The sequence below is a fragment of the Copadichromis virginalis genome, linkage group LG22, assembly GCF_057382275.1.
Source record: "Copadichromis virginalis isolate Kocher_CV1m ecotype Utaka linkage group LG22, C_Virginalis_male_GT1.1, whole genome shotgun sequence".
Lineage (NCBI taxonomy): Eukaryota > Metazoa > Chordata > Actinopteri > Cichliformes > Cichlidae > Copadichromis > Copadichromis virginalis.
In genome coordinates this window covers 11,255,792-11,499,584 of record NC_140638.1, presented here as the reverse complement: position 1 = coordinate 11,499,584, position 243,793 = coordinate 11,255,792, and the positions used below count along the sequence as shown (strand labels likewise).

At 40.0% G+C, this 243,793-nt stretch overlaps 4 protein-coding genes across 5 annotated transcripts; 1 reads left to right on the top strand and 3 right to left on the bottom strand.

Moving 5' to 3' along the window:
* Positions 1-19,727: 19,727 nt before the first annotated feature.
* On the bottom strand, positions 19,728-152,198 carry samd12 (sterile alpha motif domain containing 12). Of its 2 annotated transcripts, none has more exons than XM_085445756.1 (5): positions 152,049-152,198; positions 120,777-120,985; positions 108,472-108,601; positions 90,910-91,050; positions 19,728-24,251 (listed from the first exon to the last, which is right to left on the bottom strand). In XM_085445756.1, the coding sequence occupies exons 1-5, from the start codon at positions 152,059-152,061 to the stop codon at positions 24,220-24,222; spliced, it is 525 nt and encodes a 174-aa protein (XP_085301882.1). In that variant the 5' UTR covers positions 152,062-152,198; the 3' UTR covers positions 19,728-24,219. The 2 variants fall into 2 exon arrangements, with proteins under 2 accessions (XP_085301882.1, XP_085301881.1); XM_085445755.1 differs by lacking the exon at positions 152,049-152,198 and adding an exon at positions 151,275-151,736.
* LOC146682781 (E3 SUMO-protein ligase ZBED1-like) lies at positions 78,194-79,894 on the top strand. Its single transcript, XM_085446060.1, has one exon. It carries the CDS (start codon positions 78,312-78,314, stop codon positions 79,194-79,196), a length of 885 nt encoding a protein of 294 aa, XP_085302186.1. The 5' UTR covers positions 78,194-78,311; the 3' UTR covers positions 79,197-79,894.
* A 4,927-nt stretch (positions 152,199-157,125) lies between the features above and the next one.
* Positions 157,126-160,201, bottom strand: abrab (actin binding Rho activating protein b). Its single transcript, XM_085446692.1, has 2 exons — positions 159,298-160,201; positions 157,126-158,840 (listed from the first exon to the last, which is right to left on the bottom strand). Exons 1-2 carry the CDS (start codon positions 160,050-160,052, stop codon positions 158,357-158,359), a joined length of 1,239 nt encoding a protein of 412 aa, XP_085302818.1. The 5' UTR covers positions 160,053-160,201; the 3' UTR covers positions 157,126-158,356.
* Positions 160,202-172,068: 11,867 nt separating this feature from the next.
* angpt1 (angiopoietin 1) lies at positions 172,069-229,060 on the bottom strand. The gene is made up of 9 exons (XM_085445715.1): positions 228,257-229,060; positions 207,127-207,282; positions 206,345-206,466; positions 204,894-205,126; positions 197,841-197,968; positions 195,980-196,081; positions 191,470-191,636; positions 178,226-178,356; positions 172,069-173,989 (listed from the first exon to the last, which is right to left on the bottom strand). The coding sequence occupies exons 1-9, from the start codon at positions 228,650-228,652 to the stop codon at positions 173,826-173,828; spliced, it is 1,599 nt and encodes a 532-aa protein (XP_085301841.1). The 5' UTR covers positions 228,653-229,060; the 3' UTR covers positions 172,069-173,825.
* Positions 229,061-243,793: the final 14,733 nt, after the last annotated feature.

The window sequence follows — 243,793 nt, the reverse complement described above, 5'->3', positions numbered from 1 at the left end:
TGACACTGCCATTAATGATAAGTTGTCAGAGGAAGCTGGTTATCAACTTGCTGAGTTAACCCAGAGCTTCCTGGTGCACGTTCACATGAAAGGGCCAGTGTTGGCAGTATCTGACCAATCGCAGTTATCGTCAAGTGTATTTGCAGGAGAGTGGCCGATCTTTCAAAGGAGGATGGAAGTGTGGGACGAGGGAAGGCTGAAGAGGTTAAACACACAAAGCAAAGACTAAAAGCTACACGGCAGGGTGTTTGAGAGGAGAAGCATTGTAGAGTAATAAAAAGTTTGAGCTTTGGTCAGGAAGACTGGAAAAGAGTTACTGTGTTAATAAAGTTTAATCTATTTGAAGCTTGGAAAGAGAGCCGGTAAAAACGGCAACTCTGTAAGTTTACAGACTGCTCAATATCACAGCTCTAGCATTAAGATAGAATACTGTGGATTATTGAGTATTGGAGTATTTCATTTAATTAATGGTAAAAAGAGTGTTTTAGTTTTTTCAGCTGGTACGTCTGTGGTGTTTTAAAAGTCTGATAGTAAGAAATAATTATAAAACGTAGACTTGGTCTACATGCGAATATGATAAGCAAAGATAGCAAAGGTACAAATCTTTTTAAAGTTTTAAAGCAGCCAAACAATCTATAAATATCTATATTAAAATGCTCATAACAAGGCACTTTTAAGTAATTTTGGACCCTGGACTCGCTGTACAGAGGTCCAAGGAATGGTGACACTATTTTCTTGAGAACTCAACTGGGGTTAATCCTGAAGTCACCTGGAAAAGATGAAATCCTGCTTCACAGTACAGGCTTCTGCTGCAGTAATACCATATACATTGTCTCATAAAGAAGGTTTAAAATCAGAGGGCCAATTTCAAAAGATGTATGTCCTTCATATCCGTTACATTATGCCCTGGCCAAGGGGAAACCAGAGCACAACACAGAAGAAGTGACTCCCCTGCTTCCCATTTCTGAGTCTAGAACGCTGCCACTGTGAAATCTGCTCTCCAAACAATTTTAGCTTATTTATCAGTTTTCTGATAGAAAAACATCCGAGTGGGAAAGGACAAAATGACCAGTTATTACAACCTGCAATAAAATAAAAAAATAAACACAAACATTAACATACACGGGTATTTTTGAAAATGCAGATTTTTGTGTTTAGGTGTGGACGAAGAAAACGGAGATTAAGTCACGCAATGCCAAAGGTGTGCACAGTTTTTCACGTCACGCTGTGCCCCACGTTATTGTTTACATGAGATACATTTCTATAATAAAAAATACTGTTGCTGTTAATCTTACTATCTGCAGTTTTTAGATGCTTGCATATACACACGCAGTTACTGTCCCTCATTTAGAAAGACAGAGGAGTCCGAGTGAACTTCGGACGTGGCTTCTACATTTAACACAGACGCTCTCACAACCCAAATCTCGATGTCAGTTTTGAGTGAATTTCATTTAAAAAAAATTACATTTATGATTGCTGTATGCATTTTGTTCATTCCTAAGTTGTGAGCCAAAAATAGTCTTTAATTATTAACATTTGAAATGATGAAGGCACTTGAAAAGTAACACAAAATAAGCTACCTTTTCAGAAAAGTTAAGTTTTTGGTGTTTACATGTGGATGGAGAGATTTTTTCAAAACTGGAGGTGTGGATGGGATTAAAAACCCCCGGAACAAAAACGGAAAATCTCTGATTTCAAAAATACCTGTGTATGTGTGGAAGTAGCCTAAGACCATCAAAAAAAAAAAAAAAAAGATTCCCAAGATTCAAAACCACTTTTACTGCTGGGTGTGTGTTGCCAGGAGGGAGAGTCAAGCGTCTTGTCAGGCTTGAGTTTCAAGGTGGTTCCTCCAGTCTTTCACCTATAGAGCTTACGTAATTGGGAAATTAGCTCTAACTGTAGGGTTTAACTAATAGCAACAAAGGCAAAACAAGTACCTTCCAACAAAACGTCACTTGGAAGCTTGTTTCCACTACTAATTTTCTTCTTTTGTCTGTCTGACAGTTAAAGTTACAGGTTAGTATCTCAAAATTTGATTTAGACAGTGGTTGAAAAACATTTCCATGAGTAACAGATGCGGTATTTTTTGCTAGATGCTAGCATTAGCTTGCTAACATGGTCACATCTTATAATATTTACTTATGATATAATATTACTATAATATTATTATTATTATTATTATATATTTATTATTTATTTATTATACTAATAAACCTTGCTTAAAACTTACTTCTAAAATATAATAGTAAGCACTTACTGTGTTCTGTATCTTAGCATTTTAGCATGCTAATGGGAATTTTATAATGCTTTCAAAGCCAATTGTAGACATTTTATTTGTTATTATTATGTCTATGGATCTAGCTGAAATGTTAGATTTATCAAAACATTTGCAGACATTTTTATGAAAAGCAAATATTCATGGTAAATGGCCTGTATTTATATAGCGCTTTACTAGTCCCTAAGGACCCCAAAGCACTTTACATATCCAGTCATCCACCCATTCACACACACATTCACACACTGGTGATGGCAAGCTACATTGGAGCCACAGCCACCCTGGGGCGCACTGACAGAGGCGAGGCTGCCGGACACTGGCGCCACCGGGCCCTCTGACCACCACCAGTAGGCAACGGGTGAAGTGTCTTGCCCAAGGACACAACGACCGAGACTGTCCAAGCCGGGGCTCGAACCGGCAACCTTCCGATTACAAGGCGAACTCCCAACTCTTGAGCCACGATCGCCCATATTCAATTCAATTGAGTTTTTTTTATTTAGCACCACACCACAACAGAAGTCGCCTCAAGGTGCTTTATATTGTAAAGTAAAGACCTAACAATACTCAGAGTGACGAGGATTTATCACCTGCCTCAACAGTGATGAGTAAAACGAAACAAACAAAAACCATATTTCTACATTACTGGGACAAATATTCTTAGACATGGTCAGATGCCAGGTGCAACATCACCCTACTGTGTCTCACAGCTAGCAAACTAAAAGTGAAGTTTTACATATTTGTGGCACATCAAGGTTTTGCCGCCTAATAGTTAAGCAGGTACAAGCTGACCTACATGCGGTAAATAGAGCAGTTCTTTGAATCAGCTATTAATCAAAGTGAGTCCTTACAAACTACTGTTGTGCTGCACAGTTAGACGAGACTAAAGGCAAACACTGTTATGCATCATGTCGGCGTTATAGTCCTACTGAGGATCTGTTTTTGAGTTTCTCCCAGGTAGGAGGTCCCTCAGGTTTCTCTCTGCATTACTTCTGCGGGAAGATGATACGTAACGCTTCATCTCTTCCCGTCTTCCTACCTGTCTTGATATGCCAGCTACAAGCAACTGTATCCATTTACTGTAACTGTCTGTCAACGAGTTGGCCCACCTGCTTTCTAGTGTCTTTTTAAAACAGGAATCACGGCTTTTTTCACTTGAAATGAATTCATTTCACCCATACTGGACTCGTGCCACTGCACACCGTGCTATGGGCTGTTGGTTTGTTATTGTTTCACTCAGCTGTTATTGTTTTGGGGGGTGGGGGGGTGAACCTTGCTAAGGAATGGTGCATTTGCACAAGTGCTGTCAAAATGCATGACTGTTAGTCGTCACAAATGTGTGGGTGGGCATGTGAAAAATGAATGGCATTTTGAGTGAATGCACTCTGTTGTGCATAAGTTTGTATCAACACAAGGAAATGTCCTGAAATGTTGCTCTAACCTTGCGCTCCAGATGTTTTCATTTGGTATTCAACAGACTTTAATATTGACTGACTCCGAACTGCCAAAACACATCAGAGTGATAATGCACATTGCAGTAGGCTACACTGTACTCAGTTCCCAGATGAGGCACATTTTCCCATGTTTTTTTTTTTTATGCTGGTGGAAATATCTCTGATGCTGACAAGCTGAAAGATCGGAGGTCTCTCCTGTTAAGTAGTACAAAAGGCCGCTCTTTGTTTCCTTCTATTCTTCCTGCTTTCCATCACCTTCTAGCCCCTCAGTATAGAAATTTGGATTTCTTTGATTATGTAAGTTTAACACTGCACTCTCAGTTTTGCTTTGACTAGTTTATTTTGTAGATTTCTCCGTCTTATGAACCTTTCTTAACAATGCATATACACCTTTTGGTATCTGTAAAGACTATCAGAGGAAAAGAAGAGTCAGAAAAGGTAACACAACTCATTAATAGAGTTAAACTTTATACTGGATATTCATCTTCGTCAGTTACATCTCTTCTGAAGTGGAGCTTGTTTACCAGCTCTTAGAGAGTAGTGACAAATGAGGCAAGTCAGACAGTCAGCATAAAAACCTCAAACATTTCACCTCTGCTGAACCTGATTTACTCTCATTAACCTAACTTCCTCCCTCAGCGGCTTTCAGCTGTCTTTGACCCCATACCTTCAGCCTCCTGCTTTCCAGAAAACATGTCCTCATTTCTGGCTCCCCGATGCCTGAAACATCAACCTGTGAAACCGATTCCTAAACGGCAATGTTAATGTGTGACTGCGATTTTAATGACTTGTTACACTGAGAGAATAATGTGGCCATCGTGAATGTTTGATCTCGACAAAGCTACAGCATTTGGGTTAAATGAACCAAATATGCTAATCTTAGTAGCCGTAATTTGCAAGGACATTATTATAAAGCATTAATCTGTGTTTTTCCTTTTTAAGAATATCGAAGTCTGAATATTTTTCTATCCAAAAGATAGGAAAATTGTTATTTTACCAAAGTGAATTGTACACTTTTTTCCCACTTTTTTCTGTGTATTTATTCCACCACCCACTGACACAGGAATGGGGAGCAATTCAAAAGATGGGTAACCTCTGAGATAAAAAAACTTGGTATACCAGCTGATAAAATGTGTGGTAATCATGAAATAGAAACACGTTTAACCACAAAACTAAGCCCGTCAAACTGTTTGTATATATTATAGAAAAACATTTCAAGCCACGCAGAATGTTTCTGATGCATTTTTGAGGTCTTAAAAATCTCGTTGACTCTTGTTGCAAATAAACAAACAAACATGATTTTCACTTTCTGAAATATAGAACTGATCTTTTGGTATTGGACCAGCACACAGTTTAAAGCCACATTTTGAAATACTCACAACACTGAATGTTTGTTTTTGCTCATGGAAACAAATTGTTCCATTTTGACATTCTTGAAAGAGTAAAAAAATCTAACTGAGCATCTGCAGAGAAATGGTTTCAGTCAGAGCTCATCACAGTTCAGAAGCAGCTTCAGTGGAGGTTACACATGATCTTCTTATGGCCTCTGACAGTGGAATCATCTCTGTGCTTGTCCTGCTAGACCTCAGTGCAGCGTTTGATACTGCTGACCATAATGTTTCAGAACATGCTGCAGGTAATAAGGTACTGCACTGCAGTGATTTGAATCACTGAATCATATCTACTATTTTCAATTCCATTAACATTGTATGTTTCCCATAGGCAGTATTAGAAAGAGGAGCATACATGTTCAGTGCAGATGGTTCCCGACTTTATCTATCCTTGAAACCAGATGACACACATGAATTAGCTAAATTAGTTAATTTCCTGCTTCTAAAGTTGATAAAACATGGGTACATGAGATAACTTTTGGATACAGTTTGGATTTGGGAAGCAGAAACCAAATCCATCAGGCTTAAAACTTCTCTTTTTGATAAAGACTGAATCAGGTGAGCCTGAATCCTCTTTTGGTTAAGCTGTAATTGGCCTATGCTTCTGGGGGCTTCCCATGTTCCTTTTTCACTCACCTCTTTCCACTCATTATTTACAATATATATTATATACAGGGGCCAGTAGTTATTATTAATCTCTGGCTCTCTTCCACAGTGTGTCTTTTATCCTGTCTTCCTCCTTTCACCCCCAATTGATCGTGGCAGATGGCTACCTCTTCTCTAAGCCTGATTCTGCTGGAGGTTTCGTCCTGTTAAAAGGGAGTTTTTCCTTCCCACTGTCACCAGGTTCCTGCTCATAGGGTTTCTGATTGTTGGGGTTTTGTCTCTATTATTATAGGGTCTTTAAAATATGAAGCACCTTGAGTTGACTGGAATAAAGAAAACTGATTTGATTTAAAATGAAAATGACAGCAACAGTGTCCTTATTCAGAGGTTGTGGTCAATCACCATTCACTGAGGAGACTGTAATCTGACACCAGTTTAATCCCACATACGTCTGTTTTCTTTATTTCTACTTCTTTGTTTGATATTAACTCTGGTTTTCAATTGTGGTTTGGCTTCTTTATTGGTGATTTTCCTGCATTACGGACACACAACACATTTTACCAAGATATATATCAATTTCATTGTTATACTGACCACAAATAGGGCAATAAGTATCCATTTCTTCTTCTTCTTCTGGCTGCTTTTTCAGTTGTTACCACAGAGGATCATCTGCATCCATCTCACCCTGTCATACCAACCCTCTGCATGTCATGTCCTCCTTCACTACATTCATGAATCTTCTCTGTGGTCTTACTGTTTCCCTCCAGCCTGGCAGCAGCTTCATAACTTCCACATTAACTATCCCTCGTCTGCACATATCTAAACCATCTCACCCATGCCCCTCTAACTTTGTGTCCATACAGCTCAGCCCAAGCTGTCATTCTGTTACAGAGATTTCTTTTTCCCCCATTTTGTTTTAACAAAAAGAAAAAAACAACATTTAAACAGCTCAACACACACCCGACAATGAGCAACACCACCCCCTCGACAGTCCTACTACACAGTCAACAAAACCACAAAGGGTTAGAGTAAGCAGTAATAACAAATAAATGCTATAGTAATAATAATAATTAATCAAATAAAACAGGGGAAAAATGCATCATCTCAGTCTACTATCTATATGTCTTTTTAGGGTATCCAATAAACAGCGATAATAATGTGTTTTACAGAGTGGGCAGAGGACTTCCACTCAGCAAAACTGTTTCCTTTCAGAAGCACATTTTTCAAGTCCAAGGATAGATAGTTTAATAAGAGTAACCAGACCCTCAGGAATGACTCATAATTTCCTTTTATAGTAGCATACAATCTTTCATGCAGGAGGATATTAACAATTTTCCCAGTACCAAAGGTGGGGAAACTTTGATCCAGTTGTGTAAGTTACACTTTCTTGCAATTACAAGGAGCTTCTCCAGCGGTCTGTAATGTGGTGCAGGTAGGTGGAACTCTCTGGAGCGCAGGCCTGAGAGGAAAACACCAGGACCTTTTTACATTTTTATTTAAAGTATTCCACTAAGTTCCTCTGAGACAAATGTCCAGAACCTGAAAATTAATTTTCACTCCCAGAAGGAATGAAAATATGTTCCCCTATCAGAATGGCACTTAATGCACGGTGGAGAAAGGGAGCGATTTATCTTGTGCAAAACAACAGGAGTGATAGGCAGCCTGTGAAGAATCTGCTACTGAGTCTGTCTCGGTCCACTCTATGTAAGGGTGGATTGGATCAAGGCTACAGCTCCCCGTCAGTTGCCTTCTATATATGCTATATGTAAATCATTTTTCTAATTTATGGGCAAACTTTGCATAAATTAGAAGTACAGTGCCAAGGAGTGAATTGCATTTTGATGGTTAACAGAAATGGAGGTGACATGAGAAGATTAGGTATGAATTGTGTCCACCCTGGTCACTCTCAAGAAAATCTGAGCATCTTCGACTCTGTGACTTGTCTTTTTGTCATTTGTAAAACGTCCTGTCCTTCATCCTGCCTGTACTCTTCTTCACCTACTGTGCAATATCAGCTGCTTTTGATGGGCGATCCCTGATCTTCAAACTCATCCACCTTCATAACGTCTTTTCCTTTTGTCTTCATTGTTACTGTCTTGCTTCAACTGGTTTTATTCCTCTTCTCTGCAGTGAACAGTTTGTGTCCACCTAGGTAAACAAATAGATCACATATCGTGACTATTTCCAGTACTAAGTGGATTTCTCAGAACAATGCCATATCCAGCACATAGAGAGAAACACAAACATCCATAGTCCTACTTTTCACTATGGTAATTTCAAATTGACTGCTCTTTAAGCTATTTTTTTGGCCTTTACAAACTGGTAAATCACCAAACTTGTTTGCGAGGTGACTCATAAACTTTCTCCTCCCGTTGTTAGCTACAGGGCAGCAAAAGTCTAAAAGAGAGAGCTCAGTAGTCTAGGGCTTAATGCTGCTTTAAGATTAAGCAATTAAGACACTTGGATGAAGATAATGAAAAAGCAAGCGCTGATTGCATCTTCGTCTGCCATCCTGCATTAAAGTCAGACGTGCTACAGCCTCATCATCACACCCTTTCATTTCACCTTGCCAGATTAAGTACTCACATTGTTTTATTTGTAATGAACAGAGGATCAAAACAGGGGTGAGTGAAATTACGATAGCTCTAAAAATATACATATTTGGGTAATCTGACCCTTTAACTCTATTGGTGTAGGCCAACAGAGTTACTACAGGCCTAATCTAACACAACACAAAACTACTCAGATTAAACACAGTGACATATAAACTGTCTCTCTTTTACTTTTTCTGTCCAATCCTACGTACCCGTGTTTATACATGTGTGTGTCTGGAAGTTCTAACTTGGTTGGCACCCAGGTCCCAGCTGTCGCAGTACAGAGAATCTGTGCCAAGCCGGATACCCACAGGGCACAGTGAAGCCAGAGGCTGCCAGCTGGCCCACCACTCCCAGCCCTCAATGACTTACACACACACACATACACAATCCTCACACTCAAAACCTCTTCCACAGACCTCTCAAACTCACCCACTTCCCCCTCCTCAACACACACATTTAGACGCACTCGGGATGGGCAAACATCCAAATCTTGGCATGTCGGAGCCGTAAAGGCGACAGGAGTGTCAACAACATCATGCTGCCGATACATAATCCTGAGTACACCAGCACAGTCACATAGCCTCAATCAATAAATCAGTCCCCTCACTCAACACGTCTTAAGGAAAAAGAGGCGGGGCAATTGCTGCTGGGACATGAAGTGATGTCATTTTTAATTATGCCGCTCTATTTATTACGGTAATGCGAGATCATAATAGCTGAGATTAAGAGGCTGACTTGGAGATAAATGCGAGAGTGTAATGTTCGAGACAGAATGTAGGCCAGCGAGACAATCAAGACATTGAGCTGTAGCTGAAGGATAAGAGCTGAGTGTGACTTTTGTTCCCCAAATTGTTGTTTATTCACTGTTTTGTTGCCATAGATCTTAAACTGCCCATTCATATTGAAATGGTTATTGTTCAGAGCTATTTCGGCCTACACATTATGCAAATCTCGGGAAGGCCAATCAGCTGAAAATGCTCCACAGTGCTGGTTCTTAGAAATGGAAGAATACTTGTCATCACGGGTTATTGTGGATGGGAGGAAGAAAGCTCAGTGTGTTTGTTTGGTGCGAGGTCATCGTCTGAGGTGTGGACGGGATGTCATTTTTTCCTTTAGCTCGTGTCACTTTGTTCCAATCTGTGCCTGGAAGTGCTCACAAGAATATACCGAAACACACATCCATGCATATCTTGTGCCAACCTATGCACGCACGCACACAATATCAAAAATGCATATGGTGGAAAACAGATACTCCTACTTCACCCATACATGCAGGCAAGAAAGACAACACTACGACTGCATATGCAAAATACACCCAGTCCCTGCAGCTCTGCTCAATTCTGACTCACTGACTCATATGCTGAGTGCAACATCAGATCAGTCAGTGCAAGGGTTTTGCCGAAATTGAATTTCCAAAAACACTGCATAACAAAAGCACTGCAAATATACATGCATACTGTATAACATCTGTATATATAGAAAGATGTATTGTGTGGGTTATTGCAAATAATAATAATAATAATAATACATATTGTTCATCTGTATGCCTTTTCAAAGAAAATGCAGCTTATAGAGATATAAGCTAGCTAGGCAGAACCTTCATTATAATTCTACTGTTTTTTCAGTGCTCACTGATATGTTGCTATTACAGCCTGATAACAACCAATCCGGTAGATTTTAAATTGTTGCCATAAGGAAACCACTGGTCTTGTTGCATCACAAAGCCCATGTAGGGGGCATAATCTTAATACAAAACATCACAATCGTTGTTTGTTTTTGCTTTAACAAATCTATATGAGTGTCTTCTAGTTTGGCACACCTAACACATTGCAAACAATGATATATATATATATAACCAGTGTCGGGTGTAATGCTTTCCCAAAGGCATTAATGTAATCACATTGCATTTCTTGTAACCTAGCAATGCAACAAGTTACTGTACTAAATTAAAAAAAACATATTAAAGTGATAATTATGCTATATTGCGTTATAAAGGTTCTTCGGTTGTCTTCATGCCAGGTGGACAGTGTCTTGAAGAACTCAGAATGATATCCACCTCTAAAATTTGACATCATTGGCCATTTCTGGGTCTTAACTCCTCTTCAGTTCCCAAACTCAAACAAACTGTGGCATCTCTGAGAGTTAAAACTGTCTGAAACAGCAGTGGGGGAAAAACTACAGTAACCAAGAACTTAATCACAAGCACTACACTCAAGCTAGGTAGCGCTCTGCTTTACTTTCAAAACTACTTCAGTCTTTGTGGGTATGGATTCTACAAGATGTTGGAAATATTTACCTGAGAATCTGCTCAGTGTCGACATAATTCATGTTGTAACTCTAACTTTGTCATACTACCACATCTTAAAGAGCCAGTAAATGGTGAGGGCACCGAAGCTTACCAAACCCACTGCCATGTTCATGAGAACAGTGTTTAAATGACAGTTAATCTATCGCTTGGTGCAACAGTATAATGGAAGTAGCTCAAAAGTTACATGTGGATGCACGTGGTCACCAACAAGAGGCTGTGGCATTCAACCAAGAATTACAGCTATTAAGGAAATATTGCTAAAACCGCTACTCAACACCACCACCAGCCCAAACTGTTGACACAAAGGAGGTTGGGTCCATGCAGCTGATGCCAAATCCCAACCCTCGACAGATATTAAGGTTCATTTCTCCAGACTAAAGTAAGGTTTGGTTAAAATGTGCCCACTGCAGCTTCAGATAAGAGTGGAACTTGATGTGCTTTCCTTCTTTTGAGGTCCATCAAGGTTTAACAAGGTGCTCATTCTGAGTTAGCTTTCTGCCAGCTGTAAAACAAACAGATAAAACATAACCAGCCACTGCAGACATTCTCTACTGTGTGTCTGTGTCCAGCCCTCCTGCATGCTCTCCTCAGGCAGCAGTCTCACTCATTTCTCCTACTGTGTGCCAAAGTGCAATTTTTGGACAATTTACTGATGTGCAGACTTGAAAACAGCTTTAGAAATTAATAACAATATATTTTTGGTTATCATCTTTGGCAACAAAATGCCACAAAGACAAAGAGACCCTTTCTGCTATGACTCAGAGAAACTGAGCTTCATTTCGTACATGAACTTCTGACAATTTCAAGAAATTTCAGCACTGTTGGATAATCTTACATGCTGCGCACAGCAGGAAATTGTTCGTCTTGCATGCAGTCACATTGCTGGAAAATTTCTGTATGGAACCAGCATGCATGAGGCAGGACACAGGCTAGCACTGAATATACTTAACTATTACCTGCAATATTAGAACATCACAGAGCACCACGTCATATGGACTTTATACGAGCAAGCTGAGAGCTAAAGGCTAGTTTATGTTCTCTCATGCGCCTCTGCCAGCAAGCCTAATTCCAAGAAATGTTCAGTGCATATGCACTTCCAACTTGACAGAGTAATCATAAATTTAGTGCCGTTTAGGATCGGTGAGTGCCAAAACAAGATAAAAACGTTTATGAGAATAATACTGTGAATATACCTGCCTGAGAATTTAGAGATTTTATTTTAATCGGATCCACAGTTGACCAGAACCCACGTCCAAGGTTGCACAACAAGGTAGGAGGAGAATTTGTTTTGTTCCAAACATCTATCTATTACCTGCAGCTGTCATGATATTAGTATAGAAATATGCAAAAGGGTCCAATTTTCTCTGAAAATAAAATGCGATTGTACAAGAGAAAATGGAAAACATGAAAACACCACGAATAAATAAATAACTGGATAAAACGTTTCCTCATGTGGTGGCTTTACTTGGATTTAGAAAGCTGGCCATATGTGTTTCAATTTCTACTAATCATCAGCCTGAATACAAATATGCCCCGTCATATTTGTTATGTTTAATTGCTTCTTTCTTAGTAACAATTCTGGTAAGAGAGCAATTTAGGACACTGATGTTAATCATTTACCAGGACACTGGAAATACCCTGACATCAAATATTTCTTGCCAAGGTGGGGAAAATGTGGAACAGTAAGCCTTTAAATTAATATTGACTCATACAGACAGTGGATGAAAGCAATGAGGCCATCAAGCAAGCCTACACTTTAAACCCCTTAGGATACCCACACCACCACCCATTTTACTGTCCCAGTTCTGTTGCACAGTGAAAACAGGAATAGACGATTTCTCACCAAAGGCACCACGTTACATCATTTCTTCTGTTCTGTGTTTTTGTTCTTTTTTGTTTTTCTTTCCCCCTCTACATGGTATCATTTCACAGCGAAGTTGTCAAGCCAGTCACTCAGAAACCCGACAGATCAAGGCCCAGCAGTGTGAAATGTGTCGGCCATTTTGGCTCCGTCAGAACTGGTGGCACAGAGAGCAACAGCTCATTAGAAGGCAAGTGTGACAGAGCCTCTGTCCCCACTGGGTTCAACTTTCTCACCCAAACAGAGGGGGAGAGCAGAGGGAGAGGAGGAGAGAGGCAGATGGCGCAGAAATAGAAAGAGGAGCTGGAGCGGGAGGAGGGCTGGAGGGAAAGCGAAAGCGAAAAAGAGGGGGATAGATGGGAGAGAGAGGGCAAGCTGGGAACAGGAAACGTGCCGGCGGATATCATTAGGGTCGGGCGCAGGGCTGTTTAACGAGCAAGCTCACAGCACCCCTCCATCCTCTGTGGCGCCTGCTGGCTGGAGGCCCCCAGGTTCTGGCTACCCAGTAGGGGCTCTGGCATGTTCCATCTCGGCTGAAGGGGAGTTTGGTGGGGAGCTCAGGTTGAGGATTTATTTTCTCTCACAACCTGTGGAGCACATTGACACATGTTTTCACAGACTTAAAAAAAAAAGAAGAAGACAAGAAACATTCACTGAGGTTCACACACACATCCTCAGGGAGGAGAGATTCCCCACATGTGCATTCTGTCTCCCCCCCATTCACGTCGGAGGTATAACTGACACCACCTGAGACATAAACACAGTGGTAATAATCCTGGATTCTCCTTGATGTTGAGCGGCGGGTGCGCACAGCTGTGCGAGGTGCTGGGAAAAGCCATCAGGCAGCAGGTATTAGCTGTTGCCTTTTCAACTGTTTCACCATGGTGCCACCATGGAGACTGACCAGAAAACACTTCCCTGTAGACCTCTATTAGGAGCCATTTCTTGTTTGAACACATCGATTCAGGGAAGGAAGAAAGACATGAATCATGAGGCTGAGATGCTGTACAAGACGGTACAATAGCTAGGAAGATGAATAAATAGGCCTCTCTTGACTCTGCATCATAGATGGACAATATACAAAAACGTAACACCTTTTTATTTGCTTTAGGTACAGTTAATCTAAAACATTCCTTCCAACTACAGGATCTTAACACATTAATACTCCAAACCTGATTGTGTCTAAATCACTGATTCAGTTACACTTGTATACATAGTAAAATGTACACCTGATACAGCTAAATTTAGAATGGAATTTGGGTCAAATATGCAAGAAGTTGCAAATACCATCTGTATATACATATGTCTGAAGAGACAGGTGGTGCACAGAAGTGTCATTTTATGCTAATATTGTTATCACTGATACACTTCCTGCCCCATGCAACAAAGTTTAAGTATCTTGGGATCTTGTTTAAGAGTGATGGCAGCTCAGCCAGGAAGCAAATCACCCATACAAACCCTCCCGAAAAACCAGCTACGGATGGTAACCGAATGACTGAGACAATCGATACGAGTTCCTTCTGCAGCGTGACTGATATCCGGAGGGAACTTTGGACACAGCATCTGCTAATTCAGGTGGTACAGGGGTCTGTCAAGTTGCCTCCTGGGTGTCTTCTTTCAGAGGTTTCCAGGCATGCCCAGCTGGACCCCAAGTTAAACTTTCTGGAGGGGTTATACATCCCATCTGGCCTAGTATGTTATCTTGGGATCCCACAGGAGTGGCTGGAAAATATTGGTGGGGAGAAGGAAGTCTTGAATACCCTGCTTAGCCTGCTAGGAAGGAAATGGACGGATCATTCACACGTCCTTACTAGAAAAACACTTTTTAAAATAAAGTTTTAATGTGGACCCATCAAATGTTGCCACAATCAATTAGTGCAACCAATGGGAATCTTGCCTTTGCAGTGTGGCTGTAGCAAACCTTGCAAGATAAACTCCAATGAAATGAGACTGTTGAAAAGGGAGTCGACCAAATGTCAGCTTGATCTCTACCGAATCAACACACAGCACAGGATGATAAGAAGGCTTAGCTAACTTAGGTGGGGAAGGGAGAGACTCTCCTGATGCCCACTTACCTGAATGCACAGCTTTCTGAAGATATGACATGCTCATGAAGAACACTCTGAAGTCTTTCCTTGCAGACACTGACATGTGCAGAGATAATGATACACACAGAGACACCGTACACGTGTCCCGCTGACATCCAAGGCTGATCCTCGCCGCAATGAGCAAGCATCAGTCGCTTTGGAAGTTTTTATATCCGTCATATTGACAGGATCAGTGAGAACAGGATAAAGAGGGGGTGGTGGTGGTGGTGGTTGTTGTGGAGGGGTTTAGGGGAAGAGAGGGTGAGGTGTGGATCAAAGACAACAAAAGGATAAAATGCAAAGATCAAAAACACAGGAAAAAAGGTGAATATAATTTCAACAATGAAAGTGAGAAAATAAAAAAATAGTGAAATAAAGAGTTTGAAACAAAACAGGCAGAAAATCAAACAAGTGCAGAAATATAAGATGTGCCGAGAGCCGGGGAATGCAAGAAAAAGACTGCGGGGGGGTCGAAAGGTTCTTGTTCCTTCTTTCCTTTGACCATAAATCATGAAAAAACCAAACATGCGATAACCCTCACTGCTCAGTGGGATGCAGTGTCAAGCACTAAGTAACACACACTGGCAAACACTCACGGTGTGTGGTCAGAGCCCCCTATCTCAGAACCAGTGCTCATCCCGACACTCCAAAGGGGCTCAGTGTGTGCACTGTCTAAGATGTTTAATTCATACAGCTGCCTGCTTGTGCTCGACACGAACGTGTGACGGAAGATGGGAACGCGGAGCATTATGCACGACAGCCAGGCTGGAGATGACGCAGAGACACAAAGCGGGGAGGCTACACAAACAGAGAGGAAGAGAGAGGGAATCTTTGAAGAAGACAGAAGTGAAAGAAAGTCATGTAGGAGTGTGGCGACAAAGAACACAAGGATATAGAAATAGACACGACTGAAAGCTGTGAAGCAATAAAACGATAGCAGGGAGGGAGAGAAGAGAGGGGAACGAAGAGATGAGAGGGCACATGTTTGGGATAGATTCTCAGTCGCTGGCATACAGAGAATGAGTGACTGATAGAATTAGAGCAGCAAAACTCAAAGAGCGAAAAGAGGGACAGGGCAAAGTGAGAAACCAAAGGAGGGAAATTTCCAGATACAAAAAAATTGGGGATGTCACCCAGGCAGGTGGCGAGAGCCCAGAGTGCTGAGGGTGTGATGCGGGTCTCGGGAGAGGAAGGCAGGGATTGAGTGTTAGCGATTTTCTGTCCCCTCTCTCGGTCTCTTCATCCCTCACGCCTGCTGTGCACCTCTTCTTCCTTAGCCCGCCTCCACAATGCAGCATGGCTCTTTTCACAAGCATTTCAGCATGTGTAGCAGTTCTAGGACATCAGTTTTATTTGCAGATCACATGGTTTGTAATACACTGGTATTCTTTAGTTTTTCAAAACTTTTCTTATGAAACCTGTACAATACTGTCTCCTTCTAATGCAGGTACTGTATATGTCCAAATCCCTGGTACTACAATACAGTTCATACCCTACAGCTAACAAGCTCATTAGCTATTTCCTCAGAAGCCATGCTTAAAGAGGTAATTTCATTCATTATTAATTAATACCTTGATCATCAGGCATACTAATTTTCCACATAGAAAACATATCAGATTAAGATGCAAATTCAATTGAATCTTTGCCTTTAGGAAAAAAAAAGTCTAAGCCTGTATAAAATTAAAATGCAGACACTGACTAAAGCTCTCATTTTTGCAAGAAATATCCAGTAAAAGGTTGTTTAGGCAAGGCAAGGCAAGGCAAGTTTATTTGTATAGCACAATTCAACAACAAGGTGATTCAAAGTGCTTTACAGAGACATTAAAAACAAGAACAAATAAAAAGCATGATTTAAAATTGAATAAAACAAGCAAATAAACTAACTAATTAACAAACAAACAAACAAACAACAGTATATAAAATCAAAACAGATAAAATCAGAACAGTAGATAAAATCAGTAGTTAAATGTAAGTTTTGAAATTTAAGCTTAAAGTGTGGATTTGGTGCTTTATTCAAATGCAGCTGAGAACAGGTGAGTCTTCAACCTGGATTTAAATAAACTGAGTGTTTCAGCTGATCTGAGGCTTTCTGGGAGTTTGTTCCAGATATAAGGAGCATAAAAGCTGAATGCAGCTTCTCCGTGTCTGGTTCTGACTCTGGGAACTGATAAAAGACCGGATCCAGATGACCTGAGGGATCTGGATGGTTCATACTGGGTCAGGAGGTCATTGATGTATTTTGGTCCTAAACCATTCAGAGCTTTATAGACCAGCATCAGAACTTTAAAGTCTATCCTCTGACGGACAGGCAGCCAGTGTAAGGACCTCAGAGCTGGACTGATGTGGTCCACTTTTTTGGTCTTAGTGAGGACTCGAGCAGCAGAGTTCTGAATGAGCTGTAGTTGTCTGACTGATTTTTTAGGTAGACCTGTAAAGATGCTGTTACAGTAATCAAGCCTACTAAAGATGAATGCATGGACTAGTTTTTCCAGGTCCTGTTGAGACATCAGATCTTTTATCCTTGATATATTCTTGAGGTGATAGTAAGCTGACTTTGTTATTGTCTTAATGTGTTTTTCTAAGTTTAGGTCTGCATCCATCACTACACCCAAATTTCTCGCCTGGTTTGTGGTTTTTAGATGTATAGATTGAAGTTCTCTGGTGGCCTGTAATCGTTTTTCTTTGGCGCCAAAGACTATTACCTCAGTTTTGTTTTTGTTTAGCTGGAGAAAATTGTGGCACAACCAGTCATTGATTTCCTCAATGCATTTACCAAGAGCCTGTACAGGGCCTCGGTCTCCTGGTGACATTGTGATATATATTTGTGTGTCATCTGCATAGCTGTGATAGTTTATTTTGTTGTTGTTTATAATCTGTGCCAGTGGGAGCATGTAGATGTTAAACAGAAGGGGTCCCAAGATGGAACCTTGGGGAACTCCACATGTGATACTTGTCTGCTCAGATGTGAAGTTACCTATTGATACAAAGTATTTCCTGTTTTCTACGTATGTTTTGAACCAGTTTAGTACAGTTCCTGAAAGACCTGTCCAGTTCTCCAGTCGTTTGAGTAATATGTTGTGGTCAACTGTATCAAATGCTGCACTGAGATCCAGTAAAACTAGGACTGACATTTTTCCACTGTCTGTATTCAGACATATGTCATTAAACACTTTGGTCAGAGCGGTTTCAGTGCTGTGGTTCTGTCTAAAACCTGACTGGAAGGCATCGTAGCAATTATTCTGTTTTAAGAAGTAACTGAGCTGTTGGGAAACTGCTTTTTCAATGATCTTACTTAAAAACGGGAGATTTGAGATCGGCCTGTAGTTGTTCATTTGTGTCTTGTCAAGATTGTCCTTTTTCAGTATAGGTTTGATTACAGCAGTTTTTAGTGATTCTGGAAACACACCTGATAATAAAGAAAAGTTGACGATCTGTAACAGGTCTGACTCTAAAGTCTTTGAGACCTTTTTGAAAAAACTTGTTGGCAGGACATCTAAACAGCAAGAGGAGGAGTTCAGTTGACCTAAGATGTCCTCCAGGTCTTTGCTGTTAATAGGTTGAAACTGTTTCATGGTGTTTAAACAGTTTTTTGGTGGACACAGTACATATCCTGGATCTGCTGTTGATGTACCAATTGCTTGTCTAATTTTTTGGATTTTTTCAGTGAAGAATTTGGCAAAGTCATTGCAGGCCATGGTCGAATGAAGTTCAGCTGCCACTGACACAGGAGGGTTTGTTAGCCTGTCAATTGTAGAAAATAAGACCCGAGCATTATGGCTGTTTTTAGTGATGATGTCAGAGAAGTAGGACCTCCTTGCATTCCTCAGTTGTAAATTATAATTGTGAAGTTTCTCTTTATAAATGTCATAATGAACCTGGAGGTTTGTTTTTCTCCATCTGCGCTCAGCTTTCCTACACTCTCTTTTTTCATTTTTCACCAGTGTGGAGTTTCTCCATGGAGACTTTTTCCTTCCAGAGATAACCTTCACCTTAATGGGAGCAATAGTGTCCATTACATTTAACATGTTAGCATTGAAGCTATTGACGAGCTCATTGACTGACCCTCTGGACAGGTCAGGTGTTAATGGGAAGACCTGGTTAAAAATTGCACTACTGTGTTCAGTTATACACCGTTTTGTGATCACTGTTGTTGATATATTTGTGTGGGCTGAGATTTTACTTTCAAAGAAAACACAGTAATGATCAGACAGGCCCACATCAGACACAGTAACCTTTGAAATGCTCAGGCCTTTGGAGATCAGTAGGTCAAGAGTGTGTCCTCTATTATGTGTGGCCTCTGTTAGTATGTTTACTAAGCTTCAGACACTTTAATTGGTTTCAATTTAGATTTGATATTATATTATATTGGTGGCAGAGGCTCATGGGTATTGTAGTATTCTCTTAGTACAGAATTGAAGAAAACAATGCTTTACAACTCTATACAAAAAATGATGGTGAATACTGATATACACGCTAAACAAAGTCCTAAAAACATGCTTGCAAAGTAACCAAGTGAATCAAACACCTAGACACAAACACAAAGTCTAAGTTAGTATATCTTGCAACATTAATAAATTAATTTAATTTTAGGGGTTATTTTAACTTCAGAATACAGAATAATCTTTTTAGTAATAATCAAAATTCATCATCCACTCATTCGCAGTTTCTTAAAATACAAACACCGTATCGCATCCATGAAACACGGCGTCATTATTTTACTCTAAATATGATCATGATTTAATAATTGAGCGCCACAATGTATCAAATAAAAGTTAAATCTACTGACTGACACGTGGAATCATCAAGAAAGTGTTTAGCGAGGGCATAAATCAAGTGAGCAGTGGGGCAATTTTCTCATAAACCTCTGTACAGTTTGACCAGAGGAGTCGCCTCCTGGTGGCCATCACGAAGAATGCAGGTTTAAGAAACTACATTGGTTTCATTTTTCAGACTTGGAGGCAGTGCTTTTCTTTTATAGCCAATATGTAGCAACGTCCCATCAGTCAGCCCACAACAGTAACAAAAGCATCACTAAACCTAAAGTGCATGAGCTGTACACACTCACAAAAACAGCCAACCTTGCACAGTGTAAATCAGTTTTTTAGAGGATGTGTAATACAGTAGGCGGAATAAACAGAGAACACATATACATGAAGATTAATCTCTTTATTATGTACACTTATTACGATATCAATTCCATTATCATCCGTTATTAGGCACCTTATATGCAGATGGATTGGGGGAAGAGACTTCGCTCATATACCTGTTACAAAAGCACTCTGAGCAGAATTGAAACATGCTATCAGCTGGGCAGAAAACAAATCTGAGATTTGTCCTCTATTTAAATTCTGTTTGAGGTGTCATTTGTTTACATGTATTTACGCATAACTAATGTGAAAGATGTCAGCGGCTGTGACTACGCTTCCTGTTAACTGATGTGTGCGCTGCTTGCATTGTCACTCTGTGTATGTGCTTGTGCATTTGTTTACACGCAAAGTCTGTGTCCTTGAATGGATTTTACACGTGTGTCAGCATGTGTGAAAGTGCTTGTGCAATAACTGTTTGTGTGAGGTTTGGGGATCTCTTGTGTAACAGTGCACTGTGTATCAGTGTCTGTGAGTGTGTGCCAAAACTCTTAGGGGCACTAGAAGTCTGTAAGGCCAGTTCAGGCAAGTTCCTAGACACCTTGGTACAGGTGCCACAACTCAAGCTGGTTATACCTGGAATATTAGAGCCAGCAAAAACTGTGGAAACTTTCCCCTTATGCCACTGGAGTTGAATCTATTCCGTTGCTTCCCTCCCTGCAAGTAGGGAACACACCCTCTAGAGAATATCAATACAAAATCAATATTTTACTCCCTACACCCTGGGTTACCATAGTGCTGCAGTCTGGCATATGGATCACTAAGACACAGTGCTACATTTGTTATGCAGTGGAATGCCTGCAAGCAAATTGACCCCATTTTTTTTTTAATTTGGGAAAATTCATTTCAAAGACACTTTGGAAGGAAACACATTTTGATATGAATGCTCTGAATAATCCTTTACAACCACACTGAAGTGCTGAGCTGAAAGCGAGTTAGAAAGCAGAGTGCTTTCTTTACTGGACTACCATCGAAAATGATGAAATTCTATGCAACTGTTTCATGTACTGGAAGATCAGAGAAGTCAGGGTTGATTTCGTTTCCTACTAAATTTTAAGAATGCCTGGACATTTGCCTTGTCAGGTTCTTGTGTGCTTTTGACCATATCCAAACATGCTTTTCCTTTCCTTCTCCTTTTTCAATTCAGGGCTGCGGGGGGAGCTGGAGCCTATCCCAGCTGTCGTAGCGCAATAAGCAGGGTAAACCCTGGATGGGTCACCAGTCTATCGCAGGGATAACACAGAGAGACAGCTAATTATTCACATTCCCACCTACAACCAGTTTGGAATTACCCAAATGTGCACGTCTTTGGACTGTGTGAGGAAGCTTGAGTACTAGGACATGAGTGCTCCCCATGAACAACCCCACCCAGCGGATTCAAACCCAGGACCCTCTTGCTGTGACGCGATAGTGCTAACCACCACACCACCATGCTTCTCCCAGTATGACTCCTATGTCCAATAAAGATTAGCAAACTGGTTGGAAACTGGTACAGCTAGCTTTGGTCTGTGTGAACATAACAAGACCCACCTTCTTTCTCTTTTCTACAGATTTCTAAGTTTTTGAAGTGCTGGTATATAGATTCTGTTGTATGCTAAGCTAAGCTAACAGGTTGCTGCATGAAACCTACAGGTAGACATGAGAGTTAAACTGATACAATAGTTTAACTTTTTAAACACAGTAAGATGTTTTTTTTTTTTTTTACAATTTCAAGACTTTATTCTGATCTTATTCTGTCATCTAGTCTTATTCTTATTACAAGAAAACTCCTTAACTTAAAATGTAACCTCTTAGAGCTAGATGTTTAATTGACTGGTATCGCTTTTTTAGTTTTTTTGCTATGCTGAGCTAGAGCTAGATTTGTACATCAATATGTGCTATGACAAAGATATCAGAGATACCTAGTAACAGGTTTGGTGATGCCCGTTTGATGCTGCTCACAAATGACTAATGATTATAGTATCATGAACACCCAATACTTCTCTAAGCTAACAAGCTAGCCCAGAGCCACTGCTACAAATTAGCCACATGTTTCTAGCTTTCCACTGACACAACAAGACCTTACATGTTGTACAGCTTGTTTTCTTTAGGTCTTCTAATCCCAAAATTGGTGATTTGTTTCAATGAATAACACCTCCACAAATATATCACCCTCCACTGATTCTTTGACACATGGTGGCAGATCTGAATTTTTTAACGCACACCTCTATTCAGCAACTCTTTACCAATTCAAACCATTCCTTCAAGTTTGTTTATGGGCATTTTCCAAAGAAAAGGAAATCAAGTAGTAAAGAAATCAAACTTAAAGGAAGCTTCAGCCCTCCTCTTCCCTGCTGTAGCCTTGACAGCCATGGACACAGCACCACCACCCAACCGTGAAATAACCACTTGTGTTTTAGCCCGAACAACTCCATTCCTCTTGACTGTCAGAATACACCCCCCACCCCCGCAGTTTTTGTAATCCTGGAGGACCAAGTGTATGTCCCGAAGAGGTGATCAATACTATTCAATCTGCTTGCAAGTCTTTGCTGCATTAGGCCGCGGCTGCTATACAAACCATGCATGGGTGGACACAGAAGGACCGGTGTGCAAATGGAATTCCACTAAAATGTGATGGCTCTCAGGGGTCGACCCCATTTTTGTTTTTTTCCCACCCCCTATTCTCCTCCAACTGCAGCTGCTATTTTTTTTAATGTGCCTTTGATTGACAGATCCCATCCAGGAAAGAAAAAGATGTTGCCGTGACAACAGCTCCTGCTACACCAGCGTGGATACGAGCTTCTGATAAATATCACTCTGATACACTGAAATCAGCAGCTAACACTGAGAGGTCATTATATTGGCTACAGATTTTTATAATGTCTTTACACTCACAGACATCATGAAGTGCTCCAAGTTACAGCTGTTTTGTTTCATTACAGACAAATGTGCTTTTAAGTGCTGTTAAAACGTCTATAATATCAACAGTGAGTGGCCATTATTCACATTGACAGTAGAGATTTGAGTTTCCCATCTGACATAAATAGGATGTGGTGTATGTTCCCAATATGACTGAGAGAAAACATTTCCATGTTGAGCTTTTGCACACAGCACGTCTTCTTACTACACTATTTTCAATATATCTCATCTAAAAATAGTTTCAAGCAGTGAGATGGAAAGCAGACAAAGCAATAAAGAGTTGGTGAAACAGAGAGGAGGAAATGAAAAAGGCTCCTCTTTTGTTATCTCTGATGTCTTTTCTTCTTTTTTTTTCTCTCTCCTCATTAGAGTAAAGAATTTCAAGTCAAAGCCCCTCTTTGTTCAAGGAGCCCTTTTGCTTTGCCTTCTTCTTCTTTTTTTCTTTCAGCCAACCCCCCTTTGGGTTGCCAAATTAGTTTACCTACTAGCACCAGGCTTTCAGTGACACCGAGGGACTTTCCTCCTTGCAGTTCATCTCCGTTTCAGGCTCTGCTTCATCTCCACTGGATTGCTTTTCGCAACAGTGTGACTTGTTTCAGGGAGCCAACTTAAGCGTACCTAATGTGATGCCAGGTTCAGTCTTTATTCTCCTACTAAATGTTGTTTGTTTTCACAGTGAAGTTCTTTCAGGCTTACTGTCTACCCGTAGATATATACAATATAGTGGGCAGAGGGAGACACAATGGACACTTCACTGGGTGTTGTCAAAGACTGTTCACAGGATCTATGCATAGAATGAGAAAGAGGAAGGACACTAAAGCACATACATGGTTGTGTGTGTTTTGGTGTTACCCTCTCATGTTTGAGGAAGTACAATCTGGATATATGGAGGAAAAAAGGTAGAAAGGGAAGTATAGAGTAGTATAATAGCAGTCCTATGGACAGTCTTTTTTGCTGCTTTTCTGAGAGTCCTCAGCGGGGTATAACCGGGATCGGTAATACAGCACAAGAGTACGCACGGGAGAAAACACACATTAAAGTGCTACGATGAAGGAGCTAACATGCCACAAACAGTTCAGGACTTGTGTTTGAGTGATTGGAAAGTGGGTTATACTGTAGATGTCACTTTTTTACTGTAGGGATAGATAGGCGGCGGTGGGGTCCTTAAAGAGCCTTAAAAGCACAGACAAAGCAGAAATTATCTCTTTGCTCAAATACCTTTTGGAAACCTTGTTAGGCTAGAGTTTTGGGAGAAGGAGTGAAGAGAGCTATGAGAGAAGTCAATGCGTGAGAAGGTTTGGCTGCAAAGGTCAGGAATGACTGGGGATGGGGCGTCTGCAATGGAAAATATCGGTCAGGCTCCGAGAAGCTGCGAGCAATTGTTTGAACTGCGAGGAAACAGCAAGTCAGAACTTGTGAGAGTTCACAGGAGTGGCTGGGACGAAGGCATGGTTTCCATCCAGATCGGTCTTTGGAGAAATAGAGGTCGGACACTGAAGAGATGGAGAGCTGTGATAGGTCCAGGAAGAAGTGTAGGTGGGTGTCGACAAGGCGATGCGTATCAGCGTCCTTTTGCGGCTGGGAAGCCCTTCTCCATCAATCTATGGTGAAGACGGAGTGCACTCCAGAGAGGCTGCAGAAAATGAGAAAAAAAAGAACATTGGAAAAAGTTTATGAGAAAAAAAATCTTCAGAAAACACAGTCCCCGCTGAGATGAGGTTGAGAAAAATCAGAAATGGCAAGAAGGAGAAAAATAAGATAAAAACAGAAGAGCAAAAACAGAAACGATGAGGAACATCTCTGGAGGAGCCGGGAGAAGGGTTCAAAACGAAACCAAGCAAAGTGACGTAGATGAGAGAGGAAATTAAGAAGTTGAGATCAAACAGAGAGGAAAAAAAACAGAAAGGGCTGAGATAACAAGCATGGGCACAGTAAGGCATAAAAATGGATCTAGTGGGGTGGTGGTGGTGGGATTGGTGGAATTAGAAAAATAGAAGAGAGAGGCGCGAGATAAGAGAGACAGGATAAAAGAGAGAAAGCGGGAGAGCGAGCGAGGGGGAGGACGAATGAAAAGAGGAGACATAATTATAAAATGGCACGAGAAAATCAATGCAGTGGGCATCATTGTGCTTGCAGGAGCCGTACAAAGGGAGGTGGAGAGCAGCAGTGTGTCCATCAAACAAGTACACACCAGCACATGGTGTCTCTGTCTCTCTCACACACACACACACACACACACACACACACACACACACACACACACACACACACACACACACACACAAGGACTTCAAATGCAGAGTGAAGACAAGGAGGATGAGTCAGGCAGATGAAGTGGAGAGAGACAAGTGACATTTAGAGCTCACTCGGAGCATGTAAAGACAAGGCATAAAGATACATGCCAACCCTGCCTCTGACAACAGCTTTTGTACGTGTGTGTGTGTGTGAGTGTGTGTGTGAGAGAGAGTGTGAATGCAGACCTTGGTGCAACAGATTTGTGACTTTATACGTTACTCTTTTCAACAGTGACAGCTGAAGCTCGGGGCAAATAGCTAACACAAAGCTGAGATGTATTTTTAAAACTTTTAAAAGTACAGTTCAGATCTTTAAAGTACAAAAGCCAGTACTTTGATGTACCTTGACAGTACTCCATTACAATTAGAACGCGTGTATTACAATCCACTTAAAACAAATGAAAAAAGCAAAATGTAACCAAAAGTACTCAACCTTTCACTTCAAACTATAAAATATAATTAGACAGTCGATTATATGTGACTAATCCTTTAATAAAATATAAGAAGTCTTTTGTGATCATTTAAAAACTAAAGATCTTCTGACTTGAGTGTTTTTGGCTCAAAAGAAAAAAAGTTGAATAAATGCTCGGGTCAGACTCTTTTCAAAGGTCATCTATTACTTATATTTCTAGCTCAATATTTTTTTTTTTTAGATGCTATGCATGATTCACAGGTTAAAATGAATTGAATGATCTGATACTGGCTCTTTGTACATCCACTAAGTTCATCACTGAGAAACAAGGCAGAGTTTCTCCACTTTGTTCTGATTGGCTGTTCCTCACGCACAGACGGCCGGAGCCGTTTACCTCAGATAACCATATAAAGGAATAGCCTCTGTCTTTGACATCATAAACATCCAAGAATAAAAAAAAACGGCCTTAAACAGAGCAGTCTAAAGCCTGAGCGTTTGGCTCATAAGGAATACTCGTCCACATGCTGACACCAAAAATGTGAAAATCTGGCAATGTGTAATATGAGCATCCATCACTGTAACAGTATGCATATGGCAGGTTTAAAAAAATGGAAAAGTATCATAGATCTGCTTTAAAGAAACAAGATTAACACATCAGCAGACTTCCCAGTGCGCACTGTTTGACATTTGAATCTCTCATGAGAGTCTTCTTTTCATTGTATAATCCACCCCCCCCTCCCCCACCCTGCAGATATGATAGGAACATGCTGTGCATCTGTTCATGAATTATGGCTGTTTCTTTTCAAAATAATCTAAACAATAGTATTTATGATGATGGTTTGTACTTGATCTGTAACTGTTACTGGATGCAGTCTCATATATTGTCTTTCTCTGGTACAAAGCTGCAGCTATAAGTTCTTGTCACATTAAAATAAATTATTTTGCGTAACTCCAATTCCCACCAAAATGTTGTGTAACTATGTAGAATGTAAGTAAAAACATGTGTTATTCACAAATATGTTACTTACAATAGAACAGATGTTAAAAGTGGTTACAATTGTACCATTTCATGAAAAATTATTAGTTCATATAATATTTGACATTTAATAGCAGCAGCACATCTCAAAAAAGCTGGGAAGTGAGCAACAACAGGCTGGAGAAGTAAGTGGTACTAAAAGGAAACGGCTGGAAAAACATTTTGAAACTAATCAGGTTAATTGGCAGCGGGTCAGAAACAGGATTGGGTATAAAAAGAGCATCTGAGAGAGGCAGCGTTACCAGAAGTAAAGATGGGCAAAGGTTCACCAATCTGCAAATAACTATGTCTGTGACAAATTGAGGAAAAATTTGGTGTGAAATTGTAAAGACTCTGAATATCTCATTATCTATAGCACATAATATCAGTCAAAGATGATGAAAATCTGAGCAATCTCTGTGTGCAGGGGACGAGATCAAAAATCAGTGGACGCCCACAATCGTTGGGACCTAAGGCAGAACTGGACTGGATGCATCAGTGCCTAAAGAACTGTCAGCTTGCACATCTGCAAAGGCGCCATCAGTGCTGAAAGGCATATCCAGGTTTTAAAGCGGCATAAGCTCCTATCGAGACGGCATCTTCTTTTAGGGAAAGCCTTGCATATTTCAGCAAGACAATGTTAAACCTCATACTACTGCTATTACAACAACATGGCTTCAGAGTAGAAGAGTTCAGTTGGTTAACTGGTCTGCCTGGAGTCCACATCTTTTACCATCTGAAAACATTTGTCTGGTTATGAAATGAAAACTACAACAAAGAAGATCAGAACTGTTGAGCAGCTCGAATCAGGCGAGAATGGGACAAAATTCCTCTCCAGCAACTGGTTCCCTTAAGTTCCCAGATGTTTACGGGCTGTATTTAAAAGAAGACGGGATGATACAAAGTGGGGAAACATGGCCCTGTCTTAACTTTTTTTAAGATGTGTCTCTGCCAGTGCAAAAAAAGCAGAGATGAGATTGTTATCCTTATCACGATGGAGGGGGTAGACTTCCCAAGTGAACTCTGGAGCTATGTTGTCAGGGGCAACATGGCTGCTGGTATTGGCTCTACTGGCTGGGTGACAACCTAAACTAAGTATATTTCATAAGGCCTCTATGGAAACAACAACAACACCCTTGCTACCTGTATCTGGGTTCCAGAGACCCCACCCAAGATCCAGACCTGGGGGAGGGGTGAACTGCTACTGGTCGGGCATTAGTTCATGAAGTCAGGCTTGGCTCAACTCCAGTGAGCTGCATGTGCCGGCCCTACTGCAGACCCACCACCCAAAGGATCATGCAGCTGTGGAAGTTGAAGGCTTTGGCTTCCAATACCTGGTTACTTAAAGTCTTAGGTTCAAAGTGTTTTTTCCTTCTCCCACATACTGAGTTTTAACATGCTACTAATCTAACCCTCAGCCATATAAATAAAAACACTGCAGCGTTAAATACTGTTAGAAACACACTTGAGACTGTCCGGCAATGATTAGCTTGTTTAAGGAGTGTAGGAGTTGAGTGATGCATGCTCAGAAGCATGTATACATCACGTCAGGCGGTGCGCACACAACTGGGCGCACACTCTTACTCCTTGTTAACTGCATTAGTGCCAGGGCTTATCGGTGCAGCAGGACCACACACCACAAAAGGCTGAAATTCATTACAGTCGTAGGAGGGCCCTGACAAGCTGTCAGCATGCTCAAAATGTTCTTCAAATCCCACCCTCCCTTTAGAGGTTCGCTCTGTCTTTTGAGGATCGGGAGAGTACTGAGAGCTATCTGTTTACCCACACACACTCACGCATGCACAGGCGCGCACACACACGTACACGCCTCCTGGTCTACATCTTAATTTCAAGGATAGTTTGCATTGTCACACGCAGAAGCAAACGTCTACATTTACAAAGCAAAATGAAAAAAACCCTCTTAATTTCATGGGTAGTTTACATTGACTATCACACACACACACACACACACACACACACACACACACACACACACACACACACACACACACACACACACACACACACACACACACACACACACACACACACACACACACACATAGAGCACACGGCGTATGCAAACACATTACTCTGACATAGTGCTAAATGGAGAGCAGGCCCAGAGGTGCAGTAAAATGACATACTCTGTATTTCCAATTTATGTTGGTGTCACTGCGTCTCTATTGGCTGCTACCACACACACACACACACACACACACACACACACACGCACATGCGCACACACAGCATCTTAATATAAAGGATAGTTTTCTGTTATGACTAGAAAAACATTTCCCTGAATGCCACAGAGATTACTGTTGCCATAAAACCACGCAAAACAATAAAACCATAGCTCCTCGTAGATCCTTTATTTTAATATATTTTCCAATCTACTTGACCCAGTAAAAAGCAGAGTTTCAAAAAAAAAAAAATGGAGTATGAGGCTCCTTTAGCTAGCACTGTTTCAGTCTTCAAGGACAGAAAAGGGCAAAGTACTTTGAAAAATCTTTTCTTTAACATAATTACTATAATCTGCCAAACCGAAATTAAACTGAGCAGCGTGTGAATGCCTCCCTGACATAAGTGTGGAGCGTGTGTGTGTGTGTGCGCGCACCAGCATCTGACAGAAAATTATGATTTCGGCATGCGTCTGTGGTGTGTAATCGCAAGTGTGTGTGCGAGTGTGAGTGAATGAGAGGCAGAGAACAGTTGGTTTGTCTCCAGTTAAACTCACCAATTACAAAACCCACTTTTCATGTTTACGGCCCATACGTAGGGAAAACTGATATATTACTAATGTTCTGTTTCACAGTGTAATACACACGGATTCCATCTCATGCCCATATGTTCGTATGTTCAAACATAAATGCTTGCAGGCCTACAACACGTGCACACAAACTCTCTTGTATTGACAGCGGCTCGCTCTTCTGTGCCACCGGTATGACTGATCAACGTGATTTGCCTCTATTAACACATGAGCAGCTTTATAGAAACAAGGAGTTAAATGTCCAGATCATCAAATTTTCCCCGTCTGTCTTCCTGCCATACTTCACTCACGCTGTCATTGCCGTCTTTTTCTCCCCCCCCCTTCCTTCGTCTCCTCTACAGCTTGCACCCATGCATTTGTAATCAGAGCTGTCCTGCTTGTTCAATCAAAGCACACCTCAGCGTGCGGCTTCATCTGCCGCCTCTCTGCTGCGTGCTGCGTCTCGATGTAAAAATGTAAACGAGGACGCGGTTGCGCCGATTTTGTCCGCCCTGCTTTGAACTATCTGCTCCATACGGGCTGGATCCTGCACCTGGTGGTGGTGTCCTGCTGCTGGGTCACATTAAGATGAGTTTTCAAAGGATTGCTCTTCATTATCGACAAATCCCACGGAAAGACGAATCCACAGCGTCAAGTGTCATCTATGCAGTAAAAGTCTGCCGAGACAGGAGCTCCATTTATGTCCACAAAAAAAAAATACAACTGAGCCACGGCGTTGCACTGACTAACAGGTTCCTTCATTACAATGAATGTGGGCACTGTAGTTTATTTTGAGCCAGTCCCACACACAGATTATTATTGCAACAAATGTGCATAAATGTGTGGGTGAATGTAGTCCAATGAATACACAAATACGCCAACAAATTTAACTCAGTTTACTCTTGTTGGAGTTATTTTTGCTACAATACAATTAGTGTCATGCACTCTATACCAAACACACAATCATGGTTAACCACATTTAGCTGAACATCTGTCTTCTGTGGCCTTCAACTGAACACCTTTGGGAATCAGATGTTTTAGATGTCCACCGCAAGCAAAGCAGCGAGTCAGGGAAAATCATGTGGAAGAACGGTGTTCAGTCCCTCCAGCAGAAGCCGAGACACTTTTAGATCAATGCTGGGGATATATAAGGAGTTTGGTGGCATCTTACTAAGAGAGTTGATAGTGTTTTTTGCTTGAATCTATAATCCATAAATTAATTGTGACCTGTTAAATGTACCAATCGATGATTTTCTTATTTAAGATATGTAGATACTCGAGCCTCCGTCGTGCTCAGATAAGCTTTATGGAGCCTCGTCTTCCAGCGTCTGTTTAAAATAGGTCATCTTATTCTGCGAGTCAGAGCAAGCATGCCTGCTTCTCTTCCTGCCCTGATTTCAACAACATAAACAACTGACGGGATGTTTCCCCTTCTCCGTCTCTCCATCTATCTCTATAAAGCAGAGCTCCTCATCAGCGTAACCCAGAGAGGTTAAATAAATACGTTTATTTTATGCAGAGCGAGCGAGAGGGGAACGGAAGTCCTCAAAGTGCTTGTATTTTGGTTTTCGAACTCGTGTCAAGTTGAATTTGTTTGCTACTGTGCCTTTTCCAGTGCCACCTGCCAACACATACAGTGACACATACTCGCACTTTGCACATGCACAGACCTTGCCTCCATGGTTCGGCTTCCTTTAGTTGCTCAGCAGGGCACTGTCAAACTGAGCTCAGCATTGTGCTGCTCTATCATGCAGGATATCTCTACCGAAACGAAGCTGTCACATCGTCAGGGCTTTAAAAAAAACAGTGATACAAAGAAGCAAAAAGCGAAACAGTAAAAACAAGCTTTTCATTTATTTCAGAACATCTATGCTGTCATTTGTTTGTATCTATATTTTTAAGCATGTCTATGTGGGGAAGTCTGCGTAGATATGCTTTTAGATCATTGACTCCCAAAGTGTGGTCCGCAGCCCCCTAGTGAATCATTAAGGCACAGCAGGTGGGTCACGAGATGCCTTTTACAATAAATAAATAAACAGAACCAATGAAACAAAAGCAATGGAATTCAAATGTTAAACATTATTCTGGATTTTCTGATATAAAAGAAAGTAGGTTTGGGGATCTCTACAGCACATCATCCACATGGACCCCAGTATAAAAGTCCTAATGTTTGGTTTTGTGTAGTTTTTGCAACCTCTTCAGGCAGGGCTACATCTAAAATTTACCCGTTTACTTGCTAAAATGAGACTCAAGTAAGAGTAGATCACTATGATAAAAGAAAAATGACATATAACTCTGAATGTTATATTCCAGTTCTTGAAATGGTTTCGATCGACTGAATCAAGGCGGAAACACAACAGACACTGGACAATTTGTTACTTCTAGAGCTAAAACAACAATGAGATTAAACAACTGGGTCAACATTTGGTTGTTATGATTAATACCAATTCAGGATGCTTACTGCAAATGGTAAGTAACATTACTTATCTTCAATTTTGCGAATAAAAACATTTGCAAAATTCAAATTTGTCTCAATTAGTGGATGCTGACACGGATCCCTTACTTTTCTAAAGTTATTTTTTTGAGCATTGCAGGCTGTGCTGCAAATTAGTGAGCAGATCTTCATTATCTGTTAAATTGGATTCAGAAGATTGAAGATGTTGGTACTTATTTTATACACAAGAAATATTCAAACTACAGTTTGACTGTAACTGTAACAGAAAATCTCAAGTAACTTTTCAGGGGATTTCATTCACATCTTCATCAGAGTTTTGCAGTTCCATACTTGAGGCTTAGATAACAACTGAACAAGTGTCATACATACCAAGGAAGTTTGCCTTTAAAACCTACACATTTTGGTTGAAAGCTGAACAGCTTAAGTCTCTTAGTCTGCCAGTCTGGTCAAATGTGGTTATATGTTGCTGCTTTCTCTAGTCAGCCCCAGATAGAAGGTACTAGTTGATTTTTCTTTTTTCATTATTGCACAGTGAGCTTGCTCTCCCTGTGAACAGACGTTGTAAATGAGTAGATTTGGAAAGTAAACAACTGTGCTAACTAGTGTTGTTCTGTAATTCTGTCATGTAATGTTAAAAAAAAGTCAAGTTTGTCAGAATAAACTGGAACATAACAAGTCAGATGAAGCAAAAAGTAACAATATACTACATCAAGATGTTCATGCTAGCATGGAAGAAACCAAGGCTACTGGTGCTAGCATTGCTAAGGTTAGCCAAACCCTGGAAACTCCCAACACTGTGTTTGGAACATCGTGTACAGCACAAACTGCTGCAACATTTAAAGCGGGATTTTATTAATGAGGAATGTGATGAACGGTTTCATATAGCACTTAATGTATTTGTTTGCAAGACATTTTCCATCCTATCCATGAATTTGAAAATCATCCCAAACAACATAAAACATACATTTAAATTTGTACGTATGTATCATTGTAAATTACACTCGTTCTGAGAAAAAGTGCAAACCTAGTTGCTGAAGACGTGATTTCGTTGATACATGTAACTTGATTGTTTGTTTTTTTTAAATTAACATATTTCAAAGAACAGTAACTATGCACTGAAAGTTGTGTCCCACAACATATGTACCATGCTGCCAATAAATATACTTAACTTGGAAAAGGAAGGGACAAATCCATGAGATCACACGAACAAAGAGGAAGGGACATAACCGAGCGATATGCTAACACCACAGGTAGACTAAAGATCAGTCCTCTTTGTATTTTTTTTTAAAAATCTTTTCTGTTTTTGTTAGGTCACAAGGGTTACATCTGTTGCCCTTGCAATTATATGAATAGTAAGATTTTAAAATAAATATATAAAATTACTAAAAATTTATATTTGTGTCTATTGAAAAGTTGGGCAAGGTAGATTTTGAAAATTCTGAAATTGAATTAGTATTCAGTATGATGCTGATTATCTTTAACTTAAATGTCAATGAAACAATATATAAACAGAGTTGTGCCAAGCAAAGCAAAGTATGGCTTTAATGCCTGAGCTGGGCGAATCTAATTTTGTGATGATTTATTATCTGTTTTTCTTAAGTACAAAATAAAATGAAATACAAAATGACAGATAAAGTATATGGTGACAAATAATTTTACCCATTCTGCGCTCTATTTACACAGTTTGGTATATTTCTGTTTTTCTTAAGTGATTTACTCAAAAGCCGACCCCTGAGGAGAAATGTAAAGGAAAAAAGCAAGGCTCTAGCACTGTGGACTCAAAAAGAAAAGCTTAAGACATGTGGGTAGAGTCAATGAGAGAACTATATGAAGTACCCTCAGCTCACAGGTTTCTGCTGACACTGATAAATACCTGAGGAATGGGACACAGTCGAGAGGTTGGCTATGCCGTCATTAACCTTGTAAAACCTCAGCTTGTGCTCATGATTAACGATGCCCCATTATATGCTGCTAAACAGCAGCAGAGGAGGTTTTCTTCCCCCATACCAAAACACCACAATACTGCTTTTCAGGGAAAGTCTTTCTGGGCTTGACAACGTTGTCCTGCAAGGAGCTGAGGGTTTAAAAAAACAGGCCTAGCATTTTAGCATCAGCTAAAAAGATTAGTTGGCAAGTTACAGAATGACCCACTGTATCCTAATATCCTCTGACTGCTTCTTCTTTACATGCCACTTACTTGTTTCCCCTCCCAGTCTTGTTCAAAGCTCTGTTATTGTTTATTACAATAGACCTCAGTGGAGTCCCCATAGAAAACTCAGTGATAAGCAAAATACTCTGACACAGAAAAGAGGCTTTTACCATATGAAAGGCAGGGAGAAGAAAAAGGAGAGAGAGAAACGGGAAACAGATAAAGTGAGAACAGATAGAGGTGCTGGGATGGGGCGAAAATGTGCGGAGTGAAGGATGCATGTGGGTGAGAGAGTAAAAGAAAGAGGGAAGAGAGTGTGTGGCGGGCGGGATGGGGAAGATAAAGGCTGAGCTGTATTCCCCGATGTGGTTTCTGTGCGTTGCTCTTCGCAGCTCCTGCTCCAAGGATTACTGCATTTACACTCCAACTTAAAAATAGCCCCCGTGATAATTTATTTAGCTTGAGCACGCCATCCAGCATTGTGTTTCCTGAGAATAGACTTTTCCCTATCTGAGTCTCTATGAGATTCTTCCTCACTTTTCCCCCCCCCCTTCAGTATAGCGATAATATTCTTTTTATCTCCAATTCCCTAAGAAAGTATGTCTCTCTAAAAATATATATATATATATATATATAAAAAAAATCACAAATAAACACACTGGCCATGTTTGCCCGCACAAAACTTTAAACTAGCTATACAATACTTTTACATAAACCTTAGGTATCCTTACTCAGTGCAGTGGATGAAATACCTCTCAGCTACACCTTAGCAGGTACCACTCACCTCTGTGTTTGAGGACACATTTTTTAAATATTATCCCTGCATAACATGACAACTGATTGATTACAAGAGTCTCATCATGAGCCACAGAGCCTACATTGCTGTTGACAAGAAAATGTCCTATAATAGCAGATGCCACTCATATCATCATCCTTTGAGTCTTCATGCATTTGATCTTGGTGTTACTGGATATACATGTTGTGCAGTGACACGAGACTCCAGACTTTGCACCCAACATGCACCTAACTTTGTTTTTTGCACTTTATTATATACTTTAAGAAGGGGGAAAAGACAGAAGTAAGTGAAACAATAGAAACAAACAAGAAAATAGACTGAGCCCAAGATGCCAATTTGGACACAATACAATATAATCACTATTATTACCCATTGTGTTTGCCTGCGTTTATTTTCAAAATTAAAGACATGACAGAGCTGCAAAGGATTAAGATACTAGTAATACAAATTACGCAAGGTCCCAATGTAACACTAGAGCTTTGGTTGACAAAGCGATACATAACCTTTATTACACAATAATTTCTAGCAATTTCAAAATAGATTTGAGAGGGTTATACATGACTTTATCTCAGCTATTGTAATGGACTTTTTATTGGTGCAACTGGTCCAGAAAATGCTGCTGCATGTCTCCTTACTGTAACCAGTAAAAGCAAGATCACATCTCCCCTGTTCTGACCTCCCTTCACTGGCTCTTTGCGCACTTCAAGATTGATTTTAACATTTTATTGTATGTTTTAAAACTTCTTAATGGGATATTAACACTTTATGTCCCGTCAAGGTCACAGAGGTCTATAGACCAGTTACCGCTGTCATTCTGTTCTTATTGTCTGACCCTTTTATTTTATGAATGTCATTTTGGTCAGCTCTGCCATTTTAAATGTGCTTTATAAATAAAGTTGGACTGCATCAGTATTTTTTACTGAAATTCAGCTGTTATATGTGTGGTTTCCCAATATAGCGGTGTATCCCATGCTTAACTCTCCCAGTCCCACCATGCGATCACAGCTCGATGTGTAGCTATGTGAAAATTCTCCATGGAGTGTAACCAAAGCCAATGGACATGAGAGAAATTAGCGTTACCACAACAATTCTGATTCTAGGACAAGCCTCTAAGCCAATGATATACTGCTCAAGTGAAGAAAGCAATACTATTACCACAGTGCTATCCAATTTGCCCTTGGGGTATGCCTTAAAATGTACTTTGAGAATACTTGAAGGAAATGATCCCACTCAAGCTTCTCAGTTGATGCGGCGCCTATCTAGACTCAAACAGGGCATGTTCAAAGTCAACAGCACTTAAATATAAGATATGGGAGGGGGGCTTCAAATAGCACAGACAAAAAGGCTTGGTTGCTATTTTCGAATGGGGGAAAGTGCTTCAGTAGCCGAGGTTAAAGGGGATCATCAGTCTTCGTGGCACAGCGAATCTCATTTTCCACAGAAATTTGATGACTCGACAACAGGGAGGACGGCCATGATGTAGACAGAGGGAGCACGGAAGTGGTGCTCAAAATAAGGAAAAAACTGCAATGTGTTTCACTCAGCATTTTCTCTTGTCTCTCTCTCTCACCTTCTGTCTCTTACTACAGAAACCCTAAGAGCTGTTGGTGAATAATGATGACCTCACATCACCATGGCTCTGAAACACTGGCAACTCTTGTTTCCCTTTGTCACTGGAGTAATGGGATCTTATTTCTCACTATCAGGTCTCTGCTCTTCTACTAACTGTGAACAGTTGTGTTGAAGATGGCACCGCTTGTTGCCTTCTGTTCAAAGTGACCGCCAATGATTGAAAACAAATTAGGCAAAGGAAAACAAAGAGGCATTCAAAATGCTTTAGCTAGCTACATCACCTTGTGGCCCAAACATGAAAAAACAAAACAAAACAATGTAAAACAGACTTGAGAGGTTTGACCATTGCTAGTTACTGTTATGCTGACAATGTTCCCATTATTGCACGGTACATAACCCAATTTGTCAATCTGTAAACTAGAATAATGGCTACTGCTTGTGTTTGAGTTATGCTAGCTGTGCTATGCTAGCTTGGTCCAAGCATTTTCCTGTGATTGACTTTTAAAGTTATTGACCTGCTTTAAAATGCTACACTGAACAAAACTGGAACAAGATGATGACAAAGAAGAGACCTAATAGAAACACAACATTGTTCTTGTACTGCTGTGATGAACTAGTTTAGCTTGTTAGCATACTAAATAGGAGAGAATTCCAATCATTAGAGTTTATGGTAATGGAAAAGCTTTTAGGGTTGGAAGACTACTGCAACAAGATAATGGTATTTGAAAGGACTAATTCAGTGAGTAGATAGTAGAGGTGGGATGTAACCAAGTACAACTGTACTCAAGTGGATTTTAAAAATGTTCTTTACTTTTCTTGAGTATTTTTATCTCTACTTTCTACTCAACAGACGTAAGGAGGAGGGAAGAATAACACAACAAAAGCATGCTTACCTTAAGTAAACCTCTAGTGTGAACTCCATACATCCTACTTTGAGGCAGTTCATAACAGTGAAGTGAATAATCTACAATTTAGGCAACAGCAAATACAGCTTTTTTTCTTTTTATTTCTGTTTGTTTTTCTGTTTTTCTCTGTTTGTGTTCTACATAACAGATGGTCAGGCTGACTCCCTAATTACAGTTATAATTTAAGTTGAAATAACATTTTTATTTCCTTGTATTGTATGTTGTTGTACTGTATGTGGTTTTTCTATGTTAATTTGGCACATGTTTCAGTTTCCTGTGGACCAAAATGCCTGTTACAAACATCCTCCAACAAATTACTTTTTCTGTTTAATACTTTTATTTCAAATATACATTTCAAAGTCTGTATCTTTCACTTTTACATAAGACATTAATGTACTTCAGCTTCTACCAAAGTATTTTTTTAAGTGAAGAACATTTGTACTTTAGCCACCTCTGTTTTGATTGGTGTAGACGCTAATAAATAGAGCCTTTGTCTTTTTTTAAAATTTAAATTATTGTTTTTTAAACAACAATTCATTTTTTACCTTTACCCAAGAAGGGTAAAAAATATCTTAAGAACAAGAGTACAATGAGAACAGTTAGAGTGGCCTTGTCAGGCTCTATGTGTATGTATGAACTAAATGAATGAAGCCTATATCTTGAAATGGCTACATTATGCTAAAAGATGTTATTTTCATGCAAGGCTAAAAAATGCCTAAGAAAATGACTTAATATAATATGAAGTGTATTTTGCGGTGTAATAATGTTTATCTAATGTAATTGCGCATTTTTTATTGTTGCAAGCATTCTGTCAGTTTCATATAACAACAAAATGACTTGCATGAAATTATCATAAGCAAACTGCTGAAAACCACAACTAAAGACATTTTCTTTGTGTTTTCCTCAATTTCCATTTAATCTGACTCATGCATCCGTTTTGTCCCCGAAGGCACCATTTCCACTGATGGAATCATTACCCTCTTTCACGCAGTGACAACGTAAAGAAACAGTTTTCAGCATTTGGTTGCAGTTACCAAAGGTGCACTATTAAAAATATACATTCTCTTGTCAATTTAGCCAGTGGAAGAGATACAATAAGGAAGTGAGGAAGCTCTCGCTATTCTCTTTGGAGGGGACACTGTGTATACTCGGTAAATAAATCTGTGTGGTAGCGCAATATAGCGCCTTCCTCTCAGCGACATAACCAATCACCATGAAAGAAAATTTCATTTTCCTCTCTGCTGAAAACTTTTGGAAGCACTTTAATTCCTCTTGAGTGGCTCTGGGATTTCAAGTTTAAACTAATTTGCCTGTCTTGTAATTAAATAAGAAATCAATTCTACAAACAATTAGTTCCGCTGGCACATCCAAGCCAGTTGAGTGTGCAAATGCTCATGTGTGTGTGCATACAGTAGTGTTCATGCACATTTCTCGGGGTGTTTGCTGTGTGGGTGGAAGAAAATCTTTTTCTGTGAGAGTGATTGCTTTCTGTGCTTTGTGAATCTGAGAAATGCAGGCATACCTTAACACGTCGTCACGTTAAGAACTCTGTAATTCATCAGTACGAGACATCTGTAACAAACATGAATCCTGCAGACTGCTATCGGTGTTGTTGACTACCTAAACGAACTGCCCGGTTTAGACTTTACCGCTGCTCTCGCAATATTCTAGCAATAACGCTGAGGACCTGACTCGAGTGTCATCAGGCACACAATTGTGAGGTATTTTATACAAAATAAAGTTTTGCATAGGCTGCTTTGCTTTTTTCATAAATCTCCCACAATGTATTTGAACAACCTGCAGACAACAGGTATGCATTCAGTTCGAGTGGGAGGAGAGAGCAATACAGATAATGATAGGAACATTATAGCAACTGCAATAAAACAAGTATCTTCAGGCAAAAAGAGGGAGCGCTACTTCCCCTACTAATTTTTGGCTGCATTTCCATGAGACATGTTTACTGTGAGTGGCAAATTAGCATCTGCACTCTCTTGCAGGGTTATCCCTGCACAATTGTTGCACGTCAGCACATAATGCTGAGCGTTCTTTTGCCTTAAAGCTGCACTAATTAATATTTTAAACAAACAAAATCTTCACGCGCAATGTACTCTTTACAATGCCTGCTGAAAAGCTAATGGCAGACACATAATTTTTGCAGATATCTGGAGAGATTTGTATAAGAGTTCTTGTACAAGCATGGAAACGCAAACAACTCAAAATACATGCAAATGTAGCACCTTAGGGCTGTTTGTTGTCGTTCTAATGTTGTGTTTCTGCCACATTCGGTCTTTGTTTTACAAATTTCTGATATCCAAATTAGTAATTCAACACAAGCCATAACTGCAATGCAAGCAAACGAGTTAATTTTGTTCTTGTTATACTTTTGATTGATGCAACTAATTACAGCAGAAGACAGCTCAAACCCATTTTTCACTCTTGTAATAACTGATATCAAAATAATGCAAAAACTGCTTCCACCAAACTCTTAACAGGTCACTGTGGATTTTCCTATATTGTAAGGCAGTGCTCAGTCTTCATGTGCTGACACCGAAATCTTCCCACCAGTCCCTCACACCCTCCCTGCTTTAAAAATAAATCACCTGAAGTAATTGTGTATTCTGGGTACGCCGCCTGCCCCGCCTGACTCTGTAGCATTAAACGTGTATTTACCAACTAGGGGTCTGAATACGTGACGAAGCTCCTGGTTTCCCAGCGGGGCCATACCTGCCACGACTATACCGCATCGCCCTTGAGCTAGACACTTTTAACCTTAGCAGAGCACACAGGCACATCATGTCGAGTAGACTATGTATAAATGGATATAATTTTCGCGTCAGGGTGTGCGGGTCCCTGCGGATACAGAGGGGGCCATCTGCAGGCAATGAAGGAACCATATGATGAATATTAATCATCAAATGTGCAGCATATCCGGGGAGGCTGTTGTAAAGAAATACATCAAGGTGGGAATTGAACATATACATTCATTCCCAATCAATAGTGCCATACCTGCTGTTGCAACGAGGCAGTGTGCTCTAGCATGGCCTCCAGTCAGAGAACTGTAGTTAGAGCTTTATGTGTTTGTGCGCGCCCAAGTGTGTTCAAATTACACGCACATTACACCGCCTGCGACAATGGTGGTCATACTGTGCAAGGGGCTAGCGCTGCTCTCTGGTGTGTGTCTTTTTTGAGGCACACACATCTCCTGATAACACACTCTCCAGTGTCTACCTGTAGCTTCATAATATGTCTGGGTCAACAGACATTGGTAACGCAGAGGGAGGTTAATGTGAAGCAGACAGTGTATCTGCTTCACTGCTGGCAACCATCAGCATTGTTTGCTAGATGTATTAGACACAGTTGGTGAACAGCGCTAGCAGAGCTGCACCCATTTGGATACAGTTGAGGCATCTGACAAACTTGAGATTTGATCTCCAACATAGAAAGACCTTGCATTACAACAACCTCCTGAACTTTGAATTTTTGTTAATTTTTTTTCAAATGGACAGGCAGAAAAACGTGAATATTAAATTATTATTAAGTCTAATTTGTTATTTTTCAGGGTGTCAAACAAGGCTTTTGCATGAGAAATATTATGCATTGGCATTATGCATGCACTTTGCAATGTAAGGTAAAGACCTCACAATATTAAAAAGAAATGCCTTGGTGACAGTGGAAAGGAAAAACTCCCTTTTAACAGGAAGAAACCTCCAGCAGAACTAGGCTCAGTAAAGTGAAACAACAGAGTCTGATTTCATGTTTTATTATGTGTGAAACATTGATTTCACCCCCCCAACCCCCCGTTTTCTTTTGCATTGTTTGACTGCTGATGGCTTAGAATGTAAAATATCAGAAGATTGTGTCAAAGGGCCCACTGCATTATCTCAGAGCCCTCTGTGGCTTCAGAAAAGGATTTGGTTTGCACACGTTAAGCATATTTGAAGGCAGATACTGTATTGCAAAATTAGGAGCGCTAATGAATCATAAAAAATACATTTGACCCATCAAATTCAGTTTTAAACAGGCTCATTAGAAGACTGTACAAGTTGTCCTTCAAAGATAAAAGCAAGACGGAAGTAGGCAGAGGATTACTGCAGGGTATGATGGAGTCTGCTATTGTACAAGCGAAATCGACTGCTTATGCTGAAGAACTTGAGTGCAAAAGGTGTCCACTGTTTTTTATTTTATTTATTTTTTGAAACTGAAACTGGTCTCTTTGGGAAGTGAAAGTGAAGAGAGGGAACATTTGCACAAATGATGACTAATCGCCAAAGCCTTGTTTGCACGCGCCCCCCACAAATAAACGTGTCACCTGTTTTCACCGCCTACTTGACACTGAGTAATCACACAGTGAGAGACATCTGCCATGTTACTGGATGGCAGCGTTTCATCCCACATCACTCCTAGCCAGTTTGAAGAGAGAAAATAAGTGCCACAGGAAGCACTGTGGGCTTGGGACTGACCCCTTAACACCAAGGGCCTATTATCAAGGCTTTTCTTAGCAGTGTATTAATAGGCAAGCTATAAAGGGTTTTCTTAGAAAGTATTCCACATATTAGGTGTGAACTTATACAGAAGAATACCTGCTATGACCAGAAATACTATACTAAGTGCTTATACTAAATGGGAAAAAGTAACAGCACAAAAACGGTGTTGCAGATGGAAGCAAAGGAGAAAGGAACAACCTAAAAACATGGAAACTATGGCTGGAACAAAGTACTAAATGAATGTGGCAAAGTGGGAGGTATACAAAGCGCTTGAACAAGAGAGAAGAGTCAGTATAGCTTTTGAAAATGTCTTTGGCTAATATGTGTGGCAGATGGTTAGGGTAGAATTAAAACACAAGCAAAACACCAAACAGTAAAGAGAATCAAAGAAAAGCGTTTCATAGTCTAGTTACTGCATGTCCCTGCGTCTTCTTCTACAATACCTCTACCTAACCACACTATGTAGGTTCAAATAAACACTGAATAATTTAGAAATGCTATTTGACCCTGGTTTGCAGCGACGTAGGCTATATCAATAGGATCAGATGAAATTCAGGTACGCTGGATATGAGCCAGTACTCTAATGAAGGGCTATTACATATCCTTCTGATAACAAGCCTGGCTTTTCTGCTTCTTCAAGTGTAAGGCTAAGACTGGGGAGAAATGACTGAAGTACAGAAAGAAATGCAAATTGGTTTTTTTTTCCCTCAAGCATCCACTTTATGATAATCACATCTCTACAAGAAATGAGATGATTTGAGAAAACTTGGGGATGCCTAATTACCAACCCGAGAAGAAAGATTAATTTATTTCAGAGGCCATGAGTGTGTGTGTCTGTGACACAGGTTACTGGAGACGTGCTATTTTCTTTCATTGAAATACATCTCGACACACTTACTCGCGTCTTTTGCCATTTGGGGTTGAGCAGTTAACACAACACTGACACAATTATCTTGAGAATTTGATGCGATGAACGTGTCGCCTGTTTATACATTCAGCAGGCACGCAGACACATTTGCATTTATTTGAGGCTGTGCTTGTAAGAAAAACGTAATTCAAATATTTCTTTTGGTTTCCAGCAATTCCAGAGGGAAATATCAGATTCTAAATGCTGCAATTCACAGACTAGTTGCTAAGCTTGTCTACTATGCTGAAAACTGTGCTGAGGTGAGACTAATCCAAAACTCTGCTGCAATGCTATTTTGAAATATTCTAAGAAACATATCTAAAATACAAAAGTAAGTTGTATTTTTCTGCTTCTAAAAAATTTTTAGGATGAAAAACATGGGTAGACACTGAATTAGCCCCTCAAAATTTACATACACTACAATAACTTGCACTGATCTCATTCCATCCTATGTAATTATTGGATTAATACAAATTTTATCTGCCTAAATATTGTTATTATAGTCTATTTATTGCTATTTGTAATATTTGCAGATATAAAATTTTGTTGTACTTGAATAATGACAATAAAGATTATTCTATTCTGTTTTTGTGCAGTTAGGCTGTTTTAGTTGCTTTTGCCTCTTATGTGGTATATGTAGGGATGGGTACCGGTATCTGTTCTGACATAAACGGTAGTAACCAGACTGAAAAGCAGCGCACATTTTGGTGCTTTTTTTTCCCCTGAAATGTCATACACTTTGGATTCTAGCCAATCATTTTACCTTTGCGAGCGTAGTAGGCAGGCTCAGGTACATACGTTCTTTTAGAGCAGAGCTACAGATTAAAAATGCCCAAGGCAAAGTGGTCAAAGTCTGGCTGTACTTCACAGCAAAATATGCAAACTCAGCAGCCTGCAACAAGTGCTTTAAGCTGATACTGTGCAAAGGAGGTAAGTCCTCGACTCTGATAAAACACCTGGCGACGTATAGCATTTTGTTAAAAGCCGAGAAATGCACCATATTTGATAGCTTGCTGCGAGACCTCACACCGGGCACATCTATTGCGGGTGGGTTGCCTGTTATTGGACCCGGTGTTAGCAACATCCCCCAAAAACCCGAAGAGGAGAGTCCTGGCCCCTAGCCCTGCCAATGTAGCAGAAATGATGACGGATGATGATGCAGCAGCAGCCGTTCTTCTCTGCGTGAGTAGCTTAATGTTGTCCGTGTGTAATTTAGGTTGAGTAGGCTAACCACGTTATTACATTAATGCACGTAAGGTGAATTAGCAAACATCATCGTAGTTACATGCGGCTGTCTTCTTCTTTGATGGCAGATACTCCCTTCACCCTGGCCAAAAAGACTAAAATGACCAAAGAAAAAGTGGAAAACAGCTAAACATGAGAGGTTTTTGGACAAAGTTTGTGTTTTTTCCATTGATTAAGCACTGCCTCCAGCCAAGAGTGATGCCATAAATCCCCTATAGCTGCAGAAAAGGCTAACATTGTTATCTTTTTACAAAAAAAAACAAACAGCTGAACATGAGAGGTTTTTGGACCAATTTTGTATTCTCCATTCTTTAAGCATCGGTTTGAGCACTGTTTAAGCACCGGCACCGTTTCAAAAGTACCGGTTTGGTACTGGTATCGGATAAAACCTAAACGATACCCATTCCTAGGTATATGTAGTTTTTCATGAGCTGGGAACCAGTAACACCCTCCTGCGTAATGGGTCATAATTCAAATAGCAAATAACATGAAGTGCCCAAGACTTCTGGAAAGTGTCCAACATTCATGTAGCTATCCATGTGGTTTGTGGTATCAAAATTTGCATGTTTTTGTAAATAAGCACATCAATGTGCACATGCTTCAGACTAGCAGCCATGGGGTAGTGTATCAAAGGCAGCAAGCTAACAACGTATGCTTCAGTGCCTCTTTAAATGAATCATATGTCTCACTGAGAGAGCACAAGGCACTTCAGAAAAATCTACTTGACCTGCTCTATAAGAGCACGCAGGAGTAAAGACAATTGCGCTAAACCCCACTGCTGCTGAACAAAAGGATTTCATTCTTCATTACCGGTGGAGGAGAAAATTAGTTTGTCTTCATGCACCAGTGGTGGCGAAGCAAGCAGGTAGAGTACAAACCGCCTTGCACCTCAGTTTGACAACCAAATAACCAGAACGGCTTCAGAGACTGAACCAAATAACACAGATCGTACACAACAAAAGGCCATCACTGGCAAGCTAACTGTGATTCAGACAGTTAGTCAGTTGGAGGGAGTTGATAGACAAATAAGCATTGCCGCCCTCGTCTCTTTATCTCCTCGTTCTGTTTAAGGCTGCAGTTGTGTGATTGATGGCTGAATGCAGGCCTTAATTTGTAGGAGGTGAAAAGATGGGGATTACAATGCCTGACAAAACAGGAACAAAGGAAGTGGAGATATAGATTGAAGGCAGGAGGAAAATGGAGATGTGAAGATCCATTGTTAATCTTCAGCACAGATAGAGTGACATTTGCTCGCGCAGAAGACGACGCCTGGTTAAATACTGCAACGCATATATATACCCAGTAGCACTCTTTGAATGCAAAACTGCTTTAAAAAAAACATTTTCAGCCTGTCACGATCGGCTAATATTTGAGATAGCAAGGCTTATATTAGGGTTGATGCAAATGCTAGTTGCCATGGTAATCAATGCCAAAAATCTGCATTCAAATGCTTCCTTTTATTGTTCAAGATTACGCCTGAGTTGTTTGACGTTTTACCCTTTGATTTAAGACCCTTGCATTCATGCACCCAGGATGATGACCATAAACAGTACTGTTTATGGTCATCATCCTGGGTGCATGTATATTATATATTTACAGGAGAAAAGTGCAGAAAAGAAAAGGATTTCTCCAGTTAAGTTCTATATACATCATACTTTCTTTTGAGACATTTCACAGCCTTTTTTCTGTCACATACGAAGCATACCTCAAAGAGATAAGTGTCATAACTCGGAAAATAGAGAAATGGACTCGTGAGAGGAGACTCATTATCATCACTTCCTACCTTCCATTGTGATTCCTCCATCCTCCATTCACTCTAAACAACCTTCAGTTTCTGTTTGCATCTCCCTCTTTCCCCTTCATTAGAGACTTAATTGTTGGCCTTGTTTTAGCCCACATTTCACCAGAATGTCAATAACAGCTGTTTTGTGAAAGCCGCTGGCATCTCACAGATACGTAGAAGGTGTTCTTTGGCGTTTGGCTGTACGGCTGTGATCGTTGCAATGAAGTTAAACACACTGGGCGAGTGTAATTCCTCAACGCGACGGATTACTGATTTGAAGTGCCGTACTCTGAACCTAACCAAGTAGTTTGTAGTACTTTTGTCTTGGTTAAATATTTTCCCTGCTGATTCATCAAAGGAAACTGCTCTTTTCTATGATGGCAATCCCTTCGGATTCTGATTGATAGAAGGGCAATTTTTTGATCCCTGCTGTTCCAAACACTATTAAACATTCTCCTCAAGCTTCCCTCGTCCCTTCTTTGCTGTACATTTAAGAGGAGTAGCTGGCAGGTAATTACATTCGCCTAAAGATCTTTATCCTGGTGTAAGTGTGATAGAGTCTCAAGTTAAGGCGGCTGTTTAAAGATCATTTACGACACACTTGTCATGTCACCACCGCAGAAACCGTGAATATGATTTGTTACACAAATGTGTAATTTTTTTCAAATTTTTTTTTTTTTTTTTTTGCACAGACAAGCTCAGTCTTCAACACGCGCATAATCACTTGCACTTTGCTTCACCCCACAATTACAGAAACAGCCACTTCAGGCAATTTGAAAGCAGCCACAATAAACGAAGGTGTTTACATCATCAGAACACTTTTCCCCTTCAGGAGAAAAGAAGAGAGGAAATTAGTGTCGTTCTTCACATGTCAAGATTAAAGAGCGCTGACTTGAGTAAACACTGCCTTCTCATGTATACTGATGGAGACCCTCTTTGGGCTTACTAAAGGCATGTTATTACACGTAAACAAGTTAAGTCAGTGGATACTCAGTAAGTGTGCGTTAAGAAACAAACAGTGGGTTTTGGCTTGTTTGACATGACAGGCCTGCATAGGGAGAATAGTGGGAAAACTCTGTGCAACAGTGTGGTAAAGCAGACCAGACAAATGGCAAATTACTGCATGTTCGGCTTTATATCACCTGAAACGCAGTACAGACAAACACTGCTGCAGCAAGGGTGTGCTGTTAACTGGCTTCTGCTTAGTTGCAAAGCTTTAAACTGAATTTGATTCAACAAAGCTTTGAATTTTTGGCTTGCTTTTCATTTCTCCCAGCTCTGAAAAACAAACACTGTATGCTGCATTGTTCCTGTGTAACACTGGGCTGCCAGCACCCCTGTTTTATTTACAGCTATAAAAAACCCCCATATGTTTTCCAGAAACCGATAGCAACTGGGACTTGTTTACTTACATTAGAAGATATTAGTGCAAACTACCTTCGTTAGTCATCAGTGTACATTCTTAATCTTCTAAAGAGCAGCTCATATACCTGGCTGTCTAGAAGCTTCCACTCATATCATATACCCAAATGGACTAGTTGGCATAAATTTGTGGACGTTTGGCTCTCACCAGAGATGGGCAGTAACTGTAATCCGATTACTTTTTCAAGTAACGAGTAAAGAAAGGGATTACTATTGCAAAAACGGTAATTAGATTACCGTTACTTTCCCGTAGGAACGCTGCGTTACTGCGTTACTAAGACCGTGATTTTTTTGCGAGAATGTCTCATGACAGTGACGTAAGCGAGTGCGACGTTAGTGACAACAGCTGTGTGCAGATCAACAATGGATCATATATCGAGTGGGGAGAGAGTATGAGCGTGCAGCGTTTAAAGTGTGGAAGTACTGACCTTACTTTGAGTTTGATTCCATAAAAAGTGACAAAAACATTAGTGTCTGTTGTGCGTGAGAAGAAAACTTCTTTTTACAGTGAAAAAAACCCCTAAACTTCCAAGCAAGCACCAAGTGCGCAACGATGTAATGGGAAACTCAGAGAGAAACTCGTGGATTCTTCAACTGACCGCTGCGGCACACCTGCACCAGGGCAAACCTCCGCCTACCCCACTCCTGCTTTACAGGTGAAAATAGAGCAACAGGACCGCTGAGTCTTTGATTTTATTTATTTTCTGCTGTGTTTCACTTGCATCTATTTGAAAGAGTGAGTGTAAACACAAAAAATATTTTATTTTATCTGCTGGAATGTGCAGAAAATAGGTTTAAATATTGAACTAATTTCTTCCAGTCAGAGAGTGTTGCATATAATTAAATTTTTGCTTGATGCATAAAGTTAAAAGATTAAAACTAATAAAACAAGTTTTAAAAAGAGACTTTTCCATTTGATTACATTTTGTATGATGGATTATGCAGAAAAAGTAGAATTGGGCTAAAAGATCTATTTCTTTATCACCTATTCAGGTTGTAAATCGTGTTTTTAAAAAGTAACTGAGTAACTAAGTAATTAATTACTTTTGAAAATAAGTAATCAGTAAAGTAACAGGATTACTTTTTTGGGGAAGTAATCAGTAATTAGTTACTGATTGCTTTTTTCAAGTAACTTAACCAACACTGGCTCTCACATACTTTTATACGAATGTGAGTAAAATATGCTTGGAAAAAATGGATGTGACCATCGATGCAAAGTGATAGAAAAGAGATCTGACAATGTTGACAAGAATGAAATGAATATTCAGGTGCGATTGTTTTCTCCTCAACATTTCACACAAACTGAACGCTGACACGTTATCACATTTCTATTTAAGATGATATTTAAGATGAGTCTCCACCAACAGCTTAGGGAGATATCTGCCTTTTTAGCTGCTACTTGTTCACTATAATCTTGCTGCTTAAATCACCCATTTCTGAAGCTTTTGGAATATTTGCCATCCACTGACCAAATTTGGCTGTCGAGGTGGATTACTCAGCCATCATCTATAGAAACCTCTGCCCATCTACCGACTGAAAGGGTGCACACACTGCAAAATAGGGCTTATTTGCAGTAAAAAACATCTTATTGTGTATTAACTGCATTAAATACGTTCCAGAGTGCATACCACAAACACGTTTGAGAATGTTTAACTCTTCGACACGGCCTGAACTTTCTTATATAAACCTTTATCACCTTTATGCATTGAATGATTTGACATACCTCAGCCTTTTTTGACTTCATCCTTGTCTTTTATCCTGTAAGATCAGCTTCTTGACAGCCATTCTTCCACTGAGATCTACACTACATGGTCCAACTGAAGGGTCACATGCATCTTTCAGGTCCTGTGTCAGCAGTTTGCTCGTTTTTCTTCTTCCTATTTCTTAAGGACATGACAATACTAGCAGTATTTCAGATACCATTCATCTGCTGTTTATATACTATTTTCCTTCACCTCTTCTTTTGTCCTCCACTTGCACAGATTCCTCAAAATTTTAAGAATGCACTACACACCATGCCATGAAATACCATGCCAAATTTCTGACTAAAATCTCTTCAGGAATCACCTTGGTGCAAAAATACAACCGTATAACCGTTTTAGCTTTGGCATTTTTGTATATTCACCTAAAGAGGTGGGAACAAATTACGAGTTTCTGTGACAGGCTGAGAGTTACAAAGTGCCTAAAGATACCGTTTTGCTCGTCTCTTACGCGTAGACGTTAAGGTGCTTTTTTTCTGCTTGAATGATTCATGGGTGAATGCCAAGTGGCTTGACAAGCAAATAGCAAAAAGGAAAAAAAAAAGCATTCTTGTAAAATGGTCAGGTACAAGGACTGAAAGGGAAATGAGTAAAACGGCATTTAATGTCTAAAGAAAACCCTTGAAAGGCCTTCAGAAACCCTGGAGAACTATTGCTCAAGACCACTTTCAGGTTCCTTGGACACAAGATATAAAGAAATTAAGGATGGCTCAAGACCTTTCCACAGTATTGTATAGCCATGTGGTGGTTGAAGAGGCCACATCTTTTGTCAAATATAACTTTAAGTCTTAATACAATTGAAACAAGTGAGATCATCATCACAAGTGACCGCTTTCCACTTACAGCCTTTTGGACTATCTGCTGAAAAATGCTTTGTTATGTGTGTGAGGAAGAGTCCCTGCTCACTTTGCTGTTCATTATAACGGAATAAAAGTTAGCACGTCTCTCCTCCACAGCTAGTCAGTAAATTTCTATGTAAATCACCTCATTACTTCAGTAAATCCCAAATCCTTCCCCTTTAAAGAAACTTGTGCCAAAATATAGCACCGCGAGAATTATTACACTTACTTTTGTGTGCTAAACATTAGACTTAGTTCATGACCTCAAGAGAGAAATCGCGTCAGTGCTGATGCCATGCAAGAATCATGCAAACTCTCAGCCTAAGAACATTTGTTCCCCGGGAGATGGTGAGCCGACGTCGCACGACAGTGACAGTTTGTACACTCTCTGAGGAATAAGCGGGCAAAAATGAGATGCCACTATGATTAATAACCCTAAAAATTTATGCACACAGTAGACTTCAGGTGGCAACAATATGGATTCTATCAAGCGAACAATGACAAAGTTTAGCAATTTTGGCTCCAAGGGTGCAGTCATGCACAACGTCAGGTAGCCAATTTGCAGCAAATGCATGTATAGGCATTCGACTCCCAGTAATCATGTAGAGCTTCCTTCAAAACAAAACTGCAATCAAAGAGGATTCATAAGTGTGTGCAAGACAGTCATCATTTGTGTGTGTGTGTTTACTTGCAGAGTGATGACTGTGTGTATTTTTGTGTGTGCGGTACCTGCCTGCCTCCTTCACTATTCTCCATCAGGCTGTGTGCTGTCAAGCTGTGTTGTATAGCGTGGAACCATTCGATCAGTCTCAGGGAATAGAGTGTGTGTCTGCAGCGCGGCTATGGCCACCACTCTTCTCCCAGGAGTCAGTTCACTTTAATTGAAACTCCACTGAAACACAAGCCCGGGCAGTACAGTAGCTCACACAACACTGTTATCTGCAGCATCTCTGTCTCCCCATAGAAATAGAATTAGACTGACAGCCCCTGGCCTGGAGACCTGCTTTGTGACCAACACACACACACACACACACACAGGCAAACACACACACACACTGACAAAAACCACTCTGTCTTGCACCAAAATAAATTCACATACAAAACACAGTAACACAGTAACAAAGACAAAGGTGAAAGCGCATACACACACACATGCGCACACACCATCATATAAACACACTCACAAATACAGTGTGCTGGAGTGGCTGTGGCTCTCTATCAACCAAGAAATCTCATATTGGTCTGCACTATATTGGTCTGAGCTGCCACGGAGGACAAAAGAGAACACGGAGGAGGAGATGATGGAAAATAGAAGGATGAATTGAAGCAGAGTGAGCAATGGGAATGAGACAAGAGAGCAGAAACAGAGGAGAGAAAGAAGGCGACATTAAAGGAGACCAGAGATGGGAAACGAGTACACAGATGGCTGGTGTGTGGAGAGAAAATGAATAGTTACCTTCTTTCTGGGCTTCGCTATGCCTCCTTGTTTGAATTGGGTTCAGGCTAAAGTTTAAGAGCTAATGACTGTTTAAGCCTGTTAATGAAACCATGGGATGCAGATTTCTCACACAATATAAGTAACTGAATAAATAAATGAATAATGTCAGAAGAACCTTTAACTACCATAGCTGCCCAGGAAATATAGATAATTATGTGTATAGGAAATATTTTTGCTGTGTTGTTAACTGTCTCGTAGCAGGAATATGTATATTATATATACAGATATGCAGATAGGGATGATCGTGTCTCAAGAGTTGGCAGTTCGTCTTGTAATTGGAAGGTTGCCAGTTCGAGCCCCAGCTCCGACAGTCTCGGTCGTTGTGTCCTTGAGCAAGACACTTCACCCGTTGCCTACTGGTGGTGGTCAGAGGGCCCGGTGGTGCCAGTGTCCGGCAGCCTCGCCTCTGTCAGTGCGCCCCAGTGCAGCTGTGGCTACAACTGTAGCTTGCCATCACCAGTGTGTGTGAACGGGTGACTGAATGTAGTGTAAAGCACTTTGGGGTCCTTAGGGACTAAGTAAAGCGCTATACAAACACAGGCCGTTTACCATATATGTAGCCACAACTCATGCTTTGCAGATCTACTCTGTTAATAGAAACCTTTGATAACACTGTGGCTATTTGTTGTGTTTGCAAATAATTGTCACGGTTATTGAGGATAACCTCAATAACAAACAAACAAAAGTTGAAAAACTTTTGTTTGTCCTAATAATTGGTCATCTGCCCCACATAATAGATTTTTTTTGGTCATAAAACAAAGGCTAAATGCGTATGAATATAATCCTATTAGAATATGTGGGCTGACTTATATCATGATGAATATCATGATATGAATATGAACATCAACTGCATCAGTTGAAGTGTATGGATGGCTACCTATCTATCTACCTTCATCCCTGCCTATTAGCTTGAACACTCATCATCACGGGGGTTTCTTTGTAATCTCGAAACACAGATGTGTGTAGTTTGGCTTGAATGTGCAGAAATCACAAGTACTGTACTACTGGTAATGTAGCAATGATCTTGTGAGAAGAAAAAGGTGCGTTTCTTAGCCGGCATATCACCATAGCTAAAAACTGAATGAAAATTTTCCATAATTTTATTATATTTAGACTGAAAAATTGGTCATGAAGCAAAGGCTAAATGCGCATGAATATAATCCTATTAGAATATGTGGGCTGACTTATATCATGATGAATATGTGGATAAACGATGGCTTTTGGTAAATGTTTCCTTTGTTAAAAAGGAAAGCAGAGTTCACTACATTGTTATCCACTTTTCTAAACAACATGTAGGAATGTTACAGATTTGTGGGCATGTTTTGCTCATCGTAGATCAGCTTTCATTGATTTGTTATGCTTTTTGATTCCTCTCTCTCTCTCTAAAAAAAAAAAGAGCAATACAAACAAGAAAAAGAAGAAGTGAAGTATCAAATATTAATTCGCCTCTAAACCCTTTGCCAATTGTCTTGATCCACACCATGATCTGAGCTTCTGCAAGGCAGGGTCACATGGTACCAAGCAGCAACAACATTTTGAGAGGGTACTTCATCACCCTTCCCCAATTTAAAATTTCACACCGTTTGCTAATGCATCCCCACCATTAAGGACCGCATAATGAGCAGCAGGACACTGTTTAGCATGCGGTAAACACCTGCTTGGCCCCAAATCATATTTCACTCTTTCTCATCGTCAGCAGCTCTTACAGAGATAGTGTAGAAGCTGAGCTGTAGAGGACAGGAGGAGCAAGAGGGGCTATTTGTATTCTACTAATCCTCCAGTACAGTGCTGCAGAGGGTAATGGGGGTTAACATGACTTTCACTTAAAAACTCCCTGCTCTCAGGGAGATTCTTAGGGGTGAGAGGAAGGTGCACCTCCAGATACAAACCCTTCCAGTGACATGCTCACCTGAGGACTGCCGAAACTCTTTGATGGGGTCGTGAAACTAGGTGAATTCGCCCATCGGAGACAGTGGATGGCAAAAGTCAAGACAAGGGAAAATTACAGTGGAAGGGGAAGGGCACATGTGGTCGTGGTAAACCATAATTGTGTCATTGGTCTGTTAATGATGCTTTCGTGAAGGCACTAGAGCATAAGCACACACGTATGCAAATGTTTCCAGCAATACACACAAATCTAACTTTGCTGTAGTTCAGTATTTGTGTAATGGGAGTAACTACCAACAGTGAGGTTTCTTGTGTTTTTTATTGATTTAAGCACACATTTTAACTACATTTCAAAAGTTTGTGTTTAAGTCTTTCTAAATGCATTTCACAGCTATATAATATGTTGGCTACTACAATTTACTACTAATGACTCGGTATAAACTGCTCCCTCAGTCACAAGGGGTCACCGTAGTAGAAGGAGGTGCAAATTGGATTTGGTTGAGATTTCTTCGTGGGATTTGTGTCTCTTCCCAGCCTCAAATTGAGAATCTTTTGCATGTTAGGTAAACGTTAACCACTACACTCTGAGCAGACTGTTCTCACTCCTGAGATGTAATATACTGACGATTTGTCACATCCCGAGGCGTTCCATGGGAATGCAAAAGCTGACCTTCCACGTTCCAATGCTACGCGGCGGGTTGTGGATGAAGTCCAGTAGAATGACGGTCCCGCGGTAATAGACGTTCCAGCCATGTATTACCGTCCTAACCCTAATTTAAGCAAAATAAACATACATGTGTAGATTCCAGCGATGTATTACCGCCCTAACCCTAACCCTAACCTTAACCACCACTTTAATGACGCTGACGTGTTTTCCAAAGCGATTTAAGCAAAAATAAACGTACATGTGTAGATTCATTCCAAACGGTTCTCATGTTTCCTCACTTTTCCGATCTCGTAAAAACGTGGCGTGTTGGGCTGATTATACTGCCGATTTGTCACCTAGCGTAAAATGTTACGCTTTAGGAGTGAGAACGTGTTGCTCTGAGCCCTCTTCACGATCCCTCTTCTACACTTGCCCACACAATCTGAGCCTTGTCTCTCGAACCTTGTCTCCAAAACGCTCAACCCGAGCTGTCCCTCTGACGTCTTCATTTTAAATCTCGTCAGTTCTGCTCGCTCCCAATAAAGTCTTTGCTTGCCATGTCCAGCTTGGCCTCCTTTTGTCAGAGCCACTGAGTAACATCACCTCCCCAGCTATATGAAGATGCTGCTTAAACATACTCTATATATGTTTGTGTATTTACTTCATCCATTTCTTCAGTCAAAGCAGAATGCTTCTCTTCTTTTCGTTACAGGGTGCTTCTACACTGAGCTTCTACATTTCCCTAACTAGACTCCTGTCTGAGTCTATATACAGTATTTACACAGTGAGGTCTTCATCAATTAATCATCAATCCACTCATCTATTTCATGACTGTTTTTTCATGTTTTGCCTATTCTGCTCATAGCTGCATGCCTGGTTGCCAAGCAGAGTTCATTCATACTTAGAGGTATGTTAAGCATTTCCAATTCATCTATTCATTTGTATTATATCTAGTACCTATAGTGAGGGCACTGCATCCATTATATCTTTTATTAAATATAAAGTAATATGAGATGCAAAAGCATGACTGTGGCAAAGACCAAAATCTAGATGAATGCAGAAAAAGCACCTGTTGCTGCACATACATTTGTAAATTACTAATGCTGAATGCATAGAACATTTCCTCTCTAAATCATATATTAGTCTTACATTTGCATATCCCATTTGCAGATCATACAGCAGCTTTACATTCTGAATCCATTGAGTGGAAAAAGATTTGACCTGAGGCTTGCAGTGCATCCATAAGGCTCATAAAGAAAACATTATCTCTAAGAGAACATGAAGTTCCAGTGCTTTAACTGAAAAGATGTGTTCACATGTTAACGCAGTCTGGTTTTTTTGAGGCGTTTCAAGGCAGTTATGCTGTAAAATATTATTGTAACCACCCATTATTAATGGATATTATTCAAAAATTATTTCAAAATATATTTTCGCTAGAGTATATCAATTAAAGCTACACATTTCAAATACACACTTCTTCTTCTTCAGGTCAGGCCCCATGGTTTGTAAGCATTCACTCTGCTGAAGTATCCTTGAGCAAAGCAGTTAACAGCTGCTAGCTTATATTCTCTGTGTTACCCTGGACTCTGACAGTGTTGAGTGAAAATTATTTTTCTATAAAATATAAGCCAAAGAAATCTAAAACATTATTGTACACTAAGCACTAGTGGTGCAACGGATCAAAAATCTCACGGTTCGGATCGGATCACGGTTTTAAGTCATGGATTGGATCAATTTTCGGATCAGCAAAAAAAGAAAAAGACAAAAATGTAACATTTACTTATTCACTTGTTAAGGTATTTTTTGCCTGTTAAAAACAATCAACTCAAGACTCATTCCACGCAATTATTAAAAATAATTGATGATACAATATAGGGCAGTGTAGGGCTTTGTATCTACCACTCAATTCAATTTTATTTATAAAGCACCAAATCACAACAACAGTCGCCTCAAGGCGCTTTATATTGTAAGGTAGAGCCTACAATAATACATACCGCTCATTATATTGCACTCCGCTGTGATACAATGAACTGTCACGGTCACGTAGCTTTCCGTTGACCTGGAGGTCCACCCATTTGTAGAAGTTAGAGCAACAGAAGATGCCTGGTACAGTTCAGCCATAACTTAAATCTTTTCCTGCTCATACATGCTTGGAACGATCTTGCCACTAAAGTGGACGCGCAACGGGATATCATAGTGTGGCTCAAGCACGTTCATCATAGTTTAAACTCCTTGTTTTGCACAACGGAATATCCGTCTCCCGTCTGCAGCTAAACACCCCAGTAGCTTTTGTAATAGCTTTAGCCCGGTCGGACTGGGCAGCAAAGGGCTGCTTAAATACCGCAAACTCCTCTGCTCCTCCACTTGGACCGCTAGCGCTGGCCATAACTATCGCTTGACAGACCCACCACGCGCACCATACACATACTTTTTTTCTTCTTTTTCGAATCTTCCAATCACGTGCGTACTGAACCGTGGAGTGGGATCGGTTCGGATTACGGATCAACCGTGATCCGTTGCACCACTACTAAGCACTTTTATTCACTGACTTCTATTTAAGGCGACTGGACATCTGGCACAAGATATTTCTAACAAATCAACTAATGTTATCTGCTTTGCAAGATCAATATATTTAGAATAGGTCACTAATCACCACAGACAACTTTTAAAGATAATTTCCAACTCCATATTTTTATTCCGGAATCTTGCTTTTTGTGATCTATAAAGTTCAAACAATTTTTATTTATGGTAAATGGCCTGTATTTATACAGAGCTTTTACTAGTCCCTAAGGACTCCAAAGCGCTTTACACATCCAGTCATCCACCCATTCACGCACACATTCACACACTGGTGATGGCAAGCTACATTGTAGCCACAGCCACCCTGGGGTTTATGTCCTTTAAGTCAACTTTTTATCTGATTGCCTGCCTCTCCGAACTAGAGATGGACCGATCCGATATTACGTATCGGTATCGATCCGATACTGACCTATATTTCTGGATCGGATATCGGAGAAAAATAAAAAATGTAATCCGATCCATTAAATATCACGAAAGCACCTCACAAAACTTGCAACACGCCGTAACTCACCTCAGAACGTTAGCACGTCGGAGCAGTATGCATCACGTGATAGAGCGGCTGTGGCATGCGGGACCAGTCGGTGGTCTGGATAGCATTTGGAGCTTCGCTAGCAACCCGGCATTTCATCTCCGACAAAGTTATCCCGAGAGAAGTAAAGCAAGTGTGTAAGTCCATCTCTGAATGTTTGTAAAGCATTCCTGCGTTAAGCTTAACAAGCGATATATGGAGCGACTGCCTCTCCTGCTGCTACTTCAATCATGAAACTGCTTAACGATCAGCTGATCGGCTTTTCTGTCGCGAGTCCATGTCTCTAGTTTGCTTTTGGCCCACTTTGCACCAGAAAGAGGAAACCAGCGGCTGAACAACAGCAGCACGTTTAAGCTTGATCAGCTGTTGTTAGAATTTATTTAATATTACTTTCTACTCGAGGATCTTTTTCGACGTAGCTGACGCTGGTAACTGTGCAGGGGCGGATCTAGCAAAGTTTAGCCAGGGGGGCCGATAGGGCATTAACAGGGAAAAGGGGGCACAAAGACATACTTTTCTTTCTTATTCTCATTTAAAATGTCTAGCCTTTAATAAATAATTATCCGAATCTTACACCCAAAGTTTTAATTTGATGTAAAATGAATAGAAGTCCATTACTGTATATAGTGACTATTAAGTCTAATATATATATACCCTAGTAAGCTATAGTACTTTTTCCTTTGGGAAGGTACCATCTGTGCAGTCTGCAATTTTGTTGAAGAAAGATGTTGAATCTATTTAATATTTCTTGAAAAATAATTGATTTCTGTGCATTTTTTTTCACACTGCATCAAATTAAGGTTGATTACGTCGATTAAGCATCATGAGGTGGAGTGTGAGGGGTGGTTCCCTATTTTTTATTTATTTATTTTTGTTGTTGCTGGGAGTTGGAACCCTATTAGTTAGGTTGCTTAATATTTATGCTAAGTACTCTTTAAAATTCCAGAATAGGGAGGATGGTGTAGGTTTAAGTTTATTAGATTGATCAGTATTGCTGAACTATGAAATATTTTTTTTTGCATACAGGTATAACAGAATAGCTTTAGTGTAGTTGTTGTTTTAAACTTGAGTATGAACTTATACAAAATGCAGCAAGATATTTAAAAAACAGTTTTGTTGATTAAAAAACACTATATCGGATTCATATCGGTATCGGCAGATATCCAAATTTATGATATCGGTATCGGCATCGGACATAAAAAAGTGGTATCGTGCCATCTCTACTCCGAACCACATGTGTGTGGGGTTTCTCTGCTCACAGTCAAAGCTGGGTGACTGACATTATATTAGGAAAACCTAATAAGAACAAAATTAGCAGCTCTGACTTGGCCTTTTGATAAAGTTGCACATCACCCCAGTCAGCATTAGCTGAGAGTGTTTCATTTGCCGAACAAAGAGCCTTAACGTTAGATTAACTGGTGATTCTGGTTTGGCTATAGGTAGGTGTTTCTCTCTCTGTTAGCCCATGGTGTACCCTACCTCTCGCCCCATAGGAGCTGGGACGTCATCCTCATCCTAGATGCTGGTTATTTGGTTAGAAGTGAAAACATACTCTTTGAACATATAATACGTGTTTTAGCTAAAGGTTCAAACAGCTGGGGCTTATGGAAGATGAAACAAGTTTCCTTAATGGGGAAAAAAAACCAGGAACAATTTCTTTATATTATTAAATTACATGTCTGCTACACTGATCATTAACTGGAGCAGACTTTTTGACAAGACCTCATTTACAAAAGTCACAGTTTTATACAACTGAGCTGTAAGCGCCTGCACTTTTTACTAAACCTTTTATATTCTAATTAGGTAGCTATGCTGTAAGTTAGCACTTCTGATAAAATCGCAGTCTTTGGACAAGGAAAATACATTTTGTTAATTAATGTTAATGGAAATTTACCAAAAAAGAAAACGTTTTTGGTGATAAATCGCATCTGTTATCCCCTCAGACCATCTGTAGTCTGTTGTAATGTAAGATGTGCTGTGTTAGAAATGTGTTCCAACAATAAGGAGGGACAGTAGAGTTGCTGAGTATATGACAGAAAGATAAATATAATCTGTGATTTCATGCACATATACTGTATGCTTAGTGTGCCAGTTTTGCACACTGACTTTACTTCATCATTTGAGCAGTTCTTATTGGGAAAAGAACAGTAAAGCAGTTACACAAGCAAAGGCTGAACTTTCTTTAACCTTGCTCCACTTGATTGCTTAGACCATAGAAAAATAAAATAAGGACCATAGTGGACTACGCGGCCTCAAAGAGCCCTCAGGAGGGTTTAAGAAACTTTTAAAATTAAACATTGTCTGCAGACATTCATTAAAATGAGAGCAATGTCAAAAGAACAAGGCAACTGATGTGACTCAAAGACTGAAAAGGTTGTTTTCAGAGTGTCAGGTTGGCTTCAAAGAGACATACATTTAAAAACGGTTAGTGAGAAGGTTTAAATGAGAAGAAAAAATATTCTCCTTCCCAAAAATGAAGAATACAGAAAGTATTCCACTTAGAACTATGAACCAACTTCTCAGATAAATGGCACCATAGTTTAAAAACACCGAACATCCACATGGAGCCTTTTATTCCTACTTTCTGCAACTCAGGATGCCACTGGGGAAAGTATCTGCAGGTATTTTCCTCAATGCTTCATCTTCTTCACTCTCTGTGGTCTGGTGAACCCCTAAGGTGCGCAAAAGTAGTTGTATGTCAGGCAATTTTCCGACAGACTTTGTGAAACTACCAGGTAGAAATGAACAACATCTTCTGGAACAACATTTAAACTGAGGTTAAACTGAAAACTGAACTTTTCTGTTCTCATAACAAGGAATAATTTGCTTGCATTGTTTCTTTTATTCCTCATCCAATCTTCAAACATACAGGTAATTCTTTATTCTATAAGTTTGTGCCTGTAGGTCAGCTGCAAGCTCTGCAGAAGTTCTGCAAAGTGTACGTACTTCGGCCACCTTCTTCACTTGGGAACGTCAGCATATTCTAATTATGTTAGCCCGCTCTGCCTAGTTGCATGGCCTTGCTTTCCAATGAATCACTGTTAATCCCATTTTTTGCTACTTAAATATATATATAAAAAATCGGTCTCTAGCATGCAGCCTGAAAAATAGCAGGGGACCTGCGCTCAATATCTTTGTCCAATAGTATTGTAATTGTGTGGGGCTAAGGTGGCGGGAGCACAGCGCCTTGGTTTGGATATTGCCTGGTTAGATTTCCCTTGAGCCTGATGCAGTGTAAGTAGTCTCTCAAGGTCTCTCTTGCTCACATGTGTCTGTCCCCTCCTCTCTATTTAACTGTCTCTCTGCCTCAGTCTGGCTGTCGCACCCACTGCGCCATGGGAGAGAAAAAAGCATGTCCCACCTCTCTGTCACAAAGCAAAAGGAACAGAGACAGTAGCACAAAACAAAAAAAGTGTGAAACCATGTGAAGGTACTGATTTGACTTTAGTAATCTGGTTCATGGACAGCTCTGTAACCGGTTTAATCACTCACTTCCCACACCTTGATATCTCCCCTCTTTTTGCCTTTTTGCCACTGGGTTTCTCTTCTTGTCTTGGCCTCTTTACTTTTCTCCCTCTCTGACTCTGTTCATTTACACTTGGCAGGAGAGCGAACGGATGGCCCTTAATTCTTCTGCTGCAGCCTGGACGAGCTGGCTGGAGACACAGGGCCATTTTGAGAAATAGGATTAAGGGGGAAAAAGTTCAAAAGTACAAGAGGGGAATAGGACAGCGAGTGACAGCGAGAGGGAGAAAGCCGAGGAAGGGGATTATGAAAAAGAGATGGAATGCGTGGGAAGTCTGACACGTCATTCTCTCGCAGAAGGTGAAAAATGTTGTGTAAAGATGGGAGAGTGTGACAGACTGGCTTTAAGTCCCTGCGCTGCACTGCCTGTGCTGCAAATATGGAGGTGATGAATAAGGCAGCGTTGTTGGCTGCTAGTCAGAATTAAACTATGCAGTTGGAAACTTTAATTTTGACACAGGCCACATATTTGGTAAGCCCAACTTTTGATTGGCTAATGCATCTTAATAGCTTTAGAGGTATAAAAGGTTGGGTGATGTTTGTAGTTTGAGAAAGACAATGTATATATGTGTGTGTGTGTGTATAAATGATGACCTCTTGTCGTAAAATGGTTCACTGCGATGAACTTTGAAGCATCTGTCTGACGTTTTCCCAGCGTTCCCATGTGATGGTAAACAAGAATGGATAGCATCCAGGGCTGAACATAATAACAGCAGATGACTGCCATCTTTCTCGGTGGCGTGTGAGAGATGTGCATTTCCGTTGCTCAATTTGTCAAACGATCGCATTCCCATTCTGGTAAAAATGACTAAAAATAGTTCAGTTCAAGTCATCAATAACATTAAAAACTCAGTGACAAAAAGTGAAAATGAGGAAATATGATTAAAGCCCGACAGCTTCATTAAAAACAATCATTCAAGTCTACATCCATCCAGTGGTGCAGATGAATGTACAGAGGAGCATCTGTGTTGTTTAATATGTAAACGTTTGAAATGTAGCTATTAGAAACAACATCATCCGTCAGTTATGGTTTCAGTGTTTGAAATTCAGTCTGATATTACAGAGGATTATGTTTTTCTTTTTTCTGCTCTTCTCCAGAGCTTTTAACAAGGTGGGAGTAAAGCAAACCGCTTTCCTCCACCTCCCACTCTCTTCTCCTACATTACTTTCCTTCCTTTTGAGACAAATAACCAGATTAATATTTCAGAATAAAGAAAATCTAACAATGTTGATATGAAAACTTATTTTATGTTTAATTATTCTGTGACAATAAATCCGTATAGAATTAGCGATGCTTACAGGATCCGTGAGGCGGGTGGGCAAGACCTTCATCACCGCTCATATTCCAGTGGACCAGCAAATGTGGGTGCAGCTGGGCAATGATAATATCCCATGTAGCCACAATCATTAGATAAGCAATTGCACTTACACAGCACATTTTACTTTTGAATTACAATAAACCTGCCTGTAAGTCTCACCTTTTAATAACCTGGGAAATTATGAGTGAGAGAATCATAACCAGCTTTTCAGTCCAACACCTTAATTACACCAGCCTTGCTTTTCCATCATCTGTCAGAGACACTACCAGAGGGCACACACACACACACACACACACACACACACACACACACACACACACAGACGATGTAAAATGTAATTGTGAGGCACTAGATTGGACTCAGCAGACGTGTTTAAAATGTGTAAGAATAGTATCGTGTGGTTGAATGCAGGGTCTCTGTTTATCTGATGTAAATATCATTTAATTTACAGCCAACTGTTAGGAACAGGACATTTATAAGTATGAATTTCATGAGCATCACCACTACAGCCTCAAACCAGCACTGTGGCAACAAATCTTGAAGCACGTTACATTTAGAAATGCATGAAACAGAAGATCAGCACGGAGCACAGATAATGTGTTTCCAAGCCTGGGAAAGAAAACGTGTATTTTGTTCATGTTTTTCACCAAAATATGACCAAAATAGTTTTTGTGAAAATCTGAACAAAAATAAAATGACAGTGTTATTCTGTAGCAGTTGTTTAAGAAGTTTCCACTTGGTAACGATATTAAGTGCACTGCAGCAGGAACTGTTCAAAGCCATTTTTAAAGCTCACAGGAGGAAGCATATGGATGTCACTTACTTCTTTTACAGATAAATACCCTTTGTGCAAATGTGGAGGTTCTTGCATTAATTTGAGAGAAAACAGGATTAGAGCCAGGCACCACTCCCACACTGACAATCTTTAAGGGCCGCTATCAAATGATAGATTCATTGTCATTATTGTTGTTGTAAATACATGGTTTGCAAAAGAATTTTGGAAATAACATGCAATATGCTTCATTATGGCTGAGGGGTACATAAAACGAGGATTAGCTATGAAATGTAGCCAGTTTTTATTTATTCAGAAAATACAAAACTAAATATAAACTTAGACAAAATGTGAAATTGTTACATCCCTACGGAGAGGAAACCAGGTCAGCAATCTAAGATTAACATTCTTATTCAGAAAAACTGAAAGCCTACTCCTATGGGTCCACTTCCCCCCTCCCACAAAAAAACCCGATGCACAGATAAACAATGCAGTCAACAAAGCAAACGGTGACTCACTCACACCCACATGTCAGTTACCTTCGCGCAGTTCATGTGACGGGGCGGCATCGTTGCTTCAGAGGAACCTTTTACTCTGCAAGGGTTAGCGAGTGTGATGTAGGTGTAAAAACAGATGATGCTGCACCAGTGAAGTTTGTGTCAAACACTTAGCAAACAGAGCATCTTGTGTGCCAGTCGATATGAAACTTGCACAGGTCAAACCGATGTCGGGTTTATGCAATCTCAGCCTGTGCTGCTAATTCCCATAAAAGCTGGATAGAGCATCTCTTCAGGGTACCAGGAAGCAATGTGTGATGTCTAACAGATGGATGAAAGTCACCATGCCCTTCTTTGTGTTTTCCCCCCCATGCAAAAAATTCAAAGTTGCAATGCCCTGTAACTTCTGTCACACTGCTAATGCTAAGCCTGTTCTGGTTTCCACAGTAGTCTATTTAATAATGATGATGTCCTCTCTTTGTGCGGTCAGTGCAACTCACATATTATTGATGTAGTCAACACAAAAAACCAGAATGCCCCCGAAAGATCACATAGCAGTTATGGCCTGAGAAAAGCTGCATATTTTCTACTGCAAAGTGTTTGTTAGAGTTAAATAGACAGTGCTGAAATTAAAGGAACTTAGATGAGAACTACTTTCAAGTTATAATAGTTAATAATAGGCAAAGAAAAAGCAAAACCAAGAGTTATTATGAATGTTTTCAGCCTCCAGGGTCAAATCAGACTGATGGGGAAAAAAGGAAAAAATGTGTATTCGGCCTAATATTTCAACTGATGATTTAATGTGTGCATAATGAAAAATAATATATCCCCCATAAATATCTGCTGGGTAGATTTGGTGTCATGCGCCCCAAGTGTGCAGTGTATCATGATATTGCCGTGCCAGGGCAGTAAATGGCTGGCATAGCAGAGCATGGCCTGCCTCATTCTGCGTCTTATGGTTTCTCCGCGCCCATTTTATAGTGGCAGCACTTAAAACCGTGACGTGCTATAATTCTGCACTTTCTGCAGCCAAACGCTATAACACTGTGTAGAAAAGGTGGAGGTGGAGATGGGGTTGAGCAAAGCACAGAGGGGAGGAAAACTGTATAAAGAATGAGGGAACGGGCGCAAAGGGTGTGTATGTGCATGCATGCATACACGTGTGCTGTACATTTGTTTTACATCCAAACGCCTTTGTTATAAGCTCACTGCCCGAGGCGGAACAAATGACTGTAAATGGAACTATTAGTGAAACACGGAGGGTGAAAGGAGGAATTCAAATTAAAGTGTTTTCGCTAGCCACTTGCTTTCCTTCAATCTGCATAATTACGGTTAGGACACCAAGCACTTGTGTATGCATGTGTGTGTACATTTGTACATTCAACCAGGCATTAGGGGTCACAGAGGTTTCCTTTGATTTGCCAAGGTTATGAACACCAAGCATGTTTCCTTTCATTATCACCACAGGAGCTGTTTTAATTACAAAGGAGGGAAAGTTGATGTGGAAGCCATTCTTTCATGTTTAGTGCCTTCATCGTCCAGCTGCGCACAGATTCACAATCAATATAAAACAATGATGATATTTAAGTTAGAAATGACACCTGTGCTAAAATTAGAGGTTTGTATCAGCTCAATAAAAAAAAAAAAATCATTACATAAATGCATGAATGTGGATTCAGAGTGCTGTGAAAAAGTATTTGCCCCCTTCCTGATTTCTCTTTTTAAAGTTATTATTCTGTTTTTTGTTGGATTTCCTTTATTAAGGGAGAAAAAGCTGTCCAAACCAAGCCTGATGTGAAAAACCATAAATTAACTGTCATTAATCAAAAGTTTTGGAAAGCTGAGTTTAGTTAGTTCATCCCTGAATGCCGCAGAAATGTGGTGAGGTCATTTTAAATAAATTATTGGAATTAAAGTTAAAATGATGCTGTTTCTTGTTTCAGGAACTGCGTCTGAACTACGATGTCTCACCACTATGTCACAATGTGTCAGAGTAATGGAAGAAACTTGAGGTAGGTGGTAAAACAGGAAAACAGACATTTTTTTCTATCTGATTTAAATGTTGACTTTCAGCTTTAATTCCAAGGGTTTGACAAAAATATTGAAACTGTTTAGAAATTACAGCCATTATTGTACACACTCCCCTATTTTTAAAGTTTTAAAACTAATTGGATGGTTGACTGACAAGCAGTTTCATGGCTAGTTGAGGCCCGTTTCCTTGTTCTTTCATGACAAGCTGGTGTTATAAAACTCTCATCCATATTGATCCTAAGTGTAGAACTTGCATTGGGTAGCTGTTCACTGGAACTCTTAATGAGGTCCAAAGAGATGAGACCATCATTAGAGTGAAAAACTAAATAAACTTATCAGAGAAACAACAAAAAAATTTAACATTCTAAAAAAGAAGGAACGCACTGACCAACTCATCAAAGCTGAAAGTTCACGGATGACACCTAAAGTGAACAATGACATAATCATTAACATGGTTAAGAAAAAAAAACTTCACAACATCTAACGAAGAAGTAAAAAAACCTCCAAAACAGGCAGGTGTATTATTATCATGGTCTAAAATCAGCAGATGTGTAAATACAATTTACAACAAGGTGCAAACCACTCAAGAAGACAGAGGCCAGATTAGATTTAGCCTCTAAAAGAGGCTGCACAGCTCTGGAATAAAATTCTTTGGACAGATGAAACCAAAGTTAACTCGACTGATGGGAGGAGAAAAGCATACCGCATCATCGGTCAAACATGGAAGAGGCAATGTTATGACATGGGCATGTATGGCTTCCAGGGTCTAGCGTTTGTTGACGACATGACTGCTGATAGAAGGAGCAGTTATTAAGTCTACACAGTTAAAACGCTCAGATTCAGCCAAATGTTGCAAAACGGGTTTAACTGAGCTTCCTAGTGCAAATGGATAATGACCCGAAGCAAACTGCAAAAGTAACCCAACAGTTTCTCAAGGTAAAGACATAGGATACATAGCCAAGATAGTCACCTGATATCAACCCAACAAAGCATGCTTTTCAGTTACTGAAGATAGAACTGAAGGCCGAGAGAAGCTGCTGCAACAAAAGTCTGGCAGTCACAGACTATGAAGAATCTTCATCCAAGTATTATGGCCAATACTTATTTTTAAAATGACGTTAGTTTGTCCAGTTAACTTTGAATGCAGGATTATGAATAGTAATGGGTATAATTCTTAAACCAGTGATGCGATACTTTTTGTACAGGATCAATTTTCTATTGTATAAAAGATGCAATGTTCTCTTCTCCCTCGCTTCTCTTTCACCTCAAATACGTGGGGCTGATGGCTGGCCCCTCCATGAGTCTGGTTCAGCCAGAGGTCTCATCCAGTTAAAAAAGGAGTTTTTCCTCTTCGAGTTACCTAGGGGATCATCTCATCTCCAAGTCGTCTATTTATGTTTTATGCTTTACCTTATAATACTTGCCTTGAGATGATTATCATTGCCATTTCATGGTATATGAAAAACTGAATATAAACGTTTGAACCTGTAAATGTATCACAGTTCTGCAGTGAAGCTACCATTTGTCATCTGATTATTTAGCTTAACTCTGACAAACTTTAGCCATGTATTTTCATCTTCGGAGAGTGACACAGATCTCCAAAGATCTATGTGTTTTAATGCAGACAGAGTTTACGGTATACACCTAGCACGGCGTCACAGCTCGAGTTGTGCTGCTGCTTAGCATCATTGTGCTTGTCAGTAAGAAAAAAAAAAGGTACAGCACTCGCAGAGTAAACTTATTATTTACAGTTTCCTAATGCACAGGAATGCAGCCGCAGGTATGAGATGACTGAAACAATAAATCAAGGTGCCAGCCAGCAGTGGGAAATACTAGGTGTCCCTCATTAATTGAAGCAGTAGCAGCGGCTGGCAGACTGGCTGCACTGGGGCCAGGCCATCCTCGGGTCAGTCTGGATGATAATCAAAAACTATGATTGTATCAGCAATGCCCCTGAAGCACGGTGACTGGCAGGAGGCAAAGGAACACCGAACAGTATCAGGCACAAAATGCAGAAGATTCACTGACAGAAACACTGAGAAAGACAAAAAATACATAAATAGAGAGAAAAAAGGGAATAAAGTAAAGAGAAAACAGCTTTAAGAAATCACAGACCTCCAGTGGGGCAGATGATAAAAGATGTGAAACGCTGATGTGTACACAGAAAGTGTGAAGAGAAAAGAGTGAGCGACAAGGAGTTTGGGATTCATAGCTGGTGTATGAAAGAGCAATGGGGGTGAAAGGTTGGGGGGGTGGAGGAAGATCAATCATGTGGAATAGCAAAAAGACCTTTCAACAAACTGGCTTTAATCTTCTGACAATGAAACAAACTGGTCTTGATTTGAAACGTCTTCCTGGGGCGCGAGGGCCCCCGCTTCTAATAGCTCCCCTCTGTGAACAAGCTAAATCTTCAGCGGAGGGCAAGTTCAGCCCAGAACTCGTCTCTCTCTGCACGTACATAACACAGCAGAGGCATGGGAAAGCAAGAAGAAAACCCTACCTGTTCCAAAGAGAGCTTAGTGGGAACATGACCATTTATAAGCAGGGCACTTATGGCTCATATTACTCATGTAGCACCTAAAACACCAAAGTGAAATCAACATAGAGAAAAAAAGATTACATAATGAGAGAGTTCTAAAAAAGCCTCATTTATATTTCATCCCTTAGGCAACCTTTCCTCTAAATATTTATTAAGTAATTAAAATAAAAGTTAAAAGCATCTGAAGCTTTAAGTCCTCTGGTGGTGTTGTGGATAAAAAGCTCACTTACAGTTAGTTCTTTTGAAAATTCTAAGCTTAAACCAATGCCATCTAAAACATATCTGAGGAGTAAAGTACTCTGAAAAAGGGAGCCAGCTATCATGGGATCAATTAATGCTTTGCTTTAACGCTAATGGTGCCAGTGGCCACCTTCTACCAATATAATATATACATATATACCCAGAATTGTGGCTGGGTTGTAGGGGGACAATTACTTATTACACTCAATGACTCAAAATCAATTTATAACTTTTCTATAATGTGTTTTTGGGGTTTTTTGGTGATATTCTGTCTTTCATTATTCAACGAGAAATTACGATAAAAATTGAGACTGCCATCTACAATCCAGTTTTTAGATCCCTTCCCAGACACCTTAATGCCCACTCATATCCTGGACCTTTTGACCTCAGGAAATCACATGATAGGGTGGGGCTAGGTTTCACAATGAGTTCACCTGAAACAATTGCTACATCCGTTTTCACACATTGGCTTATGTGATTAAGTAGAGGATTAATAGGGGTCCATGTCCCTCTTGGGAGACACTCTTATAGGGCTTGAATCTGGGACTGTCCACCATTTGAGCTTAGAACTGAAGAAGCTTCTCAGATAAAAGGTGAAAGGATTCAAGCAACTTAAAGAAGTCCAGATGCTTTTCTCTCCAAGCTCCTTAGACTACAATGACCTGGATAACTGAGAACCTTCACAGACATGTTCCTTTATAAGTAAGCAAACTTCTAAATTCAGCGAGTGAAATAATTATCATCTCCACTGTACATAAATAAAGTCATCAATAGTTTAGGAGTTTCTTTTCTGTTATAAACCTTAATAATGGACAAATTAAGATGTTTAAATGATGAAATGCTAAAGGACCCTGCAGGCAACTTTCATGCAAATCATGCCACTTAAAAAAATACATGCACAAACTAACATTAGCAACTCTGTGATGAAATAAAGTTTATATTTTATACAGTGACACACTCACTGTATGAATAAAATCAGATGATATCCCTTTTAGTTGTTTTGTACTTAGTGTTGCTCGTCTGTACCATTTGCTGCAGACCTTATGGGTCTTTAAGGGTCCAAGCAGCAAAGCTATTGTAATTTTTTATTTTCTTTCTCTTCTTCTCCTCCCTTATGTTCTCTTTTATGTCCTTGCATTGTGTTTGTGAGCATGAAACTTAATCACATCGTCCCAAATTGGAATGTGTGATATCTAACACCCAAACTTATCTTTGGTTAGAATAGAAACACTTAGGCTGTTTTAAAGTTTAAAATCAAACTGTGAAAGACACCCCCAAAAATGAACATATGACATCATCGCCTCAGTTTATCAAAAGGTGTGCAGACAGCCAAGCCTCCCTGATAGCGTGGTTAGTAAACCACCTTCTCTGGCGATATAAATGATGCAAAGACCCAGGGTTTAAACCTTCTCACTAATAATACAGCAGTTTATGCATGTGGTTTACTTTCAAGCGTGCACTAAGATCATCAAATGCTAATAGTTCCAATTCCTGCATTCTGTTGGGATGCTGCTGATTGTTGCCTGTGGCAATTGCTTTCATCATGACCCAAAGTGCAGAAAATGTGCAGTGCACAGGATGGTGCATGTGATGATGTGCTCCGCATTTGGAAGTACAGCTTTCTAGACCTTCCATCAACAGGTAAAATGAAAACTATATATTTTTAAGTTTTAAAGTTTCCACTGAAACAAGTACACAATTACTTTTAATTACTCTGCTCAGAACAAAAAAAATGACAAGAGGGAAATAGATAGGCTGACATTTTGGCACGCAATCAAGCATGAAAAGACTAATGGCACCAATTAAAAGTGATGTAGGGTGGGCTGATCACTGTTTCTTACTAAAGGGTTTGATTTAAACTTTTTTTACTCTGCGTTTTAAAGTGGATTACTGTCACTTTTGTGGGGAAAAAGAAGAAGATCAAGTGAAGCATGGGTGCAACAGCAGTATGCATAAAATCTGTTCCTACAGAAACATATCAGATCACATGCATGCATGCTACGAGGCATTTGTACTGTACATTATGCATACTTTTAAAGAAATTGGTACAACACAATGCACATTTTCTGATTGCATTTATATTTCAAAGAATGCAAAAAAAAAAAAAAAAAAAAAAGAGACCAAAGTCAAGTCGGGCATATTATAAAAGTTTGCTTATTCTTCCACGTGTCCTCCTCCCATTTTAGTAGTAATAGTTTGATAAATGACTGTCTTCTTTTCAGATAATGTCCAATTGCAAACAAGACCTTTTTAAAATACTTTTTGTCACTTTTGTTGTAATAACAATTTCAACCCAAAGTCATTAACAGCTTGCCATCAATCATATCTGCCCCCAGAGTGAGAGATGTTACAATAATAATGGATGATCAGTTGTGATGCTGTACTCTTGCTAAGTACGCCGTCATAAATCCTTGATACACTAACCACGATGCTGTACTGGCGTAATATACATCATTTCCTTTTATGTACCTGCTCGTTGCACCCCATTTCCCTCCAAATGTCCTTGGTATCTCGCTTCCTTTTCACTTGACACCATTCTCTCGATCTCCTTTATGCCTGATGATTTTTCTTTGCATGTCTTTCAGTCTCAGCCCCGGCTTTGCTGTCTATAGACGTTTTCATAAATGCACCTCAGCTCTGAACTGTTCTAGACAAAACCTGACGAAGATGTATGTGGGAATGCAAACGTCAAACATAGCTGGAGCAGACATTAAAAACTCTTTAAGGTCCCAGTCACACAGTGACACACTAGAGACCAGACAGCAACCATCTGGCAACCACAGTTTCTGAGGGAAAAATGTTCATTCCATGACCTGTTGGCGAGCAGTTTCTGGAAGTTACTGCACCAACATACTCCTTGATTGATGGCGAATACTGATTTTTTTCATAGTGACCAGCTGGATGCTGACAGTTCTCTTAGCTTGCATGATCGAGGTCTAACCTGCCAGTTTCCCAGTACAAACACTGTGGGCTGTTTACAGTAGCTGTGCCCTAATGAGAATATCACAGGTAATAGTGCATTGAATTTACAGCAGAAGAGGGGGTGTCATGTGTGCTCAAACACATGGAAAGCAATGAGATGCAAGGTAGCAAGCTTTCCAATGATTCCAGCAAATACAACATGAGAACCTCCAACTTTAAAATATTTTAAATGAACATATAAAGCTCTAGATGGTCAGACCCCTGCTTATAGAGCAACTGAGACCTTATCATTGCAACTGACTTTTTAGCTTTACCCATAATTTTTCCTTCATTAGTTGGGCTGTTGTTTGCTTCAGTTTGCATGAATTGAAGTGTTGTATGTTGTTATGAATGTCTGACTATATTATTATTGTATGATTGTGAGTCTGTGTGCTAGAACGTGTTCACTCATCTTGGCTTTTATTTTCAAACTGTGAAGCATTTTGCAAGTCTCTGTGTTTTGAAAAGTGCTATGCAAATAAAGTTCATATGTTCATACAAATCTCCATATTAGAAACATTTTCAGTATTCCAAATATTTCAGCAGTACTTTGAAAAAGTTACTCTCCTACCAGTATAAAGTGCTTAAACCAGAGCACAGGTAAATGGAATACACCTAAATAGCCCTTTCCTACCAAGCTGCTGCTAATGGACCCATTAACCCAAACAGCCATTTATGCTACATAATTTTAATTCAAGCATTGTTCTAATGCATTATGCGCTATCCTCTAAGTAGGCTGGAGACTTTCAACACTGCAGATCCATCTTATTAATAAATTATCACAATTAAAGTACCATGGAACAGAAATACATTAACACATTGTGGTGTCTGTTCTTATAAGGCATTAACCAATGGGCTTAACGCCACACTACCTCAAAGCTGCATAATGGTTGCCTTGACAAACAGTGGGCAAAACAGCTTCTTGAGTGCCATTTTCCTCTTCTCCATTACACATACGCACAGTAAGTCTGGAGCCAGTACTTGGGCATGTTTATGGGTAATGGCTAGTCTCTGAGTAAAGTACGTGTCCTATAGCTATTGATCCAGGTTACTAAGATCATGAGCAAATGCTGGGAAGCTGAAGGCGTGTGCTCAGGAGTCTGGTCTGTCCACGCTGTCTGGGCTCCTGGATGTCCGGAGGTGGTCAGTGAGGCTGGAGGCAGCTGCAGACTAAGTGGAACCAGCCAATGCTGCCAGGCGACCAGTACGATGACTTCCTAATGGCTTCTCATTTTGCTTTAAACTAATGACTGCAGCTGTGCACAGTGAAACCTTACCCGCTACTTCTGGTTTAAAAAGGCATATAAAAGCAAACTATTGAGTGCTTGGGATTCATCATCTGTGGAGGTCATTTTATATAGAGTTCAGGTTGTGATTTCCCACCATCGTACAGTTTACAGAGTACTTCTGCATGATGCACCAACTTCATTAAGTTTTCATAACTGCTGGCATCCAGACTCTGACAACATTTGGCCTTTGTGGTGCAAGGCCACATCTATACAAATGATATAATGATGGATTAACTCTGTAAATTTTCCCTTACAGCAGTCACGTTACGGGGCAAAAACTACCATAATGCTTTCAAGCCTTACTGGACGTTCGGCAGCCCAGGACTCTCTGGAGACTCTGTCAAAAGTGCAGATCATATCATATGATGTCAGTGGACCTGTCAAAGCAATCTGTTTCCCTCTGCCATGGGTCAGATGGCAGGACACTGAGACACAGACAAGTGCACACACCACATTTGACAATTGCTGATGCTGTTCCTCGGGCTATTCCACCTTTTCCACCCATTCTCTGTCTTCCTTTGGTTCTGGGTACATCTTTCTTTATTATCTCTCTTTATTCCTTTTCATTTTCTCTTGGTTTCATCCGTTTCCTCACATAATTTGGAATTCCAGCAGTGCCCTCTTTCCTTTAGCTTCATTAAGAGATCTGCACATGTTGTTCATACTTGGCTGCATCCTGCTCTGGTGTCCTTGTGAGCCGGAGTTGGAGGTAAGAGCGGGCTTGGTGCATTTATGCATCTCTTGCTTCACCGAGAGTAAAACTAGATGAAATGAGTTTTGCCTAACCTTGATTCTGCTCAGCTATCTGTGCTTTTTTCCTCACCCCCCAAAAAAAGAAGAAGAAAAAAAAAGAAGAAAATAGCCAACTAGCAGTCCAGTTTGAAGCGCTTCGAGGGAGGTGAAAAGGGAAAGTATGTAATTGGGGCCCTGAAAAGGAAGATTTCACTGCATGCCAAAGAGAATTATAGCTTGAGGTTATAAGAAATACTCTGAGGAAAATAGGCTGCACTGGTTCTCTTTTTATTTATTTTTTTCTTTCTTCTTCTTTGAGGTGTATTGCTATACAGTGGATGTCTGCCGCTGGGCTTTGTATCCCTGAGACCACTGCCATTAATGGCCAAGGTTAGGTTGCTGTCTGAATGGTGAAACCATTTGCTCCTAACTGACATTTCCCTTGTATGAGCTCAAAATGGCTTTTAATGTGGAGTCACCCAAGGCATCGAATTAATATTCAGAGAAGAGTAAAAATGAGTCTGCGAGACTTTATTAAGAGCGATATTGCCATACGCTCCATATATCTATATGAAAAAGGAAAAAACATGGCTCACTTTGTCAGACATAGGTATTCACTTTGTCTGCACTTTAATCACATCTTTCAGGCACCGCACCATAGATGGAGTCTCTGAGGGAGGAATCTGGGTGACAGGAAATTAAGGAAAATAATTAATTTGACCTTCGCTTGTGGCAGGAAAAAGAAAGGGAGAAAAGGCAAGCAAGCAAGTGAGAAAGCAAGATAGATAGATAGAAAGCAAGAAGAAAGAAAGAAATGGCATCAAGAGAGGTTTAAGGAGGAAGCGCCTCCACAGAGGGCAGAAGCCTGAGGAGAGAACTTGTATAATGAGAGCTCTCAGCTCTCCACACACTCTTGCAAGACATCTGATTTGCTAAAAAGCCCAAAGGAAGGACAGTAGTCACCCTGAGCTCCTTAACTCTTCAGAGTGAGTGGTTTCAATAAAGTCTTTGGAGCAAGGATATTTTGTTCACTTATGATGGCCAACGGGACACACAGATAACCTACGCTGCTGGCCATCCTTCACCAAAAGCCCTGGATGTGCTGAATTTGGCAGATCAAGGTCGCAGAATAAAGACGTTTTGTTCAGTTTTTAATTAAAAATGTTTACATTTGTACACAGTTTCACCTATGAAAATGTGCAAAACATCCAGAGTTAAATGCAGCAGACTTTGAAAAATGCAAGTATCATAAAAAGATGGACACTGCTCTGTGACTTTAAGAGTTAAAAGCATAAATGTCAGTTATTGTTTTTCGATGAATCTTGTTTTTGGCCCATGTACTTGGAAGAAAAGTTAAAAACTTTTCAGGCTATTTTTATTTAGTTCTATTTGAACATAACTGGCAACAAAAATATGTCCAAATGTTTATAACTGCATGGTGATGATACAAAGCCTAGACTTCATGTATTAAATATTAAGGTTAGCCCATGTACAAGTAATTCCTGATTTCATTCTAATTGACAGTTTTTTCTGCTCTAATATCTTTATTTTTTCATCGTTAACTCAGTTTCCCTGGGTCTTTTCCCGTGTGTTATGAATAAATCTTTTTCTTTTTGGTATTGGTACGGGTTTTATTTTGTTGTATTTATCCGCGACACCTTAAAGGCCGGTCTGTGTTGGACATAAACCGCTCCGTGGCGCAAAAAAGGTTGGGGACGCTGGTTTAATGTGGTCATCTTAGGCAGATGTCTTGCAAGCGTGTGTGGAGTTCTTTCCTCTGTACTTAAGCCGAAATTTTATATATATTTGTACTTTTCTTGAGTTTTTTGGACAACTTTTTACTTTTACTCCCTACATTTTTAAACAAATATAAGTACTTTCTACTCCTTACATTTTGAAAACGGACTCGTTACTTTTGGTTCATTTAACGGGTCAAGAGGAGGAAGGGTGAAGGGAGTGACTGGTATTTAAAATGAAATGTTTCTATCAGCTCAACAAACAGCAAGCACACACGTGCTGTTGCCAGCTAAAGGTTAAGCTGTCCGGTTAAGCAGTGTCAGTGTTGGGGGAATAAATCATAATTTTTGTGTTCTTGTGTACTAATATCATTTTATTATATTAATACAGCAAACTCTTCAGCTACCTTTGTACAAAAACGGTTAGTAGAATTGTCCCTCAAGGAATTGCTTTTTACTTTGAGTACATTTCTGAGTTTGTACTTTTTCACTTTTACTTGAGTAAAAAAGTTGCTTCAGTACTTTAGGTTTTTTTTTTTTTAACTCAGGCATCTGTACTTCTACTTTAGTAAAGAAAGTCTGTACTTTTTGCCACCTCTGATCTTAGGCTCACAGCACTAGTATTGAGCACAGCAGCCACAACCACCTGCTGAAATCATCGTGAAGGAGGGCAATAGGACAAAGGGAACTATAAAGGACAGTATAAGGTAAAGAAGGATTATTTTGAACTGTGACTCACATAGAGAGTCAAGAAAAACAAATGGACCTGGAAATTAGCACACAGGTCCAGGGGTACAGCTTGGAAGCAAAAAATCTAAAAGATCTCTTAATCTTGTACATGATCACAGTGTCTTACCACTTCTGAGCCAACCTCACAGTGTTCCCACTTTGTGGTTGTAAGCATTAATGTTATTGATTTGACTGCTTGTTATCCCACAATCACTGGACTGTAAAATGATGCAGTAATTTACTAGAGGGGGAATATGTGAAATTTGTTTTATTTATGGTTAGTAAAGTGTCTCTAGTTACTTGGAATCTTCATTTCGGCACAGTGTGCGTGTCGAACAAGTTAAAAAAACATGGAAAAAAAGCTGGAGAGGGTATCCTGTTACTGAAGAGATTTCCTCTATAAATCCATGAAGCAGGGGGAGATCATTCATTAAGGGGCCTGAAGCAAAGGAAACATAGGTCTACTAAATCCCAACAGAAAAACTTTCTTCATTTACTGCCCCCGGGCCATAGTACTTTACAAAAGCTGGGAAAGGAATAAGAAATTCAGGCCATAGTTTCAGAGATTTAAGCAAAGAAAAGAGACAGTAGCTCTTGTTATCTGGAAGGAATCAAAAACAGCACTAACATTAAGGGATGTCTAAGATTTATTTGTTTACTTACTTTTGAATGTTCGCGTGCATATATTATGTCACTGATAAAGTATGGGAGCTGAAACTACATTTAACATCTTTTTAAAAAGTGTTTTATACTGTTGATTCAAGCAAACAAACGTGTCAACAACCGAAGAACAAATGCCACGAATCCAGTGGACAATAACAGGCACAAGTGCACAAAGTGAAAGAAAGTGAAACTGTCAAGCAGCTATGTCCAATTTCTTCAAAGGTGTCCCATCTTCTCCTTTAAATGAGTCTCTGTTACAGTAAATGAAGCATAAGGAGTGAGCCTGTGTCTACATTCACAGATTAGCACTATGTAGTCAGAAAACCACTTTCATAGAGCTCTGTCAGCTGTGTAATTCAAGTTTCTTTTAAGAGCGATGATTTCACAAGCCAGTAATAGCATATTTACTGGCATAGGGCTGTTATTGAAAACTCTGAAATGGTTATAAGCATGAAATTGAATACAGAAGAAGAGTAAAATGAGATTTTTTTTAAGAGGAGAAAGACGATGGCTTAACAGCTTCCAATCTTTGTATTTGGAGTTAATTCGTGGAGATTCAGTGCACTCACTAGAGGGTTTTACACACAACTATCTGAATGGCTAAATGGCATTATAAAGAAAACAACCTAATTAATCATAACAATCTCATTCCCTCTTCCATTGTCTCAGAGTTTGACTTTTTAAGGTGTCAGAAGAGTTAATGTGAAGCCATAAGTCACTTTAATTTGCTAGAGAAGGGCAGATATTTTTATTTTTCATCCAGTCCTCCTTACTTTGCCTCAGACATGGACAGATCTTTTGATTCTCTCTTAATGCCCAAAGTATGTCAGGGGAAAATATCAAGGATTTATACCTTAGATGAAGACATTTACGTTAACATGAATAGATGGGAGTTGTTCGGTTGTTTTTGTGTAGATCCAACACGAACATTTAATAAACCCTCAAATAAAATGTGACACATAAAAGGAAAAGCAACCTCTGTTAACACAAAAACATATCTGCCCTCTTGGTTGGTAAGTCTGGTGCACTGATAAGTGCTTGCAGCTGGACTAGAAACAACTCTGATTGCAAACAGTCCTGCAAAGTCAAATCATTTATTCAGTAGATCTTTCTCAGAAGAACAAAGTTGGCTACAAAGTCTCACCAGAATGACACAATGCAAGAAATGCAACAGAAATGCATCAAACATGGTAGAGCCAATGTTATGCAATGGGATTGTTTCCCTGCTAGTGTTTATTGATGAGACTACAATTCATCCCACTGCTTTCATGAGCAAAGTTACTTTTGAGCTGCTGAAAATGGGGAACAACAGTTCATCTCTCAGAAGTGGCTGGAATTCCACAAATCCTCCAACAATGTTGCAATAAGTTCTACGCAAAACATCCAAGAAATTACACCTCAAAGTTTTCATGACTACAACATCTGAAAAATCCCTTTTAAAAAAGCATCCATGGAAACAGTTGGTAAACCACAAGAAGATGAACGGCATCAAGTCACCACAACTTTTTGGCAAAATGGTGTACAAACTGATACGTTGAATATTGAACTCTGTGCTAGTCAGATAGTGTAAACTGGGGACAACTAAACAGAAAGAACACAATCGAGCAATTTATAATTATAATTCAGAGTAAATTCATTTATGCTCACTAGTTCTCAAGTAGTACTGTTTTGCTTTTATGAAACAGTGAAAGATGAATGTTACCATATTATTTTTAACTTAAGCAGATCTAGATTTAGTTACTATAGTTTTTTTTCTTGCTGTTGTTACAACCAAATTTCCCCTTGTGGGACAAAGGATTATTCTATTCTATTCTATTCTACTCTACATGTTTTTAGGCTCTGAGCATAATTTGCTATTAAGTACACAGCACTGACAAAGCAAGCAATATTACTTTCTTAAAGGTGGCAGTATTAACACATATTTACTTCATTTATAATTTAATGTGAATTGTTATTTACAGTTTATGCCTTGATTAATTTAAGATTAAATTGTTATTACATAACCAAAAAGGGACAAAAACCACATGAAGGCCTTTATGTATTTATCTGCAGTTTATATAACCTTTTGTTAACTGTCAGAAATTATAAATCTGGTCGTGGAAGCATATTTATACAGCATAGTTATACATTAAATGTGTGTGACAAGAGTGACAGCCTTAAATATATCATGAAATTAATTTCAGTGAATATTTGCAGGAAAAATATAACCAGAAATATAAATATAAAACTTCAGAATTACTATTAAATGCATTCAGCATGACAGTTTTTCTGGAGGTCTTGTTCATACTATTCTGGTGTATCTGGCATCAGTTATTTGGCTTCTGAGGGGGGCAGCTCATAAAAATATGAGACAATCAGTGAAAATTTCTCCCCAAGTTACTAATTTGTGCATATTTTATACTAAGGAAAGATTTCATTACCACATATTACCATTATCAGGGTAAACCTTAGGGATGTAAGAAAATATCGATACAACGAAATATCGCGATATTTCGCGCAATGATACTGAATCGATATTTAAAATCACTGTTATCGATTTTTTTTATTGAAAAATGACATGCATTTACTGTTTATTTCTTTTGTATGTTGGAATTCAAACTCCGGCCACTGGTTTGCAGTTTACCACCTTTACTATGACGTAAAAACGAGGTCTCGCGATAACTGTAGAAGCCTCTAGTTTCCCAAAAGAACGAAGTAGAACAGTCAGTGGACGTGTGTGATACTAGCTAACTGATGACTGAAGAGGAGAGGATACAGCCGGCCCCCGCAGCTTTCAAAGCTGATGTGTGGACTTATTTTGGATTTAGGACAAAAGAAGGCAGTAAAGACTATGACAAGAGCTATGCAGTCTGTAGAATCTGCACCGCCAGAGTCAAATATTCCGGTAACACAACAAATTTACGGACACACGTGTCTAGACACCATAGCGACGTAGCGTCAAATGCTAATTTTAAAACGAAACGAGGTGATCCCTCTCAACGGACAATTGAAGAAGTTAACTTTTCGAAACTACCAGCAACTTCAACTCGTGCAACAAAAAAAACGCAGTCAGTACTTGTTTTTATTTGCAAAGACATGCGCCTTCTGAGTGTTGTGGAGAATAAAGGATTTCGTAATATGATTAAAACGCTGGAGCCCCGTTACACCGTTCCTTCTCGACAACACATCACGGACTTCGCTCTGCCAAAGTTGTACCAAGAAGTCAAAGCGACAGTGCTGGACTCTCTCAACTCGGCTGAGACAGTTGCTCTGACATGCGACGCTTGGACTTCGAGAGCCACTGAATCGTACGTAACTGTTACAGCACATCACATAACGGACCAGTGGAACCTTCAGTCTCATGTACTACAAACCCGAGCCATGCATGACAGTCACACAGGTGAGCACATTGCAGTGTTACTAACTGACGCTGTGGCTGAATGGGGATTGAACGCAAAGGACCTTATTGTTGTTGTTACCGATAATGCACCAAACATGGCTCTCGCGGCTAGACTTGCCTCAGCTATCCAAAGTAGCAAGGAGTTTCCTATGCATTCCTGGAACAAGTGTCTCTGCAGAGAGAATTTTCTCCTCTGCAGGAGACATAGTAAATGCACAGAGAAGTGTCCTGAGAGCTGACCATGTCGATCAGCTTGTATTCCTGCACAAAAATCTGGAAATTGAAAAATAAACACTGAGAAAACACTACACATGTAAAATCTCTGATATGAGAATGTTTGACATTTTGGTTGAGTCTCATAAGCACTTTTATTTAGATGAGTAAATTCCTTTTTTCAGGTTGTACTAAAAGTGTTCCATTGATGGACACTGCAGAGCTGTACTTTATTTTATTAACACTTAATTGTAATAGCACTTTACATTTTTTGTTAATGTTTACTTGGATGGATTCTTCAAGCAATTTCATTTTTGATTTATATTTGTTTATGTTAAGGTCACATAAAAAGTACTTTGTTTTGATGCTCCATAGAGCAGTTTTTGGATAAGTATTTTACAATCATAGTACTTAGAAAGACTTCAGTGTTACATGTTTACTTTTTTCATGTTAAAAAATACTTGATATTTCAGTAAAGTAGTCTTTGTTTGTTTATTTGACATGACTTCTAATAAGGCAGATGTTAATTTCTCCATTCATTTTGAACTTAGAGTGTTTTTGTTTCAGATGTTTCATGTCAAGCATTAAACAGTTTGGACTGTTTACTTGAGTTTTCCTAATTAAATTTAGTCCTACTAAACACAAATATCGTCTGGCTTTTAGTATTGCAATATATCGTATCGTCTACCCTGTATTATGATACATATTGTATCGCCAGATTCTTGCCAATACACACCCCTAGTAAACCTACAATAAAAATGTTCTATATACTTTTTTCCTTCTGTTTAGGAGAGCAGCTGTTTCACAAGCATCACAAAAGCACTGCCAGGTCTATCATGACAAAGATAGTGTGTGGGAACAATGAAGCCAACACTACTTTCTCTGGTTTTCATGCCAGCCCCACTGAGGCTCACTGTGGGCAAACAAAAACACGTGAAGCCATTTCAAAATGTTTGTACTGGCCACGAATGTCAGTAGACATCGATAACTGGGTGGGTACTCCAAATATTATAACTGTTTTTTTTTTAAACGAGGCTAAAAGTCATTTGTTAGAACTTTCTAATTAACAAAGGTGTTCATTTAATAATTTGAAATTCCCCTGCCACAATAATTGCTCAGGTTTCCCAGTGCACAGTTTGTCAGGCAAGTGCTACTACAATAAAAAACAAACAAACTGTAGAGTACACTCCAATAAAGGCTAGTCAGAGGTTAGAACCTGCAGGCAGCAAATCATAAGAAGTCACTTGGATGGTTGACCAAACACTTTTCTACTAACCATATGCAGATGAACAGTATGGGACAGCCGTACCTGGATGTTCGAGCACTGTCTTTAATTTTTATATGATGAATTTACTTAATATGTCTTTCTTGTCACGGTTCTGGGTCGGTTCGACAGCATTTTGAGTTCTTAGGTTTTGTTTTTGAATGATCGTTTTGTTACTTTTGTGCCTCGTTGATTATTATTTAGAATTCTATGTTTCTGTTTATTCATGTTTAAGGATTTGTTCTTCGGTTGTGTCTCATGTTCAGTATAGTTCAAGTTCCATGTGATATATTCTGTCTGTCTCTCAGTGTCAAGTCTGCGTCTTTGTGTAGTGTTTTCTTGTTTCCTGTTTTATTGTGTAGGTCTGCGTCTCATGTGAGTGTGTTCAGTTTTACCTCCCTTGTCTCGTTAATCACTCCCAGCTGTGTCCCCCACCTGTGTGTAATCTCCCTGTGTTTCTCTGAGTGTATTTAAGTCGTGTCTTCTGTTGTTGTAGTCGCTGGTCCGTCTGTGTATCCATCGGATTTCATCCGTGTGTTCTCCCTGCTGTCCGTCATCACTTACCTCCGCCCATCCTTCTTCATGTTCGTGTCCTGGTTCGTGTTTTTTAGTTTAGTTGTTCCCAGTACAGATAGTCTGCAGTCCAGTTTGCTGTTTTTCTATTTTGTACTTTACTTTCAATAAACCACCTTCACAAGTGCCTGCGTTTGGATCCTACTTCATTATCTCCACACGGCTCACTTCACTCGCTGTGACATTTCTATTTATGGTTTTCCAGTCATTTGAACTGGTTGGAATGGATCTTACTGGAAAGCTAACAAAAACCAAAACTGGAAATCAGTATGTTTGCATGTTTATTGACTACATCACAAAATGACCACAGGTGTATCTGCTGAAGTCCAAATCAGCCATAGAAGTGACAAACTGCCTGATTACATTTCAATTAAACCTTAATCAGGATTTTTTTTGTCATAATTCATGCATGAAAGGGTTAAAGTATTTTAAGTATCTTAATTTCAGCTAAAACATGAATCCTGGAGGTGACCAGTAGTTATAGGAAGGGCTTAATCATTGTAATGCCATTTTTTCTATTGATTATTGATGACATAAATAATTTTTATTATATTTTCAAAGATGGCTATGTCATCTCCTGTCCAAACAAAGTTTTTGATTTAATGATTATAATTTTTGAAAAGAGCTGTATATTGTTTTTCAGGTTACAGTTCAAACAGAACCATCATCCTGGTATTGATAACTCTGTGTGTGACATTTGTATGACTGGTATATGTTTTAACTCTTACTGTAATGCATTTCTATTTGCACTATGCTTGAAATTTTATTTTTGTAAAGAGACTAAAACCAGTGCATTTTATATATTATTGCAGCTCAGCAAAACGGTGAAATGTTGAATATATATTAGATTAAAAAAAAATATCAGTGTTTGCCCCATCATCTGCAAACAAACACTGTCAGAGACTTCTTTAAAATTGTCGGTGACCACCCAGGAACATGGGTTGACTATATTGATGCCGTGATATTTGGGGTTCGAACAAAAAAAAAAAAAAAAAGAAAGAAAGAAGAAGAAGCAGATGACCACCAAGCACTCACTTTGGCAGGGAGGCTTGTTAACCATCCAAATTTCCCAAACAGTATATGGTTGTTGTTTTTATCTTTCTGTCTGTGACAAACTACTCGACAATCAAACACGATACATCTCAATAAGAATTCATAATCCATATTTTACTAGCGCTGTGCACCTTTTCTGAGATACAAACTCTCTATAAATATTAATTAAGCTACAGTGTAAACCTTTGGTGTGACCACTTTTAGTACTCGACATAGTCTGACCTCTTAAAAAGGCTTTCTTGTGATTACTTTAAGTATTACACATGATTATCTTTTACTGTTCATTTACTGGATATATTGCTTATCTAATGTGAAGGACGCACTGTACACTATGCTGAGAAATGCAAAATTTCATATGAATCATAATCACTATATAGAAATACTATCTGTCTGCCAATTTATATAAAATCCATTGGCTAATTATTTTGTGTTCAGGTTATAAGGTAGTTATTAACATGCCACATTAGATCAAGCCAATGGAGTATGATGTCATTGTGGGAATAGTGAACGAACATCATCACTAGACCTTAGTGGTAAATAACAAATTCATTTTAAATATTCATTTAAATCATTTAACCAAGACAAATGCTTGTGGATACATGGATTTTTAAGGGAAACATTTCTTTATCATTTGTTCTTCTTCACTAGACTTTGAGGTCATACAGCCACAACAAAACAAGTCTCTGTAACTGGATCCATTAGAAGAGACAAAACAGGACATTCAGAGATGTCTAGAAACAACAAGGCAAGGAAAACTGCCCAAATGTTATTCCATTATCCCTTCTTATACGAATATTTAAAAAATATATTTATGGTATTAATTGTATTATTTTGTTAATATGAAACAATGTGTATAATTCTAAAATCTGGACCCACAAAAGTTTCATTTTTGTATAGTTTAAAAAAAAACAACAACAATGGTATGGGTATTCTTTATAGCTTTTAAAATACCTGTCCCTGTTTTTCTTTGTGTTTATTTCTACCCTCATGTCTGTGTCTGATGGTTCTTTCACAAAAGACAATGCGGCACAGGCAGAATCTACACTGTTGTTAAGGTCCGGTACCAAACGACTCACGGACCGGTACCGGTCCGAGGCCCGGGGGTTGGGGACCGCTCGTCTACATCACAGATGAGGGCTAGATGTGAGAACCACAAAATTGCTCAGTGACAAACTACTAACAACAACAGTGCTTTAGATGTTTAAAATGGAACTAAATTTGATAATTCACACAGATATCGAGGAGAACTTTTGTAGATTTTAATGGATTGATTTTGATACATCTGAGTTGACACTGGTACCAGACAAAGATTAAATTACCTAATCTATTCATTAGAGAGAGAGAGATAAACCTTTATTAGTTCCACACGTTTGGTCAATTACAATTGGTTTCCAGGGCATTTGTGTGAAGAAAGGCTTGCAACCTCTCCAGGTGGACTTGCGATACAGTGAAACATCCCAAATAAGTGGATGCTACATCGTGTAGAGTTCGCTGTAAGTATGTGTCCTAATCCTCATAACCTTCATATATCCATCTATCCAACCATCCATCTGAAAAGATATGAGTATGAAAAATGCTATTTTTCAATTAATATACCATTTACATTTTGGGTAGAAAATATATATATTTTTTAAAAGGGACAATATCTGTCCTATTGTCAAGAGAAGCCATAAACAAACACAGGCTGCAAACTGCCACCGCTCTCCTTCTTAATACACATATGTAACACATCACCATTCGATTTTCATACAATCCTAATATTTCCTTTTTAACTACTGTTGAAATTAACTATAGCAATAAATATATCTTTGGCTGTGTATGTGGTATTTTTTCGTTTTTTCTACAGATGACCACTGTGGATGTCACTACAGATGTCACTACTGTGGATAGAAAGAGCATGACACTGATGACAGCTGTAAACTTAATCAGAAACACTTGTTGTCAAATGATTACAAGACATCCCCGGAAATTCTAGGCTGAATGAAAAGCTAATAATAATAATTATAAATAAATAATGTATACTTTATTGATCCCGAGGGGAAATTCCTCTCTGCATTTAACTCATTCAGTCAGTAAAGCAGTGAGCAGTGGATAGGGATTGTACCTTGCTCAGGGGTACCTCAGGGTAGTCTTTCAGTGGATTTAAACCCCGACCTTCCGATCATAGGACCACCACTCTACCTACTGAGCTATCCCTGCCCACAGTAATATCCCTGCCCGCAAATGGCACTAATAGAAAAGTCACACAATGTGTGATGTAGCCCCATAGTTCTTGTGGTGATGAAAGATGGAGAAAACGGCAGCCATTGCATCCTGCATGCTTCCCAGTGACCAAAAAAGAGGTGAGATGGTTCTTGGGCCAGTTTTTACTGCAAGACGTTCAGTTAATTTTACAAATGCATGATACAAACATATACGTTTCAGTGCATAATATATTCGGATTCTCTGATCACAACCTGATGTAGGTTAAACTGTTATTTATAAGCGTTTCAGTGGGTATAAAAGCGCTTAATATCTGGAAGGTAGGTACCCCAATCATGACGTTCTGTTAGTAATACTCTTGTATCTTTTGCCTGATGGGAGAAGACTGAAGGTGACTAGCTTTCCTGGTGGCATAGTATGAAGGTATGGAAAGCAAAACCCAACCAACGATCCTGGAGCCTCTATATACTACTTTGTTCAAGCTTTTGTTTGTTGTGACTGGCTGTTCTAGTCAGGATGGAGAAAATAAGGACTATCTGTAACAGCTGTGTAAAATTGGGTCATACCTTCCCGACTGACCCTGTATTTTCTCAGCTACTGGAAGAATTCTCTGGTGGGCTTTACTCACTGGTGTTTAATTCCCATGATAGACTGGTGTATAGTGGTGCCTAGGAAGTGCTTGAAGAAGGAGACACTCTCAACAACCTGGCCAACATCATTACTAGAATTCCCACTGCTAGAAAATTCAGAGGAAGAACATCAGTCTTTAAGTTGAAAACTCAAATGAAGTTATGCAGCAGGACAGCAACCTAGCATAAGACTAAATCTACCTTTGAAAGGAGAAAAAAACGACTTTGCAGTGGCCAAGTCAACGAACACATCTGAAATGCACTGAAATTGGCTTGGGACATTAAAACAGGAAAGAAGGCATGGTGGAAATTCCACCATAGAGATGTTGGAGACTCGCCTCAAGTTATCAGGCCACTTTGTAACAGTGGTTACTGCTAAAGCGTGGCACAACTCCGACCTTTGTCATCAATGCATTGGATAAACAGTTGGTTCAATTTATATAAAAATTCTTACAAAACTTGCATTACAGGTTATTTTTGTTTTATGTTAAATCTGACACAGCACAAATGCACATAAAAACAGGACAGGTCAAAATGCTAATTCATGCTAGCTTGGCACCAAGAAGTGTGGACATCCTTGGAAAACAGAAAAGCGACTGGTAAAAGTAATGCTGAAATGATGCTTCATCTAGTTGTGACAATATGGTGTACTGAATCACCTTATGATATTCAGTTTTATTGGTTTTCGGTCATGGATTCACCTTAATGTCCTTCCTATTCCATATCTGACCCTTTCATATGTTTAGACACTGTAGAAAAGCTGTCATTTGTTGATTTTATCTTTTATTCATTTCCTCCCTGCTGAAGCGGAAATATTAGCAGCTGTATTTGACAGGTGTTCTCAAACTGACAAAAAAAAAAAAAAGCCTTATTTTTTTATTCATTCATTCATTCATTTTTGAGGTGATATATTGAGGGCTTCCATACTGTTATACTAGTTTAGTAGTAGTTTTACTTCAGCTAAAGGAGGAAAAGTTCTTTTCTCACCTCTTTCAGCATGCTCACCCTTCAAGCATCAGAAACAGCAACACAAATTATTCTTTTGTTTACTCTCTACACAAGTGCTGGAATAATCTTGCCAATGTAAAAGACACGATGTTGCACAACATTAATCAGATTCCTTCAGCTCCAGTGCTGCTCCACATTTCTCAGTCTGAACCTACAGTGCACACCCCTGCTTTACTTTTATGCTACCACTGGTATCGTGCACCACACCACTTTAGATCAGTGTTATTCTGAACCCTGCTCTTATTCCAAAGTATCTCTAAGGCTGCTATTAAAAGGCTGGATATACCACTGGATATCACTTTCCATTTGGAGGACTTCAGCCCATCTCTGATGACTGTAGGGAATAAGTGGTCGTGAGCTTCCGCTGTCCTCGTGGCAAAGAGAGAAAGGGAGAGACAAAGAGAGGGGAGAAATCTAATTACTTCTCTCCCATGGCCCAGCAAGCCTTAAAGGTTAATCACTGTCCGTTGAGCTAATTCTGTCTGGGTACACTGCAGTAATTACAACACCTGTCTCTCGCTCTCCCTCTCCTGCTTCCTCTAATGCCTTATTCTGTCTGTTTGTCTATCTGTGTGTCTGTCTGTGTCTCTGTCTGTGTCAGTATTTAGACAAGGGCATAACTGTTCTAATTTGGCGTCTGTACACCACTACAGTGGACTTCAAATTAGGCAATTAAGATATGATTAAACCACAGACGTGTCAAGTTCAAGACAACACTTCTTACAGCACAACAAAAAAAGCTCAGGCAACAGGACAAACAGCCTCAGGTGGTGACCCGGCTTCCAACCTCTTAATATCTCAGTCGAATGAAGTATATATTTGACAGACATAAACCGATAGAAAGCGGCATGGTGGTTAACACAGTCGCCTCCTGAACATCCTGGGTCTGAAACCGCTCCCCAGCTGGGGCCTTTCTCTTTGCATTTTGTCACTTGGTTTCTTTCCAGGTACTCCCGGCTTCCTCCTGCAGTCCAAATATATACACGGGGTTAGGTTAAATGGCGAGTCTAAATTGACCGTAGGTGTGAATGTGAGCATGAATTGCCTGTCTCTATGTGTTAGTCCTGTGACAGACTGGCGAACTGTTGGGGCTTTACTCCGCCTCGCATCCTATGACAGCTAGGATAAGCTGCAGCCCAACCGTGACACTGAACTGACGTGGATAGAGAGATGTGTTTATATAGGTACAGAAAGAGAGATGTATTCATATCTTGCATCACATCTCTAAGTGAGGAGGGTTTCCTTTTCTCACCCCCTCTCTTTCTCACATTCCTCACTCATTCTTTCTTCTCACCGCCTTTTCTCTCTCATCCTACCTTCTCGTCACCTACTGTCTCACTCTCTCCCCACTACTCTCAACGCTTCTCTTCCTCCTCCTTTCTTCCTCTTCATTATCTCAACAGCACTCAACCACCGTCTCTTTCTCACCTAATTTCTCTCTGTCACTGGCTCGGCTTCTAACTGTGTACAGCTGTATCTCACTTTAGCAACAGCTGAAGGAACTTCGCCCTGGGCCTAGAAATACTGCACCATCTCTTCTCCTTCCACTTTTTTCCCTTTTACTACCAAAAGTATGTCCAGAAGCAACAGCTTAAGAGTACCTCTCACTTCCCACCAAAGTTCAGTGATATAAAGTGCCTTGGATGCACCACCTATGACTGCTGAATAGAAGTTGAAGCATGACCGGTGTTCTTGATATTACTGTGAATAAAAAGTGCTTATGCATACTTTAGAAAATTGCTAATTTATGCTTAGTAGACCTTAGAAGACCCTATTCTTATTAATTTCTTATCACACTGCCATACACAAAAAGACATTTTCTACATCCCCTTTCATCCTCTACTTCTTCTTTCTGTTTCCAGATTTCCTACAGTTATCAAATTAGTATTTTTGGTCGTTCTGTTTTTTCTCCCTGAGGCCCAGATAGGCTTCTCTAACAGGCTGCTCCCTGCTGAGGCCAGTGGCCTAATGCTGCTGAGGCTGGTGGGCTGTCATTCCCCATATCATCAATACAAAACAGAGAGGAATGAGAGAGTGAAAAAAAAGAAGAAGACTGGGGAAGATGAGACACAAATTGTGACAAAGAAGTTAAGAGTAGCCCTTAGCAAAGTGTCATCACTCAGACAATCTCCATCCTTTCCACTCTGTCTTTATGTTTTCTACGTGCTAAGGGACCAAAACAGAAGCGGGGGACAGTGCCAGCTTTATCACATTCCAAATGTTTTCCAAGAATTTTGCGAAGTGACAAAGATCCCTAGAATTTGTTTCTTGGCCCCTGAGGCGAAGCTCTGCTTGAGAGTCTGTGCAGATGGGTGCTGATGGAAACAGTGGTGATGAGGAGTGCTGCTGGTAGCTGGTGGAGGGAAGCTAGAATTGCTGAGAAAGAGACGAGGGATGCTGAGAATTCACAGGGTGAGGAGGAGAGAGCGAGAGGGGAGAAGATGGAAAACAACAGCACCTGGCTGGCTGTTATGCCTTCGCCAAGGATAGAGTGGAGGCGGATGTATGTTTCCAGTGATGTTTATTTGTTTCTCTGTATGTTTGTTTGTCTGCAGGATTCAGTAAAAACTACTGAGCCGAATTTGATGAAACTTGTTAAAAAGGTGGGGTTGGAGCAACAGACAAGCTCATTAATTTTGGATCACTTTAGAATGTATTGAAGAATGTATTGTGGAAAGTCAGATGAATGGTCTGTCAAAAGCAAAAAATGAGACTGAAGGACAAACTGCATTTACGTATCCTTGTGCATGAACATAAATGGAGGAAAATGGTGAGCTTTTTGTAAGGCTGTTTACACTTCTCAGTTTCTTCCGTCTGTTTCATGTAATCCCCAGAGACTGTATATAAAAGAAACCCATAACCACCATGAAGAGCCACTGGTCTGAGCTTTGATGTGCCAACATTAGCATTTTTGAAGCCAGATGGAGTGCTAAGTAATCAGCAATTAACTGCACAATGAGCTGTATTATTTGTCATATAACTGCATTCAAATTATGCATTTGTGGATGACATGCACCATTATCCACTTCAAGAGTGCATCAACAAGGACACAGATTAAACCAGAACGACATGTAAAGGACTGCGAGCCTCACTTGTCTCAATTAAAGTCAGAGTTCATGATTCAAGAATAAGATAGACAATGGGCAAAAATGGCATCCACATGAGAGATCCAAGGAGAAAACACTGACTAATAAGAACAATAAGCTTGTCTCACATTTGCCAAAAAAAGCATCCTGATGATTCCCAAGACTTTTGGGAAAATATTCTGTGGACTGACAGGACAAAAGATGGACTTTTTGTGTGCTGTTGCATCTGGTGTAAAACTAATACAGCAGTTCATATAATGAACATTATAGCAACCGTCAAATATAGTGGTGCTAGTGTGATAGTCTGACACTGTTTTGCTGCTTCTGGACCTGAATGACTAGCTATAATTGATGAAACCATGAAATCTGCTTTCTGCGAGAAAATCCTGAAGGTGAACGTCCAGCCATCAGTTTGTGCCCTAAAGCTCAAGCACACTCGGATTATGCAGCGGAACAATGATCTGAAACAGGTCAGGAAGTCCACCTCTGAATGGCTCCAAAAAGAACAAAAAACAAAAACAAAATGAAACTTTTGGAGTAGCCAAAACAAAATCTAAACTTAAATCCCTCTGAGCTGCTTTGGCATGACCTAAATACAGAGTCGTCATTTTTATACCCGCTGTATTGCTCCTATACTGCATATTTCTAAAGTGTGTTTGTTAACAGTACATTTACTGCTACATGCATTGAGAGTAAGCTAACGCAGGGAAAGTAAGACAAAAACAGTTAAACCTTGGCTGTCAAAATTATTAGAGAAAGCAATATGTTTAGTAGTTAAAACAGTCTAAGTTAATACTGCAATGTTACTTCTTAAGAACATATTCTGAATTCAGACAGCTCTACAGTATGCAGATAAACTGTCCACTTACAATTAAAATCATTCCTTTTCCTTTAGTGTTAATAAACTCAACATATTGCTTGCAAAACTGAAGGTATTTTGTTCTTCTGTCAGCACACGAGCATTGATCCTATGCCTGTGCTTGCGTTGGAGTGTAGCAGCACCCACACATATTGCTGAGATGAATGTCTGGCATACAGGTAGACTCTTTATAGCTATTCTGAAATGTTTTGTCAAACAACCTTACAGTGTAACCATATAAGTTATCACAGCCTGACCTGTGTAGGCAGGTAAAGTCGTAAATCTTAAAAGGCAGCGACTTCTGTGCGCATCTCTCTTTAGAGCCGTACATGCTGTAAGCGTAGTTAATATATTTTTTAAAATGCAAAGCATATATAACGTTCCAGAGAAGCTTGCAAAAAGCGCACCGTCTTAAAGGGTTTTACACGCTGATGTTGCATCTGGCCTTAAAGAGATATATACACTTATCATGCTCCACCAGGTAAATGTGGAGCAGGATAGCTCTAAACTACGCCTTTAACATCAACAAGTTATCATGTTTACCACTCTGAGCTGTCTGTGATCACAGTACACCAAAAGATACCAAAAGAAACAATTTGTTCATGACTCTCTCAGTTGCATAATCATTTATGATTCACCACTTCCTGCAGGCTTTAAAACATGCAGTGATTGCCATGACTACAGATGGCATGTGCATAAATGCTGCACATTAAATGATTTGAATATTTATCAAAATGTGACATGCTGGGTTTATTGAGAAGAATTTTACATTGCTGACAGGCAGATAAAATATGTGCGCTTAAAACCTAGATGCTGATGAAGATTGACAGCATTATGGTCCAGCGTATATACTGTGTGCAAAGGGTTCTGCTTAGAAGACCCAGCCACAGGGAGGCCAGTGAAATCCTAGTGCCAGAACCAAGCCTGGATAAAGGGGACGGCTTGGGTTGAAAGATTCATGGATGTAGTGAAGGAGGATATGCAGAGGGTTGATGTTCGAGAGGATGCTAGGGATGGAATAAAATACAGGCAGATGAAGAAGAACATGTTCTGCCTAAAAGTTACCTTGTGTGAGAAGTTGAAGAGTCCGGACTTCCTCCCGGACACGAAGCTGCAGGACCTGCTGCAGGATGTGCTGCCTCTGCGCTTCCTGCATGATGCCCATTCTTTCCAGCTTTCTGTCCGTCAATCTCATCAGAGCCCGCCCTGAACAAAACACGCAAAATGAATCTGAAGGTTAAAGGTGAGACGCCTGGGTGAAATTTAACATGCACAGCTGGAGACACTCCAAAAAGGGCTACCGATAACGTATTCGTGCCTGTGGAAGAGCAGAGTGTCAACGGCATTCAAGTGCAAATTCCTAAAGCTGTTCAAGGACGCAATATTTTCTTTTATAAAAGCATAAAGAGAAACTGTTTTACGACTCTTTCTTTTTTATGTGACCGTCACTTAGCCTGAAATTTCCAATTAAGCCCAGTGCAACTCACTGCAAAGCAGTTTCGTCTCTGCATAAATATCAGTACTGTGTATCCCTTGAGCAAGGATCCCTCACAGCTCTTTCCTTAATTGCAAATCCTTGTATAAAAATTCATAATTTAATCATGCAATCAGTTTGTATGAAGGGGATTTAGGCTGCTGATAAAAAGCCATGCAGAATATGGTGTAATTATTAACGCTTCTTATGAGTGCCTTTGTAACATGTGGGATGGTAAGCAGATAGGATAATACTGCAGAGCAATTACTAGGCATTAAAGTTCGTCCCCAGCAGCTCCCTTTCCTCTTTCGCCCTGATGGCTGTCTGGACAAGAAAATCTGATTGGTTTGACTGCCAAGAGAGTAGCTCGGTCCTGAAAGCCTCATGGATGCTGGTTTCTCATATTCGTCCCCATCTTCTTTTTGTTCTAGTTTCCTCTGTTCCACGACTATTTGTGGTTTGATCAACAACAATCAAATGCGAAGGCTCAATAATAAAGATTTAATATAAAAATGTTTCCTTTTGTTCAAATCCAGCCTGCCTGCAAAAAAAAGGCAGACTTTACAATTTCATGTCTCTTGACTTTCTTGGACTATCTGTTGTAGATTGTTTGGGCATGCTGAGCCCCATGCTACCACTTTGCTACCACAGCACAAAAGGGAGTTTGCTTGGAAAGCTAAGTACCCTTAAGTGTTATCGGTAAAATGTTGACTGTGTTTGGCCAATTTTCTTCTTTCTAACAAAAGAAGCTCTTGACTCTGCCCTACGGCCAGATGGGGGTAAAATGCCTAATATAGTTAAGACGCCTCAACTTGAAGTCGCACTGAAAGACTGTAGACATTACAAAAACACTGGGGAACTAAGTAGAGTCATAAAGACTCAGAAGTAAGAGGAGCATATTAAATGGGAAGATGGAAAGACGAAGACTACTGATGTGAAAAAAGAGAGTGGAATCGGAGGCTGAGAGTGGAAAGTCGGGAAAGAAGAGTGAGACGTACAAACTGACAGAATGAAAAAAAAAAGAAGGATGCACACATAAAGCATGCTGTTATGAGTCTATAAATATTGACCAGCCATCACTTGGCACCTGATCTTGTAACTCAAGATAGATTGGCATGGCAACAGAGGTTTGCTTTTTCTGTGCTTCTGTAAAGTCTACCTTAAACAACAGCAGAAACAACAAAGAAAACACGGCATACTTTACATAATGGATAATAATGCATGCTTAGAATCTTTATATGTTATTATTATCATCTTGATATTATGAATTTGGAAAATTAAAATAAAACTATAGAGCACTTGTGTCAAACTCCAGTCAACTTTTAAATGTGTCCCTGCTGCAACACACACACATGAATAAGATTAGTAGGCCATTAGCAAGACTCTATAGACTGCATGCTGAGGTGGCAACCCCTAAGCCTACTGAAGTAAATGTAAATAAATGGAAGTAAATGCAAGTGTTTGGAAAAATGTACTTTTATTGGACCATCTTCATTCGCTTCGCTTCATTGCAACATGAATCAAATTGTTGAATGCCACCTCAGCTTAAAAGTTTCAGGACACCGGCTCTCGAGGACTGGAGTTTGACACCCCTGCTTTAGAGAAACTCCCCTTAGTATTTATTACTTTACTAAAATTTGTTATCACAACTTGCCTATTGAAGCTTTAATGGGCATCTTTATTGAGACTCAGGATATCTACAAGACTGCTTTAAAAACACTGTGTTACTTACTGTAATACCGACACTAATGTTTCCTAAAGCAATACTGGCAATACTTAAAAAGACTGAAACTAGCAGTGAAACTAATAAAAACTAAACTACAATGAAACATTTTTCAAACAATAAAAACTGGAAACACTCTGGAAATTTTTTTTAATTAAGAACAAAAAGTCAAAACAAACAAACAACAAAAATAAAACTAATAAAGAAAAATAGAAGTATAATAACTACGTTCTCCGCAACTTTAATACCCACCCGTCATTATTTATTTGCCCACACATTGTGTGATCACCACAGACAGAAGATTGGGATACTTAAAAGAATCAAGGTAAGCTAAACCTCATATATCTTATTTCAGGTCAATAAGTTTAAGGAAGAACTTTCATTCAACCATATGTTCTTACTTTGTAACATTCCCTTGCTTTCACCTGTTTGTGTACCTGCTGAGGCTCTTGGTGTACAATCTGAAGGGCAGGCTTACAGTCTTTTCCTCTGTTGCCATTATTATGTGCTGAAACTGCTCTCATTGGACCCTGACATTACTTTGTTTGTAGATGGCTTGTGACTCATATGGCGTAGTAAGTGGACCTTGGCATGATGTTTTTAAATGTCTTTTTCCTCTTCTTTCTCTACAATGTCACCATCACGGGTGAATGATTCCCCCGCTGAAGCCAGTCCAACATATAAGCTGAACAGTTACGTGATAATTGGTTTTGATCTCTTCCACCCAGACTTTCCCTGTTTGCTTATCCTAAGGACAGCTTCAACCCTTTTTTATCTTTACTCCCAGATTTTTTTTTAATTATTATGTGATTGTAATTTTAACAGATTTTTATCATGAGGCATGACAACAACATGCACTGTATTGTATGCAGATATTTCCCCCATTGTTCTTTGTAGAACTCAGAACTCCTAAATTGATTCTACTTTCAAACTTTTGAATATAGCGATTTGTAGTGTGTCACTTTGAAGCCGATAGCCTGTCACTTGCATATGCCTGTTGCTTCGGTTGCCTAGGTAACTCTCTAATGTACAGGGTGGGCCATTTATATTGATACTAGAGATGGCACGATACCACTTTTTTATGTCCGATACCAATACCGATATCATAAATTTGGATATCTGCCGATACCGATATGAATCCGATATAGTGTTTTTTAATCAACAAAACTGTTTTTTTTTTAAATATCTTGCTGCATTTTGTATAAGTTCATACTCAAGTTTAAAACAACAACTACACTAAAGCTATTCTGTTATACCTATATGCAAAAAAAAAATATTTCATAGTTCAGCAATACTGATCAATCTAATAAACTTAAACCTACACCATCCTCCCTATTCTGGTATTTTAAAGAGTACTTAGCGTAAATATTAAGCAACCTAACTAATAGGGTTCCAACTCCCAGCAACAACAAAAATAAATAAATAAAAAATAGGGAACCACCCCTCACACTCCACCTCATGATGCTTAATCAACGTAATCAACCTTAATTTGATGCAGTGTGAAAAAAAATGCACAGAAATCAATTATTTTTCAAGAAATATTAAATAGATACAACATCTTTCTTCAACAAAATTGCAGACTGCACAGATGGTACCTTCCCAAAGGAAAAAGTACTATAGCTTACTAGGGTATATATATTAGACTTAATAGTCACTATATACAGTAATGGACTTCTATTCATTTTACATCAAATTAAAACTTTGGGTGTAAGATTCGGATAATTATTTATTAAAAGCTCGACATTTTAAATGAGAATAAGAAAGAAAAGTATGTCTTTGTGCCCCCTTTTCCCTGTTCATGCCCTATCGGCCCCCCTGGCTAAACTTTGCTAGATCCGCCCCTGCACAGTTACCAGCCGTCAGCTACGTAGAAAAAGATCCTGGAGTAGAAAGTAATAATAAATAAATTCTAACAACAGCTTATCAAGCTTAAACGTGCTACTGTTGTTCAGCCGATGGTTTCCTCTTTCTGGTGCAAAGTGGGCCAAAAACAAACCAGAGAGACGGACTCGCGACAGAAAAGCCGATCAGCTGAACGTTAAGCAGTTTCATGATTGAAGTAGCAGCCAGAAGAAGCAGTCGCTCCATATATCGCTTGTTAAGCTTAACGCAGGAATGCTTTACAAACATTCAGAGATGGACTTACACACTTGCTTTACTTCTCTCGGGGATAACTTTGTCGGAGATGAAATGCCGGGTTGCTAGCGAAGCTCCACATGCTATCCAGACCACCGACAGGTCCCGCATGCCACAGCCGCTCTATCACGTGATGCATACTGCTCCGACGTGCTAACGTTCTGAGGTGAGTTACGGCGTGTTGCAAGTTTTGTGAGGTGCTTTCGTGATATTTAATGGATCGGATTACATTTTTTATTTTTCTCCGATATCCGATCCAGTAATTTAGGTCAGTATCGGACCGATACCGATACGTAATATCGGATCGGTCCATCTCTAATTGATACACCGTAATAACGTGGGAATGGTTGGTGATATTAAAGTCTTGTTTGTGGCACATTAGTATATGTGAGGGGGCAAACTCCTCAAGATGGGTGGTGACCATGGCGGCCATTTAGAAGTCGGCCATCTTGGATACAACTTTTGTTTTTTCAATAGGAAGAGGGCCATGTGACACATCAAACTTATTGTTAATGTCACAAGAAAAACAATGGTGTGCTTGGTTTCAACGTAACTTTATTCTTTCATGAGTTATTTACAAGTTTCTCTTTGTTCACAGCCATTGACATGTCGAAGAGGTTAACACGTGAGTGGATCGAAATTGTGTTGATATTTGGTGAACGCAATAACCGGGTCATTGCAGTAGATTTCAATGCAAGACACCCTACGAGACCACCCGTCTCCCATGCTACAGTTAGCAAACTGCTTGCTAAGTTTTGTGAAACTGGTTCAGTGTTGGATTTGCCAAAATGTGGACGCAAGAAAACTGTCACTAATGAAGAAACATCAGTGGCTGTCCTAGCTTCATTCAGCAAGAGCCCACAGCGTAGCACTCGCCGCATGTCACTGGAGAGTGGCATTAGTCGAACATCCCTTCGGCGGATATGAGCTCCCCTCCTTCTAGAAACTTAAAGTTTAAATTCAACCATAAGCTGCACAGTTGCAATTTGAGTAAAAGTCTAGCTTTTTTAATCTCACAAGTCTAGTGGAATATTGTGAATGCCTGCAACATGACAAGCTCTGCAATTATCATGAACAAGCTGCCAGTTCTCAGCGGTGAATGCCAACGCGCCGCTTCTTCCGGTCAGTGAGGCAGCATTAGCGGGGTGGAACAGCTTCTGTAAGGCATCCAGGCTTTCACTCTGCTTTCCCGCAGTTCTGAGCCATTTGCTTTGACAATCCCACCAAGACTCAGCTGGGAGTTTTTCATACCACAATTAATACACTGTGCACTGTAGCGTGGTTGTGAGGAGAGGAAGAGGAGGAGAAGGAGGAGGTGGACAGCAGAGGAAATTGGTCAAGAGGAAATAAATGAGGTAAGGGGAGGAGAAGATTTAAGAAAGGCTGAACGTAAGGAAGCGAAAGAAAAACAGTGAATCAGCAGTAAAAGGCCCCAGAAATGCAGAGGTGAGAAGAAAAATGAGATAGGGCCTGGGCTGTGTGGACAGTGGTGCGAACGAAATATTATGTCGGCCTGGTGTTCTGCTGCTTGGCCAAGACAGTTATAGCACTATGATATAGCATGGCCTTAGTTCATTTAACATGCCAACACATAAAGATCATGGCAAAAAGACAACATGACAGAAAACCATTAAGTTATCATTTACTTAAAACATATAGTTTACACACTCACACTGTGACACTGTCATCCTTTCCCGACCTAAAAGCGTACCGTTTGGTCATGAATCTAGTTCTCAACATGTGCATAATGACTGTCCTGTTACTGTAGGCAAGAAAGAAAAATGCTGGCTATGATCCAGTCACCACAGCTCGTTCTCTTTCAGAATATTGATTAGACAAGAAATTTCATCCATCTCTGAAAACCGAAAGGGTTTACCCTCTTTCTTTTTTTCACTATCATTCTTTTCCATTCATTCCCCTTTCTCGCTCATTCCATTTAAATGCTACTTCAGAGTTTTTATTTATGAAATTTAGGCAAAGATGACAACCCTTCGACTTTCCAATTTTGGCCATTGAGGTGTTAAAGCTCTAGTATTTTCCTGTCCTCATTAATCAAGCAGCAAAAACTGATGAATTGTGGCAAGTCATTGTTGCAGACGCGCCGTTGGTGTTTATCCAGTTAATTCATTTGTAGGCTGTGGTGATCTGGACAAAGCTGGGGACATCACACACACCCCTGTTTCAACTATGAGTGTTGGACATTTACCGTATTTTTCGGACCATAAGGCGCACCGTGTTATAAGGCGCATTAAGTGAAACAAATCAAGTCAAACTTTACTCAACTCATTCTTTTTGCTTCCTCCACTTCCGTACCATTGCTTCATTTATGTTGAATTCCATCACAGCTGCTCTATTCCCGTGTTGTTGCTGTATATTAATGACTAACCTCGTATTGTTGATGGATTATCTAAGTTGTTCTCCTGACTGAAATTTGGTCCGTTTACAGCATCCTGCCATGCGATCGCATTTATCCCTAACAGTGTTGCCAACTCCTCAGTAAGGAAAATCGCTATTGGCTGTCCTAAAAGTCGCTAGAAGTCGCTAAATGACGTCATTGCCTAATTTGCATAAATGGCCATGCTAATGTAATTGTAACCTACGAGAGAGAAATAACATCGGGGAAGAGACATAAAGAAGAGATTTATTTATGACGAAGTCTCCAATAACACCAGAAAAAGTCACCAGATTTGTCGCTAGTCGCTTTTTAGAAAGAAAGTCGCTAAGGGGGTCTGAAAACTTGATAAATATAGTGACAAAGTCGCTAAGTTGGCAACACTGGTCCCTAACCATCGGGAACCCTCACGTTAACTTTTATTGAGTGGAAAAAAGTTAGCATTCATCCTCCAGCTTCACTGTTTGTTATGCTAACATAGCTGTGTCGCTGTAACGTAGCACATCATTATATACCAGCTAGTCCAACTTCAGTAACCCTACAAAAGTCACTGCTGTTTAGTTTTCTGTCGTCATTTATGTTGGAAGTGATAGCAGAGCTGTATGTTTTAATTTTTTCAGAAATCTCTCAGTAAGAACATGCTATATCATGTTTAGGTGGAAACTAGCGAGCTAACGCCTGCTAACTCCATTAAAGTTAATAAATTCTGTTTTCATGGATGCCTGGATGTTAAAATTAATTGTTACACCTGGTAAAGCAGCAACGCTGATCAGTTTATTAAAGATGAAAGAATTTAGACAGTTTTAAAATCTCAGTGATGCTGCAGTGTTTGTTTGACTTTGGGACCTGACTTTGGGTAAGCGAGGCTCCCGACTAATGCTCCGACAATCCATCAAGCAGTGTGGCTTTGTAGCTTACCAAAGTCATACCAAAACATTTTTGACAGATTTTTCAGCGCCGTGTACCACATAAAATCAGTTAGAGGTCAATAATCACAACTAGAATTCATACATAAGGTGCACCAGATTATAAGGCACACTGTCCATTTTTGAGAAAATTAAAGGATTTTAATTGTGCCTTATAGTGAGGAAAATACGGTAATCTACTTTAAGTGTCCAATAAGAAAGTCATAGATCTGAAACAGAAATTCAGAAGCTGCTCCACAAATAGCAGTTAAGTCGCAGCAGGAGGGCGATTTAACTGAAAAAGGACAAAGGCCCTTGGCAACTTTGCTTTTATATAGGAATATAACAACAACAAAAAAAAAAAACAACCAATTGATACCGGCAACGATTGCAAACTGTTGGCAATCAGCTGTCTGCAATTAGAAATTTGCCTCATCTGTCTGGGAGTGAATGCAGTGAGTGTGAGACAGACCTCATTTATTCGGAGACAGGCTGTCTCCCATCAGGCAACCTGTGGGCAATGAGCTGGTTGCTGTAAATCACCGGGCAACTGGAGGTTGCCATCTTATTTTTACTTTGGTGTAACTAAGCCATTAAACTAGTTGCCTGAGGCCTATAAGGAGAGACCCAACCCACCACCATCCAAAAAAATAAATACAAATATAAACAACCACCCAACTCATTCAGGTCAACCATGTAGTGAATTGAATGTTGAGAGGATTGAGATGATACCCTTGTCACTGAACTATTTTCCACAGAAACAGAGGCAGAGTTTGTTCTACTCTAGTGTTTTTACACGCAATTTGAAAATGTGTCTATCAGTTGTGTCTGTAGGATGTTAAAAGGAAAGGGTGTATATGTGTTGCTGCACATGTTCTACCTGCAACACAAATGTCTGAATTTCAAGTGTTGAACAGCAGGGAGATGAGGTGCTCCATTTTCATTATACTCTGTGTATTTTAACACACAAACCAAATATGGGTACACATGTTGTGCACACATACTTCCTAAAAACACACTGACGTACACACAAACACATTGTCCCTGGGAATTAGATTAATGAGTGGTGGGTGAGCAGCAGTGTTGGGCTGCAGATTAATCTGCAGCTATAGCGTGACCATAGTCAGTGATGAATGGGAGCTTAAAGTGCATCTGTACACACGCACGCACGCACAAACACAAATACATATACAGACAAAGCACTCACACCCAGACACTGATCCTGCAGTAGCCCACTTCATTTTGCAGGTGGAGCTAAAACGGCATACTAATTATGGCTGTGTGTGAGGCAGCCATGTGTAAGGACAGGAGTACAAAGGCAGCAAATTAACAGTCCTCTGCCTCCAATTTCCAAAATGGCACTTTTCAGCCCTGACAATTTTTGGCAGCTGTGCTCAAAGCTTTCGATACGGAGCAGGAATGTATTCTAAGACTTTTCCTCAGGTAAGTCTTCCATACCAGTCACTCATCTCAAATCTCCTTCTCAGCTGTGCCCATATGGGTGTCCTCTGGGGATGAATGTCACCGAGCTGCATCTGGAAAACTGCACTCCAAACCCGCACGACAATCTGTCAAGCGCAGAATAACAAGCCATGCAAGTGTTGAGCGCTGGATATCCAGTACACTTCTTGCTGCCATATGTGATAGGATCCCCCTCAAGAATAAAACCAAGATAGGCGTCCGGGTGGGCGTCCGGGTACACACCGGCTCACTCCTTGGCGGCCGCTTGTCGGGGCCTGGGGCCTGGGGCTCGCTCGGGCCCCTTTGGAGGTGGGGTGCCCCCGGCCTCTCGGCCTGGGGCTCGGTCACTCAGGCACAGCTGGGGGCCGGCAGAGCTCACGGGCGCGTCACTGCAACTCCCCCTGACTTCTGCTCCGCGGCTGCTGGGCGAGCCCTCATCTGGGACTCTCCTCAGCTCTTACTGGAACAGTGGCGCGGCTGCCCCTCTGTTGGTCTTCCATGGTCTCTTGTGTTCTGGGGGCCTCTGGATGTCTGGAGTTTTGATCTCCTCCATACCTGCTTCACACCCTGGAGGACGGGGCTGTGGCCCCCCCACACTCCCTAGCAGATCATTACATGGAGAAACCTTTGGAATGCAAGCATGCTGATCCACACAGGTATGCACACATGGGTATTCACAGACGCGGACTAAAGCTTTCTTGGCTGCTGCCTCAAAGCACACTGTGCGCTGTCTATCTTGCGTGCTGCACAATATCGTTTATTATTTAGTAAATATTGATATCTATGACTAGCTAGTTTATTGTGATGGTGCTTTGTTTTCTCTATTATTATGTTGCTCTTTGTTGTTTGCTGTCTCCTCTGTTTGTTTTTTTTGTTTGTTTGTTTTTTTTTTCTCCATACAGGTGACCCAGGAGTTCTTTTTTTTTTTCTCTCTCTTCCCCCCCCTTCTCACCGTCTCTTCTCCCCTTTGGTTTTCTTTCTTTCTCTCCCCCTCTTTCTCTCATTCATTCCCCCTGTCCTATTTATTAAAAAAAAAAAAAAAAAAAAAAAAAAAAAAAATGACAAAGGATGAACTGAAGCTCTGCCATCACGTAATGTCGCATACTGCTGTTTCTGATGTCATTTAAAAAAAAAAAAAAAAAAAAGAAAAAAAAAAAAAAAGAATAAAACCAAGATAACAGAATTGGATTCAACTAGCGTGCAGTGACAAAACTGTGGCAGCACTGGGCATATCCTTCACTAGTATTCACTGTGATGTGGCGCAGCTTGAAGTCCTTAAAGTCAATGGCAACTGATTGTCTCAGTCACGCAGCTGCCTGTAGCCCTGGAGCTAAAAGGCTACTAGAGCTACTGAGCACCTGTGATCCAATGCTAATGCTAATGCAGAGTGTAGGAGAAAAGCCCAGTTATAATCCTAGAGAGAACAAGGTTCAGTCTAAGTAATGAAGACAGTCCCACCAGAGATGGAGAGACACACAATTACATGCACCCAGACAGATAATAAGCCGCCTCAATCCTCCACTTGTCACATCAGTAGTAGCCTCATGCTGATTTCACCATTACTGATGTATTCTAAGTTTGCCGATCATTATACTGCAACTCTGTTGGATAGCCACAGCTAACAACATGCAGACAGCTCACTTGGACTCTAACACTGTGGAATCCATCTAAATTACTGAGATGACTTGAAGTTTGCCGTGGCAATAACTAGCCATCTTTCGATGGTTATTATGGAAGGACAATCGCTTGTCATTTTAGATAACTACCGTTCTGCGAGATGAAGTAGATTGCTGGATACACTTGTGAGCCAGAGAGGTTGTGATGACCCAGGTGAAACCTGCTTTGAATCTGTCATACCAACCTTGAATTCACCTACACTATCAAGTTATCTATTGCTGTAGTAGGAAGAAGAAAGTTATTATTCTAGAATTATATTTGGGTAATATTTACTTTTTTGGTGGAATACTGTAGATTTTCTGGGCCTTTGATGTTTCTATATTGCATTTATTTCTATGTGGCGCATGGGCATGCTGCACTTAAAATGCACTGTGAATTCGTAGTTTCTAAATAGTAGGTATTAAAAATGTGGCAAGCAAAATATGTAAACACATATACAGTCCTATGTGCATGGCGTTAAGGAAACCTTGTGAGACTAGTTTTACTGATGCAGGAAACATTTAGGAGAATCAGATGTCTTACACAAAAATATTTATTGCAGAGAGCTTGGTCCTGCTGAATAGATCACAGCAATTCAGGCTGACACGTAAAAAAGCCACCATCCACTTAAGTGGCCATTATGATAACAGCCCATATTTTACCCTACACAAAAACAAGCCATTCACAAGTATTGCACATTGCTCTCCATACACCACTTTGTGAATGAGATATTATATATGGGGCAGGTGTTACTTGGAAGGGAAAACTTGTAAACTATTCAAGGTTTTTCTAGTGAAGCCATAAAGATGGAGGATGGTAGGAAGATGTGATTGGTTAGTTGGTCTGCTGAACTACCTATGAGAGACCCCATCCTCAGGGTAACCCCTTGAAATCATAGCTAAGCGACAAACATCTTCACATATACACACAGACAATAAGCATGAAATATATATATTGGGGCTGAAATACAGCGCAAATCAAGACAGAACCTAAACGGATAACTGTAAACACTGTTGTACCTTGCTCCTGACCTCTTCTTTACTGATAACAACTTGAACCAGATCTTTGGATTCATCACACCATCAGACACATTGCCACAGATTTTGGGTTCGGTTCTTTTTCTCTGGCATACCTCAGCCTCTTCTTCCTGAATGGCTTCAGATAGCCTGGAGGACTATTTCTTAAGACATTGAGGGTAAGATGGTAAGATGGTTCTCTTAGCAATAAAGTTTAAAGGCACTGAGATCGTCCTTGTAATCGTCACCCACCACTGTTGTGTCATCAGCAAACTTCACAATGAAATTGTAGATACTAGTGGCCGTGCAGTTGTAGATGTAGCGTGAGTACATGAGAGTTCAGTATACACCCCTGACGTAACACCACGCTGCCGTCTATGAAGGCTGCATGACGTCACACCGCGCGACACCGGTGATAAGACCCACCACTGTTGAATTGTTGGCAAACTTCACAATGAAATTGGAGATGCTAGTGGCTGTGCAGTCGTAGGTGTAGAGTGAGGACAGGAGAGAGCTCAGTGTTGGGTCTGTGCTTCCACAGGGCCCGCTGGTTTAGAGACTTATTCCCATTAACGAAGCAAGACGAACAGCTCAACCGGGTTTTCACATGCTAGCAAGGGAAGGATCTCAGAGCAGCCCTTCTGCCCTCGGTGTCAGACCACTTTGAAGAACCATCTCCCCCTGCAGCCTTTTATTTCTGTGACACACAGTTTACACAAACACCCACTGTAAAAAACCCCATGGCTATAAAAGGTTAAAACACTGTGTCTTTGTGTGTGTGTGTGTGTGTGTGTGTGTGTGTGTGTGCGCGCGTGTGTGCGTGTATGTATGTGCGAGCATGTGCGTGTATGTGTATGCATGTGAGTGTGTGTGTTTGGGGGTGCGTTTGTCTGACCTCCTGCTCACCAAAGGGTCATAAAGGCAGGAAGTTTAAAACAGAACCTTCACATAGGATGTGTCCCTATAATAAAACACTATAGCCTCCTCCACCATTCAACAGCCTGGGGAGGGCAATAGAAACAGGAGAATGTCTTTGACCATATAGTTTGAACCAAGACTTGCAAATTTAAGTAACACAATGACAACATTTAACAATTTGACTCTAACACTCAGTATACACCCCTGACGTAACACCGAGCTGCTGTCCGCGATGGCTGTATGACGTAACAACGCGCTGACCTCTGCGAAAGCTGCGTGACGTCACACAGGTCACACCGCGCTGCTGTCACACCGGTGTCACCGCAGCCACCATGCTGCGCTGCGTGATGTAACACTGTGCTGACTATGAAGGTGTATGCTGTTTGTATGAACTGACCAGATGGTCTGCCAGATGTACAGCTAGGAAACGGAAGCTGTTCACTCTTTCCACTGTTCACTCTTGATGGTGATGGTGATGTGCTCTTCTACACCTCCAGAGGTCCACTATCATCTCTTCTGGTTTTGTAACATTTAGGGTGAGATGGTAGTCTTAGCACTGGAGTTTAAAGGCACTGACATCCTCCTTGTAAACTGTCACCCACCATTGTTGTGTCATCCGCAAACTTCACAATGAAATTGTAGATGCTAGTGGGCGTGCAGGCGTAGGTGTAGAGTGAGGACAGGAGTGAGCTCAGTATACACCCCTATAAACCCAAGTTAACATTATTCAAGAGAAGTAAATTGATATGAATTCCAATCACATTGCCTACTCCTCATCATAACTCACAGGTAGGCTAAAGCAGTGGAAGCAATTTGGAACCAGGGTTCCTAATTCGTGTATATAATTAATGCATGTCATTTAAAAAAAGACAAAAATTAAAGAAAAAATAAAAATAAAATAAGAACATTTAAAAAAAATGAAAAAAAGCCATGCACATGCCTTCAGGCTTCTCTAAGGCACTGCCTGCTTTCAGGCTTTGCTTCCATTGCTGAATCACACTAGTAAAATACTTGGGAGACATAAGCAGAACAGTGTGACACGATTACTGTGCTTGAGACTGTAATCATATGAACACATAGTGGCAATGAGATAAGTTGCCTTTGAATAAATGTCCCATTTTCTCAAAATCGTTACAAAAGCCTCACTGGTACACGAGCTGCAATCACTTGGATATCTGCGCTTCTCTTTTGGGCCGAGACATTATTTTTTTTCTCTTTTCATCAATAAACGAATATCTCTTTTCAGTTTATTATTATATCACTATTTAACGACAAGTCATTCACGGTCTCTACAGATTAATTTTTAATTCTCTATATGAAGAAAATTAAGAACGCCATTTTCTAAACATGCAATTGGCAGGACAGTAATTAATAACATGTAACACACTGACATGTAATCGCCTTGCTAATGGTTTCATTAACCATGATTCCTTCTGCCTGTGGATCAGATTGTCCCCCTAAGAGCTCATCAGCTCACTGCACAACTCAATCACTCAAACAACAACCACCGATGGATCTTTTATGTGGCTCGCCACTTGATTTGGAGCCATGTTAGTCCCTTTGACTCATTTGCTGTTTGCATTCTCATCTATTACCTGGAAGCAGTCTGTAGAAATCACTGCATTCATGAAACAAAAGCTCTTTAGATTATGAGTTACATTTATATAGTGTTTTTTTGTCCTGATGACGATTCAAAGTGCTTTTCACTGCAAGACACATTCACATTTTTTAAAACTATGAAACTATAAATATAAACAGATGGTAACTTTTTTTCCTTTTTTTTTTAAAAAGCACCCTGTGAGTAACCCTGAGGCACACAAACACCACCACAAATACCCTGGCATATGCTAGTGTGACAGCAACCGGTTGGAAGTTTTTACCATCTCATCCAATCCTAACTTGAAAACTGTTGTATAAATGTGGTTCATCCTAAAAACAAAACAAAACACTGCACTCAAATCTGGACCCCCATCTTCGACAGTTTTCTAAAACCAGCCCCTGCAGCCAGCCTCCACAGCTGCTTCTAATTCAGTCACTGTACGCCCTTAGAGACACTCTGAATTTCCACACTGTGATGTAATGGTCTCCTCTGACAGAAAATATAAGTTAATAGCGACTCGCCCATTTTTCCTCCTTCATCCTCTTTGCTTCTGATTACCTATGTCATCGCACCTTTTATGCTGATTACATCTAAAGTATCGGAAACGGTGTGTTTAACTAATTTACCATGCCAAGCTATTCTCTCAACCAAAAGAGCTTTGTCTTTGTAATTACAACGGATTAGGGACTAATATCTAATTATGCCTTAATATGCTTTAATGCATTTTTAATGGCAGCTGAGTGTTAAAGTCAAATTCGCTGCCGTCTCTGTTGGGGGTGGGAGGTGAAGATTGAGGAAGGGAAAGGGTTTCTTGGCAGCAGAGGCTGGAGGGAGGATAGGAAACATTGATTTCTTTGGCAGAGGTTAGAGGAGCCTAGAAGGAAGCCAGCTGCTGCATACTGAAGTCGCTCAACGTTAAAATGTTGCACCAGTCCTGATCCGCAGTAAAATGCATTTCCCTCGCCGCTGTTTTATGTCAGGAGCGGGAGGACACAAATGCCTGTTTGAATTATGATCTGAAATAGAGACCGTTTATTGATTTGCTACTTTATGAAGGGACGACTACGTTGCCAAGACAAGTGAGATTGAGTACCGCTGGCAGCCAAAAAGAGGGCTGACTTTTCTGTCAGAAAATACAGTCAAGAATTGCTACGGTCTGGAGACTCCGATGCTAAAAAGCCAAAAATCTATTCATGCATACACATGTGCACGCACACGCACACACACATGCACGCATGGTTCTGATTTTCAAGGGTCACAGCTCATGGCTGACAAGCACACTGAACAAATAGATATTCTCAGACGCATGCCTGCATGCTCTTATAAATGTATTCATACTCACTGTTTGTTTGTCTACGCATGATTGTTTTCCACAACAATATTCCATCATTTGTTTCCCCCTTGTTTATTCTAATAGAGTGTAGGAACAGAAAAATATCTGCATAATATTTCAAAGATTGATTGGGATGCAAATTGCCTCGTGAGCCCAATTGGTGTGGCTTGGCCTGTTTTAATTGGGCTCTGTTAATTAATGCTCAATGTGAAGACAAACTGAATTACTTGCAGGTTTTGTGCATGTCATTATCTCCTAATTGTGCCAGCGTGAATGTGTATGTGTGTGCGTGTGTGTACAATATGAGCATGAGTTTTCATTTGGTTAACCCTTTCCACACCTGTTAGAGCCCGCAAACATTATTACACCTTAATAACAATCACAGGTCATTAAGTTAATACACTATTAGGAAGCTAGGTTCCAGGGTTTTATTAACTGGGAGACTAAAAGTGTAATTAATTTACAGACTAACTGGATGCACTAGAATTGTTAGGCACACAGAGGTGTTTAATCTTAAAGTTAGATTAATTTTTCCGTATTCAGATATGGACCTCATGAGAAATTTCAAATGAGTGGATGGATAAGCGCTCTAACTGCGTGATTAAGAGCCCTTTAAATCGTCCTTTTATATTTGCCTTGTAAGTCATCTGAATCGGCAAATATTTTATTTAGCACACGAGCTCCGAATCAGTCCACAGAAACCAGAAGCTAATGTTTCACAAGTGACTCGTCAATACATCACTTTTAGCTTTTACCTTGAGTGAAAAGAAAACAAAATAAAATCTGCTGAAATGCCTTCGCTTGAAAACGGATTTAAAAACAAAAAACAAAAACGCAGCAGTGGTTCAGCAAGCGTGCAATGAACTGTGGATCTCTCAGACCTCTATGCTGGTGATGAGATATATCTGCAACTTGAGCTGCAAAGCGGCGAGATTCATATTTTCAGGCCATTAAACAGGAGATGCTAAATCTCAAAATCCTCTATGCAGACGTATAACAGAACAAATGCATCAACGGGTGAAATGGGAGCGTGAGTCATTACACCACTCATCATGACCACCAAGTGATTTATCCTGCCAGCCAGTCACTGAGTCGAGGAGGTCCTCGACAGCAACAAATAAACATATTAATGCGATCATTCGTGCTCTGAGAGGTAGAGAGTGCGGCAATTAGCGCTCGTCTGTTGCCACGCGGGCTGGAGTGTCGTTAGGTCAGAGTGACCTTGAGTAGCCTCGTTAGGAAGATGATTGACATGGCCGGCTGTTTTCGGCGGGAACGCTGAAAGTGGGAAGCGAGGGATGTAGGCCGGGTGGCAGGTGGCAGACAGTGGGTGCAGAAAGCACCTGGGATGTTATGAATGAGATCTGGTTTTGTCAAGAGCAGATGTGATAAATGTACCAGTTTCATGAACTTGACTCCAAACCTCATTTAAAGAGAGATATTCAGTGATTTAACGTTGTGATATTTGCTGCATATCATGTTACTTGCACTTTAGCACTTTTTCAGGAGCAAAACAGATTTGCTTTGTTTTTTCTTACTTTCTTTAATTAGTTAGCAGAGGTCTGACAAAGGTGGCTGCAAATATATTTAAACTCTTCACACATGCATGTTGCACCTTTTCTAAATAAGCCGGTAATAAAAAATTGGAGTTTACCAGGCAGGAAATGCTAAATCTTTAAATTCTACAGTTAGCTTAACCTCTGTGATTGCACAGAGCTCTCAGGAAGTGAGTATCTCAGAAGTGCACTTATTTAATTACTGATATCAAATGGAAACATGTTTGTAATGTTACGTTACGTTAAAAGCCGCCACTATGAGTTCTACTAAACTGTCCATATAGCGGATATAGCAGTTCAGTATCTATACATCCATTTCGTCTTATCCTATTGATCATGAATGTGAATGGAAAAAAAATCAACCAGGTTTTAAAAGAGCAACGAGCTACTAGAAACCCGTGGATAATAAGCCATAAACCTCCTCAAATGAAGCCACTGTACAGGTGCCAAAAACTACCTGTGATGTCGTGCTGTTTGAACGAATCGCTGTAGATCTGGTGCTGATTGGGACAGTGTTTCTTCAGCCATTTGCACACGTCCTGTTGGGTCCACAGGGCCACTGGCTTGGACAGCTTCACATATCCTGTCTGTATAAGATACAAACATAATAATAAAAAAAATAAGAACTCCTTATTTTAAAATCTTTTTACACAGTCACCATTTATAACCATTAATAAACCCTGATTATGACGTTTATGGACTACCGCTTCCTCTTTTTGGTCAAATCGTTTGATCTAGAAGATGCAGGTAAAATACTGTTATGTGTCAGTGTTTTCCGTTTTGACCTGGTGGGATCATGCCACTTTCACTTCTTAACTGTATTTTAGTGTATCTGAATTTTTACAGGCTGCTTTGTGACATTTTCCCTTCTGCATCAGTGATCAATGGCTAATAAGTGATTTTTTTACACTATAACTCCAGAAAAATGTTTAAAAAGACAGTCATGAAATCTACAGCTGGGAGCTCAGCACAAAGTAAAATATTAAATTTTGAATTACACACACTGTTATGTATGAATTAAACATATGTTCTCAACATATGTTCACATTGTACAGCTCAGAGAAACGTATCGCTTGCGTTAAAGTTAAACACTAAATGGCTCATTTTTCCTCAACAACAACAAAAATCTGTATCTAAACACACAAAAAAATGATGACTGAGAGAAAGGTGGTGTTAATTTGTGCAAATCAATTCTGTGAGGAGAAAAGTGAGAAACACAAAGGGATCAAAAACATGGACTCGAAATAAGCAGCTAGAAGATGAACACCTTGTGCTGTCGTCTCTTTACATGTGCGGAAATTTGGCCCCTGAATTATAACACGAAGCTTAGAGGATAACTTTAAGTTTTCTATTTTGATTATTTGCTTTAACGCCTGATAAGCACGTTAATCAAAATTACAGATGTCAAGAATGCATGCAAGCTCTGAGCGCTGCAAATGCACCAAACCAGTATAAGAATATTTCCACATAAGCAGTAGACCAGCCAACATCAACACCACCAAATGTCTCTGCACATATTGAACATATGTTATTCTCTGTATATCTTATTATTTATTGTGATTTGCTAGGCTTTCTTTAAGCGCCGATGTGGGACAGTACCACACTTTCATTGTACTACGTGTAATGGCAATGAAGAGTTAAACTATTAGTGCACTTCTGAGGGAAATTAAAAGTATGCCCCTTCAAGTGTCCTGTTAGTTTTCTTGTTGACTGACTTTTGCTGTATGCTGGGAAGTCTTGCAGTGTTTTATTCTTTCTGTATGGGCATCTGAAATAAAAAAAGAATAAACTAGACCATAAGAAAGACAGATATCATACTGTAAAAGCACAAGAGGACCAACACTTACTGCTATCCAGGGCCAATAGTATCCAAAACCTATAACATTGTAGCTGTAGCCAGTTTTGACAGAGAACTATGAACGAGTGCATGCATACACTTCTCTGTTTTGCATTGCAGTCTTGCTGCAAGACACCTTTCTTATTTAAACGCACTACTTCAACAGCAGGCTATGCAGTAGACTGCCAGCGGATTGCTCTTGAAAGTGCTGGCAATGGATTTGATTTTGATTGAGGGGGCTACTAAAATTACAAACACAGAGAGGTGATTAAAATTTCACATCCACTCCCCTCCACTTCAGCCTGCTCTCTGGCTGCCGTGTGGTGCGGCATAGCAATGGAAGCCCCCTCTTTCCTCCACCCAAAGAAAGCAGAGCAGCAGGTACTGGCAGCATTTCTCCCGGCTTGTGCCTTCTCGCTCCTCCTTTCTATCCCGTCTCATCTCTCCCCAACGTTCAATCTCACGCAGGCCCTGTCAGATCTATCGCGTTGTCTTTCTCACTTCTTCTCCCCGCATATTGTAGCCCTCGTCTCTCCCATCGCCCTTCTCTCACCTGTTTCTTATTATATGGTGCTACCTCACTCTTGCCTTTTCGGTGTCTTTTCACCGCTCCTTCCCACTCATCACGCGGCATCCCTGAGAGAAAGAGAAATTGAGGGATGTGTACATGCTGATTTGGGCATATGGTCTGTATCCCGTGTAGGTAGGCGAAGTGACAGACAGCCAAAGAAAGCAGGTAGCTATGTACGCAGAAAGGCGAGGCCGCCTCTCTTAATACGATTGCTTGGCAGCCTGCAAAGGATAGGTGTAGAAACTGCAGAGAGGGGAGGGTGTGGTATTACAGGAAGAAACCACATTAACCATTAAACACAGCTCAACTCAATGCTAATTAACCCCGACTATAAGCCTGAGGCGACAAAAGAGAGAGGGAGGCCAGGATGTCATAAGAGTGAAGGATGGAGAAGAAAAGAAGAGAGAGAGAGAGGAGTGTGAGTGTGTGAGTGTGTGTGTGTGTGTTATGAAAGCATGTGAGAAAGTAGAGTGTAGAAAAGGAGGAAAAAGAAAAAAGAGAGGAGGCTGGGAGTGTGAAGGATGGCCGGACTGACAGATGATCCAGAGGAATGAAAAGCAAAAAGCCTGGTGCTCCATGGTAGACTCAGCAGAGTTTGACACAGGAGACTCTCTCATTTTCCATGAACCCATTTGTGAGTCAATGGCCATCTGTGTTTTACATTCTGCACTGATTTAGCCCATAGCTGTGTTCCCTGGGCCTGTACAATAGGTGAGCCGGTGCCTTTCTGCCTGCCAGCCAGCCTGCAGAGCCAAAGGGCGGAGAGAAAACAGAACAGAGAAGAAAACAAGAGTACAATCATGCTCAAAGAGCCGTGTTCAAGAGACTCCAGGCCAATTAGAGTTTTGAGTGACAGCGCAGGGGTGAGAGAGGAAGCCCGCTTTATTTCTAAGTGGAATACGTCTGGGAACGAGCACACAAAGACGCACGCATTTATCCACATGTGCAGCCCGTTCGCACAAATGCGTTCACACTGGAAGGAATACGCATAAATGCAATGCATACGCGCGCACGCGGCACATTTATATGACCGCCATCTGTGCCGATATGCGTACAGTGTTGTGATGTCCTTGGATTTAATTGATATCTGAAAGCCCAGTAGAGCTTCCAGTATTCTTCACGTTACCTTAGCAACAGAGCAAGGACAACCTCAAAAATTAAAAGATGAGAAATAAAGCCTTTTGGGGGGAAAACGCACAACCCTAAGATGAACCAGAGTCTGCGATAAACATACATTTCCAGTCACACTGGAAAAAAACAACTATTACATACATAATGAAGCATGTAATCCCACTAACGCTGATAAGCATTTAAAGATCCAATATGAATGCACTCAGCTAAATTAATCAAGAGGCAATCACATGGCCCCTTTGTGAGGACAGTATTGGAATACAAAAAAGAGCTGGGAATTAAAAAGCGCTGAAAAGCATTCCAGAGACAAACACCATGTGACTGAGAGAGTGAATTTGGCAGTGGTGTTGTACGGCAATAATTGTTTCTTAGGAGAACTGCAAACCCCCCTCATCCCCGTGCCGCGGTTTTCATTTTGCCTCCAAGATTGTCGGGCTGATTGCAGGGTCAAATGGCTTTTCACTCAATTAAAAATGTTAACTACAGCAGCAATTAGCTCATGTAAGGACATTGTCTTGTCAATAATTTGAATTTAGTGCTAAACTGACCACAAGGAGCTTATGAAGTGAAACAGATTTATTAGTTCGTCTGAGTTTTGCTTAGTTACCAGAAATAACTCAAATTCAACCTCGGCTCTGGATATTTCCCTGGACAATATAAAGTGGCAGAGTTCATTTATTGAGCAAATGCACACAAGGGCAGAACAAATACTCGATAGCTATTTGATAGCAAAGTGCTGTTCCTTTTATTTAAAACCGTTGTCTAGTAGCCTTCATTAGGCGCAGCGGTGTTTGTTGAATAAATCGTAGCTGATTCCCTTTTTGTCCTAAACAGGTATGAAAAAAAAAAATGGAAGTAATGTTCACACAGTACCAAAAGTTGCGTGTAAAAGTCGCTAAGCCTACCTACCTTCGTGGTAACCGATCTCTCCCAGGTTGGCATTTTTAAGACTTCAGTGAAAGCAAAGGGCTGTTGTTCTTCTGAAACTGTTAAACCCGTGTCAGCCAACCCAGGGTCTGCTAAAACTGTGACGTATAACCCAGAGACCATTAACACCAGCTCTGATGATACTAGGACTGTTTATTCATTTGAACCGCGGCCTCAAGCTCAGTTAGCCGCGCGGCCTCAAGCTCAGTTAGCCGCGCGGCCTCAAGCTCAGTTAGCCGCGCGGCCTCAAGCTCAGTTAGCCGCGCGGCCTCAAGCTCAGTTAGCCGCGCGGCCTCAAGCTCAGTTAGCCGCGCGGCCTCAAGCTCAGTTAGCCGCGCGGCCTCAAGCTCAGTTAGCCGCGCGGCCTCAAGCTCAGTCTCTAATTCCACCACCGTTGTCATCACAACCACTATGTCAGTCACCCTCAGTTCAGCCTCCTGTTCAGCAGCCACCAGCCCTGCATCCTGTGTCAGTTGTTCCACCTGTAAAACCATACAAGTCAATTCTACCCGAAAGACACTGCTCCTCGCCCATCCACTACAAGCAGAGAGACAAATCTAACAATACTGTCAACAGTCCTCAAAAGCTGGCCAGTTCTGAGACTGCGACACACTCCAGGGCCTCCCCAGAGGCCGGGGTTCAGCCCCCAGCTGATTCTGGATCCCTGGAGGTCAAGAAGCCAGCTGAGGACTGCACCCAGCTGTCACTGCCTGAGCAGAGTCAACGCTCTGTGCAGCTGAAGTCTGCTATGTGTTTGCCAGGGGCCACTGTGCCTGCTGGTTCTGTTCTGTTTCTGCCAGAGGTCCCCGCGCCTGCTGGTTCTGTTCTGTCTCTGCCAGAGGTCTCCGCGCCTGCTGGTTCTGTTGCGTTCCTGCCAGAGGCCCGTGTGCCTGCTGGTTCTGTTGCGTTCCTGCCAGAGGCCCGGGTGCCTGCTGGTTCTGTTGTGTTCCTGCCAGAGGTCTCCGCACCTGCTGGTTCTGTTCTGTGTGTGCCAGGGGCTCCAGTGCCCACTGGTTCTGAGACTGTTTTTGCTGGGGGGCCCGAGGAGCCCGTCCAGCCATCTGCCTCGTCAGCTGGGGGGCCCGAGGAGCCCGTCCAGCCACCAGCTGCAGTCTCATCACCAGCTGCAGTCTCATCACCAGCTGCAGTCTCATCACCCTCGCCTGCTGCGGCCTCAGAGTCTTCGGCCTCGCCTGGTCCGGTTTCAGCATCATCCTCATCCTCGTCGCCTGGTCCGGCTCCAGCATCATCCTCATCCTCCTCGTCGCCTGGTCCGGCTCCAGCATCCTCATCCTCCTCGTCGCCTGGTCCGGCTCCAGCATCCTCATCCTCCTCGTCGCCTGGTCCGGCTCCAGCATCCTCATCAGCTTCGTCTGGTCCAGCCTCCGCTTCGCCTGGGGCTGCAGGGGCCACGCAGCCTTCAGGTCCCCTACTACCACCTCCACATCGTCGGTCATCTGCCAGGCCGCTTGTTGGGCATCTCCGCCACCGTGGACGCCCTCCTGAACGCCCTCCTGAACGCCCTCCTGAACGCCGCCACTACCTTCCACGTGGCCGGCCTCCGGACCTGCCCCACTGCCGCTGCCTTTCACACGGTCGGCCCCCGGAACTGAACTGTTTTGGCCTCCGGGTCGGCCCCCTGACCTTGTCCGTCTGGGCCTTTTCGGACTGTGTCCCTCCGTCCTGGACCCCCACCGCCCGCCCTGGTCGGGTCGTTTTCTGTTTTTTTTGGTTCGTGGGGGGGTTTTTTGGTTTTGGTCCGTTTTTGTGTTTCTGTTGGGCTGTCTGGTGCCAGCCCTTGAGGGGGGGGGGGGGGGGGGGTACTGTCATGGTCCTGAGTCTGAGGACTCAGTGTTTTGTGTTTCCTTATGCTTTTGTTCATTCAGTTGCTCTTTAGTTTTCCCAGTTTAGGTTTCCGTTAGTTTGTCTCATTATTCGTTTTCTGTTCCTGCCACTGACACCTTGTAAATAAACTCCACTAATCTTTTCATACACTGCTTGCTCTTGGGTCCTTTTTCCAACTCCACACGGCTCGCCTCGGCAAAAACAGAATCATGTAATTTTAGAGTTTTTCAATTGCTTTGTTTTGTATAAATGCTTATTTAATGTGCTAGCAATTCACTTCAAATAAATAACTATGAAGACTAGAAGATTGAAAAACAATTCCCACACTGGCTCATAAACTTTCATAGACAATACAAGGTCCTGACAGCCAATCTGAACTTATTTTCATAAAATTATGGATGCCTCAAGTAGAAAGAAGAGAGCCTATTATCAGTGCTCATTTCAAAAGTCACCAACACGCCACAGTCACACCTTCACACACTCATTCAAACAGAGGTTTATTCTATGCCTTTAAGAGCTTTCTAACTATTATACCAGACTCAAACTCTTGATGTTTGATCGCACAGTATCAGCAAAATACTGAATTTAGTGTTCAGTATTTTGCCCAAGGACATGCAACATGCAGACTGGAGGAGCCAGAGAGTGATCTTTCAATTGGTGGATGATTAACTCCTGAACCATTCATGGTGGTGCATGAGTGCACACGGAAACCTTGAACTACTGTGAAAACACCATTAATGCTATCCAGACATCTTTTTTTCAGGAAAAGGCTTTGCTTATTTTAGCAAGATGATGGAAACCTACGACAACTGGGATAGGATACCCTATAACCCCCAACTGGACAATAGATGGGTGGATGAATTAAGCTAAATATATGATAAACTAGGTCCTAAAATGTTAAACAGTGCTGATTGTACATCAGTAAAGGACGGGAAAATGTATCATTTGAAAATATAATTATCAAAACTACTGAAATGCTTAAGTGTTAAAAATGGATCAGGATGCAAGACAGTGGTTCTCTTAAATGTGCTGCTGACATAAATTTCAATGTGAGTGTAAACAAGTCAACATTAAAACCACTGTCTATAATACTGTGTGCAGTATTTTTTTTTTTTTTTTTTTTTTTTAAACGGCCCTGCCAGGGGTAGTTTGCATCTCAGCAACAACAAGTGGTCCGAGTAAAAACCAAATGAATGCCAGAAATTGAATTTCCCAAGCAGAAAATTGCATTGTAATAAAATTATTGGTGTTAGTCACATGGCTAATCAGTGTATATTAAAAGAAAAAAACTCAGTTTCAACATTTCGATTGTTTTTTTATTTTTACTTTCAATTAAATCTAGAGATTAAATCAACTGCAAATTTGCAAAATTGTATTTTGGTTTTTATTCTAGACAACATTACAGCTTATTTGGAAACACTGTTATAGCTAAATATACCAATATACTCACAGCTTCTCAAAAATGCAATCCTGTATTTACATAAGGTCTTAAAACAAAGTGCTACCACATTATATCTCATTCTTTGTATAAGTTATAATTCTAGACCCTAAATCTAATCTTGATTTTACCTTTTAATTCCATCCCTCAGTTCTCAACAGCAGCGGGAAAACTGAAAGGTTGTATTAGACGCTTCCTTCTTCCTCCACCCTGAACTTCCTTATGTTACATGAGTCACATTCCCTGTTATATACTACCCTCTAGTGTCACCACTAAACACTGCCTCCACGTTTAACTGCAGACTGACGGAGAAGCACTAAGAAGAGCAAGGCAGCTGCCATTAATGTCATGTTGACTGAGTGAATGGGTGTCTGAGACACGGAGCCCTGTGTCGCCTGCCCTATCTCCACTGCACAGCTAATTAACAGCTCTGGCATGTTCTCTCTCGCTTTCTTTTCTTTCTGCCTCGCTCCATTTCTCTCGGCAAGAGCTGGCAGGAGATGAAAATTCCCTGTATTAATTAATCTGTTACATACAGGAATTGGGATGAAACCGTGATACGGGTGCGTGTATGTGTGAGTGGACAGGGTAGAGAGGAGTCCAGAGAGCTGTGGATAGCTGACAGAATAACACGCTGTGCTGGAAAAATTAATAAGCCTTAATAAGGAGCCTCTGTTTGAAATTGGATTTACAGGCGATGCCAACTTTACTCAGGCACATCAAAGAAAGTACACCAGATCCCTTCAGAGCACCTGACCTTGGGATTCAGCGGGGTCCATAAAGCATAGCAGGGCGTGTTAACACCAAACAAGATATATTCACCTTGGGCTTCATATTGATTACGACTGAGATGAGGTTATTTGCTATGGATGTTATAGCTATCCACAGAGTCTAAATGGCTGTTTTATGCTTCATGTTTAATCTATGGCTGAGCCTTGACTCGATTATAAATCCGAGCAGGCGCATGATTCAACTTTAATCCAATATTTAAAAATTAACGCCGCTGATGTGATGAACTGAAATGACCTGCTGTATGCTGTTCCACAGAATGGCACAAAGGTCTGGATTTATTATGTCTTCACATTTATTCAGTGCTAATTGATGGATCGTTAAAACAGGTACTTACACTCCACATGAAAAATGAGATGAATGAGCCCTAGCATCAAACTCTCCCTCTTAGTCAGCAATCCTGACAAAATGTTGAGTTTCTCACCGGAAAAGCCGATGAAGCTTGGTAACGTTTCTCTTCTATCAACTGAAATGTGTTTGTAGGGCTGAAAAAGCACTCGAATGTGGCACCGGAAAGTTTCAGTTAAACAGGATTTAGATTTCTCGGGGCGAGGTATCAATCACGAGTGCTGTGTTGACTCTAGAATTAATACAGACTCTCAGTTTCATCTGCGTGGCTGCTGTTATTTAACAGCCAACAACATTTGATTAGAATTTCTATTTGCAAGATATATAGTCCCTGGACTCATATGCATATACACGGACAAGCCAAAACATTACGACTGCTCACAGATGTAGTGAATAACATTGATTATACAATGATGCATTTCAAGGTCTGGGATTAATTAGACTATAACTGAACATTTGGCTGTTAAAGCTGCGCAAATGGGCAGCAGTAAAGAACTAAGTGACTGGCAAGGGTGAAGTTGCAGCCAGATGACTGGACGGGAACATATCTGAAAGAGCAACACTTATCAAGTGGCCCAGTTTGGCACTGTTGAGTACAAACCCGCAGTGGTCTGAGGAGAGACAAGGCATGAACTGATGGCAAGATGTTTTAACTGTTCCCAGTTAAACTTGAGAGGCTTGATGCACCCCGGGCAGCAACATTTGATGGTGCAACACTCCACACGGCACCTTCAATGGTCTTGCCTTGATGGGTCCATTGACTTGGCACCACACAAAGACCAACAAGCAAATGAGTTGAGACATTGTAATGAGGGGACATGACAATCAGGGAGTGCTGAAGAGAAATCTAAGGGGAAAATACTGTAACAGAGGAGGCAAGGAACCAAACAACAGTGTAACCTGGGAACATATGAGCCACTGACGCCTGCTCGCAGCACAAATGTTGTTGTTAAGATTGTTGTAAAGATGTAGGAAAGTGTACTTTTCTTGGCTTTTCACCCATAATATTATTAATTATAGCATTAGTAAAACACTCTGGCAGGATCAGGTAAAGACATTGACGCTAAGGTGCTCAAACCTTATTTTGCAGCAAATAAACATCAAATTTTTTAAGTATCACAGTACAGGATTTGGTTGCAGTTTCTATGCTCTGTGCTTTTTAAGATTATCACCTACTGCACATATAACTGCCAGGAGGCATTCCCTAGATGACAGCCGAGTGGTGAGAGTTTCACTTATGAGGACTTTGATATGAGGGAACGGGAGGTTTTGAAGCATCACCGTGATTTAGACTTGGTAGTGCATGCATATTTATGAAATCAAAAATAATATGCCGAGCCATACAGAATGTGAAAGAATGTGGTCATATAATAGCACACATATGTAATACTAATTGAAGTTGAACACCATTTAATTAACCTCAAATCCTGTAAGTACTAATAAATACTATCTGTCCTGTGTCTCCAAAGCTTGATAGTACAGATTACTATGAGACATAATTAAACTCTTTCTAGACTAGTCTTAGATTTTTCCAAAGATAGGAGATATTAAATCTATCGCACAGGGACATGTGACATTGAGGCTGAAAGTTGTCAAATAATTTCTGCAACTTTCTGTTTGCACTAATTCAACCAGGCCAGGCTGCAGGTCTGGTATTTCAAAGAGGTTTACACAGAAGCTGGTGTCTGACTCAAAGTACTTTAATCTTCTTTCATTGTCGTAACTGTTGATCAGGAAAGAAAAAGAGCATATGGCAGTTTGCATACGTTGGAAGTAAACACTACTCTCCCAATCCGTCTATTTCTGGAGAGGAAACAACTTATGAGTCTTCACTGCTGTTGATGGGTCCTTTCATCTATTATCAGGGACACCAAGAAAAACAACAGCTTGTCTGTCACTGCTTATTCCACATTAAAGTTATTGTTGGTGCTTACAAGGTGGACAGAAACATAAGGGGTTACTTTATCTACATGACTGGCATACTATTTTGTGCGTGGAAAGCAAAAGGATGTGTGCCGTCCACATAATGTGACAACAAATACCATCAATGTATCATCAAATAAGAGTAATAAGTGCAGTTATATCACCACAGTGCAGTTAAGCATGCTATGTGAATTCCTTGTGAGATCTGAGAACTTGTGCTACAGTGTTTCAAGTGCTATACTTTTGTTTAGATACAGTGGAGCATTTCATTAACTTGGTTTAGCCTGTTAGCATTCCAGCATTTGCTAATTAGCACTTAAGAAAACACAGTAATTACACTTTTATCCAAAACAAAGCAGCTAATTTGAGGGGTCACAAGTGTAAATCTAATACTAAGACTTTCATCATTTCAGTTTTTAGTGCGCTCGAGGTGGCCTATATTTATTTTGGGAATTTGGACACAAAAAAATTGGACAACCTGAAGCTTGCTGTCAAGCCAGAATGTAGAGCAAACACGTTTGCAGCTAATCAGCCATAAAGCAATAAAAACTGAAATAACAGTCACCCCCAAAGCAGGTTTTATTTCCAGGTTTATTGTTTATTTTACTCTAGATTTGATTGATTTACAACATTATGCTGAAAGGAAAAAAGATCAGAAAATAGCAGCTGAGACCATAACTGGGCAAAATGTTTTAGTCAAATGAGGATTAAGGTCCTTTTTCTCATAGACTTCTATACAGCCACACTTTCATTCTGCCCATTCTGGCTTTTAAAATAAATATATATTTATGACACACTGAGAGCTTATATCCAACTTTTACGCACAGTCTATGGACTTGATGGATTTTTCAAAGGCATTAAAAACCTTTTGAAAATTTCACAGTTAAAGATCAAACTACAACTCCCTCAACAAATGCAAAGAGACATTCTTTTTTAAAATGTACCTAGCAGCCCTGAATTTTTCAAAACACTACGCATCAAAAGACATTAAACAGTCTGTACCCCCCAAATAATATAAAAGATAATACATGTAACAGTTCAGTGTATTTAGCATTTGCTAGCAACTGGTCATTCAGCATGCTGCCACCTGCAATACTCACACAGCACCGTCACCCAAATCATCCCAGTAGTGAGAACACACTCCCCCTGACTATTTCAATTCTAAACTCACGTGTCTAACTCACAGACTTAATGGACAAACATGTAATATAAATATTAGCCATCAGTCACCTGTTTTCTTTTATTAATCCAAGCTTCTCTTACAGTTACCATGAGTCTGAAAACTGCTGACTCTGGCGCCCCTTAGCTGCAGTATGATAGAAAACACTATGAAGACACTATGGCAGCGGTCCCCAACCCCCGGGACACGGACTGATACCAGTGAGTCGTTTGGTTCCGGGCTGCGACAGTTGAGGCTCGGGTGTGAAATTTATGGTTTCCAGGGGTTTTTTTTATCGTTAACTCGGTTTCCCTGGGTCTTTTCCCGTGTTGTAGTTGTGTGTTTTCAAAGAAATATTTACACGTTACCATAGTGACCAGAGAGTATTAAGGGACAGAGAGAAGGATGTTACACTCAATTTGTTGGTCATTGTAGGAGGATGCTGCCAATAAAGTTAGGCAATTACACAGTGAATTCGCATTTATTATTATATTTGAAAAATACCCCAGTTTGTGTCTTGCTCGTATCATTTTATTTTGTTGTATTTATCTGCGCCACCCTAAAGGCAGGTCTGTGAAAATATTGTCTGACATTAAACCGGTCGGTGGCACAAAAAAGGTTGGGGACCGCTGCCATATGGCACTATGGAGACACAGAGTACAGATTTGCAAAGAAAAAGAGGAGTTGGAGTTGTTATATGCTTGAAATAACAGGAGATTAAATAATTAATAATTGAAAAATTAAAAATTGAAAAACAAAAACAATATATGCTATGCTATGATAGATAGTCTTACCCGGGTCAGCTCAGACTCTGAGACAGATCGGTGTGGCGGGGAGCGCCGCTGGTACCTAGGAGGGCTGACATCCTGATAGCTTGGGCTGTCGTCATCCAGCAGGACAGACCCCACGTCCACAGACTCTTCTTCCTCCTCCAGCTGTGACGTCATATTCTCCTGGCACATCTGGTGGTCGATGCCATTCTGGCTCAGGTTGCAGTGAACAGCTGAGTGTGTCAGAGGCAAACATTTCCAAGTGATTAGCAAAGGGTAACAGCAGACATTTGCCATAAATAGGACGAAAGTGTAGTATTGCAATTTTAACTGGAGGTGCTTTGCATTACATTTGAATCACTTAGGTTCAGGTATGTACTAGCTAAGGTATGTACTAGCTACTAGCTAATAAATTAAGATTGCAGTTTTCTATAAATGGGCCTTTCAATGCTCGTGTAGTACACAAGAGTACTACATCGTTTCTGTAATAGTATAACATCTTTTTTTAATGGTCTCTTTTTACAGTTCTCTTAAATGTTAGATTATTAAATTTCCTGGTGAAATTCCAAACTGTGAGCAACACATGTTGAATAACCCAGTCCTCACACACTGAACGCTACACTTCAGAAATTCCACAAGATGGCAGCAGAGAGTGACTTATGGTGAGTAAGCCAGTGAAAGTCTCAGTAGTTCATTGTAATGCAACCTGTCTCCTACTACCAGACAGTTCTTAATACAGTGGACTGTTTGCAGACAGTTATCCAAAATCTGTATTAGAGCATAAATAATAACAGCAAAGTTTCAGGAAAAAGCTAAGTGTTATCTATTATTCACTAACATCAGAGAGACAAGTCCCAGAATGATTCTACATGATGAGAACAACCCAAATGTAAGGCACAAAAATATCTTCTGCAAACAAGAAGATGAGCAAGTTATGCAGGAGATGATATGCCCCCACGGAGATAATCTGGAATTTACATAAACAGGCAAACATCCACAGAAGAACCATGACAAGTTCTCCAAAAAGACAACTTAACTGAAAACTGTGAAAAAGCACAACAGCAAAGGAGTTGTCTCATACATCAGAAATTTAGTTTTTCTATCCTTAATGTAATGACCCTTCTATGAATCTCATGCTCTTAAAAGTAAAGAAGACAAAGAGAATTTTGTTAGTGTGGAACTACCAGCAAAGCCAGCGTTCAGGCATCCATAAGTTGAAAATTCCAACAAGTTCAGGCAGGCTACAAAGTCGAGCTCAGCTGCCGGCCTGGCAGATCAGATGATATCAGTGCCAGCACAGATCAGCTAGTCTCTCAGCAAACTGGCACATCTCATTACGTGTGTGCTATTGAATATTCTGTAACCTGCCAACAGTTTCTGTAACAACTGCAAGCCGCTCAGCAACCCACCTGACTTCATGTCGACTCTGTTGTCACTGATGCCAGCTGTGCTAGATCATTTTGTTGCCATGCCACGAAATACAAATTACTCCAGACGCAAAGAAACATTTTCTTTGGACTTCAGTGGACCACACTAAATTTTTTTCCATGTTACACTTGCCTAAGACTTTCAGTTTTTATGGAAAAATATTGCATTGTAAATTGACGACATTCTCAGCATAACCCAAGACTGGCTGAGCACTACAGCAGGAGAGTTTATCTTTAGCCACAAAAGCCTTTTTTCTTCTGTTTTTTCCCCCCTCAAAAATCCTGCACAGTTGATTACCTTGATAAAAAAAACAACTGGAAATCTGTGTAAAAACTTGTGTTATGACTGCCACAAATTGGCATTCAAGGACATGTCTCAGGCAGATGACTTAAAAAAGAAAACAGCAAAAGCAATTCCTGTGAATCAATTTGCATGCATGTAAGAGATGAATGATAATAGTCACATATTGGCAGAAGGCTTGTATTACTCTGTGTAAAACCGTATCGTACCATTTCCTCCATGAAGGGCTTATTTTTAGTTGTGTTTTTCAGGAGGTGTCAGACTCGAACACTATTTTAGTCTCATCAGGCAGTGATGCAGGAGCAGAAGTGACAGCTAGCAGTGACTTGTTAGGTGTCACTAAAATAGGCCATTTGTCATCATAAAACCTGAGCACTTGTTCTAAAAACACCAGCGTCTCATTCATGTGGAATGGAAGTCAAAAACCCTTTTCATCACACCTGAAGTCTGCTTGGATAAAAGGTCAAAAAACATGTTTTTCGAAAGCCGCACATTCGGCTTTACTTAAAGGTCTAAAAAGAGTAACCGAATGAACTTGAAAAAAGGAGGGGAAAAAAAAGCACAACCGTGCAATGTGTCTCATATAATTGCCTGCAATAAATACATATTTGAATGTCCTTGATATCTTGGATAGACACATAGGCTTTGGGGAGGGTATAAAAGGACGACAGCTATCTACTACCCACGACTGCAGACCTGCTGATGGTTCCAAGACCATCATTAAGTTTGCAGATGACACCACGGTGATTGGCCTCATCAGTGACAACGATGAGGCCGCCTACAGGGAGGAGGTGGATCGTCTGGCTGAGTGGTGCGACACAAACAACCTGCTGCTTAACACCGAGAAGACCAAGGAGCTCATCGTAGACTACAGGAGGAATGCTGACCCACATCCACCCATCCACATTAAGGGGACGGCTGTGGAGCGTGTGAGCAGCTTCAAGTTCCTGGGAGTCCACATCTCCGAGGATCTCACCTGGACGACCAACTGCTCCAAGCTGGTCAAGAAGGCTCACCAGCGCCTCTTCTTCTTGAGGACTGAGGAAGAACCACCTGTCCTCAGACATCCTGGTGAACTTCTATCGCTGCACCATCGAGAGCATCCTGACCAACTGTATAACAGTCTGGTACGGGAACTGCTCTGCCTCGGACCGGAAGGCGTTGCAGAGGGTCGTGAAAACTGCCCAGCGCATCGCCGGAGCACCACTTCCTGCCATAAAAGACATCTACAGGAAGCGGTGTCTGAAAAGGGCTGGGAAAATCATCAGAGACCCCAGTCACCCATCACATGGACTCTTCACCCTCCTGCCCTCTGGGAGGCGCCACAGGAGCCTCCGGACTAAGACCACCAGGTACCGGAACAGCTTCTTCCCCACAGCTGTCAGACTCCTGAACTCTGCCTCCTGACATCTGACCCACGTTAACTCATGGACTGAACATACACACACACACACAATGGACAACTGTACCCTCAAACACACAATAATAACATGGAGTGAACCACCACTCACAACCACTAGCACTTTATATAGCCTCTGTAGAAATTATCCACACCCTCACTTACCTTAACTGCACTACTGTATAGCCCTGTGTAAACAATCATTCTGTACATACGATAATTTTTAACCCTACAACTGTTTACAACTTGCATAGTTCCCATTTCTGTATAGCTGTATATCTCAGATTCCTGTAAAGTTATTTATTTCATATTCTGTATAGTTTTTCATATTTATATCCTGTCCATATCCTGTACATAGCTTGTACTCACTACAGCCTGTACATACTTATAGTTATAGAATATTCACAACATACTTCATACCGTGTACATTATAACATACCATAATAGACCCATTTCTGTAATATACTCACATATCTATATTATTGCTAATATATATTGTAATATATCTATATCACTAAAGCACTTCTGGATGGATGCAAACTGCATTTCGTTGCCCTGTACCTGTGCATGTGCAATGACAATAAAGTTGAATTCTATTCTATTCTATTCTATTCTACTGGCCAAACAAAAATGCCAGTCTGCTTGTTGGCAGACAAGCACGGCCAGGAAAATTGCCAATTAGCGACTTATTTGAGACCACTGTCAGAGAGCAATTACAAGTCTGACACAGTTCAGACTGGACTGAAACAAAACAGCAACAATATCCGTGCTGCCATTCAACATACCAGCGGGGCCACCTACAGTAGATTTCACTTCTATAGTTCCTCCTCATACTGCAACATGCTATACGTCTGGGAAATAGAGTGTGAACACATTTAAAATAAGGGAGAGAGTGCACTACATTTGTTCAAATATCTGACCTAGAATCACACCATAGATAGATAGATCTCATGGCTAAAGCACTTCTGGGTGGATGCAAACTGCATTTCGTTGCCTTGTACTTGTGACATGTGCAATGACAATAAAGTCTATTCTATTCTATATAGTCACAGAGCACTTGAGCTAATACAAAAGTTGCCTGAATGACTCAGATTTTGTTCAGATTACTGTTACCCTGTCCAAATGCCAGAATACAAAGACCACTTAGTGCTTTACTTGCTTTTAAAATATTACAATCTTTTTGAGGACCTATGAAGTCACAATAAGATTCTTATTAATAATTTAAGTAACTTATATTTGGCAGTATAGCTCTCTTTATGTGCAACAGAAGAAAAGCTAGAGCCAGAGATGCAAAGAACAAAGCTGATACCACAGCTAACAACAGATCTAATATTTATTGAGCTGTACACAGAATGGAAAGAAAAAACTGGGGCAGGGGTGGTTTGCAAAGCAGCTTACAGATGATTATGCTCAATACATTGAATCCATTATATAGCTGTTGTGATGAGCCTGATGATAATTTGTTGTAATGTTAAAATAAAGGGTGCCATGCTGGAGGCGTTACTTCTAAAAAGTGAATTTGTACGCAATATAAAAGTGTCCTATCATGATACTGATGATATATATAATCTGCATTTATGTTGCTAGTGCACAAATCCAGACTGCTAGAAAGTTGTTACAGCTAAAGGTGGGAAAAAACCCCAACTTGAGGCAAAACCACCAGTACAAAGAGGAGACATAGCGGCTGAAGTGAAACCAAAAAGTAATCAACCGAGCATCTCACTAGTTAGACTCTACATGACAGGAGGACCAAGTGGTGGATGGAAATTAGTGATGCAGTTACATGGCTTTAATCAACTGCTTAAAAGGTCTGAGCCAAGATATAACATCTCAGATGGAAGATATTAATCAATTCAAGTTCTATTATTTGATAGTAATGTGCAGGCTCTATAAAAGTTTCAAGGTTACATCACTTTACTTGTTAATATTATTGTTATTATTACTTACTTAAATGTTTGACATTTGGAAAACACTGACTAAGCTGCTTTTGGGTTTGCATTTGATGTATTGCACTATAATGCTGCTGCACCTTGTGGTAATGGATTCACACTGTGAATTAGGCAGTCTGTCATCAGTGACACTAGTTCATTGGAAAAGAAGGAAAAGGAAAAAGGTCGCTCATGTTGTTTGCACCAATAAGTAAATGCTCCTGCCTGCAAGCTGCAATGTCTGACTGGATGTTATTTAGTATTTGTTTTTCCTTATATCGACCGAAAAATAATTATTGGAGATTTTCTTGAAATGTTGTGATATCATTTTGCTATACCAACCACCTGTAATTAAAATAATTAAAATCTTTAATTTGTGATTTAATCCCTACATTAGGAATCATTGGAGTGAGTTACCTATTCTAAAGCAAGATGAACCATGCCTTAAATAGCCTTAAAATAGTACGCGTGCTGTGATACGTCACCGTTAACTACCTCTGCTACTTTTACGATTTAAATTTTGTTTAAGCAAAGCTTTTAATATATAACTATATATGAACTATTCCTCTCCCACATGCCTCTTTTCTTACTTGTGTTTTTTGATACCTGTACTCAAAGTGTGAGGCAGTCTACTGATTGTTTAATCAGAATCAGAATCAGAATACTTTATTGATCCCTGGGGGAAATTATTTTTTGTTACAGTGCTCCATTTTAAACCAACATTAAGACAAGACAGACAATACGCTAACTAAGAATAGTACAATATATACATATATATACATACATACATACATAAGTCACTTATAAATAAATATTTGGAAAAGAAACATGTGTAGTTGTAGCAGCAAACAGTGTGTTAAGTGGATGCGTTGTACAGGGAGATGGCCACAGGCAGGAATGATTTCCTGTGTCGTTCAGTGGTGCTTTTCGGTAATCTCAGTCTCTCACTGAACGAGCTCCTGTGACTGACCAACATGTCATGGAGTGGGTGGGAGGTGTTATCCAACATTGTCTTTATCTTGGACCGCATCTGCCTCTCCGACACCACCTTGAGGGAGTCCAGCTCCATCCCCACAACATTGCTGGCCTTACGGATCAGTTTATTAAGTCTGTTGGCATCTGCGACCCTCAGCCTGCTCCCCCAGCATGCAACAGCATAGAGGATCGCACTGGCCACCACAGACTCATAGAAAATCCTCAGCATTTTCTGACAGATGTTGAAGGACCTCAGTCGCCTCAAAAAATAGAGACGACTCTGGCCCTTCCTGTAAAGTGCTGTGGTGTTTTTAGCCCAGTCCAGTTTATTGTCAATGTGTACTCCAAGGTATTTATAGTCCTCCACAATGTCAACACTGACCCCCTGGATTGAAACAGGGGTCAAGTGTTTCCTGGTCTTCCTGAAGTCCACGATCAGTTCCTTGGTCTTTGCCACGTTGAGCTGCAGATGATTCTGCTCACACCACGTGACAAAGGAGTCGACCACAGCCCGGTACTCTGTCTCATCATCCCTGCTGATGCATCCAACCACCGCAGAGTCATCAGAAAACTTCTGAAGATGGCAGGTCTCTGTGCAGTGGCTGAAGTCTGTGGTGTAGAGGGTGAAGAGGAAGGGGGAGAGGACAGTCCCCTGTGGTGCCCCTGTGTTGCTAATCACCTTGTCAGACACACACTGTGGGAGACGTACATATTGTGGTCTTCCTGTCAGGTAATCAACAATCCAGGACACCAGAGAAGCATCCACCTGCATTGCTGCTAACTTATCACCCAGGAGGGTCGGCCTGATGGTGTTGAAAGCACTGGAAAAGTCAAAAAACATGACCCTCACAGTGCTCGCCGGCTGGTCCAGATGGGTGTAGACACGATTGAGCAGGTAGATGATGGCGTCCTCTGTTCCGAGACGAGGCTGATAAGCGAACTGAAGGGGATCCAGATGTGGTCTTACTATGGGTCGCAGCTGGTCCAGGATGAGCCTTTCCAGGGTCTTCATGATGTGGGAGGTCAGTGCCACGGGCCTATAATCCTGGGGGCCACTGGGACGAGGCGTCTTTGGTACAGGGACGAGGCATGATGTCTTCCACATCACCGGGACCCTCTGCAGACTCAGACTCAGCATAAACAGTTTATGAAAGACTCCACACAGCTGGGGGGCACAGGCCTTGAGGACAAGGGGACTCACTCCGTCTGGTCCAGCAGACTTGCCTGAGTGAAGTCTCCTCATTTGCATCTCAACCTGGTATTGAGTGAAGGTGATGGGTGGGGGAGGGGTGTCAGGAATCTCACAGGAGGCAACATGTGAAGAGAGAGGCTGGCACAGTGGTGTGGCTCTGGATTCCAGGCTGACTGCAGGTGAGGTTGTGGGGGTGGGAGCAGACACTGTGGTGTCGAATCTATTGAAAAACAGATTCAACTCGTCGGCTCTATTCTCACCTCCCTCAGCTCCCCTGCTGTTGGTTGGCCTGAATCCAGTGATGGTCTTCATGCCCCTCCACACCTCTCTCATGCTGTTCTGCTGGAGTTTCCACTCCAGCTTCCTCCTGTAATTGTCCTTAGCCTCTCTGATCTTGTCCTTTAGTAACACCTGGACCTTCCTCACCTCCTCTTTGTTGCCCCCTCTGAAAGCCCTCTTCTTGTTGTTGAGGAGGGCTTTGATGTCCTTAGTCACCCACGGCTTGTTATTTGGGTAACAATGAACAGTCTGAGCTGGAACAATGGAGTCGGTGCAGAAAGTTATGTAGCCTGTGATACACTCAGTAAGCCCATTGATGTCCTCGGCGTGAGGCTCACAGAGTGTTTCCCAGTCGGTCACCTCGAAACAGCCCTGTAGTTCCGCTATTGCCTCCTCTGACCACCTCCTAACAGTCCTGGTGGTCACAGGTTCCCTCCTCACAATTGGCACATAGCGGGGGGTGAGGTGAATCAGGTTATGATCTGACCTACCAAGTGGGGGGAGGGAGGAGGAGCTGTATGCATCCTTGACGTTAGCATACAGTAAGTCTAAAGTTTTCTCTCCCCTGGTGGGACAGTCCACATATTGTTTGAATGTTGGTAGTGTATTGTCCAGTGATACATGGTTGAAGTCACCCGAGATCACAATAAAGGCACTCGGGTGCTGAGTCTGTAGCCGAGCTATGGCAGAGTGGATAGTGTCACATGCAGCTGTGGGGTTAGCAGAGGGGGGAACATAAACAGCCACCAAGATGACGTGAGAGAATTCCCTGGGTAAATCACTCTACACTTGGTTGACCGACTCTTTGTGTGACATCTTTAACCAGCTTTCTTCGTTTTCTAATAGGACAAAAGGCAAGTTGCTCTAAAATATGCCACATTAACTAACAAGGCTTACTTATAGATGGATGGACTACAAACGCCTATCAGGTGTAATATTATGAGGCTAATATTCTGTTGGTCTCCTTTTCGGTGCCAAAACGGCCCGGACCCACTGAGGCACGGACTCCACTTGACCACTTGAAGCTGTGCTGTGGAATCTGGTACCAAATTGTCACCAACAGATCCTTTAAGTCTTGTGAGTTCCGAGGTGGGGCCTCCATGGATCAGACTTGTTTGTCCAGCACATCCCACAGATGCTGAGCGTATGAACCACGTGCATCGGTGAGCCTTGGCCACCCGTGACACTATCACTGGTTCGCCACTCTTTCTGACTTCGACCACCTTCGGTAGATTCTAACCACTGCAGACTGGGAACACCCTACAAGAGCTGCAGTGTTGGAGATGCTCTGAAACAGCCATCTAGGCACCACAGTTTAGTCCTTATTAAACTCACTCAAATCCTTACAATTGTCCATTTCTCTTACTTTAAACACATCAATATTGAGGACAAAACGTTCACTTGCTCCCTAATATATCCCACCCATTAACAGGTGCCATGATGAAGAGATAATCAGTGTTGTTCACCTGTCAGCGGTCATTATGTTATGTTGTGTATTACTACTTTAAAGAAAAATGTCAAACATGACACAGCTATAGTCCTGCTGTTTGATTCCTGATTAAAGAACAGAGCCCCGTGAAGCCCCATTTAAACCATACAAAGATCATACATGAGCGGGCCATGTTTTAAACAAAGCCGAATTGAGATGCGTGGCACGATGCATTGCTCCCTCTCACTGCTTCTTTATTCTCTCCTCCCAGCTCACTCCTTCCCCTTCCCCTCCTCACCCTGACTAAATTCATGACTGGTGTGCAACCACTCTGGAGGAGAAATGAATTATACATCCTCTGCTAAGAGCATCTGAACAATGGTACAAGTAGACTAAATGGATGGACGGGTGAGAAGATGGTGAGAGGAGTTAGGCAAAGGGGGAGGACCACAGCAAACAGAAAGGACAGCCGCACTGGCCTGTCATCGTTTCTGTGGAAGAAGGGTGAGTGGATAGAGGGCTAAAAGATAGATTTTCTTTTCTCTCTCTCTTTTTTTTAAAATAGCAACAGTTGCTATAAATAGCACCATTACATTCTTCCCTCTCTCCTCGCTGACATGCGCCGTGAAAGCTTTGCGAGGGAAGAGAGATAGATGAGGGAGGATATCCGCCTCCATTCTCCCACTCCGTTCTTTTTCTATCAATGGAACTCGGTGTTGGGAAATGAGGAGAGAAAATGAATGGAGCACACTTACGTAGAATTGTTACCGAAAACTGCCATCGCTTCAAAGCCAAATGCATTTCTATTAGAGGAGGATAAAGTAAGAATTAGATTAGTCTTACGTAACTCTGGTTCTCTTAATTACTGTACATGACTTTTAAACGAGCAGCCATTATCAATTGAATCTGAAAAGGACCAACCAGCAGGAATCTGTTTGTATGCCTGCCATGAAAAATTGTAGGCACACTGAATAAACTGACTGCTATAATAAAAATTTTAAGGGTTTTGGACTTGACAAGTTCATGCCGACAAAAAAATATATACAGTGATTCAGATCATCAAACAAAGATTAGACAGAGATAACCTGATAAGCACAAAATGCACTGATTTCATATTTTAAGGGAAAGAACATTCAAACTCTTCTGGCCCTATGTGAGAAAGTAATTGCTCACTAAACCTAATAATTGCTTGTGTACAGTTGGCAACTGCAATCGAGCGCTGGCAATGAGTCTTTCACATCACTGTGGAGCAACCTTGGCCCACTCTTCCTTGCAGAACTGTTTTAATTTAGCCACATTGGAGGGTTTATGAGCATGAACAGCCCATTTAAGGTCATGCCAAAGCATCCCAATCAGAGGTCCTTGACTTTGACTGGGCTGCTTTGAGCCATTCGAGTGGACTTGCTGGTGTGTTTTTGGATCATTGTCCAAGCACTTGAGCTTCAGAGCACAAACTCATGGCTGAACAGTCTCCTTTAGGATTTTCTGGTGAAAGCAAAATTCATGGTTCCGTTAAATTTGGCAAGTCATCCAGGCCATCCAGGTATCACACTACCACCACCATGTTTGACTGTTGATATGATGTTCTCTTTATGAAATGTTGTTGTGGTTTTACAACAGATCTAATGGGACTCAAAACCTTCAAAAAGCTAAACTTTTTCTCATCATTTCACAAAATGTTGTGGATATTCAAGATGTTTTTGTGACACAGGACTTAGTATCCTTTTTGGTCACCAGTGGTTTTCTTATTGGAACTCTCCCATTTGGGCCCAGTCATTTTATTTTTGTTGAATACTGAACACTGACTTTGTGAGGCCTGCAGTTCTTTAGATGTTGTTCTGGGGACTTTTGTGACCTCCTGGATTAATCATCAGTGCAGTCTTGGAGTCATTATATTCCTGAGAAGGTTTACAAATGGCTTAGAAATGTCTTTGCAATCACTTCCTCACTGATGTATGGTTTTTTGGTTGTTTTTTTGTTTTGTTTTGGTTTGTTGTTTTTCCATAACTTGTGTATCTGCAAATATACACATTCTGTATTTTTCATATGAAAGAAACTATACTGTGGTGGGGCTTGCTAATTTCTTGTTTTTGATTTATGTATGTTATGTTTTGTTTTACTTCATATGTTTATATGTTTCATATGTTGTTTGTTTAATTTAAGACAAAAAAAAAATTAAATGAATGAGAGGTAAAACTTGAGGGGGTAGGGACAAATAAGTAAATACTTCATCCTACTCCTTTTCAAACAAATAATGGAATGATATTTTGTAATGATTGTGAAGGCACATGTTTGAAATGTTTGAAATAAAAATGAACTGAACTGAACTGAACTGAACTGAACTTCCTCACTGATGTATGTCAATGATTTTGTGTCACTTCACACTTTTGAGATCGTTTACCCTGCTTCACTTTGTCAGACAGCTTCTATTTAAGTGATTTCTTGATTCATCAGGTCTGCCAGTAATCCGGCCAAGGCGTGGCTAGCATATGCATATGGAGTTTTGCATGCATTTTCTTTCCTTAACATTTATTTAGTCTAGAAGGCTTTTCGGGGCTGTTTGCAGAGAAGCCCAGTCATGTCATATTTGACCAGAAATAATCAGGATCTTTGTATTCTCAGACTGTGCACTCCTGAAGAGACAGGCAGCTGTGTCTTATCTTTGCCAGAAACTGAAGTCCAACTTCAGTGACCGCAGGGTAACCCCTCTCAGGCAGAAGTTCACAGACGTTGAAAAACTGGGATTCATAATTGAAAGAAACGACAACTGCAACAGCTGCAGCTTTTGTTCCATTTTAAATTTGGATCTACTGTTTTCAGTGTAATAGCAAAAAAAAAAAAAAGAAAGTCAAACAGTCTTTTTAAGTTTAATAAGTGTTTTACATCAATGTGGAGTCCTGTTCACATCCCCTCATACTTAAAAAAAAAAAAAAGCATCTTGGTGACACTGCTGATACATTGGCCATGAATTGGCTCCTCTGCAGCACTATAGTGTTAAAGGTGCAACAAGCCGAATTTAGAACTACTCAATATTGCATCAGAGTACCAGTGAACACTGAGATTTGACACACCTCTTGAAATCCTACAGTAGAGCGTCAGCGCTGCAGTCCATGACTTCAAAGTTGGGTGATGTAACAAGACAGTAACCCAGACCACACCAGTAAATCAACAAGAAGTCATTCAGAATTCCCAGCGCTTTCCTTAACATTACTGAGATCCCATGGCATGACCTAAATCAGGACATCCTACAAATATCAACGAACTGAAACAGTAATGTCAGGTCCAAAAATAGCTTCTTATTTGAGTAAAGTCCCTGAGGCTGCTATAAAATGTCTAATAGAAGTTTTTGCTGCTAGAGCTGGTACAAAGAGTTACTAGATTCACATATTAACTTTCCTTTTTCAGCATTGTGAGTTATTACTAGGTGTATTCAATAAAGATGGAAATGACTGAAGTTAGTGTTTTGTTAGCTCAAATAATGTTTGAATAGCCTACAAATATGAATAAGATAAAGATCAGAATATTTTTTTAACTTCTTGAAAATATGTTTTGTGTGTATAAAAACAGTTAAAGTAAGCACAGTGTGGAAAACCAGTTTAAATAAAAAGCACTCAAGAAATTTATTGATGGTTGCAAATGTCACCAACTGCAGTTTAATAGAGAGCATTGGAGATCTCATGGAAAATTAGATATATCTAATGGGTAAGTCTGAATGTATTTATTAAGTGAATATTTAATATTTTACTGCATTGGACAGTTATTGGGTAAGATTTTAATTGATTAGTGTGATGCTTAATAGATAGGGACATTGTCTGTAGCTGTAATACAATCTGAAATGGTGTAATATTACATACAGTACTTTGCAAAAGAGCAATAGTTATTCAGGCTTTTATCTTTCACATTTTTTCTTTGGATGTTGTCCCCTTTCACTCATTTTTAGTCAAATCCTTATACTGATCCATTTTCAGAGATATATTTTTGGTTTCTTAAGCCACTTAACTCTGACCATTCAAATATAAAAAGGGCACCGAACTCAAGGGACGTACCAGACAATTTAGAAAACAACCCATTTTGAATTATATCATCAGACACTTTGTTGCAAGAAGCCTAACGCAAAAACACAATTTGTTCCCATTTCTTTAGACGAATCTATGAAAACTTCCAAAGATGGCAAAATATAACAAAAATAATGCAAAAATAACCTTATTTTTGCACTTAACTGTGATTCCCAGGAAGCTATTGGCCCAAAACATGGCATATCCTGGCATGCTGTACAGTCTGCTGTAAAAATTTTAGGAAAATGGACAAGTGGAGGAAAAAATAAGAAGTGGCAGACCTTAAAAACTATCTACAGCAGATAAACCGTATCTCAAAGTCATGTCCTTAACAAATGGGTAAAAGGGTACAGCGAAGACCAGACAGAACCTGAGAGACACATGTGATGCATCATCAGTTCATCCATATACTATTCACTGAAGCTCAAAAAAAGTGGAAGGTTGGGAAAGGAAATGGCGAGAAAAGACCGAGATATGCCAAATTACACAAGAACTGGACTGAAAATCTGGGACAACACATCTTATGGACTCATTAACCCAACTTAGAAATTTGTGGTGTAGAGTCGACCATCATCATCAGAGGTCAGGAGAGATGTACAATAATGACTCTCTACAGCCATCTGTAAAACATGCTGTTATGGTTTGGGGCTGGATTCCAGCCTGTGGTGTTGGGGATCTTTTCAAAACTGATAGAATAATGAACACAGAAAACTATTCAATTCAGTCTTACTTACAGTATAAAGCACCAAAACACAGCAACAGGCGCTTCAAGGCACTTTAAACTGTAAGGTAAAGACATTCCAGTAATACACAGAAACCCCAACAATCAGACGACCACTTACAGTGGGGCAAAAAAGTATTTAGTCAGCCACCGATTGTGCAAGTTCCCCCACTTAAAATGATGACAGAGGTCAGTAATTTGCACCAGAGGTACACTTCAACTGTGAGAGACAGAATGTGAAAAGAAAATCCATGAATTCACATGGTAGGATTTGTAAAGAATTTATTGGTAAATCAGGGTGGAAAATAAGTATTTGGTCACCTCAAACAAGGAAAATCTCTGGCTCTCACAGACCTGTAACGTCTTCAGTAAGAAGCTTTTCTGTCCCCCACTCGTTACCTGTATGAATGGCACCTGTTTGAACTCATCATCTGTATAAAAGACACCTGTCCACAGCCTCAAACAGTCAGACTCCAAACTCCGCCATGGCCAAGACCAAAGAGCTTTCGAAGGACACCAGGAAAAGTATTGTAGACCTGCACCAGACTGGGAAGAGTGAATCTACAATAGGCAAGCAGCTTGGTGTGAAAAAATCAACTGTGGGAGCAATCATCAGAAAATGGAAGACATACAAGACCACTGATAATCTCCCTCGATCTGGGGCTCCACGCAAGATCTCATCCCGTGGGGTCAAAATGATCATGAGAACGGTGAGCAAAGATCCCAGAACCACACGGGGGGACCTGGTGAATGACCTGCAGAGAGCTGGGACCAAAGTAACAAAGGTCACCATCAGTAACACACTACAACGGCAGGGAATCAAATCCCGCAGTGCCAGACGTGTTCCGCTGCTGAAGCCAGTGCATGTCCAGGCCCGTCTGAAGTTTGCCAGAGAGCACATGGATGATACAGCAGAGGATTGGGAGAATGTCATGTGGTCAGATGGAACCAAAGTAGAACTTTTTGGTATAAACTCAACTCGTCGTGTTTGGAGGAAGAAGAATACTGAGTTGCATCCCAAGAACACCATACCTACTGTGAAGCATGGGGGTGGAAACATCATGCTATGGGGCTGTTTTTCTGCCAAGGGGACAGGACGACTGATCCGTGTTAAGGACAGAATGAATGGGGCCATGTATCGTGAGATTTTGAGCCAAAACCTCCTTCCATCAGTGAGAACTTTGAAGATGAAACGAGGCTGGGTCTTCCAACATGACAATGATCCAAAACACACCACCCGGGCAACAAAGGAGTGGCTCCGTAAGAAGCATTTGAAAGTCCTGGAGTGGCCTAGCCAGTCTCCAGACCTCAACCCCATAGAAAATCTGTGGCGGGAGTTGAAAGTCCGTGTTGCTCGGCGACAGCCCCAAAACATCACTGCTCTCGAGAAGATCTGCATGGAGGAATGGGCCAAAATACCAGCTACTGTGTGTGCAAACCTGGTAAAGACCTATAGTAAACGTTTGACCTCTGTTATTGCCAACAAAAGTTATGTTACAAAGTATTGAGTTGTATTTTTGTTATTGACCAAATACTTATTTTCCACCCTGATTTACGAATAAATTCTTTACAAATCCTACCATGTGGATTCATGGATTTTTTTTTCACATTCTGTCTCTCACAGTTGCAGTGTACCTCTGGTGCAAATTACTGACCTCTGTCATCATTTTAGGTGGGGGAACTTGCACAATCGGTGGCTGACTAAATACTTTTTTGCCCCACTGTATAATCAGTCACTTGGTGACAGTGGGAAGGGAAAAACTCCCTTTTAACAAGGGGCCGTCATCTTCTGCAGCTGGTTGGGAGTGAGGAGAGAAAGACAAAAAGACACATGTCTAAATACTGACTTCCATTAGAAACATTATGCTGTATTTCCATTTATGTTCGCACCATTCAGTAAAACACCGTATTCCCATTGTCCTACCAATTTATAAAAAAACGAGCGGTAGCTTAAGACTTGAACAGGACTGTATGTTGCATATTTACCCACTTAAACAACTGTGTAAATGGCATTCTTGTGCACTTAACGTTCAGACTCTTCCAGGGGTTTGGGTATTTTATGTTCAGAATTAAATTGGAGATATTTAAATATAAATGCAGTCCCCCAGCCCACTGCATCAGCTGTACAGCGTGGTTGTAGCCTGACATTTATGGTTTTTCTTCATGCAAAAAAAGCTTTCAATAAATCTAATGACTGAATGACCAAGTGAATTCCTATAATTGAACACTTAACTGAGCTAACAGAGGGTGAGATGATTTAAATATGTACCGAGGCCGATGTGTTTCCCTATCTCCTCATAAAACTACACCCATGCAAGAAACCCAGTGGAAAGAAAAAGCACATTTCCAAGAGGGGAAATGGAAGAAGCCAGACAGCAAATTTCTGCACTAACTTTAGAGCCAGTGTTTCACAGCACGAGCTGGTTCAAAGTGAAACCAGTAGTGGGTCCATAATCAAAAGTGATGTTTGCTCTGTGTGGGCGCTCAGGCTCATAGTGATCTCTTTCTCTTTGGCTGACTCCCAGGGTGTAGCAGAATGAAATGTTTGTGAATAGAATCAACTGTTATGACCCAGAAACAAAGCCTAGAGAAAGAGGCCAGGGCGAGCCAGATGACTGGAGACTGTACAAACTACTGCTTTGAGACCTTGAGTTTGTTTTTTTCCTGCTTCCAGAACTTTTAGTGAAACAAGTTAATATGTAATAAGCTAACAGTCATGTACACAGGACAGGAAGGACGTGGGTGCCTTCATTCCAGAGCAATTGCGCCAGCAGACACTCTAGGGGAATTTGAAGAGGTTTTCTGGCACCCAAACTAGCAGGATGTAGAGAACATGGCATTTCAGTCAACTGCGCAGCTGTGACTCTTTTTATATGTTAACGGTAGCTTAGAGCTGAATCAGAAATCAGTCTCTGTCACATGGCTGGAAACATGCAAAACTCTACATCTAAAATAACTAAGGCATTTGGGAGTAAATGTGCGGATTTGCACATATTTTCCAGGCACATCGTCAGTTGCCCCCATCTGTTATCTCTCTCCTGTTAGCTCCCACACGTTCATGTGTGCCCAGGCGAACACTGCATGCATTCAGAGTGATGTGCAGACGTTACACAACCCTGCATGTATATATGCAGACAAAGACGTACGCACAAGCTGTGAAGACACCTTCCAAACACTGTGTGCGTTTGTAATTCTCGCCCAGTCTGCTCGGAGAAAGTGAGCAAACCTAGCAAATCTACTTGTGGTGTCCATCCTCTGCTTTCCAAATTAGAAAAGAAAATGTGAGAAGAGTGTGTAAACGTGTGAGAGGAGTGTGTCTGCTCAGTTGTCTGCCCCCGAGGACCTTGGAAAGAGCATCTCCATCAGTCAGGGACAGCAGACAGTTATATCCTTGTTACATGCTAACTAAAGTACTAATTAGAATGTATCTGAAAACTAGAAGGCGACAGGAAATGAACCTCATGGCCTCCGGTATCGGATGTTCTGGACAGGAGCCTGTAGAATAAACTCGCTGCCCAGAGAGACAAAAGAAAGTTACATGTACGTGATCGCTTTACTTATTCTTTTGCAAAGCTCTTTAAGATTAAAAAGGATTTCAAAGGCTCTTCTATCAGAATTAAACAAGATCAAGATATTCTTTGAGTTTGACAACCATATGTACAATTTAAGCATTTTCTGCTCAGTAACAAAATTTAATTGGCAGTGTTTAATAAGAGACTGCAGCAAGTTTGTTAAAAGTATTTAAAGTGCCTTACAGAAGAGGTGCTGCTGCTTTGAGTAGAAGGAGAACACATGGTTATGTAAACCATTTGCTCTGTGGTATTTGACTTCAAGCTGTGCATAGTTTAGGTTTTTATGCTTCTGAACACTGAAAAAGTAGGGCACCCTTCTTTTACACTAACTGATCCATGAGTTATTAATACACCTACTGTTAAAGCCTTCCCCGGCTACATTAACATTCATGAGCTGCCTCTGCAATCTGGGACTCAGGTGAGCTCAGGTAACAGAACATGACGTTCAGTGGGTCAGCTCTGTTGTTGTCATCACCAGATTTGAAGTCAAACATGCCCCTTTTCTGCACACTTGAAATTGAATCAGCTCACTTAAGTTTTTGTGGCAGAAGAAACAAAAAAACTAGTGGAGTGGTCTACAATATTTGAGGAGTCCAAATATAAATGCTCGCTTTAATTTTTATTTCACGAAAAGACAAAAATGTGATGATAAAGTCAAAACTGTGCCCATGCCACAAACAACTACCCACTATCTCTATCGGAAGATCAGCTCTTTCTGCAAGCATCATGACAATATGCTTAACTCTGTTACACAATAATGCACAACCCTGGACCCCGGTTGATGTTAATGCCGAGTGCATGCCGACCAACAACAAGCCGCCAGAGCCTGACCTTCAACAGGTAGCAAAATCAATGATCAGCAGTTAGACCTGCAGCATCCAAAAGCATCGCTGTGCGCACGAGATTTTTCTGTAAAGTGCTGCGATGTGCTTTTGCCAACTTTTTGTCAGTTTGTTAATACTCCTGTGCCTTCATTAGAACAGAGATTTGTGCCAGTGTGTACACAGGTGGCCTAAGGCTCATATTGTTAAATCTCAAATATGCAACAGTGCATCAGAAGCAGAGTATTGCTAAAGTAATGCAAAAGTAATATGCCCCATGGTGCAATGCATTTTACATTTTACATACATACATGTTTGTTTTTCCCGTTTGTGAGCAGGTAGGTGCGCCAAGGATTAAGATCAGGCTGACTGTGCATGGAAACACGAGCGCGAAATGTTACATTTAGGTTCAGTGGCTTCAGTGATTCGGTTAAGCAGTAAAAAGTTATAATATGTAAGATTTCCACATTTATATGTCAGTGATTTTTTTTTAGTTAGCAACAGTGCTGTCCCCAAGAAGCTATCAGGTTTTGGGCTCCTTTGATCACAAAATACTGTTTATACATTTTTCCGGAGATGACTCGAGAGGGTTTCAGGAGGAGGGCCGGTTACAGAAAAAAGTTGGTAAATCCTGCAATAAAGTCATTAAATCGGACACAGTAACCAGAGTGGAGAATGAGCTTCCAAGCTTAAATTGTAGCTACATATGTCCACATTTTATAAAAGAATATCAGAATATTCTGATATGAAAAATTGAACATCCATGCAACAAAAACAAAACAAAAAAAAATATTTGGGGATTTCCCTAATAGCAATCAACATTTCATTAGTAACCTGTGGCTGTTTAATTAGACTGAAATGACACAATATGAAAACATCTTAAACAATTAGAGCACAATAATTAAGGATTTTTAAGATTGATGCAGATATTTTCATCCGTATATCCATTTTCTCCCACATATCCAATTCAGGATTGTGGTGGCGCTGGAACTTATCCCAGGGTAAAAGGCGTGGTAGACCCTGGACAGGTTGCCATTCTGTCGGCAGGCTAACTTAGACACACACAAAATCCACACAGAAAGGCACCAGCCAGGTGGTGGATTCAAATTCTTCTTGCTGTGAGGCAACAGTGCTAACGACTGTTCCACGGTGCTGCTCCAGTACTGATTTTATTTTTTCCCTTTCAGACACACGAAACATTGGTTAGTAAGGAGTTATTTAAGAGTTCTTACTGGGGAAAATATGACAATGGAGTTGAATTACTTGTTTACGCTCTAAACATTAACACTAATTACAGTTGCAGAGTGCCCTCTGTTGGACAAACTATGTAATATCAACACTCCTAACATGGTTGAAGGGTGTTTCTCATATCTATTCCTTATTTCTTAAATTTATCAGTCATTTTAATGCAAATATATCGAAAATATTGTCTTATTTTCTGGGGGAGCCCAGAGATCAATTAACAGATGTCCATAAGCAGCGGTGAGGTCAACAACTACGCTACTTCGTGATTTCATTTCAATATGCTTTTTGTTATTTTTGTGATCAAGAGAGCCCCATGCAGCTTAATTTATAAACTGTGCATTTAATACGTAGAAAGCAAAGAGAGAATCTCACTACTCTGAAATGATTAGATGGGATTTTAAACAGGATACTCAGACGACTAAGTCAGCCTTAAAAGAAGCTTTTTGGAATCGTTGCCATTAATTTTGCTCATGCACACTCATAAGGCTGTGGTTATGTTCATATGTCAGCTGCTGAGACAATGAGGATTGACTGCATGACTAACTATCAAAGTGAAACCATGTAATGAGTTAGCCAGCCAGCTAGACTCTACGGGCTCTTAATTCACCCTGACATCCCATCAAAAGTTAACTGCATTCAAACTTCATAGACTGCCCTCTACAACCCCAGGGCTCCATCAGCCATGGCTGCTTGGGACTGTGTCAAGCAGGCGCAGATGTGCTCAGCTTTGAATATTTCTTAGGTGCAGAGTGTGAGGGAGGATAAAAAGAGAGAGAGAATGATGGATTGAGAGACGGTGGAAAAAAAAAAAAGTTGGACGGTGACTTAAAGTAAAAATCCGAAAGACAGACACAATGAGTCAAGTGAGACAGAGCTGGAAAGAAAAAGACAGACCGAACTGACCCACTTTGCAAATACATATGAGCTAAATATAACTGCTTTTCACTTTGGCTTGCTGTGATGCTGCTTTATGCCTGTATTCCAGGCATAAAGCTGTTAGCATGCTCTGCTTCAAAGGCAGACAGTAAAAGGGTGAAAAAATAGAGTGTCTTAATTTAGAACTGAGTAACAACTATTAATATTTAATGAAACTCAAACTTCCTCCATTTGCCCAAAACAACAGAAACTATTACATATTAATATCAAAAGTTTTTGACTCAAATCTCATCAGTTACCAGGTACGGTATACAAGACATGCTTTGAACCTTTCACTTGTTTTATTTGAAGAAGTTTGAAGCTGCTTTACCAATATAGCAATCCTAGACATCGTATATGTTTATATGTGTAATATATTTCAATATCAACTAGCTTTTACTGCCTTAAGATACACGTAATGCTTACAATGCAGAGTCATGATTCGGTATCACAGTGTCACTTCAAAAAGCAGAATTCATATAGAGACACAAACTGTTTACATTCTTCTGCTTTAAGGAGGGACCGGCTGATTAAACAGCCATCAGGCATGATGTGACCAATGCAATTTCTCCATTAGTTCCAGTCATATTCGATCAAGCCATGGTTGGTCAACCAACATGGTAATGAAAGAAACCCAAAACTACAGCTCTGTGTGGCCATATGTTAACTTGACAGAATGACTGTATGTAGGCCTCACGCCGCGCGGCACTCATACAGTTTACTATGCAGATATTAAAGACAACCCAAGAAACAAAACTAGATAGAAGATTTAAATACTGGAAAGGCGCACGAGAAAAAGTCTGTCCTTCTGATTCTATGGTACAACACCACCTCTACCCACCTTTGCCAAACACTTTGACAGCCTGATGTTCATATCCACTTCCCTGGAGCCTATCCCAGCTGGGCACAACCTGGACAGGTCGCCAGTCTGTCGCAGGGCTAACACATAGACAGGAGACAACCAGCCACACTCACATTCACTCCTGCTTTCACATCTATGGGCAATTTAGAGTTTCCAATTAACCTACTAACCCCACCAACTGCATGTCTTTGGACTGTGGGAGGAAGCCGTAGTACCCGGGGAGAACCCACGCAAACACAGGGAGAACATGCAAACTCCACACAGAGAGACCCCGGCCTGATGGTGGAATTGAACTCACGACTTTCTTGCTATGAGGCAACAGTGCTAACCACTGGATTTTAGTCCTTTAATTGATAATTATAGGATATTATATCTAACCTATTTAAAAAAAAACTATTTGAATTTCCCACTGTAAGGCACATCTAAAAGTGCTCCCCTGATGTTTTCAGCAATGAGCTCATTGTACCCCAGCACACTGCTGTTCTTCAACGGCCTGATTAAATTAGTAGTGATCTAATTAGCTCTGTTGCCACCCCCCTGAAAAACACTTCAACTGAATTACAATTAACATTTTGTCCATTTTTGGCCTTCACTGTGGAGTACTGCTGTAAGTGGAGGATGCGTTTCTGTTACCATCTGCCTTTGCTCATATAGTTTAACAGAGTACTTCTGAAAGTACAACTACTAGAAAAGTTGCATTTTAAAAATGTAATTTTACAGTTATCCATATTGTTATGGGCCATATTCACACACACTTCCTAACTGAACCAAAGCTCCTGTTTATTCCACCTTAAGAGAACTTTAAAGAATCAGCTTCACAGCACTAAAAACGCCACATAACGATTTTCTTCACCTGACAATGACTCTCCATCTGTGCCCACTATATCATCAGTGACACCCAAACTCTCAGATCAGCAGCTTCAATCAGTCAGCAGAATGGAGCGCAGATGACTTCATGGTCACCAGGGACTGAAGCTGACACAAAGCCAAGTTTTTGCACTTGACACACCGGGGTGCCAAATATTCACAAAAAGCAGAAAGGGCATCCTTTTGGAAAGAGACGAGAAGTGCACAAAGGGCCGGGAGCGCTTTGCAAGGATGAAATAAGCAAAGAATGACTGGAACATTCAGCAAAATTTGTCTCCTCCCCTGGGCTTAATTTCCCTGATGGTCACACTTCATAAAGGTCGATAAAGTTACTGTATACAGTAAATTTTGTTCTGCCCTGTTTTGCGGTACGGACAAGAACCCATGCAATCAGCCAGGTATTTTTACAATGCATTTTTAAGAATGCCTTCACAGAGGTTAGACAGAAGCTATCTGCATAAAACAACATTATTGTCTTCATTAATTTGCATATTCATCACTTCTAAATGTGGAAAATTTACACTTTTTCTCCCTTTCATCGCTATAATTCTGAGAACAGAATTAGCATATGGCTCATGATTCAAGTTGATTGAGCTGTACCATGAAGCATCCTGAGGCTACAGATGAAACTTTAAATACAATGAGAGGGAAGTATTAATGCAGGTGTGATAGGAATAGATGAATAGAACAAAAACTACAATTTGTAATGGTGCTTTTAAATTAGAGAGCTGGTTAATGGTTACATCATTTTACATCATTTTTTTCAAATGATAAGGATGTAGTTTTGTAGAACGACTTTTATTATTCTTCGATCATCTGTACATACATTGTGTTAAACAATGTAGTTTGAAAAGTGACACTAGGCATGCAAATTTTTTTTAATGTATTTATTAAGTGCAATTAGGATATTTGTTTTGGATCTATGGTACTGATGTACCCTTTAAACTTCTAAAGCAAATCAAGTTGTTCCTGCAACAAGAAACAATATTAACACACATCCACATTTTCTTCATAAGATGCAGGCTTAATATCTTAACTAATATAGTATTTCTACCAAGTGAAAATAGGCTTATTTGTTATTAATATACTTAACTGAAAGATGCCAATTGTACCTTCTGATGTAAAGTGAGCCAAACAGTACCTAGTTAATGTCAAACCCATGCTATGGAAGTCACCAGAATCAATATTTTCAATTTATATACTGTAGGCACAGTATGCTGCTCATGTACAAATGCTGCAGTTCTTCCAGAACTACCAGGGGCATCATATGCCTCCAAGTGTTTTAGTCTGCTGAAGAAAAGAAGAGGAAAAAGAGGACACCCAGAAGCAGCTAGCACAGCTGCTCTGACTATATGATAAGAATAGCATAGTTGGGTATGGTACTTTGCGCTTCAGGTGGATAGCCAAGGGGTGATGCTCTCTGGCTTATTTCAGACCAAGCGAAAGAATACTTCCAATTTAGCAAAGCACCTAAAAGATCAGCATACAAAACTTAATAAAGAATTCAAGGTGAATGAATTTCAATTTAACATCAATTCAAAGTATTATCCTTCTTATGTTACCATTTTTTAGACAGATGGTCTTGTATTGTGAATTTCATTAAGTCCCTGTAGGCCAAATTGTGTGCAATGGTTTACATGAATTAGCATTAATATTGGATATGCAAAATATAATGTTGACATTTCAAATAAACAGTCTGTCACCAACATTTGGATACATGGAATATTCACTTTGTAGGAATAGTTGCTGGTACTGGTACCAACTACTACATTCCGTGGTATCACAGCATCCCTAGGTCAGACGTTAGTGTCACTTTGGTTTTGTTGTGCACCTCTTGATTTTGTAACATGGTCAGGTGGAAGACATGAGTGTGTCTATACTCAGTACAGGAGCTCAAAGATTCCCAGAGGACTGAGAGCAAGATGCTGCAATAGTCTTTAAACATGAGAAAAAACTCTACAAGCACACCCAGTCACACCCATGCAACAACAGTAAGCCAAACTTTAGCCCACTTTCCCTACTAAATCAGTCTTTTTCTTTAGGTTGAATACATCTACATATCTTGATTTGGCACACATTTTTAAACCAGATACCTTTCCGACATAACCCTCTGCATTTATGTCTCCCCCTGGTCTCAAACAAGTGGCTTTTAGATGTTAGCTGAATTTATCAACCACTACACTGCCGAGGTACTACCAAGAAATCAAAATAAGAAAAGGCATTAAGAAAACATACCATATTTTATTAGTTTAACATTAAAGTCATTGCCTTTTTTTCTGTGTTTTTTAATTGGTCCTTTTACTTGTACAGAACACGTTCTAGTAAAACTGAGGGAATATAAACTAGTGCTGCGGAAAAAGAAAGTGTCCAGACCAGACACACTTGGCCTTTCCTTCTCCTGGATTTCTTTCTCTCAAGCTGACAGTCAGAGACAGCAATGCAAGCTGAGCCAGCTAAAGCACTCAGACCAGGGACAGGTCCAATAGAATTGTAATGAATAACCCATTGACATTTGTTAGACAGACTCTTTCAGGTACTTGCCCTTTACATCAATCCATGGAAGTAGTGGAAATCTCTGCAAGTCTGTTAATGAGAAAGTCTCCTTTGTGCACGTTGCTTGAGGGCATGTTTGTGCCTACCAATACTTTAATTTTCTATTTTTAATTTTGCTTATCTCTTATGCTAAACTCCAGGCAGCAGCACTTTAGTATGGTACATCAAACATGGCTGTAGGCCTACCTAAAGGAGGACGATTGCACAACACTGCTCTCCCTCGACATTTGCTGCATCCGCTTCTGTCATCTTAATCCTATTCCTGCTGAGTAAGGTTTGAAAGATCCTCGTCCGATGTAGTAGCTCCTTATTAAATTGACTAAGATGTAATCCCATTCCACTGACTCAAATAAACATGTTTATTCTCCTAATTCTATTCCTGGGCTAGATCCGGGGGAAGGATTTGAAATGAGTTTTCTGAATGGGTGCACAGACAGGCAGAGCAGGGCAGGGCAGATCAAGGAGGCTGGATGTATAGAGGCAAATAGAAAGAAGGGAAATGAACAACCTCAGCCACAGGGATAAACACTACTGCGACTAGACTTGGGGTCCAGCTCTTGCCGCTTTCTATATGTGTGTACATGCACACGTCCACATAATTCATGGTCCTGACACATGTTAGCCTTTTAGTAGCTTGCCTGGTTAAATTATAATGACGTTAGCACTGGAAAAATGTAGAGCCTCTGTCATGCTGATAATAACAATGAATGCTGGCGGCTGAATGATTAAGACGTTTACTATGTGGTGTTCTCACCCTGATTGCGCTACCGGATCGCTACCAGATATAATCAAATTTTGTAGGAGACACAGCTGCTATGCTGTCCTACAAAAATTAAAATCTACCCAAGATTATCTTAAAACTGAGTTATCTTATAAAACAGTTTCAGCATGGGCAAGTTGCAAGTGAGGGAATAAAACATCACCTAGCAGGTCTGAAGGGTTAATCAGATACACTGGAATGTTATCACAGCTACACTGACTTGCTGCTCTGAACAGATGCTTGCAAACAACAGATTTTAAAAAATGCTGTAACATAAATAAAACAAGCTAATCTACTTGAGCTTATTCGATTTAGTTGTGTTAGGGTATGTGGAAAATGTTAAGCAAGATTTAATTTGCTTAATAACCCTGTTATTGTTTTGGTTTGCAAGAGTCCTCCTGCATTGGCGACCGCCGGTACCAACACTTTCAGTTTGACACTATTCTATTTTTGGTCCCAACATGGCCTTAAGGCACCAATGTCTTCTATCAGAACTGCTGTTCAGAAGTGCTCACACCTTTCTGATGTGGGTGCGTGTGACCATTTCTGTAAAGTTCCCAAACCAACAGTCCAACATTAACACCCACGCATCTACTCCCTCGTGCTTCATACCCAAAGTGAGCCAGCATTTAAACTTCTCTCTTCGCGTCTCTTCTTTCATTTGAAACATAATTTCTGTCACATAAATAAATGAGTCAGACACTAATACACTATTATACTCATATTTTAACAGTACTGCGTCCCTACCCTCCATACGATGGTTAGCTTCACACTCAGTCATTGTACCAGTACATTTATGATACAACCTTTAGTCAGCAGAACGCTAAAATTAATTTCCCCCATTAAGTCATGACTTTGTTTACATAAGCTGTTATGAAGCAAGGTCACTTGATGTCTCCATCTGTGCTAAGGGCCCCAGGTGAAATTATCTTAAGCTACGTCACTAAGGATCCTGTGTCAAGTTTCTGGAGTATAACCTCAGTGCCTATCAAATTAACTATGTGTCAGAATAGACATCCCAGAGATGCACTGATCAACCAGCCAGGTACCAGAATCTGACAATTTCCAGCAGTCTTGGCTTTGACCAGTGACCGGTCAGTTAGCCTCATGTATGTCAGATGAGATGGTTGGTTTCATGCAATAGCAAGCAAATAGTCATGCACATACTTACTGCCATGCTATAAGCAGCATGCATGACGGCTGTGGCCAGTACTCAGTCTGAGTGTAGAATACACAAAGTTTGCCAAAGTAAACCAAGGGGGAACCCTAAGTATGAAAATCTTCCTAAAATCAAACCTAAGCTGAACATGTCCAGTTTGAAGAAGCTAACAAAGCCAAAGTGGCTAAAGCTAAAGCTATTCAGACGCAAAGCTAGCCACCAGCTAGCAGCCTCAATATGAGCGAACGATCAAAGCGAAAAAGAGAAACGGGTGAATGTTTTGTTACCTAAGTTATTCTGCAAAATTGAGTAAGTACCTGTGATTAGTTTTGTTATATGACTGCTGCATGTGCTTATTTTCTTAAGGTAAAATATATCAGCAGGTAAAGGTTCATCTTCAGTTAATTACAGTATATGTAGCTCTTTCCAGTAGCACAGCACATTATATTTAGTTGCTTCACCGAGAGAAGATCCTAAAATTTTGCTAACAACATTTTGCATTGAGGAAATGTTGACTTTTGCTCGCATTCTGTTATGTCAGTTAAAGATCTATGAAAGAAAAATATGAATTGTTAAAAAGTTAAAACATCATCGGAAGATCACTCAGAAAAAAATTACTGGAAATTGGAATGGGACAAGAAAATTGCAATCAATACACATGTACATCAATCTCCAAGTTGTTCTGAGCAATCAACACTGCCTCACTTACTCAGAATCTAATATGTGTCAAAGAGTGTATCAGAAACATGACCATCTTCTTTCTCAGATTTTACTTTTTTCATTTAGACTAGACTTTTTTCTAGAATTTTTTATGCTAACAAAAAAAAAAGCAGTGCTTGTACAAGAAAACAGTGGCTCCTAAACAGATCATTTAAAAGAAGCTATAATCAAATTTCACACCATTTAAAGACCCTAATTAAACCTTCCTCTCGAGTGTAAAGTAAACTATTTGCCGGCTTATCATTAAAGAGCATTGCAAACATTTGTGCTTCCTTTGTTATTTTGTGTAAACTGAATCGGCTAAGCACAGCTAATCAAAAGTGCCTTTCAAAGTAAAGCTCAGTGGGGTCCTGGGGTGGCAGTCTCGAAAGCCCTCATTTCCCAAAGAGCTTTTTTGTCCTCTCATAGCTTATAAATTATTAAATATCTGACCTATATTCTCTTTCTTGGAAGGGTTGGTGGAGAACTGGAACAGAACACAGTGACACAGCAGAGTTGTTGTGATGTTTTTTTGTTTTTTCATCACATCTCAAATTAAAAGTGATGATGCTGCCGCAAGCTTTGTCCCACCCGCGGGGACAGTTTAGCAATAACTGCAGAGAAAATAATGGTTTTAATTAGATCTGATGTAAAAAAAAAAAGAAAAAAAAGAGGCATTTTTAGCCAACTGTGGCAAATTTAGAAGTAGAGATCAGTGAGCATAGGAAACCAAAACAGGAAGGAGAAATAACAAAAGCAGGACATATAATTTAATATACCTGCACTGTATGCAAACCTTACTTTTATTTTCTGTTTGATTGTTTAATACGGCGGTCCCCAACCCACGGTCCGTGAGTCGTTTGGTACCGGGCTGCAAGAGTTGAGGCTCGGGTATCAAATTGATGGTTTTCAAGGGGTTTTATCGGTTTTTATCGTTATTTTTTTTAAGCATTTTTATCGTTAATTCGGTTTCCCTGGGTCTTTTCCTGTGTGTTATGAATCAATTTTATTTATTTTTTTGGTAGTGGTTTTGTTTTGTTGCATTTATCCGCGACAACTTAAAAGCAGGTCCGTGAAAATATTGTCAGACATAAACCGGTCCATGGCCAAAAAAGGTTGGGGATCGCTGGTTTAATTTATAAAATGCTCAAATAGAACCCTGACCAATATAACTTTTCTGTTTTAAAAATAACAAAACACAAAAAAATCATGGAAAATCTCTTGTATTCAAAAAAAAAAAAAAAGACAAATAGTCACTGATTAATTTTGCAACAATAAACTATTTCATTTGACAGGTGATTTGACTATAGAGAGCTTGGACTCAAAAAGGTTTAGTGCCCTTTGCTTAGCAAATATAACACAACAGCAAATAAAAACATACTATGTCATAAAAACATCTACAAAGTCTTACTGGTACTTAATTAAAAGTTTAGAATCACAAGGAGAAAACTGAGCTAAAAGCATCAAAATTAAAACTACTCAACTGCAAAAATACATCCTTGTGAGTGTTATTAAAAACAGGAAGTGGCGCTCGTTTATGTGTCCTTACAGATTAAACATTTAATCGTTAGTTATTATTCATCCCTGGCTCTGTTCCACAGCCTGTTTTTTGTCCTGTCTCCCTGCCCCTCACTCCACGGCCACACCTCTCTGGAGGTTTCTTCCTGTTAAAAGCCAAAAGCTTGCTCATGTGATTGTTGAGTGTGCCTCTCTCTTAATGTAGAAGCGAATATTGTTGTGATTTGGTGCGATATAAATGACACTGAACTGAATTCAATTATAATTATAGAGTTGAAGTGTGTGCCTCTGTGGTTACTCACATAAATATGTGGGATGATTAATCAAGTAATCTAAGCAAATCTGCACTCATGTTTTGATGTTGGACTGAATCTTTGCTTTACTGTCAGGTGCTGAACTATTTTACTTCTTTGGGCCTTGAAATAAAGTGTGAATTTAATTTTAGGATCATGCAATTCTAGATAACTGAAACATTACAAGACACTCTAACCAAACCCCGAAGCTGTAGCCCACTCAGGTATCACACACCCAAAGCCTCCTAAGTTCAATGTAAGATCCTTTTTCTATGTCTTTTATAATGTGAAAAATACAGCTGTCAGATGAAAGTAAACATTTCCCTCTTAAATTTAAGGAAAAAGTGAATCAGTAAGAGAATACCATATTACTTTCTTCTACTCCGAGTCACAGTATTTCTGTAGCATCAGTACATTTTACCTTCAGCATAAGGCTCCGCAGGATGTTTCTGACAGCTTTGGAAAAGTTTGTGCGAGCTTGGTTTGTGTGTGTGTGATTTTCTTTCAGATTGTGGCTGTTGCAGCTTCAGTGAATAGGGACGTGACTCATAATTCATCTCTGTGAGTGACACAAGTAAATGAATCGTGTTCGAATGCAAAGATTTATTCCATAGCTGCATGAACTGCTCAAGCCTTAAGTGGTGACATTTTGTTAGACTATCTCCTATAGAGGTGCCAATCCTGTAAGATGATTTTGGGAGCATTAAATCATTTCATGGGAAAAATGAAGTGATGTCATGACTTTTAGCTGTGGTGTGGCTGAGGACTGATGCTATTGCTCCTTGAAGAAATGGTTGAAACTGGACAACAGACAAACTACGCAGCTTTGGAACAAAGAGTGCATCTGCAGACAGCCTTGCTCTTACAGCTTTGAATGATGAATCTCAAGAGGTGCATGAATGAAACTATACAGGGGAATATTCTGGAAAGGTTGTATCTAAGATGCTTTGAAACAGATGACATCTCTATACCTGTTGTTCAGCTATCTGCCCTATTAAGATGCAATATCATCGGAGCAGTAAAGACACAACTTCGTGGCTGCAACATTTCTCGACTGGGGGCCAAACACAGAGCTTGAGAATGTTTAAAGCGGCCTTGAACCTTACAATAGGTTTAACCAATGAGGGGAGAAGTATGATCAAAGGCTCTAGGGGCAAGCACAAATGCTTCACTAAAATCTTAAACAGGACCTTAACATTAGAGAAAATGAAGGGAACAGCAGTCAGACAGCATTTATCTCATCTCGCTGTTTAATCTGTGCTATCAATGCCACTACACATACATCCTGGACAAAACAAAAAAACCCGTATCCTCACTAAGATAACTTAAACCAAAGAAAACAAGAGAGACTGGTTCAGGTCAGACAATACACAGACATGGCTGTGCACACAAACGTCCCACATAAAAAACCTGATCTTGGCTATGCAAGCGCTTCGAAATGTCATACCAAACATACCTGCGTGGGGAAATACACAAACAAAGGACTGGAGAAGCCCTCTCAAGCGAGAGAGCTGGCTGCACTCAATGCGTTTAAAGCATGCCTCTGACATACCTCTCATTGGATTCTGGATCCACAGGATGCCTCCGATAAGGTGAGGAGACTGGCCGAGCATTGTGACTCACTGACTGCCACTTCCCTCACCTCAAACGTCCGGAGCGAGCACCTTAACTAACTGTGTATTGACACTCACGGGGAGAGGCAGGTGACCACCCCTGTCCACATGCCACACCACCTGCTGACAGGCGAGCAGCCTCTAAGAGACTGTTCTTGTGGAACAGGTTGAGCGCTCACACGGCGCGCTGTTGCATCACGAAAAAGACCCGTGAATAAATCCTAGCAGAGATGGGTTTATCTTAATGTTCTCTCATAAAAGTGATTCAGAATCCTCCAGAGAAAATGCCGAGGCGACCGTGTCAAAGGACTTCGGCGATCCTCGGTCGCAGACCTGTTAACCGGGGCTCCAATCGCAGAGCAACGTCGAGGCGCACAGGCTGCCACAATGTAAATACAGAAAGAGGCTGCGCGTTAACACGAGGCTTTATGGTGTGTGATCATGGATCAGCACTCTGAATACCAGCCGTACATTGATTCAATTGTACAGCGTAATAATAGGCTCGGAGAAGATGACCAAAACGGCGCATCTAACGCTGACAGAGCAGAGGCTACAACATCACCCAATCACAGCCTTTCACAGCTGACCTGACTGTGTCTTGGCTGAATCGTGTAAATCCTTTCATATGATAACTATACTATTGTATGCAATATTAGAAAGGACACAAAAAACCTGACACGCCGGTGTGGGCAGCGCATTGTGAGGCGCCTTACCTTCCACGGCCATGGTGCTACTCCACAGATTTGGGCATCACTCGCAAAGGGGAGCAGACGAAATGTAAAAGTCAACGCTCGCTCATTGTACCTTGTTTGGTGTGTTATCACCACTTTGCTGCGGGCAAGCCGGAGCGCACAGCTGCTGCCGCGCCTTAAAGGATTCTGGGAAGTGTAGGCTCAGCGCTTACTGGAAGGAAGAGGAAGTTTCCTGGGTTTTGCAGAGAAAGCAGTTTTAGCCGTAGCTGGAAACAGCGAGGCAAATGTCTGTGTACGCAGCACATTTCAACGCAATTAAATCAAAGTCTGCAGGACAGAACACACACACACACACAAGTTAAAAAAAAAAAAGAATAAAAAATTAGCTTGCATATTATGTGAGAGAAAGCACGCCCACTGGATCTAGATTTTAAGCTTGGTACAATTACACAATGGAAGCCAGGAGCTGACATATAAGATAAATCCTGTTGTCTACGCAGGAGAAATAATTTGCTTCCTCCTTTTAACTAATTAGGTCTTTGGTCAGTAGTTCATGAGCCAAATGTTTGAACACAATCCCACCACTTTGTTACTGTAGCAGCTAGAGAACAATCAAGAGTTAATTTCACTGATAATTACATTGTAGCTCTTTGTCTGTCTTACTGGATCCTGATAGAACAGTGGAGCTTTCACACACTGGGGCCTGATGACTGGATGTGGCACCTCCTTTGTCACCTTCCAAATCTGTTTCAAGTCCATTGTTACATCAGATGCTTTTGTTGTTATTATTATTATTATTATTATTATTATTATTATTATTAGTAGTAGTAGTAGTAGTAGTAGTAGTATTAGTATTAGTATTATAGCCTAAGCTCAATCTGTCACTATCCAGGTGGTCTGTGCTGTCACCATATCTCTTGAGTGAATGATATATCTATGACAGATTTTAGATTGACATGCTAGACAGTGCTTGACCAACATCATCAAAGCACCAAATTCGGGATCTTAAAAATTAATATAAACCCTACGCTGCCTACAGTGACTACAGTCCAGTGATCACTACAGTCATCACAAAACTATAGAAACCCTTTTTAATCAGAGTATAGCATCAAGTCAGTCAAATTTCTGGGATATTGATCTAGTCAGTTAGGTAGCAGAGGGGATTGTTAATCAGGTTCAGCTACTACTAACAGGTGGATTATTGAGGCAACAATGCAGGTAGAGGCCACCAGACATAGTAGTGGTGGACAAGCAGAGGAAGATGGCTGTAGTGATTGATGTAGCTATACCAAGTGATCGCAATATTAAGAAGAAGGAACATAAGAAACTTGAGAAATAACAAGGGCTGAGAAAGGAGCTGGAGAAGATGTGGAGGTGAAGGAAACAGTGGTCCTCATGGTAACTGGAGCCAAGCTCGAAGGATAAAGACAGCCCCGTGGGAGATTGGGGAATTAATATATATGTTACTGTTACTAGTACTAATTACGACAGTACAAGCATTTTCCAGAGAATTATGTCTTCATTACTTAGGAATGCTGCTCCCCTGTTGAGCTACTTCTTGTAGCGACACAATATTATACGTCTTAAACACAAGATGGCGCCAGAGCCTTTGCAACGTCAGTTTTCATTCAATAAATCCAGACTTTCATTCAATATAATCTGACTTTCATCAAATATATTCAAGTTTCATTCAGTATATTCAGATTTCTATTTTAACTGAATATTTTCCTGTTCGCTTAGTCTTCAGCCAGGCTGTGTCCCATAATGTGTCTCGCGGCTCTACTCTAGTTAAAGTGGAACGTTTTGTTCAAAGAAGATCTATGCATCTATGATCTATGCATTAAGTAGATGTTTATTGCTTTCTTATTTAAAGATACAGGAATTAAACTCCATCGAGCCAGCAAATTAAATCGACTAATTTCCAGTTTACACGTATAGTTGTATTTTTGTTGGATCGTGTGGAGGACGGTGAATAATGGCATTAAAAGTATACAGTGAGTAATAGAAAGATGACAGATTGCCAAAAGAAAACAATTACAGTTATCAACACCCGTTTTCTCGATCACTGATGTGTGCAATTGGGCAAAAGCAGTAGGTTAACTACTTTATAAGGATAAGAAGAAAAAAATAGTAATTATAACTTATTTTCATGTAGATACTTTATCATTTTAGATACTAATGAAAATACCCCTAAAGAATTTTGTGCAAAGTGCAATTCCTGTCCAAAAACTGAACAGATGATGCTACGGTCCTCAGTGTGCAGTGTTGTTGTAGTTTGGATCAAAAACAGCCATAGTGGAACTGAATGCTGATAAATAAATGAGACACAGACAAAGACAATGTAAGATAATTGCTGGTGGTTAATATGCTGCATTCTCATGACCAATAGATCAATAGACCTATCTCTTTTGTGCTAATTTTGAATGAAAGCAGTGTTAATATCACAAGGTGTAATTTTATTTTTTTATATTCACCCTATGATGTGGCCACTGTAGGTTTCCCAGACCCTTACAGCTGTGATCCTATCTTCTCCAGTGATAGCAAATTAGGTGCCACTTCCTGACCCGACAGAAGGGGAGAAAGAGTACTGAGGCTGGACTGCAAGGAGGAGAAAACAGACGTCATGAGGCAGCTGAATTTGTTTGACAGCGATGAAGCAGATCATACTTTGTGAACACAGTGCACAGTTTACTATTATTGCTTGTCACTTAATTGTAAATCCCTAAAATGCTTTAAAAACACATAATTGAATGCTGAAATATCAGATACACCTCATTGCCACTTACAGGAAGCTGAAGCAGAAGCCACAAGAAGCGCAACGACAACAACGACAAGCATTCTGTGAACATGAACACAAAGAACTATTTAATTATTTAAGAATTATTTAAAATTGGTGTTGATTGTAATTATAGTAAAAATGGTCTCACCTGTCTGCTTGGTTGTTTAGGTCAAAAAGATGAAGACGCGAATACTGAAACGTGCGTCTAAGTTTAGGCAAAACTGTGCAGCTACACTCTCCAGTTTACAGCAAGACGCAGCCTGGTTCATTTATACTCCCTTTAGTGCTTCAACATACAAATGATGGGCGGTATTTTCTGTTAAAGCATATTTGCATGCATATAATGTGTTCACATTGAACACCTGCAGACTTCACAGTTGATTTCACTTTTTGACTAAAATTACCGTAAGTACAGATATATAAGCAGGAAACAGATACATTTTAGTCTCCCATTATCAAACCATCCCTAGGTGCTGCTCGGCAGTGATATTGCATGCTACATTCAAAATTATATGCAGATTTGTCCTAATTAGTTAAATGGACTGATTCTTATATAGCTGCGTAGCAAAGTTTGAAACTTTACAAAATCACATGAAATCTTTTAAGAAAACGTCCTTGAAAGCAGTCCTTGAGTGGGATTTAAGTCTGTATGTGAGCTTCAAGAAGGCTGTGTGAGTACACTATCCAGTTTACAGTAAGAAACTGGCTACCATGTGTACATTTATAGTGCCTCACATTTGAATTAGGAGATAAAAGTTTTCACTGGTCTGTTGCACAAGTATATGCAGTAGCTGGCGTTCAAATTTATAAAGTATGTCAGCTAGGCATGTTTCTCATTGTTAGCATGTTAGTAATCTGAACATGACTGAAAATCCTGCAGAACCAGATTATTAGTTGTTCTTGATTTTACTAACCACCACTTTACTTAACCACCACTCGGCCTTGTTTGGCAGTGATATTGTCTGAAACCTCCAAAACCTTGTGCAGACTTTTCCTGTTCACTTGGGGTTCAGCCACTCTGCAATGAACTAATGGATATCTGGTTAAGAACGCTTCCTTGAAAACAGTTACTATTTAGAATTTTAAAGAATATCATTTTAGTTAAAGAGCTTTACATAATGGGAGTTTATGTTATCAGCTCTTACATGGTGTCTCATGGTGATCCTGTGTTCTTGACAGACATGTCAGGGTGTTCATATCAGTTCCAGTCAGAATACAATGTTCTATTTGATAGAAAGGAAAGCCAATCTGCACATTTTTTTTTAATCATACAAGGAAGAGGAAGACATGGAGCCCGAGCAAAGACTAAAATAAAACCTGAAAGAGGACTATATCACCTTAGCAGCCGTCGATCACTATTGCACATTTTATTTGTTCATTTTTTCTGCTACTTTGTCCTCCATCATTGTTTCTTGTGGTTTTTGGTTCATTTGCTATTTATGAACATATTTAAATGCAACTTTTACAACAGAATAGAAAGGTGTAATGGACTTTTTCTGATGAGCAACTGTGTAGTAAAAATACTTTGTTTGGACACTTTTGTGATAAAACTGATCAAAAAGATCTACAAAAAATTGGACCTGGCTGATGTTTCAGTTCATTATTTAACCACATGCAGCTTAACCCATTTCACACTCACCACTCACCACGATATTAGTCTCGTTTATAGCAGGCAACTAAGAGGTGCTACTACACTCAAAAAAATAATAATTAATTGGATGAACGTAATTTTATCTTGCCACTTATATTCCATCTAAACAAATCATGTTATATTAATCCATCTTGGTTGTGTTGTGTCAACACGATATATGTGTGTAGGTTTAACATAATATTAACATTAACATTCAATTAATTTGATTTGATGTTTCTATGGCTAACGTAATTAAATCATGTAGCATCTACATGAAATTCAGCAACTTAATTTGTTCTTGTTGAGATGACATGATACAATCCAGTAAGAGTGGCTGGATCCAGGCAACTAACCACTCTTACTAGATTGTATGATGTCATCTCAACAAGAGATGGTTTACCTGGTAACATTACCTTCCTAAGCGAGAGGGAGGGTGATGGGGCTTCTTATGTGTGTGTCTTTTGTGTGCATCACCTGTGTGATGGAGGGAGACTGCAAAAGGAAAGTGCACAGTCTGTCTCTGAGAGAGTCGCTTGTAATCCTCAGACCCTGCTCAGTCTGTAAATTGCTTGCTGATGAAGCTGAATGTTCACTGCAGCCCAAAACAACCCTCAGGCAATCAGACAATGTCCAAGTGCTCCCGGAGGCCAGTCCAGCCCTCAGCTTAGTAAGTGATTAACTGGTAAACATATCCAAGCATTTATTTTTATCATTTCTTTTTTATTTTTAATCCCAAGACAAAAAGCATCACAAAACACAGAATACAGCAAGTCATCATAGGCTACTGTATGATTAGGAATCCAGCTTATAACTATAATTTCGTTCATTTCAGCACTTTAATTTTGACTTATTCACACTTTACTGCTGTGCACTCCTGTAAAGCCACTGACAGTTGAAGCGATTAACACTGATTATCCTGTTCTAATGTGATCTTGTACCAGCACATCCTCTAATAGTAAGCAAAAGCACCTCGAGCAACACACTAAAAGAGGACAAAGTGCTCACCAGGCCTCAGTACTTCCCAGATTGTAGAATGATCCCAAGCAACAGCCTGATCAAAGTAGACCCTTTGCTGCAACCCACAGGAGGTTTTCTGCCATGTCTTAGTGCAAAAAACCCACAGGGCAGCCACAGCTGTCTTGTGGAAATGACTTAAAGACTATTAGCCGTCACTGAGGACCTACACAGTATTGGCCAGGTGGTTTTCATGAAGTGGATTTCTCCAATTTAATGAGTTTTCCCATTTTCCCTTGCAGTCTTGGTCAACCTTCGATACCATTTCAAAGAGCTGTGGTCTAAAAGGCCACGGTGTTTTAAAGTACTGTGGCGTTCCACTGCATTGTGTCTGGTGTAGCGCAATGAAAGCTGAGCTGCATGTATTCAGGCAGCGAAACCCAACCCATGTTTGAATTAGTGTACAGAATACTGCAAAGCTGCTGATTATTTGGTACGTTAGCACATGCTCAAGTATCTCATTAACATAAACCATGAAGTGAAAAAGAGACACTCGTGATAATCTGCAAGCTACTCTGAATGGATTTTAAGGAACCAAAACCCCAACACTTTATCTCTTCAGCGCTTGTGATTTAAAGCTTTTAAGTCTCTGCAGATTTCGCAAAACACTGAGCAAGACAGCTACAGCTCAAACATTGACAGAAAGAGTCGTCAAGTATCTACCAAAATAGCAGCAAAAGTATTCTTTGGATAATCCGTAGAGAGACACATCCGCCGAGCTCAGCTTGTATCCTTTTGATATTGTTCTGCAAGTGTCCACCGAGTAGTCCTGGGTCAAACTGCATCTTAAATCCTCCTCTTAGTGCTGTCTGACAATGACGGGGGTTATTTCAGGTTCAAATTCCAGTGTGCAAGCAAAGAAGCTGTAAGAGGATTTCAAGAACAACTTTGACCCAGGTGTTAATATCACACCAGAAGAGTAATAATAACTCCATCATCCTGGCCTTGCCACAGCATCTCGCCCTCAAACTCCACTTTCCCATGTTTCCTGGCTCTCATCAGAATCCCCACCACCTTGTCAGAGATCCGAACGTATCTGTCAAACAGTTCTCCAAATGTGACCCGGGTCTTTCCATCTGGGTCCGGATCGGCCATAGTTCTGATCACATAGCACATGTCGTCTATTTCACGGTGGATATGTTTCTCCGCACGTTTGGCCCTTTCTGCCGTCTTACTACCCTCCTTTGGACGTCCGTAACCCTCTTGACCTTTCTGGAGGCGGAGGGACATGGAATAGTCATAATCAAAGTATTCACTGAAGGGGTTGAGTTTCTGATTAACTGTGTGCTCAGAGGCCCAATTCTGCCAGCGGCTCTTGAGATTTCCCACGCTGCTGTATTTCTTGGACAACGTGTTGATCTTGTTGGCATCCTCAGCTTCTTTTTTGTAGCTGTGAAGCATGTCAAGTGACACAACAAGTCAATACAAAATGAACAAGACACTCAGTACTGGTTTTTATTGTTATATTGGTTATCATTTCTGCTTCTCTCTTGGCCAGATCTGATTTGAAAAAGAAAGGTGTAATCTTAATGAGAAAGTTACCTGTATAACTAAACAGGGTTTCAGTAATCAACAGAAAGAACTTGTGGTTTTACTTGCTTTTAAATGTAATTGTTGGAGACAAAAATGATAAATGTGTGCAAGTTTTTGTGTGGTCTAATGAAAACATCCAGTCTGTCAGCTCAATTCTCTATTTCTTAAATATTGAAAAGAAGTAAAGAGTGTTTGAGTTTTTAGAATTTGTTGGATGAAAGTTGATTTGGTGAACATTTTATACTCCCTCTTAACATTTTCTTTTTTGAAAACTTAATTCTGAATACAAAATGAAGCCCAGTGACACTACTTACATTGGAACTGAGGATCTTTTTATTCCCACTGCTGTCTCAGAGTCTTCTTCACAGTTGTTTTCCTCTGCTTCTTCTGAAAAGCTTGTTCTGTGTGTTTTATCTACTTCCAGTCCCTCTACATCTGCCTCGAGGGGCCCACTGTCCTCTTTACGCCCACAGGTGAATCCCTCTCTTGGATCTCCTCCTTCTTTAACAAGCTTCTGCTCATTCTCCACCTGCTTCCAGCTTTTGGTCAGCGATGACACCATGTTGGAGCACTTCCTCCGACGGGTGGGCGAGCTTTTCTTCTTTAGCAGTCTGTCAATCTCCTCATCTGATGGGAGATGCTCCCTCTTGATTTTTTCTGTCAGGAGCCCAATACCTGCACTCTTCTCCTGAGCGCTGCTGGTCACTGTCTTCACCACTTGCTTTGTCTTGATAAAAGACGCCGCTGGTGGCTCATCCGATGTCTTAACCTCACCAGTCTTTGATGTCGTTGTTTGTGTAGCTGCGAGACCTTTAGAAGCTTCTGTTTGCTGCGTTTGAATGGATGGAGGCTTCTTTGAAACCCACTTCTTTTTGGGTTCCTCTGGTCCACCCAGTGAAGACGGAGCCCAGCCGCTTGGCTCGCTGGCCTGCTTGTTCTCATTCTCTGTCACCCATTGCTGCCAGCTGCTTGCCAGGTTGCACACCATGCTAATAGTGCGGAGCTTCTTGATGTTCTTGTTGCTGAATGGTTTCCTTTGGGAAACTTGGCCATTGTGTTTGTCTGACATAATTGTCTCTATTAGTCTGTAAATACAGGCACAATTAATCCTCACAAGTAAGCTGTAAGATTTGCTAAAATGAACTCATATCCTCTGCCTGACTCGCTGTACCTTTGTTGCCTCTGTTTCCCTGCTCCCACACACAGCTCCAAACTGGGGAGCGTAAACCCTAATGGTGGAAAGTATTCGAGTCATCCCAGGCTACCAACGTGATCGTCTTTCTCTGACACTGGTCACCCCCATGCACTCATGTTTCATCACAGATTAAAGCGCTTGTAACTAGAGGTGGACAGGGCAGTAAAACAAGTGCAAAACAGAATGACAAAAAACTTACCATTTTATATGCATTCAACATGTTCAGCTTCATAGATATTAATGATGATGATGTATACTGGGAGATATCTGCAACAATTACACAATATTCTACTTCGCTTTGCTAGCTTTTGCTAACCTTTTGGTTAAAGTACTTGTGACTCTTGATAAAAAGTATAAACCTGTTTTACAAAGTCTTACAAAGAATACGTTGAACTCATAAGCAGTTAAACCCACTTTTAATGGTATCATCTTTACTGCCACAAGCTGACATTTTTGGTGTAACACAAGGTTATGGTGGCTAATGTTAGCCAGTGTTATGAAACTTTAGAGTTGCTGAGCCCATTTGCTGATTTCCTTGCTACTATAAAGCTTTCCGTTTTACCCTTTAACTGTCTGAATATATTTTGTGGTCAAGGGGCTGCAGTATTCACTGCATATAGTGGGGCTTTAAGGGAACGTTTCAGATTAACTCTCTGAAGACAACAGTGATGCATGAAGTAAGAAGGAAAGAAATGCAACAGTACATTAGTATAATGACTGAAACTAGCACCACTGAAGGAACAATGGGCTGGGAGGTCAGTTCCTTCGTCATAATTATGCAAATTCACATGACCATGAAAACAGAAATATTCAATTTAAAGTACAAATTCAGCACCTTAACTGTGTACTCGACTAGCTTTTAACGGTAGCTAGTTAAGAAACTGGTTATAAAGAAAAAGAACAAGTATAACAAAAGGAAACTCTGGGGAGTTTCAACCAGGAAAGAATATGATACCCGCAGAAGACTGGGATGTCTTGCTTACGCATGCAGTGGTTTAGTCTTCCAATGCAGAGGTAAGGAAATCTCATCTCACTCAGTGGAGAGTGGCATGTATTCTGACGTTAGCAATATCATCAAAACATACTGCAAGCCTTAGGGGGTGTTTAGTCCTGTTTTAAGAGCTGTTTTATTTGAAGATGGTTTTATGTGTGTTGATTTTACATATGCATGTCTGATGAGGAAGGGGCCTGTTTATAAATAGGACTTGGAACATACACACGCACACAGGCATTAAGTTGCATCTGTTGGCAGTCTGTCATGGAGGGTGGAAGTGACTCAGAGAGCATCAGCAGAGGACATGTTCTCAAACCAACTCAGCATGTTAATATATACAGTTTCAAACTGTGCAGAGAGGAAGGCTAGTGCTCCTCCACAAGGACAAACGGGCTCACTATGCTTTCAAGTCTGGGGATAAAATAAAATCTGTGCTTGCAAATGCTTTGAAAATCCAAACAAAATATTAATTTTAATCCAAAGTAACAAAAAAACTGCATTATTTTTAATGCTTTTAATGAACAGACTGTATTTCATTGACAAAACATGCAGCACTTCCTTATCTAGAAACTGCCAAAGAGTTTGTTTTCAAACAATAAATGTTGTGTTTAGGTACAAAAAATCACCCTGAGACAATTTACCTCACAGGGCTTCTTTGTTTTTATATGACACACAGCCACAACTCGAGATTTAAAAAAGAACTGACCTCAGATAAAAGCTATGAATGTCTGGCTGAAACTAAATTTGGGTTTAAATTTAGGAGAAATATGAGGCGAAAATAAGAAACAGGGCACTTCTGCCCAGTAAAGAATGTGATACTTGCACAAGATGAGAATGCCCTGCTTACTCAGTAAGTGGTTTGGTCTTGCAGGCAGACAGGAAATTCAAGCTCTCCATGCCAGCACGCATCAGCTGATGTCTGCATGTTCTGTACCCTGCATTGTGTCAGTGCTGCTTTCCCTGCCTCTGTTTGGCTTCATGTATTTACATACAAAGGTGAACAGTTCCCAGAACATAGCCATTCTGCAAAATATAAAGTACTGCAGTACTATTCAACATGGTCTTGCCTTTTTTGACTGATACTTTTATTTTATTTTATTTTATTTTATTATACATATAACTGCATTCTATTTTGTGTTAATTGTATTTTCTTGTAGGGAGTCCAATATGCTAAAACATTAAAGTTGGTCACAATCAAGGCAATGCTCAATTTGTTTTTTAAGAGTTTAAAGTTTAATTTTGGAGAAGGAGTTTTTAGTTTGGTTGTCTACCACTGGAGGTCACTATGACTTCATTGTTGGAGCAGTACACGAAGCATCAGGCTACAAATAGTTTACCTATGTGTTTAGTATTTTCACACAGAGCAAAAGGGCCTTTCTACTATTAAGGAGACAGGAAGTTCCACTGCATATTGAATTTAATCCCTATAATTTGCATTATAAATAAAATATCCAAATATCCAAATAAAACTCCAATTCCAAAAAAGTTGAGATGCTCTGTAAAACGCAAATAAACGATTTGTAAATCTCTTGAATCCACATTTTATTCACAATAAAACATTTTACTTCTATGACAAATATTAGCTCATTTTGAATTTGACGCTAATAGCGCTTCTCGAAAAGTTGGGCAACAAAAGACAAAAAAAAGTAACTGTTTTTTTAAATTAATTAGGTTAACTGGCAACAACTCAGCAACATGACTGGGTATCAAAGGGTATCACAGACAGGCAGAGTCAGAGTAAACATGGGCAGAGCTTCACCAATCTGCAGAAAACTGTTTGCAAATTCTGGAACAATTTCAGAATAATGGTCCTCGACATAAATGTGTGAAGACGCTGAGAATATCATTATCTGCAGTTTGAAATATCGTCAAAAGTTTCAGAGAACCAAGGAAAATCAGTGTGATCTTCGGGGGCCCTCAGGTAGCCCTGCATTAAAAACATAGAAATCCCTGCATGGGCTCAGGACCACGTCTAGAAATCACTGTGAATGCAGTTTGCTATGTCATCCACAAATGCAGTTTGCAATTACAGTTGCTCCGAGACAGTAACAGTAACAGACTAAACTATTTAAATAGTACAATATGTTACAGAGTTTACAGATTTAAGAAATAGCGCTAATATATATATACAACATTTATATGTTGGGATGTTGATTTGATCATTGCAGCAACACTTCAAGTCTGATGAAGAGGATAAAGACAAGCACAGACAGAGCACAGAGCACAGACCAGTCTGCATTCTGAGCAAGACATCCCAGTCTTCTGCATGTACAGCATCACATCTATTACTGAGCAAGTATCTCTGTGCTATCTCTGGAAGCAACAGGCTGCAGCAAGCAAAAATGAACTCATTTGACAGTAATAACCATTAACCTGCCCATCAGATGTAATCAGAGGTTACAGCTGGGTAGAATGATCCAGAACGACTCAGTGTTCTGGGACCCTCTGTAAATGAACAATTACATCTGATAGGCAGGTTAATGCATTTTGACATTTCTTTGGGCAAGATACTCAACCCCAAGTTGCCCCAATGTATCCACAAGAGTGTGTGTGCGTCGCATGTGTGGATTCGAGTGAATAAAACATGTAGTAGAAAGAGCTTGAGTAGAAAGGCATTGTATAAAGACCAGTCTGCTTACCATACACCTCAAGAGTGGTAGATATCAGTTTGATGATGATGCTGATTAGATTCACTCATCGAATTCTACCCCTTTATCACGTCCAGAGGTTGGAAAATCAGCCATGCAGCTCATGAAACATCTACTTATATGTTGCTGTTATTATTCAGATAGCTAAATCCACAAAGAGCAGTGAAGTTATTATGTATCTTATTTCTCAACGCTGCACAACTAAACCTGATCTTTCACTGTATAATGAAAAATTAATGACACAGAATCCATGGAGCTAAAAGTGACAAAGATGCTTCAGGTGAGGAGAAAGAACGTTCCTCTAGACTCAATGAGTGCAGAGGAAGTCTGAAAGGAGAGACACTGCACCTGTGCTTCTTGGTGCTTATGAACATGTGCAGTGTTACTGCTGTTTTGTTTACCCTGCACTGCTTGTACTGAATTTGTTTCATTTGGCTGCAGATATTAATGCGCCTCAGTTGTACAGGAATGCATTTGTTAGGGGCTCTCAAGCTGTTACTCTGACCTTTGCCTGTGTTCCTAGATTTGTGTTGTGCTCGCTGTTATCCTTTTGATCATACTTAGAGTGTTGCTAAAATGATCAAATCAACTTCCCAACATGCAGATGAAACAGATGTGATTGAAAAAGTAACTTTGGTCAGGGTTTGTTTGCAGGGCCAGTGTGAAATGACAAGATGGAACAGCTGTAACTGGGATGTTTCTTTTTTCCTGTCTGTAGACCTTCACTGATTTGTTGCCTCTTCATTTTCAGGCCAATAAACAATATCTATAACTGTCTAACTGCTCTTGACAAATAATTGGAATTACCTACACAAAACTGCAGTTTTAACGCAGCTGTATTGAGCTCTTGAAATGCTGCAATGCTGACCCTGACAAAGAAGTCAGCCGTACAAATCTGTCTTGGCACAGGAAAAGTAAACCACTAAAAAATCCACTAATACTTCCTTCCGAAGAGGATAGATGTTATTGTTTGACTGTGTGATTTGTCTTTTATAAATAAAGATGGGAAAGATAGTAAATTAGCGCTAGCTCAAAGCAGTGAGGCAAAGAAGAGACCTCGTCCCCTGCGGAGGGATGGACGGGATGACAGAGTGCACTGTTGGAACCAGACAAGTTGATTAGCTGAAGGCCGAGGGAGAGTTTAAAGGTCCCTGGTTTGGATTTATGCGCTGGGTTTGATGACAGTGTTTTACACAGCGAAGAGCCTGGAAGAAGACGAGGAAGAAAAATAACAGACAAAACAGGAGCATAGTGGCAGTGTTTACATTTATATGATGTATTAGTAGTGCTGTTTAATGTTACAGATTTTTTTTATGTGTAACTGATAACTGCTAAGGCTTTATAAAGGATTAAATGGTCTCCTTGAGGGGCTTTGAGGCTCTCCTTATGCACACACAGCACTGACTTCTGACAAATCTAGACGAATGACGCTAACGCTCACAGTTACAATGCTAACATGATAACATTTATAACTTTGAATATTTATAATGTGTTATCGAGCTTAGATTTTCGACTTTGTGCCGTAAAACAAAGTCTGCACAGTGTTTTGGAAGTTCTCAGATGCTTGTGGGTGGCATTTCTCAGTTATAGTTCAGTTACACAACAGTGAACCTCTAGGAAAAACACTGGCTGCCCAGTGATTGCACTGAATGTCTTTGCTGTTGGAGAACAATCACAAGCAGTTGGTGCTGCAACCAAATGGTTGCCCACAGTTTGTGCGTGCAACACCTTCAACCTCTGGGCGATCACACAGGTTGCCTAGTGAAAGGCAACCTATTTTCCTCTGACTGCAGTCACTCTCAGAAAGATTGGCAAAGGTTTGCAAAATGATTTATGGCTGATCGCTGTGTTATCAACAGATTGCACGAAATTGCCAAATTGATCTTACTCAGTCACAAACTAATAGCAGATTTCTTGGAGATTAACTTTGTTTTAGCTATTTTATTGACATGTTGATGCTTTGAAGACAGCAGTTGACTGCAAGTAGTCACAGATGCTGTTGCCATTTTCAAAGAACCCAAGTTACAAGTGTATTACACACAGTCGCAGTTATTTTGGTGACCACAGTGTGCAGCTTCTCTTTTGTCTTGTGTTTGCAGAGTTGGGCATTTATAGTATAAAACCAGCAAAGATTTATATGCATAATCTACATGTTCCCTGCAGAAAAATGATGATTTTCCGTTGCTATAAAAAAATCAGACCACTTTATATAATGCACTTCACAAAAACAAAGATTTATTTTACCCAGATAAAGAACTTTCTCTCATTAAATATCATAATGAATAAGAAAAATGATAAAAGACAGGTACTTTAGTGGTAATTGGCATTGCTGCACCATTGTGTCATTGCTTCACAGCAAGATGGAGCTGGGTTCAAATCCACCAGTGGTTTATTTTTTTCCCTCTGGGTGCCCTGGCCTTCTCTACTGAGATTGAAAGTAGTTTTCTGAAAAGTATATCCCTGTGTTTTAAAAATGACACCTTTTAATATCTTAATCTAATTTTTTATTAAAGTATTTACACTAATTAATGTAACTTGTATTATTCTCAACTATCTGTTTTGGCATTTTATTCTTTTACATTCCCGTTTTGTCTCTTGCACGTACGCCACTTTGATGCACATGCTGGCTTTTGTCACAGCTGCTAACAGCAATTCTGTGTTAAATTTGTGGCTCGCAAACAAGGAACATATCAAAGTGTTCTGACATAAAGACGCAGACTTGCCAAGTGCAGATTGTGATAAAAGGTTTATTGAAGATTAGGACAAATCAGGCTGCTTTTCAAAGTATTCTTGATCATTTGCACGCCTGCGCCTCTGCATTTTAGACGCATTGAATATGTTAGTAAAACACATGCTGTTTGTTTTGTGTCATGCTCTCGTTACCAGATATCTTACAAAAACATGTTGCTTTTGGCTGGCATAGCGTCACTCAGCTCTCACACTTCATTACTTCTAACCGCAGCAGCCTCTGGAGCAATAATTGACCACACACTTCTCACTTGTTACATCATCTTTTATGGAAAGTGAGTTCCAAATTAAAACGACTAAAATACGGCCCTCATATTCTTTAGCCACTACTTCCTGACATGCAAACCAACTACCCGTGCTTTTTTGCAGATTTTCCAGCGTAATTAAGCAAAAAGTATATACTATGTTCCCATAACTTCAGGATGTTTAACAATCATCTAAATCCATTTGGATAATTTGTCCTTTGCTTAAATTGGTGAACAAATCAACATTTACAGCTGAAAGCTTTCAAGCCCTTCAGTAACCACGCAAGTACAAAGCCTTGGTGTTATTATCAGTTTGAATGGTCCCTTCCGTTGCCTGCAGCCTTTCTTTGCTTCACACCCTCTGTGTACAATAACTGTCATTCTTACTCCCACAGACCATCAATCACGTCAGGCTCTTTTTGAGTTTTTCTGCATGAGAGAGTCCCGCACCTCAACATACGTTTACTTTTCTATTCGTCTCCATTTATTTTGTTAAACTGCAGGACTTTTCGCTCAAGACCAGCATATACAATTCAAACTGCTTTATAATCGACAATCTGAAAAAGTAAATCATGACGATACCAGATAAAAATTGGTCTTTTGTGGTCTTGAGACATCAGAGAATTGTTAATGTACATTTGGACAAACTCCGACATGTAACATTTTAACTGAAAAGAAACTGAATAAAGTATCATTCCGTTTGATAAGCTACAGAGTACCAGAGTGAGAAAGGGAATGATTTGAGTTACATACCTCAAATATGAGGAACATCAGACCTCATTCAATCTGATGAATTCGAGAGGTGACTACACCAAGGCTGTTTCAATATCATGCTTTGTGCTGTTGCATCTTTTTAAATGGCTTGCTTTACTGGCAGTTGATTCTGTCTATTGTTGCTAGTCTTGGAGCTTCCTCCTCATGACTGAAGGTGTATGAGATCCATTTAAACCTCAGAAAAAAGTTGTCATAGGAATAAAAAGATAAAATAACATGTGGCTAAACACTAAATACACTTCTACCCTAAAAATGATGGAAGGAGCCTTTTCTTGGTCGCAAATCTAACACATGGATTTTAGTTTTAGCCTGCATCCAAAAATACTGGGTTTGTAATTTGAAACTTTAGTTTGGTTGTCACAACACTTTTTATGGAATGTAAATCAAACACTGCATTATTCCTGCTGAGATAAGCGCTTGATAAAGGTGGGTGTTTTTCTCTAAACCTTTCAGCGAGGTTTTTGAGTTCACAATGCTTTGTCTGCCAGATGAAGACGTACTCAAATTTAATCTACACACGTGGCTTAACAACCTGATGTGGCTTTGCTTGCATCACGAGCTTCCAAACCAGACCCTAAATGGATATTTACGCCTCGGGTCTAATATGTGCAACAAGGCTGGTTATGTACTGAATCTAAACTCTAAAATATGACTGTGTGAGAATCATCGACAGTATATAAACAATCTGTTTTTAGAGCGTCGTCTGTCATGTGTAGGCACAAGCCAAGAAGTGTAGCCGCTGCTGCTGTATTAACCTGCTGCTCAGCTTATAGCTTGCATTCTGTTTTCCTGCAAATGCATATTTGTCTTACTTAAATGTTTCAGATCAAACACATTTTTATATTCGATGAAGATAACCCGAGTTGATATTAAATGCAGATCTTAAAAATGATGATTTCATTAGTTAAGGGAAAAAAGCTATCCAAACCTACCTGGCCATTTTTTTCTTTTTTTGCACCACATTCGAGGGCAAGAACTGCAATCAAGTGTTTGCAATAACTAAAAGTACTTTGTCTCACTCGTCTTTGCAGAAATAATCTTCAATTATTTTTTCAATAGTGAAGTATTACAGTTGTTATAGTAACAATACTAGTATATGCAACACCTCCAGTTGCATGTTTTTGGCATCTTGATGCAAATATTTACTTTGCAGAGTTACAACCAGCGATGGGAAGTTATTTTAAAATAGGCGTAAGAGCAACTCTGTGCCACTGAGTCTTTGTGTTTTACTTGCATCTATCTGAAAGAGCGAGTGTAAACACAAAAAATGATTTTATTTTATATGCTGGATGCAAAAAAATAGGTTTAAATGTTAAACCAATTTCTTCCAGCCAAAGACTGTAGCATATTAAATTTTTGCTTGATGCCATGTGCATAAAGTTAAAAGATTAAAATTAGTAAAACAAGTTTTAAAAAGAGACTATTTCATATGATCCAATTTTATATGATAGGTTATGCAGAAAAAATAGAACTGGGATGAAAGGTCCATTGCTTTAATACGTATTCAGGTTGTGTTTTACCTTTTTAAAAAGTAACTAACTAATAAAGCAACTAATTACTTTTGAAAATAAGTAATCACTAAAATAACGGGATTACTTTCATGGATAAGTAATCAGTAATTAGTAATTGCTGATTTCAAGTAACTTGACCAACACTGGTTACAACCGTAGATGACCACTATGAGCAAGATAAATAGTAAATGCTAAATAAGTGATGTTTGGAGACCTTTTGTATTATTTTTTCACATGTAGAACAAAAGGACATTGAATAGAATGTATTTTTATTGTCATTACAATACATGTATTATACAATGCTATATATATAAAATTAAAAATGATCATGCAACAGTGCAACATATAAACAAGATATGCCCACTAATGATGTTGTTGCTTTTTCCTACATCACTTCAAGGTATTTCAGGTTCCCCACAAATGAACCAGACGTTTGTTTGTGGAAATGTAGGAATTTTTTCCTTTTCAGGGGCAGCAACTGCAACACAAAGGCCCACTGACCACTGGTTCCAAGATAAACACATTCAACGCACCAAATGCCACTGATGAACAAACAGATGGCTTTAGAGCTGCAACACTACACATGCACACACAGATTCTCAAAGAGTCACGAATGTACTTCTGGTAGCTGTCATGGCTTTATTATAGTCACTGCCTTTTTAGAAGAGCAACTGAGATTCCAGTGGACAGGAGGTCCTGCCATGAGCAGTGATTTTTTTTAGCAGAACTTTAGGATGTAGTTACCAATTTAGGGTTAAGACTCCACTGAGTACTTACAGTTCTATATGCTTTATAGCAGGCTGATTTGTGGTCTCCACTAAATGCAAATCTACAAAGACGTATGCTTTTTTCTGCTCTTAGTCCAAGGGCAGACTCAACATACATTCATGTGACAAACTTTGTTAAATTTTGGATTCAACCAAGTCTCATTACGGCCTCTTCAGTCTGGAGACGAGTGTGTTTTGTTGCTTGTTCCACAGACAGCTACATTTTGCACAAAAACAATTCCAGTGATAAACATCTGCTTTTGATACAACAAATTTATTTCGCTGACACCATTCATTTAGTTTACAGTTGCAATAATGGACATAGCTACAAAAATACAACTGCTTCTTCTTCAGCACATTCTTCAATAATAATAATATAACAATAATAATAATAATAAAACAAAGAATTACCTGATTTTTGTTTCTGAGAAAAATGAGATCCACATATCAGGACGTTTGTTTTAAATTTCGATAGAAGGGTAGCAGGCCCTTGTAGAGCAAAATTTAGTATTTTGGTCTAGACAACTGTTATGTTCCCCTAAAAAGGTCCAGGGATGAGGTTGAAAAAAGGAGACAGGGAGGCAAAATGGTTAAATTAAAGAGTTTTATTACTGCTTCTATTAATAACCAAACTCAAAGAGACAGACAAGCCCCTATCACCATTTAAAGAAACAAAACTCAAGCGTTGGTCAGTGAACTGAAAAGCAAGTAAAAAAGGATTAGTTACCAAACACACTCCTCTCCACCGAGTAGGAGCCAACAGTCACAAAACACAGCTCACTAGCTGCAACCACTAACATGGCTCTCTGGCACTAGAGCTCACCTTTCTCTGGCCTTAAATACTTCTAATTGCTGATGAGAGTCAGCTGTACAGAAAAAAGGTGACACGTAAGACAGGAGAGACAGCAGGACACACCCACCCAAGGGCAAACTCAGGAGGTGGCCCCGCTAGGGCTGTGACAACAACTCAAAATGTGATGTCCACACATGTGGACGCCAGGTCCTAGGAGGTTAAAGGTCACACTTTTTTGCTAATACCTGGCATTCAGCCTATTCATCCTTTGTTTCCTCTTTAGCCTTCGCCCTATGTTAGCTCAGATATGCTCCAGCCCATCCACTTACAATAATCTTTCTTAAGAAATATGAAAATGAAATCCGATATAATTGAATTAACAGATGGCAGCTACACTTATGTTTTCAGATTCACTTTTCTTCTCTCTGAATCCTCATTACTTGTATTTGTTTTAGTTGAGCAGGTGGTCTCTTCAGGGGGTTTCAAAGGCCTGCGGTATGACTGTTCATACTGCAGGCACTGTATTGTGTTATATCTGATTTGGTTGTGCTCCAGTGCCGTCTGTCCTCACCTCCTTCTGGGAGTCCTCGTTGACCCTTAGCTTTTTCTGACTTAACAGGAAAGGATCCATTTTCAGCGCGGTAATCTGTCTGTCAGTGTAAGAAGCTGGTGGCGTGTGTGTACGTGCGTATATGGAGATTACAAGAGGAACACCACTTTGCTCAACATCCCTAAGCCATCACTGGAGACAAAACTTCCCAGTCTTTAGTACCTCCTGTCTTCACACCAACAAAGGACAACGCTTAGGACCACAAAGGTGTTTGCCAGGTTTTTGTGGACCCTCTTCACACTCCACTGCCTCTAAAGAACACATTCCAGTGAGGGTGTTGGGTCAGCGAAGGCGCTGAAGGACAGTCTGTGGTCCACAGGCTGCAGTAATTTGTTTATTCTGAGTAGGCCCAGGAATGTCAACTATGAAGAGACACTACAAGTCATGACAGCTTCGTTTGACACTTTTGGCAATCTGTCATTAATACTAGTGAGCAAGCAAAGCGAGCCACCACTCAGCACAATGCCACTCCACTGTGTGGACAGGGAGAGAGTTTTAATCTCTGCAGCATCTGGTTGGGTTCTTCAAAAAAAAAAGGAAGATGAAAGCACGTCTGTTTATCTACGTGATTTATCTCGTGTCTTTCTGCACCAACACATTCACTTTGCCCGGCTTACAGTACAGCATTTGTATATGAAGATTTACACTCCTGTAAAAGATCTTATCGTAAAAGGAGGCTTGTTGAAGCAAAGGAGAAATAAAAGGGAGATGTAATGAGGGCTAAATTCTGAAGCCCCTTGTTTAAACCTTTGTCTATCATCACATCATTTTTGGATGACAAAGTCCAGCCTAAACGCACATTGAAAACATTAGTGCATCACATGCGCTTTTATTTCATCTTAGCAACACAACACTGACCACATGTTACAAAAGATGTTTAAATAAATCAGCAAATCTAGAAGTTAACGAGGTAAAAGCAAAGTTATCAAAGGCACATTTTTTCCAGGGTTATTATTTTAACTTCTATGTTTTATGCTCAGCTTCAAAAAAAAAACACCACTGTACCTCTGGCAGAGTGAAAACTGCAAAAAAAAGAAAGAAAAGAAAAAAGCAGGAATGCTGCTTTATATGCACACCCATTAAATTCTACAATTTTAGTATGCTAATAAACATGTCAATTGTCATTTTACAAGTTCCAGATACACTTCATCTTCTCGCCGTGTGTACCTTTAGTAAATACACCACAGTAGATTCTGTTTTTATAAGCTGGAAGTTATGAAATACATGTTCACACGGATCAGTTGGTGGAATCATTAATTTCATGCTTCATATCCAACCCAGACTCCTTCTTTTTCTCTTAAGCCGAATTGATGAGAAACAGAAACTGGCTGGATTCTGTGGCTGTGTCATGTTGATGTCTGTGGAAAATATTTTGGATGTAACTCGCCCTAATGATCTGCTCTTTGTCGAAAGTTTAGAGGTCGGAATTCGATGAAAGCTATTGGACAAAAAAAAACAACCCCTTTCACCTCAACTCGCTCGAGACGCTAGCTTAATATAAGCATTTACACCTTTGTGAATATGAACGAATTGCTTTGTGGTATTATATACTGAATGCTATGTACAGTATATATAGTGTAAATCTGTAAGAATAACTTGTAGCAAGTGTGCAAATGTGAATGTTTTTCCCTCAGAGTCGCATATGCATTGGGATTAATGTCCTTGAATGATATTTGTCTTGTTTTTTTACAGTCAGCAAAGGTAAGGTGATCACTCATATCGTGAACTTTGGCATGTGTTAGTTGCTTCTCGGCCAAAAACACAAGGCAAATACATATCAGTCCAGAATCTAATCCAATAATAACCTCACACGGTGAACTCTAAAAATAATCACACTCTGTCAAAAACAAGTGCATAATTGCCAGCGAATAACTGCAAGCGACCTTCCTAATTCTTACCAACTGTATATCACCACTGGAATTTCAAGGTCATCTTAAAAGTTCTTACAGTATCCATAATGCAGACAGGAATTCAGTATACACTGTACGAAAGATAGTTTCATGAGTACAGTTAGGATAACAAAAAATAATACTAAAAACACAATATGTAACACAACCGTGATACTGATGGCCTGTGTTCTGTTAGCAACATTTTAATTACAAGTTACAAAAAAAGTCACAATGCTGTCCTGCAGTTTTAGAGTCTGTGCAGCTCTGTGGTAGCTGCTTTCTATTCAAACAAACAAAAAACGTTCAAGTCCTTGACATTATTGCAACACAGGTCCAGGAAAATAAATTGAAGTGCGACATTTTGTGTGAATATTCCCTACAAGCTCACACATTTACAACGTCTTCCTCATTTGTAACATCAAACTTGTGAAATCGCTTGGGAACAGAAAATCAGTTCTGGTGCGTCGCGCCTTGATCTGCGCTCCTCCTCCTCCTCGCGCCGGCTTTTTCAGCTCAGTGTCGGGAAAGGTTACGAAGCAACAGCGGCGCAGGCTGAAGAAAAGATTCACTGGGTGACTCCCCTGTCCAGCGAAAATGAGGTGAGACGAGAGTAGGAAATAGGAAATGTCCCTCTAATGTGTGGAAGTTGAGTTCACAAGTTCAAAAGACTAGGAGAAGTCCAGTGGGCGGATCATCATGGTTGTTGCTCGAAGTGAGTAACTGGGGCCCTTAAAGTAGTGCCACTTGATACCGTTCAGCTTCCCTATGTGTTGTCCTTGGTTAAAGTACATACCATTAAGGTTTGAAGGGCCACAGGCATCAAACCACCAACCTGGGAAAAAGACAAAAACATATACGTATTATTAACATATAATACAGACCAGAGAATTATTCCTGTATTGTTGCTGTAGTTATAAAGTTACTTCAACCGCAGGCTTTGTGCTTTGTGAAGGTTGAAAGGTTCCCATGGCCTCACCCGCAAAGGCTTGGCATAAGTTCAGACACCGTTTCCTGCTATCTGCTGAATGTGTTGCTGTCAGTGGGTTCATCAGCATGCCAGTACCTGTTGCTGAACACTTTTGGGACCTTCTTCTATTTAAAGCAGTGCATGTATGTGCTTCAGTGGGACATCAGAGCAGTGAGAGGCATGGGAAACTTTTATTCCACCCACAAGGTGACACATTTTATAATTTCTCTGAACTATATCGGTTAGATGAAGAAGGGGCCAAAACTCAGGCACCAAACTCAGGCATGTTGAGTTTTTAAGAGGGCCTCTTTTATAGTTTTATCCAGTTTCTCAAGTACATGGGAATAGCTTTCCATTTCTTCTTAAAGGCTAAAACTGTGGACCAACTGGCAAATGTCTGCCGAGGAACTTCTACATCTTTGGTAGCCTGAATCCTATTAGTAATCTTTCAGAAGTACTTTTAATCTTTAATCATATATTTAATGTCCACCTTTTAACTCATTTATTTGAATGATACGTGATATTTTCCACTGTGACAGCGCTGGTGATTTCCACCCGAAAGAGACTGGTGTCTGTGCCAAGAAGTTAGTACCAGCAGAACACTGCAAAATGGATGTGCCTAATGTTGGAACAGCCGGTGTCAGTGGTTGCTGGGACAGCTACAGCAAAAACACAAAGAAATAAAAAACAAAACAATGATTTGTTGACACAGCCCACGGATTTTGAATCCCGTGATTTTCTGCCAATAAAAATGACAATGGAATCACTTTCAAAACTAATGATATGTAACGTTCTCAAATCTGCCAGAACGTGAGCTGTTTTGTGAAAATGCACTAGCACGAGCATCCTGCTGGTGGGAAATGAAAATCAAATTTTGCCTGTTAAAGATTTGGAAACTGCAAATCATGCTTTACTTTCCTCTCACTTCCACGGCTCTAACTTATTTTCTATGCAGGAATAACACAGTTAGACCCTTATAGCCCTGGCCTCTCTTCACCAAGGAGTGAATACAGAACTCAATATTAATTGATTATTAATTCTCCGTGTCACCTGTGCAGTGGGCGGAGAGTTACTACAAGCACATCTTTAAACTCCTTCTACTTTTTCAAAAACAAATTGGAAATAACATTAAAAGCATCTTAAAAACTTTATCTTTAAAACAAATCTGGGTAAGAGGTCTTTTTTATTTATTTAAAGCCTATCAGTGAAGCTTGCAATATTGTTATTCAGACAGTTTCTGCTCTTACTTTTAGACATTTGTTTCACAAGTATAATATCTCCTGGTTTGATCCTGGGAGAAGACACAAATTCCTTCGGGCTTATGTCACGAAGGGCACAAATCAAACATGCTACAGGAGCTACCTGCCCCTGTGATCCTTTGTGAATTAAGGGAAAAGCTGTACCTTTCTATCTTATTTGATGATGATATAAAATGCTGTTTATGTTATACTTTCATCCACAGAGTCTGCGCTCTTAATAATTCACTTCTTGCTTGTTTCTGTGTGTTTCACATCTATTTAATTTTGCGATTTTGAAAAACAGGAATTCATGAATTTCTGGTTTATGTCATCCTATCTGCCACTGATCAGTTCTTATATCTGAATCACTGAACACACACGGGAACACAGTCAGATATAGATGGAGGAACGGAATGTGTCAGTCACATGGTGACAAATGGCACTTCTCCCTTCTGGCGGTCCTGAATACCACAGCGCACAACAGCATGACATTTCACTGAGACCTGTCAGTAATCAGGAGCAGAGTTTTGCCCTTGTTGCTGGCACACATCACACAGATATAAGTTTCACATTGATTGCTGCTTCATCCTAGGACAAATGGCTAACCTGGCATGGAAACCAGTGCACGCCTCTTTATATTTCCACTGCTGCGTATCGTTTCAGGTGCAAGTGCCAGTGGGGAAGTGAAATTGCACTTGTGGTGGTGCAATTTCACTTCCCACAAGAAATTCAGTGAAGAGAAGGTTAAAGCCGGCTATTTTCTGAGCTCGAGAATAAAAAGTATAATTAAGGAAAGGGGTTGCTTAAAGTGGCAGGAAACTCATCAAGCATCTCAGTAATTCTAACAATGCATGTCCAAAATCCCCATGTAGAGAACCTGCACTGCACCAAACAAGAGCTAGAAAACAGCTTGTCCTTCAGCAATGAATGTGAGCATTTAGCAAGTAGGAGAGAGATATTTTCAACCCAGCACTTGGTGGAGAACAAAACAGAGCTGTGAAGACCAAGAAAGACTTAAACATACCCCCTCCCACACACACACACACACACACACACACACACACACACACACACACACACACACACACACACACACACACACACACACACAGAGACACAGATCGAAATGAAAAAGCCAGTGTTTTTAATTTTTTTACACCTAATATATCAGGACTAAACGTACTATAAAAATAACAACTGAGACAAAATTAGTCTTTAAACTGAAAAACCTGTTTTTTTGCAACGCGTTCTGTTGAGTCTGCTTTATTTTATTGAAATTGCATTCTTTCCTCCCATAAAGCAAATGTGGACCACTTGCCATCTTTTACAGTACTTGCTGATATACTGCAGACCACACAACCGCTGCCATACACATAAACATTTAGTGTGCACATCTCGATCCTTTGGGATTAATGATTAGTGGCCTCCCGGTTTCCAGCCCACAGCTTTTTACGAACTTGTAAAATATTTGAGGATGTTTTCCTTTGAAAAACTCTCAAGCACTGCAGTTTGTTCTCATGATGAAAGATGTCCTCCTTACTCCCGATGTCTGAGCGTCATCCCTACTGTACGCTCTGGAGCTGGGTAAATATATATATTATGTGTGTCCGTACTGTATCCTCCTCTGTATTCTTAGCACGGCACGCTGTGGTTGTCCTCATAAAGGTAACAGAGACATATTTTCCCCTTGTATATTCAAGGTACTGACGTCATTTAATGTCAGACTTGTTCTTATAAATGCAGGGAGTAAATCAAATGATATACCGCATACAGTACCACTAACTCAGCGCTGGGTTCAGCTCAGCCTCGAATCAGGCTACATGTTGTCATGCTTCTCATTTGCGGCTGGCCACAGGCGGGCCATGAATCAAGCAGAGTAGGGTGTTGATCATTGATCAATTCCAAGTTCCCTGTAATCCACTGCATTTAGAATGACCTAAGAGGTAATTCTGATCTTAAATTTGCATTTAGAAAATCCTTGATTGGAACCAGGTCAGGAATCCACAGCAACAGAGCTTCTACGAGGTGACATCAAGGGTCAGCGGGCTCCACTTACACAGCATGAGAAGCAGAGACGTTTTAAATCTCTCTGACACTTGGTGCCGCGCCCAGGGATTTTTATATTGTGCTTGTTTCCAACCTCAGTGTTACACATGTGGGAGTGGATGCAGAATATAGACTAATAGGTACAGATAGATCTTTAATTGGCCACATTTGCAGAACGAGGAGGTTTGTGATCACAGTGACCCGAGCTTATGACTGTGCAGTGAAGGTTGTGGTTATGGAATAGTTATAGTTCTGCATCACGCCCTCGTAAAAGTGCATTGTGTCCTGAGCACTGCGTAAGAAAAGCGATACTTCTACCTCTTCTACGTTATCCTTTGGGGTCTTTTTGTAATTGTTGAAATTGCGGTCGTGGTAACGTTGACATTTACAAAGCAATCTGGTGAGATGGGGAATGTGACAACATTACGAAGAACAAAGTCCGACGGAGCAAGAAACCCAAAATGATAACACAAGAGTTTTAAACAAACCCTTAGGGAAGCCAAACAATTTTGGTTATGAAAAAACAAACAGCTTTGATAGTGTGTGCCCAAACTGACCAGGACCGAGCTGTACACAAACATCGCAGACCCATTCAGCAATTAAAGAGTCAGTCATTTCTCCCAGGAGGGCCCAAAAATGAGCAGAGACACACGCGGAGCAAAGACCGGACTCATATTTTCCAGGTGACTTCAAATGAATATGTTTAAACTAGCAGCATTTTTGAGACATTAGCGATTTGATTATCTGATCGCTCTTCTTCCTGCGCTTGACTACATGTGTAACTACAATGTTACAACCACTGCGTGAATGCACTTACCACCAGTTAGCATGAGGGCGCATTTGCACATGCAGTTGTCATTGTCCATGTCCTTGGTACTGAAGTCTGCTCCGTGGATTACTAGACTGCTCTGTCTGCCTGCAGTCCCACTGTGGCTTTTCAGGAACAGCCTGAAAGACATCAGGAGGAAAAGGAGTGAGTCAGGACTCGAAAACATGTATGTGGGAGGAAGTGGGGGAGAGAAGTACGGCGAACATTGAAGGCAATAAAAGCACAGAGAAGACATAACGTGGTGCAGGAAACATCTCCTGAGAGATATTTATTTTTCAGTTGTGAGAGAGTACATGTGGAACACCTGGAACAACATTAAGAACAGGGTAGAGAGAATCTAAAATAAAGAATGAAAGATGGAGTGTATGAAAGAATTACAGACGAAAGTGTGAGTGAGACAGAATGTCTGGGAATCGCATGTCAGCCTGCAGAGCCAGTGAACGCTGATTTACACCGCAACAACAGGCTAAATCATTAAATGCAGACCTGTAACAGCTACCTGCAGTAAAAGAGGAATAAATAACCTGCTTAACAAATCATTTATCCATAGCTGGACACACAGGGAACAATCTCAATACAATATTTCTTCCCTGGCTTCTTGTGTCAGGTACATAGTCCTTGGACTTCTTCTGTTCACGATGTAGGACGATACTTTTTTGTCATGAAACCAAACATGCCTGTCAATTTTCCTACCAAGTCCAGGAAGATTTTGCAGCAGGAGTGCAGTTTTCTCATGTTATCTGTGATTTATCGTGTAAGTTCTCTTGGATTGTTTGGATACTGTGCACATGCTACTATTAGTAATATTCTTTCTGCAGGTAAAGTTTATTTTTTCAAGACTGAAAATGAGAAGATGGTTCAGTACTACCAGAATGAAATAAGAACGAAGTATTTCGCCTATAAGTACACTAGATTGGGTGGCATTGTGGAGTGGTGGTTAGCACCTCTTTGCCACAGCAATAAGGCCTTTCTGTGTGCAGTTTGCATGTTCTCTCTGTGCCTGTGTGGGTTCTATCTGAGTACTCTGGCTTCTTCCCACAATCCAAAGATATGCATGGGGTTACATCGAATGGCGATCATGTAGCACCCCTACATGATCCTGATTTGGATAAGTAGAAATAAATGGATGTGCAGATAACACTTACCTGAAAACAACATTTTAGTTGTGGAATTCTTGCACAGAATTTTTAACAATAGCTACATAAAACTAGTAACTGATAATTATCAGTGTGCTTCTGAACCAATTTAGTGATTTACTTTCAGTAGTACGATTCGTAAACATCCATCTACTCATATGATGACTACTTTTTCTAGTTTATTCTGAATTAACTGCAAATGGCACATAAAGAAGGTATGATTCTACCTTTCTTGCTTTATCCCTGTAAACACAGCCATAAATGTTTCGTAATTAGCTTTTTTCTCTCTTAATTACCTAATTAAGTCTAATTTTAGCAAAGTAATAGATGTGCAAGTTTACTAAACTTCTAGTTAAGAGAAAAAAAATCAACAGAGCTTTTTCAAAACAGCCTGAGTTCATTTAGGTGCATCTATTTACTTTTTCACTAACTTTCATCTTCCCTTGCAGTGCATTAAATCCAAAGTGCATTATTTTCACTGGCGTTTAAAGCGTCTGCAATCATAAGCTTACTTAACCTTAAAAGCTTCTGCAGCTCAACGTGGCAAAGACCAAGGAACTGATCGTGGACTTCAGGAAGACCAGGAAACACTTGACCCCAGTTTCAATCCAGGGGGTCAGTGTTGACATTGTGGAGGACTATAAATACCTTGGAGTACACATTGACAATAAACTGGACTGGGCTAAAAACACCACAGCACTTTACAGGAAGGACCAGAGTCGTCTCTATTTTTTGAGGCGACTGAGGTCCTTCAACATCTGCCAGAAAATGCTCAGGATTTTCTATGAGTCTGTTGTGGCCAGTGCGATCCTCTATGCTGTTGCATGCTGGGGGAGCAGGCTGAGGGTCGCAGATGCCAACAGACTTAATAAACTGATCCGTAAGGCCAGTCATGTTGTGGGGATGGAGCTGGACTCCCTCAAGCTGGTGTCGGAGAGGCGGATGCTGTCCAAGATAAAGACAATGTTGGATAACACCTCCCACCCACTCCATGACATGCTGGTCAGTCACAGGAGCACGACACAGGAAATCTTTCCTGCCTGTGGCCATCTCCCTGTACAACGCATCCACTTAACACACTGGTTACTGCTACAACTACACATGTTTCTTTTCCAGCTATTTATTTATGAGTGACTTATGTATGTATATATATGTATATATTGTACTATTCTTAGTTAGCGTATTGTCTGTCTTGTCTTAATGTTGGTTTATGTTGGTTTATAATGGAGCACTGTAACAAAAATAATTTCTCCCAGGGATCAATAAAGTATTCTGATTCTGATTTATACTTATCTAAGTGTATTTTAGGGATACTTTCTTGAGGCCTCTAGAGCAGAGCTTGGTAAATATCATTTTAATTTAAGAGATGCTATTGAAATAGCATGTTGGATCCAGCATGTTTAGGGGACTGATGAGCCATCACTAAGATGAATTCCTTCACACACTCAATGCACAGAGCACAAGCTGAAAACTAATATGAAGGTTGGAAGCAGATTTCTCCTGGGTGTGGCCCACTGTGAATTCAATCCTGGTGTGAGTGATATGTGCTGCATGGGGATATGACAATTCCTGCACCCATTGGACAGAACACGCCTTCTCTTATCCTGCCATATCGCAGATTTACTTTTTTCTCCATGGATACCTTTGTTTTTCTCACGCTCTCAGTTTCACTTTCTCCCAGCAGAAGGAATTGCACATCCAAAGATCAGGATTGCATCACCAAGCCAGTGAGGTCTCCATTATTATTATTGTTGTTATTAAGTACGGTTCACTCCCAAACAAAGTAATTGCTTGAGATTATTTTATCGACAACAGGGGAGCTTGGGCGTGTTGTGAACTTTGAGTTCACACTTTGAGTTTTCTGATGAGAAAGTAATAAATGCAAAATGCGGTAATTTATGTTTTAAGTAAACTCACCCAAAACCTTTTTGAGGCTTGTAGCTCTGAGGCATCAGGTTGTGCATCTCAAAGAACCAGACTGATAGGCTTCCCAGGAAAGAAAATCACTCAACGTGAAAGACTCCTGTATTTGGACAGCTGTGTAAACGGCCGATTTGTGCACCAGGGTAAAAAGTATGTCTGCTAGTCACAGAGGGGAATTCGCTAAGCCACTAAACCAGAAGGCACAATCCTACGACATAAGGGTGAGTCATGTTTCTAATCAGTGGCAGCAATGACCGCTGGACATGGCAAGTTTTAATAAGGACCAGTTACAATTATGCAAGCGGTAAAGTGTCTAAATGTGCAAGTTCCTGTATGGGTGTCCAAAACTTAATCAGTGACACATTGGAGTATTATCTGGTGTCTAAAAGGCAACAGATGTTTTTGGAGATATTTTCCAGGTCAAAGTAAACTCATCCCAAAGAGCTGCCTCACTTACATGTAGAATGACTTCCATCAGCTAATTCCTGATCCCGACAAATACAGCATTCAATGTCGAGGATGTGGTCTGCTAAAGCTCTGATAAAGAACAGACTGTGCTTCACATTTACTCTCTCTGTTTTCTTTAGCTCTTTACGATCTGCGTTTGCCTGATGAATCGCCAAAGCAGATCTTCAAGAAGTCTTTTCGAAATGATGCTTTGACAAACTGCTCGGAGTATTCTGTGGCTGTGCTTACCAGCTATGCTGCACATTTAAAAGACCAAAATCCCCTAATAAGACTGACATCTGCAGTTTTTCCTGTCAGATTCCATTAAGCACGTAAATGGTAAGTGGGATAATCCAAAGAGGGGCCAAGTTATGAATACAAGAGGAACAGATGCCTTTCCCGAAGCCTGTTTAGAATTAGACAAAGAAAAAGACCTTGGCAGATATGGCATCTTCCTGTTAATGAAATGTATCAAAGGACAGACATCTGCTCAGTCAGACTGGAAACTAAAAAGGCAATAGACGCTAATCTGATCTGGCGTTAAAGAAACTTAGTAATGCAATTCGTCAAGGTACATTAGTGAAAAAATAATTTTGGAATTATTTGGTTGTCTTAGTGACAGGAAAGGAGTTACGTGTCATCTCAGGTCTCTAACATCCACTGGAAATGCTGGGTGCTTCTGATGCTCTAAAGTTACAGTGTGTAAAATGCTGCTAGATGTCAATAGATTGCAGATTGCAGTCAACTGAGTTTTGCTTTATTACTCCTCCTAATTGAAGTGCATAATCGTAGCTATGGTAACAACTTTGGCTGCCATTCATCTGTAGTGAGTGTAGGCTGTTAGTTCACTACTTACCTCAGCAATGTGTTGTGTGTCCTGTCTATTTACTCTACAGCGTGTGGCTGTAAAATCTTCTCACTTGTAACCAATGACAGCAACACTGAGGTGAATACTGAGCTGTTCAGGAATCCTGTCAGTAAGCGCTGCTGTTAGCCTCTGTTAGCCTCTGTTAGCCAGCGTAATAAAACTTTCTTTGAAGTGTATCAAACATAGTTCGACTTGGTAACTTGGCAAATAAAGCCTTACATAATGTGAGAATGTAATCAAACTGTTTATCTGGGGGGAAATGTGACTTTTAGGACACTTAAGCGTAATATTAGCTGGCATAATGTTTGCTTTTAACCAACTGTTGTTGGAGACGGGAGGGTCGCACACAAAATCCTGTGTTATCTGCTGACAATAAGTAATTCAACATCCTGACAATATCAGGAATAAGTAAACATGTTTTGTGCATATTTTCATGTTTTAGAGCCCTGACTTTAGAAGAAGAGGCTGAAGTTGAAAGAGTGGAAGAGGATGACATTTTTTTCCAAATACTGGTCATGTTTCCTATGTGCTCTCACTCCTTTGGTGAAGGAGACCCCTTCTCAGATCATAAATGAACTTTCATATCTTGAGTCTGAAGGTGCCAACATGAAGTTCTGCTAAATAACTGCTCATCGATAACATTAACCAAGCTAAGGCCTAAGCTTAGTTTGAGATGCTGTAAAATGAGGAAAAGCTAGGCCTACTATAAATATGCTCGTAATGTGATTACTCCAGGTCAAATCGACTTTTTTAATCTTAAAAAAGAACAAAGAAAAACTGAAAGAGATGTGAAAACAGAAACTGTAATAAGAGTTTCTGAAAAAGACAGAAATATCCAAGTTCGGTGTCACAAGAAAGTCGTATTATATTAGGAAAGACACATCAAGGAACAAATAAACCTGAATATGGAAACACAACTTAAGTAAACTGAGTTTTTATAAGTGTTATTTGGCTGAGCTGAACCCTTAAACCCTTAGATACAGATTCGGTTTCAGTCATAATGAGTCGACGCTCTAGAGTATTACAGCTGCAAACTGTGTACGTGGGAAATCATTTGTAGCGCTGTAAGGTGAGCTATCCGATGACACTAATATGTTTATCTGAGACTACTTCCAAGTGAAACTAGGTTACAGTGATTGACATTTTATCAGACTGTAACCTAAAACACAGTCATTAACATTATTAAGAAGAACAATTAAGGCCGTGCATGTTTTAGTTTTTTTTTTCAAGTTTAGGCTAAAATTTAGCACAAAGGCTGCATTAATTAACACAAACTCAACTTTATATGTGTAGAAATCTGTTTCATTTAAAGTAGTAAAGTGTTCATGAATGACCCCTTAAAGCTGTTTTTTCCCAGACTTAGCGGATTACAGCTGAGTACGTGGGATTCATGTGGGGTCCTAGATCTGCGAACACGTTGCCTCTTTGAACTCTTTTTTTTTTTAGCTGACATGTTCTATTTCTCAACACTCTGTGTTACTCTGAACTGGGAGAACATTTCTGTCATATTGTAACTTCATAGAAGAATTATTCTGGGAAGGTTTGGGTCAAGTCCTGAAGCAATACTTCTAATGGAATGTATGGCACACTAAAGTTCAGGGTGCTCTTTGAAGAAAATGCCAGAGATAAAGTACGGATGGTGGCTAAGCATGCTTGTTTTTTTCCCATCTACTTATAGGCGACTACCCTGTCAGCTGAGAGTCCTGCATTAGCCTCTGCGCCTTAAGCCACTGCAGAGGTTAATCACTCTGACTGAGGGCTAGCTTCCTACCACAGAGCCACAGAGGTATCTGGCTGGCTACTCTCTTGCCAATGGGTGTCATATAGCTCCACTGAGAAAATCATTCAGGCAGGCATTTGTCATAGTGCTTATAATCTGGCAATACACTTTATAATTTACATTGTTGCGTTGAGTAAGACCACTGCCATATCCATCTTATTCATGCCTGTTAAAATATGAAGACCTATTATGCTTACTGTCACACATACTGACCCTGGATTTTCTCCATCTGACCCAGAAAATTCTTAGCATTGATGGACGAAAGTACAATCAGTTTTATGTTGCATATCTGAAAGCTGTGAACCCTCGAGAATCAGAATCTATCTAACTTGAAATTTGCAGGGACGGGATTCAATTAGCTCCAATTTAAGGTATCCCTGATAATCTCAGAGTGAGTCTTGGATAAAGAAGAAGGTAATCATATTTTGCAACTCAAATCTCTGCCAATTTCTTTTGTAAATCTCCAAATGAAAAACATCTAAACGAGATCTGATTCTACAGGGACCTTAGTCATTACCATATGGAGAAATCACTGAATTTTAGGAACTTGGCTTTCTCAATGGGGAATCTGAATAAAGATGTAATGGCTCGTTAAAAAATAAACATACTGCATAAGTCTTCTAGCTGGGAGATTTTGAACACGCATACTAAAGATTTTTTCATGTAAACTTTAATTTGTGTATGTGCATATACTGAACTGATGTAAATCTTTCTATCTCAGACAATTTTGGAAACGATTGCTTTACATATCTGGATCTTCAGATGTGCATTATTATTTTAGGATGCATTAAATTCAGTGACCCACATTGCTTTCCCTGTGCTTAATGAAATAATTACATGAAACTAAAGATTACAGAGACTCACTCAGGAAGGACATTTGAAGCTCTTTTTTGGATGTTGGCTGCCTTCACTCTTTCAACATCCCACACTGCTACATTAATGTTAGGCCCAGGCTTTGGGGAGGCCAGTGCAGGAATGATGGCGTTCCTTCATATGTTTTTCTATCAAGGTATGCTTTTATACTGGCAGTGTTTTTGGGACCAGGGTAAAAATAAAGCTGTTGCCAATCAGACGCTTCCCAGATATTATTGAATTCTGGATCAAAATCTGATGGTACTTCTTTGCATTCATAATTCCATCAGTTTTGGCAAGATTCCCAACAGCACAGATGCAAATGCAACCCCAAACCATGACAGAGCCGCCACCATGTTTTACAGAAGACCTCACTGGTGTATTCTCCTGACTTCCTCTGTACTTACTGACAATGATTTGAGCCAAAGGTTTCAAAATATCATCACTCCATAAGAAATGTTGCCACTGATTTTCAGTGTAGTTTTTTTTTTTTTTATTTGGCATACATCAGGCTTTTCTCTTTATTTCCTCTTGCCTTAAGAATGGCTGTTTAAAAGCTCTCATTTAAGGAAATCTCCTGGGACAACTATGATCTTTATTTAGTTCAGTGAAACTATAATCCTCCAAGAATCAGACTGACAAAAAAAACCATATACTTATACCCATTGTGAAAATATGATTGTGGGCTATTCTTGTGAGTGTCCAGTGCAGTTTACTTTCTGTGTATATCCTGTATTTGTCAGTTTTCTGTGTTATTCCTTTGTTCCTGCTAATTGTGTTCACAGCTCTCCTGCAACTTTTTCTACCTTCTTATTTATTCTTTTGCTGGCTAGGATTCATGATAATAATGGTGATTTATTAATTTACAAAGAAAACCTTTTATAAAAGCATCATAAAACAACAGCAAATGTCATTCTGTAGATCCCCCCTCCCCCTTTAAATCTTTGTTGTTTTTGTTTATTCCATTTACGTTTCACAGTTAGTCATTTTTAATTCTTTTTTGCATTACTTTGCTATTTAACTTTCATTTTCATACTGAACAACCATGTTTTCTGGTCTCTTCTATTAATATTGACAATGCAGAGCCATTCTATGAAACAACAAAACTTTGACAAATGACAGTAATTAACTGATTGTGTTCATCTGACGGCTATAGTTAGAACAATATTTGGAGGTCATGAAATGATTTGACCATTTTCTTTTCTGCAACCCATGCTGTGGCACACCAAGCAGATTAGATATGATGATAGGGAACTTTTTTCAGCTGTTTATAAGGAAAGTAACCTCTGCAATTATGGTGGCTTGAGTCACAATGAAGCAAAAAACCAAAATAGACCTATAGAGTTTTCCACTGAACCACAATTCAAGCTTATACGATTGTGAAATGAGCTCACTTTACAATCATGTAACTTTGTGGTTCAGAAGCAAACTCCATAGGTCCAGTGAAATGAAATACCTGTCAAAGTGTTAAGATGTGCACATTCATGATTAAGACAACCTTGCTGATGTCGGCGTTCTCCCTGCAGATACTGTGTAGATTTCTGGCTTTTTTCATGAGCTGTTTCTGCATTGATGCAGTTCTCCTGCTCTCGCCATATTATCGCTTGTGATTTATGGGAGAAACAACGTTTTGAGGGCATGACTGCTTAATATGGCCTTCAGTGCACTCAAGAATACATGCAAACAGTGCACTCATCTACAATCTTATTAGGTACACCTTGCTAGTACTGGATTGGACCTCCTTTCTTCCTCAGAAGTGCTTCAATTCTTCATTGCGTAGCTTCAACAAGGTGCTGGGAACACTCAGTGATTTCCACATGATAGCATCACACAGTTGCTGCAGATTTCTCAGCTAAGCATCTATAATATGAATCGTCTGTTCCAACACATTCCAGTTTGCACTACTGGACTGAAACCTAATGAACTAAGTACATTTATTGTCAAGTTCAAGAAACCAGTTTGAGATAATCAACTTTGTGACATGGGATGATATTCTTCTGGAAGCAGTACACTGTAGCCATAAAAGGATGAACATGGTCAGCAACAAGACTTAGATAGGCTATGGTGTTTAAACAATGTACACCATCAGCCTGAACCGCTGGTACAAGGCAGAGTGGATCGATGCTTTCAGGTTGTTTAACCAGTCAATCTGAACATCTGAAACCTTAGACCAATTTTGGTCTAAGGTGAACTGTAGCCTCAGTTTACTGTTCTTAGCAGACAGAATTGGCATCCGGTGTGATGTTCTGCTGCTGTAGCCCATCTGCTTCAAGGCTCAATGTGTTGTGGTTCCAGGGATGTCTTTTTGCATACTTTGGCTGTAACAAATGGCTTGTTGAGTTTCTGCTGCCTTCCTACCAGCTTGATGCAGTCTGGCCATTCTCCTCTGACCTCTGACATCAACATGGAATATTTTGTCATTTTCAAACTATTCTCTGTAAACCCTAGAGATGGTTGTGTGGGAAAATTCCAGTAGATGAGTAAGGATGAGTGAATAAACCAGCCTGTCTGGCACCAATAACCATACCACGTTCAAAGTCATTTTAATCACCTTTCTTCTCTGTTGTGATACTCGGTTTGAACTTCAGTAGGTTGTCTTGACTATGCCCGCATGCATAAATATTTTGAGCAGCTGTCATGTGATTGGCTGATTTGAAAAAAAAAAAAACCCCCAAACAAATCAGGTCAGTTTAAAGGTAAATACTTTGAGTCTGTGTTTTAACGTCCAGTACCAGCATTTGACATTTGACAAATCAATTACCCAAATTATCTGAATCATCTGACTATTACTAATGCGCTGTTTTAACAGTTTTATTGTAGTGGGCAAACCCCACAAGAATCCGATGACCGAGGAAAGATAAATAGCAGGTCCAAATTTTTACAGCACTTGTAATAAATGTGACATTTATGCTGTGTACATGATTTCATCTGCAAAGGATTAGGACCCAATATTTCACAAAGAAATAATTGCACACCTCCCTCCCTCTCAACAAGTTGAGTGGTTTGTGCTTCACAGTATACGTAGATGAAACAAGACGCTGGCAGCAGGACAAGCATTTCCTGGCGAGCAATTCTCAGTATTGTTTATGATAAATGGTGAGTCGTGCGCAATGGTGGACCTAGATTATAATTCTGCCTTCTTTCCAAGTGGTGCTTGTGTTCACAGCCTTGCTTTCTTTAGTGCTTAGAGAGTGCATGCTCGTGAAAGAAAGAAAGCAAGAAACACGCTGACTGACTGTACAGTATAAGGTCTTTATAAATGTTTGTCTGACTAGTGCTGGCGCAGTCAGTATTCCAGTAAATTGCCTCAGATGAAAGAAAATATTTTAAAACCAGCTAGAACACAGGCCCTATCACTTGCTATCGCTTTTAAAGTTTTAAAGCAACATAAATGCAGTCTGGCGAACTTTCTGGCAAACTTGCAGATTCTTTTACATTTAAGAGGAAGTAGGTGCCAAAGCAGAAGAAAAAAAGCCCAAAACAGAATGTGGCAATACCGGTTTGTTTGGGACTGGCCATCTGGTTTGTTTTGGCCCATGTTTCAGAGCAGCAATGAGTGATTATCATACCACAACTATTTTTCGAGAACATATCTATTTATAGAGATCTGCATGTCTCCTTAGCAGTATGAAACTGAGTTGAAAACAGCCTGGATTGGCTGGGGATGCCCTTTGCCTGCTGCTGTGTGACAAAAACAACAGTTTTTACATAAAAATGTAAGAAATCACTGTTAAATCATGTGTGAAAAAAAGCAAACGGAATTAGGGTGTTAAAAAATAAATGCATTTGTTTCTGTAAAAATGAGTGTGAATGAAATGCATGTAAATGTGTAGGATGGTGTTTAGCTTTTGAACACTTTCATAAAGTTCTTACTTTTACAATAAAGTACATATTGATCAATACGTTTGGCCTGCACTTCACATATCTGTGAACCACAGCCAAGAAATAAAGACCGAAAGCAACAAGGGATGGAGTTTCATTCGGCCCTCACATTTTGAGTGCTCAAAACTTCAACTCATAACAAAAAAAAGACAACTTGATCTCTTCCGCCTAAATGAAATCCATTCTCCAGACCCTTAGAGAAAACACACAGCCCACTCCAGGTACAAGCTTGTCAACACAGAAAATTTGTAAAGTGAAACCCCTGTCGTCGCAGGACTATTCTGAAAATTAGATATGGCAAAAGGCCTACCGGCCTTGCTGCTGCAGGGAAACGCTTGAAGCTTGTATTCTTTGATGGAGCTCTGGACCGATTGTGGTAAAGGCTTTCAACCACAGAATCTTGTTCCTTAGTTCATCATTCAAAGATGAACAAAAGTCACTTTGAAACTAAAAGGACTTCTTATCACAGAGAACCAGCCATCCAGTGAATTGGAGATGTCAGACCTTCGCCTATGAAGCCAGCAATTGCTTGGAGCTCTGGAATTTGCATCAGTTTTCCACATCTAAGTGGGCCAAGCATCTGCCATAGTTTGAAGCCTGTTATCATTAACCCCCTCAAAAGAAAACAGAAACCTTTGCCCTGCAACACGCAAGGACAAAGCATCCATCAAATCAAAGTACAGTTTGCAATGAAGAGACGATGACAAGCAATACATTTGGGCTGGAAGGAATTTGCTAAGAGACAAACCTGACCACAGACTTATATAACAGGAAAGACATGATTGAGGTGTCTGGAAAGCTCGGTTACAATTCATGGTTATAATCTTAACACTTTTGAACATTTTTTCTTACCGCTAAAGTATTATTTTCCGGTCTAATTTTTTTTTCCTTGCTTCGTTTCAGATATATGCTATAGATACAGTCTTAGAATGTCCAGACGTGCAATGATGTAGGCACGAAAAGGTGAAGAGAACACCAAATCTTTGTCCACACCCTGAGAAGTCCGTGGCTCAGGAGGCAGGTTGATCCCAGACTTCTTCAGCCTGCAAGTCTAAGTACCCTTGGGCAAAATCCCGAACGCACATTAAACACCCCATTGTGTTGTGTGATAGTTGAGTTCTGAAAGCACTTTAATGTTTACACAACAGCCGTTTCAATCATTCATTTCACGGCTGTCTGATGGAACAAATATACTTCGCTCTTAATCAATTCTGTCCACACAGGCTGTGTAATAGCTTTCATTTGACTCACTCTGTGTATGTAACCGTGACTCAAAACATATTTTTATGCTTTAAGACTGTTTGCTTCCATATTACGTGAATAATTTTGATTGTTTGTTGGGCTTTGAACACTGCCAAAACTTGACTGACACTCTGCTGTGTTTGGACTGAACTGTGTCAACATTGTGCAAAAGCCTAGAACTATGGCAGGCTTTGAAGCTGTAATGAGACACAGCAGTGCATTGGGCAAAGCGCTAGTGGCATCATGCTAACACGTGAACAGTGACAAAGCTAACAGGCTAATCTTCACCATGCTGGCATACTAATATTTGCTAATTGCTACTAAACACGAAGTACGAGTGTTTGGAATAGCATTGGTTCTGGTGGTATTTGTTCTAAGCTAAAGAGTTGGCCTGAAAGTGTTGCCACACTGAAGGTGAAGTGTGTGTGAAGAGAGATTTTAATGTTAAACTGCCTTTTAGCTGACAGTCACGCTAATAAGGCCGGGCCGCTAATCATGCGCAGTTCTAACATCACTCGGGCTTCATTCATTAGCTTTGTGTTAGCATTCTCCCTTTAAATAAGCTACATTTGATGTCAAGGCAACAAGACATCAAGACAAGATGTTTCTTTTTGTCTTGATGTCTATAAACACTTTAGTGATCAGTTTATGCCTTCGATCACTCGTTTTGTGTCATATTCAGTAAAACATGAAGTCTATTTTGCAAATTGTAGTCATACCATGCGATTCAAAGTCAAACAACCCTCCTTGTCTCATGCGTTTGTTTGCAACCAAGATGGCAATTGCAGAAACTTTCCACTTGAGTCTTCAATATGGGACTTCAGAAACCAGTAGGTAACCTCACAGAAGCTTCGACCATCTTTTAAAGAGCTTATGGTGCAGATGTTAGCACAGACTGAGTGTTGTGTTGCAGTATAATACAGTTGTTTCTGTTTTGGATGCAATTTGCACTTTACCATCATGCTATGTCCTTTTGTGCAATAAAATATGACTACAATAATGTGTTACTTTGTAGCTGGCTACATCCAACACTGGTAACATGGCAATAATAAGCAAATACTGGCCTGAAAACACAACAATCCCCCACTTTGTCTGCTATTACCTGTAGTTTTGCTTCTCACTGCCTATTTGGAAGCGATCGTACAGTGAAAAGGCTTGGAGCCCGTCCCAGTCGGTCAGCTCTACACGGAGGGCATACTGCCTCTGGTTTGTCAGCTGGTAAACGTACTCATTTCCCAACCAATGCTCTGCAGACAGGGTCCCAAAACCCTGCAATGGAAAAGAAAAATTCAATAATCAGCATGTAAATACCACTGACAATACTTTTTGTAAAGCATAAACTTGAGATTATTCATTGCTCATCTCATCACTTTTCCCTTGGATGATAACATCTTCACACTAGAGGATTATGGCATGAATGGGAAGGAATTTTCTAATTTACTTTTTCCTTTTTATCAATCAGCAATTAGATCAGAACAAACCGTCTCTGATAATAAATGCTGTGGTTGTTTATCCACCAGCAGAAATGTTCTTGTACTGCTGTAGCGTCCTACCCCAAATAGATAAGACTTCCATTACATATTAGACATATTTACATGTTTCTTGAGCATGCTTTTGGCCCAGTCTTTAACTTGGATGGACTTACCTATCTATAAAATTACAAAAATCGATACCAGCTGAATTAGAAGCACACCTTTTTTCCATTTCTGTCTTCCACTAAAGTCACACATGTTTAAGTCATTATTACTTAAAGAATTCGTTCCCAAAACATACACCGCATGCATGGACACTCCTTCAAACAAACTCCAAAGTTTGTATTTGATCACAGTGGCTCCTGGTCACAGGCAAAGTGCTTCTGACAGCAGCGAGAGCAGTGGATTACAGAGGGGGGAATATCACTAAGCAAGATGACATTACAGGTCTGACAGGACAGTCAAGGCTGCTCCGTTAAAGATTGTAAAACAGAGGGGCTGAAATTGTCAAAGCGGTAAAGTCAGAAAGAAGTTGTGTTTGTGCTCTGAGTGTGTAGTGACAAAGAATAGCAACGAGGGAACACAAATACGGGGCATTCCTATGGCCTTAGCCATGTCCTGCTGAGTGGGTGGAAGAGAAAAAGGCTGGGGCCCATTACCACTTTCTCTCTTTTTCTCTCTGTCGCTACAATTGATCTTGCTCCTGATGAGATGTTCCCATCTAAAAGGCTTTAAGTTTGATCCAATGCCTCCTACTGTGACCACAGTTTATCTCAAAAATTCTTGCTTGGAAGAGGCTGCATGTGGGGATCTTTTGACAGTTTTCCCTCATATAATTCTGAAGCTCTGTGATTCTTCACACGCAAACCTGATCTACATCACTCAGCCCACAAAAAGATGAGGAGATGGTTAGTCATATTGTTGGACTGAGCGCTCGGTTTGCATGTCAGTTACACTTTCAAAATGTCCTGATAAAAAGGAAATGTGTATGTTGAGCACTCATATCTCATATGTAGATCTCATATCTCTTACTGACTTACTTGTTCCCAACCTTTGTTTTTTTTTTTGGTTGTCAGGGGAGCTTTAGTCATTTATTAGCACCACCCATCCTATCACTTATACACCACACAGCCAAAAAAAAAAAAAAAAAAAAAAATCACACACTAATATTTTATTGGACCGCCTTTAGCTTTGATGACGGCACCATGGCGATCCTTCAATAAACTTATACAAATTCTTTTTTTTGCCCAGATCTTGTCCCGATGATGGGAGGGTTGAACATCCAAATGAAGTCTTCTCCAGCACATCCCAAAGCTTCTCAGTGGGGTTAAAATCTGGACTGTGGAGGCCAATCCATGTGTGAAAATGATGTCTCATGCTCCTTGAGCCATACTTTCACCGTTTGATCCTGATGAAGCGTGGCGTTGTCATGTCGGAATAAGCCGGTGCCATCAACGAAAGAAAAAAAAATCAGCTGATGGGAAAACCTGGTCATTCAATATATTCAAGTAGACAGCTGACTGTATTATCTGGGAACATAACATTGATGAACCTAGACCCGGCCAAATAAAGAAACCGCAGATCACAACACTGCCTCTGCAGGCTCGTTTGTAGGCACCAACATTTATCTGCTGCTCTTCTTAACATGTTCCAGCCATCACTTTGGAATGAGTAAATCTAGACTCTCCGAAAGTTGATTCTATTCATCTGGACTCAGCGTTTTCTGTGGAAGACACGTTTCATCACTCCTCCAAGTGACTTCTTCAGTCTCAGCTGACTGCAGGTTTCTCTAATCTTATAAACCGTACATTTGTATAAGATTATAAGATTATAACTTTGGGGAAACCTGCAGTCATCTAAGACTGAAGAACTTACCTGGATGATTGAGCATGCATCAAGATGTAAATCTAGACTCAGACCATATGATCTTTTTCCATTGCTCCAGAGTCAAATCTTTATGCCTTGTAGCAACTTAAAGCCTTTTTTTATTAGCCTCACAGATAAGTGATATTCCTAAGGTTACATAGTTTTTTTGTTCCAATTCCTTGACTTCTCTTCACATCGTCTGTGTGGAAATGCTCCCAGTTTCACTGCTAAACATACTGTTGATTATTTTACTATTTGATTTCACCACTCCAATCATACAAGACTTTTTTTCCAACTACATTTCTTTCTCATTCCAGATTTGAATAACATGTTGGGCAGTTCCAAACCCGATTCGCTTCAATAATCTCCTCAGTTGTTTTCGTTGATTGAAGCAGGCCAATAACTTGATCCTTCTGAAATGGCCTTTCGCATCAGTTAGGATTAAATAATCTGTTGCCAGCCAAAACAATTAATATCTGAAGTTATTGTGCAATAGGAAGGCTCTTAACTATTTGCTTAGTTAAATCCAGGGTTTTTTAAAGTCATGTAGTGTATGCACATTGATGGGTATTTTTAAAGGTTTTTTTTGTTTCAAATGTTTATCTACAGCTTTTAGCTATATATATATATATATATATATATATATATATATATATATATATATATATATATATGTGTATTTTTTTTTTCTTAAACTACTTAAGCTCAATAATTCAACTGTTTTTGCATTAGCTGAAGGTCCAAGGAGCCAGTTTTCAAGTACTATCTAGTACTACAACAAACACATTTTAAATGCTTGCTTTCTTGCTGACATTGATCCCCCTTAAACACATGGCATGATATTAATACATTAGAAGTGACTCAGACTGATGGGCAGCTGAGCAGTTACTGTAAATAAAGGTGTTACCTGATAATGCACTTACATGCATGATCTTCAGATCATATTTTAATGCACACGCCACATTCCTCTGTGGTCTCACAAAGAAACTGAGTCTGAGGTTTTGCTGAAATATTAACAGATCTTCTAAATACAATAAATGTGTAAGTACAAGACTTGGGAGACCAAGAATGTGAAAATTGATAACACAATAAAACACTTGTTGATGACTTCTAAACTTTTCAAGGAGACTCTAAGCTGTTAATTAGCCGCATAAATGTCAGCCAAGTCCTGCGAATGCACTCCGTGCACTCCCTCTGTGCACCTGTTCAAGGCAGGAAGGTTTCCACTGGGGTTTTTTTTCTTTTCTTTTTTATCATTTTATATCTTTCTGTTACCGTTTACGCTGCTGACCTTTCACCTTTTTATTTTACCTCAAAAGAGTGAGATTGAGGTCGCTTTGAATGAGAGATTTCTGCCTTATTCCAATATTGCTTTTGTTGATTTTTGTTCAGGCTCTTTCAATAAAAACGCCAACATGAAGATTTCTCATTGAAAAACTGCTGTGGGTTTATATCTGGTCCAGTGTGCAAATTCTCTGCTTTGTAATTCCCCAAATGGCTTTATCTTTTCCCACTTACTGATAAATTGTACAACAAGAGCAGCTGAGAGATGAGGTAAAAACTCAAGTAGAAACAGATTATACGGGGAAAGAGGAAACATTAACTGAAAGCAAGTGCAAGGTATACACAGGCAGCTACTATAGCAAACACTAGCAATTCAACAGGCAGAAAAAATAAATCCAAGTTACCATCTAAACACAGCCTAGGTAGGAAATGTTAACACCCTCAATGCAAATATGCACAGCTTTATCCTTGATGACAAACACCTGGCCCAGCTCGACTGAGACTAAACAAATGCTTTGTTTTCAGATTTAGGTAGTAATTTCCTGTTGGAGAAGAGGAAGAATAACAGCAGTGAAGCCTCGGCTAAGGAGCAGTGCAAGTCTCAGACACCCTAGACAATTTTGCTAATACAAAAACGACAGGGGAGATATTGCCGAAGAGGAATGACATCTGGCCGAAGCGTTCCAAATGGTCTTGGATCAGTGCATCCCGACTCTCATGTTTTCATCATGTTCAGTAAAGGCCAAAGTGTGCACGATATTTTTCATCATCACACAGTGGAAGCGTATTTTTTTGAAACAGGAGGTCTCGCTCATCGTACGGTTTCGTAATTTATGCTTAATGGATACAGATGAGCGCGCTCACTCAGTTTCTGGGTGTGTATTCACTTACTGTCTCGTGTTTAAAGAACAAACATTATCCTCTCGTTTTTAATGGATATGAATGAGTGCATGGATGGAGAAGTGCGTGCACGTATTTGTCTTGTCTCACCATCTTGTACTCCTTCCATGTTCTCTGGAAGTCCACGCTGCCATCTTCTCTGCGCTGGATGACTGTCCATCCGCCACCGGCTGTTTCCATTCTGCAGTAGACCTATGCAATGTTAAAAGGACAGAAAGGGAGGGTTGGAAAGTACTGTGTATGAAGGTGATAGAACACTGATAACACCCATAGGTCTTTGCATAGCCTGAAGATGTAACGTAACTACCAAACTAATGAATTCAACATTCAACATTTCAACTCTCAGCGGCATTTACAAACAGAGCAGGGTCACTTGGACAATTATTTGGTTCTAGACACTCCTTTCTCTTGCTTTCTCGATGAATCATCTTTGGGAATGCAATGTATCTAGGTCCTCTTCAAACTCAATCAGCGTCTCCTTATCCCTCAACAGCTCCCTCGAGATGTTCCTCATCAGTGGTCCTTGTTTCTGCAAAATCAAAGTGGAGGTCCAGGATGGACACATACCAGCAGACACCTGGGTGTAATGTGGCCCTTAACCCTTAACCTCAGTGTGTGTAAGCTGATAATGCAGTACTGGCACTCTATCTGCAGTGTTACTCTTTGTTTTGAGGCGGATACCCCGGGGTTTAGCGGAGAAGGTCTCTCACCTCAGCCAGACCACACAGCTGAACACACATGAACAAAGCCTGGGTATAATTAAAGCGGTAGCCCAGACAGAACCCTTCTTTTTAAGACTAGCTCTTCATGCATGCCAAACACACACACACATGCTATGACCATCCACTTTACAACCATCGCTAAAAGTATAGAATAATATAAAATAATGTTTTTTTTAAATTAACTTAAATTTTTTCGATCTTTTATACATAGCAAGTAACACACACAAAATAATTTTCAGTGCTGACATGAAGAACCCAGGCTAAAGACAGGTAGGCTAGCTATATTTCCTCAGCAGCTAGTTTTCCTATATAGCTCATTCTAAAAAGACAACTGTCTCGCCCTGTGGCAGCTGGGATAAGATCCAGCCCCGCTGCGACCCTGAACTGGATAAGCGGAAGGAAATGGATTGATAGATGTAAAAAAACAGACTTTTCAAACTTGGTTTGTTTGAACAAAATTAGCAGATCTCTCAGTAATACACCATGGAAGTCGACAGGACATCTTCCAGCCAAAAAGACGTCAGACGCTTCTATGGGAGCTATCCACCCAGAGGCTTGAAGCTTAGATAGCCTACTGTTTAACAAATATCCTCCATAGTTTCCTCATCTTTCGTGGAGACTGGAATAATAAACAACAGCTCAAGTAACATTATACATTAAAATGCTGTGTGAATTTAAATTTCAAAAGGAGATTAGCCAAACAGCTATGAACAGAAATTCGCACACAAACTCCCTAAGTCATGAAATCATCGCTCTCATCAATCAGAGAACGTAGCCAAGTTGGCCAAGGGCTCGCTCAAAGGGAAAAGCTGGGTTTCTCTCTTAGATTAGTTATATTTGGTGCCATAACAGATAAATACACTTCAGTTAAATTCAATAGCGTAGATGTGAAATACATACACACACATACCTTTGTCACCATGCTCAGCAGTGTGGTGTCCTGTTTCGCACCTAACCTCCCTAGTAAACTCCTGAACTCTCAGAGCTGCCAAATGTATTTTTAGCTTTCAATATTTCCGCAGCAGCTAGCACTCATCATTGACACTCATCATTGGCTAATATCCCACGGGTTGGTTTTAGCTCATGCAGAGAAAGCGGAGTCCAATATTTTTAAAAAACCAAGTCAAACCCTGTAAATTCACTATAAAAATGCTCCTCAGAGGTGACGAAAGCTGAGATATTTTCACATTACAGAGAAATGCTGGCTGCATGATATCACGGCTTCCCACCTTTTTGGTCTCCTGTGCATTAACGTGGATGGTGTAGACGCCATTCTTATGGAAACCAGCCTGGTACAGGTCGGCACAGTCCCGAAACCTCTTCTCTTCTTCCATGACCTTTGTACTGTTAGGAACAACTGCAGATACACAAGAAATTCGTCATGTTTTTGTCTGCATAACCTCAATGAGTGAAAATTCTCTGGAAAACACTAGGTTACGTCATATTTGACTGAAGTTTACAATTAAAGCCATTTGTTTAACATATGTGGTGTTCAAAAGTTGAAAAATAAAATCTCAAAACCTCCAAAACTCGACAATTCTCTTACTTGCTTAATGAGGAAAACAAAGAAATTTGGAAATGACAGGACTGCTGGATGTGAAAAATGAACGACTTCCTGCCTGGTTGTGTGACAGGTTAAGGAAGTCTTATATGAGCTGTGGAGTGAGCTTGGACAGTTGTTTCCACATGCTTCCCATTTTTACACTGAGCTCACTCCAGCTCCATAAAAATGCACAAACGTGAGTTTACTTATCTTCTAATCTCACTCCATGCAGTAAAAAAATATTAACTAATCCTTCTTGAAGTCTCAAACAATTAAAGCACATTTTTTTTATCACTTGAACGCCACAAAATGTGCAACCTCTTGTATCTTAAAAGTAGAGTTTAATAAGAATCACAAATTGGCACCAAACCCATAGCTGATACAATCTGCAATATTTCAGATCTACATATTTCACAGGGGGAAGAAAAAAGATAATAAAATTCTCACTGCGAGCGTAACCACCAGATCGACTTTTAGAGCAACCAATTCATTTGCAGCACAGAGGTGATCATTGCTGGATATTTTCACACTCTGAGAGAAGGCTTTAGACTGTGACAGACCAGCTGCATCCATTTCCATCTGCTGATAATTATGGCAGCGTTATTTTGAAACCAAGCAAGGGGGTAAGGACAAAATACTACAAGCTATAAATTTCAAGTTCCTGTTATAACAAGTGGTTTTTATTTACTTTCCAAGCCATACTATATTGGTGGAAATACCTTCCGATTCTCTCTCCTCGCTGTCCCTGCCTTTCGCCTCTCATAGAAGGGGGTTGGTCTCAGTTTTCACACCACTGTTTTTTATTGTTGAAACGGTTGAGTCAAAGAAAATGTCAGGCAAAAGTGAAATGTGTCAGTGATCCTTTGATCCGCCCCACCCCCTCTCCTGGATGCAGAACTTCTCAGCAGAAGCAGGCTGCTTAGTTGGGTGTAGTATTGGAACATTTTGACAAGGTATTGAGTGTCGGCAACAAGAATCCCCCGCTGTGACAGGTTGACGGAGTGGACCCTTGCTCTGCAGACTCTAATACAACAAAGAACGGCCCTGTCGGGTGGTAATTGACCCCAAGCTGGCAGACAGCGGGACACATTTTAGAGGCCTGAAAGATCACTGTCAGAGGGGAGCTTTCTGGTATTCAATCTGTAACAGCGTGGACAATTATTTCACAATTGCCTTTGACATCTACCCTGGTGGAAGAAGACTGTCTGCTGAGGGGACCGGACCCTCCAGCTTCATAGCGGCTCCCTTGAACAGCTTGCTGCCCAGCTTTACAAATATTTTTTATGTCCCAATATTTATTTACCAAAAAATATTTTGTGGTTCAGCTGGGACTCGTATTCACCAGGGGGTTCATGTGAAAAGACCAGCAGGGCTTGGGTGTTTGCATAAATCAGGATCCTTGCCAAATGAGCCCAAATACTTGAACTAGGAAGGTTGAATAAAGGAGCTAAATGGACTACCACAGAAATCCCTGCTCCCATGCGACTATAATCAGTCCTCAGTGCCATTGAGAGTTAAAGTGATTGCAAGCGAATTTCTTTATTTTGCGTACTTGCAGATCAAGCATGAAACACACAAAAAACGATGCCAATTCCTTCCCACAACGCATTTACCGTAATGCAGTGATGATTAATAATTGCCTTTGTGATTTATTACAACATGATTTACTTTTGTCCTATTTTTGGATCTCAGAAATCGCATAGCAAAGTATTAAAATCCTATCCCTTCCCTTTGCCAGATACTTGTCAAGTTGATGAACACGATGCTATTTATATTCAAGGTCAACTAGACCCAAGCTGGGTCTCTAATGAACGAATGCAAGTAACAGAAATCTTAACAGACTTCAAAGAGAAATTGGAAGCAAGGTACTGTATAAAAATACTAGAGCATGTGTGCCCAGGACAGTGTAGAAAAATCATTTAAAATAAATCATTAAATATAAAAAAAAGAACTGACAATGTAACGGGGTAAAACGGTCTACAGAATGTCAAACAGGGAATTGAGGGTAATATATAAGGAGGGTCACTGGTATCGTGAAAATGTTTTGGGTTCTCTCACTTTTATATCAACTATATCTCTTGAAAAAGTACACATAACACGTACACGTGATTTGCTTTTGGATATTCCTTCCATAGAAGGTATACTACATGCAAACCATGTTTTAGCGATACTCAACTCTTTATACTCAACATTCCTATCAACATTTACATGATTTGCCAAATTTTCGCCACCAATAGCTAAATCATTCTTTTACTTTGATGTTTTTTATGTTTGGGCTTCAAACGCCATTTGGTTGATGCTTGTAAAAGGGTTAGAGGTTATTGTGTTCTAGTTAACGAGAGAAAAAAAGTCTGACTTCTAAACTAAAACCATTCTCCCTTCTCTAACCTGAACCAAGTGTTACCGCAACCTAAATCATTGGAGGAAAACGACACAAACCCAAGTCTCTGGTGCCAAACAAAGTTCATGGACTGGAAAGCGGCTTTGTTTTGAAATATTTACCGTACCAAATACTTTTCTTTTCGTGACACAATTCTTTATGCAAGGCCTCTAGTGGGGACATGTGCCGTCTATGTAATCTTTTTAGTTTTATTATGTAGAACAATTTAGAATGCTCGCTAATTGTAATTTGTAGCTTAAATGTATAAAATTGCAAACTTTAGCTTAATAAATATCAGAATAAAATATGCAGTTTTACCCTTATACGTACAACAACAGCGTGTTTGATCGCTACAAAGAAATTAAATATTTCGGTTGCACCCTTAGAAAATGCAGCAGAGTTATCCCTACTTTTGGATAGGTTATTCAGGTGGATGGAAATAACTGCACACACTTTACAACCAGCCAGTGAAGCATGAAAACAATCGCGTGCAGCAAATTTGGTCTGGAGCGTCTAACGAAGTGGTTTACCATGCTCTTTTTTTTAGGACATTACACAGAGAAAAGGCCATGTTTTTTAGGCATTGCATGGAACCTTAAAATAATTATATTCTGACTAAGCAGCTGTAAAAATGATGAATGTCATTCATTTAGTTGGATAATAGAACACTGTAAAACAAAATCACATTTAGCAGCCAGATTTTTTTTTTAGCACAGTGTTCCAAAGCTGAGGTCAGGTATTGTTCATAACAATGTGTGGCTCAGTGCTCTCTAATGAGGTTCGAGTAATGATTGCAACCTATATAAGAAATCCACTGCAGCATCTGGTCATTCTGAAAATATCTCCCTGGCCTCACTTTGCATAGCAACAGCTGAAACACACACTGGAAACTTCAATTTTAGGAAAAGCAAGCGATGGACAGCTGGTGGGAAAGAGTCTTTTTTTAAATTTAGGGCTTTTTGTAAGCATCTGTCAGTTTCCCCGCACTCAAAGATGATTTGAGGCCACGTTTTAAAGGAAGTGCTCAGGCTCCATTTCCAAACAAGAAGTTATTAACGCAAGCAGACGCCCCCCGATGGCATAAAATGCTAAATCTTCCCTCGAATGAAAACACTCATTTGTTTCTCAAACAAACTAAAGCCCCCCCCTGAACATAGAAAAACAAGCTCTGCTTCTTCTGTGCTTTAAATGCTGCTGAAAAGCAGGCGCGGTGCATCAGATGACCAGTGAGCTCTACCAACTCCTTCACCTTCTTCAGACAGGGCTTCCCCCAGGAGCTATTACAGTTTGACTTATCTGGGCTGGGGTGAGGAAAGGGCAGACCTCTGACCTGCATGCCCGCCCCAACCTTCAACACCCCCTTGGAAGAGGAAAGGACCAACCACAGAGCAGCAGTGGCCATGTTCCATTTCTATCCCCTCTTATTAGGGTAGCCACCAATCATGGGCTGGGGGATGGGCTGGGATACCCTGCTCACCTAACCAACTCTAAAAATGCCACACATGGCACTGAGTTATATGCTATAAAATAATGATTACCAGAGAATTTAATCAATGTTGTTAAATTACAACAACAACAGCAAAACAGAGATCTACAAGTCTCACATCAAGACACGCATCTTAATATAAGGAATGTGCAGATGATCCATATGGCCCAGGCAGCCCAAAAGGGTCCCAAAAGACCTCCGGTAATTAAATGTAATATATACAAATCCAGACTAAGCATAGAGGCAGTCCGTGACCTTTTTCTGCATGGAACATTAAAATTACAAAAGTCAGCAGCATGATAAATACAAAGCATGCGTTAATCATGTGCAGCAGCTATCCGCTCATGACTCCTTCATCCTTTCAAGCCCTTGTTGTTTCCTGTCTGATGGGAAACGTCGAGAAGCACTGTGGGGTCTCGAGGCGTCTCTGCAGGAAATCCACAAATGGAAATGAGGTTACAACCATCCCCCCTGACACGGACTTGCATGTCAAATCTCCTGTGACCAAAGGGATTTTGGGCAAATGTTAGGATCAAGTAGGTTTTAATGTTTAAATGCCTGAGAAGGGGGTAAATGAGTTCACTGCGTTTGACCGAACAAGAAAGGTTGCATTGCTGTCGGGTCAAACATTAGGCCAAAAGGGAAATCCCTAGTCTCGTATTAACAGTGAGGGACCCAGAGGAATGAAATAAGCCAATTACTTCATGGACAGAGTCGTGTCTAACATCTCGCTGAAGCCGTGTACACGGACTTTATAAAATTAAAGCGTGAAAAGCGATTGTTGTGAAAAGTGCACCACGCTGGTTTATGAGAGCCACTAAATTGCTCTAATGGGAGCACATCAGGTTACAATAAGAAGCATGTTTCTTTCTTCATGCTGCTTTCAATGGTGCTCGGCATTATAGCTAGTGCATCCCTGTGTTACTCTGCATGGGGTAAGGTTTGTAGAACTGGTTTCATCATAATATCGCATGGATTGTCAAATCAAAGCTATTGTAACAGAAAGATCTGACCAGAGGAACTAAGTAATCCAAAACAGCTTGCTGCCTCACGGGTCAAACTTAACATAGCCAATCCACAAACTTTGCTTTTCACATTGTGGTTTGGCAAAGGTCAGTAAGCATCTTCTTGCGTTGGGGTCATCGGTGATGGGGGTAGAAAACATTTAGAGCAGTGCATGTCCGACCAATGGATGATTGACAAGTCTTAAAGAAACATAAATATAAACTTTTCTTCCCCATTATAGTCCAAGCCGGTGAATTCTGGACAGTCTTGATTTTTGCTTTAGGGTGAAACAAGAGTAAGAATTTAAAGTTAAGCAAGTGTCTATTTGAGGCTGTATTTACACACAGCAGTGGGTTGCCAGTCACAGGATCTCCCTGTACAACTCCTCCATCCTAGTCACTGTACACAGTGCAATACTTACACCCTTTTGCACATTCTCTACTGTGAAAACAAATAACAAAGTTTACAGTTTAGGGTAAAATGTCAATCATATATATTTAATCTCTGTAATATTCTGCATATTTATAGTTGAGCTGTTTGTATATATGTTAGAGCTATTTCTTACATTTTGTAACTTTATAATATATTGTATTATTTGATTTAATTCAGTTTGTTACTGTCCTTATTGTCTTATAATAATAATAATAATAATAATAATAATAATAATAATAATAATAATAATAATAATAATAATAATACATTTTATTTATAGGCACCTTTAAGACCCTCAAGGTCACCTTACAATACCACAGAACAGAAGCAACAATAAAATATAATAAAACAAAGCAAAATAAAATTTAAACATAAGGTAAATAAAAAAAAACAAGCATGAAGATATAAAATCAAGTATAAAAGCGGAGCACTGTAAAAATGGACTAAGACAGATCAGGTGTATGCAATTCTGAATAGATGGGTTTTGAGATGTGATTTAAAAGTGGTGAGACTACTAAAGGCTCTGAGTGTCATGGTAGTCAGAGCTGAAGAAGAGCGAAGTGAGTATGTATGGAGAAGATCAGATGAATATGGAGGAGCGAGGTTATGAAGTGCTTTAAAAGTAAGAAGCAGGATCTTGAAATTGACATGGAGGTGAACTGGAAGCCAATGGAGCTGTTTAAGAACGTTATATGTTCAGTGGATCTAATTCTGGATACAATATGAGCAGCTGTACTTTGAACTAACTGCAATTTATGGAGAGATTTATGAGGTAGACCATAAAGAAGAGAATTACAGTAATCTAAACGAGATGTGACAACAGCATTGACAAGTATGGTAGTTCTGTTTGGAGTGAGTGAAGTCGAAGGCGGTTAATATTAAGGAGAATAGGAAGACCGAGTGATATTATTTATATGTGCTGTGAAGGAAAAAGTGCTATCGAGGATGACACCAAGACTCTTGACCTGAGGGGAGGGTGTGACAACAGAATTATCAATGGATAATGAAACACTTCTTGTTGGGACTTTAGTCAGTTTTGATTTGGTGCCTGTTAAAATGAATTCTGTTTTATTGCTATTAGGTTTAAGAAGTTGGAGCAACTGTAACCACATAATTTGCTTAGGGATGAATAAAAAGTATTTCTCAAAGGTTTTTGCTCTCAGAATTCTTGACTTGTCTTCATCTACTTCTTTGGCACCACAGACCTCTCCTGTGTTGTCTGTTGTATCTTATATATATAGCACCATGGTTATGGAGGAACGCTGTCTCGCTTCATTGTGTACGGTACAATTGCACATGCTTGAAATGACAATAAACCCGCTTGACTTCACTAGACATCAAAGGATATGCTTTTCCAAGATGGCTACAGTGTAAAACAATATTTATGCTTTGAAACATTCCAAACTTTTACACATTTATGACTCCAGTTTGCTTACCTCCATCTTTAGAGCAGAGGTTGAGCAGGTTGTGGACAGTGTCCATCATCTCCTGCTGCTGTCTCTGCAGTGCCGTGCTGTTTCCTGTGGTCCGGCTCAGCTGGGCTTCCAGCTCTCTGATAACGCCGCTCTGCCTTCCCACGAGGTTTTGGAGACTTCCCTTTTCCTGCTTCAGTGTCTCTAACTCCTCACGGTGTCTCATCTCCATCTCTAACATCTTCTCCTCTAGGAAGCTGAGGGGAAAAGCAAAACGAAAGAGTTTATTATGGAACATGGTGAAGTTGTTAATTATTATTTCCTTCCAGGTCATCCAACGTCTCTGGAATTGCATTTGTTTTCACAGGATTTAAACTGATCCACAGTTGTTTGGCAGTTTATGCTTTAATCCTGCCTCTGATTTACTAGTTATGCAATACATATCAGTTTCATTTATTTGCAATTATGAGCAGGGATCAGGTGATTAAAACATATTTATTTAAATTTCTTCATATTTGACTTTTGGTTCCCACTGCGCCGCCTATGACAGACACCCAAAGTAATTATAATCAACATGTGGCAATACTCCCCTCACTATCTCCCATGAGGTGATTAGAGAACTCCAATTCAGGAACTTTCCCTGACTAAAATACAAACAATGATGTCTGTAGGGTTAGTTGCCATGTTTTCCTCACACAGTATAAACATGTGCTTCATTGTTCACTTTGCAGGCCCATTTGAGGTAAGTGAATACGCTATTACGGAATCTGAGCTTTACAATCTAATACCTCAAAGATGATAGAAGTTGACATCAAATTCATAATCATATCCTCCCTGCAGTTATAAGATCGGTAAAGGAAATACATATGAGATTGAATAATGTCATAATTGCTTAAGCTTAGGAAAATTGCTCTCGGAAATCTATGTCCATAAGCTTCAAGCATAACTGAAGTCTGATTCACCAGAAACTATGCTTTCAAATGGCGATCTTTTTTTTTTTTTAAGTGATTGTCTCAGTCTCTGCAGATATCGCAGTGAGACCTATGGACTGAAAAACTACATCATGTAACACAATCCCGCAGGACTAATCACTGTAAAGAACATGGTTTAGAGTTATGAAAACATATCCCACAGCAATATTTTAATTGCTTGATTTTGCAACAAATACAAAGTGGTCCAAAACGGAAAGCGAGGCTTCGTGGGGTTTAGTTGGATCTACTGAGCACGAAGAGAGTATGAGCTTCTTATCATTGCTGCTGTTTACATAACTAAATATTATTTTGGAAAATCTGCTAACAATGTCAGAGAGCGCTGGTAGTAAGCTTTTGATTTTGTTTATGCAATCATGCAGCAAACAGCAGCAGCGAGTGAAAAATGTTTAGTAAATTTGCTGGCCTTTCGCCCATCGATACATCATCTTTATTACCTCCGGTTTATCTTCGGTTGCCAGTCTGTATTGTGTATTGTGTGTTTACCTGTTCTTGTCATGCAGCTTGCTGATCTCATTGGTCTGGACCATTAATTGCTTCTCCAACTTGTTGGTTGAAAGAGAATTTTCCAGCAGCTGGATCTCAAGCCTTGATGTTTGATTCAGAACCTGCCACGGCAAAAAAATACGGAATACAAAAAATCAATATTATACTTTGTTAGTCCCAGTAATCATAAATCAGCAACAATGTAACAAAATGTAAGATAAACCAAAAGCACTTGAGAAAAAAAACAAAGCACTGTACATTCAAGCCACACATAAATCCCCAGCTTTGTTTTCATTTTGTCAAGCCTACACCTAGAACATGGGAATATGTAGAACATATTTATCTCTACTATGTTTATACTTAAAAAAAAATTGTGAGCAGTTATCGTTTTAGTGCTTTTGTAACCAATGACGTACACAATCTATTGCAATTTGCAGATTATTGCCCATAAAACAATAAAAATGAGCACAGCTTGGGTGAAAACCCATTAGGTGATTCAGTACGTTGAATAAATGAGCTAAAAATGACCCGTGCACTTACTTTTCATCACCTTTTACTCAAAGGTCAACTTTACTCAATTTTCAGTACCCAAAGTACTGAAAGTAATCGATAGGCATTCATACACCATCGTTATTGTCTTTGGCCAGTTTGCCTTTTCTTTTTAAGAAAAAATGTGTAAAATAGTTAGTGAAGCACAGGATATACCTACACAGTGTTATTATAACAATTCACTCAAATATGTAGGCATTTGAAAACATTCGAAAGCATTTTTTAAGCGTTACCTGAGTCTCAACATCAGTGAGCTTGCGTGTTTGTTCAGCAGTCTGAGAGAGGAGGTTGGTTCCCATTTCCAACATGGCTGCAGTGTGGTTGTGGACAGCACTCTGCTGCAGCTGAGCCATCTCTGTTTTCATGCTCTCTTTGATGTAGTTCTCAATCTACAGAAAAAAAACAAGGAGAAAGAAGCAACAGATTTACACCCAAAAAAGAAGACAGTGGCATACTGACACTGGTGATTACTGACGGACATCCAGAATATACCATCCACTGTGTATGTGAGGATACACTCATATAAATGAAAAAAAATCCCAACATCTTCACCATCCAGGTTTCTTAAGTTTATCTAGAAAAATACACACATACTTTTTATTTCATATTACTTGAAAGGAACTCGATTGAAGAATGACCTTAGTTCATACAGGTGCACAAACATGCTGGTGGTTAGCTGATGCCTGAACAGATGAATAGATATTAGCCGAAGCTTGTCTGGATAGAAGTTTTTCCTCCTTATCTCCAAACTAGTCTGTGCTCCATAGCCAAACAAATGACAATACGGCGGTAAAGGTTTAGGTTCTCCTATAGATTAATTACATAGATCACCTGGATTAAGAATAAACTCTGAATTCTGTTATAATTAGGAAATTTCATGTTTTTCTTTTGGTTTTTTAAACAGTGAAGAATATAAAGGTATGGATACAGGGTATAGGAATAATAGCAGGTAGCCAGAAATCCACCAAGAAACTTGTGTCCAACTGCGGCCACGCACAACTGGCTAAAATCTACGCACTTGGCTAAAAATCTGTCAGATACAAACAAGGAGAAATTATGCTACATGCTACAATGCATATACTTCACATACAGTTTATATTGGTGGGCATAACATTTTCAGAAGTGACAGAAATATCTTTTTTATCTGTTTGTATAATTCAATAGAAAACATTTATCCTGCAACTATTTCCAGTAAATGATTTGTATGCAGATAAAAAAAAAAGACTTTTTTGCTTTCATAGCAAATAAATGAACTGCAATATTTTAATCAATCCAAGACTGATGGATAATAAAAGAGAACCGAGGCGGATCCCTGTTGCTCTTCAGCAGACATTGCCAGTTCTCAGCTATTGGTGTGGCTCTGCCAAGTTGAATTAAGCGTACAATGCAATATCCTCTGTTGGCGACAATATAGAAGTAAAATTAAACATTTTTGCAGGCTGGATTTCAGACATAATATGGCTTCATCTAGCTGTGAACTACACAAGACTGATATAAGTGTCACTTTTCATATAACCTCCAATGGTCTGGCGTCAAGACATAGAAAGAAAACAAGGAGTCTGGAATTTGCAAAGTTCTAATAATGATGGATTATTCTGGCTGATAATGAACCACAGACTATGACTGAGAAAAGGTGATCGGTAAATCTGGAACTCTATGGTTCGTGTGATGATTTCATACAATCATAGACCCCGAGTCTCAGGGCAGTGAGAGGTTTGGCACAGCTTAAGTCATCTCGGAAAAACAAAACGGTATTGAAGAGACAAATGACAGAAACCTAAGAACAGCTATCACTTCACGGTTTGTCTCAGTGTGGCTGAATCATGGCTGGACCTTGCGAGGGTCATAAGTGGAAAGTACCAAGGAGAAAAGAGATTATACAAACACGCCCATTCATGTAAAATCAGCACTTTGGAAGCTGTAAAATAGGTCTATGTGGGTGTTGGGTTATTTAGATGGTTTCTAACCTCGACTCCAGTTAAATGCAGTGTTTTTTCTTTTACTGACTACCAGCAGAAACTATTGTCGGCAGTAAAAGCAAATAGTTCTTTCCACTGCCGAGCTGAATTTGTGTCACTCAGCAGCAAGATTGGGATAGTGAAAAATGGGTGTATAACGAAAATGCAAAGGTTTTATTCTGCTAAGATAGAAAAAAAAACAGGGAATTAAAAAAAATGAATATTCAGCACAAATAATTTGGTTTAAGCCTTCACTCAGTGCTTATTGCTGTTTTAAATGTTCATTCAGTAGTAATGAGTAGTCACAGAGGCCTAGAAAGTGATTCCATGCAACTACCGTTTACTAGGGAAAAATATGTATTCCCTGATGAGTTGGTAAGTAGTTGCTCGAAGTTGCTGGCCTTCACTGGATGAAATCAATCACGAAGAAGGTGCTTAGCATTTACTCTCCAAATGACAGTGAAATTTGAAAAAGTGTAAGTAAAACTGGTGACCGTTTGCCTTCAAAGTCAAAGCTGTGCCTTACCACTGTAACCAACACATTCCAAAAGGTCCAACTTTTACTTTGAAGGTAACGGTCACTTTTTTCAGTTTGTTTGCACTTCTCTCACTACTGCTTGACGAGTACTTTGTGAGTATTTGCAGACAAGTTGGCGTCTTCCAAGCAAACTACTGGCGAACATGGAAACCAGCCAGCAACCCAGCAAGCCAGGACGTTTTTTTGGTGCAGCATCCTATACCTTTTTATCAACTTCCTCCATCAACCACTCAGCATCTTCCTGCACTTCTACCTAGTAGCTGGTGATTGGCAGAGGGGTCACTGATTGGTCTCTCAGCCTGTGTGAATGAGGCTTAGCAACTGGTTTCAAAGGAACTGCCACCAACCATTTAGCTGATACTCATTTTACCCTCACAACCAGTGGTTGCAAGATGGTCATCAACTGGTCTCTGTGCCTTTATGAGTGGGGCCTAAGATCTGATATACAGAGCGATCTAAAGAAACCATATTAACATTAAAGTGATTATATTAGCAGGGGCTTTTAAAGTTTTATATACTTTCAAGTGAAAAATATTACTTAGAGCTATGTACCCCTTATAACAGTAACATAGGCAGACTATAGACAAACTTGTTAGCCACATTAAGGTACAGGTCATCTCAGGTCAAAAAGGTTAGTAGAACATATTTGTCTCTCACCAAAACTAATTAGTCCACTTTCATAATTATGACCTTAAGTAACTTCTAATTTCTAATAGTTTAATACTATTAGAGCCTTCTTAATTTCTTCTAGAAATGGCTAAATCTATCATCTCTTTTCAGATAATCATTGTTTGCTAAGTGAGAGTCTCATAAACACAAGTTTATGTTTCCCTAAGTGCTACTTTACAGAAGTATTAAGGTTTTATGGTGGTGTGTTTGGCACAAGCTGACTTCATGTGGCCTGCCTGTGACTTTACTAATTATGCTCCGCTCCATGACATTCATCCTTCAGTGCCTTAAGTGCACTCTGTACCCTTTGCATGCACAGACTGGTCAGAGTAAACAGTTTATGAGGCACAACTGGATGTTAATCACCAAACAGGCTGTTTTGAGCCCTTTAGAATGTAAATGACAGGATAGAGACTTTAAAAGCAACTGTTGCTGATAGAAACGTTCTGAGCAAGCACATTTTCATACCAAGCATAACACGCAAAAAGGTTGGAATGGCATCATGTCAGACATCCAACATACGGATCCTGCAAATAATTATGGCAGATCTACTGAAATACCAATGCTTGAGAGCCAGGCACAGGATAATCCCTTTAAATGATACTCTCTGTTATGATTACTATTTAAAATAACTTCTGATCTTCTTCTAAACAATTGCAGTAGCAGTGCAAAGAGACACTGTGAAAGTAAGAAACTGCAGGCCTGGACTTTTTAAAATACTTTCCAGTGGAGCTTTGTCACATCTCTACTTATCTCCAGCTCTTTGTGCATGCAGGGAGGTGATGGTAATGGTGTTACTGGGGCAGCCTGGCTTCTGGGATACATCCCTTTCACTCATGCCTGGATGCATTGCAGGCCACTTTAACAGAGAGAATGGGAGTTATTACTTACCATGATCTACCCCCCGCATCAGCCCTTCCCAATGTATCACAGGCCTATTTGCTGGCTTAGACCCAAAGCCAGCAAATAGGCTCCACTTATGCATTCTTATCGTTCACTGACAGCGGAAGGTGAATTTGACACCACTCTTTAAAATCCGGGTCTATAATTCACTCTAGTAGGGCTTTAGAAGGTGCTACCCTGACTTACTGCAGGCCACTTTCTGCAGCTGTATAAAATAGGAGAAACTTCTGCCGTATCTTAAAAACTGTCTAACTCGGTCACTCGATTGTTTGTTTTAAAAGCCACCTTTAAATGGTTTTAGGACCGCTGTCTTAAAGTCTGTCAAGATTAGATGAGTAACAACTCAGACTGAACTTGTAGCAGATCTCTGTGACCTTTGCTCCAGTGGCCAGCATCCAGAGATTTACTCAATTGCTGCCACATTTTTTGTCCTCTAACAGGATGTCATGTGAGAAAGACTGACATAAAATAAATAAGAAACAAACATAGGCCCGGCATGTCAAAGTAGACAGTTTCATCAGGCAGTTTTAAAAGAGCTGTTTGCTACACCACACCTGTAAATTACTGAATAATATCCAGGCTTATATGCAGTGTTCTGTGACATAATTTTCTGCTGCAGCAAACTTTATTTTAACAAAGTTATCCTTTCCGTGGACTGTTGTAAACTTGCATGAAGAATCTACAACTACAACAAAAAACTACAACTGGAAACTCAACAACACTGTAGTTTGATCCTATTTAGTTCACCTTGTAGATAAGCGCTCTAACAATATAATGAAAGTTAACAACTTCCAGAGTGCTCACTCATCTACTTCCTGACAGACATATCAGCTAGCTGCAACCACACAAACCCATCCATTGCATAAGATGAGTTGTCATGTTTACTGAACAAATGCTTGGGGTATATGGTAAATCTTATTAACTTTTTGAATCAAAGTTTTTTGCTTGCAGAGAGCTGGAAGTTTCTACATGTTGCTTGTGTGGTTCGTACTTGCGTTGGTGTAGCTAGTCACTAACTGAGTCGTTAACTGTGTCACTCCCTCCGCTCTGGCTCACACAGACTATTTAGGTCTTGCAGTCACGTACCCGCTAACTATGTGATGTCAACTTGTCTGCCATTTTGAACGTGTTGCAACATTGGATCAAGTGAATAAGGCTTCAGTCAGACAGGATGAGAGAACGGCCCAATATCATATTGCAGCAACCAGTCAATTCAATGGGTATTCTGACCAGTTGGTGATTGCTGGAGGTTGTTGCAGTCATTCTGATATTCATTCCAGAAGCAACAGTCACACAGCCCTATAGATTGGTCAGTGACCCCGGTAGGAATTTTGGGTCTTGAGAGAAAATACTTCCCGTTAATATCCCAATGAAACCTCCTTGATATAGTCACTAGCAAGTTGCTACAGACTAAATATGCTGACTACGAATACTTGCTGACCACTAGTTGAACATTTGTGAAACTGTGCAAGAAATGGAGACCATTTGCCTTGAAAGTAAACACCGCGTCATTTGAATCATGCAAATTGCAGTGCTAACGCACAACTTTCACTTTACAGGTAAGCATTCACCACTTCGGGTTTGTGTTGCAATTTTTCATGTTTCACTTTTTCTCAGTGTACCGTTAGTTAGCACAGTTAGAGTGTTTGCAGACAAGGTATCATCTTACATGCAAACTACTGGCAACTAAGCAATCTGTTAACAATCTGTTAACAACCAAAATAACCAAAAGGAGATTTTTTTGCACCACATCCTCTTTGTGACTGATTTCGCTCAATGACAGCCAGCAACCACCAGAAACCTCTCGATAATCCATCTGGGAATATGCATTTTTCCTTCAAGACTGGTGATTCTATCATGTTCAATATGGTAGACAGCTCTTGAGCACTGTGTGTGAACCTCTATAGTTGATGAATAAAGCACCTTTCAAGGCATATGTCTTACACAAAAAGCAGAAGACTGAGAACATTGATATTAACAGCAGAACCTCTAGAGGATTGCTGCATTGGTTGGCACCTTGAGTGCATTCACTCAAGTACCTAAACGAAGCACAAGTAAGGCTGGGGAAACTTGCATTGAGTCGAGACTGAAGAAATCACTTGGATTAGGGATGAAATGCTTCTTCGACTGAAAATGCTCCATCCAGACTACAAAATCAACTTTCTGGAATTCCCTCACCTGAAATATTGAGCATCGATCAAGGCATTATATTTTCTACTCCACGGAGTATAAAGTAGAAAGCTTAAAAAGAGAGGCAGGGGGACTTCCCATTTCAAAAACTGTGGAAGTGCCCTTGGTGCAGAAGGATTTTATAGGTCAGTATAGACTTCCTGCAAGGAGGTAGTTCCCACAGAATGTATTATTTGTGAAAGTCATGCCACTACATTGGAGAAGGTCTGTAAGCAATACAAGAAAGCAAGTAAACATGCTGATGGTGGATAATTTAGAATAGGAATAGGAGTGCGCAATGAATTGGGTTGTCCAAACCCTCTCTCAGCTCTCTTGATCTGTGTGAATTTGGCCATCTGAAAAACAACCAAGTGCCTGCCAGCACCTGCTTGATCCAACACTGCCTTTTCTTCCCCCTTTATATCTTTCTTGCTTGTTTTCTTCCCGTTTGTCAACCTGTCAAGACAGTATTGATGCTAATCTTGTTGTGGTTTTGTATTTCCAAGGACATAATGAAACATGTGTACACAACTTTAAGTAAACCAAGCTCTTTATAAATGATTAGGTCAATTATAGTGCGTAGTTTGAAGTACCCAAAATTGCTTGGCAGGTTCAGACGCACACCATTTTTCAACCTTCAAAGGTTTACTGTCATGATGGTTTGTCAACAGGGCAGCCAATAAAAGAAAGTGAGATTTTCTGGCTGGTATATTCAAGGCTGGGTGATATTTCTTAGGAAAAACAAATCAGAACTTCTAACCAGAGTGCAAAAGTTTTAAGCCAAATTGAAGTTCATATTTTCCACATTTTGTCAGATATTCTTAAACTATACGACTTTGCATATCATTACTCAGTGTTAACCATTCAAATAAATCACAAACACAGAAGGGGGAATATACATAATACCTTTTGATGTGGGGATTTTTTTTCCCAAACAACTGATGAGATCTCTGTGTAGATAATTTAAATGCTTCAATTGAAATGAGGCTTGATTTTCAACAAGGTCTGGGTAAAATTCTGATGCTCTTAATCACGATTTCGAAACACAAACCCGAGTCAAATTTAGATTTAATACTTCTTTTGATTATGTTAAATCTGCAAAAAACATTAAAACCCAAGAAAGAAGAAAACCCGCTTGTGTTGCTCTTGTTGCTTTTAGTCTGTTTTTTTTTTTGTTAGTTTCTTTGAGACATAAATTTTGTGTAATCTGTGTTATGCTTTCTCTTACGTGAATGGTCAAACTTGGAAGGACCTTTTAAATCAAAGTCTGACAGTGTTATGTCTATAACACATACATTCAGTGATAAACTACTAGAATATACGACAAAGAAAGTCTTTTATTTGTCAGAATGACAGATTGAGATATAAAAATTGCAATGTTGGCATTGTGTTATGAAAAGCACAGATGGACAAATACGGTCTTTTGACATAAAATAGAGAGACGGACATTTTAAAGCCTTGAACTTGAGTTTTGTAGCACTTGTGTGAGAACATCCAAGAGCAATGTTTGGTTTTCATTTACTGATTTTGATACGATTATACAGACACTGCTTGTTTTCATGAGGAAAATTTATTCTGGAAATGAATTTTCAGAGTTGCTCTGCTCGGTGCTTCTTTAGGACTAAATTCCAGTGAAACTACACATAACTCAAATCACTGCAAAGTGTTAGACAAGAAACATAAAAATATCATAATATCTACAGGCTACAACTCCTATAAAACCGAGAGAACAAGCTCATCTCATAAAATCTACGGTAGGAACAAGCTTTTATTATTGTTATTATTATAAATTTAAAATTGTATCTTTAGGTCCTTACTTTAGGTTACTGGCAGTCTGTCGCAAAAACACACTTTATTCTCATTTCTTTAGCTGAATCTATGAACAATGCCAAGATAGCACTGCTTGACAGCAATATAATAGTATTTTTGCACCAACAAGGCAATTCCCAAAAAGCTATTAGCCAAAAACTTGGCGTATCTGAGCATGGTGTGTAGTGTGTCCTTAAAAAAGTTGAGGACACTTGACAAGTTCAGATCAGTTGATCCATTTATTGTTCGAAGCCTAATCAGAAATGGCATCAGTGGAAGGGTGGCTATCAAGAAGCCATTCTTAAGGAAGAAAATGCTGAGGTATGCCAAATTAAGTAAAAACTGAAATTACACAAAAACCAGTCCCCACTGAAAATCAATGGCAAGCAGTCTTGCAAAGATCAGGAGAGAGGTACAACAGTGAGTATCTACAGCCTTCTGTAGAATGGGTCTGAAATGGTTTAGAGCTGCATTTCAGCCAGTGGTGTGAGGATATTGTCAAAGAGAATGGAATTATGCACACAGACAAGTATCAGCAGATTTTGATTCATGATGCAATACCATCTGGAAAGCATCTGATGCCAATTCAGTAAAAGCATCCCAGAGTAGAGAAAAAAGACAAGAAGAAAGACAAAAGAACACCATCAGTCATGTACTGACTTTCTCAGAGCCCAAACCTCACCATGATTGAAGCAGTATGGGATCACCTTGATAGACAACTGGGGAGCTACTCCTGCAGAGTACTTAAAGAAATTACATGCGTGAGACAGTTCTAACATGGGAATTCTTTTATGCCAAAGAGCCTTTATTTACTGCATGATGGACATGATTCAATAAATCACTGTACCTAAAGAAATGAGGGGTGGTTCAAGACAGCATTTAATGTATGATTCCTAAGTCAAGCAGATGTAACAGTCGCTATTAGAGACAAAGCATGGTTTCTTTCAATGACAAATGTAAACAAATACAGTGAAGGAAAGTGTGCATATGAATGTATATTTTCATAAATACTCCAGTTACATTGGTGCTATCTAATGTCAAAATGGTCCAAAAATTACTCCAATTAATTTTGCTTATCTAGCCTTATGGGAGAGGAAGTTCTTGCAGTCATTCAAGACATGGGAATGCATAACGAAAAACAAATAAGCAAACAAAGCTGGACCTGCTACCATTCATCCAGATGTCTTAAACTGGGAGCACCAGCAGAGGGACAGTCCTGAGATATTGTGGCTCACTTAGTCATCCAACATGAGAAGCTTTCCTCAGGGACACATCTGGACAGGAATGCACCCTTTTTTAAAAGTCTTTTTTTGTGTGTCTATGCTGCTGGCCATGTCAGTCTGCCCCTTTACTTAAGCACACAGGGATCACAAACCCACCATCCCATGGAGGAGTCTATTACGTCCAAATATTTGAGATAGCATTCCAGTATACCCTCAAAACATCCCAGCAGGAGATTCCTCTGCCAGACAGTTGTAGAAATATATGAAAGGGGGCATGTTTTGTTTTAATTTCAGCCATGACAGAAACCTTACTACATACAGCGTTGTATGTTAAACCTCCTAGTCAGGCAAAACCTCAGGGAAAAATGGTTCCAGTAGTTTGTGTGCCAGCCCCACTACCTACCAAGCTGGGCGTCTTTTTAAATCAAAACGAATGAGCCTTTAATGACAAGGGTTGTTTCCTTCAATGTCACGTTCGTGTTTATCTTTCATCCTAACATCCCATTAAGCATAGACTCCGGAGTTTATAAACTGTTCCTATAGTTAATCACCACAGTGTGAGCTGAGCACGGCCTCCTTCACTTTCTCTTTCTGCCTCCCTCCATCCCATATCTGCACATCTACACGTGCTTGCATTTCCGAGTCTTTCTTACAATCTTTGCTTCGCTTTGATTTTAATACCGAAGACACAGAGACACTATCGCACCAGGTCCAGATTATGTTACTGTTCAGTCATTTTGCACGCTTCCACTGTTGCTAACACGCACTGTCAGTGGCTGCACGAGGCACTTCTAAGTAAGTGAGGCCGAAGTAGACCAGCTAACATGCACACATGAAACAGCTTTGACCCGAAGTTTACCACATATGTTTAAAAGGACGTGGACGCTGCTCTTATCGACGATGTGCAGCTAATGAGCAGTTTGATCTTTGGCTTCGGTTGACATGTTGCATGTTTGTGCATCTTGATCATTAGCTGCTCACGTGTTTGATGTTTTTCATAGAAAAACTGCAGTACGAGTACATTTGTACACACATTGAAAGGTTCTTGACATAGCATGTCATTGGAATTACATCACATCTTTTTCTGTTGTGCAAGGTTGCTAAAGAAAACAGAAGTAGAGAAAAGGATCATTTAGAGAAGTGCACACTGTGTGCATTACCTGTCTAATTCCTGGGTTTCTGTGTTCAGTTTCTGTTTGTTTTTGAATTTCATAGGCAGCGGCACTCAAGACATGTCTATAAACAAAAGCAAAAGCAAAGGATGGATCAAATGATTTCAACCAGTGCAACCAAACATAAATGGTCATGCTCAAACAACAAAACATCTTATCCATTTTTTGTGATTAGTTTGAGGGCTTAAAGGTTCCAGGTACTAAATGGACTGTAAAGCAATAACACTGTGGAAAAAAAAAAGAGAAGAGGCTTTGTTTTCTTTTTGAAAGCTGCCATCTCTGAGGACGTGAATGAACTTTAAACCTTAACTGTTAAGCCAACATGATGAGTACCACAACGCTCAGAAAAACTGAAATATGAACATCTAATCTTGGAACCGAACTCCGTCTGGTGCTGTTGTAGGACTGAAAACCATGAGAAAGCCACGAATCTTAGTTGTATCATGGCAAACAATGATAATTACTCCATACAAGGTAGATTTTAGGAAAACAGTGACATCACCCATTCTTTTTTGCAATCTGTAGCTGTTACATGGGCAGGGATAGCTCAGTAGGTAAAGTGGTCGCCCCATGATCGGCAGGTCGGCGGTTCGAATCCACTTAACGGCTACCCTGAGGTACCCCTGAGCAAGGTACCGTCCCTACACACTGCTCCCTGGGCGCCTGCTTAGTGGGCTGCCCACTGCTTCACTGAGTGAATGGGTCAAATGCAGAGAAAAACAAGTAATTTCCCCATGGGGATCAATAAAGTATCCATTATTATTATTATTATTATTAAAAGTTATATCTTCATCCTTCCCTTAGACGAGACATCATAGACATCATGTATCACTGACGTGTATACATTTACATGGATAATGTGAGTGCTGTTTGACAGCATGTGTCAGCTTCTGTTCCAGTTTCTGCACCTTGTGATTGCACATGCCCAGAGAAGTAACATCTCATATGATCCTTCTCAGACTATCGGCTAAGCTCAAGGTCATCTCATCCAAACACAGGCGAAAAAACAGGCTTGTGCAGATAAAACAGTGTCGTGCACAAACCCGCATGCAGAAACGGACACGAACGTGACACACTCACGCGTGCAGATTTACTAACGTCCATGTCCAGGCCTCTGGAGGATTAACCTTTCCACCTCAGAATCACAGCAAACATGTCAACTTAAATAAACTTCTGGAACTATTTGTAACCATTTGTATTTTCGTTGTAAACTCAGACCAACAAGCACATCCATCTTTTCAATCAACAACAGATTTCTAAGTTAGTTCCTGTTAGGTCACCGTGCAGCAGCGCAATTTAGAGGTAGTCTGTCACTGCACCGTTGCTGCAGAGGGGAAGTACATGAAGAAAAATGTTACGCTACATTTTTTCCATCCCTAAATGTGTGCAAAGTGCTTTCTCTACCAGTAATCACAACACTGACTGCTAAAATCCACCTGTACTAATCATTACAGCCAACTGTTTGCCTAAACCAAAAACAGCTTGATGCTTCAGGCTGACACCAAATACAGCAGTGTTTTTACAAGGTTTTCCCCTGTAACACGCACTCGAATAACAATGTAGCAATAATAAACAGTCCTAAATGAAGGTCCAGATTTCTATAAAGGTCAGAATTTGGTGTAAACAACATGAAAGCATGGATTCATCCTGTATTATATCAGTGATACAGGCGTGCTGCTGGTTGTGTAATGTTGTGGGGGATACACTTTGAGGTTCTTAGTACCAGCTGAGCATCTTTTAAATGCCACAGCCTATCTGAGTACTGTCGCTGACCTTGTCCATCCCTTTATGACCACAGCGTTCTCATCTTCTGATGGCTCCATCCACCAGTATAAATCTCCATGTCACAAAAGCTGAAATGATCTCAAACTGCTTTCTGGAACATAATGAGTTCACAGCTCTCAAATAGCTTCCACGGCAACCAGATCTTTGGGTTGTTGTGGAAAATGAGATTTGCAGCAGCAGCCCACAAATCTGCAGACAAAAAAGGGTCCAACTCGCAAAGGTGTAACTGAAGAAGTGGCCAGTGAGTATATGTATCAACATGTTTGTATGGGTTTTGCATTGTGAGCACAGAGAAAAAAATATGTAGGACTAGATAAATTAAGTATAGACTGATTTTTACAACATTTATCATTTAAAGTGAATTTATGAATTATATAAAAGAGCTATTTCCATGTCAATTTGGGTGGGTTTTTTTGGTGGGAGTGTGATTAGCTATAGTTTGGTGTAATGCAACAAAGCAAGTTCTAATGAAAATCTAAATCAGTATCTGCTTATATGTAATGTTGAACTTTTTAGAGCCTTTACTAGAAAGAAAAAATCCAATACACAGCTTGCTTGCCTAAAAGATTATTCGTTAGAGCCTCTTGTTACCGTACTTGATTGAATACTTAGATTGTGTTTTAAAAACAAACGAATTATGCGTTTTAGGCGTGTGAATTGCATACTTGGTGCAATTCATCACCAAATTCTGTCATGCAGCAGGTGTTCCTTATCAGCTAATCGACAGCTCTGATAGCAGCGTGACCGAAAGTACAAACAGCTAAAACGACCAAAGAAAAGAAACATACTGAAACAGTCGACGGAGTCATTGATTTTATGAGGACTCTTGAGTTGCACTGTACGATGTTTTGAGGGTGTTATTGTTTAACAGCAGGGAACATAAGAAATGTCACAGGGTAACCCACTTTACTGACTTTCCTCTACATGTCTGCAGTGAGTGTGCCAGCTCCAGCTGTGGTATTCTGTGAAATATGAGAAGTCTGGCTCAGGTCCCCGCTAACGCAAACACAACTCTGTACAGGGTTACGAGTGTCTTTGCTTTCAAAGCAAATATTAAGATTTGTGGGTGCAAATGTGTCTGCATGTGCGTCTATATCTTTTCGTGCATGTGCGTATTGCCACTAGCAGGCTGAACAAAGTGTCACACCAATCACAGCACTTAAAGCGATAAACCGAGACCCGACTCACTTCATGTGCCCAAAGCGCCCAAAGAAAACAGAGGCAGGTTATAAACAGCCTGCCCTTCTGAATTGCTCCAGACTGAATTCCATCAAGATGTGTGGGTCTGAAGATGTAATTCAATACGTTGCACAATACTCAGAGCAGCTCGCCTCCCTCACTCGCACCACAAGACAATAAACGATTAAATAAATACGTGAAGTAATGCTCAGATGTGACACAAAGGGCTTAAGAACAAGTGGCTCACATCCTACCACCATAAGAACGCAACAAAAACAATGGAGACAACCATTACTCATTTGAAGATCTATGTAGGCCACAGTGCGAGGGAATGAAGCTGTTTATGTTTTCTTTCCTACTATTCCGAGTCTGTCCCAATCTTCTTCTGTCTTCTTTTCACCGTTATGCGCTTCCTGTCAACAGTTTTCTACAACTTGGCCTCACTCTACGGCCTTTTCTCCTCATTTTGGAGCATCTGACCTTGATTCTTGTGTTTCTTTGCTTTAGAATCCGAGAAACACACAATCTGCAAGGCTAACTCCAAGCAGGGTGAAACGGCGCTGCCCTCTGGAACCTCTGGAAGGCTCCCCAGCGTTGACAAACAAAGACATCCACTCAGAATGCAACATCTGTCAGGGAGAGTCAAAGAGACACTGGAGGGAGAGCCGGCCTCAAAGGCAGCATCTAAGGCGGCTTCAGGAATTTTTCCTCCACTTCACAGAAATATCTACGGGATTGAAAATTATCATAAACGAAGATCAAACAACACAACTTAGAGTGAACTTCCAAATTGGATGAACACAAACTGAAGCATGTAGCGAGAGCATTCAAATTCACAGCGTATCCTTATTTTTCATTCTGCGGCACATTGCCAGAATCAGCAATACAAGAAATTGATATTTTATCAGTTATCTTTTCCTGGAAACAAACCAGTTGGGAAAAAAAAAGAGAACATCTGACAGATTACTGCAAATTCAAACCGAGTTAGACGTCTTGGGGCATTCTCTGCAAACAGCTCAAATATCAAATATCCAAACAGAGCTTTGTTTTTAATGCCATATCAGTTCCTTTGACCTTAATCAAACTTTGATTTACAGCGTACGACCTGCATGAACCGAAGTCTGGAGGAAAACAAATAGCAGATATGGGTGAGTAATATTATCTATCATCTGCTCTGTTTATCAAGAGTCATTATAAAACAAAAATACAAAAAAAGATAACAGGCAGCTCTGCGACTGAAGTAAGCTTAAACACACTCGTGATTTGCTGCAGGCTAAAATAACAGCACATTACATTACTAACCGTGCACTTACATCGACCATAATGTCTAATGTTCCACTCTATCTAAGTTGTTATTATCTCATATTTGGCTCATAATCACTCAACCTTAGCAGTGGCAAAGATGCAGACAAGAACCTTTTTGCTTTTGGCAACTCTTCTGACAACAACTTCCACTCTAGTACTAATGGCTTTCACTTGTCTGCCCAGAATAATATTATGTATGGTTGTTCTGTTGGGAGGCAAAAAAACAAAAAACCTCTTATTTCAACAATTTTATAAGAAAATATTTAAATACCACACTAGAATAAAACCTATACACATACACTTACCTTAAAGCTGATATAATCTGTATTGCTGTATAAACAATGGCTCTGTGATGGTCTGTCAACCTACCCCATATCTTGCCCCATGACAGCTGGGATAGGCTCCAGCACCTTTCACCCTAAGTTGAACGGGTGGATGAATGGATGACTTGGTGTTATTAACTCTAAATAATTTCCCAGAGCTTTTACAAATATTGAGATATAAATAAGTAAGGAAGTAAAGTTTATTTCTAAAGTGCTTTTTACAGATATATCTTCACAAAGCAATCCAAAAAATAAAATATAGGAATTAAGGAAAACAGCTAACTAAAAACAGGTACTATCCATAAGAATCTCAACAAAAGGCCTCCTTGACTAAAAGGCGTCCAGAGAGTCAGCTAAACAAAGTTGGAGTTGGAGGCTATTTCATAGTCTCAGTGCTGGAATTGCTTCTGACTTCATTGTTTGGTTTGTTTCTCTTATGACTCTTCTGGTCCTGGCAAACTGCTGTTTAAGTAAAAAAAAAAAAAGCTCTAGTTAAACCGCTTTGTTCTTAATGTCAACTAAAAAGCAGACTTGCAAAGTTAGCAAAGGTGAACATAATGGAGCGTTTAGCAGCTGAAAAGTCAGATATGTCCCTCTGAAGTTGGTGGTGACCATTTTAGAGCTAAAAGGAATCTGAATACAACCTCTCATCAATCAGATGGCCTGGGGCTAGACTTCAGACTACCTCCAAATTTTTTTTAATGATGATTAAAAGTAATAATACGGTATAGCATATGTGCGTGACTTTTTTCACTGTGTCCAAGTGGCCAAATCACAAGAGTACCTACATTCGTAATACCTCTAACGACCAAATGAAGAAAAATTAGCACCATTAGAAGAGTGAGAGTGCACGGAAACATGAGCCTATAAGAGGAAACTCTCAATTTATTTTACAGATGCACGAATGGGTGCCAAGCTACAAGCTATAGCTACAGTGTTTTCAGTGGGGATGTCATAAATCCTGCAAGCATTTAGCCAAATGTATAACCTTGTAATTAAAGCAAAATAAATCCTCAATAAAGTACCCACCTGAGAGTAATTCACTAAAATGAATGATGGAAAAAGAAACCAAATGGTAACTTTGTATCGCTGCACTAAAGGAAACTAGACAAATTCAAAATGGACTGTCACATTACCTAGAAATGTACTGCTTCATTCATGTGACTTTAAAGAGACATAGGTGTACAATACCTGCCTGGCCAGTATCAAAGCTGCCATCATGTTCGCAGCCACCGGTTAATTGAAATACGACCTCTGGAAAAAACGGGTGAGTCTGAAAACAAAGCGGTACGGCTTATTGAGCATGACAAAACCGCTAAATGCCCCCTTTCCCTGAAAATCAGAAACATTAACAGTGTTGAACCCCATTTTCATGTCCGTGTGGAAATACTGCGGCATTGTTGTAATGTTTTTCCCTGCTCCCACGACACGCAGAAGCAGAAAGTTCTCTTTCCTTTTCACTTACAGTCAAAGCACAAGTGCAACCAAGAAAACCCTTCTGGAAGCTGTTATTGGAGCGCCCTTCTGTAATTTCTATGGTTTCCTTTTTGCAAGTTTAGAGGTCCAGAAGGACAAGACTTTTTATTCCTTGGAGCATTTGCCCGTCTTTATGTATCATCCGATTGTTAGCTTTGGACAACATTACGAGTGAAAAATAAACTCTTATAGAGGAAGTCACTACTAAAATAGATAGGTTTCCCCTTGGATCCCCAGGCACACTGTGTGGCCTTCTGACAGCATTAAGTAGAGAAACATATTCACTCTTTCTCAAATGAACTCCCAATATGGAAGGGAAACAAGCTGCTGCCCACATGTTGGTATATCCTCTAAAGCACTGTTTATGCAACGCAGTCAAGTTCGTCAAGAGGCAGAAAGATGGGAATTTCACAGGGATAAGACACCCAGGATGGTCATTTCCCCTCCATGTTCAACAGCTTAGTTTGGCAAAGGCTTCTCCAGAAACTTTCTGCAGTTTCCACAAGAGGGGGAAATGAGAAGATCTTATTACACTTCAGTGCACCAAAGAACACCATCTGTTGTTAAAGTGCACTAAAAAACACCAGTTTCATCTTTTAACATGTCAATAAAGCTGAGTTTTGGTATTGATCTAAGTATGTCGCAACACTAAATATTGGAAATTGTCGAACATCAAAATCTTATTAGCTCAGTCAATATTTTTGGTCATTTCAGTTTGTATATCAGTTATGAAAACTTGCCTGTATCCACACTCTATCGAACAACCCAAAAAAAAAGGGGGGGGGGGGGGGGGGGGACTCCAAACACAATTTAAAAGTAGATGCTGATAAAATGTAGCTTTTAAAAATGTTTCCACCACCAACAAAACTCATTTTATGCAATGAGTGCATATTTAAATCTGGCTCCTGGTTACATTTGCAATCTTCTGGCTTCTTTATTCCATGACGGCTGCTAACATTTAGTCGAGGTGAAATTGTCCTGTTGTTCCGATAGCATTAAGATTTTGGGACAGCCTGCTTGAAGAAAACATTTTAATAGGAGGTTTTTAGAACATTATGGCCTGTATATGTACATAAACGGTAGGAGACCTTATGGCGAGATGACACTGGGAATCCTTTTTGTGCCCTAAATTGCACAAAGTTATAAGCACGAGATATTTTAAATCCCAAGAAGATCAACTCATACTTAGGTATTTCAAAAATAAGGTTTGCTGCATTGACCAGACAGTTTATGTTATAAAAGCTTCAGAAATGGAAACGTTAGCTTGCTGCTGTTTGATGCTAAATGATTATGTTTGATGTTTGTGAGACACTGTGGTTGAGATTTATATATATTCAAAGTTTCATTGTGGAATTTTACAGGCATACACTGGATTTGGATTGAAAATGGACGATTTTTTTATGCACTTTGACGTGACATATGGTGACATATGTTTGAAATAAATAAATAAATAAATAAATAAATAATAATAAATAAAGCTGACTTGCCAGCATAAGATAACAAAATCTCTTCTAAGCTGTAACCGTATTGCATTCTAGCAAGGAACTAACTAATAGCAAAAACACCTGTTTATGAGATATGGAGAAAATTCGAAAAAAACTCGTACTTTACCTTCCTGCTGCATATTGAGTATGTATTTTAGCATTTTGTTAGCTTCAGTATTCTGTATCACTCTGTGTTGTACTAAGATTGGCTGGTTTGTAACAGATAGGTGAGTTGCTGCAGCAGGTGCATTGTGGGAATTGAATCCTGTGAAATGTCTGATGTACTGTCCCAGTTTTACAGCCTGTCTGATAAAGGATTTTGATCTATACTTGTTTGGTTCTTCCTTGTTGGCAAACACCTGTTGCCAACAAGTTGCAGAGCGCCCTCAGATGGACAGACTATGCAACATCAACACTTGTAACATCACTGAAGGGTGTTTCTTCTCTATTTTTTTTTTTTCATTTTCAGCTATTGCCCAATATAAACCCCATTAAAGTACAAATCAGTGAATAATTAATATCACTGTGGACAATATATTTGGTAAGAACAGAAAATAAAAGTATTATAGATAAGTGTCAAAAATAAAAACACATTTGCATACCAAACACAGTCACCTACCTGTTGTCTTTTATTTTCTCTCCATTTCTTGTTTTTTGTGGGGGTTTTCTGCCCGTGTGTTCCTTTTATAATTCTGTGAAATTCTGGTAAGAAAGCTTATCCATGGCTCTTCACCTTGCAGACAGGAAAAAGAAGTAATCCTTGAGCAAACACGAGCCACCTTTGACTGGTTAGGAATGTTATCCGGGTCCATATACTTTACCCTGGGTTGACAAAGGTAAGATCTCAGGCTTAAAACACTTCCCCAACAGCTGTTTGCTACATCACTCTTAACTGTCTACCCCCCACACTGGACTGAAAGCACAGGCACAGGGTTGCTATCTATAATAATCTTCTCTGTCCGTCTCTTTCATCAGGGCTGGTTGGAGCAACATCAGGGCGAGCTTTCTTTTAGACAAGCAGTAAAAAGACCGGCGTGATTAAGATAGATAGACTGACTGAGACGCTTAATCTTCTGTCCAATGAAAAATGTTAACTGCATCCTGATGTTCTCCCCCCCATGTAGTGCAATTAGCGTGAATTACCACTGTGTGTTTAAACTTCCCTTATGAAATGACCAAGAGCTAATTCCTCTTTATTTCTGATACTTGTTTTTTCTGCTTTTGTATTTAAATTTACAGTATTTAGAAGATACATCAGAAAATTCATGATAAGATTGTCTTTGGTCCTGCACGATAAACTCCTAGGTGTCAGGAGAGAAGCACAATGGCAGTAGTGGTGCTCTCTTCCTTACATCTGAGGAGAAAGTTATTCTAGAGGTCCCATTAGTCAAACCTTCAGTGCACGAATGCTGCCGTTGTGTTTTCACAGGGTCCCTTGTACTGTCATAGACGGATGAGGTTCACTGAGCAAAGATAGAGCTGGTATTATTATAAACCATGGCCTTTCTCTGCACTTAAGACACAGACAGAAACACATACACAAGTTTTCAGACATTTGACTACTAAAAGTCTTTTCTCATTTTTCCTCCCTTTAATGGTGACTCTACATAAACAACTGTGACACACAGAATGCTAAATGTAGATAAAGTCAGTAGTAGCGACAAAATCCTCTTGTGCTATACCCAAGTTGGTTTGAGACGCATTTCTAAGTTCTGTAGTTTCGTAAGATATTCTGAATTTGCTGGAGGGTGGAGTAGCCCCCAACACTACCTCCCTTAATTACGAACTCAGTCAACATCTCGCTCTAGCAGACCGCTGCCACTACCTGGTTAATTGATGAGAAATGACTATTTCCTCCAACTCGTGGAGTGAAAATTACTTTCCCTGAGAAAACGAAAAGCAGACGCAGCGTAGCTCTGAGAGCTTTCGAAGGACATGTTCATTGCATACAAACAGATTAATCGGTGAAATTCAGCTTGATAAATTCCCCGTTACACTGTGATCCATGAAATCCATCAGTTGTTAGCTGTGCGCGTGTTTGACTTACAAACTGCGCAAAATAAAATAAGCCATCAGCTTTTAGGTGTTGATGGCAGACTGGACATGCTAATCTTATTTGGGAGCAACAACACTGTAGAAAGAGCAGGAGCACGAGATCCTGTGATGCCAAAACTGAAAGTTTGTTTGTTTGAATCGTGTATTCATTTCAGAGAGACGGTCTTGGGCTTTTCGGAGACACAAAGCCTGAAAAAGCAGAGTGCCTGCCAAGCAGTATCAGATATGGCTTCAGAATTCGCATCTTATTAACATATTTGAACAAAACACCTCACAGATCTTCAAATTCCCATTAAAAGGATTTAATTTAGGAGTTATTTAACCAATAAATTCTTCCAATAAAAATATTCACATAAAACTTCTTTTATATGAATCTGGATTTTCAGGCTAAACTCACACTTGAACAAAAATAAAGAGAGCATTCTCCTTCCATGTCTTTTCCTCCTCTTTGAGTCTCTTGGGGCTCCCTCTGACTTCCTGCCATTAAAGAGACAGCCCACTGGAGAGCAGAGGGTGACTGACATATAGCTACCTTTGCTGTATGAGCATCTGTGGAATTTTGCGGTTAACACAGAGAAAAGTAGGAAGACGTCAGGAAAACAGAGATGTATTAGACAGAGACGCAGTACACAGTTACGTAACCAAATACTCCAGTCTGTCCTCTTTTGTGTGTTATCAAAAACACATATTTTGTTAACTAATAAAAGTCTGTTTGTCAACTCAGAAGCAAAGAAGATTAATGCCACTATGAGACCAGGCTGCTTTCTCAACAACTGAAGGAGTTATGAGGTGTAAGTCAACCAGTTGACAGCCGTGCATTTTAACATTTTTGATGTTGTCAGTGTTTTGTGTGGTAATCTCTGGAATTTTATTTTGAAAGTGGCCACACAGCATCACCCTTTGGGGGGGGGGGTATGGGTAAAAGAAAGCTGCACTTTTCCAAGGCACATAAACTCTCCTACAGACAAGCACTTTGACAAACTACGTGTCGACTACATGAAAACAGCAAACACTGCATGGTTTTAGTCTGACAGCCTCGTCCACAAACCAAAACAAGGTATCTAGTGAAGCTACAAACAGACGCTCTGGGGAGACCACACACCCAAGCAGACACAAATATCTCAACAAATAGCACACAGCAGCCACTTCAAAAGAAAAAACTCATGCAGATGCAATTCTAAGATTTTCAGCGTGGTTCTGATTAAAACAGGAAAATTCCACTGCGTTCTTATTTCAGCTTATCATTAAGCCAAGATCATGTTTAAATGAAAAGAGAGATCTAGCACCTGATGCTCCACATAAAGTTCCTCCTTACCTTCTGTAGCCACTGGGTGTAATTCTCCATAACGTTCTCCAGCTGCTGGATCTTCTGGCTGGGAAAGTCTGGCTCAGGTGGTGGAGCGTCCCTCTGGAGAGAGTTGGCGTTGTACTGCGAGCTACTGGCCTTCGCTTCCTTGCAGGAGCCTCCTCCAGCTCCCTCTCCCTCAGGTAGGATGAAGGTGTAGGTGCACTGGCCATGCTGGATCTTATGAAAACGTCTGTTATTGGAATTACTACTGCTGCTGCTGCTACTACTAGTAGTACTCCCTCCATTACTGCTACTGCTGCTGCCGTCCGTCCCTCTCCGCTGCTCACCTCCTCCGCAGCTCACAATCACCAGAAGCGCCGCCAGCGACAGCAGGTGACGACTGTAGTGGTACCACAGCATCATATCAGCCTGGAAGCGCTGTTGAGGGTGATTAAATTTCTTGTGTCTCTTGTTTCTCCTTCTATGCTTTACTAGATGTTCTCTTAAGTGCTGAATCAGAAAACGTTAGCCTGAAACATGTATCCTCCATCCTTAAGTTGGACCTCCAGCAGTCAGAGTTCATGCAGACTTTTTTGCCATGGACGGGACACACATGTATGTTTCCAAACCTCCTCTTAAGCTTTTGTCCTGGCAGGGAAAGTTGCACACATGTCTTGGAGTGTGACAGCTTGGCTATATTTCTTGGTGTTCCTCCAGTAAATCAGAGCCTGCCTGCGTTTATCAGAGTGTGCATTTAAAGTAGGTGCTGGGTATGCTGGGATAGTGTCGTCAGACCTCCCCTGGTCTCTCTGCCGTTCTTTCCTCCTCTGCTCGCAAACTTAACGACTGGGGGTAGAGAGTGAGAGAGGGAGAGGGAGGGAGGGAGACGCGCACTCTGAAGAGCAGTTCCAAGCTTCCAGCACACTCTGCGCCTGCCCCTCGCAGAGCCTGCAGAGGAATGTGACTCTGTGCATGGACGTATTTGTGTGTGTGTGTGTGTGTGTGTGTGTGTGTGTGTGTGTGTGTGTGTGTGTGTGTGTGTGCGCCAGTGATCCTGGCAGAAAGAGACCTCAGCACAGAGGACATGCTTAGACTGTGGGGATCAGCTTTCAGACCGGTTTATGTGGTTGACCTGCTCCCTTGCCTGTGTAAAATAATAATAATAGTAATAATAATTTGAACGCACGCATTTAATTTATCTCTTCTTTTCTCCCTGCTCAGCTAATAACAGGTGCTACGAACTTGTCACCTGTGCTCGGGGTAGCTTTATATGTTCTTCTGCTTATCTCTTGAAAGTACAAATCCATAGTCAGGACAAGCATTGTTTTATAAACTGCAGCACCTACATGGAAGTAGCCATAGGATCAAACTGCAAACCTACGTAGTGGCTAATGGACAGCAAACCATACGCCTGAGCTACATTTACCACAAGATATTAAGTATCTTTCATTCCATAGAATTTGTTGCAGTAAATTTAAAATACTATTAGAGAGCACTCGAACACCAAAAATGCCCACCATTCTATCATTTGGTAATGTTTGCTAAGTCTGTTTGACACTATATATACTGTAAGTAGTATATACATATATGTACATGCAAATATTTAATATGTACTATAGAGTAAAGTAAAAATTCAGCAAACAGTCACAAAGCATCTGTGGTCAACACGTTCTCGGTTGGCCAAAGCCTACTGTCATGGGCTAAGTTTTCTATTGGCAAACCTAAGTCAGCAACCTCCTTATGACTAATAAAAGCCATGTTTTTCCCAGTGATTTCATTGTACTGCATTGCATTTAACAACCAATTGCAAGCAGTTGCTGTGACCAACTGGTTGCTCAGAGACTGGCTGTGCAACATCCTCAACCTCTGGGTGACCACTTTTGATTGCACAGGTCACCTCCTGGGTAACCTGTCTCCAAACAACTGCAGTCTGACTCAGACTACAATCACTCAGAGAAAGTTTGCAAATACTCACTGTCTAGTTTATAAATGCAGACAGATTGCCAACGCACTGCAAGCAGTCTGAGTCAGTCTGCGCCAGTGAGCGCAATTTGTCTCCAATACTTCTTTATGCAGTAGAAGACCTGGCACATCTGGTTGAAAAATGGTTGTATGGAGCCTGATCTATGGAAGGTCTTGTCCACTGAATTTGTAGAGTAACAAATTATTAAACTGTAACTATTATGGCTTGTTTTAGACTTAAAATCATACCGCTTTTTAGGTGTCGTTTTGCTTGGTATCTTAACTACAAGAGTTTACATAATCACAAGTATATCACATGCCTTCCAGTGTCACGTTTTCATGAAAACAAAAGTGAAATCCAAGAATGAGCAGGGGATAGATGGAATGCCTTTTTATCATTAAGCCAGAACAAGGGGCAGAGTGAGGAAATACAGCGCTGAAAGACCCTGGGTTAAAGGTCAAGTCCTTGTTACGGCCAGCCTATTAAAATCTCTGATTCCGGGAGACACAGCTGTCTGATTTCTGGCTGAATTTCAACATTCCTCGTCAGTTCAAGACATTCAAATTTGTGTACATGCTTGAGTGTGTCTGTTTTTCTGTTTGTGTGTGTGATGTATGTGCAAATACTGTATCCAGCGTATGTTTATGTATATCCTTCTGCTTATGCATACTCACAGTACATGTCACAGAATTCTGCGTAATCCTGTGTGGGTTTGACATCTTGTGTATCCAGTGATATCAGAAGGCTGAAAAAAGTTGGGTCTTGTGTGTGGGAGCAGAGGGGTGGTGTGAATGAATGCATGAAGGAGACCCAAGATAACAAACCCTCTGAATAACCCAGACTGGCCAAGACACAAAGCATGTTTGCTCTTGGAATGCTTTTCTTAGGTTGACGTACTTTGCTGGTGTCCTAAAAGTGAGGCGCCTTTTCCTGTGTCCAAAGGAAACTAAGGAGGAGATAATTGTAAGAACTGGGGCTTGTAAATCTAAACAGCACATGACTTTGATGCACAGCTATACATGAAAATATCTAAACAAATTTAGGAATTATGACTTAGTATTCCTTTAAAGCTACAGTATAGATATTTTCACATGCATAATGTAGGAAGAACAATGTTATTTATTTTTTTATTTATTTTTTAGCCTTTAATAAAACAGACAAACACAGAAAACCAGAGGTATTAAAATAGAACATTAAATAAATGTGTTTTTTCTGTTTGAAGCTGCTACGGTTAGAGGGCATTTAGCTTTCTGTAGCCTTATATGGTCACTGCAAATCAGTTCAAAGTTGCTCTTAGTAATCACTTTTATCCTGTGAGGAAGCATCTTATTGAGATTAATGCGTGTGTCCACGTGCTTTTCGTTGAAGAAAGTCCATAAAACATTTTTGGAACACAAAACGCTTAATTTTCAGCCATCTCACATCCAGCAGTGGCTTGTTTTGCAAAGGAAAACACACAAGCTGTTTATATTTATGAGTTAGTAACTGAGTGCTATAGTCTCAGATCTGAAATCTTACTGGAATGTAAACTTATTGAGAAAACAAACAGTTTACAGAGCAACGAGAGAAAAATGATTCACTAACTCTTGGCATCCCATTCTGCCTGCTCCACATGTACATCCAATACATACCCAGTTTAGTAAAATACAAAAATCTACATGTATACATAGATATATGTATATGTATATGTGTGTGTGTATATATATATATATATATATATATATATATATATATATAAATGGAAGTAAGGTAACATATAGCTTGCTCAGGCTAGCTAGCTGGCAGGACGGTTAGCTAGGTTCAACAGATCCAGGAAGGGGCTTTTCTTTGTGGAGGTTGAATGCTCTTCCTGGGTTGTCTGAGTCAGGACAGATTAATTTGTGCTTCTAAAGTGAACGTAGTACAAAATGACAAAAACACAGAAAATTCAAAACGCTGGGTCAAATGACCCAGGACCATGACAGAATAGTTATCTGTCTCTATATGTTACCCTGTAAATGTAGTGCTGCAGGACATGTATACATGTTTCTATACTTGATTCTAACCTAATGCTAATGCCTAATGCTAAGTCTCTTTTACACTGCTGGAACTGTAACTATTAGAACACAGAATAAAAATACCTCTTCAGTCAAAAGAATTATTTTCACTTTGATCTGCCAACAAACTAAAGCAATTTTCCTTTATTAGGCAACAGGACAGAAATCTTTGATATTTAAATGCATACAGGAAAAAAAAATCACAGCTCTAATCAGCAGCCCCACTTTAGAAATAAACAACAACATATGGATTTATAGATTTTTAATTCCCATTTGATCATCATATGATCATGTGTGATTGATTCCGAGGTCACTCATAGGGATCATTTTGTGGTCACATGACTTGTAAAATGCCACTTTTTACAGACACAAATCCCAGGTAAACAGAAAAAGCAACATGTTAACTATTAACTATATTTTCTGTATTGGATGGAGGTATGATACCAAAAAGAATTTGTGACACGTTTATTTTTATTTAACTTTTATTTGATATTAACCACTTGAGATAACAACTGTTAGATAAAGTTATTCTGCATCCAAGTCGATCACCAATGACAACTAACAATAAAGTTTGTGTTTATTTATTGGAAACTCATTATCAACTCAAAATTCATGGTAAAAAATATTTTTACTCAGTGGCATATTGGTCCACTATTAAGATGTGAGGGTCTTTGATCTTCTATGGTTGGCTAGAACCCCGCCCCCCCCCAATGTGGGGCATAAAGGGTGTTGTCACTGGATATAAAAGGCACAAGCGTTCCGTTTGACTCCAGTGACAAACCTAAGCAACTCATTCAGAAATGCTTGAATAGCTTCAGCTCGATTTGAATTTGATGAAATGGTTGTATAACCCAGCCTAACACTGATGGAACCATTTCTTTTGGTCCTGAGCTTAACAGTTTGTCATGGTGACGGTGACTGAAGGGGACACAAATACGCGCTTAACACACGAATGTCAAGGCAGTGGTGAACTAGTGCCAGCCTCCATGCTACTGACATATCAGTGGCAGGATCTGCTTGCAAGTGCAAATGTGGGTCATTTTCATATTATTCTCCTGTTCTGAGTTCAGTTCTGATGTGTGATATCCTGAGATCCTTTCTGAAAGATCCACGGTCTGGTCTGCTGGGGCCTCAAAGGAGCGTTAATCTCACACACAATAGCCTCGTTAGCATTTGACCATTGATGACATCACTTCATGCTAGATGGCTGAGAGGTGATAGTTAAAGAGTTATGCATTTGTGGGTGTTTTGAGTGGTTGTGGTTTTTGTGAAAGACTGAATGGATGTACTGAAGTGCATGTGCAGGGAGTAAAGAGTTACACCAGTGGCTCTGCAGGCACTTCATCTACTTTGCAGTAAGTCTATAGAGTAATAGGCTCGTGTTTTCAAGTCTGCTTACTTAAATCCTGTGGGATAATAATAATGGGGCTTAACGTCCAGTGGGGGTTTTTTTCCCGTAGAGAGACAAACATAAAGGATTAAGAAAAAAAAGCAGACATTCAGCTGAGTAGAAATAAATCGAGGCCTAAAACGAACACGCATTTTGCTTTGCAATTTCCTGTTGAGAGTCGAATTAAAACGTAATTCTTAAATTCCTTGCAGACCAACCTCATATGCAAATGTAGCAGACCCACCTGAAACACTATTCCTTGGTTCAACAAGCAGCATGCTAGAACAGAGTGCAACAATGGTTGCGCACTTAAAGGGCTCTGATTCCAAAATTTAATTTTCCGTTCATTTTCTCCATTGAAATTTCAGAAAATCCTCATATACAGAGTTTTAATCCTTGAAACATACCAACCAAATTCTTGGTGACTAATGACCATAAAATGATTTGAGAGGGAAAATGAAGGAAAACTAAATAAAATCCAACATAGACCGTGTGACGGCTCAGGAACTACTTGTCCCATAATCCATTGCAAATCCCAGATTCCACAGCAAACGTCCAATTTTCTTGAATTTAATTATATTTATTATTGTAGTGTTTATTTAGTTAATAATAATTCTAAAGTTTGTGTTGTGTTTTGTGTGTGTGTGTAACAAAGTATAGCCTAGTTATTGTTGTGGCACAGAGGTTCATTCTGACAGTTTTCAAATTTCATGCTCTCTAAACAATCGTAAGGTTCGTGGGTTTAAAATTTTCCATGGTAGCAGTGAACTCCACCAATCAGAGACATTGCTGTTTCAATTTGGGATTGTGGTGAGTGTAGTGCTTTTCCACAACATTACCAATAAAACACATTTTTGCTAAAATAAGGTTTATATCATATAGACTTGTGGTTTCCACAGGAGCACATGCCATTGTTTCACAATGTCACTCATAATGAATCGGCTTTGGATGGTTAAAACATTGTGGCACATAGTCAAAATCCCTACGGAGAATATGAATGATACTTTTACTTCAGGAACCTCACTGTTGAGCTCAAAGTTTTGACTTTCCTGTTAAATATACATCTGCTTTGCAGATGCCATAAAATGCGGCTTTTTCAACACACTAGCTTGACTGCCATTAAATATGATACAGATGTGTATGACAGTCAGACAGTAAATCCTCAAAGGTTGAAATCCTGTGATTTTTTTTTATTTTATTTTCTTCCTTTGCTTGTTTTCTTTGATCATTTACTAGTCCACCATCATGTTGGATAGATTCATAAAACATTGCTTTCAGTATTTCCTCAGGCTGACTTGGAATCACGTTAATGGGTCTGTGCCAGCACAAGACTCCTCTTTTGATGCTAAAAAAGCTACTGCTGGGATTTACTAAAGAGTTGGCATGTTAATTTCACAACTGAAAGCATGGACGCAGGTATTTTAGTTGTTGGCCTTATTACAGAGTGCAAAAGGAGAATATTTAAATGAATTAGACAAACACGATTTATTAGGTGAGCGACATGCACTTTACCCAACATTGTGAAAAATTTATTGACAATTTCTGGGTCTGATGTGGCTGTAATCAAAGCCGCTAGGAGAGAACATTTATTTGAAACGAGAGCAGGAGATGCTGCCAGAATTGCATGTGGTTCATGGCTTGACATATCTGTCACAATGCAGAAATAAATGGGACTGTGTTACTGTTTTAAAGTTTGAATTTTGCAATATGCAATACTGACTTTGATAAATACATAAAGATCACACTACTACCTTGAGGCGACTGTTGTGATTTGTATAAATAAATTGAGCTACTTGCAAAAATACAAGAGTGATGTGAGATTTCAGGTTCACATGGGAGAATAGTTTCTGTTAACATCTCTGCTGTTGTAATCCTGCTGTCCACCTATTATCGGTGTTATTAGGGCATGTATTGTTTGCTCTCTCAAGCCGTAATTATGCTAGGCTAGGTTGCAGACATGGACACAGACAAGTGAAGAAACAATGGCTGAGGAGTCACTCCTGTTACTTCTTTGAAGTTCACCGCCTAGTACGCATGCACAGTTTGTGCACAAGTAAACCAAAAATGAGCAGGCACATCCACATGGACCTACACATTTAACAGCCAATGACACTTGGACTGAAGTGGACGCTAGCATAAATCTCGCCTAGGGTCACTTGTGCTGTCATTGTGGTTGGTTGACTGGCAGATTTCCTGTCAGCCTCAGCTGCACTTGCATTTGGAGCTATTTGTAATATAGTTTAATTCTAAATGTTCTAAACTCGAGCATTTTGACAGTGGCTATGATAACATACTTGCACAATGTTCAGTTTGTAGCATTGTGTTGACTAGAACAGTATGTGACTATACATAACAACAGTCTTGATATCTGCTCTTTTGTCAGAAAGATCCTGATTAAGATCGACAATAGCCAAGCGTATTACTTTTTGCTGAACCAGCATTGGATTTGATTGATTTTGTAAACAACCAGTTCTGACATGTGCCTGCTGGAGCAATGATGTCATCAGGGCGAGACCACTGGAAAAGTGACAGTGGGAAGCCATTAGCACAAGGTGGCTGTCAGTCTTCCTTTTCCCCTTGGGATCCACAGGTCGATATGTACTCCACAGGCATGGCCTCCATCTCCTGTCAAAGCATGCCATATCCCTATCCAACCTCAATTCCACCCATCCTTGATACATGAGACAAAGTTCAGGCCGAGGTGAATGGAAAAGTAAAAAGGTTTCTGTCTGTCAGTATGGTATTAAATCTTATGTTGCTCCTCAGAAGAAGAGCTGTTTTCTTTAACTCGTTTTTTCTTTTTTCTTATCTCAACAGAAACAGAAATAGGAAAGTTAGGAAAAAGGGGGCACCCACGGTCAAGTTAACTGCACTGTTGGTGGTCCTGCAGTTGGGTCTGGTACCATGATAAAACTCTAAAATGAATGACAAAGCATCAGTAAACAATAGAAACAGACAAAAAAACATAAATAAATGAAAAAGAAATATGGGTGCTTTGTGCCCACTTGCAAAAGCTTTTGTGGTTCGGACCTCGTGTTTGTTTTTCCTCTATGCTTCAGCAATTTATCATTATAGCAAAGTCAATTTCAAATTCAAGTTGATATGTGTATTCCTTAAGACGTTCTGTTTATTTTTGTGTACTTCATGTCACCAGTCCCATCTGATGTTTCCTTTTCCAACTCCTCACCCTCATTCCTGCCTCACTACAGACTGCCACAAATTTGCATGCTTTAGTTTACTTTGTGTCTCTCGCGTGTATTATAAAATTTTCATCAAATCACAGAGATCAGATTTGTCACAGTCAAGTTTACATGATATCACTATGCGTTCAATTTGCAATCATAAGGTTAACCAACGCCACATGGAAGCAAATGCACAAACAAAATATGACCTTTGCTGCTGCAATATTTGGTTGGTGCAAAGGTCAGAAGAGTGTTTGGCTAGACCCCGGGAATGTGCTATGTGGCTCTAGATATGTTACCCTCTGTTCTGTCTATTTTAGAGAGCAGTAACTCTGCAAAGCAGAAGACTGGAACACACAAACACAGATACAGACAAAGAAAGCACAACTGAAAACAACATACAAGTTACATTTATAGACTGACACACAATATATTTAAAAAACCTAAAAAAAAGGAATTGTTTACTAAATCTCATAATTCAAAAGTTTTTCTTATTTTCTTTCTTTCTTACTTTTCCACTGTGCACAACCCTTTGTCCTTTTGTTGTACTATCTATGCCTGTACTAGTCGTGGACAATTGTAAACCACAAAAAGCTGCAAACATCGAAACATACCAACAATTACTGAGTAGAGTCATTGGAATTCAAATGAAATAAGTCCTGTGACGTGGTTGGCTACAGAGCTGAGCTACTCTCAACTTTAAGGAAAGTGACACAAGTGGCTACTAATGGCAATGACAAGTACTTGTGGCTGACATATATTATGCAATATAAAGTGTCAGCTCCAAAGTGATGGGCACTGAGTATATACACTCACCATCCACTTCAGGTACACCTGCTGGACTGCTCATTAATCCAAATATCTGTGGCAGCTACTCAATACATTGAATTATGTCAACATGATTAAGACGGCATGTTCAAGTGCAAACCCAGCGTAAGAGTAGGGAAGACAGGTGATTTACTGTAAGTGACTTTAAATATTTGCTGGAGCCAGATGAGGGGAGGAGGTTTTCCAGCACAACCTAGGGAAAATAAATACCTTAAATTTTAAGGTAGAATTTAACATCTCTATCATGGTAAGAGAAAAATGAAATATCTACTTGTTGACCAAACGTTACAACCAAGAAGACCATATCTGAACACACAACACATCAATAAAATAATAATGAGGCAGTAATAAGCAAAGTCCTAAAGCTGCAGAAAACCACATTGGGTGCCATTTCTGTTATTGTACAAGCATGCTATTGTCGCGAAATCGATCAATGTAGAGCAGTGTCACAAACCACGGAGGCCCCAGAAAAGTGCAATCAAACGTTGAGTTTATTAACAGCCCGGAGAAAACATCAACATATGTCTTCTGACCAAAATACATGTTGTGGACACTTATAAAGCAGTGGGGTACACCCCCCCCCCAATGACAGATTAAAATAGGTTCCAGACATTAGTCACAGGTAATCGTACATTTTTAATGGCTATAAGCAGACATAGAACTTCTCTTTTCTATAACACCTTCCATACAAGGTAGTAAACTTCAAGCCCTCAGGGTCTCTGAGGCTAATTATTGACTCTGCTCATCTGTTACCAAGTAGAATAAAATGCAACAGGTTTGCAACAAGAAGCTGGAAACATTTGGGCCTCTGCTCAGGCCTATTCCTAGATTATATGTATTATATGTACTGTAAGCATGCATTGCAGTTATCCTTCTATGTTCTAGTTTCCCTCAGCATGTATCACCTGGACAGTCACGCCAGTGAAGCTTAAGACCCTTAATGAACCGAACATCAACTCAAAATAAGCACAGATATGCAATGTGTATAAAATACTTCTAACTGTACTTGTAATAAAAGTTAACATAATGGAAGGATCCTCAAATGGACATCTTCAATAAACAACTGTAATGCAGTATCAAAACTGTGAGAAATATTATTAGATGAAATAATGCTGTAAAGAATATTATTAATGCAATTATAATGATGCAGATTATATGGCAGCAATAAAAGAATTTCTGTATCTCCACACTATGCTGAACAACACATCAAACCTTGGAACAGATGGGCTGCGGTAACAGAAGATCACGCTGGGTACCATTTCTGTCAGCTAAGAAAAAGTAACTACGAATTCCATCAAAATATCTGATCAAAATTGGACAATTGGGAAAAGGTTTCCTGATCTGATGAATCTTGATTTCTGCTGCAATATTCAGATGGAAGGGTCACATTTGATATAAACAACATGAATGGATCCATCCTGGTCAGTATCAGTAAAACAGGTTAGTAGTGGTAGTGTAATGGTTTGGGGGCACACTTGACATCACATTTCCAACCCTTTATTATCACAATGTACTAATTGTCTGATCACTGCTTCCAACATGATAACGGGATGTCACGAAGCTGAAATCATGGACCAAAATCTTTGAGGAATGTTTCTAGCACCTTGTTGAATCTATGGTAATAGCAAGGTGTACTTAAATAAAATAGGGACTGTGTATTAGAGTCATTGGTCATTCACCATGTAAATATAAAACAAAGTCTGGTACATCAGGCACACCACAACTACTGAGGCTGTTGTATAGTTATGTGGCAGTGTGCCATAGATGGAATAATTCACTCTTGTTTAATTGTTAATTGCTATATGCAGTGACAATTTAATGCTTATTTTAATCTTTTAGCATCTCTTAGAAGCGCCTCATTATTTTTTCCATAAAGCTCTGCTGTCTCCATGAAGACTAAACAAACTCCATTTGAGTAAAAGTGAAATGTACTGTAGTGACACGCAAGCTAAACGTTATTACCATAAAACAGCTTTACAGATGATAATGAAAAAGAAAAAATGAAAGGAAAAATTGCTGTTGCTAATTTCACTGCCTTGCAACACAGCTGCCATCATAGTTTTTGAGTTGTCCTGATCAGTTGCCTAGTTGTCAGTATGTTGCCTTCTAATTGTCAAGGCTAAGAAAAAACAGTCACCGTCCAAGTACATTTTTTTGAATCCAGTGGCTGGTTCGACAGCTTGCATTCAAAATCTATTCCAAACTTTAAGACCTTCACTCATCGCATTCCTTAGTCTTTAGATAATATTCTTCACGTACATTTCCCATTCTGTCCTGCCATATCAGATAAAATTAAGTCCTGTGCAACAGCAAGCTGACACCTGATACAAGCCGATGAATGCTGATATCGCCATGTTTTCTTCACATTAACTCACACAATCAGATTTTGGACATAAACAGAAACATGCCTTTGTGTCAGTCTGAGCAAACCACTCAGGCTGGTTAAAGCGCAGCATGCTTGTCAGCACTCCATAACGATATTAGGCTTTGGAAACTGATATCAGACAGCAAAGCAACTTTAATTAGCAATAACTAATTTAGCTTGACTACTTGGACCACCGTTTGACATCAATTACTATAGAGTTCTTTTATTGTTGGCCTCAGATAGGGTGCATTGTTCAGCGGACATACATCAGAAAAGACAAAGTAAGCCGAGCTCTATCTTCTTACTTACTTTGTTAATTTCACTGCTGGCAAGTGCTGTTTGCTCGCTCCATCTTAATGTGATTCCAGCTCGCTGCCATTTGTCTCGTAGTATTTTCTTCTTCAGTAATGGGGCCAGTTGGTCCTCCTAACTTTGGAAAAGAGCATGACATCAGCAGATGGTTATTTTCTGGACTTAACCTGCTGGTGGAATCAAAAACACAGTGAGTCAGTGTGTAGGTGTGTGCAACATGAGATCATATGTGAGAGAGCAATAAATAAGTCCAGCTAATACTATGCTTTGGGTCTGTTCAGCTGCATGCTGGTTGGCAACAAAGCACTTTTAAAGTTGAATGTCACACACAATCTGACATACATTCACATCTTGGATTGCATGCTGCTTCGTGTCTCTTTATTTTTTGGCTGATGTAGGACAATCTAACAGGTGGACAGGTGGAGAATAAGCCTAAATCTTTAGCATCATACATTTACCCCTAGCATACCTTAAAAAATGGCGAGGAAGGAATCTGATAAGTCTTGTGAACAAGAGTTTATGTTCCTCTGTCCACCCTACGTACACCTTCTCACAGCTCTGTTTGTGAAAATTATGAAGTATGATATAGCTAACAGGAGACAGAGCAGGTTTTTGTCAGCTCTGTCATAGTGGTAATCCTTTAATGGACAGAAGGTTAGTCTCCCGAGAGCTCGAGAATGTACACAAAGACTTTACCATGTCAGGTGCTGTATACTATAGAGACTCTTGAGAGAACATCTATTTTAAAAACGTGCGTTATCTACGAGTGATGAAACAGTGAAAATGGAAAGGAGAATACTGGCTCTTTTAAAATGTGTTAATAAACGGTACTAGTGGGCTGCTAAATCAGTCACCAACTGTTTAAAAACATGTAAAAGATAAGATAAAGAACACAAAGTTTAAAAAAAAAATCCTGTGAATAGTGACACAAAGGTGAATTTTATGAACAGTTCTTATAGTTTATAAAGAGATCATCAGATCAGAGCATCATTTATGCATCTTTAGTATTTTTAGAGGAATGACATGGCATGTTAGCTTAACAAAGAAGATAGTGGCCTGGTCACATTGCACAGAGTAGCAATAAGTTGAAGAGTTTATCTGAGAGCTTTGAACACATATTTGTAACATTCAGTCACTTTTAGTAATAGATTATTATTATTCAATTCATCCATCCATCCATTCGCTTCCGCTTATCCTTTTCAGGGTCGCGGGGGGCGCTGGAGCCTATCCCTCCGGGTACTCCGGTTTCCCCCCACCATCCAAAGACATGCAGTTTGTGCGGATAGGTTAATTGGATAATCCAAATTGCCACTAGGTGTGAATGTGAGTGTAAATGGTTGTCTGACCCTATGTGTTGGCCCTGCGACAGACTGGCGACCTGTCCAGGGTGTACCCCGCCTCCCGCCCTATGACAGCTGGGATAGGCTCCAGCGCCCCCTGTGACCCTGAAAAAGGATAAGTGGAAGCGAATGGATGGATGGATTCAAAGCTTTCTGCTCTATTAATACACAGTGAGTGAGAAAGGTGACTGAAGAAGAAATACTCCATGCATCATGGGAATGAATTGCCCAGCAACATACACCTATTACAGCATAACTAAGGGAGGATTCAGGGTCACCTGATCCAGCTCTAACTATATGCTTTAGCAAAAAGGAACGTTTTAAGCCTAATCTTAAAAGTAGAGATAGTGTCTGTCTCCTTAATCCAAACTGGAAGCTGCAAAATGATGCATTGATTCTTTATTTTTTTAATGCAATTGAAACAGGTTTACAGAAAAATTAAATCATTATTTAAACTCCTACAGATCATCAAGCACGATGAAAGTCCAAGATTATAGACAACTGCTAATGGTCAGATTTAAATAAGGGAAAGACCCGACACGCGGTTATTCTATTAGTACAGAAGGTCCATGCTACACTTTTTCTACTGCTAGGTTTACAATTAGTGGGGAACTGCTAAGGAATGACCAGGCGTGCTCAGTATCTTAATTTTGCTCTATTTTCTGTTTTGCATTTTCATATGTAATATTGCATTATGGTTTATACTTGTGTTGTGCTGCTGCTTGTTGGACATCATTTTTGCAAATGTTTTCATTCATTTTTCATTCATTTGTTTGAAATAAAGTACTTTTCAACCGTGAGTTAGAAAGATGCACAACAAATGCTCAAAAAATGTGTTTAGAATTATGAATAGGATTTGATTGAATGTTTAAAGAATTGTCTGGATATAATGGAACTTAATATGAAAACGCATTCCTTTAAACTGATGAATTTCTGTGTTTCTCAGATTCTCCTAAACTCTTTTTCGCTCCGTGTATGGTCTTATTCCAGTTTTTAATCACCTGTTGACAGCACACGATGACTCTTTATTTTTCTGTCTTTGTAACTCTGACATTAATCAGCCACTTGCTCCTTTATGATGGTGATGATATAGCTCCATGTTGCAAGCTTAGTTTATCTTCCAACTGGTTCATCATTTAACTTGATTGAATACATAGTCACTTTATTGGTCTTGTGTCTACCCAGTAATTCATTTTGAGCTTTGTTGCCAACAATATATAGAATATAGAATATGAAGGGTTTGTTTTTGTTAATATGAAGAATATTTGTCATCACCTGCCCAGGTGACTGCTGCACAATGTGCTGTCGCCACCTCAGAGTCATTGGCTTAGCCTGTGTTCCAGTATGTTCGATGACAGCAATGCAATATGAAAATATTTTTGTATGAAAAGTGCATTTCTATATTTCATATGTGGCAGCCTCATCATGTTTCTGTGTTTGCACTGGTTCACATAATGAAGAAATGTCACCACATATAAGGCGGCTGGACCAAACATGGACTGGGTTAAAAAAACACTGTTGTCAGCTGGTTTGCCCTTTTCCTCATTTTCACATCACATGTGCTCCCGCAGGAATCGAAAGGAATTAGGGTGTTCTGCTTTTGTTTTCTTGTTGCCTTTCACCACATCGATAACCGCTCCATATAACATAAAGTTTTCCAGAGTTTTCCTTTTTTCTTTCCAGTCTGTGTTGTGACGATGACACAACCGTACTGCAGATAAACTGAACAAAAAAATCCAATATGTGATTCACATCTTTTGACATATCTCAACTAAATCTTAGGTCATTACAGCAACTGGGATTAAAAAGGGCAACATTTTTATGTCTACAGTCAAATTCAATGTAGTTTGAAAAGCACAAGTCACACAATGACTTGCTAATGTGCCTGTAAAATGATGCTTTTACAAGCTCTTGATTAAAGTCAACCAAAACACGAGCGCAGAAACACTGGAACATTATTTGTTTTTACTATGTAGGGTGACTGTGTAATTTTTGCAGAGATATTACTTGGTAATCACACATACAGTATAAGTGGCAATAACACAGCATTGATTTTCTGCTGTGTGCTGCCAAACTCGCTACTGTGCCAAGATTTGATTTATAGCACTCTGAAAGGATATGTTTTGTAAAGGATATGCTTTTAATATT

Excerpts from the sequence above, each read along its gene's own strand:
- LOC146682781 (XM_085446060.1), top strand. The coding sequence starts at position 78,312 with ATGACTGAAGAGGAGAGGATACAGCCGGCCCCCGCAGCTTTCAAAGCT.
- samd12 (XM_085445755.1), bottom strand. The coding sequence starts at position 151,335 with ATGCTCGGCCAGTCTCCTCACCTTATCGGAGGCATCCTGTGGATCCAG. Across the intron at positions 120,986-151,274 it reads GATCCAGAATCCAATGAGAG|CTGTTCACTGCAACCTGAGC; the intron begins GTATGTCAGAGG and ends TGACACACTCAG. Across the intron at positions 24,252-90,909 it reads TCTTCAACTTCTCACACAAG|CCTCTCTGGAGTGCACTCCG; the intron begins GTAACTTTTAGG and ends CATTTTCTGCAG.
- abrab (XM_085446692.1), bottom strand. The coding sequence starts at position 160,052 with ATGTCAGACAAACACAATGGCCAAGTTTCCCAAAGGAAACCATTCAGC. Across the intron at positions 158,841-159,297 it reads AAAAGATCCTCAGTTCCAAT|CTACAAAAAAGAAGCTGAGG; the intron begins GTAAGTAGTGTC and ends CATGCTTCACAG.
- angpt1 (XM_085445715.1), bottom strand. The coding sequence starts at position 228,652 with ATGATGCTGTGGTACCACTACAGTCGTCACCTGCTGTCGCTGGCGGCG. Across the intron at positions 207,283-228,256 it reads ACACCCAGTGGCTACAGAAG|ATTGAGAACTACATCAAAGA; the intron begins GTAAGGAGGAAC and ends TTTTTTCTGTAG. Across the intron at positions 178,357-191,469 it reads AGTGAGAAGCAAAACTACAG|GCTGTTCCTGAAAAGCCACA; the intron begins GTAATAGCAGAC and ends GATGTCTTTCAG.